This window comes from Triturus cristatus, chromosome 2_2 (genome assembly GCF_964204655.1).
Source record: "Triturus cristatus chromosome 2_2, aTriCri1.1, whole genome shotgun sequence".
Taxonomy (NCBI): domain Eukaryota; kingdom Metazoa; phylum Chordata; class Amphibia; order Caudata; family Salamandridae; genus Triturus; species Triturus cristatus.
Window position 1 is genome coordinate 130,959,605 of NC_140582.1, and position 288,358 is coordinate 131,247,962.

General features: G+C 44.9%; 1 long non-coding RNA gene across 2 annotated transcripts; it reads right to left on the bottom strand.

Moving 5' to 3' along the window:
• Positions 1-23,595: 23,595 nt before the first annotated feature.
• Positions 23,596-229,418, bottom strand: LOC146861977 (uncharacterized). Of its 2 annotated transcripts, none has more exons than XR_014978354.1 (4): positions 229,346-229,418; positions 228,852-228,958; positions 228,628-228,723; positions 23,596-24,105 (listed from the first exon to the last, which is right to left on the bottom strand). It is a non-coding gene; the product is annotated as an uncharacterized LOC146861977 (long non-coding RNA). The 2 variants fall into 2 exon arrangements; XR_014978353.1 differs by lacking the exon at positions 23,596-24,105 and adding an exon at positions 143,266-143,777.
• Between the last annotated feature and the right edge of the window lie 58,940 nt (positions 229,419-288,358).

Genomic DNA, 288,358 nt, shown 5'->3' on the forward strand with positions numbered 1-288,358 from the left:
GATCCTTTAAAGTTATGTAGATATTTTTAGTTCTATACCAAAGGGTTATGCATGTACATTCGACAATAAAGATAAAACAAATGTATTACAGTGGTTTACATAAACACTCCAGTATGTCAAATATAATTTAAAAAAACAACTCACAGGAGTATGTGTTAACTAAACAGCATTAACATGTCTTAATATGTCTAAAGGTTACAATTATTGTGTTGGATTGAGTTGGAATGTGAGTATGACTCTTATTAAACCAACATATATGCATTTATATATCTATAGATCTGTATATATCTGTATATTCACTGAGAAAACCATAGGTTTCAGAGACTTTATTGTTAGAAATTAGCATTTAAAAAACCTTAGAAATTCACAGAAAAAACCATAGGTTTCATGGGTGTTATAGTTAGCTGGCCATTTCACTCGTACGAAAACATAGAAATTCCTCTGTTATAGTTAGTTCTGCTAACTATAACTCGCACGCCCGCAATGCACTGCTGATGATGTCACATATTGCATAATTCATGACATGGTAAGTGACATCACTGATGACATCACTGATAACATCTCAAGTGACATCACTGATTACATCACTGATGACATTGTTATAATCTGCTCCTGTTCCCTTCCCTCCCCTTTTTCCCTCCCCCCTCCTTTCCTCCGCATATTGGTACTGCCCAGCCTTAGAATGTTGGGGCTGAAGCTCCTGTTGGAATGTTGGCATTCTCACTACGAGAGGCTGAAGGATCTGTACAATAAACTTCCATCTCCTGACTAACCTATCTTCGTGGAAGTTATTACTACATTCATTTGGCGACGAGCTGTCTTACCGTGCTGGGGACGGTCTGGATCCTTCCCCCAGTGCCCTACCGCCTCTCGTTGGACTTCTCAGGCAGTGTTGGCTTCCTTCTTGCCATCGTTCTCAGTGTTGGTGTTAAGGGGAGCCTTCCTCGTTTGACTCCGTCGTTGTGAGTCTCCGGCTGCTGGCTCCTTCACGCCTTCTCTGGACTCCGTTGATGAGAGCTCCCGGCTGCTGGGCTCTTTCACGCCTCCCCCGGAGCTCGCTGCCTGCGTGAGTGTCTCTTCACGTTCTTCTGATCATCCCTCCGGTGAGTCCCTGTCGGTTGCTGCCCGGCGCTGCTCCACGGACTTGCTGTCCGTCCTGGCTGACAGGGAGACGCCTGTTTTCCCCCAGTGAGATCGCCTGTTGTCTTCTGATTGCCGTCGCTAAGGAGTGAGCGCTGTGAAGGGAGGTTGTGGTGCGGATGGTCGGGGACGATAGTGCTGCTCTTCGTGTGTGGCTGAGGCGACGTCGTAATCTCCTCACAAACATCCTGTTCCTGGTGTTTCCGCCTCTCCTCAGACTGTTTTCCACAGAGGACGCTCCGCAGCGAGACACTGCTCCCTGTTTGCTCTTACGTCTGCTCCTCCTGCTGGTGGAAAATAATATTGCACGTTTCTTCCCTCATCCAGCCTGCTTCGAAATTTTCGCTGACAGGCTCAGCTCATGGAAATGTAGTGTTTTTATTTAATACTTCCCACGTTAGACTGTTTCCATTATACTGTGGGGGTGTACGGGTGGTTTCTTGTCATTTCTACTTCTACTGCAACTTTCTGTGAATTTTTCACAGTTAGCCTTCCCTCACGCTATAATTCCTTATCCTCACCTCAACCCACCCCTTTTCCTTCTCTTGCCTTTTTCTTCCCTTATTTCTGCATTTTCTTCTTCTACCACTCTCCACCATGTCGGCATTCGCTATGTCGCAACCCCCCCCATTCCTGGATGAGAGTGGAGATCCGGTGATCCCATGGAAAAAATGGGTAAACCTGTTTGAATCTTACCTTATCGCCATTGGTGGGGACAGATTTTCGGCGGTGCGCAAACAACATGTTCTCCTGCATAATCTAGGAAAGCAAGGGAGGGATATTTTTGATGACCTGCCAGATTATAATGTTGAAAATGCTAATGAGGGGGCTGGGGGTGAGGGTGATATCCAGTATGATGTGTATCAGTTAACATTATTGAAACTGGAAGCTCAATTTGGTGACAAAATTAATATTGTGTTAGAACGCCACAAATTTTTTTTGCGCATTCAAGGAAAAAATGAAAAAGTGATAAATTATATTGCTGTTCTGAGAGGTTTAGCCTCTACGTGTGAGTTTGGTATATTAACTGAATCACTAATCAGAGATCAGCTAGTTAGATGTACCTCTAACAAGAAGATACAAGAAAGACTTCTTGCAGAAGCCCCTGATTTAAAACATGCCATTGATATTGCTAAAAGCATAGAGCATACAGCGTACTGTATGAATGAAATGAAGGAAGCGGGGGAAGTAAAACAAGTAGCGGAGAACAGTGTACACAAGATCTCCAGTAAAGTCCACAAACACAAACCTTTACCTTCCAGTCCGGAAGCACCTACAGCATTAGGGAACAAGCCAAAATGTTATAGGTGCGGAAATCCTAATCATCTGGCCAACAGCGTAAACTGTCCTGCAAGGGGCGTTGTTTGCAGCAAGTGTAAGAAAAGAGGCCATTTCTCTAAAGTATGCCACAATGCAACAAACAGTGTCACCCACATGATAGGCAGTGATCTGGATCCTCAACTACCTAGCGAAGATATTGTTTTTCAAGTATCTAATTTTTCAGAAGGCAACAGCACTCCTTACCCCAAGTGTGAAATATTTCTGGACAATGTAAAGTATGAGGTCGACGCAGATTCCTGTTCCCCATATACACTTGTGAATGAAGCTACATTTCAGGCTAATTCGGGGACAAGGGAGTATACCCTCTTACCTCCTGATGTCAAACCAGGGGGTTATAATCAAGATCCTTTTTTTTATTATTATTTATTTATTTATTTTTTTATTATTCATGACAGTTCATTTAAATTCATACATCACATAAATATTTTGGCAGTGAAAAAGTAGCATTAATTGAAAGGATACAAAATTTTTAATTCCTAAATAAATCCCGTATCTCCGACTTCAACCATTCTCTAAAAAATTTGTTAACGCTCCCCAAATTAATAAACCGATGCGTTTTTTCCTAGCTCCCCTCAATGCATATAAATTCCACTCAATTTCATAAATACGATACAGCTTTGATCTCCAAATTTCAAAAGTAGGAGCGTCTGGTGATAACCATTCTGAAGCAATACATAAACGTGCCACAGTCATTGCAAGAAATAAAAAATACTTATGATCTAGTAAATGACTATCCGTTTTATGACCAATTCCCAGTAACATAAGTGTAGGCGAAATTTTAAAAGGACATGCTAGTAGCAACGATACAAATGATTCAATTCTCTTAAAAAAATCAGAGAGTTTTATACAGTAAAAAAAAATATGCGCCATATCAGCGTCCGGATCCCCACAACGAAAACATTTTCCATCATATTTGTTTCCCCAACTTGCCATACGTTTAGGAGTATAATATAACCTAAAAAGCGTCTTATAGACTTGAGCTTTTAGATTAGCGGCAAGACAAATTTCTTTTGACAATTTTAAAGATTCAGATATATCAATTTGAGGGTCTCCCAAATGTTCTATCCAATACAAATTATATTTATGTAAATCATCATGTCTATATTCCATCAAAGCCTGATAAAGTGAAGCAATCCTTTTTTGAAGGCGAATCCCTTCTAATATATTATTAGAAGATGCCGCTATCTGATTTTTAAAACAAAAGTCTCGAAGTTGGAGATATTTAAAAAATGAGGATTGAGAAAGCTGATATTTCTCTATCAGCTTAGCAAATGTTAAAAATATTGCTTTATTGTCATATAAGTCACCAATTTTGGAGATCCCCTTTTTGACCCAAATTTTCGCATTATTGTCCCAAAAAACTGAGGGGAGTATTTTATCCGCATCGAAAGGTGTGTAATATGAGATTCTACCAAAATTAATCAATTTCTTAATATTTCTCCACACTCTAAACGCTGAGACCAATACCTTAAAGCGAGTATGCTTATAGTAGTGACCTTCCAGTTCCTTTAATAAGCACCCTTTAGCATGCTCTCCCAGCATTAAAAAAAAAATAGAAGGAGCTTCCGCATCATTTTTTGGAGGGTCACCAGTCAAAATATAACTCATTTTCTGCAAAAAGCAGATATAATAGTAACTTAAAAAATCAGGCAGGTTTCGTCCACCTCTTTCTTCTGGAAGTATTAGCCATTTCATACCTCTTCGAACCTTACCAGGAGCCCAGAAGAATTTTCCACAAATAGTTTGTAATTGCTGTATCTGTTTGTGAGAAAATTCAAGTGGAATACTACGAAATAGATATAATATCCTGGCAAGAACACTCATCTTGATGATATTTCCTCTACCAATTATTGATAGTTGAAGTCGGCTCCATCTATCTAACGATTGTCTGATTTGAAGTATAATTTCTTTCCAATTACTGTCAGTTATCTCTAACATTTGAGTTCTGATCTTAATGCCTAAATAAGTAACCTCTTCTGTTACACGCGATTCGTTAAACTGTATGCTTTTTGTACATAGTATTTGGGTTTTAGCAGAGTTTAGTTTATACCCTGATATAGCTCCAAAAGTTCTAGCTAAAAGTTCGATCTCCACTATTGCTTCCCTGGGATCAGTTGTCGTTATTGCGATGTCGTCTGCATATGCAAATACAGAATGAGGAATACCTGAAGCTACAAACGGTTTAATATGGAGCGAATTTTGTAAACTAATAATAAAAGGATGGATATACAGTGCAAAAAGTAAAGGTGAACAAGGGCACCCTTGTCGTGTCCCTCTGGTGATATTAATCTTATCGGATTTAAGACCCATAGCAGTAATTCTCGCATTAGGAGTTTTATATAGAACTTGAATTGCAGTTAAAATAGCTTTCCCAAATCCCATTCTTCCCATCACTTCCCATAAGTAATCCCACTCTACCCGGTCAAAAGCTTTTTCCGCGTCGAGCAGTATCAATGCCAAGTCTCTCTTTTCAACTTCTGCAATATCAAATAAGGTTATAACCTTATTGATATGAGAAACCGTTCCTCTTTTAGGTATAAAACCGTGTTGGGTAGTTGTAACTAATGACGAGATAACTTTGGATAAACGGTTCGAAATCATCTTTGAGTAAAGCTTACTGTCGCAATTAAGTAGGGATATTGGTCGATACGAGCCAGGTAGCTCTGGTGGTTTCCCCTTTTTACTAAACACTACTATTGATGCTTCATTCCATGTATTTGGGGCAGTTCCATTTTGTGCCATCCTAAATGTTTCTAACATCACAGGCTTCATTGACTCAAAAAAGCATTTATAAACTTCCCCCGGGATGCAATCTGGACCGGCAGCTTTGCCATTCGGAATGTTCTTAACTGCAATCTCTAGTTCTGCCATTGTAAAAGGGCTATCCAGGGCTTCTGCCTCTATTTCGGTTAATTGATTTATTATACAAACATCCGGAATTTGAACTACATTAGACTTTGATTGCTGAGTATAAAGGTCAGAGTAGAATTGATGAAAAATATCTAATATAGCCGTTGGTGATTCTTGTACTATCCCGAATTGATCTTGTAGTTTGGGGATCAATTGAGAAGTTGTTTTCATTTTTAATCTTAACGCTAATGAGCGACCTATAGATTCACCATATTCATGAATATGTCTTTTATTTATTAAGTATTTCCGAGCAATCTCTTGCGCCCAAACCCCAGTTATCATCGCCTTACATTGTGCAATTTTTGCTTCGGCTATAGTGATCTGTGATGCGTTGTCCGGTATTTTTATTGCTTTAGCAAGCTCTACTTCTGCAGTCTTTAATGATTCATAAAGCTCCCCCATTTGAGACCGTAATTTATTTTGGTTATATAGACCAAACCTTATAGCTTCTCCTCTAAAACAAGCCTTGAAAGTGTCCCAAAGTATTGAAATGTGAGCGGTACCTAAATTAATTTTAAAAAATTCTGTCATCCATCCCATCATATGAATTCTATATTGTTCGTCTAAGCACAGCTTCCTATCAAATGAAAAACTCCTTATATCTCTATAGTCCCCTAAAATAGAGCATTCAAGTAATATGGGGGAGTGATCCGAGGTAACTCTAGGGAAGGTTTGTATCTTAGTTTGATGTTGTATAGTTGAGGACGTAAAAAAGTAATCTAACTGAACAAATTTCTTATGAGGTGCAGAGTAGAAAGTGTATCCCGGAAGAGTAGAGTGCCATTTACTCCATATATCAATCAACCCATGATCAATTACTAAATCATATAGGGCCTTAAATACTCGTCGTTTACGTCCATTATAATGTTCTAGACCAGCCATTAGCTCGCAAGTGTTCAGATTAATATTGAGATCTCCACATAAAATTAACGGAGTTTTCCAATCGGCAAGTTCAATATTTAATTGTTGCAAAACTTCAGCCTCATCTAAATTGGAGCCGTAAATTGTACAAATGGTAAAAGCCATTCCAGATACTATAATTTCTGATAAAGCCCACCTACCCCATTTATCCGCTAATTTACGACTCACCGTGCAATATCCAATTCTAGAAAGAATCATGACCCCTCTGGTATTATTAGTTTGTTGAGAAGCAACAATCAGCGTATAGCCCAAATCTGTTACCAATGTCCTTCTGTCCCAAGATAAATGTGTCTCTTGTAGACATACAATATCGGGACGAATATATCGTATTTCTGCAGCTATTCTGCGTCTTTTATTGCTACAGTTAAGCCCTGAGACATTAAATGAGCAGATCTTAATACTACGATTCATACAGACTTTTTTTTTTTTTTTTCCCCAAAATCAGAGGATAGTCATTGACACTGCTTAGCCAGTAATTGAACAGTTTTACACCTTGACTATCAGCAAGTGAAACAAACATAACCTTTTCATCGCCAACACTCTCCCATGTTACTGTCATGAAATTTTTTTTACCATTGCTCCCCAACCCTTCCCAAACCTTACACCTTACCCAATGACCCTTGCCCCTCCCAAACCCCTGACCACCCCCCAACCTCTGCAAGAGCCAACCCTCCCTTCCCTTCCCTATACCACTAGTAGGAATGTTACTCATGAACATTAATTTTAAGGATAGGTCGACCGTGGGAAAAGTCTACATCACAAGGAATGGTTCCAACCTACTAGGGTGGAAACACCAAAAAGAGTTAGGAATCAGACTAGACCCCAACGCGTCGGAACCTGTGTATCTTATCGACAGGACCAACATTGGGATGGAAATCTGCAATCGTTTCCCAGAGGTGTTCACAGACAAACTCGGACTCCTAAAAGGCTTCCTCCACAAAATCAAACTTAAAGCCGATGCCAGACCTATCATCCACAAACCAAGGTCTATCCCGCTGTTGACCAGAGAACCGCTTAAGAAGGAGTTGGACAGGTTGGAGGAGTGCAAAATCATAGAGAGGATTGAGAGCTCTGAATGGTTGGCGCCCATCGTCGTAGCAGCCAAAGGTGGAAACAAGGGGATCCGTCTATGTGTTGACCTTAGGGATTTGAACTCTAACATTTGGGTGGACCGACACCCCGTCCCCAACATTAATGAAATGCTGTCTGCCATCCATGGAGCTAAAGTCTTTACTGTCCTAGACCTATCCTCGGCTTACCACCAAGTCGCTCTCCACCCGGATTCCAAGCCCCTCACTTCTTTTATAACCCCGCATGGAGCTTATCAGTTTTCCAGATTACCATTTGGCCTGGCTTCTGCTGCGGCAGTATTTCAACGCGTCATGCAGCATATTCTGCAAGGTCTGGAAAAAGTTCTCTGTTTCCAGGACGACATCCTGATTCACGGCTCATCAGATGAAGAACACAATAAGACTCTGGAAGCAGTGTTGACCAGACTCAGTAAGGCAGGTTTCACCACTCAGAAAGACAAATGCAGAATCGGGGTGGAATCTGTAGTATATCTTGGTCACACCATCTCAAGTGAGGGAATTAAACCCAGATCCAGTCTGGTGGACTCCGTTAAATTAGCCCCGGCACCCACCAACAAGGATGAACTCAAATCGTTCCTGGGGCTGGTGGAATACATGTCAAAGTTCGTCAAAAACTTTGCGGATCAGGTGTGTCCCCTCAGAGAGTTGCTGAAGAAGGGGTCTGAATTTGTTTGGAAGCAAGATCACCAATCAGCCTTCTAACTCATCAAGGAGGCCATCGTTGATGCACCTATCTTGAGTGCTTTCGATCCTAATGCTAAAACCACCCTCACCACAGACGCTAGCGCTAAGGGATTGGGTGCTTCACTCACGCAGAGGACGAAAGGTCAAGAGACAGTGATTGCTTTCGCTTCCAGAACTTTGAGAGATGCCGAGCTGAACTACTCGACGATAGAGAAAGAAGCATTGGCGTGCTATTGGGCCATAAACCACTTTAAATATTTCTTGTGGGGCATCCCGTTTGTGCTGAGAACGGACCACAAACCCTTAATTCCGTTATTCTCCACTAAGCGCCTGGAAAATACCACCCCACGAATATCTAAATGGGTGCTGAGTCTGCAAGGGTTCAACTACACCATGATATACGTCCCAGGAAGTGAGAATAGGGTAGCGGACTGTCTCTCCAGACTACCAATCACCAATGGGAACCCGATGCAAAACCCTCCGGAGGAGACTATTCTTTTGGTGGAAATCCCGGCCATCAATCGGGAGGAGTGGGAGAATTCCATGAGTGAGGACAGTGACTTAGCCACATTAAGGAATATGATTCACAGTGGTTGGCCTGTTAACAAGCAGGAGGTGCCGGAGTCTGTTCGGCATTTTTGGCCGGTGCAAGATGAGTTATCCATCGTTGAGAACCATATTTGTAGAGGAAGCAAGATCATTCCTCCGAAAAACATGTACGAAAGAATAATACAGATTGCCCATGAGGGCCACCCGGGGAGGAGCATGACGAAAAGCAAAATCAGGCAACACTATTGGTTCCCCGGGATGGATTCGCGAGTGGAGGAACAAGTAAAGAATTGTGCAGCCTGCGGTTCCTGCGACAAAACCAAAGTTGTCCGTAAGTCTCCACTATTCCCGGTGGAGGTCCCCACCGTACCTTGGGAGAAGCTGGGATTGGACATAATTGGTCCCTTAAACCTACTAAACCAATCTAATAGATTCATGTTTGTTCTTATAGACTACCACTCCCATTGGATTGTAACAAGAATGGTATCTTCCATCACCACCGCGTCGCTATTGGACTTCCTGAGAGACACCTTTTCCAAGGAAGGTATTCCTGGGGTCATAATAACGGACAATGGTGTTCAATTCGCTTCAGAGGACATGAAGCAGTTTATGTCCACGCTGGCCATCACACATCTCAAATCCCCACTGTATTGTCCCAAAGCCAATGGTCTGGTGGAAAGGGCGAACAGGATGATAAAGGACACCATCCAGCTCGCATTGAACTCCCAGGTTCCAGTGGAAGACGCCATAAGGAAAATGCTGTGGTCATATCATACGGGGGTGTCACCTTTTGTCTCTCTCAAAGGCAGGAACCCGAGTTCCAAACTGACTCCTAACTGGCTAAATGGTGGATCCCCGGTGTGGGTGGATAGAGACGTTGGGCGGGAAAAAACTCAGAAACATCAACAAGAGTACAAGCTCAGGTACGACAGTCGTTGGGGAGCATCGAACAAAAGGTGGAGAGAAGGCCAGTGGGTGGTTGTTAAGAGGCCGTCCCTGTCCAAATCCAAGATCTCCTCATTTTCCAAACCACTGAGGATAACGCGGGTTAACAACAATTCAGTTGTGCTGGAAGACGGTGGCATGTGGAGTATGGACAACATAGCAAGTTGTCCAAGCACTACTGGTTTCAAACCCACTTATGAGATGGATCTAAGTCTTGAAACGCCCAGTAGTAGTGAACTCAAGGTGACTAGAGTACGTAAACCCCCAAGTTGGCAATCCGACTACAGAATGGGATCTTAATCTTTCCACCTTGTCTTATTCTCCCTACCCGCTGGTGTCAGAGAGGCTCTTTTTCGTAGGGTATTGGGGGGGATTGCAATTTATGTACTTCTCTATCGCTTTATATTGTGGAAAACGTTTATTCCATACGTTCATGTCCTTTGGAACGTTTGAAATGTTGATTACTCTCCTCTTTGCTTCTAGAGTTAGGCAATGTTATCCGAGGAGTTCAATTGCTGTGTATATTTTTCTCTGCTCCGCAGGGAGATGTGTTATAATCTGCTCCTGTTCCCTTCCCTCCCCTTTTCCCCTCCCCCCTCCTTTCCTCCGCATATTGGTACTGCCCAGCCTTAGAATGTTGGGGCTGAAGCTCCTGTTGGAATGTTGGCATTCTCACTACGAGAGGCTGAAGGATCTGTACAATAAACTTCCATCTCCTGACTAACCTATCTTCGTGGAAGTTATTACTACATTCATCATCCAGTGAATGTGGTTTAGTTCGAAATTTAAATATGTATTATAAATATACCAATCTGTATTGAAGATTGAGTTGATATATAACTGTCTGGATGGAGGATTTAGTAGCTGTCTGACTGTCTGTTTAAGTGAGTAATTAAAAGTATCTCACTTAATACATGGATTAGTAACTAAACTATGTGAATGTGTGCATCAGTGTCTCTGTTGTTGTAACATGCTGCATCAGTTGGTCACTAACTACATGAGTGTGTATATTAGTTATTGATTAGTTGGGTGAGTATTTGTATGGGACACTGAGTTTGTGTGTGGTTGGATGGTGTGTGTGCAACTCTATGCATAGATGTGTGAATGGTTGATTGACTGGGTGTATAGTTTTAAGAGTGCATGTGGAAACAGTTGTTTGGGTGAATGAGTATATTTATTTGTGTGTTGGTGAGCGAATATATGTTTTAGTTGTACATCTTCAACAAAGTAAACAAATAAAAGGCATTGTATGTGAGAGTTGGTGTATATAAATAAGTATGTGTAAGAGTCAGTGATTGTGAGAGTAACTATATGAATGAGTGTATAATTGTAATGGTGATTTTTTAACATATTATCTATGAGTTACTATGTGTTTAAACAAATGAGGTGTTGTTGGATAATTGTGTAAGTGAGTAAATGTAAGTGTGATTAATTTTTTTCAAGAGTGAGTAGGATGACTGCATAACCGACTAAGATGACTGCTGATGTGTCAATGTCTATATATGTGTATAAGTGCATTTGATAGTGTTCTATTAATTAGTGACTGCATGTATAAATGATTCTGTTGTTAAATGGGTAGTTGTGTGTATAGACTTAGGAATCAGTGAGTCGGTATGTAGCAACTGGTATTGGTGTGTCAATGGTTTCAAATATGGTACAATGTATTTTCCAGTGAGTGATGAAAGGTTATACTAGTGTATGATGAGGTGTATCAGATTGTCACGTGGATGATGTCATCAGTGATGTCTTTTGAGATGTCATCAGTGATGTCATCAGCGATGTCACTGACCATGTCATGAATGATGCAATATGTGACATCATCAGCAGTGCATTGCGGGCGCGCAAGTTATAGTTAGCAGAACTAACTATAATGGAAGAATTTCTATGGTTTTGTATGAGGGAAATGGTCAGCTAACTATAACACCCCTGAAACCTATGGTTTTTTCTGTGAATTTCTAAGGTTTTTTAAATGCTAATTTCTAACTATAACGTCTCTGAAACCTATGGTTTTTTCAGTGAATTTCAAAGCTTTTTTAAATGCTAATTTCTAACTATAACGTCTCTGAAACCTCTGTTTTTTTTCAGTGAATTTCAAAGGTTTTTTAAATGCTAATTTTTAAGTGTGAGAGTAGTTATGTCTATTTTTTGTACTGATTTTCTACAGTTTTTTAACTGTTTATTTATAATTTTTTTATTCATTAAATAACATTATATATTTTTCTGAAAATTGCAAAAAAAACTGAAATATTGATTAATTTTCTTGTTTTCATTTTTTATTTTAATATATTTATATTATTTTCTTGTAAAAAAAAATCCAATTTTTTTTTGGAGTCATGCACTCAAAGCGAACACATCACGGTGGGTGGGCGCATTCTAGCCGCCATTTTAGAAAAGTCGTGAAGGATCCGCGTACGGTGTGCGACGTCTGCATGTTTTTCAGTTACATCATATACATTTAATATTACGTGATGTGAGCGATTGGTATGCGACCAGTCCGCGACTCCTGCTCCCGTGCATTTGCGACACATGCGCATTACGATACGAGATGCTTGCGCGGTTGCGGGTCCTGCGTGACGTCCTATACGTGCTGGGGCGTGCTGGGTGCGCGACTCACGCAAAACAAATTTATGTTTCAAAATGATATGTATGTGTCTTTAACATACATATTAGGGCAAGAGGTTATCTAAGATATTCATAAAAATAATATATTTGTACTTATAATAAACGTATATTATTTTTTAATATAGTTACGCGAAGTCGGTGCGTGCATCGTGAGTGCAGAGAACCAGGTCAGCACAGCTGCTGTAGAGCCAAAAAAAACAGGTCAGCAGAGCCGTTGTAGAACCAGAAAACCAGGTCAACAGAGCTGCTCTAGAGCCTAAGAAGTAGGTCAGCAGAGCCGCTCTAGAACCAGAGACCCAGGTCAGCAGAGCTGCTCTAGAGCCAGAGACCCAGGTCAGCAGAACTGCTCTAGAGGCCGAGAACCAGGTCAGCAGAGCTGCTGTAGAGCCAGAGAAACCAGGTCAGCAGAGCTGCTTTAAAGGGAGAGAACCAGGTCAGCAGAACTGCTTTAGAGCCAGAGAACCAGGTCAGCAGAGCTGCTCTAGAGCCAGAGAACCAGGTCGGCAGAGCTGCTTTAGAGCCATAGAACCAGGACAACAGAGCTGCTCTAGAGGAAGAGAACCAGGCCAGCAGAACTGCTTTAGAGCCAGAGAACCAGGTCAGCAGAGCTGATTTAGAGCCAGCGAAACAGGTCAGCAGAGCTGCTTTAGAGCCATAGAACCAGTTCAGCAGAGCTGCTTTAGAGCCAGAGAACCAGGTCAGCAGAGCTGCTCTAGAGGCAGAGAACCAGGTCAGCAGAGCTGCTTTAGAGGGAGAGGACCAGGTCAGCAGAGCTGCTCTAGAGCCAGAGAAACCAGGTCAGCAGAGCTGCTTTAGAGGGAGAGAACCAGGTCAGCAGAACTGCTTTAGAGCCAGAGAACCAGGTCAGCAGAGCTGCTCTAGAGCCAGAGAACCAGGTCAGCAGAGCTGCTTTAGAGCCATAGAACCAGGTCAGCAGAGCTGCTCTAGAGGCAGAGAACCAGGCCAGTAGAGATGATTTAGAGGGAGAGAACCATGTCAGCAGAGTTGCTTTAGAGCCAGAGAACCAGGTTAGCAGAGCTGCTCTAGAGCCAGAGAACCAGGGCAGCAGAGCTGCTGTAGACCCATAGAACCAGGTCAGCAGAGCTGCTCTAGAGCCTAAGAACTGGGTCAGCAGAGCTGCTCTAGAGCCAGAGAACCAGGTCAGCAGAGCTGCTGTAAAGCCAGAGAAACCAGGTCAGTAGAGCTGCTTTAGAGGGAGAGAACCAGGTCAGCAGAGCTTCTTTAGAGCCAAGGGACCAGATCAGCAGAGCTGTTCAAGAGCCAGAGAACCAGGTCAGCAGAACTGCCTTAGAGTCATAGAACCGGGTCAGGAGAGCTGCTTTAGAGCCAGAGAACCAGGTCAGCAGAGCTGTTGAGAGCCAGAGAACCAAGTCTGAAGAGCTGCTCTAGAGCTCAAGAATTAGGTCCGCAGAGCTGCTCTAGAACCAGAGAACCAGGTCAGCAGAGCTGCTGTAGAGCCAGAGAAACCAGGTCAGCAGAGCTGCTTTAGAGGGAGAGAACCAGGTCAGCAGAGCTGCTTTAGAGCCAGAGAACAAGGCCAGTAGAGCTGCTTTATAGCCAGAGAACCAGGTCAGCAGAGCTGCTTTAGAGCCAGAGAACCAGATCAGCAGAGCTGCTCTAGATCCAGAGAACCAAGTAAGCTGAGCTGCTTTAGAGCCATAGAACCAGGTCAACAGAGTTGCTTTAGAGCCAGAGAACCAGGTCAGCAGATCTGCTCTAGAGCCTAAGAACCAGGTCAGCAGAGCTGTTCTAGAGCCAGCGAACCAGGTCAGCAGAGCTGCTGTAGAGCCAGAGAAACCAGGTCAGTAGAGCTGCTTTAGAGAGAGAGAACCAGGTCAGCAGAGCAGCTCTAGAGGGAGAGAACCAGGTCAGCAGAGCTGCTTTATAGCCTAAGAACTAGGTCAGCAGAGCTGCTCTGGAGCCAGAGAACCAGGTCAGCAGACCTGCTGTCTGGCACTGACTGACATTGATTGACTGACACTGACTGACTGACGGACACTGATTGACTGACACTGACTGACACTGATTGACTGACACTGACTGACTGACTGACTGACTGACTGACTGACTGACTGACTGACTGACTGACTGACACTGACCAGACCCCCCAGGATTTCGCGATTTCGCGATTTGCAAAAAAATCGCGAAATCGGCACTTTTGTAAAAATGCCGCGATTTTTACAAAAGTGCCCGCGAAATCCTGGCATCCTGGCGGCATCCCACCCCCATCCAGCAGCAGACAGCAGATCACGCGCCTCTCTTCCTCTTCTATTGTTCTATTGGGCCAGTGGCTCTTGCCACGGGTCCAATAGACCAATAGAAGGGGGTTGGGGGGGGTCCTCACAGCAGGCAGTGCTGACGACTCGATGACGACGTGACTCACCTGGTCTGGAGCGGCGCTGCTGGTCTGGATCGTCATTGTATCGTTGTCTGGCTGGTGGTGGATCGTCGCATCGTCGTCGTCGTCGTCTCGGGAGGCCCAGAGGCCCAGGTAAGCTGCTGTGAGCTGGGAGGCGTCTCTCGCCCTTAACATTTGCTTCCACAGGCAATAGTGGGAATCCATATCGCCTGAGTTCTTTTCAGCAGCGGTAGAAAAGTGAAGGATCGACCCGTGCTGGCCGCCGCAGCAGAAGGGCTATAGATTGTATATACGTTGCACTCTGATTCAGGGCCGGCTTTAGGGTGCTGGCTTCCTGGGGGCGCCGTCAATGAAAGTTTATTAAGCTTTTGAAGCACCTGCCGCAGCGTTTCTTTCCGCGGGCAATGACCAGGCCTCACATAAATGTCAAGATAACTCCTGTGATTAATTATCTTCCTGGATAGAGATCAGCATTTTGTGTAGTTCAGGGTTTGACTTGGGTGAAGTTAGTGCAGAGGGTTAATGTGCCTGCTGCAAAGAACGTGTACCAAGTAGATTACAGAATGCGTAGGATGTAAACAGATCAGCAGGTTACTGCTTTCAAAAGAGACATCCTTTTGTTACTTGCAATTTATAACTTAAAGTCCTAATATAGAACAGCGAGCTATTACCTTTCATCCCAGAACTGCATATTGACCGCAAAGTATACATTATTAGAACATTGATTAATGTTGCAAAAAGAGTTAATTTGGCTATTATTAAAGAAAACTCCCAACTCTGCTGTTTCTTTCTCGACTCTGCGTTTGTGCTTCTCCGCACCAAGCACTCTTAAACTATACTGCCTACGAGTATGGATGACATGTGACTCCTACACTTTTAGTCCTTTGGCTTATGTAACATTTCCTATACACTGATTTACACACGTATGATTGATTGTCTCTGTGTGATGTAAAGTGCTCGGACACCCTACACTGGTATGAGTGGCGCTATATAACTAATTCAATCCATCTGAGAGAGTGTGGTTATGGTGACTTGGTCACTGTTAAAGGGTGCTAGTGAAATAATCTTACACATTTTATGATTTTATAATATATAATTCCACTTATATCTCTCTCTTTTTTTTCATTTTTATCCCTTATGCCCACACAGGGAGGGCAGGTAGGATAATGTTAGCCTCGGTGTCTTAAATAGAGTTCAGATTCTCATGGCACTTTATTTGGAAAATCGCCATTTCATTACAAGACGGAGATTATCATGCATGCTGGTAGCCCCGCATTCTTTTAGAGTATAATTTAAAAATGGAATTGGGCCGTTCAGCAGATGGTTCGTTGTCTCTTTCTACAGGTTTACGCATCCACAGATTGTAGGCTATCGCAAAATAACTATTCACTAACGTCCTAAAACGCTGCACGAAAATGTAACCTTGACTTAAATTTCAACTTTCTCCTATTTAATTTATTTTGAATGGCTCTCTCCTTCCCTTCTACATGCCTCCTGTGTATATAGACTACTCTGTTGAATGCCTGCCTGTCTGCTTTATTCTCTTTTTTCTTTAAAACCATATTCCTGCTACCTAACAATATCTATTAATTTGTATACACCATTTGTTAAGAAACTGGAAGAGATGCATGGAATGGTTTCTTTGAGAGCATAAAACGAATCCCAATATAAGCAATGAATGGACTAACCGCTACATTTTGGATCTGGAGTAGCTTGGTACTTGCCGCAAAGCACTTAAATGCCGGGTATGGGGCAGTAAGCGCTGTATACATGCAATTTCAATTTCAAGGAGAAAAAATATTCAGGAAAGAGAGAAGCTGCCCTAAACGGGCTGCGCCTTTTCAAAACTTAAATTCAGAGTAAACCCTCTTTGGCCATGTTTACAACTAGCAATGTACTTCCGGGTTGATGAGAAATACTGAATCCCACCACATCCCCCACTTTTTATTAGTAAAATCTCTCCAGCATTTCTCTCACATGTTCATGTAACAGATCTGGACTGCTGCTGAAATAATTTTACAGTTCTAAAATAGGTTTGGGAAAGCTCTGTGAGCTTGTTTTGAAAGTCTTTAAAAACTTGCTTAGGTTTTATACATTTCAATGTACGCAATGGTTTTAATTAATACAGTATAATAAGACTAAGGCCCTCTTGCACCCTACGCTGACTTACGACAAGCATACAGGTACCCTGGGCATTTATTCAGTAACAGGTTTATGTCCTATTTGTAGTCTTGAAGACAAACAAAGTCTCTACATTGTAAATAAACCAAATATACATGTCTTCATGGTGTTAAATAACTCAAAAAACAAAGAGATCTGTGTTTGTTGTAGGATAAACTGCCAAATAAAACGCCGCTAAATTGCCGCTAAATTCCCATATTTGTGCCGCTAAATTTCCATATTTGTGACGCTAAATTTGCTAATCCATGCCGCTATATCCTGGGGGGTCTGACTGACTGACACTGACTGACACTGACTGACTACTCTTTACTACTCTACTACTCACTCTCGACTACTCTCTACTACTCTCTCTCTACTACTCTCTACTACGCACTCTCTACTACGCTCTACAACTCACTCTCTACTACTCTCTACTATTCACTCTCTATTATTCAGTCTCTACTACTCTCTACTACTCTCTACCACTCACTCTCTACTACTCTACTACTCACTCTCTACTACTCTCTATTACTCTCTCTCTACTACTCACTCTCTACTACTCTACTACTCTCTACTGCTCACTATATACTACTCACTCGCTACTACTCTCTACTACTCACTCTCTACGACTCACTCTCTACTACTCTCTACTACTCTCTATCTACTACTCTCTACTATTCACTCTCTACTACTCACTTTCTACTACTCTCTACTACTCACTCTACTACTCTCTACTACTCACTCTCTACTACTCTACTACTCACGCTCTACTACTCTCTACTACTCTCTCTCTACTACTCACTCTCTACTACTCACTCTAATACTCTCTACTACTCCCTCTCTACTACTCTCTCTCTACTACTCACTTTCTACTATTCACTCTACTACTCACTCTCAACTACTCACTCTCTACTACTCTCTCTCTCTACTACTCTCTACTACTCACTCTCCACTACTCACTCTCTACTACTCGCTCTCTACTACTCTCTACTACTCATTCTCTACTACTTACTCTCTACTACTCTACTACTCTCTACTACTCTCTCTACTACTCACTCTCTACTTCTCACTCTCTACTATTCTACTACTCTCTCTACTACTCTCTCTCTACTACTCTCTACAACTCACTCTCTACTACTCTCTACTACTCACTCTCTAATACTCACTCTCTACTACTCTCTCTCTACTACTCACTCTCTACTACTCTCTACTATTCACTCTCTACTATTCAGTCTCTACTACTCTCTACTACTCACTCTACTACTCTCTACTACTCTCTACCACTCACTCTCTACTACTCTACTACTTATTGTGCATGTATTGTAATGATTTATGAACCTTTATGGCTGATAGCCGAAATAAAGTTTTCTGACTGACTGACTACTCACTCTCTACTACTCTCTACTACTCTCTCTCTACTACTCACTCTCTACTACTCTCTACTACTCTCTCTACTACTCACTCTCTACTATTCTACTACTCTCTACTACTCTCTCTACTACTCTCTCTCTCTACTATTCTCTACTACTCACACTACTACTCTCTGCTACTCTCTACCACTCACTCTCTACTACTCTAGTACTCACTCTCTACTACTCTCTCTCTACTACTCACTCTCTACTACTCACTCTACTACTCTGTACTACTCACTGTCTACTACTCTCTCTGTACTACTCTCTCTCTACTACTCACTCTTTACTACTCTCTACTATTCACTCTCTACTACTCACTCTACTACTCTACTACTCTCTCTTACTCTCTCAACTTCTCACTCTCTACTACTCTCTCTACTACTCACTCTCTACTACTCTCTACTACTCACTCTCAACTACTCACTCTACTACTCTCTACTACTCACTCTCTACTCTCTATTACTCACTCTCTACTCTCTACCTCTCTCTACTACTATCTACCTCTCTACCTCTACCTCTCTACCTCTCTACCTCTACCTCTACACCTCTGCCTCTCTTCCTCTCTCTACCTCTCTCTACACGCACACATATATACATATATATACATGCATATATATGCATATTCATTTATATATGTATGTGTATATACATATATATACATACATATATAAACATATATATAATCTGCATATCTATATAAATACAAGTATAAATGCATGCATACATATATGCATACATATGCATGTTATGTACATGAAAGTTTGAAAGACACTAATACAAGCAAAGCTAAAAAGCCACCTAATTACAAACAGAATTGCTTTAACTTAAACGAGGGCGAGACCTATTGCATTTTCCGTGCTTGTTTACTTTGGTTCCATCAAGAAGGCATTCAGATGTGTCACACATTTGCCATAAATTCAAACTGTTAGCACTCTAGTTGCTCATTAGATCATTGTAGTAAAGGTACTGCTCACCAGGGAAGTCTGCTGCTGGTATTGAAAGTGCATATTTCAGTCTGCATGTCAGAATCTTTTAATGAAATAGAAGAGGATTTGAGAAGTCACTCAAAATGTGCCTTAATTTTTCTTTCTGCAGCACTAATCATACTTTCTATAGCAAAATGAACCCCCTCATTCTGTTCCTTTTTAAATGAAATGCTTTAAGAGTTACCACTTATTCTAATCAAGATGGCTTCAGGTGTGCCATACGTTTATCATAAGTAGGACTGTTAGCGCTCTTGTTGTTCTTTGGAACACTTTGGGAAGCTGCAGTAGAACACAAAGGAATCAACTGGCAGTCTCTACCCTTTTGGGATGTACATGTTTTACTGAGAATGTCAGACTTTATTCTCACATGACTGAGAAAGATAATGTGAATTTACAGAAAATATGCTCTCAGTTTAGCTTATAAATCAACTTCCAAACCTCTGTGGGAAAAGCATGAGAAAATAGTTTTCTCTCAAACATCATTCATGATATCCCAGCAGAAGGCTTTTTCACATGGTAAAAGCACCTTAGAACATACCACAATTCCTAAAATGAGTATGGTACCTTCAGCAAATGATTTATAATGTAACTAAAGGCTTAAAACCTTCTATTAACTGCAATGCATTTTAATGAGGTGCTATCATGTATATTGGTCCCAAGATGGCTGCCAACACTTCTTGGATGAAGTGCTGACAGCCAATCAGATCTCACGATGAGATGTGTGGTTAGGCTCCGGTCAGATATATGTGATTTTACTTTTGATTTTCTCAGGAACTACTGAATGGATTTACGCCATTTAAGCAACAGGCACGAGTCTGAACTGAGGACTAACTTTCTGCCAAATTTGGTGTAATTCCGTTCAGCAGTTCGGGCTGTAGCTGCGGCTAAAGGTCCTATGGGAAATTGCATGGGGAAAACACGTTTTAGGATCCCCTTTTTTCTCGGCCCCCGCTACACGAATCATCCCGAGACTTTCAGGATAGGAGCGGACCGGAGCTGGCCAAAAGGTTTGAAAATTTCACGAAGATTCGTCAATCGGCGCCAAAGTTCTTGGGAATAGAATGTTGCAGATTTCCTATGGAAAATAGGTCCTAACTATAACTACCTACTGGCGACCGCCAGTAGGTAATATATATAGATCTATAGATGTATATATGTGTATATATATGCATGTGAAAGTAGACTCGCAAAACACACAAGATGATGGACGGAATGTTGCACAATGGCAAAACATTCACCCCCAGTCACAGATCTGGGTTTAATCCATCGTTATTTTGCTCACCACGCCACCCCAGTTCAGACATGGCCATATGCAAATCAGTCTTGACCCTGTGCCTCATGGGAACAGTCCAGCCCGAACTGCCAAGCCATGTCTTCCTTGGACCGGAATCAAGCATCCTAGGACCGGTTTCTGGCTATCAGCCGTCATCAGCCAGGATAGCTTGATTCCAGTGGCGTAGTGAGCACGGGACCCACGTCTGGGCATACCCTTCCCACATAGGGTGAACAGCAAAACACACAAGATGATGGACGGAATGTTGCACAATGGCAAAACATTCACCCCCAGTCACAGATCTGGGTTTAATCCATCGTTATTTTGCTCACCACGCCACCCCAGTTCAGACATGGCCATATGCAAATCAGTCTTGACCCTGTGCCTCATGGGAACAGTCCAGCCCGAACTGCCAAGCCATGTCTTCCTTGGACCGGAATCAAGCATCCTAGGACCGGTTTCTGGCTATCAGCCATCATCAGCCAGGATAGCTTGATTCCAGTGGCGTAGTGAGCACGGGACCCACGTCTGGGCATACCCTTCCCACATAGGGTGAACAGCAAAACACACAAGATGATGGACGGAATGTTGCACAATGGCAAAACATTCACCCCCAGTCACAGATCTGGGTTTAATCCATCGTTATTTTGCTCACCACGCCACCCCAGTTCAGACATGGCCATATGCAAATCAGTCTTGACCCTGTGCCTCATGGGAACAGTCCAGCCCGAACTGCCAAGCCATGTCTTCCTTGGACCGGAATCAAGCATCCTAGGACCGGTTTCTGGCTATCAGCCGTCATCAGCCAGGATAGCTTGATTCCAGTGGCGTAGTGAGCACGGGACCCACGTCTGGGCATACCCTTCCCACATAGGGTGAACAGCAAAACACACAAGATGATGGACGGAATGTTGCACAATGGCAAAACATTCACCCCCAGTCACAGATCTGGGTTTAATCCATCGTTATTTTGCTCACCACGCCACCCCAGTTCAGACATGGCCATATGCAAATCAGTCTTGACCCTGTGCCTCATGGGAACAGTCCAGCCCGAACTGCCAAGCCATGTCTTCCTTGGACCGGAATCAAGCATCCTAGGACCGGTTTCTGGCTATCAGCCGTCATCAGCCAGGATAGCTTGATTCCAGTGGCGTAGTGAGAACGGGACCCACGTCTGGGCATACCCTTCCCACATAGGGTGAACAGCAAAACACACAAGATGATGGACGGAATGTTGCACAATGGCAAAACATTCACCCCCAGTCACAGATCTGGGTTTAATCCATCGTTATTTTGCTCACCACGCCACCCCAGTTCAGACATGGCCATATGCAAATCAGTCTTGACCCTGTGCCTCATGGGAACAGTCCAGCCCGAACTGCCAAGCCATGTCTTCCTTGGACCGGAATCAAGCATCCTAGGACCGGTTTCTGGCTATCAGCCGTCATCAGCCAGGATAGCTTGATTCCAGTGGCGTAGTGAGCACGGGACCCACGTCTGGGCATACTCTTCCCACATAGGGTAATTTTTCTTTCTGCAGCACTAATCATACTTTCTATAGCAAAATGAACCCCCTCATTCTGTTCCTTTTTAAATGAAATGCTTTAAGAGTTACCACTTATTCTAATCAAGATGGCTTCAGGTGTGCCATACGTTTATCATAAGTAGGACTGTTAGCGCTCTTGTTGTTCTTTGGAACACTTTGGGAAGCTGCAGTAGAACACAAAGGAATCAACTGGCAGTCTCTACCCTTTTTGGATGTACATGTTTTACTGAGAATGTCAGACTTTATTCTCACATGACTGAGAAAGATAATGTGAATTTACAGAAAATATGCTCTCAGTTTAGCTTATAAATCAACTTCCAAACCTCTGTGGGAAAAGCATGAGAAAATAGTTTTCTCGCAAACATCATTCATGATATCCCAGCAGAAGGCTTTTTCACATGGTAAAATCACCTTAGAACATACCACAATTCCTAAAATGAGTATGGTACCTTCAGCAAATGATTTATAATGTAACTAAAGGCTTAAAACCTTCTATTAACTGCAATGCATTTTAATGAGGTGCTATCATGTATATTGGTCCCAAGATGGCTGCCAACACTTCTTGGATGAAGTGCTGACAGCCAATCAGATCTCACGATGAGATGTGTGGTTAGGTTCCGGTCAGATATATATGTGATTTTACTTTTGATTTTCTCAGGAACTACTGAATGGATTTACGCCATTTAAGCAACAGGCACGAGTCTGAACTGAGGACTAACTTTCTGCCACATTTGGCGTAATTCCGTTCAGCAGTTCGGGCTGTAGCTGCGGCTAAAGGTCCTATGGGAAATTGCATGGGGAAAACACGTTTTAGGATCCCCTTTTTTCTCGGCCCCCGCTACACGAATCATCCCGAGACTTTCAGGATAGGAGCGGACCGGAGCTGGCCAAAAGGTTTGAAAATTTCACGAAGATTCGTCAATCGGCGCCAAAGTTATTGGGAATAGAATGTTGCAGATTTCCTATGGAAAATAGGTCCTAACTATAACTACCTACTGGCGACCGCCAGTAGGTAATATATATAGATCTATAGATGTATATATGTGTATATATATGCATGTGAAAGTAGACTCGCACTCAGAAGATACAGCCGTTAAAGCTTATTTTGTTTGACGCCTTTCGACCACAATGGTCTTTATCAAAAGCAACAGAAATTATTTATGGTGTGCCACCTTTAAACCCCCTTCATCATGAACACCAAAAACATACTTTGCATCTGTACAGAACCAGAGAAAGCACAGTGTAATTCAGGCAAAAAAACACTGGTTTTATAAACTTGAATAAATGATAAATGAAAATTCACCTTTGCTTCAAAGCAGAAACATATATTTCAAAGTAATTGGCACAAATCATTATAGAAGTGTGCAGTACCGTGTTCATGACAAGTGACACAGCACGTACTGTGTCCCATAGCAACAGTAGCCACAACAGCCAGAACTGCCGAAAACATACCGTGTTGATCAGTAATGTTTGTCCCAACGCCAAGTGACCTGCAAAATACCCATCTCGTTTCTTTATTTGCCACTGCCACTCCAACGTATAAAATGGCTTATATTTACAATATTTACAAATGTATACGCATGTGTGTAAAGCAACATAAATTTACAAATGCACTCATGCCTAGTGGCCCTAGAAAAAAAAATCTTTTACAAAACAAGTCAGTCTGGAAGTAGATCAATTCCATACATATAATCTGTTATTCACATATGAACAGGAAAAATATTTAGCTGGGATATTATAGCTCATTGGCTTAGTCGAAGCCGATTTATAATCAATATCCAGTTAGTATGAGCCTGACAAAAACTTCACTGTGCATTCAGATAACATAATACAAAGCTACCCACCAATTTAAAAAACTGGAAAATTAAACACAAAAAGACACAGAAATCAAATTGAGAATGTATGGCAAACCGTCCAGTTATTAACACAATTTACATCAAAGGATATCACAGAACATGATAAAAGAATGAACACTACTGAGGAGATACAATTTACATATCTACAGAAACTTATCCTAAATGAACATAAAGCTCTTCATCCTGGTTCAGACCCCCCATGTGTTTGCTGTTGAACCTGATAACATACTCAGATTCCAATCTCCTGAGAGTGCGCTCCCTGTCACCTCCTCCTGCATTCATCAGGGCCCTGGCAAGACCAAAGAAAGAGATATTTTCAGTCTTATCAGTATGCATCGAATGCCAATGTCTTTCTACTGGGTAGCTAGATATTTTTTTTTATTGCTCAGAGATGCTCAAATATTCTTTTCTTCACAGGGAAGATGGTACTAGCCAGATACCATAGACCTCATTTGCAGACTAGCACACATATGACAAAGTCACAGACACAAGTGATGAGTTTTTTTATTTTATCTTTGCCACCTGTAGGTTGTGTAGCTCGTATGTTTTCCGTTTTGTTCTATCAGCGCATGCCTTGTATCTACCACATTTTAAAACCCTTGCTGTTTACTGAGCCATAAGCCTGTTGTCCCTGGGTTTCTGTTTGGATAGCTGTGGACTAATAGGTCCCTCAGCGACCTGCGTTTATGATATGTGATGCAAGGCAATTTGCTAACCAGTGCGCCCATTACCTGATCTCTCTTCACCAAGCGCCAATGTGAGGTAGTTGTGGATGAACTCATGCAACTGTGGCACAAAAGTGGTAATAATTTTCTTAAAAATCTAACAGAAGGAAAAAGAAAGACCTTGGGCTCCCTGAGTAAAAATTCCCTCTTTGTCATTAAACCTCACTAGGGGGCTAATGTTTTGTAATGAGACATCAACAAATATAATAGAGAAGCACAAAGACAGCTCGCTCTTTCAGACATTTATGAAAAGGCTTGCCTGTCTGTATAGAAAAAACTATTTTGGAACACCATACTCTGCTTACTAGTTGACTTGAGCTGGGTTTTTAGTTGAGAAGGAATTTTGTTTTTATTGGTGAAGAATCCCATTGCTCCTTGCTTTTATGGTCTTTCAAAGGTTTGTAAGCATAAAACCGATCCCCCAGGCATGCCCATTATATCTGCTAATAGTAGTCTGGTGGAAAATACTACTATCTATCTGGACTTCTTTCTGTGTCCTTATGTTCTGAATTTGCCAGCAAGATGTAGAGATAGCGTGGATGTTATTAATAGGATTCAAGAGCCAGGAGGTGCTGGTGGGGTGGCAGTTTATGGTGAGAAAGAGGAGTGGGGAGGGTGAGCGATGGTTGTTAGGGAAAAAAATAATAAAAAGAAGATTCAAGATATTCTCGTCAACCCAGTTACATCCTAGTTACAATTGATGTTATTTCTCTCTATACCTGTCCTGCTCATGGTTTGGGTGTGGAAATGTGGATTTTCCTGATCAGTTATGTCCCCTATCTTGGACCCCAACGGTTTTATATGCATGTTACAAGTACATGTATGTTCCCTCCAGTTCCAGTTTCTAAGACGCAAACATATGTGTGTCTACCGTCAACATGTTCTCTGTCAGATCCGCCATCAATGGGCTGGATATCCGATTCCTAAGTATGAAAGGCCACCGACTTTATATGGCTAAGTTACTTCATTTTTACAGTTCAGGCGAGTAGGCCCGATTCTGTCCTCAAAGCCTTTCCCTGCTCTCTGTCTCTGACAGCTTCAGCTTGAGCTCGCATCTGTATCCATGAACTTTGTCCTACTCCCTGTGCAGCTAACGGTGCCTGCCTCGGCTAGTTTTCGCCTGTCTGCCAAGAAGTTGTATTTCACCTTCGAATTATCTATTTTGCTCTCCAGCCGATGCATTCCTGTCCAGTGATTTAGGTAAACATTTCCTTTAGCTCACAAGCAAAGGACTCAGCCTTTCCGTCCTCCTGCAAGTGATTCATAGCCCTGTTGCCATGGAAAGTTTTCTGCCCCTCGCATCTCATATAGACACTTAGACGCTTGTACACGCACACAGTCAGTATAGAATAGATTCTGTCCGAGAGTCTCTTCCTTGTGGATAACATAGTTCTTTAAACATAGGATGTTAGATATGATTTGGGATTAGGTTGACTTGACCCCAGACTTCTCGTCTCCACATGTAGAGTTAAATGTCAAGTCCCCTTCACCCCCTAGTTGCACGTCAAATACACGTCATGCTGCCGCGCGCGCATCTATGCCAAGTATTATCTTATAGATCCACCTATGTCTGATAAATCTAACCAATCATGTTTCTTTTATTCCTTATTACGCCTAGTTTCGATTATGTCACTGTCACGTCACTTTTCTTATCAAATGTTACGCCTTCTACATTCGTTTCATTGTAATGTACTTATTATAAAAATACATGTCTGTTAATGAATTATTGTACTTCACTTCCTGAACCTTCGTGGTGACGGAACCTGAGGGCCGCGACTCGAGTCGGCCATTTTGAATGGAATAAAGCCCATTAGAAAACCTCTTATACCACGGATTCTGCCTCTTGTTATTTTGAGCTATTTACTTTAATTTAAGATTCCGCATGAAATTCAGTCCGGTAATATTTATTTTATTTACCACATAATGGCGCCCGAACAGGGACACTTTCTCATCTCACGCGCCGGCGGTGCGTTGCAGGCCCGGTCTCCTGCCACAGCTGGACGGACCATAAACGCGTACCAGCAGGATTTCCTGTAAGCTCCCTCCGGTCAAGCGGGGGCGACTGAGGCTGCGATCAACCCAGACGAGGCGGTGAGAAGTGCGAAGTATCCCGACCAGAGCCTAGCTGAGAGAGCAAGATCCGAGGTATACAGAGGCCCACCAGGTTTTCCGAAATCCCGACGTGCAGAGGGTCCGATGTCCGCAGTTATCGAGTCCTGTCCATTCTCTGAGGCCTTCCGTTTCAAGGAGCTACTCGGTGAGTACCATCGCCGGGGAGGCGTGTTGACGCGCACATAGGTTGTGCCGGTCAAGACGGATTTGGGTACACAAATCCGGTCTGCACTGTTTAGCAGTGTATATGTACTGTTTAGCAGTATATCAAGTATTCCGAAGTATTCAGTTATTGTCAAGAATTCAGCGTGGTGATTAGTTAAGCAGACTGTCATCATTGTCGATCATTGTTATAATGTTTAATGTTTAATGTTTAAAGTATTCAGAAAATGTCTTGCATATTGTGGTATGAATGACTGTTCATTGTTCACTGTTCATTATTGTGTTTCTCGTATTAAGCAAGTTCAAGAGTAAGTATCAGGTCAGTTGTCAATATGCCGCTCTTCTCGAAGTTAAGACAGATTACTACCAGAAAAGGGGTGCTTGAAGAAGCAGTTCCTATTCCTCCTAGAGACACTCCAGGACATTTCATGTACCATAAACATGGCTTAGATGCCATATTGTTTCTTGATCTATGGGTAGATTATACCAAAGGATTACCGGAAAGTCAAAGGTGGCCCATAGCGGGAACCTGGGATGCAGAGTGCATCATGAAAGTGGAGGAAGAGTTATGGAAAAGAAAGGTCAGACAGTCACAGAAAGACGCTGTTGAGTTATGGCGTAAAGAATCTCATAGACGAACAGAAAAAGCACGTAGACAAGAAGAGAGGAGTAAAGAGAGTTCAAATAAAGTTCAAGAAAATCTATTAATTGAGGAAGGTATCCGAGTGAAATCAGAACAAGTAAATAGACAAAGAAATGCTCTTATGAATGGTATGTATCCCCTTCTAGCCGAAGGACTACCTAAGGCTGTTACGGAGGTGCCAAAAGACTTGCCACCCCCATTATTTCCAATTAAGGTACATCCAAAGGGGCATCCCAGAACCGCAGAAGATGTTTTTCTTTCCTCATATCTAGATGACGCAGCTCCCGAGTATGCTAACGCTGCACCACATAGACCGTCTGGCGGAGGGGTTCAACGTCAGGATCAGGTATCTGTCCCCGTGCAACAGCAAGTTCCGACACAAGCATCGGCAAGCACATCTGTTTCCGCATCTGTCTCCGCAGTCGACTCTACAGAGGTATCAACACCCATAGTTGCTGTGTCACGTTCAACGAATCCATTCACACCCGACGCCCCAGATGGGGCCACGGGAGGTGCTAGCAGTACTTTTACACCACCTAGAATAAATAAACTTGTTTTTCAAGAGTCAGCACATTCACGTACACCTAAGTTCGTAAATGAACGTACGCTTAAGGAACTCCTTGTAAATTGTAGATATGACCCCGTGGTCGGTAAAGAGGACGAAATGGTCCTGGCATCATTACGTATCAGACGAGCCGCAGAGTATTTAGCAAGGTTACCAGGAATGACTACGCATCTAGATAACATATACCATTTTGTTCAAACAGGACGAGATCCAGGATGTATTAACAGAGCTATGGAATTCCAGAAAGTAGAGATACAGGGGGAACTGTTACGTTTCCTCATAAACTGTGTGATCAGAAATCAAGATCGTCCGGGGGTAGACCCGAATGCAATGCTTATTCTTACAAGATGGAGTCAGAATATATCAGAAGGGAGACACGATAAGCAAAATTGTATAATAGCCATGTGCCGAAAAATACGTAAAGAAATAGAGCGTATTCATGAAGAGAGATTGGGAACAGACGAGTTTGAGCAAGATGAAGTGTCCGAATCAGGGAACTCTGCAAGACAGTCAGAGACCATAGCCTATGTAGGCAGAGGAAGATCTTGTGAAAATACTAGATGTTTTTCTGATCCAATACACTCTGTATGTCCAAATAATAGCAGAACGTATCCGACGCCTGTAATAAATCTGAAATCTCCTGAACATTCGTTTCAAGCCGCAGATAAAATACTACGAGAACGAAGGGGTTACCACCTCCTCGATTCCATGGATGAGCAAGAATTAGCCAGATCAGCCGTTCACTGGATTGACAGTCCTGAAAAATACGGTGATGAGACCGTAGCACACACGTTTCTCAACCTCAGTACAGATGAACAACGTTTAGCTGGAATCTATATGATTCAGCAACTCCTCATATTATATAAGAGCCAACATGCTGACCCTGGTCCTTTACCTGATATATTAACGGAACTACTCACGTACAGATGGAGAGGTTCTAGTAACAAGCTAATTAAAGAGATATTAGTGTCACGTAAGCAGTACGTCCTTTTTGTAAATCCAGATTCTCTCTCCTTGCCCCCCAGAGAAAGAGCACCGTACTACATGGATAGACAAAATCCTTTACGGGAAGTGCACCCAATAAAAGGCGAAGACAATGAGTTTCACCGTGTATTTGTTTACACACCCATATCAAAAATGGAATTATTAGAAATGAAGAAAGTAGTACCTAGTCATGACAAAGACCCAGCGGGTTTCCACCGAGAAATTAAAGACATGTTACTGATGGGAGAGTACACCTTTCCTGATATTATGACGATATTAAAAGTGCTTTTGCCTGCTGGCATATATGAAAAACTGAAAGAAAAAGAGTGGGAAGTGGGAGACCAAAAGATAGACTGGACAGCATTAGCAGAGGAAGAAAGGGGCCGAGCTGCAGGTTCAGGGCTCGGGGATAAAGTTAAACTATTACCAGGTTTACTAGTACAGGTACTGCCACGTTTATTAACTACAAAGAAGGAAGATTGGGGTGCAATCACAGCCTGTAAACAAAAGCAAGATGAAGACACAAGCGATTATTATGCTCGATTTGAAAAATGTTTTGGTATAAATAGTGGTATAAAAGCAAGTAGTGACTCATATCCACATCTATTTGTGACAAAATTAGTGGAAAATGCATTGCCTCCAGTGAAGAATAGAATATTGAAATTCGAGAGTACCTGGCAAAGTAACACTCCGTCGCAAATGCTACAAATGTTACAGTATCATCACAATAGAATTAGGGATGAACAAGAACACGAGCATAGACGCATGAAGGATACAAAAATGAAAATGCTAGTTTCTCAGACAGTACCAGCAGATGGTCACAAAAAGGGTGTGACACATTCTGGTGATTCTGCAGTTCCTGTAAAAGGAACCTGCAATTACTGTAAACAACTAGGCCATTATGTACATGATTGTCAAGTCCTGAAACGAAATATAGCTACAGGTATTGCAAAAGAGAGACCACGATTAGTTAGACAAGATCAGAATGAAAAAGGAGCTATGCAGCATGGACAGTCCGTGCCAGTTCAGCAACAGTCTATGCCAGCCTCACAGCAACCCATACAGTTTGTGCCAGCTGCACCACCGTTGCCTGCTACTGCCACACAAACCACAACACAACAAATGTATCAGACTGCACAGTATGAATACCCTGAGTATCAGCGTTACGCATGAACCAGCCTAGAGAGGGAAGTTGACTTACCGCTTATCGAGATTCCGGTAGATCAAGAAGGACCTTATGTACATAGTGAATTATTAGGTCAAGATAGAAAATTCTTACTCGATACAGGGGCAAGTCGAACAACCATAAAACGTAGTGAAGTTCCAGGGGCACCCCTCTCAGGCTCTCAAAATGTTTCCCTTGGTTTTTCAGGAAAACCTATTGTTAATGAAGTATCACAGCCTCTACCACTTACGATAGGACCTTTGACACGAACTACAGATTTATTGCTTACTAAATCATGCCCAGAAAATTTGTTAGGAATTAAAACTCTGAAAGCACTAGGAGCCATAATATGTTGTTCTCCGGAAGGAGTAAGGTTGTTTTTGCGTGATTTTAAAGGTCACTATGTGTCTAGAGACATGGATCCCCGACTACAGACTTTACCAGTACATCTATGGGCACAAGGCCCTACGGATGTTGGCTGCATGAACATTACACCCTATCGAGTTACATTGAAAGCAGGAGTGGTACTACCACGAATGCGACAATACAAGTTACCGCATGATGCTGTAGTGGCTTTGTTGAAAATCATTGATGAGCTAATTGCCCAGGGAGTAGTTGTAGAAACAGACTCCAATGTATGTAATTCACCGATAATTCCGATTCTTAAACGAACTGATCCTACTGCTCCACCAGTGTACCGATTGGTTATTGATTTGCGTGAACTAAACAAGTGTATTGTACCACAATTCCCTGTGGTCCCTGATATATCATCATTGTTGACAGCAATTGATTCCGAAGCAACATTTTTTACTGTAATTGATCTCAAGAATGCCTTTTTCAGCGTCCCAATAGATCCGGAAAGCCAATACTTGTTCGGATTCAGTTTAAATGGGCGCAGCTTTAAATTCTCACGCGCTCCCCAAGGATTTACAGAAAGCCCCAGCATCTACAGCCAAGCACTGAAACGAGAACTTGACAGTATACACATGCCAGTCAATACTGCACTGCTTCAATATGTCGATGATCTGCTGATCACCGCGAGAAGCGAGCCAGAATGTGAAAAAGCTTCTCTGACAGTTTTACATTTCCTAGCCGACAAGGGGCACAAGGTGTCCCCTTCTAAGCTGCAATTCTGTGTTCAGCGAGTTATTTATCTTGGTCACTCGCTGTCCAAGGAGGGAAGGCAGCTTACACCAGATCGCATCCAGTTAATTGCTAACATGTCAATACCCCAGACACAAAAGGAGGTGCGGGCTTTCATAGGCCTCACTTCATATTGTAGGCAGTGGATCCCTCAGTACGCATTTCTAGCAAAACCACTCATTCAGTTAACCACACAGGAGGCAGCCACATCGACTGTTCTCCCTTGGACTCAGGAACATACACAAGCTTTTGAAAGTCTAAAGGAAGCTTTATGTCAAGCACCTGTTTTAGCAACACCATGTTATAGCAAACCTTTTACACTCTTTGTTACAGAACGCGAAGGTACTGCCTTGTCAGTACTCACTCAGGATCAAGCAGGATCACGCAAGCCATGTGCTTATTTTTCCAGTACATTAGATCCCGTAGCTCAGGCTTTGCCTGCATGCCTGAAATCAGTGGCAGCGACAGCTTTAGCAATCAGACAAAGCGATGCCATAGTATTAGGACACCCATTGACAGTACAAGTACCACATGCAGTAGAGGTTCTTGTGAACCGAACACAAACACAACACTTGACCATAGCAAGACTTACCGGTTATGAACTAACATTGTTTCAACCACACATAGAGATCCGACGGTGTAATACATTGAATCCTGCTACATTATTACCTGTAATTGGAACAGACCCACTAGCTCATGATTGTGTTGAAATCATTGAAATAAAGACGAAACCTAGACAAGACTTGACAGACGTTCCATTGTTAGATCCAGACCTGACGTTGTATGTAGACGGATCATGCATGAGAGCAAGTACAGGAGATTTAGTGGCCGCGTATGCAGTCACAACAGACACTGAAGTTATTGAGACACATTGTATAGATACTCTGTCAGCCCAAGCAGCAGAACTTATAGCTCTAACGCAAGCCTGTATTCAAGCCACAAATAAGAAAGTTAATATATACACTGACTCACGTTATGCATTCGGAGTTGTACACGACTTCGGTGTGCTGTGGCGAGAGAGAGGTTATCTAACGTCCCATGGTGCCCACATTCAGCACGGACCCCTCATTCATGCCTTGTTAGACGCAATACATCTACCCACTGCTATATCGATTATGAAATGTAAAGCACACACGAAGGTTACTGATACCATTTCTCAAGGCAATGATTTAGCTGACAGAACAGCTAAACAGACTGCTCAGAATCGCACATTAGACATGACAAAGCCAATAGTTCAGACACCAACACAGTGTATGACAATTAAGGATCCCACACTTGACGTAATTGACATACAGACACATGCCACAGCAGAAGAAATAAAGAAATGGACTGAACTAGGAGGGATCCAGACAGATCAAGGATGGATGACGAAGGAGAAATCTGTATGGTTTCTCCCTGATTCCATGGTTCAAGCCATTATAGCTACAGTTCACAGTCCAGCACATTTAGGAGAGAAGGCTATGCTAGACAGCATTCAGCACATTTGGTTCAACAAACATTTACGAGCAGCAGCTAAACAAAAAGTTCGTACCTGTATGATATGTTGTCAGTTTAATCCAGGAAAGAGTGTTCCCGTAGAGCAGGGTGGATTTCAGCCTCCTGACCATCCTTTTGAAGTCCTCCAGATGGATTATATTCAGATGGAACGTTGTCGAGGATTCAAATATGTCCTCGTAGTTGTCTGCGCTCTCTCCCGTTGGACAGAGGCGTATCCCGTATCAGATTACACTGCTCCGACTACTGCCAAGCAGCTAGTTCGAGAATTCTTCCCACGGTACGGTTTACCACGTGTTGTATATTCAGATAACGGTCAGCCTTTCTCATCCGAATTAATGAAACATGTCTCACTCTTGTTGGGATATCAGTGGAAATTCCACTGTGTCCGACACCCCGAGGCAGCAGGTCTCGTAGAAAGACATAACCAGACACTGAAAATCAGACTGTCCAAAATATGTAGAGAGAAAGGTGTCGACTGGATAGTAGCATTACCAGTTGCACTCTTTTACATGAGAATGGTAGCACACTCTAGAACAGGGCTATCCCCGTATGAGGTGATCTTTGGTAGACCACCGAATATGTGGGGGACGCCTATACCACGTAAAATAACTGATGTTGACTGTAATATGCTGACAGATTACTTGGCTTCCTTGATGTCTGCACTACAATCTTCTCGTTCACAGGTAGCTGCAGCCTTTCCCGACAACACTGAGGCGAAACCCCATGACGTTGTTCCGGGTAATCTTGTCTTTGTGAGAAACTTCGACAGGAAAAGTCAATTGGAGCCCAGGTGGAAAGCACCCAAGTTGGTCCTGTTGACCACAAGAACAGCCGTGAAGATCGAGGGACGAAAAGGGTGGATTCATTCGAGTCACGTCAAAAAATTTCATGGACTTCCTCCTGACACAGACAGTACTTCCCGTGTGTCTTCCCCCATTGACTCAAAGCTACCTTTGGCTGAGGCCAGTAGCACCGAACTCTATAAACAGAAACTCAGGTCCAGATCTAAACTGTCGGACGATTTGATTGTTTAAGTCCTCTCCAAGGTGAAGCGGTTGAATCTGTCCCGACATGTACCCCTTAGGTCTGAATCACGTAGAGTCCAGAATCATAATGAAACGACATGCTTATTGTAAATTACTGCGTAACCACTGTATTGTGACTTTATTAATTTTGTCTTCCTTGAGTTTTTTAATAGTTACTGCAAGTATATTGTTGCATATGTATTATCCTGTTTCTAAACGTGTTTTCAATATAACTGATGAACATTCTTTTAGTGACCTACCGCCACATGAATTATCTTATAGACTTGCGCTGCGCAATAACACATTCATTAGTATGTTACATCATTCCCATCAGACTAGTAATGCGACCAATTGTTGGGTGTGTGGCCGACTTCCTCCCTATCAGAATAACAAAGGAGTTCTGCCTTTCTTTCCACATCCGTTCACACACAATGGCTCCTGTGGAGCATGGTTTAGTTTATTAAATTCCCTAGACCCAGACACAGCAGTTTATCAACAACATTGGATATGGGGAAATCTGAATCTAGTTTTATTCAAAGTCTGTCACCCTAATAAGGAGGGTCACCTCAGTAGAACAGGAACTGATTTAGAAAATGAAGTGTATAAATTAGGTAATTTTACGCCTAATCTTATGATTTTGAATGTCAAATCCGAAGTCGAACTAATTCTGCCCACTATGTCAGTATTTCCAGTTAAGGGTGAATTATGTGTAAGAAAAGTTGGTTCCATACATATGGGCCATAGCCAATGCGTTACTACAGTAGAATATAGTGATCAAGGTAAATCTTCATTTAGAGCTTCTCGCCATTCTTACTTCATATGTGGTCAGACGGCATATATGCGTCTGCCTCTAGATTGGGATGGTACCGGTTACATAGCATTCCTTTTGCCACCTGTTTTCCTAGCTCCCCCTGATTATTATCGAGATGTTCATTTAGTACACAATAGAGAGCGGAGAGATCTCCCAGTTGTCGATTATACTGAGACAGCATGGGACAAGTATGTAGATTTCAATAAAGGTATCTTTCCCTATATAGGTACTATATCAAATAGTAAGCTGATACGCAGACTCACCAAGACTCTTGAAGCTGTAGTAAACGAGACTATAGCCGCCCTAGGCAATCTGACAGAGGAACAATCAGTGATGAGAATTGTAGTTCTCCAGAATCGTCTTGTCCTTGACGTCATCCTGGCCGATAGGGGCGGAGCTTGTAGGGTCATCGGATCCAGCTGCTGTATATTCATACCAGAAAATTCGCCATCTGTATATAAAGCTATAACACGCCTTCATAAGATTGTAAGCCAGATACACGAGAATCCAGGCACTTGGACGTGGTCCGGGTGGTTTTGGAGTGTGATATCAGCCTGGGGATGGAGAGTTCTATCCTTCCTAGGTATTGGCCTTCTTATGCTCTTCAGTTGTTGTTTATGCCTGCAATGTGGACCAGCGATTTGTGGTCTGTGTGCCACATCATGCATTCCACATCAAGGTTTTCGTTCAAGATCCCGGAAGAAGAAAGAAGAAGAAATGATGCTCCATGAGCAAATCGAAGGAATGATGAAGATTGATGTCTCGTGAAGGGCAAGAAGGGGACAAGGAGGGAATGTGGAAATGTGGATTTTCCTGATCAGTTATGTCCCCTATCTTGGACCCCAACGGTTTTATATGCATGTTACAAGTACATGTATGTTCCCTCCAGTTCCAGTTTCTAAGACGCAAACATATGTGTGTCTACCGTCAACATGTTCTCTGTCAGATCCGCCATCAATGGGCTGGATATCCGATTCCTAAGTATGAAAGGCCACCGACTTTATATGGCTAAGTTACTTCATTTTTACAGTTCAGGCGAGTAGGCCCGATTCTGTCCTCAAAGCCTTTCCCTGCTCTCTGTCTCTGACAGCTTCAGCTTGAGCTCGCATCTGTATCCATGAACTTTGTCCTACTCCCTGTGCAGCTAACGGTGCCTGCCTCGGCTAGTTTTCGCCTGTCTGCCAAGAAGTTGTATTTCACCTTCGAATTATCTATTTTGCTCTCCAGCCGATGCATTCCTGTCCAGTGATTTAGGTAAACATTTCCTTTAGCTCACAAGCAAAGGACTCAGCCTTTCCGTCCTCCTGCAAGTGATTCATAGCCCTGTTGCCATGGAAAGTTTTCTGCCCCTCGCATCTCATATAGACACTTAGACGCTTGTACACGCACACAGTCAGTATAGAATAGATTCTGTCCGAGAGTCTCTTCCTTGTGGATAACATAGTTCTTTAAACATAGGATGTTAGATATGATTTGGGATTAGGTTGACTTGACCCCAGACTTCTCGTCTCCACATGTAGAGTTAAATGTCAAGTCCCCTTCACCCCCTAGTTGCACGTCAAATACACGTCATGCTGCCACGCGCGCATCTATGCCAAGTATTATCTTATAGATCCACCTATGTCTGATAAATCTAACCAATCATGTTTCTTTTATTCCTTATTACGCCTAGTTTCGATTATGTCACTGTCACGTCACTTTTCTTATCAAATGTTACGCCTTCTACATTCGTTTCATTGTAATGTACTTATTATAAAAATACATGTCTGTTAATGAATTATTGTACTTCACTTCCTGAACCTTCGTGGTGACGGAACCTGAGGGCCGCGACTCGAGTCGGCCATTTTGAATGGAATAAAGCCCATTAGAAAACCTCTTATACCACGGATTCTGCCTCTTGTTATTTTGAGCTATTTACTTTAATTTAAGATTCCGCATGAAATTCAGTCCGGTAATATTTATTTTATTTACCACAGGGCATATAAGCATGTGGGTGCTTTTTTAGAGATAAACCCCTCACATTGTATGATTATTCTATGATGTTATGTGTATGCTGAAATTTTGTCTTGAACACAATTTCTCCCTATTTCATGACCAGTGCTTTAAAAAATGCACTGGGTCTGCAATGCTTAGCTTCCAGCTACGCTGGTATTTTAATGGGGTTGGGGGAGGCACAGCACATCTAGACTGAGGAGAATGTGAGATGGGCACAACATTTGGCACATTTTGACATGTTACATTGATGACAGTTTTTTCATCTGATATGGTCCACAAGAAACATTGGATGCTTTCCGTCAGTGGATTAATGTGAATGAGTTGAATCTCAGTTTTACTCATAAAACCCCTAATATTACTATGGAGTTTTTAGATGTCCATGTTACCATCGAGGACAATACCATTCACACTAGCCATTTTAGAAAACCAACTCCCATATTTGTTATTCAGAAGAGACCTGCATCAACTCAATAGCTCAGTAGAAGTACACACTACAGAGAGCCATTTGTCGTCAACACACCTGCCTACCTCCAGTTCTTCAGGCAGTGGCACCAGTGGCCCACTGAAAAGGTGCACATCCCCAGTTTGGGAGTTCTCTATGGTTCTCTATAGTTAGCAAGCAGGAGGACAAAATTGCAATATGCTCCATTTGCAACACTAGTGTTCACCAAAGTAAGCTTAGTACACACTATGGTACTGGAGGCCAAGCAGAAACCCATTTGAAAAAACTTTACACACTCCATTGGGAGGTGCGCCTTTATCAACTTTCTGCACGTAGTGGTGGTCAACATGATGATGGAGCCTCCGATCAGAGTGGGAGTTGTAGGTGATGAGGAAGAACAGGGGGTGGCCATGTCTGAACTGGGGTGGCAGAGTGGGCTAAAGAACGGTGATGGATCAAACCCGGATCTGTTGACTGGGTGTGAGTGTTTGATTGGTTCTGATGCTCCGTCCATCACCACCCCCTTTTGTACCGCTTTTCGCCCTAAGTGGGATGGGTATTCCCAGACGTGGGACCCGTGCTCACTACGCCACTGGAGTCAAGCTATCCTGGCTGATGACGGCTGATAGCCAGAAACCGCTCCTAGGATGCTTGATTCCGGTCCAGGGAAGACATGGCTTGGCAGTTCGGGCTGGACTGTTCCCATGAGGCACAGGGTCAAGACTGATTTGCATATGGCCATGTCTAAACTGGGGTGGTGTAGTGGGCAAAAGAACGATGGATTTAACCCAGATCTCTTGACTGGGGGAGAATGTATGCATTGTCAGCATTCCGTCCATCATTTGTTTGTTGTAACACAAACGTACATCACACCTACACAAACACAAATCACTCAGCATGGCCCGTCATCCATGGACAAACGGGAGCTAGGGGCCCATCCATGCAAACATTTACATCAGTCCACCCTCAACACCACACACCCTGAACTGCAACAATGTGCATCTGTGAAGCCCAAATGGACAGGTGACATTGCACATGCACCCATGACAAACACAGGAATGTTGGGAGGAACTAAGGTGCACAGACTCATCACACAAGGACAGTTTACAACCCTGGTGAATGACAGACATGCCGAGTGGCAGAGTGGATGCAGGCGAACCTCCTGAAACTGAATGGAGATAAGACAGAGGTGCTTATTCTGGGCAAGCAAAAGCACCTCTGGGGCCCTGCACATTGGCCGGCAGAAATGGGCCCACTACCCCTTCCAGTGACCCAGGTTCGCAATCTTGGCTTTGTCATGGATGAATCGCTCTCCATGCGACATCAAGTGGCTAAGGTAGCAGCCACTTGTTTTTCCATCCTGGGGTGGCTCCGCAAAATTTTGTGGATGCTCCAGGTATGGACAAGACGCCAGGTGGTCCAGGCTTTAGTCACCTCTCGCCTGGACTACGGCAACGTGCTCTACCTAGGTGCTACACAGGAGCTTCAGAGGAGACTTCAGCTTGTACAGAATTCAGCCGCGCGCCTCCTCTGTAAGGTCCCGTGGAGATCTTCAATTTCTCCTTTTCCTAGAGACCTTCATTGGCTCCGTATTACAAACCCTGTTAAATTCAAGGCCCTTTGTTTTCTGCATAAAATCAAGCTAGGGTTGGCTCCAGGTTATCTTAAGGCCCTGGTTCAACCATACTTTCCATCCCGCCCCCTCAGATCATCAGCTCAGGGCAACTTTTTGATTCCCCGCTTCAAACTGACGAGAATGGGCGGTTGCTCTTTTTCTTGCGTTGCCCCTAGACTGTGGAACTCTCTCCCGGCTACGCTGAAACTTGAACCATCTCTACTGAAATTCCGCAAAGACCTAAAAACCTGGCTTTTCTCTCATTAACAACCGCGATGGGTAATCACTAACTCTATCGGCGCCGGGAAACCCCTTGTGGGTAGCTGTGCGCCCTACAAATTCAACTACAAATACAAATACAGTATGCGGTTCATGGCCATGACGTCAAAGCTCACGTAACCTTCCGAATACCTGCCACAGTCGCAGGGCAATGCAGAACCCAAGGAGAACCACAAGGCACACATGCTGACACCTGCAAACATTGCAGCCCTGAACCCGACAAGTGGGAGCAGTCACATACACATACACATGTCTCAATCACTGAAAGGTACCACCTAGGGACAACCACATGATATTGCAAACAAACAAGTGCCTTGAGGACCCCTGACTGCGTCCCATCTGCACCTGACCACATCATCACCACTGACAAATCCCAATGATGAAACACCAATTAACAGTAGTGTGTCATGCATCCACACATCTGGTAGTCCATGGCAACGTTGTTGGATGAACACAGTACCACTCAGCAAGCATCAACAACAGGAACATATCAAGGGAACACTGCCTGTGTATGAAAAGGGATGTGGACACACACACACATGCTCATACAACACATACCATGGGCCCAGGCTATGTCACGGGACAACACATCCGTGACATAGCCTGAGAGGATCCAACTCCTGTGTAAGTCCAGCTGTGCCAAACATAGTCACAGCACGTCCCACTCATGTCAGCAGAACACTTGGTCAGTAATCCATCAGTTACCACACAATGAAGGCTCTGGTCACAACAGCCTGGGTACGTGAGTCTCCCCTAAGTCATCTGCACAAACTCAAAACATATGTACAGCAAGGTTGCACAGAGGACCCAATTGCTCCTATACCAATGATGCCCACACCTGTAGGTCCAGTGGAGATGCGCCCAAAGTCAGGGAAATAGACAAATCGGACAATGGGAAGCACATCATATGGGTGCATGGGTGCAAGACACAGATGTGACCATGCAAATGAAATGTTCACAGAGATGTCCACAAATTGTTGATCATGACACACCGAGTTAGCTGCTGAAAATGACATGGATACCGACCAGAATAGGATACATATCTCATGGCCCACATGGAGTACCTCACATCAACACCTCAGTATTCATCATTGGAAACCAAGCATTACAGGTGCAAGGGCATGCTAAACATCATCAACCTAATGTACAGCTTAATCAAGTTCACATGGGTAAAGAAAAAAGCTTTATTCAGCATATGAAATTTGAAACGTCCGTTCAAACAAAAGGCCAATGGCGAGTCCATCATCAAATTTCAAGGAGTGAACTTGAGTGACAACTGTCACACGTTGCTTGCCTGCACTGGAAGGACAGGGGACATCACCTCGGAGGAGCATACATGGGGGCAGGCCAGGCACCGCAGGGACAGGATCAGGGCGCAGCAGAAGGAGGCAGTGAAGGGGTGGTGGATGCAGGAGAGTCACTTGCAACTGCAGTGGAGCTGACTGAAGTGGTGGGTGCAGTCACGACTGTGCGGCATAAGTCAGATGGGGTGGGTGCCGGCACAACTTCAGTTGGCAGGTCAGATGGAGTGTATTGGGTCCCTACTGCAGTGCCCAAGTCAGACGGGGTGGTCATGGACTCCACTGCAGTGCCTAAATCCATGTGAGCGGAATGGGGTGCAGGTGAGGTCGGCAGGACAGAGGGGGGGACACGGTCCCCACATCAGTGGCACTAACCATCTGACCGGGTGTGGAGGAGCAAGTGGTAGGGGGGAGGGCCTCAGCATTTTGTGGATGGTGTATCTGTGGGTAGGGGAACCTGGGGCAGGGTGTGGCAGGGGAACCTCTGGAGTGATGACCTGGGGATGGAGGACGGAGACTTTGACTTGGAGCTGCGTGGCGGCAGTGGGGTTTTGCTCTTCTGGCTCTGGGGGGACTTGCGGGTGGGGGGCTCAGTCTGACTGTGCCTAGGGGAGGGTGTCCGGGTGTGACGGGCACTCCCCTCTGTGTGTTGGGACTTCCTCTTTTCCTTGTAATCTGGATCTGCTGGGTCGGTGGGGAAGAGGCCAAGGTCACAGAGGAAGAGCTTCTGTGGAGATGGGGTTGCAGGTGAGGCAAGGGAAGGGGGCTGAGAGGGGGAGGTTTTGGAGGACTGCGGAGTGGTTTTGGATGACTGTGTGTGTGTGTGTGCAAACCAGCCCCAGTGAGTGTGGTATCAGTCCCCTGCGCTTTCTTGTGTGCACGTCTAGACCTTGGTTTGGGTGTTTGTGTGCTGCCCGTGTCTGTGGCTTTGTGAGAATGTGCAGGTGTATGTGTGCTTGGGACAGGTAGGCTGCTAGGAATCGTGGGTGGTGCAGGGGAAGGAGGGGTGTGGGACTGTTGGAGGAGGGACACTACTGAGCTCATCTCAGATACTGAATAAAGCTGACCCCACCGCGTTTCGTCTATTTTTCTCCGCATTAATTAGGGCTTAACCTGATCCAAGATGGCCGCCATTTCTTGGCAAAACAGGGTTCTAACCCGACGCTATATTTGGATTATAAAGTGGATTTGGTATCATGATACTGACATTGCCCACACTTTACGTTTTATGTATATTCTAAGGTACTAGCTCCAGCCTGATGTATTATACACACACCCGACCAGACGTCGTTTTTTCTTTTTACCGGCAACAAAACGCATACATGCACGTAATTTCTGTCGTTTAGAATAAGCCACGGGATGGGTATTTTCACAATTTTGATCCCATAACATACATTGTACCTTACGAATCGCAACAGCCTTATATATGGCGCCTGCGGTTACTAACATTCTATCTGTACACATGACAGATTTCCGGTCATGTGACTTCCGACTGCGAGTTAAAAACATGCCGAGTGATTCCAACCGGCAACTCGAATTGGAGCCAGACGCGGATGGGGGCAGTCGCATACCACGGACACACTCTCCATTACTCGGAGGTAAGAGATTGACCAACAGCTCCCGGGACGCACATATTCTGTGTATCACCCCCCTTCCCCCTTTTGGGATTGTTGAACACTTTCGATCGTAATAGTGGTTCCTTATACGGAAACTATTATTTGTCTCGTTGTTCTTAGATGGGAACTTTTCCTTAAATATTGAGTACAGCTACCGAAGAAATTCGTCTACCTTACAAGGATTGGCCCCCCCCCCCGTCGCATGTCTGTATGACCCGGAATTATCGTCATACATAAAGTATGTACCCTTTCCTGGCACATGCCATTTATGATCTTAAACACTTCACTTTTGTGTGTCCAGTTTACGTGGTTACTTATAGCTATATGTACAATTTTTTCTTATTCATTGCAGTGATTGATAACTAGACAGTGTTCAGGTCAGTTTACTCTCCTTTCACCTGAAATAAATAACATATTAGCTATATTTACCTTCACTAGTATCTATATGACTGGCATCTGCCTTTATACCACCTACCGGGTTTTTGACTCTGCATACCGCATGGCTTACTTAGTAGACAGCACATGAAAAGGATCTCCATCACATATGTGAAACCTCACATCATGTCACCCTCACGCTAGAGCTATATGTATCTGGTTGGTCACAAACTGATGTAATAAGGCTAGTATTCACCTGATCTCACGGTGCATGCTAAACACACTATAGCCTTGTGATACCACCTCCCACGAGGCAAAACCATACCTCTGACACCTACCCTGGGAGCACATTTGTTTAAAGTGTCAACAAATGTATGCAACTTCTTGAGTTAACAGTTGGACTAATGTCAATTACCATATCAATTTGTACCTAGCCGTGAACAAGTCGCATGTACAATAATACTAGAGGCGACGAAACACGTGTTGGCTTGGAAACCACTGTGAAGACTGTGAAATTACTATGAGAACAAGAATATTAAATTGAAGAAAGTGACAAGAAAGAAACGGAGATTCACTCATTGTGTTACATGTTTTACTTGACGTAATAATCTATGTAAACTTTATTTCTGCGTGTGCTTGGGTACCTTTGTTCTTGACTTTTGTGGCTCTGGCCACAATCCTTTAGGGAGGCTGGTGGTTCTCCCCTACCCTTGAGCACCGTCACTGATTTGGAACTACACTAATACCAGGTGTACTCACTACAAGCGCCTAGTCTCTATTAAAAATACCACTGCCCAGTTCATAAATTGTATAACAGAATAGAAGGCTGCTGTGGTGCACCATGAATTCCTTTGAGAATATGTTAAGCAGTAGAGCTAAAGAAGCAGATGACCTTTTCAATAATAGGGATGACAACCCATCATCCTCTTCAGCCAACCCAGGGGCTGCATCTCGACCAAATGAAGGCCTCAAAAGTAAATTCCAACGCCTGGAGAGGCTACGGAAAAATGAGGCTTCTAAATGGTGGGACGGAGCCACCCTACGGCAATATATCAAAATAAAACAAATACCCAGGGGGCTCCGTTCTCAAATCCTACCCACATATGATGACCTAGACCCAGATCTGTTAGCAGCGTGGGAACAAGAATTAACGGAAAACTCTAATAAACTAATGGGGATTCTAATCGAAAATTGTGATAGGAAAACTGCGAAACTACAGAAAGAGATAGAGACCCTAGAGGCAGAAATCAAATCTCTTAACCTCACAGAAGCAACCGAGAAAAACTATAATATCTTAAATGACATCTTGAAATATCATATCTCCGAGATTAAAGCACGCAAAACTAAAAAACTCAAGAGAGACGAGGCAGATTATCGTAATGGTAGGATCTTTACCTTTGCCACCAAATATGATCACCTTGTATCCAAGGATGACCCTACTAAACCTAAACTGGCAACTTCCGTGAGTTCTAGTAACACCTCACTTGACACACCAGTAACGAGTGGATCAGAACAGGGTGACACCCGGACCGAACCTTCAGACTCAGAGAATCGTTTTTTACAAGAGGTGTTACGAATCAAGAAAGGGAACAGGGAACAGAACAAACGCCCCTTAACAAACCCAAGACTAGGAGAGGGAAGAGAGGAGGTAGAAAAAGAAGAGAAGGCAGGAATGAAAACAAGGTCCTGGAACAGGAAGAAGTAGATACTGTTAGCATAATTAATCTATCCAACAAAACACTGACAAATGATGATGTAGCACTCCTCAAAAAAGGCCTTAACTTTTGTCCTAGGAGTCACGGGAATGTGGTGGATCTGAAAATAGATTTGTATAAATTTATTAGAAAAATGAAGATAAAAAAGCATTTCATGTTTGATAATGAAGTTAATAAAAGAAATACTGTCGATCGACAATTACATCCGTTGAGTGAGATAACTATTCAGGAAATTATTGACACTAGGCTACTTCTGTCACTAACAGACTGTGAGGATGAAATTACAACTGCAGATATTGTCATGCGAGATCTGAATGTGTTAAGTGATGCACGAGTGGAGAGTGGTCTTAAGGAAAAATCAAAATGGACACCCACTTTACAGAGTGGTAACAGTATAGACATTTTCTACAAACTTGTTATCAATGATCTGGATAAATTCGACCTAAAGAAACATGCACCACACCTTAGGAATGATAACCTGACACATGGAGAAAGACAAGCACTCAGAAAGTTAAGGATTGATGACAGCATTACAATAAAGGAGGCAGATAAAGGAGGCAACATCGTCATTATGTCCAATGTAGACTATGAGAACCAAATTCTCTCACAATTGGGAGATTTGGAATGTTATGAACACATTACTACTAATCCTATTTGGAAGCTTACAGACCACATTAACAGACACCTAAAACATTGGTATGGCATGGGTATCCTGGATAATGACGAGTATAGCTATTTACAGGTAAACAAGCCAAGATTCCCTTGTATTTACACACTCCCAAAAATTCACAAGAATCTACCCTTCCCCCCTGGTAGGCCTATCATTTCTGGGATAGAAGGCCCCACAGAAAGACTGTCTGAATATGTTGACATCTTCTTGAAACCATTGGTGTTTAACCTTCCATCATTTATACGAGATACCAAACACATCTTAGGTCTCTTAACGGACATCACGTGGGGGCCTGACATGACACTTGTAACACTAGATGTTACAGCACTGTACACGAGCATCAAAAGAGAATGTGGATTGAAAGCCATTAGGAAAATTCTCAGCACTAGATCTGCCAGCACATGGGAACACACAGAGATGCTCATTACCATGATAGAACTCATCCTGGATAACAATGTTTTTCTCTTTAAGGATAAATGGTACCGTCAGAAACAGGGAGTTGCCATGGGCTCCAGATTCTCTCCTTCGTACGCCAATCTTTTCATGGGTTGGTTTGAGGAGGAGTGGATCTGGGGCCAACATGGATCAGAATGGACAGAGTTCATTCTCTTCTGGGGCAGATATATTGACGACTGCCTGATGATTTGATCATTACAGAAAACGGGGTAACCCAATCTGGTCAAGGACCTGGGTAATGTACGTTACAAAAAACAGCGGTCCTAGACCTATACTTAAAATGAATTAATCAAAATACTTTGTTTCTTGTATGATTCAATTAACCATTTCATTAAATGAGGTAAACAACATAAAAAAGCAGAAAACGACCTTGAAAAGAAATCACCATATATTTATTCAATAATATTTTGGATAAAAGCCATATATATTATTTTAATCTCATGAATCAATCAAAGGAGGTTGCACCAGAGGAAGGTGTGCAGTGAAAAAGAGGGTGCTCAAGTGTAAAGAGATAAAGAAGAAGAATACTTCAACACATTATCAAGAATTTAATATGTCAAGGCAGGGTAGAGCGGTTACAAGTCACCGTCCTAGCTAGTCTGTCCCAATGGCATTCATATAAACTTGACTTTTGTTTCATAACAGAAATCAATTCCGGAGTAGCACATTAAGAAGGGTATTTTGGGTACAGACTAAATACAAATGGGGCGTCAACGTTTCGATCCGACTTTCGACCATGAGGGAAATTAGACAGCCTCGGTCTTGCGGATCTTCATCAGGACTTGGCCTGGGCAACCTAAAAGGCAAGTGGCGCCGATTAGTAGGTCGTTGCATTAAAAGGGTTAAAATCAATGAAAAAGTGTACAGGGGCTCACCTATCAATTATGGGTGAGTAACGAATTCCACGGTTCATACATGGAGTCCAATAGAATGAGTTCTATAATCCAAACTTGAAAGATAAACCAATGTAATCAATGTAAGATCATCTTAATTAATAAACTTCTGACTATTACAAAGGAATACATTTAATTGAATTTAATTGAATAAATTAAATACCTTGACAGTGAATGTCCAAAGGTTAACCACCAGAGGCTTCAAAGGACGATTACAGCCAACTGTGTAAACAGATAAGGAGCTAAGTTGTAGCCTCTGTGCATGTAAATTGCTGCTATTTACATACGTGACTCAGTGGAAAAACAATAAAGCCCATGGAATCACACTGCCACAGTAAAACAAGCGGACCAACAATTATATTAGGAACGGGGCCAGATGGATAATAAAAGCTTAAGTTAAAAGAACGTGTATCTCATAACGCTCGACACTGGGTGTTTACAGTGCTCAGAGGACGCCTGAATGCCAATAAGAAACGGTATACTTAGGCCAAAGACGAAAGAAGTATATCGGTTACATGTCATGCAGAGAGCCGGCATATTCAAGCTAAGCGCATTTGACACGAGGGTCCTACGCGTCACGGCCGCGTCTAGAACAAAACATCGTAGTGATCCAAGGGTCGGAGAGTCACTTACTGTTCCAATTCAAGAATAAGCGGACAACTGGGGTTCCTTAGATTATTGTGTTAGAGCGCGCCTAGCCAGTACGCGGTCGTCACCATGGAATCAGGCACAAATGAAGCGGGAGGTGGACGGTGTTCACGTAAGTTATAACGTTACCGGCAACGTCAGGCAGTACGTAACCGGTGTGAGGATGGAAAGGGAGGAAAGACTCCCGAAATAATAGCGAGTGACAGAGCAAAGTCAAAATATTTACAATTACTTACAAACTTAATAATAGCGATATTACAACAGGACATACAGTGTTATAATTACATGAAAAACATGAGCATAGAATTATACACGTATCAGATAGACATTATAATAGGAATGATGTGACAAAACACACAGTCTTGCAATTACATGAAAGCCATGAACCTGGAATTTTGTGTTCAACAGACAATGAATAAGCCGGTGGTTAACACTAGAGCCCTAGTGTCTGAACCAACCAGATGTAGTACCAGAATGATACAATACATTTAGTAATTTGTGAGTACTGAGACCTGTCTGCTGATCTCTTCAAATTCGTTAAGGCCTCGGGTTACTGTGTTTAGAGAGTGTATCCATTTGCACTCACGTTTATTGAGGGTTATGCTGAAATCTCCCCCTCTAGGGTTGGGCCTTACCTTTTCTACGACCCACCATTGAAGACTATTGGCCGCATGGTCGAATAGCATGAAATGCTCCACTAAGGGGGCACCCTGTACTCTGCATCGAATACGGCTACAGTGTTGTAGTATACGGCACTTGACTTTCTGTATGGTTTGCCCGACATAGATGAAACCGCAAGGGCATTGGATTGCATAAATCACGCCGCTCGTGTTACAATTACTGTGTTCCTTTAAGCTGTACGTGTACCCATTGTATGTAAAGTCAGTCATTTCTTTAGACATAGAGCAGGCTTTGCAAGTACCACACTTATGGTGACCATTAATAGGTGGGAGACCCCATAGAGTTGTCTGTGCATGGATCCTAGGAGTGTCTAACATAGATTTAACCACATTGTCCCTAATATTTTTGGCTTTTTTGAAAGCATGTAGGGGGAGTGGTATATTTCCTAACTCATCGGAAACCAAGTGTTAATGTTTGTTGATTGCCTTCTTAATAGCGTTACTCTTCGTATTAAAGGTAGTAACACAAACAAGGCGCTCGTCGTTATTCTCCATTCTGACCTTTGGGCTCAACAAAAGGTCCCTAGGGTTGTGCCATGCCCGTTTGCGTGCCTTTTTTAGCAATCTAACGGGGTAACCTCGTTCACTTAGTCTAGCGAGAAGACCCGCTGACTCCTCAAGGAAGTCCTCCTTTTTAGAACAGTTTCTCCTAAGCCTTAGGAACTGGCCAAAAGGCAAATTATCCCTCAAGTTACGTGGGTGGTGACTTGTATATCTCAACAAAGTATTTCGTTCACTGTTTTTCCTATACAGACTGGTGTACAGTTTATCAGATTGAGCATTTATGTTAATATCCAAGAAGTGGATAGTTTCCCTGCTGAAGTCAAGGGTAAACTGAATATCCGGGGAGCAGGTTTTAAGCCAATGATGAAAATCTATCAATTGTGCCTCATCCCCTTTCCAGATCATTAGGACGTCGTCTATATAACGACGCCACAGCGTGATGCAATCTCTGTATGGGGGGACTACTACCTGCAAACTAAAGGCGTGGCTATGGGCGCTAGCTTCGCTCCGAATCTAGCAATTATATACATGCATGAATACGAACAATGCTTTGTTCTTAATGAGTACAACCCATACAGAGATTGCATCACGCTGTGGCGTCGTTATATAGACGACGTCCTAATGATCTGGAAAGGGGATGAAGCACAATTGATAGATTTTCATCATTGGCTTAACACCTGCTCCCCGGATATTCAGTTTACCCTTGACTTCAGCAGGGAAACTATCCACTTCTTGGATATTAACATAAATGCTCAATCTGATAAACTGTACACCAGTCTGTATAGGAAAAACAGTGAACGAAATACTTTGTTGAGATATACAAGTCACCACCCACGTAACTTGAGGGATAATTTGCCTTTTGGCCAGTTCCTAAGGCTTAGGAGAAACTGTTCTAAAAAGGAGGACTTCCTTGAGGAGTCAGCGGGTTTTCTCGCTAGACTAAGTGAACGAGGTTACCCCGTTAGATTGCTAAAAAAGGCACGCAAACGGGCATGGCACAACCCTAGGGACCTTTTGTTGAGCCCAAAGGTCAGAATGGAGAATAACGACGAGCGCCTTGTTTGTGTTACTACCTTTAATACGAAGAGTAACGCTATTAAGAAGGCAATCAACAAACATTGGCACTTGGTTTCCGATGAGTTAGGAAATATACCACTCCCCCTACATGCTTTCAAAAAAGCCAAAAATATTAGGGACAATGTGGTTAAATCTATGTTAGACACTCCTAGGATCCATGCACAGACAACTCTATGGGGTCTCCCACCTATTAATGGTCACCATAAGTGTGGGACTTGCAAAGCCTGCTCTATGTCTAAAGAAATGACTGACTTTACATACAATGGGTGCACGTACAGCTTAAAGGAACACAGTAATTGTAACACGAGCGGCGTGATTTATGCAATCCAATGCCCTTGCGGTTTCATCTATGTCGGGCAAACCATACAGAAAGTCAAGTGCCGTATACTACAACACTGTAGCCGTATTCGATGCAGAGTACAGGGTGCCCCCTTAGTGGAGCATTTCATGCTATTCGACCATGCGGCCAATAGTCTTCAATGGTGGGTCGTAGAAAAGGTAAGGCCCAACCCTAGAGGGGGAGATTTCAGCATAACCCTCAATAAACGCGAGTGCAAATGGATACACTCTCTAAACACAGTAACCCGAGGCCTTAACGAATTTGAAGAGATCAGCAGACAGGTCTCAGTACTCACAAATTACTAAATGTATTGTATCATTCTGGTACTACATCTGGTTGGTTCAGACACTAGGGCTCTAGTGTTAACCACCGGCTTATTCATTGTCTGTTGAACACAAAATTCCAGGTTCATGGCTTTCATGTAATTGCAAGACTGTGTGTTTTGTCACATCATTCCTATTATAATGTCTATCTGATACGTGTATAATTCTATGCTCATGTTTTTCATGTAATTATAACACTGTATGTCCTGTTGTAATATCGCTATTATTAAGTTTGTAAGTAATTGTAAATATTTTGACTTTGCTCTGTCACTCGCTATTATTTCGGGAGTCTTTCCTCCCTTCCCATCCTCACACCGGTTACGTACTGCCTGACGTTGCCGGTAACGTTATAACTTACGTGAACACCGTCCACCTCCCGCTTCATTTGTGCCTGATTCCATGGTGACGACCGCGTACTGGCTAGGCGCGCTCTAACACAATAATCTAAGGAACCCCAGTTGTCCGCTTATTCTTGAATTGGAACAGTAAGTGACTCTCCGACCCTTGGATCACTACGATGTTTTGTTCTAGACGCGGCCGTGACGCGTAGGACCCTCGTGTCAAATGCGCTTAGCTTGAATATGCCGGCTCTCTGCATGACATGTAACCGATATACTTCTTTCGTCTTTGGCCTAAGTATACCGTTTCTTATTGGCATTCAGGCGTCCTCTGAGCACTGTAAACACCCAGTGTCGAGCGTTATGAGATACACGTTCTTTTAACTTAAGCTTTTATTATCCATCTGGCCCCGTTCCTAATATAATTGTTGGTCCGCTTGTTTTACTGTGGCAGTGTGATTCCATGGGCTTTATTGTTTTTCCACTGAGTCACGTATGTAAATAGCAGCAATTTACATGCACAGAGGCTACAACTTAGCTCCTTATCTGTTTACACAGTTGGCTGTAATCGTCCTTTGAAGCCTCTGGTGGTTAACCTTTGGACATTCACTGTCAAGGTATTTAATTTATTCAATTAAATTCAATTAAATGTATTCCTTTGTAATAGTCAGAAGTTTATTAATTAAGATGATCTTACATTGATTACATTGGTTTATCTTTCAAGTTTGGATTATAGAACTCATTCTGTTGGACTCCATGTATGAACCGTGGATTTCGTTACTCACCCATAATTGATAGGTGAGCCCCTGTAAACTTTTTCATTGATTTTAACCCTTTTAATGCAACGACCTACTAATCGGCGCCACTTGCCTTTTAGGTTGCCCAGGCCAAGTCCTGATGAAGATCCGCAAGACCGAGGCTGTCTAATTTCCCTCATGGTCGAAAGTCGGATCGAAACGTCGACGCCCCATTTGTATTTAGTCTGTACCCAAAATACCCTTCTTAATGTGCTACTCCGGAATTGATTTCTGTTATAAAACAAAAGTCAAGTTTATATGAATGCCATTGGGACAGACTAGCTAGGACGGTGACTTGTAACCGCTCTACCCTGCCTTGACATATTAAATTCTTGATAATGTGTTGAAGTATTCTTCTTCTTTATCTCTTTACACTTGAGCACCCTCTTTTTCACTGCACACCTTCCTCTGGTGCAACCTCCTTTGATTGATTCATGAGATTAAAATAATATATATGGCTTTTATCCAAAATATTATTGAATAAATATATGGTGATTTCTTTTCAAGGTCGTTTTCTGCTTTTTTATGTTGTTTACCTCATTTAATGAAATGGTTAATTGAATCATACAAGAAACAAAGTATTTTGATTAATTCATTTTAAGTATAGGTCTAGGACCGCTGTTTTTTGTAACGTGCCTGATGATTTGGACAGGAGACGATACAAAACTTATGAAATTTGTGGAACACCTTAACGACAATACATGGAACATCAGATTTACACACGAGCATAGCAAGGTGAAGGTGACATTTCTCGATACAGAACTGTATATAGAAAATAATCAGATCAACAGCAGATTATATCGCAAAGAGACAGCGTGTAATGCAATACTGCATGCGTCCAGCGCGCACCCCAAGCACCAGATTAATGCCATCCCCTATGGGGAATTTGTCAGAGCTAGACGCAATTGTAGTGTAGACTCTGACTTCACAAAATGTACTGAAGAAATGACAAAACGCTTCAAGTCTAGAGGTTACAATACGAAAACCCTTAAGAAAGCTGAGTCTAGGATCAAGAGGATTAAAAGAGACACGACCTTAAGGGATACTACCAGTAGAAAGAAAGAGGAGAACAAAGTCAGGTTCATTACGAATTTTGATAACCTCTCTGACGTCCTAGTGAAAAGTCTGAATAGACACTGGCACATCCTTAAGAAAGATGAGACCATGACAGGGGTGATTGATAACAAACCAGAGATTACCTACAGAAAAGGGACCTGTCTTAGAAGTCTCCTTAGCCCCAGCTATCCCGCACCCCCTATCAGTAGGAACTGGCTGTCTACATATATGGTGGGCTTCCACAGGTGCGGTCACTGTTCAGCCTGCAAATGGGCATACAGCAAGAAATTAGAACATGTGGGTCCTAATGACAGATGCTACAAGATTCTTACAAATATCAACTGTAATACGAGTTTTGTAGTATACATCATCGAGTGCAGATGTAACAAAAAATATGTGGGGAGCACGATACGTCCCTTACGTGTCAGGATAGGTGAACACATGAGGGCAGTCAAGCAGCGGGACCGCAGATATCCCATCGCGACACATATCCTTGAATGCCAATCACAAGGTGTACATAAGGACTTTCTATTCTACGGTATAGAGCAGACAATGAGAAACCCCAGAGGGGGTAATAGAGAACTCACACTTCGCAGGAACGAAGCATCCTGGATTCTGAAATTACGTACGACTGATATAGGGATGAATGTCGATGATGAAATGCACTATTTTCTTGGCAAATGAAAGTAGGGCCTCACATGTAAACATATTGATACATCATCTCCCGTTATGTATACACAGTAGCCTAGTATCTATGATAACTGTGTAAATCATGTACATATGCAGTTCAATGTTTGTAAATATACGTGTATTATGTTTTAAGATGTCACTCACCCTGCACTATAGCCACTGACAACTTTAATCTATAAGTCATCACTTTATTACACAAGCGGTATGTACAGTCTTTAATATATATAACAATTCTCAGTGTTGTCCTAAACTCGTAGATATATTCTTTATACAGGTTCTTGCCCGATCCCTCGTGGTTTTGTATACCGGATCTGCTACTTTCTAGGCAATACACTTATCCTCCTCAGGGCCTAATAATTTCCTATTAGATAGAAATTTAGGATCTTGTATTTACAATAGACCATACCGACACAATTTTAACAGACATATCGCCTGGCAGCTTCAATACGGGGTTCTGCTGACCATATATGTCGTCTAAAAAAACTTTTTTGCTCATCTCAGATACTGAATAAAGCTGACCCCACCGCGTTTCGTCTATTTTTCTCCGCATTAATTAGGGCTTAACCTGATCCAAGATGGCCGCCATTTCTTGGCAAAACAGGGTTCTAACCCGACGCTATATTTGGATTATAAAGTGGATTTGGTATCATGATACTGACATTGCCCACACTTTACGTTTTATGTATATTCTAAGGTACCAGCTCCAGCCTGATGTATTATACACACACCCGACCAGACGTCGTTTTTTCTTTTTACCGGCAACAAAACGCATACATGCACGTAATTTCTGTCGTTTAGAATAAGCCACGGGATGGGTATTTTCACAATTTTGATCCCATAACATACATTGTACCTTACGAATTGCAACAGCCTTATATATGGCGCCTGCGGTTACTAACATTCTATCTGTACACATGACAGATTTCCGGTCATGTGACTTCCGACTGCGAGTTAAAAACATGCCAAGTGATTCCAACCGGCAACTCGAATTGGAGCCAGACGCGGATGGGGGCAGTCGCATACCACGGACACACTCTCCATTACTCGGAGGTAAGAGATTGACCAACAGCTCCCGGGACGCACATATTCTGTGTATCACCCCCCTTCCCCCTTTTGGGATTGTTGAACACTTTCGATCGTAATAGTGGTTCCTTATACGGAAACTATTATTTGTCTCGTTGTTCTTAGATGGGAACTTTTCCTGAAATATTGAGTACAGCTACCGAAGAAATTCGTCTACCTTACAAGGATTGGCCCCCCCCTCGTCGCATGTCTGTATGACCCGGAATTATCGTCATACATAAAGTATGTACCCTTTCCTGGCACATGCCATTTATGATCTTAAACACTTCACTTTTGTGTGTCCAGTTTACGTGGTTACTTATAGCTATATGTACAATTTTTTCTTATTCATTGCAGTGATTGATAACTAGACAGTGTTCAGGTCAGTTTACTCTCCTTTCACCTGAAATAAATAACATATTAGCTATATTTACCTTCACTAGTATCTATATGACTGGCATCTGCCTTTATACCACCTACCGGGTTTTTGACTCTGCATACCGCATGGCTTACTTAGTAGACAGCACATGAAAAGGATCTCCATCACATATGTGAAACCTCACATCATGTCACCCTCACGCTAGAGCTATATGTATCTGGTTGGTCACAAACTGATGTAATAAGGCTAGTATTCACCTGATCTCACGGTGCATGCTAAACACACTATAGCCCTAGAACTCTCCGGTCGTCAAATAAGCTTCTGCTTTCAGTGCCCAGGATACGTAAAGCTAAGTGGGGTGGTAGAGCTTTCTCAACTCTTGCTCCTAGGCAGTGGAATTCCCTGCCTTTGGAGATAAGATCTCTTCCCTCGGCGCTGGCCTTTAGGAAGGCCCTTAAGACCTGGCTTTTTGCCAAGGCCTACGCTCAGATATGATTTGCCTCTTCTTTGAACCGTTTTGTTTAGGCGCCTTGATGCCTTCGGGCTAAGTAGCGCGATTATAAGTTTCCATTCATTCATTCATTCATTCATACCACCTCCCACGAGGCAAAACCATACCTCTGACACCTACCCTGGGAGCACATTTGTTTAAAGTGTCAACAAATGTATGCAACTTCTTGAGTTAACAGTTGGACTAATGTCAATTACCATATCAATTTGTACCTAGCCGTGAACAAGTCGCATGTACAATAATACTAGAGGCAACGAAACACGTGTTGGCTTGGAAACCACTGTGAAGACTGTGAAATTACTATGAGAACAAGAATATTAAATTGAAGAAAGTGACAAGAAAGAAACGGAGATTCACTCATTGTGTTACATGTTTTACTTGACGTAATAATCTATGTAAACTTTATTTCTGCGTGTGCTTGGGTACCTTTGTTCTTGCCGTCAGGGAGGAGGCCACGGACTGATTGGTCCTCTGTAGGGCAGATGTGCTCAAGGAAATGCCCTCCATGAACGACACCAGTTGCGTCAACAGAGTGGTGTGTGCATGGAGGACACTCAGCATCAATGTCTGCCCTACATGGATCTGTCTAAGTAAGTTTACAGACTCCTCACTCAGGGTAGCAGGGGACACAGGGGCAGGGGGTGCAGTGCCTGGCACAAAGGAGACATGCTCCAGAACACGGGAGCCTCCACGGACCTCTGGGATGGGAGCCGATGGGAGGGTGGTGATGGTGGTGGTGGTGGGGGCGGTGGCGGGGACAGTCTCACTAGCTGGGGTTTGGTGGTTGCTGACACCCGCCTCCACAAGGGAGTCATCCTCAGAGATGCTGTGGCCCTCAGCTGGGGGGGATGGTGCTGACGACTCCTCGGTGTGGCTCCACTCGCCCTCCGTGCCACTGGGTCCCCCCGAATCCTCTCCTTCTGTCCCTGTCAGGCTCTGTGGCTCCTCTGGGTAGGAATAGGAAGAAAGAGAACAACATCAGTCACCTGCACTGACTGCACACACCACAGTGAGTACATCACATCACAGGGCAAGCCCTGGCATCATCAGCTGAAAACTGCTCAGAATAAGCCAATTGTCATTCTCAATATCACCCATCGCACACATATCCCTCCTTGACTTGCACCCATATGTCTGTTGCATGTTGGATGCTAATAATCCAATGTCCCGAAATGCACCACCCACACATCAGTTGGACATGCAAGGGAACATGTAGGAGTATGTCACTATACACACAGCACATCTCTTGCCACTGACTCAGCACAGGTGTCCAGATGAAGGGATGGGCAGAGGCTCAATTCACATGCTTGTGATGCATGCCAGCAACACACACTATGATGTTCTCATGCCCTGATAGTCAATGCCACAATGGGGTACATGGTGCACAAGTGAACACAATGCAGGATCACTCATAGCAAATTAAATGCCATGGCACTGGCATGCCTGGAAAGTCAGTCAACACTGTCTCCTGTCACAGGGGCAGGGCATCCAGACAACAACAGTATGCACTGTCTCACAATCATAGCTCAGGGGTAAAGCTAACTCTGCAGCTGACAAGTGCACTTGCCCATTGTTAGATCTGGCACCATTGGCGTGAGTCTCCCTTCCTTTTTTCGCTGTGTCTCCTCTATTTTTGCTGGTTATAGATGCTCTGGGCGCTGTGCCGCTGCCATTCAGTGCCACAGCGCGAATGCTCCCTTTGTAAAGATGACATATGAATTGGTACATCCATGATTGGCTTATTCAGTTTACCTGTTAGTCCCTAGTAGCGTGGCCGGTGTGTGCCCAGGGCTGGTAAACCGAATGCTGCTGGTGGGCGTGCAGCACTGGTTTGTGCCACCCACAGAAGCAGCTTGTAAAGTGTGTCTCAGACCTGCCACTGCAGTGTCTGCGTGCAGTCCAGAACTGCCATCTTGGCTGTGAAGTGCACCCGATTCCCAGCCCCTAAACCTTCCCTTGGCATCATGTAAGCCCCCCTTATGATAGGGCGCATTGTATGTGTAAGGTAGGACATGCCCTGTTGTATGTAGAATGTCCTAGTAGTGAATTACACCCAATTTCGTTTTTCACTACTGTAAGGCTACCTGTTCTTCATAGGCCAGAATGGGAGGTCTGGGCTATTACATCCTATAGTCCTAACTGACCCACAGAACATGGTAGAAAAACGAATCTAGTATGCCTGAGCTCAGAATATTAAAATACATCTTTTAGTGAAGGTTATTTTTATATTCTGTGTTTGAAACTACCACTTTTAGAGTATAGGTACTTTCTTGCCTAAGCCTTCCAGTTGCTCTGCTATTATGTGTATTGGCTGTCTGGTTTTGGAGGGACAGGGCAGGCTGAGTCAGACCTGGGTTGAATAGAGCGACCTGCCTAGGTGTGAGGGGAGGGGTAGCTCCTGCACTTGAATAGGGCTGTGCCTGGCAAGGTGAAAGCTGGCTCCACCTCCCACTGTGCGTCTGAGGCAGACCCCCTCTTTCTGAAAGGAAGGATGCAGCCTGATCAACAAAGTACTCCAGGGCTGGGCAGAACTGGTTCTGGCTGGGTTCAGAGGCTTGGTACCCCTAAGAACAAAGACTTTGGGGGTATAAATATTTGTGCACAAACTCCTACAATTTGTATTGCTCCTGGATAACAAGAAGAACCTCTGTCCGTGTGGCTACAGGAATCTGCAAGAGAAGGACTGTCCTTGTGCCTTGTGTGCTGTTTCTGGGACTGGCCTGCAGCTGTTACTACTGGACTTCAAGAAGAGGAAAAGAACTTTGATTGGACTTTTATTTTTGTGCTACAGCAATCACCCAAGGGCTAGGAGAGAGCTAGCCTCCTGCTGGAGTCTCAGGCACATCAGACTCCACCATCAGCCTCCTGTTTCCTCCCAGCGAGGATTACTATCTGCAGGTGAGGCTCCTGTGTGTTCCAGGGCCTCTAGTTCTACTGCTGAGAAGAGAGCGCTGGAAATCGTCGCTAACCTCCGTTAGCGAGCCGCTGCAGCTGGTGAGCGTGAGAAAAATCCCTGCTCCGCTGTCGCCGAGTGCTCGCTAACCCCGAAGATCGTCGCAGCACCTGTCTGCGGGCCTGAAAACGCCCGCTATCCGAAGATCGTCGCAGCACCTCTCTGCGGGCCTGAAAACGCCCGCTATCTGGAAATCATCGCAACAGGATCATCGCAGCGCGGACGCCGAGCGTTCGCCATTTTCCCCGCATCGAATCCGGATCGTCGCTTCCTCGCGGAGCGCCATCTTTGTCAACGCAGCAAGATCGCACACGCAACAGGCTCGGTGCATCATCCTCCCTTCGCGGCAAGGATTTCATCGCATCACCGGCTTAGCGTGAGGAAGTTTGTCGCTTTGTCCTGCCCGCAACCCAGCGCATCATCCTCCCTTGCGGTAAGGATTCAACGCATCGCTGGTTAGCGTGAGGAAATTTATCGCTACAACGCCTCAGCGACATTTTTGTTGCTTTGCTCCAGGAACCAGATACTTTGTGAGTAACAGGGTCGCAGAGACCCCTGCCTTGAACTAAACATCATTTTGTGCATCCTGAACTATTTTTCCTTGCAGCATTTCTAAAGTAATTATATTTTTATGGTATTGTGGATTTTTACTGTTTTACTATTGGTCTTGTGATTAAGTCCATATAAAAATACCTATTTTTCATAACTACTTGAGTGGTGTCCATTTGTAGTGTTCCTCGTTATATTACTGTGTATGGTCATAAATGCTTCACACACTGCTTCTGAGATAAGCCTAGCTGCTCGTGCTACGTTACCACAGGGTTGAGCAGGGGTTGTCAAAGGGTGTAGGCTGCTTACTCTGACTTAGGAAGAAGGGTCCCTACTTGGACAGTGGCCAGCCATTGCCAACTAGAGACCCCCATTTCTAACATTGGTGGGCAGCGGTGAGGATCTGGACTTGCATTTATGATTGCATACAGTAATTATAGTGTACACTACTAGTGAGTGCAGACCATAACACAACCACGTATGTTTTTGAGATTTTTGATTCTATTTTTGATCGATATTGCCAATTATTATTACAATGGCCAAGCCCAGATCCAATGCCTCTGAGGATCTCTCCTGGGAAGAAGAGAAATTAGACACCTACAATGCCAAGCAGCTCAAATATTTTTGCAAACGCTTCACAGTCCCTATCACAGGTCTCACTAAAAGGGAAGAGTATTACAAGGCGCTGAAGGCCTGGTTAGAAGCCAGGGATGCCCCAAAGAATGTAGAAGAGCCTGTGGAGGGAGGAGAGGATGCAGGAGAGCGGCAGGACGAAATTGTAGATTTGGTAGGGGATAAAGCAGTTTCCAGCCCGGGCACTAGTGTGTCCTCAAGGGGCCTGACCCCAGAAGAGATGGAGGACAGGGAGAGAGATAGGCGGCATAATATGGAGATGGCTAAGCTTAAATTGGATGGTCAGAGAGACCTAGAGAATAAGAAGTTGGAAGTTGAGATAGTGAAGATGAAATTTGAACATGAGAGAATTTTGAGGGAGTTGGAGATTAAGGCCAAGAGTATTGAGATCTCCCCCTCTGGTGGCAGCATACCGGTAGTGCATAATGAGAGTAGAGTGTATATACCTAAAGAGGTTATTAAGGATTTTCATAAAAGTGAGGATATTGGGCAATGGTTTGCCGCTTATGAATTAGCTATGGTGTCCCACCGGGTCCCTGAGAAGGATTGGGGAGCGGGGTTGTGGGGACGCTTTGTGAGTGAGGGGAGGGATACCTTGTTGGACCTACCCCCAGAAAGTAGAATGATTTATGCCCACATGAAGGAAGCTTTGATTACCCGCTATGGTTTGACCCCTGAAATGTACAGGCAGAGATTTAGAACTTGCAAGAAGATAGAGGGTACCACGTGGGTAGAATATGTGTCTTTTTTTGGCAGAGCAATGGAGCGCTGGGTAAAAGGCAGCAAAGTAGAAACTTTTGAGCAACTGTATGACTTGATTGCATGGGAGCATTTTTCTAGTAACTGTTTTCCTGAGCTACGCCAGCATCTGATAGATTGCAAGCTGACTAACCCTAGGAAGCTTGCTGAGGAGGCGGACCGCTGGGTGAGCACCCGGGTTCGCAAGGGTCCAGTGGGAGACTTCGCCAAAGGTGGGCAGGGTCCCCAGCAGAGAGGTGGGGGGGACAGGGGTAAACCAAGGGAGTTCCACCGAGGGCCCCAAGATAATTCCCAAGGGAACCAGGCAGTGGTATCCCAGCCTCCCCCAGATAAGAAGCCAGTGCCTCCAACAGGTAATCCTGTTCCAAGGAGGCCCCATACTTGTTTTAAGTGTGGCCAGGTGGGCCACAGATACTTTGACCCCCAGTGTCCCCAAAAGGATACTCCTGCACCACCCCATGCACCGCCCCGCCAGCTTGCTAGTGTAGCCCTGGGGGAGGAGGAGATGGGTGCCCCCGGTGGGTGGGACCCCGCAGAATTGACCCTTGTCTCACTAGGAGACTTTGAAATGGTTCCTAAGCCTGCACTGCCTGATAACACAAAAAAATACAGGCAGTGGGTAACCATCAATGGCAATAGAGTGGAGGCTCTGAGGGACACAGGAGCCAGTGTAACTGCTGTCAGCTCCCGGTTGGTGTCCAAAGAGCAGGTTGTGCCCCATGCATTCTACCCAGTAGTGTCTGCAGACAACACAGAGAGCCACTGCGAGGTGGCTCAGGTTCCCTTTGAGTGGGGGGGGGGTCTCAGGAACTCTTCAGGTAGCTGTGAGGCCCGCCATGCCTGTGGACTGTCTGTTGGGCAATGATTTGGAGAACTCCCCGTGGGCTACGGTGGAGAAGAGAGCTCACTTGCAAATGTTGGGACTGCCTGAGTGGGCATGTGCTACCACTCGGTCCACTGCAGCCAAAGAGAGTATTGAGAAAGACCTGGAGCCTGAGAATATGGCCCAGGTCCCTGCCTTAGACGGAGGGGGCAGGGGGCGCGGGAAACCGGCCCCCTTGGTTCCCACGGCCCAGGAGGGAGCAGACCCTGAGGGGGATGCCCTGGAGCCTACCGGGGAGCAGAGTACCGACCTGGGGGACCTGCCTGAGCTGACCCAGTGGCAGCAGGAAGGGGGGCCCACCAGGGAGGAGTTTTGTGAACAGCAGAGAACTTGCCCTTCTCTTGAGGGTATGCGGCAACAGGCTGCAGCCCAGGCAGCAGGTGATGTGTCCGGATCACATCTGATTTATTGGGAGAACAGTCTCCTGTATAGCGAGCCTAAGGTTGCTGAACCGGGGTCAGCCCGTGTGCTGGTGGTACCCGAGTGCTTCAGAACCTTCCTACTGGGGTTGGCTCATGACATCCCATTGGCAGGACATCTGGGGCAGACTAAGACCTTTGAAAGGCTGGTCACCCACTTTTATTGGCCCCAGATGCGCAAGAGTTCAGATACGTATTGTAGGACCTGTGAGACTTGCCAGGCAAGTGGGAAGAGTGGGGGGAAGATCAAAGCCCCACTCCCAACCCTTCCCAGTTGTTAGCACCCCATTCGAGCGAGTGGGCATCGACATTGTGGGGCCTCTGGACCCCAAGACAGCCATGGGCAACAGGTACATCCTGGTCTTGGTGGACCATGCCACCCGGTACCCTGAAGCCATCCCGCTCAGGACAGTGACGGCCCCCGTGGTGGGACGTGCACTGATGGGGATCTTCTCCCGTGTGGGGTTCCCCAGAGAGGTGGTGAGCGACAGGGGGACCAACTTCATCTCCCAGTATATGAAGTCCCTGTGGAAGGAGTGTGGGGTGACTTACAAGTTCACCACTCCTTACCACCCCCAGGGTAACGGTCTGGTTGAGAGATTCAACCGGACCTTGAAGGGCATGATCATGGGCCTAGAAGAGCCCCTGAGGTGTAAGTGGGACGTCCTCTTGCCATGCCTGTTGTTTGCATACCGTGAAGTGCCACAGAAGTCCTTAGGGTTCAGTCCCTTTGAACTGCTCTATGGCCATCCGGTAAGAGGACCTCTGAGTTTGGTCAAGGAAGGCTGGGAGCAATCTCCCAGGAAACCTCCCCAGGATGTATTTAGCTACATCCTGGCCTTCAGGAACCAAACTCGGCGTTTCAGAAAAATTGCTGAGGCAAATCTGGAAGCCAGCCAGGAGGAGATGAAACGTTGGCACGACCAGAATGCCACTCTGGTCAAATTTCAACCTGGTCAGAAGGTTTGGGTACTGGCCCCAGTGGAGCCTTGTGCGCTCCAAGATAAGTGGACCGGTCCCTTTGAGGTGGTGGAGCGCAAAAGTCAAGTTACCTATTTGGTGGACTTTAAATCTCCCAGGAACCCCCTGCGGGTCCTGCATGTGAATCGCCTGAAGCCCCACTTTGAGAGGTCTGAAGTGGGCATGCTCCTTACCACAGATGCAGGGATGGAGGAGGAAAGTGAGCCTCTTCCTGACCTCCTGTGTGCAGGAGAAAAGGATGGGTCAGTGGAGGGTGTGGTCCTCTCCACCACACTGACCCCTGAGCAACAGTTAGATTGCCGCCAGCTGTTGGGGCAATTCCCTGATTTATTTTCCCTGGTGCCTGGTGTCACTGACTGGTGCGTCCATGAGGTGGACACCGGGGACAGTCCTCCTGTCAAGCACAAGGCTTACCGAGTGACTGACCGGGTAAGGGCCTACATCAAGGAGGAGGTCTCCAAAATGTTTGCTCTAGGGGTGATTGAGTCCTCTAGCAGCCCCTGGTCCAGCCCCGTGGTCTTGGTACCAGAAGCTGCAGCGCCTGGTGACACTCCAGAACTTAGGTTCTGTGTGGACTATCGAGGTCTCAATTCGGTCACGAGGACCGACGCGCACCCCATCCCCAGAGCTGATGAGCTCATAGATCGGTTAGGGGCTGCCCGGTACCTCAGCATGTTTGATCTAACGTCTGGGTATTGGCAGATCGCCTTAACTGATGGGGCAAAGGAGAGGTCAGCATTCTCCACCCCAGATGGGCACTACCAGTTCCGTGTTATGCCCTTTGGAGTGAAGAATGCCCCTGCCACCTTCCAGAGGTTGGTCAATCAGGTGTTGGCTGGGCTGGAGGATTTCAGTGCTGCCTACCTGGATGACATTGCAGTATTCAGTTCCTCGTGGGAGGACCACTTACACCACCTCTGGGAAGTGTTGATGGCGCTGCGCCGAGCAGGCCTCACAATCAAGGCCAGTAAGTGCCAGATTGGGCAGGGTTCGGTGGTGTACTTAGGACACCAGGTAGGGAGTGGCCAGGTGGCACCTCTACAGCCCAAGATTGAAACCATCCTGGCGTGGGAGCCCCCAAGGACCCAGACCCAGGTGAGGGCCTTCTTAGGACTCACGGGTTATTACAGGAGGTTTGTCAAGGGGTATGGCAGCATCGTTGCCCCCTTGACTGAGCTGACTTCCAAGAAGCAGCCCAAGATTGTGAACTGGACTGACACCTGTCAGAAAGCTTTTGATGCCCTCAAAACTGCCATGTGTACAGCGCCCGTGCTCCTGACGCCCAACTTTGCTAAGGAATTTATTGTCCAGACAGACGCTTCAGAGCATGGGGTGGGGGCTGTTCTGTCGCAGATGAATGAGGAGGGACTATACCAACCCGTAGCCTTCATCAGTAGGAGGTTACTTCCACGGGAACAGAAGTGGAGTGCAATTGAGCGTGAGGCATTTGCTGTGGTCTGGGCACTGAAGAAGCTGAGACCATACCTTTTTGGGACTCACCTCCGGGTTCAGACAGACCACAGGCCCCTCAGATGGTTGATGCAGATGAGGGGTGAGAATCCCAAGTTGTTAAGGTGGTCCATTTCCCTACAGGGTATGGACTTTACGGTGGAACATCGCCCTGGTACAGAACACGCCAATGCTGATGGTCTGTCCAGATTTTTCCGCCTTAGTGAAGAGAACTTCCAAGGGGATGGGTAGTTCTCCCCACATTTCAGCTGGAGGGGACGCGTGTTAGACCTGGCACCATTGGCGTGAGTCTCCCTTCCTTTTTTCGCTGTGTCTCCTCTGTTTTTGCTGGTTATAGATGCTCTGGGCGCTGTGCCGCTGCCATTCAGTGCCACAGCGCGAATGCTCCCTTTGTAAAGATGACATATGAATTGGTACATCCATGATTGGCTTATTCAGTTTACCTGTTAGTCCCTAGTAGCGTGGCCGGTGTGTGCCCAGGGCTGGTAAACCGAATGCTGCTGGTGGGCCTGCAGCACTGGTTTGTGCCACCCACAGAAGCAGCTTGTAAAGTGTGTCTCAGACCTGCCACTGCAGTGTCTGCGTGCAGTCCAGAACTGCCATCTTGGCTGTGAAGTGCACCCGCTTCCCAGCCCCTAAACCTTCCCTTGGCATCATGTAAGCCCCCCTTATGATAGGGCGCATTGTATGTGTAAGGTAGGACATGCCCTGTTGTATGTAGCATGTCCTAGTAGTGAATTACACCCAATTTCGTTTTTCACTACTGTAAGGCTACCTGTTCTCCATAGGCCAGAATGGGAGGTCTGGGCTATTACATCCTATAGTCCTAACTGACCCACAGAACATGGTAGAAAAACGAATCTAGTATGCCTGAGCTCAGAATATTAAAATACATCTTTTAGTGAAGGTTATTTTTATATTCTGTGTTTGAAACTACCACTTTTAGAGTATAGGTACTTTCTTGCCTAAGCCTTCCAGTTGCTCTGCTATTATGTGTATTGGCTGTCTGGTTTTGGAGGGACAGGGCAGGCTGAGTCAGACCTGGGTTGAATAGAGCGACCTGCCTAGGTGTGAGGGGAGGGGTAGCTCCTGCACTTGAATAGGGCTGTGCCTGGCAAGGTGAAAGCTGGCTCCACCTCCCACTGTGCGTCTGAGGCAGACCCCCTCTTTCTGAAAGGAAGGATGCAGCCTGATCAACAAAGTACTCCAGGGCTGGGCAGAACTGGTTCTGGCTGGGTTCAGAGGCTTGGGACCCCTAAGAACAAAGACTTTGGGGGTATAAATATTTGTGCACAAACTCCTACAATTTGTATTGCTCCTGGATAACAAGAAGAACCTCTGTCCGTGTGGCTACAGCAATCTGCAAGAGAAGGACTGTCCTTGTGCCTTGTGTGCTGTTTCTGGGACTGGCCTGCAGCTGTTACTACTGGACTTCAAGAAGAGGAAAAGAACTTTGATTGGACTTTTATTTTTGTGCTACAGCAATCACCCAAGGGCTAGGAGAGAGCTAGCCTCCTGCTGGAGTCTCAGGCACATCAGACTCCACCATCAGCCTCCTGTTTCCTCCCAGCGAGGATTACTATCTGCAGGTGAGGCTCCTGTGTGTTCCAGGGCCTCTAGTTCTACTGCTGAGAAGAGAGCGCTGGAAATCGTCACTAACCTCCGTTAGCGAGCCGCTGCAGCTGGTGAGCGTGAGAAAAATCCCCGCTCCGCTGTCGCCGAGTGCTCGCTAACCCCGAAGATCGTCGCAGCACCTGTCTGCGGGCCTGAAAACGCCCGCTATCCAAAGATCGTCGCAGCACCTGTCTGCGGGCCTGAAAACGCCCGCTATCTGGAAATCATCGCAACAGGATCATCGCAGCGCGGACGCCGAGCTTTCGCCATTTTCCCTGCATCGAATCCGGATCGTCGCTTCCTCGCGGAGCGCCATCTTTGTCAACGCAGCAAGATCGCACACGCAACAGGCTCGGTGCATCATCCTCCCTTCGCGGCAAGGATTTCATCGCATCACCGGCTTAGCGTGAGGACGTTTGTCGCTTTGTCCTGCCCGCAACCCAGCGCATCATCCTCCCTTGCGGTAAGGATTCAACGCATCGCTGGTTAGCGTGAGGAAATTTATCGCTACAACGCCTTAGCGACATTTTTGTTGCTTTGCTCCAGGAACCAGATACTTTGTGAGTAACAGGGTCGCAGAGACCCCTGCCTTGAACTAAACATCATTTTGTGCATCCTGAACTATTTTTCCTTGCAGCATTTCTAAAGTAATTATATTTTTATAGTATTGTGGATTTTTACTGTTATTGGTCTTGTGATTAAGTCTATATAAAAATACCTATTTTTCATAACTACTTGAGTGGTGTCCATTTGTAGTGTTCCTCGTTATATTACTGTGTATGGTAAGACTAAGGAACACTAGAGATTAGCTTACTTTCCGTATTGTGATAAAGTGTAACAGTTCAGTTGATGGTCATTTTTTAATGAATTGTATGATTATATGTGTTGTTGTGTTTTTAACATGTACTTTTTATGATGATTTTTTAACCATCGAAATAAAGAATTTGAACTGAACTGAACTGTGTATGGTCATAAATGCTTCACACACTGCCTCTGAGATAAGCCTAGCTGCTCGTGCTACGTTACCACAGGGTTGAGCAGGGGTTGTCAAAGGCTGTAGGCTGCTTACTCTGACTTAGGAAGAAGGGTCCCTACTTTGACAGTGGCCAGCCATTGCCAACTAGAGACCCCCATTTCTAACACCCATCCCCTGCAAACAACATATCCAGGAGCCAGAAGACCCCACATCATGCAAATCAGGCATATGAGTCTCTGCAAACACAACTCCATGTACATGAGCACATCACAGTCTGCCGTGCATGTAACCCAGCTGCCTGAAGTACACAGTTGCATACACCATTGTGCTCTGTCAGATGATCATACACCTATATGTGACACAGGTCTTGTCTGTCACAGTCACATCTCAGATGTCCTGCTGACCCTCAAAATCATGGACACCGAGTTGTAAGTAACAGGAAGCCACACCATAATGACACAGAGGCAGACACCTGAAGGCACATGTCACGAAGCACAACCTGTAAGTTGATACACAGGAGTGGGATTACAGAGTGTTTCTAAATGCCCTTGAGGAGGCATGACTGCCCAGGTCTACGTGAAACAGTGTTTGGCCCTGGACAGTAGTCAGGTGGCTAAGCAAGTGTGACATACTTGATATACATACTCCTGAGGCCCCCAAAATTGGAGTCCCCTGCTGCATGGGTTTGTTTGAAATACCCCAGCCACATGTGGCGAGTCAGACCAGCAATTGGAACACATATCAAGGGCACACACAGATCACATGTCAGATAACAGGCATTGGGCAAACAATTGAACCACCCATGAAACACACAAGAGAGTGACAGGAACAGATGCTGTCCGGTAGCTGAAGCATAGCTCACTGCAGCAACACAGTACCCTAGTGACACAAGCAACAGACTGTAGGGGCCACACAATTGAGGGACCTGAGTATTGGACTACAAGACCTACGTAATGTGGAAGTGTGACCAGGCCAAAAGACTGCAATTAGCATGTCAGACATAGTACACAGATTAGGCATGGACTTACCACCTTCTTGCTGCTGTCTGGCCTTCAGCTGCCTATCCAGGTCCGGGAAGACCACCGCCAAGATCCGGAGCATGTCGGGGGTCAGGGTCTGGTGTCTGCCCCTCCTGCGTGGTGGTGACAGCTTCAGCTGGACTCTAGCTATTCTCTGGGTCCAGCATCGAAAGTCCTGCCATCTCTTCTGGCAGTTGCGGATCTGGCACTTGTAGACCCCCACCGAACGAACCGCCCGGGCGTTGGTCAGCCATATCTCCTGCTTCTGGTGGGCATCAACCTGTGAGGATGACAAAATTAAAAGTACATTAACACACATGCCCCATATTTGTGCTGCGCACATTTGGATATACATGTCATCATCACAAAGGGAAATGAGTTACACAGGTAGTGCAATCATGGGGAAGGACAAATCACCTGCATGTCTGACATGTTAACAATGCCTGGGAAGTTTAAGCTTGCACTAATGCACTTTAGCAGCAGAACACCTTTTCTTTACATGTACTTATACACTTTGGGTGATGAAAGTAGTCAGTGAGAATGCTTGCAACTGGTGTACACACTGCTAGTACTGCTAGTCAGACAACATGCACAATTAGGAAGGCAGTGGACTGGACACTCACCTGCTCCCCTGCGTTCCCATACAGCTTGCTGTACTGTGGAAGGAGCCCGTCCAGCAGGGCCTGGTTCTCCTCCTCAGTGAAGACTGGGGCCCTCTCCAGAATACGTGTCATAGCAGGAGCCAGTGGATGGAGAGACAACAGCAGTGGTAGCAGGGATGTGGTCCAGGAGCATGTAGGGCAGGCAAGTGAGCTCCCTGGGGGCCAGCCAGCCTTATATCTGTGCTGCAGAGGCAGAATCTGTGCCATGTGTCCCAAGTGATAGGTCCAACACGGTTGCATTCTATGAATCTGGTCAATCCATGGAAATGTACGAGTCGTACACGCCTTCCGCATCGTTCAAATCTTCACCTTCATGAAACACTAGTAATTGCAACATTGTTGTAGGCATCCAACTGAATTTCCAGCGCACAACTTGTACAAATTTTGAATCCGCATCCGTCTCCATGACAGTCCATAGCCAACGGGTGCGTCCGGCTCAGTCAACTAACTGTACAACGCGTAGTTTGAAAATACATATGCCCCCGTCCCCATACGATTCCATGGCCAAGGCGTACGCCTGTCTCGGACCATGCCTGCCCGACGCGTATGCATAATAGTCACCCGCGTCGGACCTCATTGCAGTCAGTGGCAAAGCGTACGCACGGCTCGGTCATGAACCGTGCAATGCGTATGCATTGCCACCCGTGTCGGACCTCATTGCAGTCAATAGCAAAGCGTACGCATGGCTTGGTCATAAACCGTGCAATGCGTACGCATTGTCACCCGTATCGGACCTCATCGCAGTCAATGGCAAAGCGTACGCACGGCTCGGTCATGAACCGTGCTATGCATACGCATTGTCACCCGCGTCAGACCTCATTGGTGTGACTATTTGACGGATTCAACACATAATTACTTGCCAGGGACACCTGTGTACACCTACCATTCTACAGCATTGGCCTTACAATGTCCCATGGCATGTAAAACTGCATTCCCTGGGTGTTGGGGGGGGCACATTTGGTTTGTTGGGTGGCACTTTTGTTCAGCCACTCCCAGGCTGTGCATGTGTACATGGGGGCAGAATACTTTGTGTGTCGTGCACATAACCACTGTGATGTGCAAATGAACAGTAATGGGCATGAGTCACGGACACAGTTTCATGTTGGATATGTTTAGGACATGTCACATACACCCTGAGTCCTGGGGGTGATGGCATGTACGTCACAGTGAGACCTGTAGCCACAATTCTGATGTGCACCCACAGTCTGTGTGCATGTTGTGTCTCAGATGTGGCTGATCAAATGTGCCCAATGGGAGACAGTCTCTACATCCATGTGGTATATGCATCAACCTTGATAGTGTGTGTGTGTGTGTCTAAGAGACATACATGTAGGGCCTGCAGGGACAACAGTGGCCACTACCTGTGGGACTCACGCTTGCCTTGTGGTGTGTACGTGATACGCCATGTCCATGCCAGTGTCGATGTGGCAATACAGGGACCCTGGGTTTCTGCATGGCAAAGATCTGTGATGCCTGGGAGACATCAGGCCTCACTTGTCACTGTGGTGTGTTTGTAACATCACAGCAGTACATAGGTCGGGTGACACAGCCAGATGATTGGCCATTGCACTACATGGGACTCATGTGCACATGTGGAATTGAGATGTGAGGTGATGGTCAAGTAGGTGACATATGTGTCCATGCCCAACAGCACACACCTCCGTACATTGTGTAATGTCATGATCTATCATGTGATATTGAGCCTGGTCATGGCCACATGGGTGGATGAACCGACAATCTTCCTTTGTTCATCTCTGTTCTGCAGGGCACCAGCTGTCCATCGACCGTTCCCAGACCTTGCAACCATGCAGGAATGCGACTGCATCCTATGGTACCTCTTCACCAGGCCACTGATTGAGGAGTTGGTGGAGCAGTTGGAGCCACATCTGCTACCTGGCCAGACATACCCTACAGCACTGACCCCAGAGGTGACGATGATGGCAGCCCTGCACTTCTTTGCTACTGGTACCTTCCAGTACACTGTGGCTACAGCAGGTGGGATGTCGCAAACTATATTTAGTCGTGTGCTACACGATGTCTTGGAGGGGATGTTGCACTTCCTTGCCTGTACATCAAGTTCCCTAGCCCAGCTTAACTCCCTGAAATAAAGGATACCTTTTATACACTGAGGAGGATGCCGAACGTCATCGGATCTATTGATGGGACACATGTGGCCCTGATACCACCACAGGCACATGAGCAGGCATACCGGAACAGGAAACATTTCCACTCGATCAATGCTCTGGTGGTATGTCTTGCAGACATGTGTATCACACATGTGTGTGCATGGTTCCCTGGTTCTGCGCACAATGCCTCCATAATGAGGAGTAGCCACATTCCAGCGCTGATGTCACAGATGCCAGCTCAGCATGCCTGGCTTGTCGGTGTGTACTGACGGTTTATCATTGTGGGTGTTTGTCAATGTTGTATTCTGCACTCCTACAAAACTCAGCTACTTGTTCATTTTTGTGTGTGTAGGTGAATCCGGATACCCCAACATGCCGTGGTTGCTGACACCCCTCAGGAACCCTGTGACACCAGCCGAGATGCGCTACAATGAGGCACATGGTCGGAGCAGGAGGGTGATTGAGCAGACATTCAGCCTCCTGAAAAGCCGCTTTTGCTGCCTGGACAAGACCGAGGGGCCCTCCCATATGAACCTGGAAAGGTGTGCAAAATAATCCTTGTATGCTGCATGCTACACAACATGGCAGTGCGGAAGAAGGTGCCTCTCATCCAGGATGACGATGACGATGACCAACCTCCGGCACCTGTGGAGGATCCTGGCCTGGGCCAAGATGTCAGTGATGATGAGGATGAGGGTGACGTCTGCTCACAGCTCATCAACAACTTCTTCACCTGAATGTGAGTTTCCAGGGTTGGTATGTCAATGTATGGAGTTAGCCTGAAATCTGCTGTGGCTGCTCTGTTGCTGTCTGAGTGTGACTGTGTGCCACTTGACTGGATGTGTGCATTTATGTGTCCATTCAGGTGGTGTGTACTCCACTATTGGGTAGTACTGCTAACTTGTTTTTGTGTAGGTTTCTTGTGACATGTTTTGTGCATGTGTATTGCGTTTCTCTCCTGTTCTGCTGTGCTTTTGACTGTGTCTTGTGTCTGTCCTTCACAGGGTAATTTGCCTGTTGTTTGTTCAACGCTGACCCCCAATGCCCAGAATCCGACACCAGTGTGGGAGGAGTCAATTGACATCAAGTGATGTGCCACACACCCCTGGACTCCAATTCTCAGACACTCTGTGACCGTGTGTCCACCGTAAAGTACAATTGCCTTGCAACTATTTTTTAATAAACATGTTGCTGATGTGTAATGAACCTGTGCTATGCTTTGTTAGGTGCGTTGTCTGTCTTCCCACATCTGACTGACATTTGCTTACCTCACCTGTGGACTTGTTACCACTGACTGTGGATAGGTGTTGTGGTTGTGCATACCTATGTGTTTCAGGTCAACATCATTGTGTGTGAAGAGCAACATGGCCATGGTGAGTATGTGTTGTGTTGCCATAGTGGTGTGCCTCCCTCACATGTGTCACATCACCATGACTCACCTAGCGTTGGTCACATTGTTGCAGTATTTGGCATGCACTGTGTTGTGTAGCAGATCCACATCTCCATGACACATGACAATTTGGAATCACAACAGAGGCAAGTATGGTGTACTGGTGAGTTTATTTTCGAACATGTGTGAGGAAAGTGCACAGGATGGTGGGTGCTGTAAAATTTTTTTGTAATCCAAAGTTCACATTGGAGTTGGAAGTGCTGGTAGATGAAATGCCCAGAGTAAAGTCCACAGTCATCTGCTTCATTGGCCCAACATGAACCCTCCATGTCATATGGGCAAGTTGTGTGCGATTGAACAAGTTGAACGGGTTGCGCACAAAGAACATTGTCCAGAAAAGGTTTAGAGGCCCTGGGGATGTGCTGGGACATCTGCCTCTCACATGTCCTTCTTCGAACGACCCCTCTTCTTCCTGGGGTGGGGTCCTCAGGTGCAGGCCTCTGCGGTGCAGGGGACTCTCCGCCAGAGTCCTCCTCCCTCCCTGTGGCACTGGCAGATGGTGTTGCAACAGATTTTGTGGCCACACAGGGAGGTGTGGACAGGTTTGTGTTGATCTGGTGGAGGCATTGGAGTATGTCCTGATGCACCACAGTACGGGCATCCCACTTGTCTCCATGCGGGCATGGTGGGCAGCCTGCTCCTGTTGCATGTCCTTGAGGATCACCACTACCTGGCCACATCCTCCGGTGCTATCCTGGTACGCATCTATGATGCGTGCCAGTTGGGGCTCATCATGCAATCCAGACCCCTCTGCAAGGCGCACCCTCTGCCTCCCACCCCTCCCAGCACCCCTATCCACACAGGCAGTGGTGGGACACACAGGTGACACTGGCACCCGTTGGGTGGTGTTGCTGGTGGTGTTTGCTGTAGCTTCCGGGGGTTCCTGTATCCCTGTGCTGTGGGTGTTCAGTGGCCTTGGTCTGTCCGTGTTGGCGGGGGTGCCCTGTTGGTTTCCAGATGCTGGATGCATGGGTACAGGGGGTGCAGATGTTGATACTGCTGGTGCTGCATGATGACTTACACCGGAAGCGCCAGGTTGGTCGTCGTCATCCGAAGAGGACAGAGACAGAGACAAACCAGAGAGCTCAGTGTCCATCAGAGTCTGGACCTGATACTCCTCTTCATTTGGTGCTGGGTCCCCAGCACCACCTGTGTTTGGAAGAGACACACAATGTGAGTTATGTTTCTACATGCATCAATGGTTCACAAACATGACATTTTCTACTGTACAAACAGATGCCTGCCTGTACACTGCTTTTTTCCAGCTTGTCACGGACAGAGTTTGATATAGTTGTTGCCATGTCCCAGCAGGGCCTTGTGCTCCCCACAACATAGCCCAGTGTCAGACATCCTGTCAGTCCCTTCCCACTCCCTGTGAGGTGAGTATGGTTCAGTTTGAATTGCTGGGCCATGTGGGTGGGTGTGGATTGTCTGTGACTGCAACTCCCATCATGCTCTTGGCTACACCCCCCTTCCCATCATGCCCATACTTCCTCCCTCTTGACTCTGCTTCCCTGTGAGGGGGTGTGACAGCAATGGCAAGATGGCTGACTGTGAAGTCCTGGTGTTTGTTGTTGCCCAGTTGCCAGCAGGGCCTTGTGCTCCCCACAACAGAGCCCAGTGTCAGACATCTTGTCAGTCCCTTCCCACTCCCTGTGAGGCGAACATGGTTCAGTGTATGCTTGCTGGGCCATGTGAGTGGGTGTAGATTGTCTGTGACTGCGACTCTCATCAGACTCTTGGCTACACCCCCCTTCCCAGCATGCCCATACTTCCTCCCTCTTGACTCTGCTTCCCTGTGAGGGGGTGTGACAGCAATGGCAAGATGGCTGACTGGGAAATCATGGTGTTTGTTCGGCTACAAGTCCTGTGCTTTACACAGCTGCACCCAGTACGGGGTATCTTTTGCTGATATTTCACAGATGTGTGGGTCAATGCATTTTACCCGGTGAGTTGTGTGGAGTTTGTGTTGAGGGGGGGTGTCTCCACAGGTAATCTACCTTTACTTAGCGGGCACTAGCACGCATTACCATTAGTACACATTTATAACTTTGCAGGATCTTTTTATACACATGTTTTTACTTAGCATGCCTTTACTTAGCATTTACCGTTATTTCGCATAGTACTTTACTTTGCAGACTATCTACATCGTTGTTTGGAAAAGGAAGCGCTTACTTTTCCAAACAATGACGTGCAATTATGATGACGCATCAAGCAGGAGAAGAGAGGAACCACGGATGAAGGGGAAGAGAGGGACCATGAGGAGAGAGAGGTAAGTGGGCTGTGTATTTTTAAGGGTTGTGCAGGGGGTAGTCTTTTAGGTTGTAGTGTTTTGTTTGTGTAGTGTTTATTTTTGTTTTTGGGTTTAAAGTAGTGTCGGGGGTCGTGAAGGGTAGTGTTTGGGAGAAGGGACAGGACAGGGGGTCTGGGGAGGGGTAGTGATTTAGGGTAGTGTAGAGGTGTCTGAGTGTGTCGGGTACAGTTTTATGGTTTAGGCTAGTGTCGGGGGGTCATGCAGTGTAGTGTAAGAGTGTAGGGACAGGACTGTGGGAAGGGGGAAGAACGTTTAGAGGGTAGTGATTTAGGGTTTAGGGTACTGTAGAGGTGTTTGAATAGTGTAGGTAGAGTTTTAGGGTTTAGGGTTGTGTCGGGGTCATGCTGTGTAGTGTAAGAGTGTAGGGACAGGACTGGGGGAAGGCAGAAGGACGTTTAGAGGGTAGTGATCTAGGGTTTAGGGTAGTGTAGAGGTGTTTGAGTAGTATAGGGTAGAGTTTTAGGGTTTAGGCTAGTGTCGGGGGGTCATGCAGTGTAGTGTAAGAGTGTAGGGACAGGAATGGGGAAGGGGGAAGGACGTTTAGGTGTAGTGATTTAGGGTTTAGGGTAGTGTAGAGGTGTTTTGTGTAGTGTAGGGTAGTATAGTGTTTGAGGATTTGTGTAGTGTAGTGTTCCTATTTGTAAATGTGAATGTGTTAAAAAAGTGGAAGGAATCACCCACCCAAAAGACAATTAATTTATTAAAAGCATGTTGAAAATTTTAAAATACATTAATGATTACATGACTTTTTAAAATTTAAAGTGGTTTTTAATTACATTTGCTATACTCCCCCACCCAAAAAACATAATTCCCTGTCATCCCGTTCCAGGGGATAGGTTCGTATTAGAGATTTTTTGTACTTTCTACGTGCAGTAAAGGAGTTCAAATGGTATGCGTATTAATTAAATGCAGTGAAAACGCATTTTAAGTACATTTAAATGCATTCGAATGTAAATGATTTTGCAGTATAAACTTGCGAAGTAATGGTCATTGCGAAGTAAAAACTTTGTAATAAAGCCATGTGTACTAACGGCTTGCGAAGTAACGTCAGACATTCATCTCCACATGCTGATAAGTATGGTCAGAGCTGTCAGTCCTCCTTCCCACCCGGCCAGACATCCCACCATGAAACGTGCTTCCATTGGAGGGCATGCAAGTTGTCTTTCAGGATGTCAGTCAGTGGTGTCCTGCTTCTGATTTGTGCACATGCCCTACCAGGGCCTTGTGCTCCCCACAGCATGACCCAGTGTCAGCCATCTTGTCAGTCATTTTCCACTCCCTGTGATGTGGGCATGTTTCAGAGAGGTCTTGATGGGCCAATTTGGAGGGGGAGCATTATCTGTGACTACAAACCCCATCATGCTTTTGGATACACTCACTTCACCTGCATCCCCACAATTCCTTCCTGTCAGTCAGCTGCACTGTGAGGTAGTGTGTTTGTGGTGGCAAACTGTCTGGCAGTGTCTATTTAGCTTTGTGCCACTGCCTTGCTCTATTTGTTTGTAGGTTGGTGCATGTCATGACACAGTTCCAAGTCACTATGAGATGGCAGGTATTGTGTTTGTGTGACTGGCATACACATCTTGGGATGATTATCTATTGGTTACTGTAGCTTTGCTTGCGGTGCATGGTTTCACTGTCCCCTTGCCACACAATTTTGGGTATGTTGTTTGTGTACTCACCAGGCTCTGGTATGTCTGTTAGCCCATGGACGCTCTCTGGTGGTAGGATGTCATGCACCTTCTCCTCCCAGGTCCTGAAGTAGACTGGTTTGGCAGAAGGACCACCGCCGGTGCACTGACTCAGGGCGTGATCTTTGCCGATGAGATTCTTGACCCTCCTGCGCACGTCATACCACCTGTTCTGGATATCGTCCTTTGTGCGCCTTGCTGGTACTTGAGCATTCACCTTGTCCACAATCCTCGCCCACATCTTTATTTTCTGTGACATGGGGGTCCTTTGGACCAATGTACCTAACAAATGTGGCTCTACTCTGATGATCTCGTCTACCAGCACTTCTAACTCAGTATCTGTGAACTTTGGATTCTTCTTTGGGGGCATGGTGATGGGTGGTGGTGGTGAGGGATGTGTGTGTGAGGGTGCAAGTGAGGGTGGGTTGGTGTTGGTTTTGCTGGCTGTATGTGTGTGTGTTTTTGGATGAGATGCTGATGGTGTGTGAGATGTGTGATGGGTGAGTTGTGAGTGTGTCTGTGGTTGCTGTGTAATGGTGTTTGCTGCTGGCTGTGTCTCCTGTTTGCATTGGATCATGGTAGTGATTGTAGTCCTTTATATATATTTGGAGTTGTGGGTGTGTCTTTGTCCCAGGTTTTTTTTATTTGATAGTTATTGGCTTTGTCATTGCTTGTTTGGTCCTTTTTTTGTCTTTTTTCCTTTGGGTTTGTAGGCATGAAAGAGACGTTCATCTGACGGAAACAGACACTGATGTTGTCTCGTGCGGGCTTCTCCGCCTCGTTCACGCTGCCTAATTTCTGTGTTTCATACGCGTCGTTCGCGGAGATCTCTATTACTTGTGGGTCCAGTTTTCTGTGCGTGTCGGCCAAGCGGCTTGGTCTCCGTGTGATTCGATCTGGGTTTCCACGCATTGCATCGTACTGCATGGATTGGACATCAGCGGTTTGGGTCGGTCAGGTTAATTCCGGATTCGTGTCGGTCGGTAAAAATCGCGTCGGTTTTCCGTCCGGTTCAATATTTTCCCCACGGTTCAGTAGTACGGCTTGTATTCCGTACGTGTCGGTTGTAATTTATACGCATTGCATTGTACTGCATGGGTCGTACGGCGCTGGTCCGTGTCAGTCGGTAACCGGTCCGGGTCCGTGTCGGTTGGTACGATTTGCGGCCGGAATCAGAATCGGCCCCTATGTGTGCTTCAGAATGCAGCAACCTAGAAATAGAAAAAAAACGAGGAGAAACAAAATAATTCTCCTCATTGCACCACCCTTATGCATCCCCTGGGGAGGAGTTAGTTTTTGGCGCTGCCTCAGATTTACTATTATTTGTCAAAAGGGAACACCCAGAGCAACATCCATTGCATGCCCCTTTAAAGCAGAAAACTGCGTCAAAGGCAACAATATTTACAAGACAGCGTTGAGCAACATAAAGTGGCTTAGCACTGCCTTGTAAATGGGAAACAACCTTTACAACACAGTCATTATATCGCACGACATTTACAACGCAGTCATTACATCGCAACATCCTTTACAACGCATGTCACTACAACATAGCCATTACATTGCATGTCACTACAATGCATGACACTACAACGCATGTCACTACAATGCAGGCATTACATCGCATGTCATTACAACGCATACCATTACAATGCATAGTACCCGTACACTATCCAACACTTACCCTACTGCTGCACCCCCTGGAGTTAGAATAGTAATGTTGACCCCTACACTATCCAACACTTACCCTACTGTTGCACCGCCTGGAGTTAGAATAGTAATTTTTACCCCTACACTATCTAACACTTACCTTAAATGCAATGTAATGGTATGCGTGTAATGGTATGCGTTGTAAATATATAATGCGATGTAATGGAATGCGTTGTAAATGTAGTTTAAAAAAATTCATTGTAGTGGTATGCGATGTAAATGTATGCGTTGTAAAGGATGTTGCGATGTCTTCATTGCAGCCTAAAGGTTCCTGCCCATTTTTTCTTTTGTCCTATGTTTGTGTTCATGACTCCTTTCTTGTGCATACTTGATCTTGTCCACTATTGCCTGCTATAAAGCATCCTCATGACTAATGATAAATTAAAGTTGCTAATTTTTTAGCACCTTCGTTTTTATTATAAATCTTTCTGCTTTCTTCTGCCCTGCATTTCTGAAGCCATCTTCAGCGTTGGTGCCCTCCTGCCTTCCTGAAGCTCTTCAATGACTCCAAAATGGTGCTGGTATGTTGGAACAAACAATTGCTTGGCCCTGCATGGCTTTATTTATTACTTTCTTGCCACACAACACAACAGCCTCCTGCATGTAGATATGAGAGTGTGGCTGGCATTGTCCAGGGGGTTGACTCACCTCCATCAGCGGACACTGAGGTGGAAATGCATCAAGGCCTTTCAAGGTTTGTGTTAACCAACACAGTGAAGTTGACTAGGTCAAAATAGTTAAGACTTGTCACAGAAGTCAGAATGTTCCTCCTATGATACAAAATCCATCTGCTTTAACAGTACTCACGTCTGGCCAAAGGTGACCTTGAGGAATATTGTGAGTGGTGTTATCACAGAGGCTACTTTATAGATTAACTAACTGCAAAAGATTTGTCTGGGCTCAATCAATATTATTTTGTTGCCTACTTTCTTTGTGTTATCCTTGATTCTTTTTACTGGAATCCATGCCCAGACGATTCAAATTTCGTTCTCAAATATTCACACTTTGATCTATTTGTTCTTCCTGTGATCTCTTTTCTTCCTCGAATGTCAGCTTTCAGCAGCACACTATGGTGCAGATTTACAAAGGTTTTGCACCAGGTTTCGTAACTTTTTTAACGCAGACCCAATGGAAAATTGTTTTGGGGATTTACAAACCAAAACAATTAATATACCTTTTCGTGCACAGGTGTGTGCGTGGAGCTCAGGTGCCTGATTCTGCGCTGGTGCTAGGGAGAGAGGAGAGTGCCATATCTCTGTAGATATGGCAATTTTCCTGCTCTCTCCCTGTCATGCAAAGCAGCAACTTCAGGTGCTGCTCTGCATTCCATGACAGTTTTGTATATCTGGGCATATGTTTCTCTATGATTGTTATATTTTTATATGATGCATACCAAGACCTTGACACTCAAAATAATATGCCACGCTCCACATTTTGTTGCAGTTATATATAGCACAAGCTCATCTTTGAGAGCTTTACATTAACAACAGTTACATTACACAAGGTCACATTCATTTTTTAGGCACTAGGAGATTAAGTGATTTGCCATGAATGAAAGTATTTCGAGCTGACGCCGTGACGTGAACCTGGTTTCCCAGTTCCAAGTCGACCGTTCTGGCCATAACGCGACACCCTCTCCCTGGTCCACTGTAGTGAGGGCTGTGATTTAGATACATACATTGCTATGTTGGCATAAGCGCGTTAGATGTTAGAAAGCCATCTTGCCACTTTTGCTGCCTTTTACACACGACACTGCAGATACATGTTATTATTTGAAAACTGCTTGCTCGCCCTTTTCTTCACAGGAGAACTGTCTGTTGTTCACATCCCTAGACGTGCGCTGCGACTTTGGTCTGAACATTGTGTAAAGAAACAGTCTGGGTCGCCAGACAATGCATGTTTTTAAGTTCAGGTTAATCGGCCCACTATTTAGCCATAACACGCACGCAGCTGCAAATACCTGAAAGTCGAGTGCTTTTAATATTGCAGACTGCATGCCCTACACACATTTGGAAGAAGAGCTTTCCCAGGAGCAGAGTACACCTAATCCTGTGATGTGATTCCACTAAGCTGATCTTTACGGATTGGGTTCCCCATTCAAGCCTAGAGACCTTCTACTAGTCTAATAATATTAGTTTACTAGCGAAAGGAAGGTGGCTGTATTCCACTGTCTTTATAGTATGATTTCTCCTTTCATTTTCTATGGTATTGTAACAATGCTGATGGTTTTGATTTTAATCATTTGTCTGCTTATGTTGGCCAAAGTACTGCATCTTAGGACACGTAGTTTATAAAATAAACCTTTAAACTTTACTGTGTCTCTGATTACTCTTGTTGTGGACTGATATGAGAATAATTACGAACAGGTATTTCTGATCCCCACCATTCCTGAGAGTACTGTAAGTCGCTTGTTCTGGGTTGTCTATACATTGAGACCTCCGAGATAATATGGATAACGAATGGGACACTGATGCTGGTCGGATAGGGGTTCTGGGTTCTGAGGTGAGTTTTTGGTACACCACAATTCACTGAGGTCCTGGTTTCCTGCGCATAGTTCTGTGCATGAGCAGAATCCCTGCAACACCACTTCATGGAAAGGGACTGGAACACCCACACCACAACTCAGATACCAAAACATATGCAGTTTTTAGGAGGATCCCAGTGTATGGGAAATAAATGTATATAAATATGAACTTGGGGCCCAATTTTATCTTATGGTATTTACATTTTATGTCTTTTTGGACAAAAACAGGCTCACAATTAATCTCCTTGTTTACCTTTGGCATGTCTACATAGATTTGTACCTCATCTGGATTGCAAAGGTTTGTTTGTCATGAGAAGAGCAGATATATATGGAGTCTGGCCCTTAATCGTTTCAGTTGCTTTGGGCCTTCAATTTGTATAACTCTTCTCCTTCATCTTTACGTTGAAATTATACTTTTGTGCTTCAAAGCTATGAGCTGAGTGATCTAGCCCATGTGAACCTCTGCTTTTTTTCACCCAGCTTCCCTGATGAACCAAACCGCCGATAATATTGAACAGTGGCATTAGCAAAACAAGGATGCCATGGACCCTGTTGCAAGTAAGGAAAATGCCCCCTTTGACTGTCGTTGACGTAGTAAAATACAGTAATTTACAGGGTTTTGTGCGCACCTGAGGGCTTTGGGCCATGGTACCACTGCAGCTGCTACTCCAGTGGTACATCTGCCCCTGAACAGTGGTAGACAGTCATAATCCCTAAACGCACATATCTCTTCAGTTACTGTTTGTGGTTTGGCTCTCGTATTTAGAATTGCAAACTATGCTATGCATCATGTTAATGAAGGTGCACAAAATGTGTGTACCCATGGTTCTATTAACGAAGGTGCAGCTTGGATGCCCTTTACCAGGCTTTGTAATGGATCGGAGTCATAAAAATGTATAAGGCCATTAAAATGAGAACTTAAAAGGATAAATAATTATGAATTGGAAAGCAATGCTCAAAGATCCACTTACCACACAAGTAGTGCGAGTATGGAAGAGTGATATTAGCGGTTCTCAGTACCTGAATTGGTGCCCTTTTTCAGGTATTCACTCTAACCATGTGTTGGGAATTGGGTTTCTGGTTGGCAGAGGTATGCATCCTGTACAAGCAGGGACCACAATTCTAATCAGGCTAAGTCAGAAACACACTTCAAATTGACCTGTGCTCACCCTATGGTAGCTTGGCACAGAGCAGTCAGGCTTAACCTCAGAGGAAATGTGTAAAGTATTTGTGCAACACTTCAAATAGTATCACAGTGAAAACACCACAAAAAGACTCCATACCAGTTTAGAAAAACAGTTTATATTTTATGAGTAAAACAATCCCAGAACGACAAACATCCAATAGGTAGATCCCAAGATATGAATTTTTAAAGAATATGCTGTTTTGTAGTGCTTAGAAACAAAAGGCGACAATTGGGGCTATTTGGTCGTGCTTGACCAGGTCAAGTCCAAATCTTCAAGCCAACCGTGATAGATCATGGGACAGATACAGGGACCAGCCTTACCCTTATGAACAGTACCTTGGATGCATCAACATAGAAGGCGATTTGTGGAGCAAAGGAATCGATTTGTCTTCGTCGATCTCGCAGATGCAAGCTATGAGTTGGTTTCGAGCTGCACACCATCAGGGATGCATCAAGAATCAAGATGCGAAGAACTCAGGCACGATGCAGCATCATCGAACCACTAGACAACATGAAGCGATGCATCGGTGCAGAGCCATGCAAAGTCGAAGATGCTTTGAGAACTTGAGACGATGAGTTGCGCAGTTAGCGATGCGGTGTCCGCGGTTCATGCAGCAGCAGTAATTCATCGGCATCGAAGGAGATGCACCGGTCCTGATCAGTGCAACATCGTCGATGCGTGGATTTTCACAGTTGTAGCACTTCCAAGGGCTCAGGACTGGATTGGCACCATGCACCATTTGGCAGAGCAGGACTCATAGCAGACCGAGTCCAGGTTCTGTTTGAAGATTGAAGAGAGAAGTCTTTGATATCCCTGAGACTTCAGAAAACAGGAGGCAAGCCAACAAGCCCTTGGAGATCTGGAATGTGGAGATGCAGGTCCAGTCCTTTTCATTCTCAGGTAAGAGGGCAGCAGGCCAACACAAAAAAGCAGTTCAGCAAAGTCGCAGTCCCTCCAGCAGCACAACAGTCGTTCTTCGTAGTATAATGTCCTCAATTCAAGAAGTGTTCTGAGTTGGTGGTGTCAGAGATCCAGTACGTATACTCAGTTGGGCTTTTGAAGTGGGGGAAATTACAAAGAGGTGTCTTTGAAGTGCTCAAGTCCCTTTCTTTCCTGCCCTAACTCCAGACTCACTACAGGGGTATGCAACACTTTGGGCCTTATGTAGGTAGCCTAACATTTACCACTTCATAAATACCGAATTTTACCGATTCGGTATTTATGAAGTGGTAAATGCTATGTAGGTAATCAGTCGGTAAATATTACCGAATCGGAATTGGTCGGTAATTTAGAATCGGTATTTACCGATTCGGTAATGGTAACTGGCTTCCTATTAATTCCTATGGGCCAGGAGGCCCATAGGAATCAATGGGAAGCAAGTTACCATTACCGAATCGGTAAATACCGATTCGGTAATGGGGGGAGCACAATCAAGGGTGGCAGGGTGTCACAGTGACACCCTGTTGCACCCCTGATTCCTGCATGTGTGCACATGCGGCGCACATACATGCCCTAAGGGCATGTATGTCTGCCACATTGCACACTTCACAGTGCACAAAAATGCTTTTTCACAGCTAATCGTCATTTACAACCAACTTTTAGTTGGTGGTAAATAACGAATCCCCACACCCACACCACACTCCCCCTACATCTCATTTCAGGATTCGGTATTTACCGAATCGGTAAAATTACCGATTCGGTAATTTTACCGATTCGGTAAATTACCGATTCCTGAAATGTGCCCCCTACATACCAAAAGCCTAAATACCGGTCGGTAACGGTATATTCACCGAAAATCGGCCGTTACCGACCGGTATTAGGCTTCCTACATATGGCCCTTTGTGTGGGGACAGGACACGGCCCTTTCAGATGTGTCAGCCCCTCCCTTACATCCTGCCCAGGATGGCCCATCAGGATGTGGATGGCCTATTAGTCACACCTAATCAATCGATCAAAGACATTTGTACAGCACACGGCTGCCTCAAACGAGGTGTCCCGGCACTCAAAAGCAAGACTTGGAAACTCATATCTATACTCGATCAAAGAGCCACGTTTTAAAATCCCTTCTGAAGCAGTGCTCGGACTCAGCTATACAAAGATGGATAGGCAAGGTGTTCCGAAGCTTAGCCGTCAGTACTGAGAAGGACCTACCACCAGGGCAAACCATGGCAAACCTTGGGATACGAAGAACTCAAAGGTGATTAGATCTCAAGGCTCTCACCTCGTGGTACTGTCTGATCTTGTTTCTCAGGTATTTTGGCCCCTTGCTTCTATTGGCTCCAAATGCCAATGTCAGGGCTTTAAATTCAACCCTCTTAGCCACCAGAAGCCAATGAAGCTGCTTCAGGTGGGTGGAAATATGAAAATGAAAGGGTACCCGTCGAATCAGCCTGGCCGCTGCATTCTGTATAACCTGGAGTCTATGAGTCAGGAAGGCCAGAAGTTCCAAATATAAGCTGTTAGCGTAATCAAAGCGTTATGTCACAAGCGCATGGACTACGATCTTTCGTGTGTATTTCGCAACATGTGCAGTAGTTTCCTGACTGATCTTAACTTCTGAAAGCAAGACGAAGAGATCTGCTGGATTTGGGTGGGAAAAAGAGAAGTCAGAATCAAGCATTATTCCTAAGTTTCTAGCTGAAGTGACCGGCATAGGTGGCGGATTAAATTCAGGAGGCCACCAGAGACTAGAAGGAGGGGGTGTCATCTGACTGACAAAAAGCACCTCTGTTTTCTCCGCATTCAATTTCAGAGAATTGGTGACCATCCATTTGGCAATGCCCTTTAAGCACTCTCTTAAATTGAAAAAGGCAGCTTCAGAATATTCTTTAAATGAAAATACAAGTTGTGTATCATCTGCATATGAAACCTCCTTCACTCCAAAAGTCTAAATAAGGGTGGCTAGAGGAGCCAAGTAAAGGTTGAATAGCACCGGACTGAGAGCGGAGCCCTGTGGCACCCCACAAACCAAAGGTTTAGGCGGAGATGAGAAAGGGAGAAGTTGAGTGTGATCTTCTAAAAAAAATTTAATCAACAACAGCACAGATCCCTGAAAGCCAAAATGGCATAATCTAGCTAACAAGTTAGAATATGCAACGATTTTGAATGCTGCCGATAGGTCCAGCAACACCACCATCGCAGAAGCACCACCATCCAAAGCCTCTTTGACTGTCTCCGTGCTATAACCTGCATGGAAACCAGACTGAGAATCATGAAGCAGATCAATAGAAACAACAAAGGCAAACAATTGGCGATAAACAAGTTTTTCCAAAATCTTCATGGGTGCAGGTAGCAGTGAGATGGGCCTAAAATTGCTAAGCACCCTGGGGTCTGCGTTAGGCTTCTTTGGCAGCAGTAGTAAGAATGCCTGTTTCCACAAAGCAGGAAAACAGCAGAATTTCAATGAAGCATTCCAAATACTATTAAAGAATAGCATTTACAGCAAGGGTAGCCAGTTTAAGAAATTGAGGAGGCCAGGGAACCTCAGATGGACCAGACTTGCACTTTAGTAACTCTTGTAGAAAGTCTATTTTGGAAATTGGTCCGAATTACAATAACACCGGGGTTGGACTGTCAGACGGTATCAAAGGACTAACTGAACAGTCTTCTGATGAGGATGTTCAGAGTGTTTCGGAAGGGACCTGCATTTAATAAGGCAAGCACTAAAGCTTGCCACTCTGTATGCTGTCTTATTGGGCAGGACAACTGCTTCCTCCAACATGGTCATGTCCCCTAAACTAAAACCACAGGCTTTACACCTAAAATCAGTGCTCCTCGTGGTAGACGCATAAAACAGGATAGCATGACAAGGATATCATTCTAGGCAATGAGAGCTTCTCTAGAGAAGGAGCCAGCCTGGTTAGTAAAAAGGCCAGCATGGCTGGCGCTGGACGTGAGCCGGAACCAACATGCGCAGACGGGCTTGCTGAAGACTCACAATCGGTACAAAAGGGGGTGGTGATGGACGGAGCATCAGAATCATTCAAACACTCACACCCAGTCAACAGATCTGGGCTTGATCCATCACCGTTCTTTAGCCCACTCTGCCACCCCAGTTCAGACATGGCCATATGCAAATCAGTCTGACCCTGTGCCTCATGGGAACAGTCCAGCCCAAACTGCCAAGCGATGCCTTCCCTGGACCGGAAACAAGCTTCCTAGGACCGGTTTCTGGCATTTCAGCCGTCTTCAGCCAGGCTTGCTTGAATCCAGTGGCAAAGTGAGCAAGGGACTCACATCCCTTGCTCACTTTGCCACTGGATTCCAGCAAGCCTGGCTGAAGACGGCTGAAATGCCAGAATCCGGTCCTAGGAAGCTTGTTTTCGGTCCAGGGAAGGCATCGCTTGGCAGTTCGGGCTGGACTGTTCCCATGAGCCACAGAGTCAGACTGATTTGCATATGGCCATGTCTGAACTGGGGTGGCAGAGTGGGCTAAAGAACGGTGCTGGATCAAGCCCAGATCTGTTGACTGGGTGTGAGTGTTTTATTGGTTCTGATGCTCCGTCCATCACCACCCCCTTTTGTACCGAAGGCTCACCATCGGCGCACCAACGGAGAATCCGCTGTGCGTTCACTGCATGGAACTCCTTAAATAAGGCTTGGGAACTGGCCTCAACAACTAGATTGCTAGCACAAGCATAATGGCATCCAATAATGGACCTGTCAAGCGGGGGAAAAAGGCACTCGGCTTGATAAATGCAGAGGGCAAAGTAGAAACCCTCCTGACAAAATTAAAGCAAAGCATACCTGAGGGCGCTCCCACCAACATTTTAAGAACCCGCCTAAATTAGTGCAAAGTCCGTAAATCACCTAAAGGCAGCTTTCAAAACAGCTGCACCCAAGCTCCCTTTGTGGCCGTCTGGAGGGAATGCCCAAAGCCATCTGTCACCCAACCCAGACTTGCATTCAGAGACAGGCAGATGGTACCAAATGATTATGGTAAGAAAATGCAAACTTTCTAAAAGTGGCATTTTCAGAATTGCAATTTAAATCCAACTTCACCATAAGTTGTGTTTTTAAATTGTGATTCCATAGACACCAAATCTGAGGTCCCATCTCTTCCAAGGTGGAAATTCCACTTATATTCTGTAATAAGGCATTCCCAATGTTATCCTGTGGGAGAGGTAGGCCTTACAGTAGTGAAAAAGGAATGTAAGTGTTTTTAACTACCAGGACATGTAAAACATAAAAGTATATGTCCTTCTTTTTAAATACACTGCATCCTGCCCATGGACTGTCTAGGGCCTACATTAGGGGTTGCCTATACATAATAAAAAGGAAGGTTTGGGCCTGGCAGGTCAAAATGGCAGTTTAAAACTGCACACATAGGCTCTGCAATGGCAGGTCTGAGACATGTTTAAAGGGCTACTTCAATAGGTGACACAATCAGTTTTGTAGGGCCAGTAGTAGCATTTAATTTACAGGCCTGGGCACAGGTAGTGCATTTTACTAGGGGCTTATAAGTAAATCAAATATGCCAATTGTGAATAAACCAATGTTACCATGTTTTAAGTAAAGAGCACATACACGTTACCACTGATTAGCAGTGGCAAAGTGCCCAGATTCCTATAGCCAGTAAAAATGAAGGCAGCAAAATAGTCAACAGGGGGTCAGAAGGCACAAATTCAGAGGAAACCACGCCAAGGATGCCAAGTCTAAAACGTGTCCCCCCAACAGAAAGTGAGAGAGCTACTAGACCCCTCGGGGGTTCTCTTTACTAAGACCAAAGAACCTGGCGAGACCATCACTATTGGCATGGTCTGTCTGTCCCAGGACAGTATTCCACCGTAAAGTCTATTCTCTGTAGGAAGATTGACCACCTCAACAGTTTAGGATTCTCATGCCTCATTTGCATTAACCATCTGAGGGGCTTGTGATCTGTCTGAACCGAGATGTGAGTATCAAACAGTTATGGCCTTAGCTTCTTCAGTGTCCAGACCACAGCAAATGTTTCCTTTTCTATTGTGCTCTACTCCTGTTTCCTGGGAAGTAACCTTCTACTGATGAAGGCTGTAGACTGAAGCAGGTCCTCTTCATTGAGCTGTAAGTGCATGGCCCCTATTCCATGCTATAAGGGGTTCACAAAATCCTCAGCACAAGTCTGCAGTGTAATATTAAATACCAATGCAAGTATACACAAATTATATACACAGTTTCAGAAATCTCTTTCTTTGATTCTTTTCTTTCTGATCGGCCAACACGTGTTTCATCGCACAGACTGGGAAATCGTCCCATGACTTTCTCAAGGCTTCAATGTCATTGGTAGCACCTTTCTATGTGGTGATAAGTCCATCCCACACGCTTTAGACTGTGAGTGAGTCTAGTAACCTTGCTTCGAAGTGAGCAAATTTGTAATTTTCAGTAAAAGCACCCCGCGCCGCACCGTAGTACAGCCACAACTAGATCAGGCTGTCCTGTCCGCATCCCGAGCGTGTGCGATGGAATTATCACCACATGGAGAGTTGCGGTGCAATTTCCCAGTTTGTGCGACAAAACACGTGTTGGCTGATCAGAAACAAAAGAATAATAGAAAGAGAAGATTTCTGAAACTGTGTTTATAATTTGTGTATACTTGCATTGGTATTTAATATTACACTATAGACATGTGTTGAGGATTTTGTGAATTTCTATGTTGGCTTTGGCCACAACTTAGGGGGAGGTTGGTGGTTCTCCTCACCTTACAGCACCATAACTCAATACTGTCCTGAAGTGATATATGTGCGATTATTCCTAAGGCGCCGTATAACCTGTAACTATAACACTGTCTATTACATTTAAAACATGCTATAAGGTGCCTGTCTGAACCAGCAATTTTTGGGAAAAGTCTGGGCCGTGAGCACATTTGCTGTGCACATGGCCTCCTTCAGGGTGTCAAAAACCTTCTGGCATACCTCTGTCCAGATCACCTGATGTGGCTGCTTATTGGAAGTCAGTTCTGTCAAGGGGGCTACAATGGTGCCATACCCCTTGATGAATCTCCTGTAATGGCCAGTGAGGCCTAAGAAGGCTCTCACTTCAGTCTGGGTCTTGGTGGTTACCAAGCCAAATGGTTTCAATCTTTGGCTGAAGGAGCTGTACCTTGTCGCACCCTCCTTAGTGTCCCAAGTAGACCACAGAATCCTCCCATCTCTGGCACTTACGTGCCTTGATAGTCAGGCTTGCACTCTGCAGATATATGTATTAGGAGGGTAACTGTTCCTAAAGAAGGTCATGTGTGCTCTCGAAGTGTAGACAGATCGGGTAGGGTGTGGGGAATTTCTCCTTTTGAATATAGTGCCCTCACACACCCTTTCGAGTGTCTTGCTTCATCATGGGGCGTTGCTCCTCGTGGGGGTGGCGCTGCAGTCCCCCACGGGCCCCGCAAGAGGGCTCTTTGTCGGAGATCTTTTGTTTGGAGACGCCGCAGTTGTGCATGGGGGTGTGTGGGCCTATGTAAAGGGTGGTGAGTGGTGCATTTAAAAATTACTGGATAAAGTATAAGACCTTTATTCGCAACTCTACCTAGTAACAGTTTAAAATAGTGATCCTGGAGCTCCTCTTGGAAAAGAAATAAAAGAGGGCAGATGTGAAGATTACTGCTGCTCTCAGGACGGTGCGTGTGAGTCCTAATAATAAATGGTCAACATGTTTCGTGCTTCAAGGTGGGTCCTTAAGGGATCCCTATGCGCTTCGTCAGGACCAAACTATAAGGGTGAAGTACCCTACCCCTCCTCATTCCAGCGCTGTCCGGAGGAGGGGTAGGTTACTTCACCCTTGGCGAAAGAGCACCCTTTCTCTTTATGCCTACTCCGCGTTGCTGATGGAGCCCATTCCCTATACTTTCAGGGTTGGGTAAAGGTTATCCAAACAAGAAGGAGTACCTACCAGCGCGTGGACGCTGCATTTATCTATTATTAAGGTATCACAGGTTTACAACACAGCACCTTTTTTTTTAAACCTGTTCCCCTTCATTTACAATTGTTTCACCCACTTATAGTTTGGTCCTGACGAAGCGCATAGGGATCCCTTAAGGACCCACCTTGAAGCGCGAAACATGTTGACCATTTATTATTAGGACTCACACGCACCGTCCTGAGAGCAGCAGTAATCTTCACATCTGCCCTCTTTTATTTCTTTTCCAAGAGGAGCTCCAGGATCACTATTTTAAACTTTTACTAGGTAGAGTTGCGAATAAAGGTCTTATACTTTATCCAGTAATTTTTAAATGCACCACTCACCACCCTTTAGATAGGCCCACACACCCCCATGCACAACTGCGGCGACTCCAAACAAAAGATCTCCGACAAAGAGCCCTCTTGCGGGGCCCGTGGGGGACTGCAGCGCCACCCCCACGAGGAGCAACGCCCCATGATGAAGCAAGACACTCGAAAGGGTGTGTGAGGGCACTATATTCAAAAGGAGAAATTCCCCACACCCTACCCGATCTGTCTACACTTCGAGAGCACACATGACCTTCTTTAGGAACAGTTACCCTCCTAATACATATACGTGATTCTGAGGGAGCACGGGTACTGGACCTATCTCCAATTACGCTCCCGGTCCCCCCCTCTTCTTGTAGCATAATTGCACTCTGCAGAGCCTGAAGTACTTCCTGGACATGGTGCAAGTGGTCCTCCCAACTAGAACTGAAGGCAGCAATGTTGTCTAGGTAGGCAGCACTGAAGTTCCCTAACACAGCCAGGACCTGGTTGACCTACCTCCGGAAGGTGGCTGGGCAATTCTTCAACACAAAAGTAATGACTCTGAATGTGAAATGTCCTTCTGTCATTGAGAATGTTGACCCCCTCTTTGGCTCCCTTGGTCAAGGTAATCTGCCAGTACCTATACGTTAAGTCAAATATACTGTGGAACTTGGCAGTTCCAAGCCAATCTATGAGCTCATCATCTCTGGGAAAGAGGTGTGTATCAGTCTTGGTGACTGCATTGAGCTCACTGTAGTACACACAGAACCAGAGGTCAGGTGTAACACCTTTCAGGGCAGCCTTTGGGACCAACACTACTGGACTGGACCACGGGATGTTTGAGGGCTCAATAACCCCTAACACCAGCATTTTAGAGATCTCATCTTTGATGCTGGCTCTCACTTTGCCACACAACCTATAAATATTATTCTTCACAGGCATGCTATCCCCGGTGTCAATATTGTGGATAGTCCATAGTCCCAGGGATAAACTCCCTCTTGGAACCACTCTCCAGGTTTTGTGACTATTTTCTACAACCCTGTGTAAACAAGACCCCATCTTACATGCAAGATACAAGGGATAGACTGAATGTAATTGAATCCACAAACGACACACACCAGTTAGACCTAGTTGTCATCCTGAATGTGGAACTACTTTACAAGAATATCCGACAGGGATCTACTGTGAAGGTAATAGAAAAAATCCTAATTGCAGAGGAGTGGACATCACCCACACCAATTAGTTTCATCATGGAGTTTACCACCGTGGGCCTCAAGTAAACTTTATTTCAATATGGGACACAACTATACCAGCAAACACAAGGTACTTCTATGGGGAGTACCTTCGCCCCAAGATTAGCCTGTCTCTACATGTCATACTTTGAGGAACAACACATCTTCTGCACCGACAACCGATATAAATCCAATATCTTTCTATGATGCCACTATATAGATGATATACTCATCATTTGGAAGGAAGACGTGGCCACTTGTGAGACATTTTGCTCCTGGGTTAACACTCTGAACACCTATTTGAGATTCTCCAGAACAATCACTGAACAATCACTGATAAGAAACTGCCGTTACTGGACCTGATGATCAAGAAAAAAGACAACAAGCTGGTAGTCTTCTCATATAAAAAACCAACAGACAGCGTTAGACTACTACTCTACAACAGCCATCACCCAAAAGCCCTGCGTGATAGCTTACCATATGGGCAGTTCCTACACTTACAATGCAACTGTAATACTATAATGGATTTTGACACACAAGCACAAGAGCTGGCTGAAAATTTGGACGCAGGACAATACCCTGTATATACTGTGTGAGAACTGCACATAAACGTAAAAGGAATTGCAATAAAGAGATATTGCTAGAACCATGTATGAGACAACAAGACAACTCTCTTACATGTGTCACAATTTTCACACCGCAGTCAAATAAGATACGCAAAATCAATAAAAAACACTGATCTATCTAACAAACTAGACAACTGTCCTTCCCACCACCCAGGTTCGCATTCAAATGGACAGGCAAACTAAAGTACATTCTAATACACACACGTCCACAAGACTCAAAGGGGACAAATCAAAGACCACTATGGAATCTCCCCCCAGTAAAAAGACACATCCCCTGTGGATCATGTGTTGCCTGTACCTACACAGAAATCACTAGAGAGGTACGACTAAAATCTAACTGGGTGTGGACACAAAAACATACACACTAACTGCAACTCAAAGAATTGTGTCCATGTAATCACCTGTCCCTGTGGTAAACAATACATAGGGATGACTACCCGTCCTGTAGAACTGAGAATTAATGAACATCGCAGCACCAAATGCTGCAAAAAATCAAACACAAAAATGAGCCGGCACTTCCTGACTGAGGGCCATACCGCAGATGACATACAATAGACTCTGCCAATCTACATTTTGACCCAAACACCCACACTTCACAAATGTCTTATTAAAAGATCTCCGGTAAAGAGCCCCCATTGATGGTGTCCTTCGGGCATTGCAGCGCCAGCCCGATGTGGAGCAAATCACCAATGATGAAGCATGACACCTATCTAGGTGTGTGAGGGCATTTGTTCCTACAGACTCATGCTCCATGCGGATTCTGAGGAACTAGACTGACCTGATTAGACAAACACATCTCATTAGGAACTGCATACCCTTCTGACCTTCAATATCATGGGTGCACCATGTAGTGACTCCTAGGGTAAGTAAGAACATAGATGCAAGTTGTCCCAGCAACTGGTTGCAGTCTCTCTCTTGGTCTAGGATCAAGGTAGGGGAGATGCTTACACCCTTCACAAACCCATCCTGCTTCTTGGAAGAAAGGAGGTCTGTGAGGGATTCACTCTCCTCTTTCATCTCATTACCAGTGACCATGAGCATGGTAAGCTCAGACTTCTCAATGTGGGTCCTGAGGCTTTTGACATGAAGGACCCTTAATTAGTTCCTGGGAGTTGTTATGTCCACCAAGTAGGTGACATCATTCTTGCCCACCTTCTGCTCATAAGTCCCAGACAAATGGTCTTGCAGGGCCCGTGGCTCCATGGGCTCCATTACCCACACCTTTTGACCAGGCAGAAACTCAACCTGAGTGGTATTCTGGTCATACCAGCTTTTCATGTCCTCCTGACTAGCTTCCAGATTCTCCTGTGTGAGTTTCTCGAAGCGGGCTATCTGGTTGCATAACACCAAAATGTAACTAACTACATCCTGGGGTAGCTTCTTGGGAGCTTGCTCCCAACCTTCCTTAACCAACTGAGAGGTCCTCTCACAGGGTGTCAGTATAGAAATTCAAAAGGGCTGAAGCCAACCCTCTCTGGTGGAGCCTCCCTGTAGGCCAACAAAAGGCATGACAGGAGGACGTCTCACTTATGCCTCATGGGTTCAGGTAGACCTATGATCATGCCTTTGAGGCTCCAGTTTAATCTAGGGGTGGGCAAAACATGCAGAGTTTTAATCCACAGAATTCTGCTGAGTTCCATAAAAACTCAGTGAGATTTCTCGGAGTTCCACCCACCCCGGAGTTTGAGTTTCTATATAATGCAGAAGGGTAATTCCAGGCATGGGGAGCATGTACATAGAATGCACTGCCAGCCAAGTGACTTCTATGAAAGCGAGGCCTGCTTAACAAGACAGCGCTAGTAGAGCAAAGATATCTTGCCGGGATATATTTATGCTACTTTTCAGCTGCAGATTATGGGACATTCCCATACAGTGAGCGATGAACAATGCATAATGTCTTGAACAATCCCACTTTTGTGAATAGGTGGGAGGTGTAACTAATGTAAAAATAAATAAATATATACATTTTATTCATGTGGAAGATTATACTGGTCTGGATCTCCCAACAGGGAAACTTCAAATTCCTATGCCCTCAAAGCAGCATATTTTTTACAAATGCCTGAATGTGGAAAAGATTGCACTTTGTGTACTTTAAAGTTCACTCTTATATACATGCCCCTCTTCGTGAATTAGAGAATGATTCATAGTTGCACTTCATTGTGAAGGTACGGCAGTTCAAAGCGTGTGGGAAAGCACAATTCAATTCCTCAGCTATGGATACTTGGGTGTTTTAGGAATGTTTTCAGAATGAGGTTATCTGGTGTTCCTCAAGATATCCCTGCAGCGATTTGCATGCAAGGAAATTACTCAGGGAGCATATTTCCGGCAGCTATTTTCCATGATTTGAGAAAACAAATTTAGCACTTATGCAGTACAAAGGGGGGATTGCTTTTCGCAGCAGAGAGATGTTCACATGGCACCCCCTGTCACCTTGATCTCTTCTAGAAAGCACGGCTCACAGGACATTGGCACACTGTGCCATGCTTTAAAGTACAGGGATGTTGCTGCACTTTATTCAAGACTTCTCTACAGGTTGTTTAAAAAAACCACAAAGGCTCATTTTACAATAGTGTTGTGACCAGACTATACATGGTGTTCGGAATTTACGTTCTCAATTGCGCCTAATGTGTTAACGCCTTCCGTTTAGGTAGCACAGAGGAAAAGGAGGCATATGGAGATTAAATAAACCTGTTCAGGATCACACAATTTTTGTTAGATGGGAACACAGGGACTCCCTGGTCTGCAGTCAACATTGTAGGTGGTAGGTAACATCTTCTCCCATCACTATAGCTTCTACTCTCCCTTGACACATATTCACAGTAACTTTTCCCACTACCAGGAAGCGAAGGAAGGCATGTTTAAGGACAGCCCATTGAAGGAGCGGTGAAAAAGTAACATGAGGCTAACAGTCACTTGGCTACGTTGCCCTTTTCTGAGCAGTGATGAAGCCTGTGTAATTCATGGAACATCCAGATGTCAGTGGGTTCATAGCTCACAGCTGGCTGTTGTTGTTCCTGGCTGGTGTGGCTCTGCTCTGTCACATTCCTGCTTCTAGGATCCCAAGCTGCCTAGTTTCCTCCTCTGCTGGCTGGGAGGCAGGTGGACACTCTCTCCCCACCGGCAGGCAGTAGTCCCTTTCTTCCTGTGTGTAATCCAGTCTGCCCCGTCTCATGTGTCCTGAGTCATAAACCTCATCTGTGTGCAATCCAGCCTGGTCTGTGGAGCACAGGGCCCTTCTCTGTGTGTACTCCAGCCTTCTGAATCTCTCATGGACCCCTAACCTCTGAGCATTGACCTTTGTCTCACGTCACATGCAGATTCCCTCTGTGTATAATAAGGTGTGAGCGGCGCGCACATGTAAATGTTGCTTCTCTGGCAGCTGGCAGAGAGTGGAGTTGCAAAACTCTGCTGGTGAAGCAGAGTTTACCACTCACTCCTAGTTGAATCTTTCAACCAAACTCATCGGTTTGGGGGTGATAAGGAGTAGAGAACTTGCAGGGTACTCCATATTCATTTCATATGGCCTTCATGTACCCAGACATGAAGTTGGTACCCCGGTCAGATACCACATCCTTGGGGAAGCCCATGCGGGCAAAGATTCTCCTCAGTGCCCTGGCCATGGTGGTCGCAATCACAGTCCTCAGAGGAATAGATTCCGGGTACGAGGTGGCATGGTCCACCAAGACTAGAACAAAAATGTGTTGCTTTCTCCTACCTTCTGTCACATTTTTACTGCTTTCTCCTTCCTTTCCTCTGTTTTACTGAATGCTTTCACCTGCTTTCTGCAACATTTTTACTGCTTTCTCCTGCCTTTTCCCCATTTTTCTGAGTGCTTTCTCCTGCTTTTCCCAACTTTTTTCTTACTGTTTATCCTTCCCACTGTCGATCCTGTCTGCTGCCCATTTTCCCGCCTCCTATATAGCTCTGCCCACTGCCTCCCAGCATCACTCCTTCCTGCCAAGATCTCCTTAATGGAGGCGGCAGCATGACCCCATTGGGCAGGTCCCAGGCCCAGCTCTGCTGTGCTGCTGTATCACTCTCTCCTTTTTTCTGCCTTGTATTTACTGCTTTCCCCTTCCTGTCCCCCATTTTTTGAGTGCTTTCTTCTGTTTTCTGCCTCATTTTTCCTGCTTTCTGTCTTGCTTTTATTGCTTTCTCCTTCCTTTCTCTCTGTTTTTCTGAGCACTTTTTCCTGCTTTTCCCTCGTTTTTGCTCACTGTTTATCCTTGTTTTTCTCATAGCTGCTCCTGCCTGCTGCCCGTTTTCCTGCCTCCTGCCACGCCCGGCCCAACGCATCCCAGCACCCTTTCCTCCTCCCAGGACCTAATTAATGGAGGATGCAGCACTTCTGTGCTGTCGGCATGCTGAAGGCATTCCAAAGGCAAGCCTGTCTGTGCTCAGCCCCAGGATCCCTGACTCTTCCACAGCATGAAGATACACTGCCGTTGACGTCCGAGCCCTTGACCATGCACGCACCGACAACCACTGCTGCTGCACATCCCTGCGTGCCACCAGAGGACCATTTCCATGCCAACACTGCTACCTCAGCTTCAGCACCAAAGCAACCAACAACACCATCGGCACAGCAATGTGGCTGCATTCACTACATCGACCGAGGCCAGCACAACACAATTCTAGTGCATCTAACTCAATGCACATTCACTTGGTAAACACGCTACGGAGGTCTGGGCCACAATTTCCTCTCTCTTCCCGGACAGAAACCTGGCTTAACCCTGCTTCCGCACCAGACATCGGTACCGCCATTTCTGATGGTTAAAAGATAACACACCGGGACCAAACCAACAAGCACGGAGGTGGAATCAACATCCTCTACAGAGACACCATCCGCTGCACGGCATGTCCTGATGACCCGACACTGGTAATGGAATACCTCAACTTCCAACTCAAACACAGACAGAAGAAAACTTCCACCTCCACAGAGACAGAAGAAGCACCATCAGAGGCACCCTACCTACAGGCCACCAAGACCACTCCTCAGCTGTTGCACCTCATAGCCCCGCTCGCAATCGACTCTGAGCACTGCATCTTCCTAGGGGACCTCAAATTCCAACTAGACGACCCCAGCGATGCCAACGTCATTGACCTCCTGGAAAGCATGAGCAACATTGGCCTCAAGCAGCCCATCATTGACCCTACCTACATCGCATGACACATGCTCGACCCCCTCTTCATCTCCAGCGAAAGAGTCAGGTACATCCACACCACACCACTTACCTGGGCCGACTACCACAGTGTACACTTCACCATCTCAGGACCACCTACCCCAGCACCGTGCTCTCAGGTCCACTTGTAGAGAGTGAAAAAAGGTATCAGAAGACCAGTGAAACAACACTCCCTGCTACCACCTCCCAGACTCAACACACCACCCTGAACAAGCAGCAAAGAGCTTCTCCCATTAGATCACAGAATGCACTGACGCCATCACTCCCACCATAACAGCTAAGGTCAAAGAACAAAGCAAAAGAGCAAGCTGTTCACCGAGGTACTGCACTCCACCAAATGCAACTGCTGACAACTTGAAAGGAAGTGGCGCATCAGCAAAAACACAGAAGACTGCACCACCTTCAGGACCTCTCTCAACCAACACCATTGCCTCCTGAAAGAAACCAAGAATAAAGCCCTAGCAGACCTCAACAAAGCCAACACAAACCACAGCAAAGAACTCTTCCCCCTCGTGAAGGACTTCACCTATCACACAGCCACCGAAAACGACATCACTAACTCCCAGGAACTGTGCAACATCCTCGCAGACTTCTTCCTCAAACCGATCTCGGCCACCTATGAAAACTTCAAACACCAACCCTCCGCCACAGACAGCATCAACTAGCTTGCACCCATGAGCTCAAACCCCGAACACCTTCTCCCCCACTGGGAAGTCCTCACCACGCAAGATAACATCTCCATCATGTACGCCACCACCCACAGACTCATGCCCCCACCAAGTCTTTAACCTCTTAATCAAGACTATCAGTGATGAGCTCAGGATGGTCCTGGACACCCCTATCACAATGGCCGCCTTCTCTGGGAACTGGAAACATGCTGAAATTAGAGCTCTCCTGAAAAAAACATCTGCTGACCTAGCCAAATTGAAGAACTCTCTGGTCCCCTATTCAGCACAAGTCCTTGACAAACTGATCAACCAGCAACTCATCCAACACCTAGAAGACCAAAACCAGGTCCTTTCCAAATCCGGCTTTCAAACTAACCACAGCACGAAAACAGTCTTGATCGCAGTCACAGATAACATCAAAACCCTCTTGGACAGAGGGGAAACAGCAGCCCTCATCCTCCTGGACCTGTCCGCCTCATTTTACAACATCTCCCACTACATCCTGATCAACAAACTCTTCCTCATCAGGATTCAAGGACACACCCTCAAATGGATTGCCTCGTACCTCACCAGCAGAACCCAAAGAATCTGCCTTCTGCCTTCCACCGTTCACCTCAGAGCCCAACAAGATACTTTTTGGAGCCCCCCAAGGATCATGCCTAAGCCCATCCCTCTTCAACACCTACATGACCCCCTTGGCCATCACAGTCAGAGCACATGGATTCAACATCAGCTCCTAAGCTGACAACACACAGCTCATCCTCTCTGTGTCCAAAAATCCCTCCACCAGAAAAGCTAACTTCCACAGATGCATGATGAAAGTCATGGACTGGACGAAGGACAACTGTCTCAAACTCAACACTAAAAAAACAGAAGCCCCCATCCTTGGGAAAACACCTCACCATGAACCTACACTTGGTGGACTGCTGAACTCAGCACCTCCTCCCTGCCCCAACAGGCAAAGCCTGCAACCTCTGCATCATCCTGGATAGCAAGCTATCCATGAAGAAACAACTGACTGCAATCTCATCTGCCTGCTTCCACACCCTGAGCATGCTTTGCAAGGAACGTTAGGAAAGCCCTCATCACCAGCAGACTGGGCTACGGAAACACTCTGGGCTCGATTCATAAATGTAAACTTAGACTTTTGATCGAAACTTAGACCAAACGTCTATGTTTACGACTTTGGGATTTCAAAAAGGGCATTTACAAGTACTAGCTTTATGTCCACACTTGGGGTGAAGTTTTAGCCCGAGTGTGTACATTAAGATAGTACTATTGAATGTCTTTCGTAAACTTAGATTTTTAGACCAAACGTTTATGTTTACCTTAGGGAATAGGCCCCGCTCTATGTAGCAATCACTGCATGCCTCCTGAAGAGATTCCAGAGGGAACTCAGCTGCAATACTCAAACTTGATCTCCCCAGAAGGACCCACATCACACCACATTTTAAGAAACTACGCTGGCTCCCAAAGCAGAATAGATTCCAGCTCAAGATGCTAACCCACACCTACAAGGCCTTGCACAATGAAGGAGCAGCAGACATAAAAAACGCTTGACCTTCCACCAACTGACCAGACACCTTTGATCAGCTTCCCTCTTCCTCACATACACCCCACAGATTTGTTGATCCAACAGCAGGGAACGCTCCTTCTCGCACCTGGCAGTCAAGGCTTAGAAAAACCTCCCGCTGCACCTCAGTACGGGATCAAACCTCCATGCGACAGCAAACAGCTCCAGCACCTCAAGACTGTCACAGGTGATTCCCTGCACTCTATAAATGTTTGATTGACTGATTGATTGATTGAAAGATGTGTTGCTGTATTTCCATTGTGTAGAAGTTGCTCTTTATGACCATCCTTGTTATCAAAGAAAGATCTGAATCCATTGTTAGCCCTTGTTTTCTTATCTCTCTTGATGTAGATAAAGGGATGTTGAGCACCTTGAGTCACATGGCAGTAGAGTGTTTTGTGCCAATGTCCACATGTCATGATCACTGTTTTTGGGGTGTTGAGTTTTAGATGGTTACTCATCATCCATGTATTTAAGTCACTGAGGCAGCCACTACGTGCTGGCTTGTACAGACCATTTTGGTCATCAATGTTTAGAACGATTAGCTGTATAGCTAATTAGCTTTAAAGCCACCTCATCTGTTACAGCTGTAGCTGTAACAGATGAGGTGGGACGATCTAAGCAGGTCTCATTAGAGAGTTAGGCAGATGAATAAGAAAAGATATATAATGGATCCATGAGGAGCACCACAATGTTAGTTGTGATGGGATGATGTGAAACATGGTCATAACAGTACGTTTTGTCTGTCTTGAGATATGGGACAATCAGTTTTCAGATTATTTTCACATAATTTAAAATGATGGTTCTGTTGTAGCAGTGTGTGGTGGTGGATAGTGTCTGTTAGACCTGCCAGCCCTTTGGCAGTTCCCTCCTCATTGTTAATATTTTTGTCCCTTTCCCCCTTCTCATTTTTTTCTGTCTACCAAGCTTTTTGGGTGCTGATGTAGAGGTTCTGGGCGCTTCACCCAAACTACCTGAGGGGGAGGCTCAAGGTGCTCCGCTGAGGAAAACTAGAGAAGGGAGGTGAGCTTCACAAAATGGTGGCACCAACTGTCACCTCAGCACCTGGACCATGACTCCCATGGGAGGTTCCGGAACCTTCTGGGCCCCTCTGGCAAGTCAGGCCCAAGGTGATAAATAGAGGTGACAGGAGGGCGGCCATTGCAGAGCAGAGCAGAGCAGCCAGTTAGCCAGGAGTAAGGCACCTGAGTAGGGAGGTGGTTGCACTAGTCAAGGAGGGACAGGTCTCTGGGCCTGCGGTGTTTCCCTGGCCAGTGATAACACCCCCAACCTGTTGACCGGTCCCTGGGTGCTGCCAGTGATTTCAGTTACCCCAGCATCTGTGGAGGACTCGAGGAGGAGCGAATCCCTGATCCCTTCGTTCTGGTAGAGGGCTATTGCCAGGGCCACCCACTTCTAACTCTAGTTGCCAGGATTACCACCTCCCTGGACCTAAGGGAAAGATGCGAGTGCCCAGGCCTTGAGAGTTCCGTCAGCCTCAGCCACGGTGTAGAGAGAAGACAGAACCCCCCCCTCTTATGTCAACCTCCCCTCCCTCCGAGAGCTCTGCCTTCGAAATCGGGCCGCTACCCCCGTACCAGATTGTGAGGCTGCCTGGTGATCCCCGGTGGTGATCTGCGGTGAGGAGTGGCCTGAGGAGCAGGGACGGCGCCGGAGATGGTTGGGGCATGAGAGAGCGACGCGACTGACAGCCGAGAAATCCCCAGTCAGGAAAAACCAGCCGAGCGGCAGGGAAGCCGCTGGCCGAGTCACCTGATAGGGGACCAGAGCGCCGCCCTCCTGGCTGTGGTGCGAGAGCAGAGGCTGCACACACGCAGGACGCGCTGCTTCAGAGTGGTGCAGCGAGTGCAGTGGGACGGCCGACGAAGCAGACTTCCCGTCAGGTGACTGGTGAGCAAGAGGCTCGGCCTCCGGGGGCGGAGTAAGTGCCCCTTCGTCAGCGAAGGGAAGTGCCGGTGGGAGGCGGCCCCGAAGGAGTGACTTCTCGGTTCCGTGACTGGTGAGAGAAGTTCCCAGTGAAATCCCCCCCCCCCTTTCCTGCTCCATGTGAGGATCTTCCCGTGACACTTCCCCCTCTTCCCGGCTCCGTGTCCAAGGTGTAGAAGCCTGTCACGCAATGTTGTGGGCGACTGGAGGAAGACCACAGGTGAACAGTAAGCCGGGTGTCGCTACGCAGGAGAAGGGGTGGAAAGGTCTTGGACAGCTGGTAATAGGAGAGGCCTTTGGAGCGTGTGGAATTGACTGGCAGCATAGTGCCACCTTGCATGTGACCCTAGAGTAGTAGGGGAGACGCATGTTGCTGGGGGAGAGGGTCCTTGGGGAGCCGGCCCGAGGAAGCGCTGTGAAGAATAGTATAACGGGGTGGAGGGGATTCAGTGGACAACCTCTCTGACCATTTCCTAGGTGGGAGTAGTCCATTGATTGCCAACAGCTTTTCCAAGGTACCGTTACTGAGTATAGTCAGGATCTAAGGGGGGGAAATGATAAACTGAGGGCCCAGTCTACCAGGGGTTAGTCATCCCTCCAGTAACCAGGAGCCCTGGGGAACCCACGTAGAGTGGGAGAGGTGCCAGACTAGAAGTAGTATCCCCGGCCCGAGGTGTCCCGGTAATACCCAGAAATGCTATCTTGAAATGTAACAGTGTGTTAATTGTAAGATGTTTGATGAAAAGTTTAACTTGAACTGTACTGACCAGTTATGCCTCAAGATATAGGGGAATGTTAATTTGGAAATGTACTGAAATGTTACCAGTGTAATGGGAAATTGAATACCTGAGCATAACAAGGAAGAGAAGTGATAAAGTCTTTTAATAAAGCTTCACATTTAATCAGTGTAGTGTCCTTTTTGAGTGAGGCTGCGCAAGATTGCGAGCTGGGTAGGATGCAAGCATGAGAAGCCAAAGGGAGGTGTAAGCCTGTTGACCTGAGCCAAGCTACCCCTAGGACGATAGGTCCAACAAATTGGTGCGCAGCGGTGGGATCCTTATTCAGTGCTTGCATCCGCTTGGTAGCAGTTTTGCGTGCGTCACCACCTACACTTGATTGTTTTAACTGGAGTTTTCTCCAGATTGTTTTCCTGATTGGAGGTTTTCAAAATTGTCCTGTGTTATACTTCCTTTTTTGGGAAGGTCTTCCAGTGGGAAGTTCTTTTTGACTGTGTTGGGGTCCCATCTGGTAGGATGGAGTTCGAGTTGGGTAGGCTGGAGGAATATACGGTGACCCAATTGAAGGAATTCTGCCAGGAAAGGGAGGTATTCTTTAAGCAGGGGGCGGGGAAAATAGAGCTCCAAGCCAGCTTAAGAGCCTGGGTTATGGCCCACCCTAGCAGGAAACGGGAGGAGGAACCAGGACTAGACCTCCCGGAAGAAACTGAAGTCCTTTTTCCCCCTGGGAGCGGCAACATGGACGTCGGATCTAGGGCCCCATCAAGAGTGGGTAGTAGTGCCTCAGGGGGGAGCCTGTCCTCTGCTGATCTAGCTGACCGAAGGGAGGAGAGGCAGTTCAGAATGGATCTGGCCCGTTTGGAAAAAGAGAGGGAGGAGAGGAGGTTCCTCCATGAGCTCCATTTAAAGGAGTTAGAGCTCAAAGCCCTACAGCTTGGAACCCCCAGCAGTCCTGTTGGTGTCAGCATACCGAGAGAAATCCCAAGAGAGTCCAGGCCTTACCTGCCCAAAGATGTAGTCGCCAGCTATGGTGTCGGGGATGACATTGTAAAATGGCTGGCTGCCTATGAGGTCTCCCTAAGAGCCCATGGGGTCCCCGAAGCTCAGTGGGGGGGTGGCCTATATATGTATATGCCTCCGGTGGGGAGGGATGCCTTGTTAGCATTAGAACAGCAAGATCAGACCACTTACCCCATCATGAAGGTCGCCCTGGTGATGAAATTTGGGTTGACCCCTGAAAAATTCAGGCAGAGGTTTCGGGGCAGTCAAAAGTTGGCCACCCAGAATTGGGTAGACTTCTTGGACTATGCCAAGAAGGCCTTAGAGGGCTGGGTGCAGGGCAGTGAGGTCAAGGACTATGAGGGACTGTATAATTTAATTTCAAAGGAGCACCTCCTCGAGAAAAGTTTTCCGGAGCTGCGTCAGCACCTGGTGGACAGCAAGCTAACTAATCCTAGGAAGCTTGTAGAGGAGGCGGATATCTGGGCGAGTACCCGGGTATCTTCAAAAGGGACTGGAGGGAATTTCCAAGGGGCTGGACAGGGCGCCCCCCAGAAGAAAGAGGGGGGAGACAAAAAGAGGGAGTTCTCTAAAGGCCCCCAAAAGAGTTCACAAGGGAGGGGAGTAGGATTCCCTCCTAAGGTTGACCCCCACAAACCCCCTTATCCTGACCGTGGTCAGCAGCCTAGGGTTGTCCGATGTTATGAGTGTGGTGAGGTTGGGCACTATAAGGAGGATGCTAAGTGTCCAAGAGACCACACCCTCCCATTGGAGGAAAGACCCCTGGGGTGGCGAGTATAGTGCTCGGGGAGGAGTTGCCCCTAGATAAGGGAGGTGAGTGGGCAGGGCTAACCTTAGTGTCCTTAGGGGATTGTGAGATGGTTCCTAAGACCCAGGTGCCCTCGAATACTACTAAGTATAGGCAATGGGTCACCATCAATGCCCAGAGGGTGGAGGCTCTGAGGCACACAGGAGCCAGCATGACTATGGTAAGGAGTCAGCTGGTGTCCCCAGAGCAGGTGGTTCCCAATGTAGTCCACCCGGTTGTGATGGCTGACAACCGAGAGGGTCACTATCCGGTGGCCCTGATTCCCTTTGAGTGGGGAGGGGTTGCGGGTCCTCTACGAGTTGCGATAAGCCCTGCCATGCCGGTCGACTGCCTGTTGGGAAACGACCTTGAACACTCGGCGTGGAAGGAGGTTGAGTTCAGGGCCCACATGGAAATGTTGGGGACCCCTGAGTGGACGTGTGCCAACACTCGGTCCGTGACTGCCCGAAGAGGGGATTCACAGAGGTTGGAGCCTGGGACAAAGGCCCAACGAGCTGCCGGAAAGGGTAAACGGGGACGGGGGAAGCCTGCCCCGGCATCGGAACCTCTGAAGGCGGATGGGGCGACTGGAATGGTCCCGGAGTCTACAGAAGGGGATGTAACTTCCCTGAGGGGCTTACCTACCCCTGCAGACTGGCAGGTGGAGGGAGGACCTACCAGGGAGGAGTTTTGTCGGGCCCAAAAGGAGTGCCCTACCCTTGAGGGTTTACGGAGGCAGGCCGAAGCCCAGGCAGCGGGTAACGATTTGGGGAACTTCCACATATACTGGGAAGATGGTCTCCTTTATAGCGAACCCAAGGCTCCGGTGCATGGTTCATCCCGGGCCTTGGTGGTTCCCCAGCGTTACCGAGCCTTCCTATTGGGATTGGCTCACGATATACCCTTGGCAGGACACTTGGGACAAGACAAGACCTTTGCTCGACTTGTCCCTCATTTTTCCTGGCCTCAGATGAGGATTATGTCCGATACTTTTTGTAGGACGTGTGGAACCTGCCAAGCTAGTGGGAAGACAGGGGTGAAGCTGAAGGCTCCCCTGGAACCACTGCCTGTCGTTGGCACCCCCTTTGAAAGGGTGGGCATCGACATTGTCGGGCCATTGGATCCACCAACGTCTGCCGTTCACAGGTTTATCCTGGTTCTGGTGGATCATGCCACACGGTACCCAGAGGCTATCCCTCTGAGGACCATTACTGCACCTGCAGTGGCACGGGCCCTTATGGGAATTTTTACCCGGATGGGATTCCTCAAGGAAGTGGTGTCGGACAGAGGTACCAACTTCATGTCGGCCTATATGCGGGCTATGTGGAAAGAGTGTGGAGTCACTTACCGGTTCTCCACTCCTTATCACCCCCAGACCAATGGTCTGGTGGAGAGGTTTAACAAAACCTTAAAGGGCATGATCCGGAGTCTGCCCGAGAGCCTGCGGAGGAGATGGGATGTCCTCCTACCTTGTTTGCTGTTTTCTTATAGGGAGGTACCACAGAAGGGAGTGGACTTCAGCCCCTTCGAGCTGTTGTACGGGCACCCTGTGCGTGGACCCCTCAGCCTGGTGAAGGATGGATGGGAAAAGACTCCCAGAAAACTTCCCCCGAATGTGGTGAGCTACATGCTGGCATTTCGTAGCCAAATGGCTAGTTTGTGGAAGCAAGCTTCTGAAAACCTAGAAGCCAGCCAAACGGTCATGAAGGAATGGTATGACCGAAACGCTCACCCAGTGGAGCTGGAGCCTGGCCAGAAGGTGTGGGTGATGGAACCTGGAGAGCTTAGCGCCCTCCAGGATCGCTGGTCAGGCCCCTTTGAGGTGGTTGAGAAGAAGGGCAAAGTCACCTACGTGGTAGATCTTAAGACCCCCAGACAGCCCCATCGGGTGCTCCATGTCAACCGCCTCAAGCCTCACCAAGAGAGACCCGAGGTCACTTTACTGATGGTAACTGATGGGTCAGAGGAAGAGGAGAGTGAACCCCTTCCTGATCTTTTTGCATCCCAAGAGAAGGATGGGTCGGTGGAGGGAGTGATCCTATCACCATCCCTAACTCCTGAACAGCGGAGAGACTGCCACTGCATGTTGGAACAGTTTGCTTCTTTATTCTCCCTTATCCCGGGAAGGACTCATCTGTGTACCCATGACGTGGACACAGGGGACAGCCCACCTGTGAAGTCCAAGTCCTACCGACTGTCGGATAAGGTGAAGGCTAGCATCCATGGAGAAGTTACCAAGATGCTAGAGCTAGGAGTGATTGAGCCTTCAAGTAGTCCCTGGTCCAGTCCGGTGGTACTGGTACCCAAAGCTGCCCCACCGGGCACTACCCCAGAACTCCGGTTCTGTGTGGATTACAGGGGACTGAATTCGGTGACAAAGACAGATGCTCATCCTATCCCGAGGGCGGATGAGCTCATTGACCGGTTGGGAGCTGCCCAATATCTCAGTACCTTTGACCTTACATCCGGGTACTGGCAGATTTCCCTGACGGATGGAGCCAAGGAAAGGTCAGCCTTCTCCACCTCTGAGGGTCACTACCAGTTCTGTGTAATGCCCTTTGGGCTCAAGAACGCCCCTGCTACGTTCCAGCGATTGGTGAACCAGGTCATCTCTGGAATGGAAGCCTTTTCAGTTGCGTACCTGGATGACATCGCTGTCTTCAGCCGCAGCTGGGAGGACCATTTGTGTCACCTTCAGGCTGTTCTTCAGGCTTTGCAGCAGGCAGGTCTGACGATCAAAGCCAGTAAGTACCAAATCGGGCAGGGGTCGGTAGTGTACCTCGGTCACTTGGTGGGGCGGGGCAAGGTGCAACCCCTCCAGGCCAAGATCGAAACCATCATGGCCTGGGAACCCCCCAAGACTCAGACAGAGGTCCGAGCCTTCTTGGGCCTCACTGGTTACTACCGACGCTTTGTCAAGTACTATCGTGGCCCCCTTGACTGAGCTCACTTCCAAAAAGCACATTCGACGGGTAATCTGGACCGAGGGATGTCAACAAGCCTTTGACACCTTGAAAAAGGCCATGTGTGCGGCACCTGTACTCAGGGCCCCTGACTTCGCCAAGGAGTTCATCGTCCAGACAGATGCGTCGGAGCACGGTATCGGGGCAGTGCTGTCGCAACTCAATGACGAGGGTCTAGACCAACCGGTGGTTTTCCTGTCTAGGAGACTACTCCCCCGGGAACAGAGGTGGAGTGCAATTGAGAGGGAGGCTTTTGCGGTGGTGTGGGCTCTGAAGAAGCTGCGGCCATACCTGTTTGGCTCGCACTTCCTGGTTCAGACCGGACATCGGCCCCTCAGGTGGCTGATGCAAATGAGGGGCGAGAATCCCAAGCTATTGAGGTGGTCCATTTCCCTACAGGGAATGGACTTTAGGGTGGAACATCGCCCAGGAGTGGACCACGCCAATGCTGACGGTCTATCCAGGTATTTCCGTCTTAGTGAAGAGGACTCCCAAGGGGTTGGGTAGCTCTCCCCACTTTCAGCTGGGGGGGACGCGTGTTAGACCTGTCAGCCCTTTGGCAGTTCCCTCCTCATTTTTAATATTTTTGTCCCTTTCCCCCTTCTCATTTTTTTCTGTCTACCAAACTTTTTGGGTGCTGATGTAGAGGTTCTGGGCGCTTCACCCTCACTACCTGAGGGGGAGGCGCAAGGTGCTCCGCTGAGGAAAACTAGAGAAGGGAGGTGAGCTTCACAAAATGGTGGCACCAACTGTCACCTCAGCACCTGGACCATGACTGCCATGGGAGGTTCCGGAACCTTCTGGGCCCCTCTGGCAAGTCAGGCCCAAGGTGATAAATAGAGGTGACAGGAGGGCGGCCATTTTAGAGCAGAGCAGCCAGTTAGCCAGGAGTAAGGCACCTGAGTAGGGAGGTGGTTGCACTAGTCAAGGAGGGACAGGTCTCTGGGCCTGCGGTGTTTCCCTGGCCAGTGATAACACCCCCAACCTGTTGACCGGTCCCTGGGTGCTGCCAGTGATTTCAGTTACCCCAGCATCTGTGGAGGACTCAAGGAGGAGCGAATCCCTGATCCCTTTGTTCTGGTAGAGGGCTATTGCCAGGGCCACCCACTTCTAACTCTGTAGTTGCCAGGATTACCACCTCCCTGGACCTAAGGGAAAGATGCGAGTGCCCAGGCCTTGAGAGTTCCGTCAGCCTCAGCCACGGTGTATTGAGAAGACAGAACCCCCCCTCTTACGTCAACCTCCCCTCCCTCCGAGAGCTCTGTCTTCGAAATCGGGCCGCTACCCCCGTACCAGATTGTGAGGCTGCCTGGTGATCCTCGGCGGTGATCTGCGGTGAGGAGTGGCCTGAGGAGCAGGGACGGTGCCGGAGATGGTTGGGGCATGAGAGAGCGACGCGACTGACAGCCGAGAAATCCCCAGTCAGGAAGTACCAGCCGAGTGGCAGGGAAGCCTCTGGCCGAGTCACCTGATAGGGGACCAGAGCGCCGCCCCCTGGCTGTGGTGCGGGAGCGGAGGCTGCGCACACGGAGGACGCGCTGCTTCAGAGTGGTTCAGCGCGACCAGTGGGACGGCCGACGAAGCAGACTTGCCGTCAGGTGACTGGTGAGTAAGAGGCTCGGCCTCCGGGGGCGGAGTAAGTGCCCCTTCGTCAGCGAAGGGAAGTGCCGGTGGGAGGCGGCCCCGAAGGAGTGACTTCTCGGTTCCGTGACTGGTGAGAGAAGTTCCCAGTGAATTTCCCCCCCCCTTTCCTGCTCCATGTGAGGATCTTCCCGTGACACTTCCCCCTCTTCCCGGCTCCGTGTCCAAGGTGTAGAAGCCTGTCACGCAACGGTGTGGGCGACTGGAGGAAGACCACAGGTGAACAGTAAGCCAGGTGTCGCTACGCAGGAGAAGGGGGGGAAAGGTCTTGGACAGCTGGTAATAGGAGAGGCCTTTGGAGCGTGTGGAATTGACTGGCAGCATAGCGCCACCTTGCACGTGACCCCAGAGGAATAGTAGGGGAGACGCATGTTGCTGGGGGAGAGGGTCCTTGGGGAGCCGGCCCGAGGAAGCGCTGTGAAGAATAGTATAACGGGGGTGGAGGGAATTCAGTGGACAACCTCTCTGACCATTTCCTAGGTGGGATTAGCCCATTGATTGCCAACAGCTTTTCCAAGGTACCGTTACTGAGTATAGTCAGGATCTAAGGGGGGGAAATGATAAACTGAGGGCCCAGTCTACCAGGGGTTAGTCATCCCTCCAGTAACCAGGAGCCCTGGGGAACCCACGTAGAGAGTGGGAGAGGTGCCAGACTAGAAGTAGTATCCCCGGCCCGAGGTTGTCCCGGTAATACCCGGAAATGCTATCTTGAAATGTAACAGTGTGTGAATTGTAAGATGTTTGATGAAAAGTTTAACTTGAACTGTACTGACCAGTTATGCCTCAAGATAGAGGGGAATGTTAATTTGGAAATGTACTGAAATGTTACCAGTGTAATGGGAAATTGAATACCTGAGCATAACAAGGAAGAGAAGTGATAAAGTCTTTTAATAAAGCTTCACATTTAATCAGTGTAGTGTCCTTTTTGAGTGAGGCTGCGCAAGATTGCGAGCTGGGTAGGATGCAAGCATGAGAAGCCAAAGGGAGGTGTAAGCCTGTTGACCTGAGCCAAGCTACCCCTAGGACGATAGGTCCAACAGTGTCAAATACCACTGATAGGCCCAGAAGCACTAGAGCGGCCATACCATTATTGTCCAGTGTGAGGTTTAGGTCAACACAAATTGGAATGAGGGCTGACTCTGTGTTTCTGCCTGATCTGAATCCAAATTCTTGCTCTGGCATTATGGTATTGTCCTCAGTAAACTTGGACAGCTTAGTGAAAAACTGCTCTTTCAAATATTTTACCTAGCTGTATGGCATTACATATTGGTCTGTAGTTTGCTGGGTTGGTTGGAGTGAGTTTCTTGTTCTTAAGGAGTGGTAACATTGAACCTGTGTGCTTAGCATTATGGGGGCACTGCATTGTCCTACTATTGCAATGCAAATACATTATTCTACTGAACATCTGTGTCTCAATTATCACATGTAGCACTCAAATTAGAAGTCAGCTATAAAGCCAGCTGACTTATCATGCATGTGTTTGCTAACTTCCTTCATGAATGTATGACAGCGGCTTCTTCTGGTAAGTAATTGTGGTACTGCACTATTCTGAATAGGTGACCAGTGACTCTTTGGTGATCATCACAACAAAAAGTATTTTATGAATATATAATCTATGTGTGAACTCTTTAACATCACTTCTTTTTAAACTAGTAATGGGTCAAACACAAGAATTCATGTATAATTCGACAGACACATATGCATTCTAACAACTTCACACACCAGTGTATGTCCTTTTCATTCAGATTAATCTGCCTAGATTCTCTGTCAATATATCCTGACTCCTTTGCACCTGTCTACGACGACATCTCATAGAAGCACAGCAGTACATATGCAAACACATGGTTTCATTAAGAGAACATTTAGAGACTAGAATTCATGTTTCTGAAGTTAATCTCACAATTCAGGTATTTGTCTTGTTGCATAACACACACTATCACATTGCTGTACAGATAGGTGTCAACCTTGAGTTTTCTCTAAACCTGAGACCATCTGTTGTGCCATGAGAAAGGTTTCAGGTGGTGTATATTACAGAGGTTTGCTAATATATATCATTGAAAATTGTATGTAAGTTTTAATAAATTGCAATTGCTGATTGAGCAACATTGATATCCTGAGATGACCACATCAGCATAGACTATTCAAAGGCAAGATGGCTATGCATTTCTGTGGTGCTGTTTTGACCCAGGTATAGTGCCTGAAATAGCTGAATAGAGAACTGCGAGGTCTGCGCCATCATTTGTGAAGAGACGGGTCTGGTAACTGACTTGAGTTTCCTCAGTTGTTTAGATGGTGTTATAGAAACAGCTGTGTTATATTTCATATAGATGCCCTAATATAGGCATAATCTTTAACCTACATTAGTTCCCTATTCTCCACAATAACGGGCGCTGAGGGCTGAACCTTATCTAGACTGTGGTTTGGGTACAGAAGGAGGGTTTTTCCCAAACAATGGCCTCATATACCACATTCGATGTGCTCATCCAGTAAGATTAAATATTCATAAGAGTTCTAGGAAATCAGGCAGGGGCTAAAATCCTCCTGCATAAACATCTACATAAACGGTTCATCCCATACGTCATCTTCATACCCAACAATGACTAACACAAGACACAAGGGACAAAGGGACTGTATACTTTTCTGTATAAATACAGCACCTCTTGCTATCAGTATTTAGAGGGAACTGAGACTTCCTGGCCAACACACTGACCAGAGACGCTGAGGCTCCTGCATGCAGCCGCTCCAGCTGACAGTGGTCTAACCATCCCTTGTCCAACTCGAGACCAGGACGAGGTCCCACACTCTCGTTATTCAGGTAATGTGGTTTGACTAAATCCTAGCAGGATTCTTGGCTGTTTCGCACCTACTCACATGTGAGGTACACTTAGGTACATCTAGACAGACATCGTAGGAGTATGCGCTTTATTTTATTAATGTATTTATTTTCATATATATGTTCATGGCTATTGCAAAATGGTAGAACTGTACTATCCGTTTTTATTCACTGTACTACTGATCATATATCTCTTCTACTGTTTAACAGTTGTCGCAGTACATATATTTTACACTAGAAGAACAACTGTGCAATAAATTCTTATTTTAAACATGCTCGATTGTTTCTTCTGTGTAACTCTCTGAGACCAAATGAGCAAGCACGAGTGACTAAGCAAAAAGTAGTACGATGTTTCCACCAGTCTGAGGAATCAGTGTTGTCGTGTTCTGAGGTTGCCAAAAACGAATCTCTCTGATAAAAAGGAGATTCTAGTGGCACTGTGAGCTAGCTAATGCAAACAGGCTAACATACGCGGCGGGGGTGCTCAGAATCAGTCTGCCACCAGCCTCACAGTATATGTTATACAAAAGCGCAGGTCCTGCAGGGGTACTATAGGAACTACACTACATGGCAGCACCAACGTTGGTATGGTACTTATTTAACGGTAGAATCTGAGTAGTTATGTCTTGCTTATTCTCAGAGACCCCTACTCACAAAAAAAAGAGATGTCTGGAGTGGGTGAGCACAAAATCCGCCACAGCTGATTAGTTGAAAAATCCTACTTATTGGCTGCTGGTTAGTCAAGCTTGAAGGACATTTTGTTCCCAAAATTGTGCAAAACACCTTATCTTAATTTCCTTGGGCAGTTATTCCGTGTCTTAAACACAATGACTACCAAAGAAGGAGAGTTAGACCCGCTGGCACAAGTACATCAGTCAGATGAGGAGGAAGATGTCAATGCAATACATATTGCACCCAATGGGAGACAGTCACTTACACTTACACTTCTCAAACATGGCCTAACAGCCAGGGGGAGTATAGTGATTTTCGTGATAGAGGCACACACAGATTTCCAAACAGAGGTATTCCATTCTTGAGTTACATTCCCAGCAGCAAATGCTAGAACAAAAATGTTCCATTATTACGTACATGAAGAAGTCCCAGCGGTCTACACTCGGTTTGAAGAGACTGAAATTCTGCGTGCCTACCAGGAACATATTTTCTGGTTTAATGGCGCCCTACCCCAAGAAGAGCAAGACTCGGTCCATTAGGAAGACCAGGAGAACATGGTCAATATTAGCGACCTATCTACCACATCCTGACTTTGACACAATGGCAAATAATTAATTGCTCTTTCAACACAATGAGTTGCTAAAACTTTACAGAAACATGACGCAATTTGTCATGAGGACAATTACAGTCCAACCAACAGAAATTACACCAAATGCAGCTCCTACACAGAGCACAGCTACTAAAACTACTCTACATACATTACACGCGGTAATGGGTAAATTGCCCACAAAACGTGAATAAATTCCTTTCTGGGTCGCTCATAAAATAACACAGTTAGAAGCAATATTCCCAAATACCACACCATTTGAAAAACACCGAATGTTAACAATTTGCTTGCCTATCGGGATTACACAACAGTTAGAGGTCTGTACCTCTTGGGGTACAGTCTTTGCTGCTATATATACCAGAACTCATGGTATTTCTTCATTAGCAGTGATACCAGATGTATTAAGACAAATACAAAATGAGAGCTGAGCCTGCTCTGAACCTAGGGATGAAGTTATTTAATAACTACGACCAAGTATCAGCCATAATACTAGCATCAGTGGCAATCCGCGAACGCCTACGAGAGCTCTCTCCATTAATTTGGGAGTATGAACTACCCAAAATAATTGAAACTGCGTATGCAGAGTTAGGCAGGGATAGTTTGGTGGGGAACGGCTGTAAAATCTCAACTAATGGGCAATCCCAAAAAGGACACTTCTAAGCAGACAGCGACTTCTTCTAAAAAGAAGTGGGATAATAAAAAACAACAAAAGTTTAAAGACAACAGACCTCAGTCCCGAGGTATATCTCCTCCACAAGAGCCATCTGAAACGAGGTACAACCTTTGGAATAGGGATAATATTGGGAAACCTGACAGGTATCAGGATACTGATAATCATTGCTCTCGTTCCTTTCAGGGCTCGAAGAAAAACTCTGAGAGAGGAGGACAGTCAGAACACAGAGACGAGTGCACACAGTCCAGAGACAAGCAGCGCGCTCAAACCGTTACTTCCAAAAAAGAAGATAAGCCAAAATCGAAACCTCAGTTTAAGAAAAAGAAAGTTGCTGGTCTGAAAATCAGACATGCCCAGAATTCTGAGGACACAACTTCTGAACAGGGAATGGGCTCTGATGATGCTAGACAGTGCAGCAGAAGTAACAATAGCTCGCCAGACCCTGAAGGAATTTCTGGTGACAGCGGACTTAAATGATTTCCATCACTATGGAAACACCAGATAAAAGGGTGAGCGTCCCATATAAGTTACATGAAATAACACGCCGGATGGAGGGGGACAAGCCCAGGAAAATAAAAGGTGTCTTGTGGAAGAACTTATTATCTGGTTTTGACATCCTGTTAGCCAAACAAGATTGTCCGACAGCATTCGTATCGGAGTGTCCCAGGGGAGAAAGTATAATTTTTCCTACATTTTCCGACCATGTTCCTGTTCACCTCCAACATACATATGCACTGGAGTGGGCAGTAGCCCAAGCTCCAGCATTGTTAAAAAATCACGCTGGGTGGGTTGAGGACTCAACATACCATGTGATCCCGTTAAAAGTTTCACCTAATGCTCAGAGGCAATACCCAAAAAAGCAAGAAGCTAAAAAACAGGTCAGGGAGATCTTAGATCAACTTGAACACCAGGGGGGGTCATTGAAAGATTTACCTCTCCAATGAACAATACTTTATTTTCCCTCTCTACACCCGACAATACATATTGTCTAGTTTTAAATTACAGACATTTAAACTCATGCACAAAGACATTTGCTGTCCAAAATGCACATAGTGCCGCATTAATGAATAACATTGTGCGGAAAAAAAACCATTGGGCCCGATTCACAGAACTAACTTAAGACAAAATCCTAAACTTACTACCATTTTCGTATTCACGGAAGGCACTTACTCATTTTGGTATTACAGAAGTTAGGAGTCCGGACTCCTAAATGCCTTCTGTGAATACCGAAAGTCTAAAAATTAGGATTTTTCTCAGTTAAGGTGTCCTAAAGTTGGGACTCCTAACTTTACTACTACTAAACTGAGAAACATCCTAATTTTAAGGCTTTCGGTATTCACAGAAGGCATTTAGGAGTCCTAAAGTTAGGAGTCCTAACTTTACTACTACTAAATTGATAAAAATCCTAATTTTAAGACTTTCGGTATTCCCAGAAGGCATTTAGGAGTCCTAAAGTTAGGAGTCCTAACTATACTACTAATAAACTGAGAAAAATCCTAATTTTAAGGCTTTCGGTATTCACAGCAGGCATTTAGGAGTCCTAAAGTTAGGACTCCTAACTTCTGTGAATACCGAAATGAGTAAGTGCCTTCTGTGAATACCAAAATGAGTAAGTGCCTTCTGTGAATACCAAAACGGTAGTAAGTTTAGGATTTTGTCTTAAGTTAGTTCTGTGAATCGGGCCCTTGATATCTCAAGTTGATGTTTCTGCCAAAATATAGCGCCTGGAAGCAGGTTTCTGACCGCATTCTCAGAGTTAGGGTCACAGCGACAATTTTGTCAACTCCCCCAAGGGTATAAGAATAGCCCCGGGGTATTTTCAGGAAGGGTCACAGAGTTACTTCAAAAAAATGTGATGAAGAACCATTGTCCTATGTGGATGATAGTTATCTAACGGACGACGACTTAGAGAGGCAATTGACCAGGGTAAGCACCATTATTATGGGATTTGCCACAGAGGGCTACAAATGTAACTTTAAAAATCAAAATAGCCCACCTCAATGTCCTATTCTTGGGATATGAGCTGTCAAGTGATGAAAAAGTCTAGCAGCAAACTTTATAGAAAACTGTGCGCTACTCCTACCTCCAATATCATTAAAGGATTACAATCAATTCTGAGATTCCTAAATTTCACCAGAACATACATTTAGATTATGCACAAAGGGTAAAACCTTTCTACGATTTAATAAAACCTGACTTTTCAGCCAAAAATTGGACACAAGAACATGCTAATATTCTTCGTTCACTCCAGGAAGACATGACAGGAAGACATGACAGCGTCCAAACACTTGCAAACAAGTGTAAACAAATGCCTCTTGGTGATCCGTATAATTGCGGGTCAATGAGGGTACACTTACTTAACCTTCAATGAAGGACGAACAGTACCAATCGCAAACAAATCACACATGTACACAAATGCAGAAATGAGTTTCACTTCAACAGAAAAAATCCTGACAGCTGTTCAGAGCGCTGTAGCGAGAGAAAGATCACTGGCTCAGGGGAAACGCATTATTGTCGTAACCCCAGTACCGGCTTTAGAAGTTGTTACAAAGGCTAGCATTCCAAATGCGAAAGCCTTATATCCTAGATGGATACAATTGGCTAATTCTCTTACTGCAATGGACGTTGAATACAGATTTGATCTGAAATTTTCTGAGACAAGATGGAGGCCAAACACTTGGCCGAATGAGTTCTCGTAAGCCTATCCCCCCTGCACCCTCCGAAAGAAGAGCGCGGCTGAGCAAGGACAACAGGGAAAAATAGAAAAGCACAGAATGGGAATGCTGTGGGATCTACTTACGTTACAGTGCTCTGCGACGAGCGGCTCCTGACTCATACGTCTGCATTCACATATGGTCTGGCGCCCGGCTCGAGGAATCCTGGCGAAGGGTCAGGATCACATTACAGCCCAGGGAAGGACGCGGCCGAAGAACACCAGGAGCGGAAAGATGCACGGTACAGAAAGCAATGTGTGTAAATGTAAATGTGTATGTGTAATTTCCTATAACAGATAGTAATGTTGGCTTAAACCCGCCAGAGATGGATATCGGGAATATCGGTGATCCCTTCTTCTCACTCTCGGATCATTCTAATTTGTCAGGGGATGAATCACTACAGGTATCTGATGACCCTCCCGGCTCTACAAGCAGGTGATGGAGTGAAACCAGCAGTATATGCCAGTAAGAGGAGACCCCGGGAAGGCATAATAGGGTATCCGGTTCCGGGACAGTACGTAAAAAAGTATTACCTTCAACATCATCCATACCACAAGTACCTGGAAGGTCTGCTGACTCGCTATCCGGGGGAAGAGCAGGTTTATACTGTTAATCATGGGAGCGTATCAGATGGGGGGGCTTGAGACAAGTTCGGAGTACTTCATTAGAATGCCCAGGTGATATTTCGCTGGCAGTTATATATGAGACGATGATGACGCATAGAGAAGAAAGCCGGGCAAAAAGTCAAAAAATCCAAGACGCTTGTCGAAAACTGCAAAATTGAATCCGGTGGGTGGCCAAATCCTGTTCAGAGATCACAGAAAAGATCTCTGAAGCCAAAAATAGAATTTCTACTCTTGAAGACGAGATGACTGGGCAGAAAGCAGTTATGGATGCACTGATGATGCAGAAGAGTGATATCTCCTGGAAGCTTGTGGATATGGAAAATCGCCTCCGCCAAAATAATTTAAGAATTCTTGGCATGCCAGAAGGGGTTGAAGGCTCAGACCCCCGGAAGTTCGTTGTGAAACTCTTTTCAGAAGCCTTTCCGGAGCTGACACAATGGATATGGGATACGGAGATACAACGCACCCACCGGTTTCCCTTTCGGCTAAAGTATCAGGCGGGATCAAATCAATCCAATATAAGAACTAGAGCTATATTGATATGTTTATCAAATTGCCTATCTAGACAGGCTCTATATGACTTGACTAGGCCAAATAGACAGAGAAGAGGGGCAGGATGTGAGCTTTTCGTTCGCCCCGATTACTGCCATGCTACTGTGGAAAAAAGTGGCAGCTCAGGCAGCTGATCCTTTTCAGGCCAAAGGCGCACAAGCGTTTATTTTAAATCCAGCTAAACTAAAAATAATATATAAAGATAAGACTAGATTTTTTACATCTGAGTTAAAGGCAAGAGAGTATCTACAAGAAATTAAACCTTCGGGGAAGGATACTATAAAGGGCTGGTAATTTTGCTAATGCTTGTAGAAAATCAATGTTTTTTTCTAGATAGGGTATTAGCTTTATAGATCTAAGCTAAGACGCGCTCTAGATTTATGCTTCTAGTCTATTATCCCCCAAGGTTCATTGTTTTCTTTCTACTTTCTTTTCTAAAAACAACATGTTTGCGGGCTTTGGGAATTGGGAGGAAAGGGGGGATGAGTGCCATTATGAGGCTCTCCATCAGTGTAGACCATTGGGTCTATCAGCCTCCATGCTTGGGAGGCCAGGGGGGGCTTCCGCTTGTAGAGGAGGAAATCGAGGAGAGGAGGGGAGGGTTCTGGCGTTGGGGAGGGAGGCGGCTACCACGGGGGTGGGGTAGGAAGGGTGAAAATTGTAAATAAGCCAATAGCTTTTGTAGGACTAATAAAAGGAAAGGATGTGATGTTATGTGAGAGAGGGAGCACTTTCTTCAGTGTTGAACCAGGCTAAAAAAATGACAGCTTTATCTGTATGTACGTTTAATGTGCGGGGACTTAATGAAAGAGTTAAACGGCAAAGAGAGGCACGAGAAATTAGAAATATGTCCCCTGATGTGGTCTGTCACCAAGAGACACATGTTCCATGGAGTAAACACAATAAACTAAAGGAGTTGGGGTATGAGCTTCTGGTCTGCACGTCACAAGGTACTACCACCAGTGGTGTCGCTATTCTCGCAAAAAATACTATATTAACAGTAATTAAAAGTCTAGCAGATAAGTATGGCCATTGGGCTATGATCGAGTGTGTAGCTGCTAACGAGAAATTTACAATATGTTCTGTATATGGATCTAATAATGATGAAACTCAGATTATCGAATATGTGAATACAGAACTGGCTACTTGGGCGCCACCCTTGATACTGACGGGGGATTTTAATATCTAATTAGGAGAAGTGACCCAGGGGCTGGGGGGAGATAAATATTATGGCAGGAAACCTAAGGTCTATAAGGCTTTACACCAGCTTATCTATGAACATGGCTTAGTTGATGTATGGCCTAGGTTGCAATATCCAGATCCAGGATATACACACTACTCTTGTCCACATCAAAAGTTAGCCAGATTAGATTACTTCTTTGTCACTAAAACTCATTTAGTGGATGCACATATACAGATTTTCCCCCAAATTACCTCGGATCACAACCCTGTTCTTTTGAAACTTGCAATGCATGGTCTGGTACGTTCCCGAAGGGCATTTTCCTTCGATAGTAAGCTCATATTAAATGAAGAATTTATTTGTAATATACGACAATGGCTAATTCAATTCATGGCCATTAGTCTGAATTCCACTAAATGTGACATAGTCTGGGATGCTATGAAAGCAGGGCTTAGAGGAGAGATACTGAGCTTCGAGTTACATGTCCAAAAACAACTTAGGCAGCGTTTACTGGGATTATATGATGATCTGCAATATGCTGAATATGCTCTGATAGAGGCGATCCAGGGGAAACTAGATACTTCATAGGCACAGACGGAGGTTGCTCGCTGTAAAGCCAGGATAAATGAGGAGTGGGCTAAAGACATAGAAAAGAAATACCATCTTTTCAGGAGTGAGTGCTATGAATTTGGGGAGGCAACTGGTAGATGTTTGGCCGAGAGAATTAGATGTAAGGAGGTTAAAAATACTATTACGGCAATTGAAGACCCGGTAGGTAAAATAGTAGAAACACCAGAGGAGATCATGGAGGTTTTTCAGGCTTTCAATGAGGGGCTATATTTAGAGAATATTAATACCCAGGAGAGAATGGAAGACCTCTATAAGGATCCCTATAGGAAAATGTTAAACAAAGAGGATCAGAGAGCTTTAGAGGAACTGATTGCAATGGAAGAACTTGTTGAACCTGTGGGCTCATTAGCAACAGGGAAGGCTGCTGGTCCTGATAAGCTCCCGTTGGAATTATACAAAATCTTTTTAGCAGAGATACAATCAGATATGCTGTCTGTATTCCAGGAAGCACAGAAGGGGAACACTCCGGCATCCTGGGATGCAGCCAGTATGATTATTTTTCTTAAAAAAGATAAGCCACCCACACTACCAGGGTCATTTAGACCAATTTCACTCATAAATTGCGATGGGAAAATCTATACAAGAATGCTGGCCACGCGACTCTCTCGAGTGATTACGCCCTTAGTCTCGGTCCACCAGCATGGATTTATACCAGGGAGAGGCACGGTCAATCACATAGGTAGAGTTACTGCATTGTTAGACTCTGCCAATGTACGGAAAGCGCCATGTGGAGTGATTCTATTTGATGCAGAGAAAGCGTTTGACCGTGTTTCCTGGGAATTTTTATGGGCAACAATGTGGTGACAAGGCTTTAGACCTGTTTTTTTCCAAGCAGTTAAAACCATGTATAGATCCCCAACTGCTCGAGTTTGTGCACTGGGAATTGAATCGAACCCCGTACCTATGTCAAGGGGTACCCGACAGGGCTGTCCCTGTTCTCCTCTACTATTTGCTTTATATATTAACCCGTTCCTGAACCTGCTGGAATACAGCTTAAATACACAGTCGCCGAGTCCCGGGCAGGAACAGGTTGATATATTAGCATATGCAGCTGATATAGCGATAGTCTCACCTGATCCAGCCATGACACTGGTAGAGACAGAACAACTATCATCAATGTATTGGAGGAGTGCAGGCTATAGGCTAAATCTGCCCAAGACACAGGTTATATGCACAGATCAAGCACATTTTTATGATCCTAGAGTTATGAAAGAAGCAAAGTACCTGGGGGTGTGTTTAAATGCATGCCTAGATACAATGGTTCTGTCCAATTGGGACCCTATGCTACGTATGATTAAAAAGGAATTAGACAGATTGGAAGGGCTACACCTATCAATGCTGGGAAGATGCAACGTCCTAAAATGAATATTTTGCCAAGGGTTCTATATTTTTTTAGGGCGGTTCCATTAGAAATTGCAGGGAAACAGATTCAGAAATGACAATCTATATGTAGCAGTTTTCTGTGGGCCCAGGGCAAACTAAGCTATGAAATATATGATTCTTCCACGATCACGAGGGGGCTGGGAGGTTCCCAATTTTCAGTTCTATTATTGGGCATGTTTGCTACAATGTATGGGAATTTTACTAGTCGGGGAAGGCGAGGATAGTGCAGATGAATACTGCATAACTATCAGATACTATTGGGCTCTAAAATAGAGAGAAGTTTTTTCAAGATTCTTGAGCCCAGCTGCTTCAAGGTGGTCCAGGCTGCCCATAAGGCTTGGCTTCAGATTCAGAGATATCTGAAGATTTGTATGGTCAATTTCTATACCCCCGCTGATGTTCCAGCATTACTTCCCTCTATCTTCTCTGATGCTATTATGGACAGATGGAGACGTAAGGGCATTCAGACTCTAGGAGACTTAGTAGACAGTAATGGTGTCAGGGCCTACTCTTTGTTAATGTCTAAGTACGATCTCCCTAAAGCTGATTTTTTAAAATATACCTGCAGATTCATGATTATCTGCTAATAAAAGGAGATATTCCACGCCTGGCACAGAATAATAACTTGCTAGAAGTAGTGAGGGGTCGGGGAAGGATCGGTAACCTATATCAAACACGTACCAAAATACAAAATGATGATCTAGAGGTACAGAATTCTAAATGGAACACCAGGCTATCCCTTAGAGGAAATGTTCTACAAGAGTCGATCGCATTAGCCTATACACTTTTAATCTCCTCCAGCATTAAAACACAACAATATAAGACCATGTTCAATTTATATTATACTCCCACAAACATTGCACGCTGGGGTGGTTTGAATGAAGATAAATATACTCGGTGTGGGATGGATCTGGCAGTTATAGTCCATATGTTTTCAACATGTCCAGAATTGAAACAATTAATTAATATGATGCAGACCTTTCTGACGGAAGTTAAAAGGGCACAGATTGTGATAACCCCAACAGTTTTGTTGTTGGGGGTTTTAGAAGATGGCATGCTAGCACAGGAAATGTATGCATTTAGGTATTTAATCTATATCGCTGTTTCAGTGGCTAGATTATGTATAGCATCATTGTGGCGGCAGAAAGAACCCCCTACCTTTGAAATGTGGAGCGGAAGGTTGTATGCTATATGTAAACTGGAAACTAGTTTATATGTTATTAAAGGGCTACAGAAACGCAGACTGGGCATCAAGATTTGGGGGGCTCTTATAGAACATTTAACACCAATAATACATTAGAGATGATTCCCGGGATGCTGATATGTGATACTACTAACATATCTATTCACCCTGCAAAACATGCTATATGTATTTATTTTCTGTAGAGAATGGAGGAAGCATCTGACATTTATGTTTTAATTCCTTTGATATAGTTATTTATATGTTTGGATTGATCAAACTGGCTTATGTTTCTACTGGCTAAAAAAGAATTTAAAAAAAAGAATACAGATTTGATCCAAGTTTAAAAACACAGGCATTCCTGCAATATGAACATGAATATCCTCTACCAAATGAAATCTTGCCTCTCAATCAGTATGAATATATTATTTATACTGACGGATCTGCTCAACTGGCCATAGGAAGTTAGCAGCAATACAGCACAGCATGTGCTATTGTTAAAGGCCGCATGCAGGATGGAAAGTTCTATCCAAGTTGCACAAAAACGCAATCGCTTGGAGACTGCACGGCATAGTTGGCAGAGTTTAAAGCGCTGATACTGACACTTGTAAATACGGATCACGAATTCCCCACACTAATCGCGTGTGATTCGTTCTACTGTGTTCAGTCACATAATGAATACCTATACCATTGGGAGCAAAACAGGCTTAAAGATGCGAAAGCTGGCACAATCAAGCATAAAATGCTATGGGAACAGGTAGCGGAGTTGAAAAACAAGCTACCATGAACTCACGTGATCCATACACTGAGCCATCAGCGTGATGTTGTTCACGTTGAAGGGAATTCATTGGCTGATGAAGCCGCAAAGGGGACAGCTCCCGCGGCTTCCGTAGCTGCACTCACTCGTTCCAAAACGAGAATAGACAGTGAGATTATGGTAGCTGTCATTGCTTCACGCAAAGGCAGCACATCAGTACCTTAAAAAGTTCCACTCATACTCCTACAAGTTACATGAAAGTAACATTCCATATGCTCAGATTCCTGGAGTGGGGAATAGGGTAATACCAAATATGGATTAGGCAAGGTTTAATGCTAGCTGCACACGAGGGTTTGGGCTCTGCGCACACAGGGGTTACAGCCACTATTTCTTTACTGAAACTGCGCTATTGGTGGCTTAGGTTAACTTAGCAAACTAAAGACTGTGTCTTGAATTGCAACATCTGCCAGAAGATGAAAGGCTCCACGGTAGCAAAACCCACGCAGATGCCATTGTTAAAATCAGACAAACCTCTTGCATGTGTGTACTTGGACCACTGCGACCCCTTACAAATGGACGGGGCTTACAAATATATCATGGTTGCAGTGGATTCTTGCTCAAGATTCCTATGGGTATGGCCTCAGTGCTCAGCTGATGCTCGAACTGTTATCAAAGATGTGCGAGTCTTTATTGACACATATGCAGTTAGCATGTTACATTATGACCGTTGCCCTGCGTTTAGCTCTCGGGCTTACAAAGAGGCCATGGAAGGAATGGGCGTAGCATTGCGGTACTCCTCTCCATACCATACCGTGGGAAATTTGGTTGTGGAGAGGAAAAAATGGGACTTAAAGCAATCTTTAATAGCTAGGGTACTATGAAAGGGCGGTAGTTGGGTCATACACCTTCATGGGATACAGCAGGGGTTAAACAACCAGCCAATAAACTCTCTGGGGGTGTCCCTCCATATGAAGTGCTCTTTGGGACACAAATGTGGGTACCTGATCTTGATTATGAAGGTGCAGTAGCAGATGAAAAAACATTTGATATCTCTGATTGTTTGGCTGTTTTACAGGATCTAAATGATTCTAGGACAAAACAAAGCAATGTCCGACTAAAGGAGACCGCCATAAGGGAATTCAAGGCAGACACATCAAGACCTGTCTGAATACCAAAAGTCGGGGATCTGGTCAGAGAGAAAATCAGGGACAAAAAGGAATTTGGACCTTCAAACAGAATACCTGTACCAGTCCTTGCAGTGCAAGGAACAAGAATTGTACTTTTGCTGCCTCTTGCCAGGAAAAAGGAGAAAAGATTTGTCTCAATCTATGTGGCCAATAATAAGCAGTAGGCCTCGTGGTCTCCACAGTAGCAGATGCCCTCCTCTCACTACAATCCAAGAAGTTCAAACAGAAAGACTCATCAAGTTTGTAGAGCCACTTGTAAGGAATGAAGGACCAAGCGACAATGCTATGGAAATTGTTCCACTTGAACCAGACATTCAAATTCAAAATGGACATTAGAATTATTCACAAGTTGCAATTAGACCTAATACAGAAGTCTAAGTCAACATGCCTCATCACGAGCAAAATAACATTTCAACTAATCCCGGTGCAATTCCAACAATTTATCAAACTGCTCTGGCTATTTCATGAACTTTGATACGTTTTATGTGGATCCAAGCGAGCCGGAAATGACACGAGCCAAAACATCATTCAAGCAACAAATAAAGAACTTTCTTCACTTTCTAAATAAAGGCATACCTGGCATCGCCTTGGATTGAACTCTGGGTAATTTCTGGGATATTGTTTTTTCTTTTCTGGCTAGGCTTAGTACTCACATTTAGTATGCTTATTAATGGACGCTATCTTCAAAAAAGCTCCACAGCCCAAAAGGTCAACATACTACTGAAGCCACATCCATCATCACATTGTGAGCAAAGAGACTTGTCATCAGGAAACATTACAGCAGTTCCTATACCAAATGGTATAGTATGGGACAAGGTTGATTGTAACCTGACCGACCTAAATTAATCATATATTTAAAATTTAATTAAGTGATATCATTACCTCAAGTACATTTTCTGATGATTGGGACTCTGAAACAGTTATTAACATGTTGTCTGATTTAGAGAAAACTGCTGCATTTTCTAATAATGAGATGTTAGAGGGTTCTTCAGATTACAACACTTTCTATTGTTACCGACATTATGGTCATCATTTCCTGCACAAATCCATTTCACCTATGAATGTTTTTGAGTACCATCAGTGGGAACATTGCCCAACACCACCAAAAAGTAGTTCACAAACGTTTGCACAGAAATTTTCATACTTTTCAGGGTTTAACACCACAGATCCAGCCATCAGCACCGAAAATTATGCTGACAAACACTAAACAGATTTACTCTGCTTCCTTTTAGGCCCAATTGTCTGAACAGGGTTGCGACCTATGAAAAGACGAAATTGACTTTAAATCAGTCTGGGTTTCGAGGGACTGGCAAGTCCAGGGTACAGAGGCACTATTTAGAGCATGCCTCATTCCACAGCAGATTATATTTTTAAATGATACTGTGCAACAGACATCCTGTCTTGGGCTAGCCAAGAGCAAGGACCTGAACACCTCTAGATTTCCAGCACCGACATATGGGGGGGGCAGAATTGAACTACAAAAGAAGGGGCAACAGTAGATGACATCTTAAAGTACAATAAAACAGACCCAAATTGGAAACAGTGTGTGGTTTGGTCCTCAGACACGAATAGCTGCCATAAGCGATTCCTGAACATCACTGAGGGACTCAGTATCCATAGGCCAGACCCACGTTATGTTCAGAGAGAACATCCAGGGGTAGTGACATCCTATAGTTTTGGGAAGTTATGCCTTGATTGGCTAGAAACCTCAACACTTGCAGAACTGAAACAACACTTATCTTTACTCTCACATGACATGGATCTTAGGGACTTTTTACTAGGACCCAGGAAACAACGTCAAAGCTTTTCATATATGCAGGCATTTATATTGCCTATAATGAAATCTGGAAGATTTCCCAACAAGATGCCGCAGAGAGAATATGGGAAATAGGCCGTATAAACTTAGAAAAAGCTTTATCTGTGGTAGATAATGGGTTAACAACTTTTATCTCCAGGATATATTCATTGGGCAACATTGTATCTTCTGCTATCGACATACTGGAACAGGATTTAGCCATATTACAACATGGCCAATCTCAGCTACGTTCTATTATGTAATTAAGCTGAACGCTGCAATCTTTGCATGCAGGCTCTGAGCCTTGGCATTTTATAAACATACAATGCTGCGTATTGGGAAACTGGACAGGCTACCATTCACAGTGGAGGAATCACCATCAACAGAATGGCTAATCTACGGCCATATCTCGACCTTTCAGTTTCAGTATTGCCTTGAGCACAGGCAGGCAAATATGAAAAATATTGGGTAAAGAATCCATGAAGGAATCCTGGGAATTACCATATAGATTTCAATGCTGGAGTGGGGATCGTGAAGTGTTTTTGAGTGGTACAAACTGCAAGAACGGCTCTCTCATATGTCAGGACATTATTTTACATGCAGCTTGTAATGGTTCAGTGGTGACTCTGTCTTGCCACATGAAAGGGACTTCAGCTGCCGTGATCATACCAGTTTTCGAGTTACTCTTGAATGGGAGTTACTTGATGCCTAATGAGCAAGGTTGCTGTGGCATGCTTCCAAGCATCGCCTATCTGGTCACCGTGAATGCCATGGTTGCTTGCTGTATGCAAGTATTGTTTCCCCCAACAAGTATAGTCAGGGACGCACCTTTGTGTCCTTCGTAAAAAATATCTTTTATAAAATGTGATACTTTGAGCAGATTGAAAGCCATGCTTTTACAGCAAACCGTACCCTTAACCTCTGCTCGAGAGACCTTTGATCTTCAAGTTGCAAGAACCTCAACCGCGATACAGGCACTTATTCTTACAAACTTTCCCTTTTATTTCGAAGAAATGGTGGGTCGTATCTTTAACATGTCTGATACGAATGTTATTGTACTCCTATTTAAGACCATTGGGTCAGGTTTTCTAGGCACCTTCCAAACAGCCCTCGGAGTTATCCCAAATTTTATACACTCCGTATTTGTAAGCATCTTTGGAGGTTTACCTCTTATACTGCTTTTAATAGCTGGAATCCTGATCGTCATTTACCAGGTACACTATGGACGGTCCAATCACCAACGAAATGGCAAAAGCTCTTCTGGAACTTAGATACCGTGAGCGCATGGTACAACATGTGGGTGTGCCTCGCCTACGAGAACTGAGCGCAGCTTACCTGTTCTTCGATGCCTGTTTTGCGGTGAGGAATGCGTGTTGGACATCTGTCTGACACGAGGCTGGAACCGCTGAGATTCCATTCTCGGCTGTGTCCCCAGTGTATTCCTATCCGGATGAATACATTCCTTGAAAACCTGCAGGTACCTTTTGCTGCAACTGGGGTCAGCTTCAGCTCAGCCACCACTAGTGCTGACACCAGCACAAGCGCTACAACTAGCACTACATGCACGGAGGTATCGACTACAGCACCGGCTGCCGATATGCCAACTATGGGCAGTACTGAATATCATTTGTGCTCCATCGGCGTACTGTGTGAAATATTACAATTCCCGTCCCCTACAGCGAGTGACTGTGATGTTGCGTCTCCCAGCCAGGACACGTAATCTACAATTGGCTCATAGTGTGCTGGGAAAGAATTCGGAGTTTCCTTTTTCATTTCAACTCCGATTAAATTCAGAAAATTTCCTACTAAATTGACACTATCGCTAGAGAAAGCATGGGTTTCTAAACGCTTGTAAGAGTTTTAAATTCTATAAATGAACTCAGTTAGACCTTTAGCTTGAATACAAATTCAAATACTGACTCTACACATTTTTCCCCTCTTAGAAATGTTTTTTATATGTTATTAATATTTAAAAATCATGTTTTTATGTGGCTCACTGACAATTATATGTGCTACCACCTTGTATGAATTAGTAGTTTGCTGTCATTGTTTATCATTGTTGACTATTCAGAAGAGGAGTGGGTGTTATATTTCATATAGATGCCCTAATATAGTCATGCTTTTAGATGCCATAATATAGGCATAATCTTTCACCTACATTAGTTCCCTATTCTCCACAATAACGAGCGTTGAGGGCTGAACCTTATCTAGACTGTGGTTTGGGTACAGAAGGAGGGCTTTTCATGAACAATGGTCTCCTATACCATCATCCAGTATGATTAAATATTCATAAGAGTTCTAGGAAACCAGGCAGGGAATACAATCCAACTGCATAAACATCTACGTAAACGGTTCATCCCATATGTCGTCTTCATACCCAACAATGGGTAACACAAGACACAAGGGCTAAAATACAGCACCTCTAGCTATCAGTAGTTAGAGGGAACAGAGACGTCCAGGCTGACACACTGACCAGAGACGCAGAGGCTCCTGCATGCAGTCGCTCCAGATGGTAGTGGTCCTCCACAGTTCCATGGACCACCACACTATCAAGCAGGAGACTTCTTCCAACCCAACTACAATCAAAATCGTTTTTTAGGACAGGGTGAGAGAAGAGGAAGACGTGGCAGACAGAACAACACAAACAAACAAGTACAATGGGGAGACAATAGTACACCAGTGAGTACCCGGAGCATGACCAAGGCCCCACAAGCAAGCACCAATGCAACACAGGACTAGTGGTGAACCTGACAGACTGCATCCTGAGTAAAAAAGAAGTTTCCGTCCTTGATAAGGGATTGGGATTTGTGCCCACTGCATATCTGGATAAATTCCAGATACGCTGTGAACTAAGCACATTTTTTAGCAAAATTCGCATAAAAACATTCTCTATGGACAAAGAGAAGCCAGCTGAGGGCCCCACCCTGTACCTGAAATCTAATTTCTTCCCACCCACATCTTTGATGTCCCCAGAGATAATCGCTTTTGAAGAGGGCGTATCGAAGGAAATTGAAAAACTACAGCCCAGAAGAAGCACCTATGATAATCTCAGCAAAAAAGAGAGAGAGGCCCTGAAATCTTTGAGCACGAGAACAGATATTATTATCAAGCCAGCGGACAAGGGTGGTGCTACAGGCATCCAGAGCACCACGGCATACAGAACAGCCTATATGAACCTTCTGGCAGACATGAAATACTATAAAAGAATCATGAGAGACCCGACAACCCGACTCAAGAAAACCATAAGTACACTGACCACTGAAGCATTAGATCGAAACTGGATCACTAAAAAGGAACATAATTTCCTCAATCCTGATGACGCTAGAATACCGTTGTTTTATACGATACCTAAAATACACAAAGGCAAAGTACCACCACCAGGTAGACCTATTGTGTCCGGTATAGGGCCTCTTTTAGAACCCCTTTCCAAATATACAGATTGGTTCCTTCGCCCTCTCGACGCACAAATTAGGTCATATGTACAGGACACCAAACACCTGCTCAATCTTCTCACAGATGGCACATATAATCCGGCACACAACATAATGGTGTGTTTGGATGTTGAAGCGCTATATACTAGCATTCCGCAGAACGAGAGTATCTGTGCTATAGAAGACCTTCCAAAATAGGAGAATTGGGTCTGGGACGCCCCTGTGAGCTGGGTGATCACATTGATGCGCCTAGCACTCACTGAAAATTGCTTCAGTTTTGAAGACCAGCTATATCTATAGGTCCGTGGAACATCGAAGGGCACCTTTGCGCCTAGCATAACGTGTCTGTATGTGGGCCAATTAGAAGAACAACACATTTGGCCCACCAACCCTTTCTCTAACAATATCAGTAAGTGGTTGCGATACATCGACGATATCCTGGTCATCTGGGAGTGTGACGCAACCTCCCAGGGTAACTTCCATGGTTGCTTGAACCAGCTAAACCCACACTTAAAGTTCACCATGAGTTTTAACGGTGAACAAGTCTCATTCCTGGATGTCAAAATCAGTGCTAAGGACGGGAGGTTGGTGAGCTCCCTCTACACCAAACCTACTGACAGAAACAGCCTGATACACTTTGACAGCACGCATCCACGTGCTCTAAGAGAAATCTTACTGATCTTAAAGACTACAAGGCAGAAGCAGAGACGCTGTCCAGAAAATTGGAACAAAGGGCATATCCTAAAAATATTACTGAAAAAGCAAGGAAAAGGTCACGGAATACACCAAGAGAGGCTCTTCTTGAATCCCATTCTGAAGAAGAAAAGGACACACTTATATCTGTGACAACATATAACGCTTCATCTAACGAAATCAAGAAACTCATTAACAAGAAGTGGTCAATTCTAACATCAAATAAACTTATGTTCGAAAAACCAATGTTTTCATTTCAGAGAAACAGGAGTCTCAGAGACACGTTGATACACACTAACTCTCTAAAGTCCAAAATAACTCACCAGCAGACACTTTGGAACAACCCACCAGCAACGTGCCATTACCCGTGTGGATCCTGTGTGGCATGCCCCTTCACGACACATACGAAAGAGATTGAGCTTGGTTTGCACCATGCTTGGGAACAATGGTCACATACCAATTGTAGCAGCGATAAAGTAATATACCTAATCAAGTGCCCATGCCAAATTATGTACATTGGCATGACGGGGAGGAAAATAAAGGTGCGTATAAGTGAACATAGGAGCACCATTAGAAGGACAGCGTCAGCCACAAAGTTGACATCCCCTTATGTCGAGATGAAACACACCGACAAGGACATGTGGTGGACCATTATTGAAAAGGTCAAGGGAGACGGTGACCTTTCTAAAGTATTCCTGGAACGAGAACAATGATGGGTTTATCGGTTAAAAATCCATACCTCTGGATTAAATGACTCCATACTGTGGAATCAGCTAAATAGAAGAAGATGATCAGAAAACACTGTCTGTCCTTGACTGTTGAAGTAGTGACCCCCATGACTTCTTACGAATCTGGACTTGTGGTCCAGATGATAATGACATAGGGTTTAAAATCTCAACCCTACACTCCAATACCTGACTAGCATATACTTGTACAGAATGCCACAGGTATGTTCTCAGCTTCCACCAATACCAACCCCCCGCGGTAAATACCAATTTCTATACCCCGTTGCACCAAGTTATGTGACCTCATAATATCCCTTACGGATATTTAGCAATTCAGACACGCCATCATTGTATGTCAAAAATGCGCTCACAAACTGTTATGTTGATTCCTTGTTCAATTGCATCCTTTAGCTTCCTTTCCCCGCGCGCCCCTCCCTCCTGCGCGCGGAAGCTCCCAGCTGGAATGTTGACAGCTGGACGTTCCAGGTGACAGTTGGGACGGTTGTATTTACGTCATTCTGTGTTGGTGCACTTAGCCTCCGGTTGAGTGTGTCGTCCTGTAAGTAATAAACTTACTTAATACACAACCTCCTTACGTGTCATCTTTACAATTTGGCGACGAGCAGTGGGAGGACGACGCACGTTTGAACCCACAAGAAGAGGAACATAAATTGAGGTATTGAAGAAAAAAAAAAAAGAATTATTAAGAAGAGTGAAAGACTTTATCACTTGAGACCACCACTGAAGTGTGTGTATTCGGAGGATAATGAAATTGATGGCACCAACGAAAATATGAAGTCTAGGAAGGACTAACTTATGTGCAACCCGTTCAAGGATAAAAAGGAGTAAGATTAAGACTTCAAAAATAAGTAAGAACTTGACGCTGAACAAATTTCAGAAGTGGAACCGGGGACAACGTGTACATTTAAAGAAGAATGGAATTTTTCACATTAAGATAAGGTATGCGCATCGAAGAAAAATATGAGTAACCTGTATGAAGAAAGACATCTTCGCGCAAAGTGATGCAGAAATCTGTTGAACCTGATGAATAACGAGTGAGGTAAGACTGAGAAAATTTAACTGCTGTACTCACTCAAAGCTGTGCTGCATTCCGACTCTCTGAGGAACCAGTTTTGGGAACCAAGGCGGACGGTGAAAATCGCCTCAGAATCGGGCGTTCAACATAGAACGTTGTGACGTAGCTGCATGGAGTCTACACAGGAAGTGAGTTAGCAGTCTAGCTCCAGCGCACATTCACGCACAGGAAGTCAGCGTGCCGCCATTTTAACGAGGAAGTAGGTGGATTATACAACGCAAATCTCGAAAGTTTAATTGGTTTGCGAACTACAAGGAACTACAAGGAATTCTACCAGCGCGATTCAAGCGTATAAAGCAGAAATCGGAAGGTGATTCCCACGAGACGGCAGGTGAGAATAATTTAAAAAAAAAAATAACAGATAAAATAACAGAGAAGTGTACAGGTATATCTGTTATAAGAGACATTACAAGATTTAAGCATGGCATCAGGTAACGTGTACAACCTACAGCCTCCAGAAGCATTTTTGAAGGGTACTGGTGTACCAAGCGTCAAATGGGAAAATTGGAAAGAATACTTTTGCAATTACATTTCGACATTTGATAAGGAAGATGAGCCTCTCAAACAGGAAGAAAAGAAAAAAAATTTGTTACATTGTTTAGGGGCAGGAGGTTTGACAGTGTATAATAATATAACCAAAAAAGTAAGAGCAGGAGGTGACAGAAATGTGTATGATGAAGCAATGGAGGACCTTGATGGATACTATAAACCTACAGTATGTGTTGCAGTACATAGATACAAGTTTTACAGAAGAAAACAGGGGAGAGATGAGAGCATTGATGATTATGTGTCGGCGCTTAAGAACTTGGCACTATCTTGCAAATTTGAAAATATGCACGACGATTTTATAAGAGATCAGATCGTGATGTGTGCAGCTAATTCCAACATACAAGATGCATTATGGGCAAAGGGAGAGAAACCACTCCTACAAGTTATAGAAATAGTCAAGAAAGCAGAGTTGACTGGTAGATGCGCAAAGGAAGTAATTAATGAAGGAAAAAATAAAACGGAAGAAACAAACATTGTGGCAAAGATAAGTGGTGGAAAAACACATACAAAGAATAAAATGAAGGAAACTCCTAAATTCAAAAGCAATCCAGGACAGTATGAACAATTAAGATGTTACCGCTGTGGTAGTGGAAAACATTTAGCAAACGATTGGAAATGTCCAGCGAGAAACAATAAGTGTACCCAATGTGGCATCATTGGCCATTTCCAGAGAGCATGCAAGAGGAAATGTAAGGAAAAAGTAAAATTTGTGGAAGCCGAAGATGAAGGAGAGTATGAGCAAGAATCCTCAGATGAGTCAGTGTACAACTTATGTATGCTGGAGATAAATGAGGAGACCTCAATGGAAGAGGAGGAGAAATGCAAGAAAAAAAAACCTACGTGCATGGTGGAAATAGGTGGAGTAAGTATTAATATTGTAGCTGATTCTGGTTCACCATGCACAATAGTAAACCGTGAAGTGTGGAAAGAGAAATTCAGAGGGAAGGTAGGAAGACAATTGGAGAAACCTGATATCTCCCTCAAGACATTTACAGGTGAACCTATTGAACTTATGGGGTACAAAGAACTAAAATTCACATTCAAAGAAAGAGAAACGAGCAGCAAATTATATGTAGCTATAAATGGACCATCAGTACTTGGATGGAGGGACCAAGGGAAACTAGGAATAACTCTGAACCCTAACAGTGCTGAACCTGTCCTGGTGACACAACAGGAGGACTGTGAATTAGTAAAAAAATTCCCAAAAGTTTTCAATGGCAAAATCGGAAAACTTAAGGGGTTCCAAAACATTATCAAGCTCAAGGAAGGTGCAGTACCGTGTGTACATAAGGTGAGACAAATTCCGTTGTCTCTAAGGGAAGAAGTGGAAAAGGAAATATACAAGCTACTAGAAGCAGAGATAATTGAAGCAACAGAATCGTCAGAGTGGGTCGCGCCTTTGGTCGTCGCTAGAAGGGCCAATGGAAAGTTGAGATTATGCATAGATTTACGCGACCTGAACAAAAACATTCTAATTGACCAATACCCTTTACCAAGGATAAACGAAATGTTATTTCTAACAAAGGACATGACTGTATTTTCAACTATTGACTTAGCTGCGGCTTACCATCAGGTATCTCTACATCCTGAGAGCAGACACCTTACCACTTTTGTAACACCTTTTGGGTGCTTCAGGTTTAAAAGAGTACCTTTTGGACTAGCATCTGCAGCAGCTTTGTTTCAAAGACTGATGCATGAAATATTCAAGGGAGTAAAGAACATTCTCATCTTCCAAGATGACATTCTCATAATGGGAAAAGACCAGACGGAGCACGACAAAAGACTTATACAGGTACTAAAAATTTTGGAGAAAAGTGGATTGACAGCTGAATACAAAAAGTGCAAGTTTAGCAATGATACCGTCACCTACCTAGGACATGAAATCACTAAGGATGGAGTGAAACCCAAGAAGGAATTGATTAAGGCTATCAAAGATGCTCCAGTGCCACAAAATAAGGAGGAACTCAGAGCGTTTTTGGGTCTAGTGGAATATTATTCCAAATTCGTAAGAAACTTTTCAATGAAAACATACCATATTAGAACCCTACTAAAGAATAAAAGCAAATTTGAATGGACACAAGACTGTGAAGACAGTTTCAAAAACCTAAAAAAAGAGATCTGTGACGCACCACCTCTTAAAGGCTTCGACAATGATTTAACGTGTGTAGTCACCACTGATGCCAGTGGCAAGGGCATAGGGGCAGTACTTACACAGATTGAGAGAGAAGGAAAGGAAGTCACCATCGCTTTTGCCTCCCGTTCTTTGACACCAACAGAGGAAAGGTATTCCGTTATCGAGCGTGAGGCGCTGGCTTGTACATGGGGACTAGATCATTACAGACAATACATATGGGGTAAGAGAATCATTTTACGCAGTGACCACAAACCTTTGACAAAAGTGCTCACAGTAAAAGGATTATTCAATGCGTCACCCAGGTTGGCTAGATTGTCAATCAAACTTTTGGATTACAACTATGACGTACAGTACTTACCAGGAACTAAGAACGTCGTAGCTGATTTCCTTAGTAGGTTACCTTTGCAACATGTGGGAAAAGAAGAGAAAGAGGAAGAACTATGTGTCGCGAACGTAAATGAAGAGTTTCCAAGTATAACTAATGAGACATGGAAGGAAGAATATGGAAAAGATGGAAATTTAGACGAGGTCAAAAGACACATTGTAAAGGGATGGCCTAAGAAAGAAGTCATGAGGAAAGATTTGAGAGCCTACTGGGAGTTGAGGAATGAGCTATCTATAGAAAATGATCTTATATTACGACAGGGTAAGGTAATACCCCCAACAACCTTAAGAGAGAGACTTATTGATATATGCCATGAAGGACATCTCGGCATTAATAAAACAAAACAAAGAATAAAGAGCTGGTATTGGTGGCCTGGGTGCGACATCCAAATCGAGAGAGCTGTGAGAAACTGCATACCCTGCGAGAATTCGGATAAAACCCAAATTGTCCTAAGACCACCTCTCTAACCGTTAGAGTGCCCTAACATGGCGTGGGAGAGAGTAGGAGTGGATGTAATGGGTCCAGTAAGGTGGCAGGAAGAAAAGATGTTCGTAATGGTTTTGGTTGATCATTTCTCGAAATGGCCAGAGATTAAGGTTTGCAGTAAAGTGGATGCTCAGGACATTGTCAAATTTTTGGAAAAAGTATTTAATAGGGAAGGCATACCTAAAACCATAGTTAGTGATAACGGAAGTCAGTTCACATCTGAGATCTTCAAAAATTTTGTGGACAGGAATGGTATAAAACACAAAACTACAAGCATCTACCACCCAGCGGGAAACGGCGCTGTTGAGAGGTTTAATAGGGTGGTGAAAGGCATTATCCAGCTCGCTAACAACAATAATAAATGCTGGAGAAAGGAATTGGGGAAAATGGTGTGGAGTTATAGGATAACACCAGGAGAGAAAACCATGGTAAGCCCTTTTGAGATTCTTAGAGGGAGGACTCCCGTATCTAAAGACAACATAGGGTGGATGAAAAACGCAAGGAAATCTGAATGGACCGTGGAAAATGTGAGAAAAAGAATACAAGAGGCAAAAGACCAGAGTAAAGGGAAGTTTGACATCAAACATAAGTGCAAGGAAACCAACCTGAAGGAAGGGGATTTTGTGAGAGTAAGGAGAAGTGGTAACATTGTGAAAGGGCAAAACAGATTCTCTGATCCATTATTAGTGGAAAAAGTATTTTGCAATTCTGCACGCCTTAGCGATGGGAAAGTATGGCATGCCTCCGCACTGTCTGTTTGTAAAAGGGTGATGAGTGACGCTAAGGACAAAACTAGTCATCTACAAAGGAGGAAGGAAGAGGTCGATGGAAGAAGGAACAAACTGGGTCGTATGGAGCTTGATTCTACAGATTCGGAGGAAGATGGTGTTCATGTGTCACAACATCACAAGGGGATAATCAGAGAAGAAGCTCTGAGAGATGAAGAAATTGAAACCATAGGAGCCAACAGAGAACTGAGCATTAGCGAATCTGAGACCTCTTTGGGACATAGTAATGACGATGAGTCAGAGGTGGATCGGGAAGCCATTAGGGATGGCATAGAAGGATGTGTTCCAAGTACTGAAACTACGGGTGATCCATTGGATTCCAGTGACTGTCAAGACCCTAAAGGAGAACCAGGAACGGAAAAGGACAATTTGGAAGAGGAGACAACCACAAGTAGATGTGGGCGCTGCGTGGTCAAACCAAGCAAATACAAGGATTTTGTGTGCGAGTGATTCTTCTGGTTCACTAATGTATCTGAGGTTTTCTACCCTCTTAGTTCTCCTCTCTTCTAGAAAGGGAGATGTGTTATGTTGATTCCTTGTTCAATTGCATCCTTTAGCTTCCTTTCCCCGCGCGCCCCTCCCTCCTGCGCGCGGAAGCTCCCAGCTGGAATGTTGACAGCTGGACGTTCCAGGTGACAGTTGGTACGGTTGTATTTACGTCATTCTGTGTTGGTGCACTTAGCCTCCGGTTGAGTGTGTCGTCCTGTAAGTAATAAACTTACTTAATACACAACCTCCTTACGTGTCATCTTTACACAAACATAACTGCGCAGAACCTCCTGGGTCTCCATAACACAGACCTTACCTGTTTTTGAAAATGCACAGGTTATAGCCAGTTGGAATAGAATACACCGCGAGTAAACATATGATATGGCTGTGTCCCGTAACAATGTGTAGGGGCATCTTCACTCCGCGGTCCGATTCAGTACGTATATAGAATAAGGATGACTACATTTCCCATCAGTCTTCGGGCCGGGTCACTCCATCAACATGCGACCCCGGAAGTAGGTGTGTCACACCGTGACTCTCCGACTCTTGCGTGGCCCGTTTTAACTAGCTCTCTCCGGTCTCTCGTTGCGAAGAGCCGGCGGGACCCACACCAAATATGATCCACTATGGGGCAGGACCCTTGGAGTCATGAGTAACTGGGGGCATGATGGCTGAGCTAAGGCACTATTACAATGCTATCCTAAATAGAGGAGAAATACTGCTAACAGTAACTTGGAGGTTTGCTTCTTTCTCTCCCAGTTTTTCCTTTCATTTCATACACAAATGTTACAATATGCTGAACTACATTACGCGATTGCAATACTGTGTGACTACAGGGCTACCCCAATTTTACGTGAGGTTCCACGTGGAGCTCAACCTCTCTCACACTGGGGTAAGGAGTGAAGGCTGAATGTTGTGAATGTATGAGTTTCACGGCGAGTGATTACAGAGGCTGCTGTTTTGAGTAGATGAGACAGATGGCATGCAGTGATTCACACGCACACGTATGCAGGTACTGACAGTATGCGATGAATTACCGCCACAACACGAATATTTTGCCACATAGTTGAGAGTGGTGAAGGTAAAAAATTAGTCTTACACACACCAAATAGGTATGTTGGACGTGTGTTTTGTGTGCTCTTCACCTTCTTGCCATTGTGACACACGGGGAAACGGCAAAAATCACAACGTGAATTAACAAGTGTTTAAAAGAATGATACACTATGTTTGGTTCCGTTGTTCTTTTATCTTTCCACAGATGGAGTGATCAAAATAAACATGGTTACTGATTAAAGAAGGAGCAGCTACATGCCCTTATTATAAATAGCATAGGGAAATTCCCTTACTACTGTTAATTCCAGGGGGTATAGCGACATCGCCCTGAAGAAAGTCCAGCACCCTTTAGGGGCTTCAGTGGACTTAAACATGTTGTCATTAGGGTCTCAGGACCATAATATCCCAAACAACCCTATATATTTGTCTTAATTTTAATATCCCAGACAGGTCCAAGAATAAAGGGATACTGGGATCTGTCTGTGGGTTTTTAATCTTTATTCCCCCTGGCCAAACACTTTTCCAAAAGCTCCCTGAAATATGGTTGAGCCCACCCACCCTGACTTTTAGGCGTCAGGGTGACCCGATGATGAAGCATGACACCACTAGGGTGTGTGAGGGTATATAAAACAAAAGGATTTGCCTCCTTTCCCACTATTTAGTGGCGCACCACTTGTAGCTTCACATAGGGATTTCCCAACACTGTTTGATCAGGATCAATATAGAACAATCAAGATATCAGGGGAGTACTTTGTGTGATTAAGTGTTCTAACACAGGAGGGTGTACTACCTCTTGAGAGTTCCTCTCGGCCCTTGTGGTATCGGGGGGGTCTTTTTTCTCTCTCTCATTTAACTTTGTGTATCTCAGTGGTCTAACCATCCCTTGCGGGGTGTCCAACTCGAGACCAGGACGAGGTCCCACACTCTCTTTATTCAGGTAATCTGGTTTGACTAAATCCTAGTGGGATTCTTGGCTCTTTCGCACCTACACATATGCTAGGTACACTTAGGTACATCTAGACAGGCATCGTAGGAGTATGCACTTTATTTTATAAATGCATTTTATATTAATGTATATGTTCATGGCTATTGCAAAATGGTAGAACTGTACTATCCCTTTTAATTAATTGTACTGCTGATCATATATCTCTGCTACTTTTTAACAGTTGTCGCAGCACATACATTTTACACTAGAAGAACAACTGTGCAGTAAATTCTTATTGTACACACGCTCGACTGTTTCTTCTGTGTAACTCTCTGAGACCAAATGAGCAAGCATGAGTGACTGAGCGAAAAGTAGTACATTGTTTCCCCGAGTCTGAGGAATCAGGGTTGTTGTGTTCTGAGGTTGCCAAAAACTAATCTCTCTGATAAAAAGGAGATTCTAGTGGCACTGTGAGCTAGCTAATGCAAACAGCCTAACATACGCGGTCGGGGTGCTCAGAGTCAATCTGCCACAGGCACACAGTATATGTTATCCAAAAGCGAGGTGTACTATAGGAAGTACACTACAGCTGGGTGCAAGGGCAAAGTAATTGTGTGCAGATTCGGCTGCAAAGCTTCCATTTAGAGAGGGTTGTAACGCCACAAATGTTCTGACGACATGACTAAAAACCACGTAAGAGATTCGGTAGGACTCTGTGCTTGGAAATGTTCTATTACTAAGATATTTATGCAGAAATATTGTCAAACACATGGCAAACAGATTTTGCATGCAAAAATCCAGAGCTGCCCAATAGATTATTTATTGGTATAACTGTAAATGAAAAATGAAAAAAGGATGTGTAAAGCGCTCTACTACCAAAGGGTGTCTAGGCGCTGGACAAAGATGAGGAAAAGCACCAATCTACTTAATGAAGGATTGCAGATATTTTTATTGATTAAAAAACTAAGTTTTTAATGTTTCCCTAAATTCCAATAGGTCAGTATTCCTTTAAAGGTTGGGGGGAAAGGAGTTCCACAGTCAGGCCGTATAGTCAACAAAACTTCAGCCACCCCAGGTAGATCTTTTAAACCTGGGAATCACTAGATTGTGCGAGTATCGTCAATCACCGAGGCCTAGCTGGAGTGTATTGAAATGCAATGTATATTACCTTGAAATCAATGCATTTCCTAAAAGGAGGCCAGTGCAACTGTTTTAGGGATTGCAATACTGATTTGCATTTAGGGATGCTCATCAGTAGTCTGGCAGCCGCAATCTGAAAATTCTGTAACTTCTTCAGAAATCTTTTTGGGATGTTCATGAAGAGGGCATTGCAGTAGTATAGCTTTGATACAATGAGAGTTGATACCACAGTTTTCTGCAGATCTGCCAGAATAAATGGAGGACCTTTCCAAAGCAGTTTCTGCATGAAAAAAGAGGCAGAGATAATAATATCATATGACCCTCAAAAGACAGATTGCTGTCAAAAAGAATACCAATGATTTTCACCTGAGTGACTGGGGTCAGGAGGGTGCCAAGTTCCTGGGGCAATCATCTCACAGACCAAAAGTAAGAATTCCTACCAAATATCATGACTTCCATTTTGGAGGAGTTTAGCTTTAAGCTCTTTTTGCCCACCTATCTCCCTATTTGCAGGATGCAGTTATAAAATCAGGTGGCAGTAACCTCTGGGCTACTAGCCACCGACACCACAATGTAGGTGTCATCTGTGTAGGACCCAAGTGTGGATCCATAGGACCTAATCAAAGTCGCACGTGGAGTCACATAAAGATTAAACAAGGTAGGGCTCATAGCGGAGCCCTGTAGGACTCCACAAGTGAAAGAGAAAGGGGGTGTGCTGAAAATGGCCAAAGTCACTATCTGCTCTAATCCTGACAGGAAGGATTTTAGGAGGGAGAGTGTGCAAATCCTTTGTGAATCTTGAAAAATTGACCATTCTCTGCATTTTGGCGGAGGAAATTTAAATGAATAGGTTTTATCTTTTAATTAAGCCCACAGAATTCAGCAGCCGTCCCCCACTTGATGTTGTTGGACCATCACCGGGCTATTGGAGTAACAGGACAGGCACAGGACTTACTAACATCATTCTTAGCTGAGGTGAGCCAGCAAGTTGTGATTCTTCCTTGTGCTGCCACTCCATGTGATGTACTGGTGGGAGTCCTCCGGGCTCTGCCCTGAATCCCACCCTTTTAATCTACATCTCACCCCTGTGGCTCAACTTGCCGAAGTTCTGGGAGCTAAAGTGATCTCCTATGCGGATGATTCACAACTGTTTTTTTCTTAGGATAAGGGAGTTGAGTTGGAGGGGGGTCAGTTTGGAACCTACCTGGCTGCTGTTTTTCAGTGTTTAGCAACTGCCCAACTCAAATGCAATGAAGAGAAAACTGAAATGTTCTTCTTCTTTAGACAGATTTCATCAGGTCTTTGGCAAACGTTTTGGCCAGATAATGCATCTCCCCTGAACCCCAGAGGCTATTGCATTTGACAACAGGCAGTCCTTTAATCCTTAAAAAAAGGGTTTGGCAGGGACTTGATTTGGGATTATGAGGTCCTTAATGAAAGATCTGCCTCTTCTATCCTTTTCAGCTAAGAAAATGGTCAGGCAGGCATTGATAACATCCAGAATTGATTACGGAAGTGCACTATATTATGGCCTACCAGAGTACCTGATGAACAGACTGGATGTGATTCAGAATATTGCAGCTCGACTCCTGCTAAATGTTTCCACGAGAACAAGAATTGCGCCACATCTGCGTGCACATCATTGATTGCTCATCAGGGAAAAGTTAAATGTAAGGCTATTGTATTAGTGCATGCTGCCTTATATCAATCCGGCCCTGGCTATGTTAGAGCCAGATTTGGTTTTCACAACCCCACAAGAAGGCTAACATCAGCCAACTCATTTTGGAAGAGATCCTCAGGATTCAGCATGTAAGAACAGGTGGAAGGTCTCTGGTGTATCTGGGTTTGGCAGCTTGGAATCTGCTCCCGCTGGAACTACAGACTACGAGTGATGCATTATTGTTTAGGAAGAAACTTAAAATATAACTCTTTGCACAAGTTTAAACCTCTTTTCATATTCGGATACAGCGGCTTTCGTGCCGGACACTCCTTGAAGTAGCTATACACGCTATAAAATGAGATCATCATCACAGTTCATAAAACAATAGAAATGTCTATCAGCCAATTAAATGCAAATGTAAAATACTGTTCTGAGTAATTGGCGACGTGGAAAGCCCTATTAATCATCGTGCATAGAGCAGAGCCCCCATATGCATCTAATGCCAATTAGGACAAAAAATTCAAATCAGAATCATGTTTCAATGATGAATTGTGAAAATGGCATACGAGAGGGACTTTATCTGTACTGTGAAATGTCAATAGTACATATCAGCTAAACACATGTGTGTGTGTGTGTGTGTGTGTGTGTGTGTTTGTGTGTTCATGCATGTGCATATCCATTCTTCTTGTAATGCTTTATAGCTACTCAATGAAATATTCACACATCTGAAGATCCCATCTCACTCATCAAAATGTGGCCGAATGTAAATAAAATCCTTCTTTGATAATAATTGTTCAGTGTACATGCTGGGGTCAAGAGGTTGATGGTGCCTTGATTGGACCCCCTGTAGCCTACCAGTGATATTAACAATGACCTAGCAGTGAAAGTCTTTCTAGGTCTCAGTGGATTTTTGCACGTAGTTTAATTACCAAACTCCATCATTTTGTTGATGTAGAAGGACTTCATTAGTACTAAGATAAAGCAAAACATTACTCTCTACTTCATGACCGTCCTTTCAAAATTGTAACTCTCATACACTGTATCAGAATTGAAGAGCAGCTGCCATCTCCTACTCAGATTTATTTTAGTACAGCTACTCAGAAAAAGTTCTAACGGAAATGTATAGTACTGTTCAACTTCCCAGCTATCTACTGAACATTTGATGCAGGCATCATACTATTTCTTTCCAGTGATATTTTTGTGTGTTCTAAGTTCTGTAAAAGTTGTGGACTAGTCTGAAAGACAGTGAGTCACCTCCAGTTGTTAGGGGTGTGACTGTCAGCAAAAACTTGTGGTGCTCATATGTTCTTCCCTTGAGAATACGGCTAGCAAAATTTACACCACCAGTGTATAAAACTGGGTTAATGGTTAAGAGGGGTGAAACCCTTCTCAAGCAGCATCCATCATTTTTGTCAAGGTGAAATGCAAGCAATCCACAAATTAACCTGTGTTTAACCCTCCAGTCGTTTGGCACAAAAGCAGTCAGGCTTAGAGACAATAGTAGATTATTTATGAAGCATATCAATAGTGATAATGTGAAAACATAACAATACCAATTTAGAAAAATAGAGTACCACGTAATAAATATTTTGAGATCAAAACAACAAAAATGCAATCAGTGGAACTGGAGATATGCATATTTAATGATTTGAAAGAAAACAGTGCTTAGATGCACACATAGCCAACTGTGGTCATCTGGTTGTGCTGGATCAGCACAAATTCACAAGTTCAGGCCAATCATGATGGAGTGCAAGCTGGATGCAGAGACCAAGTTAGGCCCTTAATGTGGCGTGGTGTGGACTTATTGTGCAACAGCAGTTCTGATGAGCTGTGGGTGGCGTTGCAAGCTCCTGCGTCGAGGAAGTGTCATGCAGCAGCGGTTCTAACGAAGCTCTTGACAAGGCTTGTGATGCAAGGTCCTGCATCATCATCAAGAATGCAATCTATGGAGGCTTGCAATATGGAGTCCCGCTTTGGGGATACATTTTCCAACTGTGGTTCTGAAGAGCTGCATGCTGCGATGCGAGGTCGTGTGTCGGGGGATGCTTTACACATTAGTGATTCGAATGCATTGCTGTGAGGAGACGCATCATGTTGGTTCTTCCAAAAGATCATAGCTGGGCTGGCAGAGCACCTCCTGGCCATTTTACAAGAGTCCAGGCTTGGAGTGACACCAATGGGGGGCAAGACTCACAGCAGGCAGAGTCCAGGTACAGGGTTCAAGTTTGTTGGAGCCTTTCCTGTCCTCGAGACTCTCATTAGGAGGCCAGCCTACTCGCATTTGGAGTCCCTCAGTAGCAGGGCAGCTGAGTGGCATCCCTTCTTTCAGAAGAGGAGGACAGAGGTTTTCTGAGTCTTCCACATGCCCAGAGGTGTAGACAAGACTTGGGCCTGAGGATCCAACATTTATACTTGGTGCCAGCTTAGACAAAAGAGAACGTTTCGGAGGTTTACACCCCCAGAGGTGTTTGGAATTTCCTTTCCCTGCCCTGGCCCCAGCTTGTCTCGGTACATAAAAGTTGGGGGTACAAACGTCTAGCGTGAAACCCTTTGTGATTGTGCTGAGGCAGAGCCTTTGTCTTGTGCAAGTGTGGCAGGTGCCACTTTCTCCCCTTTATCAAGTCAGAGATGGTGCACACCTATTTCCCCTTTGTCTCAATATGTAGGGGCAATGCGCAAAGTCCAACTGTCAGCTACACCTAGTCATGTGACCTGGGATAAAGGCTGTAGGCACCAAATGGTTGGTACAATAAAATGACACCTTTCTAAAAGTTGCATTTTCAGAATTGTAACTTAAAATACAACTTTAACATTAAAGAGGGTTTTAAAATACAATTCTTTAGACACCAAACTCAACATTCCCACCTACTACCAATTAGCATTTATCAATTATTAAATGTAATAAGGTGACCCAATGTTATCCAATGGTAGAGGTAGGCCTTTCAGTATTAAGAAGCACATTTAAGAGTTCTTACAACAAGGACATGTAAAACTTAAAAGTACATATCCAACATTTTAAATATATTGCATGCTATCCCATGAGCTGTTTAGGGCCTACCATAGGACTGACATATATGTATTAAAAAAGGAAGATATTGGCTTGGCAAAGGTTTATGTTACCAGGTTTAAATGGCAGTTTAAAACTGCAAACATAGGCTGCAAGTAGGTGGCACAAACAGTCGTGTGGGTCCACATGCAGCATTTAATTTATAGGTCCTGGGTACAGATAGTACCACTTTATTAGGGACTTATAAGTAAATTAAATGTACCAATTGGGTGTAAGCCAATGTTACTATGTTTTACAGATTGAGCACATGCATTTTAGCATTGGTTAGCAGTGGTAAAGTGCACAGAGTCCTGAGACCAATAGAAACAGGATCAGCAAAAATGGAAGAGTAATGCAAGACATTTGGGTGAAGCCTACCCAATTGATCACAGGTCTAAAAACCAGCAAACAGAAAAACAATATGGCCCGAGAAATCCCCTGTGGATGAGATGTATTTAAGGATTCCAGACATCACATTATCAATGTTGCATTTGACTCCCAAGGTGTGATGGGTGTGCCCAGACATGGGCCCATGCTCACTGTGCCATAGGACTCAACCTGCACCCTACTGATAATCCCCAAATTGGGCAAAACTAGTCTGGGGCTGCTTGTGGGTCCTTATAGAGGGAGTCTCATCTTGCAGTTTGGGATGGATTGTTCACATGAGGAGCAGGGTCAGCACTGGTTTACATAAGGTAGGCACTTGTCTAGAGTGTTATGGTGGCTAAAAAATTATGGCTTTAATGCACGCCCCGGGCATTCGCCTGTCTGCTATGTTTTTATATCAGCAAACAGAATGGCACAGAACAATTGTTGCATAAGCAAGGCATTCTCATCTTTGTGCTTGAACCTGACTCTTGAGGTAGGATACCTAATTGTTCATGAAATAAAATCATTTACCGACTGGAATACATAGCTCTTCTTTTACATTTTTGTCTTAGGCACTACCTGTTCCATTGCACAAAAATGCTCTGTATCCCTATTTCCCACCAGTTTTCAGATGAAGATCAGCCAAGAAAGAGGGAAGGACTGCAGGCTATGGCGAGGAAGACCTGTAGTTGTAAGGCTGAGATAGATGCACAAATTATTTCACTCAATAGAAATCTACCTGCCTCTTCCCATGAAGCAGTAGATTTCTAGTGAACCCCAGGAGTAACCACAGTTGTAGCCAACACGTGTTTAAACAATTCAGCGAAACCTGTAGGCTCGATGATTTTGCAGAGGGATTTCTAGCCATGTCAAAGGACACAGATTTAATGCATATACCTTCTAAAATGTAAATACAATGTTCTTGTACCAGTAAAGGAAAAACATGCAATGTACAGGGCAGATGTCAAGGCTGGAGATTCACTTTTTTTTAAAGAAACGAAAGAAACCGGGAAAGAGTGATGTCTTGCTCCAGGTAGACAAAATTCTTTTTACCAGACCCATGGAATAGAGCAATCCATATGGAAGGATCCTGAAGGGTTTTGAGATTTCCAGGGCACATAAATCACCAATCCATCTGCCATCAAGAAAAGATATGCCATGTATCAAGTATTTTTTATTAAAAAACATTTTTTATTGCCACAGATATGATAAAATATCTTCAAATAGAGCAGCACATGTACAAACAAATGGTCCAGGTAGCCCATCAAATAATATTTACGAATGCACATACAGAATGTAACAATATCAGCTGACTTTTCATTTAAAAACACAACACACCCTCAGCTTCCACTATCCCACCCTGCATCCAGCAGTCAACAAGAGCTACATCAATATCCAAGCAGGCTCTGAAGACGTTGTGACAGAGTCCAAGCTTTGGGTGAAGCCCATAACGATTATGTGAAATACAGGGGGGCTTATTTACAAGCCCTTTGCTCCGCCGGTATGTCACTTTTTCCCATGTTTAAAGTGACACATCTGTAGCACAAGAGGTTTGTAAATAAGTCACAGGGTTGGCACTAAAGGCACATGCCTCATCAGGGCTATGGAGTGATGACAGAAGAGTAATAATACATCAGTATAGAATTAGGCAAGTGTAAGGAACTGGCTTTTGTGAAGGTTTCCCTCTAATTTTAGTGACATTTGGACTATTAGTTGCTGGTTTTTCGACTCTGCGAGTGCACTGATGCCTACTAACCAGACCTCAATGCCTGTGTTCTAGCCCTATACAATGTTATGCTGAGTTGAATACCCCCAATTGGCAAGTACAGACTTACTTCTAAGACCCTAGTATGCGGTATCTAGGTACCCAGGGCATGTAAGATAGAGTATTCACCTAGGGCTGCACCACTGGTTGTGCCACCCTGCATATGATAGAGACCTAATGGACCCCAGGCTGCCACTGCAGACTGACAGGACAGTGTGTGACACTGCCACTATGAAATTGCACTTAATGGCAAAACCACTACTTCCCTTGAGTAATATATGTAAGTCTTCCCTAAGGAAGTCCTATAGAGTCCTATGGCAAAGAGTTATATATTACTGAGTAAAACATTTGGGGTCACATGTATGAAGCATTTTTGATGTCGCAAATGGCCCGTTTGTGAACGCAACGAAGGCTTTTCACATGTATCAAATCCAAATTGAGAATTACTAAATAGCAATTTGGGTTTGCGATTCGGTATTAGGAATGGACATTGTTAGACCTGACACCTTGGCGTGAGTCTCCCTTCCTCTTTTTGTCGCTGTGCCTCATGTGGTTTATGGTGTTGGCCGCTCAGAGCACTGTGCCACTGCCAACCAGTGCCACACTGCAAGTGCTCCCTATGTAAAAAGTATATGTTGGTTGGATCCCATGATTGGCTTATTTGGTTTACTATCAGACCCCAGTAAAGTGCACCAGGAGTGCCAGGGCGTGTAAATACAAATGCCACTGGTGGGCTCGCAGCACTGGTTGTGCCACCCACAGAAGCGGCCTGGTAAAATGTATCTTAGGTCTGCCATTGCAGAACCTGCGTGCAGTCTGGTACTGACATGCTGACTGGGCAAGTGCACACACTTGCCAGGGTGCATTGTAAGCACAAGGTAGGACAAGCCCTGATGTGTGTGGCATGTCCTAATAGTGAATTACAGCCATTTTCGTTTTTCACTATTGTAAGGCTACCCTGTTCTCATAGGCCAGAATGGGCTGTTGAGATTGTTAAATCCTATGATCCTAACAGGCCCAGGGAACATGGTAGAAGATCAAGTTTAGTATGCCTGAACTCAGAATAATAAGGTACACCTTTTAGTACGGTTTATTTTAATATTCCGCATTTGCAAATGCCGCTTTTAGAAAGCTGGCCTTTGCTTGCCTAACCATTTCAGCCCGCCTCTGCGTGATGTGTATCTGCTGTCTGGCTTGCGTGAGTGACAGGGCTGGGGAAACCCAGATGGGCAGGGCTAGGTAGCCTGTTAGAGAATAGGACGATTGGCAGGTAGATGGGTGGGAGGGGTGCACCTGGGCTCTGAATAGGACTGTGCTCTGCCACCACAATGCCGGCTCCGCCCCCTGTGGAGCGTCTGATGTCTCTGTCCTGCACCTTGAATGAAGCAGCCTGCATCGCGTAAACAAAGTGCTCCAGAACTGGACTGAAGTAGGCAAGGGCCCCCCTGGCCTGGGAGAACAAAAGAAATGTAGTATAAATGTAGGAGCCCTGCGCCTAAGAAATTAGATCCTGCTACAAGACGAACCTCTGCCTGAGGAGAAGGAACCGGGAAAGCTGTGGGAGGAATACTGTCCCTGACCTGGGGGATCGGCCTGCAGTGGTTGCCCTGCTACTGAAGGAGAGGAGAAAGATTGCTGATAAACTTTGCTTCAACTTGTGCTGTTTAAGATCTCCAAGGGCTAGTGCTGAGCTTGCCCCCTGAACGAAGTCCCAGGACCAGTGGACTTCACCGCTGTGTGAGAGAGCAGGAAAACGGACCGTTTTCCCTGGGATCAGGAAGAGAACTGCTGCATGCGCCTCCCGAACGAAGCATACTTTCCCTGAAGCTTGCACCCGCTGTCCGGCCCGAACAACGTGATTGTGGCCCCTCTACGAGCCGTAGCTCGCACCGCAAAGGAGGGTCTCACCCCGTCTAAGCATCGTGACTATTGGCCCCTACGAGTCTCAACTCGCACCGTAACCGAAGGACTGTGACCGTACTGCTTCACCCCCCTATGAACCACATTGCCGGCGTACGCGCCTTCCCTCTGCTTTGGGGATCCCGTGCATCTCCCCTGTGAGGAGCGTACAAGTGTTTGTGCCTCGCAGCGTGATCTTCAAGTTACCCATCACCGGCACGGCGCGAACGCCGCAACCCGCTGGAAAGTGCCCCTGGATGTCCGTCCCCTGAGCCTGCAATGCCCAAGGTCGCCGAGTACCGTAGTACGCATCGCCAGGACGACCCTGCATCCGAGATCGCACTGACTGCTGCGCAGCCTTCGCGCCAACTCCCCCAAGATAAAGGTACTGTGCCCGATCGCACCTCGAGGTGCACGCTCCCACTTGGAGCGCCCGCAGAGCGAGTGAGACCCGCTCCCCCACCCGAACCGGGAACGAAGTGCACGGACCTTGTAACCATACGCTGAACTGAGAACTCTTTTTGCCAAGTAATATTGTGGACCCGCTTACACGTTATTGGGTCTTGTGATAATCCTGAATTCTATAAACAAAGTATATTTTTGATACATCCAGTGTGGAGTCCATTTGTGGGGGTAACATTGGATTGTTGTATGTGATCGCAAATGCTTAACCATTACGCCTAAGATAACGCCTTGTCTGCTCGCGCCAAGCTACCTAGAGGGTGAGCGGGGGTTATTATTAACCCCTTACCCTGACTGGAAGAAGGACCCCCTGCTTGTCCCAGGTACTCACCTGTGCCACCCAGGGAATCCGGATTCTAACAGACATGTTTAGGGCGTCCCTTCCTAATACTGAATCGCATCGGTATGTACGAATGTTTTGCAACCAAAATGCAGTAGCAAAACATTTGCATTTTACCACCTACTTAAAGTAGTTGGCAACCCATTCACACATGGGAGGGGTTCCCCAATGGACCCTTTCCCCTTTGTTAATGTTTATATAAGCATATTTTAAGAGCAGGCAGTGGTCCCATGGATGAGTGGCTGCTCTTAAAAAATTAAAGGAAAACTTTTCATTTTTCTTTTTGTAAAGCTGCTTTGTAAAAAAAAAAGATTGCTTTATTTAAAAGCAATTGCAGACATGGTGGTCTGCTGACCTCAGCAGGCCGTCATTCCTGGGATTTTTGCGATTTCAAATGGGTTGCAAATTGCTACCTACCTCATTAATATTCATGAGGGGGTCATTTGCGACCCACTGGGAATTGCAGAAAGTGTTCAAAACACTTTTATACATATCGTTTTGCAATTTTGTAATTGCGAATTGCAAGGATTCACAATTAGGGAATGGAAAAACGGTACATTCACACAGCTGGCCCATGAATTTCTATATATCTTTGTAGCAGCACCTCCAAAATGTCATTTTACTGTGAACAGCTTAGGAGCCCCATTGGATATCAAAGGGTTAAATAGTTGGCACTCCAACCCGTGTAACTACTGAGTGGGACCACCCAACAGGGTCAAGTAAGGTATCAAATTAATTGGGATATTTAATTTGACAAGATGCCAAGGTCAGATTTTAAGTCACCATTAACATTAAGCAGCTTTAAGAAAGTTCCAATCCGCACTCCAGCTAATACAATGACCTCACAATGGCATTGACACATAGATGACTTCTGACCTCCTGATGAAACTTGTGAACAACTCCCAGGTCTGGGAACAAAGGCAGTTGCTGCAGAGCAAGGTGTCACCCCCTCACACAGGATGGCCACTTAGGGTGTTAGCCAAAAAGGCAGGCTTCAAAAGTGAAGCCGCCTTAGAGGGCCACTTGTGACAACATCCCAGAGCAGGATGCCTTTTGTTCCGGCAGACAATTAGGAGACAGAGCTAAGGTAGGAAATCCTGTGTCCAAAACAGTCCACTGGTAGCCACACCTCTAGGGTGGGCTACCCTGCTCCTAAAGACCGAAGAAAGGTCATGCCATCTTGAAGGGGGCTAGAATGGGACACTCTGGAATAGCCTGGTGCCACACATCACAGGAACTTAATCACTAGAGAGGAGGGGACCCAGTAGCCCATTGGCTAGTGAGCATGTAATCCCCTCAGGGCACTTACCTGTTATAAGTAGGGTCCTCCTAGCACTATGTTCCTCAGTTGAAATTGGAGAAAAAGAGAGGACTGAAGAGGGACTGCCCTCTTGTCCTTGAACCATACAAAGAAAGGCTGCACCATTGAGAGGACTGCACCTGCTGCACTTTAGGGCTAGCAGGAAAGGGACTGTGCCTGCGGCTCCTGACTCTGGGAAAAGTTTTTTTCCCAGCTTCACCAAGATCAGTGACTACAAGGATCAGTCTACTGATCTCCTGGAACCAGCTCCATTAAAACAAGAACTGAAAGAGCCCAGATATAGTGGTAGCTACTGCAGACGTTTTTTCCGCTGACAGTCGTGGCGCACAACAGAGGACAAATCCCAATTAGCCAAAGCCCACACCCAAGTCTGGCAGACCCAGAAGTGCTGCCCAGAGTCAGATTAGTCATTCCCAAGGGACACTAGCCGCTCAAAAAGAGTCTGCATTCAACCGCGGTGCAATGTGACCAGTAGTGCAGCATTGTCTGTGCAGCTACTGCAACATAAAGGACTTCTCCGTGGACAAAGTCACCCCCCATCCCCTGTGGATTGAGGAACCACCACAAGATACCCCCATCAACCACACTCCAAACGGAGCACCCTTTTATGCATCTTTGCCTGCAACCCTCAGCATCAGGACCACTCCATTGACTTCTATGGCGGTTGTCCTGCAAAGTTTGGAACTTGTTTAAAAAATGCTCTGATGGCCAGGTAACTGTTCAAAGTATCCTTTCCGGTTCCCTAGACCTTATGCCTGCTGAATTTGGTCACCCAAGTCAGTCCGGAGTACTCACACTAACTTCTCCATTCTTTTCAAAAGTTTTCAAACTTTACGTTTGCCAGTGCTTGTTTGCATTTGCATTTAAAAGTGATGAAAAGTTCTAATATCTGTATCTCCGCAATCCTCTGGTGGATTTTGAATATAAAAGTATCTAAAAATCCATAAAAAAGTGCTGTATTTTTATAAATTGTTGTGCATTTTTATTGGTGTGTGATTTTCTTATTTTGTTGTGTGGTGCTGTTAAATGCTTTACACTGAGGGCTTCATTTATGAAGAATTGGTGTAGGGCATCACCACAAGTCTTCTTGCTGTTCAGCCTTAAGCCAATGTGAAAGGACAGAAATGCACCAAATGTATGAAATATGGTGCATTCCTGTCCTTTTCCCCTGGCTGGTGCACAATTTGGCACTTATCACCAACGTAGGCACTCTTGCACCATGGTACAGGGGTGCCTCCATTGCAGGCTGGATTTTTTTGTGCAGGATGAGGCACCTTTCTTCCCAAAAACAATCCCGAGAGGTGTTTCCCACTTTCTATGAGTGCTGCAGAATACAGTACATATGGAAAGAGAAAAAACGAGGAGGAATACAACTATTTCTCCTCATGACACCTGTTTTGGGGAGGCATACGTTTTTGGAGCTGTCCCGGGTTTACATGATTAAAGAAATTTAGGGCAGTGTCAAAATCCATGGGTGCTGCATGGGAAAACTCACTGCAAGACCCATGGAACACCTCCTCATTGATGCAAAGTAAGGCAAGGCAGCCACTTGCACTGCTTAGTTTTACTCTATATCTATGATGCCATGTAAAACCATGCAGAGTGGCTGTGCGTTGCCTCATAGACATGACTGAGAGGCGTACACTACCAGAGCATTAAAAAAAAAAGTGATGCTCCGGTGGCGCAAGCCTCTCATAAATAAGTATCTAAGTTCTTGCCAAGTCCTATTGCTCGCAGCCCCAGCTGCCCAGGGTTGAGCTTATGGTTGAATAAACAATACTGACTGGACATAAAATGGTGTCTGTGAGTGCATTCCATGATAAGGGACCACAGCGATAATATATAGTACACCCAGATCCTCACATTAAGGGACACTTATGGAGGGCGGTCATCACTTTTAATGTGAGTATTACACTTTTTCACCATATATATCAAGCTAATACATCTCTTTTATGGATTCCAAGGGAGGTCCCTGTAGATTGATTGGTACCAAGGGGAGAGCCCGTGCAGGCAATGAATGGGCATATTATCAAGGACGGCGTTACAAGTATCGCCGGCTTAGCTGGGCTTGATAATATGCCCTTGAGAATTCCAATAGAAGCCCATGTTGACACCAGAACATGGGCTTCTATGGGAATTCTCAAGGGCATATTATCAAGCTCATTATCGCCGCTTTAGCAGCAGTTTTCTGCCCTTGAAATGGCGATACTTTTAACGCCGTCCTTGATAATATGCCCCGAAGTGCTTACTATTTGAGGAGATGATCTATCATGGATTCTATAATTCTGACAGCATCACAGGGTTCGCTGAAATTCTACCCATTGACCCTTACAAGTGAAAAAGGACAAGGTGTTGCTAGGTTTGATTTTCAGTAAATCTAGAATCAGACAAATGTCACAAGAATGGAGGATGCAGACCCTTACCCATTTCTGTGAGGACGTCTCGTGGGGCTCCCAACGCATTCTGCAGGAGGGGCCCATCCTTTTACCTTACGCCACTGCCTTAAAACATTTCAAACATGTTCCCATTTCATTAATTTAGCACTTCATTGACACGTGAAATATGTTCTCCTTGCTGTCCTTCTTTTTCTTTAAATATTCTCTGAGATTTCACCACAGTTAGATGCTTTGATCTGGGGTCCCACTATCCACCAGGGAAGTGATCCAGAGATTAGAGGCGCACTTTGCTTAGAGCTGCTGATGCAAAGGGGGGCTGTCTCCCCTGCGCCCATCTTCCTACGATGAATACTTCATAGCAGCAAAGACTCCGAGGTCATTGACCTGAAAACTGCTGTGCTTCTGCAGATGCTGGGGCTGCACTTTCTGGAGTGTTATAGCATATTTATCTGCCAATAAGACACCTTTTTTTCTGCCACTGAGAATTATTTTCCCCCTAAAGTAATATTTGTCTGGAGAAAATTTGAGATGAAAAATATTATGGTGTGTTTACTTAATATTTTTTATGAAAATCCCTTGAAACGCTTTGGAGTTAAAGGTGAAGGTATCCTAAAAACAGCAACGAAAGCTTTCAACAAATACAATGTAGGCTACACTGGGACTTCATCTATAATAGAACTGCAGTGCTCCATCACGTGGACATGTTCGTGTAATCTAGAAAAAATATGTGCATATAGAAGTGGAAAATTAGAATACATGTTTTATCTTGTCACCTCCTTGACAAGAGAAGGCGTGGCAATGTTACTATGGCTGGCTAGAATAGTCTAATGTGCAATGTTTAAAACAGGCCATGCCTTTTAAAATGTAGGACACGTTAGTGTAAAGATTCATGCTATATTACAGTAAAGAAATCTTGTAATTATTTAAGGTAGTTACTCGTTGCACAATTTTAAAGATGCATGTAGATGTTGTGAACATTTTGCCTGATCATTATTTTCCTATTATTTATGATGACTATTATTATTATTATTATTATTATTATTATTGTTATTTTTATCATTACTTTTCTTATTATTTTAATAATGATTCTTAATATTAGTAGCAGTAGTGGTAGTACCAGTAGTCATAGTAGGAGTAATTATTGTTTTGTTGCTGTTTGATTATTATACTACCACTACTACTACGATTAATGATAATAATTATCAATCTCATTTTAATATCAATAATAAAACTACAATAATAATAATTATTATTATTATTATCATTTTTATTGCTATCTGTGCTATTAGTGCTGTCTGTGGTAGTAGTGGTGTTGTTTTTTTAAAAATTCATTTAGTTATAAACATATATGCAAACAGTCATTTTAAATCTCAGATTTTATAGGTATGGCCTCGACTTGTTGCATCTCTCCATGGCTTTTAGCACACCTCACAATTGCTATTGGTTGTTAAGTGTGCCATTTTAAAATGCTGGTTTATTATTGGTGCATTGGTGAAAATGTCCCTCCTTTGTGTGCTGAGTTCTCCTCCCTGGCGATTTCACTCACATAATGTTTTTGTTGCCCATCACACTGTAAAGCACGTGTGATGGCTTCTCCTCTCTCCCCCTTTATGGTAGCTGGTTCCTGCCTGCACTCAGCGCAGATTCCTGCATTCCTGAAAAAGCAGCAACTGGGATGACTGGCGCACTTGAGTGCCCTGCTTGTGTCTTTGGTGTCTGTCTTTTAAAAAAAAAATGTTTCCAGCTTGTTTAATTTTCTTTCCAATGCTGAACTAACGACTGCATATTTTACAGTGCGATAATAAGGGCATGAATTTCTACATAGCATTTGATACCACATATTTGCTCCTTTGTAGCGCTATAAATAACAGAAGTTGAAATTTTCCGACTTAGTGTACGTGCACATTTTAGCGATCTAGAAAAGATGATGTCTAAACGAGTCCGCCATGATTTATTTGGCCTCATCCTACAAAGGTTACACACCCATGTCTGCAGCACGCGCTCAACTCTCTGAGCTGTCTCCTGCTACTAGCGGCCGTTTCTCTATGCTTTGATGCCTCTCAACATTGCAAAGTACTTAGGGGCATATCTACAAGGCGGCGATTTAAAATGATCGCCGCTTTTGCAGCCGTTTTCGGCCGAAAAGCGGCGATAATTTTATCGCTATATTAGCAAGGTCACGCTATCGCGTGAAACCTTGCCTTAGCGCCTGAATTTCTAACGCCCATCTTTGCATCTCTAATGAGATGCAAAGTGGGCGTTCCTCCCCAGGATAACGGGAGAAATGTCACTAAGCGTCATTTCTCCTATTATCAAGCCTCACCCAAAGCAGCATAGCGACAAGAAAAGTAGCGATAACCTCTGTTATCGCTACTTACCTTACTCCTGCTTCACGACTGACTTAGTCCTATGGAAGGTGGATATCATGGCTAAGTATGTGAGGCCCTATCAGCAAGCTATCACCAAACTTTGTGGGATTATCACTGGGTTTCCAGCGATAATCTCACGTTTGGCAGTTAGCGCTAGGATTTTTATCGCTTTTGAGACAAGCGCTGTAATAGCACGCTATCTCAGTGATAAAAACCCACGCTAGCCGGCGATAATTATGCTAGCGCTAAGTGCGCTTAGCGATAATTATCGCCGGTTGTTGCTGATATGCCCCTTATTGAGAAAGGCCAAAGTTCTTCTGCACTTTATCCTTGTTTTGGGTGAACTTGTACACAGTTAATATATTCTCATGATATACTTTATTTCACTTAAAATTTAAAGGAGTACAACTCAGTGGAACATCAAAAGGCAAATGCATTTAATTCTACCTCCTGTTCACAGATAAATTGCACTCCTTTTAATTGTGCTAATGCCACTGACCCTTACTTTCAATTCATGCATTTTGATGTAAATTCTTTATGGAACTTCTATCAAGACATTTAGGGAAGTTTTGCATTTGAATTTTACACAAGAATTCCTATTGGCGTACCAATGCTTTTTTTGCTGTTATTCCTTGTAGCGGCAAAAGAGCCACTGTCACAGCATCAGAGACCAGTTGGCCAGCCGCTGCAATTCCAGAAGCCAAACATTTTAGTCATGTTTGTGTCTGGTGTAAATATACACGGGAACGTGCATTTCATGCGACAGCTGACTCCAAAGTTATATAAGCACATTTGGTGTAACTAGTTTTACAATACATGTTCAGGGACAGGACACATGCACTTCAGCATTGTAGCACAGTGTCAGTGCATAGAGATCGTATGCTAGCAAAGGCAACTGAAGTAAATTTGGGGACAGCTACAAAATTATATAGGGCCATATTATCAAGGAACTGCAATAACATAATCGCCGCTTTAGCGGCAGGAAACTGCCACTAAAGCGACGATAATGGGCTTGATAATATGTCCTTGTGAATTCCCATAGAAGCCCAGGTTCACACCAGAGCCTGGGCTTCTATGGGAATTCACAAGGGCATATTATCAAGCCCATTATCGCCGGTTTAGCGGCAGTTTCCTGCCGCTAAAGCGGCGAAAATGTTATCGCTGTTCCTTCATAATATGGCCCATAATTCCTTACACACCTGACTTAGGAGATTCCAAATTCCACTTCCCAACTGACTAGCCCCTCCTATGTCTCCTTAGGTTGTGCGCATTATTAATTAAAAGCCCTCCTTTTTTATCTAAACTCGGCTCCTGGTATATCCTCTAAGCTGCTGAAGAGGGCCCGCTTAGAATGGGATGGGATTTTAAGCAATGACTCTTTAGACGGGTCCCTTCCCCCATGGGTTTGTATGCACCTGATAGTGAGAGCCCTTGTTTCTTTCAGTGTCTGGTTTACCATTAACAAAGTATATCAGATTTGATCTGATCTCTGAGAACCCTGATCACCAGGCCTCTATCACAGATCATTAGGAAAAACCTTCCATCCTTTAGGATGTATCAAGGCCCTTTAGGAAACTACTGCTTATTTTCTAAGTCAACTGGTCACAAAAGTATGGCCAATTCGGGTCTTTTACTGCCTCTGGTTTCCTGTGTACTGGTGACCATCTAGCCAGAACACGGACACAGCTTTGTCTTGCCAGATAATAAAATCAATGGAGACATTCACAATACATCATCATCATCATCAAAATCTTTATTTCGGTCACTATGGACCATAAAAGAATGCGACGTGAATACAATAGTAATTTAAACATAGAAGAATAAAATAAGTAATGGTAAAAGCCATAAAACATTCAATAAAAAACATTTCTCATTTAACATATGGTATTGTTGGACATAGTAAATCGATTACGGATAAACCACATTGCTGTTAAAAATTTGGCGACTGCAAAAACAATTGGGGCGGATAAGTCTGACTTTAAAATTCTATATGCAGGGTAAAATTTCCTAAAGCCTAAGTTTCTAAGGAGTGGGACAAGCCAATATCTCCGGGGTATGTTATAGGCTGGGCAAAAAAAGATAATATGTAGTTCATTTTCTCGCAGGAGTGGGCATACTTGACAATTCACTGTAGAGTATGTGTTAGACCAGTGTTCAGTATGTGCCCTCAAGGGAAGAGTCCCATAACGCCACTGCATATACAACTTCCTTGTTATTGGTGGGCCTACATCATCAAAGACTAGTTCCAAGTAATAATGATCTTTAATATCAAGGATGTGTTTAGATAGGGATTCTTGGCGTAGAGTCTCGGTTGTGGCCCGCAGCTTGTACTCGTAATATACCTTTGCTAAGGATCTACGAGAGATCCTGGTACAAGCATTTTCCGGGTCAGACCACATTTCCCGTCTCCCCATCATTTCGAAAGAGTGCTTGATGTATTTAAGCCAAGGTATTTGTAACGCTTTAGGAAGGCGAAAAATGTCTGCAAGTTCTGCTCTATAACTAGATAACTCCAGCGAGCTCCATATTCTGCGCCAAAAGGTTAGAGGCTTGAGTCCCAGCTCCTCGACAATTGGTCTTAGGCCAAGGTCAAGTCTCAACGGAAGGAGTGGGCTGCTAGATGGTAATACAGTCAGTTGTCTGATGAAATTATTCTCAGTTATCTGCAGTTTCTGGCTCGCTATGTGCCCCCATATCTCACCCCCGTATATTACTGCCCCTCTAGCCTGGGTTTTGTAAATATGGAGGGGAGGGCCAAAAGGTTTATAAGACGACCTGGATGTCATCCTGCATATACCGCCCGTTAGCTGGACAAGTTTCAAGTTCGCCTTGATCATGTGCGAGTTCCAGGTCATGGATTGATTAAGGGTCACCCCCAGGTATTCGAAAGTGGAAACCCGGTCTAGTCTAACAGACCCTATCATGGGGTTAGGGCGGGATGAGAGGGGTGGGTTGAAAACCATGAACTTAGTTTTACTCGCATTGATTTCCAGTCCACGCCCCTCACAAAAGTTCGTAAACCCGTCCAACACCCGTTGCAGGCCCATGGGGGATTTAGAATAATAACAATACACTTTTCCTCATCTCTGATTGAATTTAACGGGACCTTGTATGCTGGTCCATTTTCGGGTGTCATATCTTGAGCGTTCTCTGCTGACTGATTATTTGGATCGACAGACAAACAGCGTTTGATACCCAAGATTAGGAGGTCCTATGTCAACATTACAGAGCTAACTGAGACATTCCTCACCTTGAAGGCAGTTATGACCATCATTTGAGGAAAGAGGGCCCTAAAATTCACGAGCGGCACTACCATGGTTTATGGAAATGAACCGCTCAGCACTCTCGCTTTCTATCCTACTTTGGGGCATATCAGCAAGGGCCGGCGATAATTATCGCTCAGCGCTCTTAGCGTCAGGATAATTATCGCCGGCCAACTCTGAATTTCATCGCGGAGATAGCGTGCTATTAGCAACGCTTATCTCCAAAGCGATAAAATTCAGAGCGGAAGCTGCCAAATTTGCGATTATCACTGGAAATCCAGCGATAATCACACAACTTTTGGTGATAGCTTGATGATAGGGCCTCACATACTTAGCCATGATATCCACCTTCCATTAGATATCATGGCTAAGTCAGGTTCAAAGCAGGCGCAAGGAAAGTAGCGATAACAGAGGTTATCGCTACTTTACTTGTCGCTATGCTGCTTTGCGTGAGGCTTGATAATAGGAGAAATGTCGCTTAGCGACATTTCTCCCGTTATCCTGGGGAGGAACGCCCACTTTGCATCTCATTAGAGATGCAAAGATGGGCGTTAAGGGAAATGGCGATAAGGCAAGGTTTCACGCAATAGCGTGACCTCGCTGATAAGGCAATAAAATTATCGCCGCTTTACGTCCAAAAACAGACGCAAAAGCGGCGATAATTTTTTATTGCCTGCTTGTTGATATGCCCCTATGTACTCTTGCTGTGTTTTTGGTCTATGGACAATTTGTTGGGCCTATCAAGTTTTATCTCTGCCACACCTCAACCTGGTGACATGGAAGACTGTTATTCTAGTAACAGCTACTTTTACTAACTAGATGATGGAGTGAGAAAATGTATCCCCTAAACAACCATATACTGTGAGGTATAAAGATTAAGTGCTCTTTCACTCGGCTGTCTTACATTTAAGTCCTATGGGAAAGTCCTATCAGTTGTATATAAGCTCCAGAGATCTTCCTCCCTGGGGGGCATATTATCAAGCACTGCGTTAAAATTATCGCCACTTTAGCGGCAGAAAACTGCCGCTAAAGCGGCGATAATTTGCTTGATAATATGCCATAGAGAATTCCCATAGAAGCCCATGTTCACACCAGAACATGGGCTTCTATGGGAATTCTCAAGGGCATATTATCAAGCCCATTATCACTGCTTTAGCGGCAGTTTTCTGCCGCTAAAGTGGCGATAATTTTAACGGCGTTTCTTGATAATATGCCCCTCTTCTGCATCACTTTTCTCATGTTAAAAGTGACGCAAAAGTGTCGCAAGGGGCTTGTAAATCTGCCCCTCAGTTTTTAGGTTAAGCCTGGGCAGCTCATGCGCTGCTCTGCGAGGTATGCTGTATTCAGGAAGGGACTTGAAGCTCCACCCACTCTCCACACATATTTTTCATTGGCTTGTGTCATTGTACACTGTAAACTGTAGCTGTTCATTGATCAATACGCTTAGTAGTCCCCCCTTCGTACCACCTTGTCTCATTTTGTAACCTCCCATGGCGACACCCCCTATTACATGTGTTGTTACTCGATAGGCTTTAATTACAGCCTCCGAGGACTTTTTAGCTTTGACCTGCCTGAATTTCATTTGCAATGTAATAGGTTTAGCATTTGTAAGAGTTTAAGCTATTGGCATTCTAATGACTGCATTTTACTTATCTGTTTTAAAAACAACACATAAATGCAAGGCATTGTCATTTACAATGCCAACAGCTCAAACTCTAGTAAAATGCGAGACCTATTGCATTGCAAATGCCTGTTTTAAATATATTGCCTAATTGATGAGCAATGGACGTTACAGAAATTAGAAAGTCGTTTTTGAAAGTGAAAAATAAAAGTGTTATCAGTTCAGTATTAAACTTGAAAATATCGAAAGACATTCAGAATGAGGTCTGTCTCATCACATGCATGCTGCTGATGGCTTATAGGTGCCCTGCCAATATATCAACTTACTATTACTTCCCTACTCTACCTCTTATCTGTACCATCCAGTGCCACTGGAATTATGCGGCAGAGCAGGACTAAATTAAGCAGGAAGGTTACTTTAATTATGCATCCAGAAAAGGCAAATTATGTAGCGTAATGCTGCACAATTTTTGATAGTATCATGCAATACTAGGTCCCTGAGTAAGCATAGTAGTGAAATCTACAACTTGCTGGATGCCTCATTTCTGGAGGTATTACCCACTCAGTGCATCAATTTTTAACACCAATGCAATTACGGCCCGCTGCATCCTTAACACATCTGCTGCGATCTCTAACACTCTTCCTCAAGTTGACATTGTGATTGTAAAAACTTTATTTTCCTCTTGCTGTCTAGTGTGCATGGTCATATATAGGCCACCTCACGGCATGCCCAACCTTACTGAATCCTTATTTGAATAAATATGTTGCATGGGTAACTCATACAACCACCCGTTGGTTGTTGGGGATCTTAACTTTTGGTGCAACAACCCTCGGGCAAATTCCAGGGACAAGGAGTTCTTTGATCTCATGACCTCCTTATCTTTTACTAAACAGGTCCAATTACATACACTCTTGTATGAAAATACAACAGATGCCTTTCCCACAGATGCCTTTTCCACCCAGCCTTTATCACACAGATGCATTTACGACATATGCCTTTCCCCTTCATTGTAAGTACTATTAGGGAAGTGAAAACCTTAGATATGTATTTTCATTGAAAAAACAAATGCTAAATTAACGCTACAGTTAAGTGACATTTTGAACATACAAAAGTACAAAACCACTGCCCCACCATGCACAGTTTCCTCGTCAATAATTTAATTTCAAATTTTGCAGTGATATTCAGTGGTGTCATAGAAGATGTCATGAATGATGTAATATGTGAAGTAAGTATCAGTGTTACGGCGAGGGCACAGGTTAAATTTACCTTAGGGCACAAGATATAGGGCCCGATTCACAGAACTAACTTAAGACAAAATCCTAAACTTACTACTTTTGGTATTCACAGAAGTTAGGATTTTGTCTTAAGTTTGTCTTAAGTCTGTCTTAAGTCTGTCTTAAGTCTGTCTTAAGTCTGTCTTAAGTTTGTCTTAAGTCTGTCTTAAGACTGTCTTAAGACTGTCTTAAGTCTGTCTTAAGTTTGTCTTAAGACAATCTTAAAACAAAATCCTAACTTCTGTGAATACCAAAAGTAGTACGTTTAGGATTTTGTCTTAAGTTAGTTCTGTGAATCGGCCCCATAGTTACCACAGATTACTTAAACCTTTGGTTTTTCCAGTGAATTTCTAGTTTGTTTTTAACCTGAAGTAATATGTGTTACTATATGTAAAACCAACCTCGACTCACTTTGGACCCAGGGAGCCAAACGCACGCTCTACACAGCTTTCAGCCGTGAGCAGCAGGGTGTTGTACGCAGGTGACCACCACCGTATAGTCAGCCAACACGAGACTGTGCATGGCATTCAGCCGTGCACAGCGTGGGGTTGTCCACAGTGCCTGGCGGTTCAACCCATTAGTGCATTTGCAAAGGGGAGCAGGTGCGTGCCTCCCCTCAGTGAGCCACAAGGGGCCTCAGGGACCCAACACTTGGGGCCTTTCAGGGAAGGGGGACGCACCCCCCCTCGAAAGTCAATAGTGGCCCTTGAGACCACATCTACTGGGGCCATTACTTAAATGTAAGGGAGGGGGTGTATGGCCCCCCTCCTCAAGCCTTAATAGTCCCCAGGGATCCTATCCCCGGACTGAAGTCCATTAAAACTAGGAGGTGACCACGTGGCCACCCTCCCAGAGCCTTAGTAGGCCCTAGAGAAACTATCCCCCAGGCACAGATGATATTCAAAATGGGAGCTGGGCTGCATTGACCCCTTCCCGGAGCATATTGTGGAACCAGGGACCTTATCCTCTGGGGCCTGTTTATTGAATAGTGGGTGCCGAAGTGTCCACTAGGGGCACCCACCAAGCAAGAAATTAGGGGCCGCAGGATCCCCGTGGCCATTGTCTGAGGGGGCCAGCATGGCTTTCACACAGCAAGAGCAGCTGGTTATGCTTTCACCCGCCAGGCAGGTGAAGTATCTGTTTCCGTGCTCGCAGGAGAATGGGCAGAGAAACATAAACTACCGTTGACAGGGAGCAGACATGACTTTCCTCTCTGTGTTCCTGCAGACAGGGAAGGTATGTTTGCTCCCACCTATAAAAAAGTTCCCTGGGCCAATCAGAATGCTCTAGTTTTTTTAATTGGGTTAGAGGGACTCCACAAACGTATTTCGAATGCAACCATGAAGAAATTCAATTATTTTCAAGCCTTAATATCTCAAAAACTATTGAACATATTTATACCGAATCCCAAAAAGCACACATCCTTGACCGAATTCCAGCCAAAATTGGTATAATTCTGTTCAGCAGTTTTTAAAGTAGTGCCGCTTAAAAATGTTCATGAAAAATGCATTGGGATTTTGCGTTCTTGAACACACCTCTTTTCTCAGCCTACACCTGTCGGAGAACCCCAAAACATTCCATTAAAAAACTAAGAACAAAAGATCACTGTTTTAGAAAAGGTTTCTGAAGAGTCGTCAAGCAACACCAACATTATCAGCATAACAAAAAAAGGCATTTTCTATGGAAACACTGACCTAAGTATAACTACACCATGATAAGGACCTTATTTTGAATTTGGCAGTGGTGGTCCAACTGCCACATAACAAGCTGGGTTGTCGGACAGCCATGGGACCGCTGCTGCCGCCAGAGTTCAGCTATCCCTGGCAGTCTTACAGAGGTCTGATGCCCCTTATATGCTGGTGGTGCCGCTGTGGCCCCACCAAGCATATTAGGAGCCTCCTCAACACCACAGTTTTCATGGTGGTGAGCCTGCCACGAAAAGTGTGGTGGTGAGAACAAAAAGAGTGCCCTACAGGGCCTCCTGGTGTCTATGGGCCAGGGGATGCATGCAGGGGGGCACATAATGTCCCCTCTGTCTGCATGCACCTCCAGTTCCCGCAGGGCATGGACTTGACAGTCCATCCCCAACAGGAACCTGCAATGGCATTTCGATTGCAGTGCCTTGCTAAGGCTCATGAATGAACCTTAGCACTGCACCACTTTGGGCCAGCCGCCACAAGACCTCCCAACCTGGATTTCTGATGGAATCCGGCTGGTGGTCTCATTATGGTTTTGGAGGAGTGGCAGAGGGGCCCTGGCATGATGGTCCACTGCCACACCACCAAAGTCATAAGCAGACACTCTGATTCTCAGCAAAATCTGCCCAGTTCCCAACCCATATGATGAATATACATCTCTAGGTTTTTTTAACTGGCTGCATGACTCCTGTGGTGTACATGTCCCAGAACATACTCAAATGATATGACCCCATTGTTGTGTGATTCAATGTTCAATTGAAAGTGGCAAAGAGCAGGCCACGCCCACTTGAAAGCAGTGGCATATGAGCATATGGTACAGTAGAGTGAGTGTGTTTTATGGAGGACTTGAGAAAGTATCAAATCTTGTGCCTCAGTACCAGATCTTCTTTTGATTCTAACCACATTCATGTAGTGACAAATAAACAAAACAAAACTTTTAAGATATTAAACAAACTCACTTATCCCAAGCGAGTAACCCGGGAGATAGAACCCTCCCAAACGCTGCGTGACTCACTCAGAACTTTCGTCTAGGGGAAAATGAAGTCAATTAAGAATAGCATTCTGACCACTTCACTGCCTCAAGAACCTGAGGAAAATGTGGACTGTGATACTTCCAATTCTCACTCCTTGGTTAAGTTTCCCCAGTTCTGGCATGAGACTCTTATTTGTCTCAAGCAGAAGGTGAAATCAGGCTCCCTTCTGGATCCCTGCCACCCTACCACTATGCAAGCTCTGGCTGTCATAAGGGGCAACCCTCTGGTAAACCTTCTGAATAAGCCCCTCACTCAGGGCATTGTCCCTGACAGGTTTAAATCTGCCATGATAATTCCCTTGCAGTAGAAGCCAGGTGATGATCCTAAGTTACCGAAAAGATTTCACACCATTTCATTTCTCCCCATATGCAGTCAAAGTTTTAGAAAGCTTTGTTACTCAGGAGCTAAGTAGGTTACTTTATTCGTCTAGTTATTTTTATCCATTACAAGATGCTTTCCACTCAGCAAGCAGTACAGAAACAGTGAAGATTTCTGTCCTTGATGATCTACAAAGGGAGATGGATTCAGGACACATGTCAGCGCTAGCTCTCCTAGATCTATCAGGCGCCTTTGACACTGTTGACCATGCGATTCTGCTGAATCATCTGAAGGCATCCAGTCTATCGGGTCAGGCTTTGAGTTGGATATTATGGATGTATGACGTTACAACGCACACTTTTACAACGCATGCACTTACAACGCATTTTTTTCAACGCATAATCCATTACAACGCATGACATTACAACGCATGACACTACAACGCATTTTTAAAAAATACCTTTACAACGCATTTCCATTACAACGCATACTACCTTTACAACGCATAATATTAAATTACATTTAAGGTAAGTATTAGATAGTATAGGGGTAAAAGTTACTTTTCTAACTCCAGGGGGTGCAACAGTAGGGTAAGTGTTGGATAGTATAGGGGTAAAAATTACTATTCTAACTCCAGGGGGTGCAACAGTGGGGTAAGTGTTGGATAGTATAGGGGTAAAAATTACTATTCTAACTCCAGGGGGTGCAACAGTAGGGTAAGTGTTGGATAGTATAGGGGTAAAAATTACTATTCTAACTCCAGGGGGTGCAACAGTGGGGTAAGTGTTGGATAGTATAGGGGTAAAAATTACTATTCTAACTCCAGGGGGTGCAACAGTAGGGTAAGTGTTGGATAGTATAGGGGTAAAAATTACTATTCTAACTCCAGGGGGTGCAACAGTAGGGTAAGTGTTGGATAGTATAGGGGTAAAAATTACTATTCTAACTCCAGGGGGTGCAACAGTAGGGTAAGTGTTGGATAGTATAGGGGTAAAAATTACTATTCTAACTCCAGGGGGTGCATCAGTAGGGTAAGTGTTGGATAGTATAGGGGTAAAAATTACTATTCTAACTCCAGGGGGTCCATCAGTAGGGTAAGTGTTGGATAGTGTAGTGTAATATTATGCGTTGTAATGGTATGCGTTGTAATGGTAGTATGCGTTGTAATGGAATGCGTTGTAAAGGTAGTTTTTAAAAATGCGTTGTAGTGTCATGCGTTGTAATGTCATGCGTTGTAATGGATTATGCGTTGTAAAAAATGCGTTGTAAAGGTAGTGCGTTGTAAAAGTTGCGTTGTAAAGGTTGTTCCCCGGATATTATCTTTCATGGGTGGCTGCACACAGGAAATGCAGCTAGGCCCATTTTCCTCTTCTAAGAGCCTTGTCATCTGTGGGGTCCCCCCAGGGCTCAGCTTTATCTCTTTTGCTGTTTAATATTAATTACATAGGCCAATTGGTTTCCAGCCCTGCTAGTGATTGTTGTAGATTCTACAACTACGCACATGACTCTAAGCTGATCCTCTGCCTTAAGTGTACCGCCCAATCCCACCAGGAAGTTAATATGGAACTGGATGGATACTAACATCCTCATGTAAAAGGCCGATAAGAATGAGCTGATCATTCTCAAACACAGGACAGATCCCTAGACAAACACCTATTGGCCCTCTGAACTTGGTGCCCTTCCTATGCCTGTGTTCTCTGCCAAGAGCCTTGGTATCATTGTGGACAATCAACTGTCCGAAATCCCCTATATAAAGCCAGTCTCAGTGTACTTTGGCCTCTCCTGTCACCCGAGGCCTTAAAAGCAACTATTGCAGCAGTAGTTGTGTCCTGCTTTGACTATGCAAACTCCCTTTATTTGGGTTTCCCTGCAACTTCTCACAAACTACAAATCTTTCAAAATGCAGCAGCAAGGATCATCTGTAGACTGCATTGACATGCATAAATCTCTCCTGCTTTAATAAAGCTAAACTGCCTCATTGTCAAACAGAGAGCTCTTTAAAATGGCTTATAATTATTCACAAATCCATTCATGACCGGGCTCCAGCGTTTGTAGTAAGCAGAAATAAGAGATATGGGGCCAGATGTACAACCCTTTTTTGCAGCTGCAAATGGGAGATCCTCCCGTTTGCAGCTGCAAAAAAGGGTAATGGCATGTACAAATACTATTTTGAGAGTCACTGACTCAGAAAAATAGCATTTGCGACTCTCGCTATTAGGTAGGGGCATCCCTTCCTAATAGCGAGTCAACATGCTATGGACTAATGTTTTGCGACCGCATTTGCACCCGCAAAACACTCGCAGTTTGCCACCTACTTTTATTATGTGGTAAACTACTCACAAAGGGGAAGGGGTCACAAAGGGGTCACCCCTTTGTGTGTATGTGGGAAAATATATTTTAAGAGCAGGCAGCGGTTCCAGAGACCATTGCCTGCCCTTAAAAAAATGAAACTGAAAAGATTTAGTTTTCTTTTTTACATGCATCCCTTTTTCCTTTAAGGAAAATGGGCTGCATTAAAAAAAATAATAATAAACTGCTTTATTTAAAAGCAGTCCTGGACATGATGGTCTGCTGAACCCAGCAGGCCACCATCCCTGGGAGGGCCTCTCATTCTCAATTGGGTCGAAAATTGCGAGAGGCTCATTAATATTAATAAGCCTTGCAATTTGCGACCCCATTGGGAATGGCAAACAGTGTTGTGCATTTGATTTTGCACAAATTGCGAGGCGCCAAATCAAATGGTTGTACATCTATCCCCTGATCCTACTCGACCTCTCAGATCCCCTGGCGCCAGGGAAACTGCCTTTACAACAAGGTTTTTGCCTCGTTGTGCCTTTACCACACATTTTTTAGCACACATATTTGTACTGCGAATATGCATTTACAACCAATGCCAATACCACGCATTTAAGGTAATTTGGGGCGTCCCCCCCCTTGTTGGAAGCCGGAGTCCCAGTCCCTACCACTGTCACCAAATGCGAGACCCGAGACTCCTCACTCAACGTTAGGCCAAGTAAGGACACCATTTGAGATACCCCTGCTCACCCCCTTAGTAGCTTGGCACGAGCAGCCAGGCCTATCTCCAAGGCACAAGTGTACAGTATGTGCAACCACACTCACAGCAACCCACTGGTGACACCACAAATGGTCTCCACACGACTTTGATAACACAAGTATAAACTTTATATAAAAAGATATACGATCAGACCACACGATACAAAAGCCAACATATAATAAAGGGTAATATTCGTTCCGGCTGGCTGGTAGGTTCAAATCCCAACCACCGCTTTCCACATGCTATGCTGGTCGTAATGCTAGAATCACACACGTTGCAATGGACAAAAAATAGTGCACTGCGTAACAATACAATCCTGTGCTTGGCAAAGGAAAAACAATACAATGCTTAACGATACACCCCGGTACCTTGCAATGGGAGAAATAACGCAATGCGTACCGCTACAATCATGTACTTTGCAATGAAGAAATAATGCAATGCACACTGCTACAATCATCTACTTTGCAATTAAGGAATAATGCAATGCATAGCTACAATCATGTACTTTGCAATGAAGGAATAATGCAATGCGGGTCGCTACAATCCTGTACTTTGCAATGGAGAAATAATACAATGCGTAGTGCTACAATTGTGTACTTCGTTATGCAGAAATAATGTCAGTCATCATAAGACAGTCTGGCAGATTATTAGCAGCAATATTGGCAATGTGTATTACGACAATTAGCCTCTTCGATAACAATTGTCCCCCACACGTATCAACGATGACATAAAGTACAGCTTCTCACTCTGGCCCCAGTACTGCCACTCTTTTGGTCAGCACGGGCCCCAATCTGAGCCGAAGAAAGGCTCACCGCGCATGAAGGAATGAGAGGCCGAGAGAGTGTCCCTCCGAGCCCACACTCCGCCCCGGTAGTGATCCACGTTACCTGGGGGCGCGACCCCACTCTCCTCTCCTCCTTCAGCGAACTGGGCCTTCCATGCAGAACTTTCTCAATGGGCCTCAGTGGCTCGGCCTGGCAGCTCAGCTCCTCCGGGGCTGCTGGTCTGGGCCGCGACTGTTAGGAAGGTCTCAGGGGGCCGCAGGGCACACATACGCCATGCCTCTGAGATTACGTTACTCTGGGTGCACGTTCCCCACAGCACATTCCAGGTCTCCTCTGGCACAAAGCCACACAGACAACGGTGATGGAACTTCACATCTACTCAAAGTGCACGTTCACCAGGCACTCCTCCATGTGGCCTCAGTTGGCACCAAGGCACACACACACCGCTGCAGAGACTCACTTTCTTCCAGTGCACATGATGATCAGCCGATCACCTCCACAGTCCCAGGTTACACCAAAGCATGCACACTGCTTCACTGAGACTTACTCCAACTACGGTGCCCTGTTAACCAGGAGCTCCTCACTAACGCCTCCTGTGCACCACAACACGCACCCTGTGCATCCAAGACTCCCTTCCCCTCCGATGTACACGCTGATCAGGCGCTCTTCACCAGCACCTGCGGTGCACCACGAAATGCACCCTGCACGTCTGAGTCTCGCTTCACCTTCAATGCACACGTTGACCAGGTGCTCTTCACCAACGCCTCCGGTGCACCACAACTCGCACCCAGCGCGTCTGAGTCTCACTTCTCCTCCGTACGTCCAATATCACAGGGCACACCTTCCGAGGGTCTCAAGCTGCCACAACATGCACCCACCGCATCATTTGAAACTTCTCCGGCAACTCTTATGTTCCTGTATTTCCAAACAGGGAGCCAGCTCACCTCGGGCCCTTGGGGTAACAAGACACAGCACAAACCACAGTCTTATTCAAGCAGGGGGACCCAGCGCACAACGCACAGTCCCAACAGCCTCTTCCTTGGTTAAAAGAGCAAACTGCAGACCAGCCCTAGATCACGAAGCAAGGGTCGGTCCTTCCCAGCAGTCTCTTCAGTTGTTCCTTCTTTAGCAGAGGTTTCACTTGACCATGAAATTGGTCCAAGCCTTTTCAGTCTCAATCCATTTCTATTCCAATGTTCAGATGTCTCAGCTCTCATAGTTATACCCCTAAATGTCTTTGAAGTTCGTTGTGCTCAGGGGTCCCTGACCCCTGCCTAAATCAGTTCTGGGTGTCTCTCTCCCAGTGTCACATTTCTCCCTTTGATAGTGGGGGTCTGGATCCTTCATCACTCAGCAGGATTCGGGTCAATTGTTTTATAGCAGCAACCCAGGTCTCTTCACCTCCCGGGGCTTCTCCTCAGCCTACTCTCCAGATGCAGGTAAGCCTGGTGCCATCTCAACCCCTCCCTGAGTCAAGACCTCCCCCAGCTCCTCTCTCCTCTCAGATCCAGTTAATCCACATTCAGCAGAGACACACAGGAATTCTTAAAGCACAAAACTCAGCCACTTTATAAAAGAGTGGTTTCTGACCTCACAGTGACAAAACCACTTTCATAGAAAGATGTGTTATGACACTGTGCGTCCATACATACTAAACTTCACCTCTCCATTTTAAACCTAAGGTAAACTAGGTTAACAAACACAATACCCAGCCTCCCCAATGTTGTCCTATGGGCAGGATGGCCTTTCACCGGTGAAAAACAAAATGGAGTGTTTTTGACTGAAAGTACATAGCACACACCTCAGTATATGTCCTGCCTTTTACTTACACTGTACCCTGCCCAGGGGTTACCCGGGACCTACCACAGGGGTGCCCACTGTATACGCAAAAGGGAAAGTAAGTCCTGACAAGTGGTTGCACGTGTCAGAACAGCCTGCTAACTTTGCAAACTGCGCGCAGGCCCTGCACTGCAGGTCTGACTTCCCTTCTACGCGCACGTTTGCATTACTAGCCCTGGCACACACAGTGCACATCCCTAGGGACTTTACTAGTAAGGCAAACATACCAATAATGAGGAACAAATTACCATTACACTTTACACAGGGAACACTTGTACTTTGACACTGATCAGCAGTGGCAAAGTAGCCAAAACATCTAAAAGCAAAGGAGGTAGAGGCTAAAAGTCTGGGATAATCATGCCAAGATATGCCAGGTCTAACACGCGTCCCCTCCAGCCGAAATGTGGCCGGAACCACCCACCCTCATGGGAGTTCTCAGCACTATGGTGGAAATATCTTGATAGACCTTCTGCATTGTCATGTTCTTTTCCCGGACAGTGTTCCACCGTGAAGTCCATCCCCTGTAGGGAGATGAATCACCTCAACAGCTTTGGGTTCTCACCCCTCATCTGCATCAACCATCTGAGGGGCCGGTGGTCGGTCTGAACCAAGAAGTGGGTCCCAAACAAGTAGGGCCTAGCTTCTTCAGTGCCCAGACCACACCCTTTCAATTGCACTCCACATCTGTTCCCTGGGAAGTAGCCTTCTGCTAATGAAAGCTACGGGTTGGTCCAAGCCCTCGTTGTTCGATTGTGAGAGTGCTGCTCCCACCCCATGCTCTGTATCTGTCTGCACTATAAACTCTCTGGAGAAATCCGTCGCCCGTAACACGGGTGCGGTGCACATGCAGTTTCCAGGGCATCAAAGGCGGTCTGGCAGACATTAGTCCAGACCACCTTCTTGGGCTGTTTGTTGGACGTTGTCAGAGCGTGCGTCTTTTCCAATGCACAGGAGCAGAATGTCGCAAGTTCCCAACGCCCCGTTAGATTCCTCAGCGCCACACAATTATTAACATGAACGCCTATGAAACCCCAGGGGGGGAAGGGGATGGGACAGAGAAGAGACAGTCGCACCGCGTCTGATTCTTGCTTCAGACGTCGAGTCCTTCTTGCCTTCTTCTGGCTAGTGCGGGTGTAAGATTTTACTGTAAAGAAAGAAAATTTATTAACACTTCTGCTCTTCCTAGCCGTCTAAATGTAACCACTCCCTTGTTCACCTACCCCGTCTTGGTGTGACCATTGCCTCTCTTCTTTTGTGTTTTTTGATGTCTTCTCGTGCTGTAACTAAAATCAATTGATTATTATTATTTCCTCAAACTCCTCCCAACTACGCTCTTACTTTTCTTTTCTTTTTTCACAGGCTCCTCACCTATTCCTATCACAGCTGAAGAGCTCAAAAGTCTTAAAATTGGTAAGTATGGTTTATTATTATTCTTGCTCTCTCTCTTTTCTTTTATTGTTGAATATAATTGTCTGAATAACTTATATGCTTAGAAAATTGATTCCTACTGATAACTTCTCACAGGAACCTTAAATAACGTGGTGTCATATCTTTTAATAGAAAAACGCACTGAGCGCATCTTTTCTCTCACAGAATTAGGCTGCAAAACTTGTGCTGACTCTACTTCTCTTCAGTATGAAGTAGCGTGAATTTCTTGCATCTGCTCAGTTCAGTAAATCTCAGTGCGCATGCATATTTCCAACTTTTCCTCGATGTAGCGCATGCTCAGAACTAAAATATGGAAAATTCTTACTGCTGCTCTGTAGCTTCTACAACTTGTACTCCACCTCCGAAACGAACTCTGAAGCGCGACGAAGTTTTCTCCCTGTTCTAAACTTCGCGACGCTTCTCAGAACAACGCCTCACTCTCCGGTGATTTCAGGTGAAGTGCGCCACAGAACGGGCGCAACACCTGAATCTAGACGATATTTCTTGGGAGCTAGAGCGCTAACCTGTTGCCCCCGCAGTCGACAATTGGCGGCCATTTTAGGTAATACGCTCGACAATGATTTGTGCCACCCTTGCATTCTTTGAGTCTTAATCCTAGATTTCTTCACCAGGGTGCTGATAATTTGCCTTTTGCCATAGTTAGGTTTTGCAATCCTGACAGTACCCTCCCTCAAAGTACTTCCCTTCTGCTTGGGTTTGTTTGGAAATCTTTTATGAAACTCCCTGATCAATCGAGGGGCATGAACTTCTGTAGACAACTCCCAAGATCTTTCCTCCGGTCCATAACCCTTCCAATCCAATAGATAGTACAATTGTCCTTTTCTTAATTTTGAATCCAAAACCTGTTGTACTTCAAACTCTTCTCCCTCCTCAGTTTGGACAGATTCAGGAGGCTTACTAACTCGTAAATCTTTAGACACTTTCTTTAGTAAGGATACATGAAATACTGGATGAACACGTAACCCCTTAGGTAACCTCAACTGATAGTTTAATGCACTTAACTTTTTCTCTATCAAATAGGGGCCTATAAATCTTGGCTGAAATTTCCTAACACCTTTTAGTCTAAGATTCTTTGTGTTTAACCAAACCTTATCTCCTTCAGGTAATTCTGGTTCTCTTCTTCGCTTCCTGTCTGCGTAGTGCTTGTAACTTTTTTTAGCTTTGTTCAAATTTTCTGTGGCTAAACTATGTACTCCTGTAATGTGTTCCACTAGATTAGTGACTGCAGGAATGTCCACTTCCTGAAGGCTTAGGGAATGATGCGGATGCCTTCCTGTGTTTAAGTAAAAGGGGGAAAAACCAGTGGAAACGTTTTTTGCATTGTTATGTGCGAACTCTGCTGCCCACAGGTAGTCTGGCCAATCACCCTCTTGATCTAACAAGCACAATCTAAGATACTGTTCTAATTCTTGATTGGTTCGCTCTGTTTGGCCATCTGTCTCGGGATGATAACTTGTTGTATATCTAGTCTCTATGTTCAGTCTCTTAGTGAATGCCTTCCAAAAATGGGACAAAAATTGGGTTCCCCTGTCTGATATTAGGATCTTAGGACTTCCATGTGCTCGAACTATACTTTGACTAAATGTACTTGCCAGAGTTTTAGCGGTAGGCACACCTTTTAAAGGTACAAAATGAGCCATCTTTGTAAAAGCATCTACACATACCAGGATAGTGTCATAACCTTGACTTGATGGTAAATCTACTATTAAATCTAAAGTGACTGTATGCCATGGATAGGGTGGGGTAGGTAAGGTTTTCAAATACCCCATAGGAGCTTGCCTCTCTGGTTTTCCCCTTGAGCAGATCTCACAGGTGGCTACATATCAACGCACGTCCTTAATCATACCCGGCCACCAAAAACGTCGTCTCACCAACTCTTCTGTCTTTGAGATGCCCTTATAGCCCGCCAAAATACTATCATGACTTTCTTTTAAAGCCTTTTGTTGCATTTCTGTGGTAGGCAAATAAAGAGCTCCATTGTGATACGGTAAGCCTCCTCGAATTTCTCGTTTTGAATCTTCTTTCACCCAATCTCTCATTTCCTCCAAGGTCAAGGAATTCTGATTTCCTTCTTCCAGTGACTCTTGTAACACAGCTCCAATCACCTTTTCAGCTGGTATGATCGTCTGACTCTTGACCTCCTCTGATGTTCCGTCTGAACCCAACCTGGACAAGGCATCTGCTTTTCCATTTTGTGACCCTGGCCGGTAGGTAATGACAAAGTCATAGTCAGCGAAATACAAGGACCAACGTAATTGTCTGGGCGTTAAAGTTCTGGCTGACTTAAAGAATTTTAAATTCCTATAATCAGTATACACGGTGACCACATGTCTGGCACCCATCAAATAGTGCCTCCATTCTTTAAATGCATCTTTGATGTCTAATAACACCTTTTCAGTTATTGTATAGTTAGTTGACTTCTGCTGCTGTCAGTTTTTTGGAACGGAATGCCACTGGATGCAATTGCCCTGTAGTTTTATGTCTTTGGGGCAGCACACCTCCCAACGCCAAGTTGGATGCGTCAGTTTCCACAAAGAAGGGCTCCGATGGATCTGGATGAAGTAACACTGGTGCTGTGGTGAAATCTTCTTTCAATTGAACGAATGCTTCTTCTGCATCTTTCGTCCATTCGAATCGAATGCCTTTCTTCAGTAATCTAGTTAACGGGATCAACTTGTTGAAAAAGTCTTGAATGAATCTCCTATAGAAGTTAGTGAATCCTATGAAACTTTGAATTTACTTCACTGACTTAGGAGATTCCCATTCAACTACTGCCTTGATCTTGTTTTCATCCATTGTTATTCCACTGGGGGAAAGCACAAACCCCAAAAATTCTACGGTAGTGACATTAAACGCACATTACTCCAATTTGACGAACAGATTATTTTCTCGCAATTTCTGCAACACCCTCTTAACATGTTCTTCATGTTGTTGTACTGTTTCGGAAAAAATCAAAATGTCGTCAATGTACACAATTGCATTACGATCAATAAAATCCTTCAAAACATCGTTGATGAAATGTTGAAAGGCGGCCGGGGCATTACATAAACCATATGGCATTACTTGATATTCGAAAAGCCCATGCTTGGTTCTAAACGCTGTCTTCCATTCGTCCCCTTCACGAATCCGGACTAGATGGTACGCTCCTCTTAAATACAGTTTGGTGTAGACTCTTGCTTCTTTCACCTGATCCAAAAGCACCGATATCAGGGGCAATGGGTACCGATTCTTGATTGTTATCCGATTAATTGCCCTGTAGTCAATGCAGGCTCTCAACTCTCCATTCTTCTTCGGGATAAAAAAAAGTGGTGATGAGACAGGGGATTGGGACTGTCTGATGAATCCATTTTCTAGATATTTTTGTAGATACCCCTTCAGATGTTCATCTTCTTTCTCAGTCAAAGCATAGATTCTGCTGCATGGGAGATTGGATCCTGGTTCCAATTCTATCTTACAATCATATTCCCTATGCGGAGGAAGCCTTTCTCCCTCCACCTCATTAAAGACGTCTTGAAATTCTGTGTACTGTTCAGGTAGCTCTGTAGTATCTATGACGCAAATCATAGTTTCCTTTTCGCTTGAATGAAACGCTGGTGTATTCACATGATTCTTATTGCATTCTCTATAACAGTTCTCCTTACAGTACTTAGAATCCAAAGTGATTGATCGAGCTTCCCAATTGATCGTAGGATTGTGTTCTGTGAGCCATGGCAGCCCCAATATTAATTGGAATTGCAGAGCATCTATTAAGTTGAACTGCAATGTTTCCAGGTGCCCATCGTCGGATTCCAATTCTACTGGTTCAGTGTGACTCACAATGGGTCCCGATGAGAGATTGGTTCCATCGACGGCTTGAACTGCTTCCCTTTTTTCTTTCTTGATTGCCTCCAGACCAACCTTGTCAGCAAACTTTAAATCACAAAAATTGCCCTTAGCTCCAGAATCGATCATAACGGTTACATGTTTTAATTTTTTCTCTCTGAATTTTAAGGTCATCATCAGCACCAGATGTGGAGAAGCAGATTGCAAAGTATTCGCCAAGGTTTGAACTTCTGGAGTTGTCTTTGAATCAGCAACCACCAGTCCAACTCCGCTTACTGGTGGTGCGAGGCGTTTTCCGACGAAGTTTGCTTAGGTTTCTTCGGACAATTTCGAACAAAATGCCCACTGCATCCACAATAAAGACATTGCTTGTTTGCTCTTCGTCTATCTTTTTCTTCTTTAGTGAGAGGTCCACGAATCGTTCCTATTTGCATGGGTTCTCCTCCACGAGCCGAGTCTGATTCTTTGCTGCCTTCTATCCTGACTCGATCAAACCTGGGCACACTAGGACGATAATCTCTCTTTCTCTCTCCTCTCCTTTCATTTTGCCGAAAGTCAATTTCTAATACTAAATCAATCAATGCTGAAATCTCCGTGGATCTATTAGGCACTTGTGCCAAAGCATCTTTCAATTCATCCTTTAAGCCGCGATAGAACACTGCCGCTCGTTTGTTTTCCGGCTAGGTCGTTTCCACCACCAACTTATTAAACTGGGCCAAATAAGCAATTAAGTCTCGACTGCCCTGTTTTATTTCCAGTAACTCATTGTCTGTTGCTTGTGAGACTCTTCGCCTGTCAAATATTTGAAGGAATTTTTTTTTGAATTCATCTAAATCGTACAAGATTGGATCGTTTCTGGTGACCGTCGGCATTGACCAGGACGCTGCGTCTCCACTTAAATAGGACAGAATGAAAGCCACTCGAGATTGCGCATCAGGGAACACAGCTGGTCGACACATAAAATGCAAAGTACATTGTGTCAGGAACACCTGAGCCTTCTGTGGGTCTCCATTAAAACGCTCAGGTGGGGCCAAAGGAATTACCGGGGAGAGTGAATGAATAACCTGTGTTGTAATCTTAGGTTGAGAAATAGATGCATCACTCTGATTCTCTTCAGCTGAGGCTGTGTATTTTAAACTGGGACTGGATACTAAACTACTCACTTTTAAGGTCAACTCAGTAGTTTCTTTTTTAAGCTCCCTATTCTCTTCTCTGACTGTGATTAATTCCCTTTGAATTCCTTCTAAAATTTCTCCTAGTTTCTTCAAACCTAAGCCTTCCGCCATTCTGCTCAGGTGCTATTTTAACGTGGGCACTTCACTCTGTCAGAGCGTGCGTCTTTTCCAATGCACAGGAGCAGAATGTCGCAAGTTCCCAACGCCCCCCTTAGATTCCTCAGCGCCACACAAATATTAGCATGAACGCCTATGAAACCCCAGGGGGGAAATGGGATGGGACAGAGAAGAGACAGTCACACCGCGTCTGATTCTTTCTTCAGCTTCAGACGGTGAATTCTTCTTGCCTTCTTCTGGCTAGTGCAGGTGTAAGATTTTACTGTAAAGAAAGAACATTTATTAACACTTCTACTCTTCCTAACCGTCTAAATGTAACCACTCCCTTGCTCACCTACCCCGTCTTGGTGTGACACTTGCCTCTCTTCTTTTGTGTTTTTTGATGTCTTCTCGTGCTGTAACTAAAATCAATTGATTATTATTATTTCCTCAAACTCCTCCCAACTACGCTCTTACTTTTCTTTTCTTTTTTCACAGGCTCATCACCTATTCCTGTCACAGCTGAAGAGCTCAAAAGTCTTAAAACTGGTAAGTATGGTTTATTATTATTCTTGCTCTCTCTCTTTTCTTTTATTGTTGACTATAATTGTCTGAATAACTTGTATGCTTAGAAAATTGATTCCTACTCATAACTTCTCACAGGAACCCTAAATAACGTGGTGTCATATCTTTTAAGAGAAAAACGCACTGAGCGCGTCTTTTCTCTCACAGAATTAGGCTGCGAAACTTGTGCTGACTCTACTTCTCTTCAGTATGAAGTAGCATGAATTTCTTGCATCTGCTCAATTCAGTAAATCTCAGTGCGCATGCATATTTCCAACTTATCCTCGATGTAGCGCATGCTCAGAACTAAAATATGGAAAATTCTTACTGCTGCTCTGTAGCTTCTACAACTCGTACTCCACCTCCGAAACAAACTCTGAAGCGCGACAAAGTTTTCTCCCTGTTCTAAACTTCGTGACGCTTCTCAGAACGACGCCTCACCTGAATCTAGACGATATTTCTTGGGAGCTAGAGCGCTAACCTGTTGCCCCCGCAGTCGACACTTGGCGGCCATTTTAGGTAATACGCTCGACAATGATTTGTGCCACCCTTGCATTCTTTGAGTCTTAATCCTAGATTTCTTCACCAGGGCGCTGATAATTTGCCTTTTGCCATAGTTAGGTTTTGCAATCCTGACAGACGTCAGTTCTGTCAAGGGGGCAACGAGGGTGCCATACCCATTCACGAACCGTCTGTAATACCCAGTGAGTCCTAGAAAATCCCTCACTCCTGTCTGGGTCTTGGGGGGTTCCCAAGTCAGGATGGTATCAATCTTTGCCTGTAGGGGCGCTACCTGGCCACTCCCCACCAAGTGTCCCAAGTACACCACGGAACCCTGCCCTATCTGGCACTTACTTGCCTTGATAGTTAGGCCCGCCCTCTGCAAAGCCTTCAATACTTCACAGAGGTGTTGCAAATGTTCCTCCCAACTGGAGCTGAACACTGCTGAGTCATCCAGGTAAGCAGCGCTGAACTCCTTCAGCCCACTCAGCACCTGGTTAATCAGTCTCTGGAAGGTGGCAGGGGCGTTCTTCAACCCAAAGGGCATAACCCTGAACTGGTAGAGCCCCTCTGGTGTTGGGAACGCTGACCTCTCCTTAGCCCCCTCGATCAAGGCAATCTGCCAGTAGCCAGATGTCAAATCAAATGTACTGCGGTACCGGGCAGCTCCCAGCCGATCCACAAACTCATTAGCTCGGGGGAAGGGGTGCGCGTCAGTCTTAGTGACCGCATTGAGTCTATGGTAATCTACACAGAAGCAAAAATCGGGAGTGGCACCCAGTGCAGCAGCTTTTGGCAAAAGGACCACTGGGCTGGCCCAGGGTCTGCTGGATGGCTTAATCACCCCTAGCACCAGCATCTTGGAAACCTCCTCCTTGATGCTGGCCCTGACCTTATCAGCTGCCCTGTACAGTTTTTGTTTTACCGGCAGACTGTCTCCAGTGTCCACATCATGGACACACCAATGGGTGACTCCTGGGGTCAGGGAAAACAGGGATGCAAACTGACCCAATACCTGGCGACAGTCCCTCAGCTGTTCTGGGGTCACGGTAGGCGAGAAGCACACCCCATCCAGTGACCCATCCTTCTTCTTGGTTGACAGGAGGTCAGAAAGAGGTTCACTCTCCTCTTCTGCCCCATCATCTGTAGCCAAGAACATGGTCACCCCAGACTTCTCAAAGTGTGGTTTGAGGATGTTCACATGGAGAACCCTCAAAGGATTCCTAAGAGACCGTAAATCCACCAGGTAGGTCACTTAGCTCCTGCGCTCCACCACTTCATAAGGCCCAGTCCACTTGTCCTGGAGCGCACAAGGCTCCACTGGCGCCATCACTCACACTTTCTGCCCAGGTTGAAACTCGGCCAGAGTGGCATTCTGGTCGTACTACTTTTTGATATCCTCCTGGCTGGCTTCCAGGGTCGCCTGAGCGAGTTGCCTGAAACACCTAGTTTGGTTCCTGAAGGCCAGGATGTAGCTGTATACATCCTGGGTTGGTTTACTAGGAGATTTCTCCCAGCCCTCCTTCACAAAACTCAGGGGTCTTCTGACCGGTCGTCCATACAGGAGCTCAACGGGACTGAACCTCAATGACTTCCGTGGCACCTCTCTATATACAGCAGGCATGGCAAGAGGACGTCCCACTTACGCCTCATGGGTTCCTCCAGACCCATAATTATGCCCTTCAAGGTCTGGTTAAAGCTCTCAACCAGACCATTACCCTGGGGGTGGTAAGGTGTGGTGAACTTGTAAGTTACATCGCACTCCTTCCACAGAGATCTCATATACCTCGATATGAAATTAGCACCCCAGTCGGACACCACCTCTCTAGGGACCCCCACACGGGAGAAAATCCCCATCAGTGCACGGCCCACCATGGGGGCTGTCACCGTCCTGAGATGGAGGGCTTCTGGGTACCAGGTGGCATGGTCCACCAAGACCAGGATGAACCTGTGGCCTATGGCCGTCTTGGGATCCAGAGGCCCCACAATGTCAATGCCCACCCTCTCAAAGGGGGTGCTGACTACAGGTAAAGGTTGGAGGGGAGCCATTCGCTTCCTTCCACTCTTACCACTCGCCTGACAAGACTGACAGGTCCTGCAATGAGTACCAGAACTGTTGCGCATCTGGGGCCAGTAGAAGTAGGTGACAAGCCGCTCAAAGGTCTTATCCTGCCCCAAATGCCCCACCAAAGGTACATCATGAGCCAACCCCAACAGGAAGGCTCTGAAGCGCTGGGGTACCACCAGCGCCCGGGCTGAGCCAGGCTCAGCCACCCTTGGCTCACCATACAGGAGGTCATTCTCCCAGTAAATCAAGTGTGATCCCAATTGACCACCTGCTGCCTGGTTTGCTGCCTGCTGCCTCAAACCTACAAGAGAAGGGCACTTCTTCTGTTACTCACAGAATTCCTCCCTGGAGGGCCCCCCTTCCTGCTGCCATTTGGTCTGCCCGGGTAGGTCCCCCAGTTCAACCACTTGTTCCCCCATAGGCTCCAGGGCATCCCCCTCAAAGTGTGTCTCCTCCTGGACCGTGGAAACTGTGGGGGTCGGTTTCTCGTGCCCCCTGCCTCTTCTCTTACTGGCAGGCACCTGGGCCACTGTTTCAGGCTCCAGGTTCTCTTGAATACCTTTACTGGCTACCATAGACCGAGTGGTCACACAAGCCCACTCAGGTAGACCCAACATCTCCAAATGCGCCTGGCTCTCCACTTTCTTCCAGGGGGAACTCTCCAGGTCATTCCGTAGCAGACAGTCTACAGGCATGGACGGACTTACAACAAACTTCAGGGAACCAGAGACCCCTCCCCATTCAAAGGGAACCAGCGCTACCTTGCAGAGGCACACTGAATTGTCTGCTGACATTACAGGGTGGAGCACATCGGGAATTACTTGCTCTTCAGACACCCACTGACAGATGGCAAACTGGCTCCTGTGTCCCTTGGAGCATCCACCCTCCATCCATTGATGCTCACCCACTGCCTGTACTTTTTTGTGTTCTCAGGAAGAGAGATTTCCTGGACCATCTCTTGATCTCCTAAGGAGACCAGGGTCATAACTGCTTGCTCCTCCCCATTCCAAGGACTCAATTCCTCACCAAACGCTGCACTCACTAAACCAGGTGTTGGAGCACCAGTGGGTGCAGATGACTTTATGGGTTATTTAGGGGAGATATGACCTACTTCTTTACAGAAGTAACACGTAGGAGGACCTTGGGGCTCTTTCTTGCCCTTGAAGGACCAGGCCCTCTTGGCCCTGGGGGAATGGGACCCTTTCTTGGGGAAAATACCTTGGGGCCTTTTAGAGGACTCCTTGTGGTTACCCTTGTCCTCCCCCACCTTCGGCGGGGGAAACTGCATACTCTAGGCAGTGGTACTCCCAATCCCCTTGTGGACCCGGGTACTAGTCCAGCGGTTCGCCTCCTCAGCAAGCTTACTGGGAGTAGTCGCTTACTCTCCAATAGATACTGGTGCAGCTCTGGAACATACAGACTACTCAAGTGCTCCCAACTGATTAAATTGCATAGGCCCTTAAAATCACTACCCTTGCAGCCCAGCATCCAACCATCCATGCACACATTCGACCCAAGTACGGTATTCTAGTTTCTTGGAGGTCCTGAACTTCTGCCGGTATTGATCAGGAGTGAGCCCATACCGGAGGCATAAAGCCTCCCTCATGTTGGCGTAGGTCATGGTTCCCGTCCTCTCTAAAGGTGATAGAACGTTCCTCCCCGAAGCCTCAAAGTGTTTCCATAAACCCGCCCTCAATGCTTTTAAGGCACCTCATTCATCCTTAGTGCGAACTCATATGCCGTCAACCACGCATAAATGTCATCACCCCTCTGGTAATTTCACACTAAATCCTTACAAATGTACACCTTCCATACTGGCACTGGTGGTGTGCTGCCACCATTCGAACTGGGCTCGGCTTGTCTTTCCTTAATGTCCAGTTTCCTCATGCTTAACTCATGAGCGAAGAGAATCCTTTTCTCTTCCAACGCGAGAGCATTCCTGCTCTCCTCTGCTTGAGTTTTAAGTTTTAACACCTCCAACTCATGGAGTCTGACCCTTTGGTTTTCTCCAACTCCTCTGTTGAAAAGCTCCTCCCTGAATAGCTACTACCAGCCCCTGTGACAGGTCCCGTCACTGGCAAATCCTGTCGACCGAATCCATTCCCTGGGTCATCCTCATCCACCTCAACATGACCCATTTCCTGAGCCTCTTTGGCTTCCCACCAGGGCCACAAGGCCACTTGCAGCTCCTCCTTCTTGGCGCTACCCTCATTGGCACATCCCAAAGCACTGCAGAATTTCTTCAACTGATCAACCTTGTAGGTAAACAATGCCTCAATGTTAAAACTCTCTCTAATTCTGCAGCCACAGCCTCACCGGTTATCTGGCTCTCCTCCTGAGGCATGATGTGTGGTTTGAAGGTTACTCAACATTAGAACCAACAATTCAAAACAATATGTTGTTGCGTCGGGGTCTGCGATCAATTTATGATGTACACCGTTTACTGTGAGTGATTTTGCACACACGCATTTAAATTACGTTAGGATCGGATATCACTGCTCTGCTGCCAAATGTTGGAAGCCAGAGTCCCAGTCCAGCCCCACTGTCACCAAATGCGAGACCCGGGACTTCGCACTCAAAGTTAGGCCAAGTAAGGACACCGTTTGAGATAGCCCTGCTCACGCCCTTTGTAGCTTGGCATGAGCAGCCAGGTCTAACTCCAAGGCACGAGTGTACAGTATGTGCAACCACACTCACAGCACCCCACTGGTGACACCACAAATGGACTCCACACAAGTTTGATAAAACGAGTATAAACTTTATATAAAAAGATTTACGATCAGACCACACGATACAAAAGCCAACATATAATAAATGGTAATATTCGTTCCGGCTGTCTGGTAGGTTCAAATCCCAACCACTGTTTTCCACATGCTATGCTGGTCATAATGCTAAAATCACACACATTGCAATGGACAAACAATAGTGCACTGCGTAACGATACAATCCTGTGCTTGACAAAGGAGAAATAATACAATGCTTAACGATACATCCCGGTACCTTGCGATGGGAAAAATTATGCAATGCGTACCGCTACAATCATGTACTGCGCAATGATGGAATAAGGCAATGCGCCCCACTCCCACCCCAATCACGTACTGTGGAAATTTAGCTTGTAACTGAACATTATCTGCGCCATCTTGCCTCTCCCCAGCGCCACACACAGCGAATGCACGGCCGCCATTTTAGGCACCCCACTCTCTCCCCGCTCATTCTCGATCGCCAGCGCTTTTCCCCTGGCGCTGCGAGCATCCCCCGCGCGCCGGCCACACCCGCTCTCTCATACACGGGCCATGAACCCTCGCATTCTGCGCGACCCTGCCATGGAACCACATCCCACACCTGACCGACATCCCATACATGGTCATGCCTCTCTTTGATAAACGCCCTTCCGCTGCGCCCCATTGTCCGAACCGATCCCAGGCCGTCACCTAGCCCTGTGGATGCAGTTTATTGCCCCTACTGTAAGGGAAAACACCCCACATCAAAGGGATTGCAGTGGATCAAAGCCCCTACCCCCTGAGACCCGGCCGGTTGCACACACCCCCGGGAATTGGAGGAATGTCCAGCTGCGTGATAGCCATCTCCTACTGTAGATGGGGTGGGGACTTCTACTGTAGATATGTGTGGGAACGAGCTTGAAGTGGGGGTTCCAAGAATGTCTTTCCGTACATCAAAGTCTCAATAAGAATGTACCATGTGTAATAAAGCAATAAACCTGTGTATAAGAGGCCAGGCCTCAGAGATGCAGTTAGAGCACCTCGTGACGATACCTTGCTGTCTGATCTGATGTGTTCTGCTCCGACGGAATAAAACTTTGTTTCCTGCCTTCCAGTCTCCGGCGCCTGCCTCTTTCATTGGTAAATTATCGAGTGGTATGAGAGGCAATTACCGCCGGGCAATACTTGAAAGGTTATCGACTGAAACTGCCGCTACCATTTAACAATTGGCGTCCCAAGCGTGGGGCCCATCAGCGACACGTGGATCCAGTGGGAGAGGTCCCGACGACAGAGTGAACGACTGCAACGATCGGGAGAGCTCCTGCCCAATAGACCCTCGTCTGGCAGCCGATCATCCGAACTTCACTGGTTCCGAGCAGACCTCTCTCGAGTGATCTACGGTCCTGACTGGGAACCATCAGGAGTGCCGCGGCAAATACGGAGAGTAGAGGACGATCGGGCGCTGGAGGCGGAAGACGAGAAACTGTCCACGCGGTCCGGGTAAGGTCGTGATACACGACAAATTGCAAAATAATTGATTGATTGTTTGAAGTTTTGGAATACTAGTATTGCTCATTGATTGTGCTCATTGATTGTTCTCTTTGAGATATTCGCTGTCTACAAACGGGGAGGAGTAGAAATACTCTCTCTCTCTCCCTTTGCAGATAGTGAAGGGTAGGTAACGCAGACTTTTGTCCCCGTTGAAACCCGTCGTGCCTATCTTTATCTCCCCACTGATTGATTGTCCGAACATTGATTGTTTTGAAGAATAGTGCTCTTTGAGATATTCTCTGTTTGCAAATAACGTAGAATAGAAATATTCTGTCTAGTCTTTGCAAATAGTGAAGGGTAGGTAACGCAGACTTTTGTCCCCGTTGTAACCCGTCGTGCCTATCTTTATCTCCCCATTGATTGATTGATTGATTGTCCGAACACTAGTTGTTCGATATTGGTTCTTTGGAGGTATTCTCTGCTTACAAATAACGAGGAATAGAGATATTCTATATAGTCTTTGCAAGCAGTGAAAAGATAGGTAGTGCTGACTTTTGTCCCCATTGAAACCCGTCATGCCTATCTTCTCCCCACTGATTGGTAGTTGGTTCTGCCCGGACCGCTTATTAGAGGTGGACCATCCGGCTCCACTGGAAGGCACCCCTAATAAGGACATGTTCACTAAATATGGACTAGTCGCCGTAGCTTATAGCAAGCTATGGCATAAATATACAAGGAAGGACCCCGAGAGTCAGTGGCCACTGATGGGATCCTTCGACGACCATAAGATAGAAGTGCTAGAAATGGCTCTGCGTAACAATAAAACGACGCCTACTATGCTTGACAGTATCAGCATGTGGCGCAAAGAAGCAACGCAACGGAAAAAGAGGGAAGAAGTAAAAGCAGAAAAGGAATTACGAAAGGCAGCTCACCTTGCCGCTAGAAAGTTAGAAGAAGAAATAAAGGAGAGAAGGGAAACTAAACTAAGACAGGAGCCCGAAACCTCAGGCCAGTACGCTGTTAGGACCCCCTCTATGCTCTACCCTGAGTTGTCCTCTAAGCAACGAACGAATGACGAATTACTATTAGGTCCCCCAATCATTTACATGCCCCCTCCATACGCACCCTCCCAATCGGTAGTGCAACACCCACAACCCCCAAACCCGAGTGAAAGCAGTACAGGGGCCTCGGCCCTCACGGCCTCCGCGCCGGCCGAGCCTCTTGTACTGAACACAACGTCGGCAATAACGTTGGATGACCCCGAGGTGAGAAAGAAAGAGTCCACCAGAATGAATCGACTAACGAAGGATGAACGAACAGGAATCGACAAAATAGTAAAGGCACTGGTGGGGTCCTTTTTGACCTTACAAAAACTAAAGTAACGCTAGGAGATAGCCCTTTGTGGGATATATGAAACCAAGGGAAGGAGCCAAACTCACGGTCGAGACGGCCACGAGGTAGCCCGACTCCATTACTCTCGCTACCTAAACATGTCTGCCCTACTGCCCACCCCGCCCAATGAGCATGACAAAATCCTGCACAGACGGAAGCCTGCTGACACCCACCATCGACGTCACCAAACTAGGGCTAGATCGCGCACAATTGGACTATGTTATTTTTCCGATTACGCAGTAACATCCTTGTGCTCACCGCCAGATTGCAAATATGTACAAACACCCCAACGAAGTAGTATAGTTATAACTTATAGATATAACAAACACACCAACAGGGTAAACAGGTTAAAACGCGTTTTTAAACAACTATTTACATGGCAGTCTACTGCGACCTACATCCCAAAGCATTTGCGTCCACGTGACACCATCCTCGCCTCTCCTTCCTCAAAGTTGCAACATTGGCCTGTTTTGGGCGGTTCTTTTAGTCGGCTTTGGGCTATAAAAGCCATGCAAAAATCCATTGACATCAGTGGCGGACGACTGTGCGAATAAGCCGGAGGCTACACGAAGTGCCAAAACTCTGACAGCGCCAAGGCGGAGTCTGCCACGCTAGGCGGATCTTCCTATTCTCTTCTTCTTTCTTCAATAACGGCTAGGGTGCCCTGGCAGGGGGGAGGCGACGCGGACGGGCCTCCCCCGCCTCCCCAGGTGGAGGCTCGCCAGCAGATGAGGGCACCCCAACCGTCTTTGACTCGCCGGCCAGCTAAGCTGCACCCCAACCGTCTTTGACTCACCGGCCAGCTGAGCTGCACCCTGCCGCTGCACGCGACCACCGGACGACCGTCCAAGCACGGGTTCACCAGGATCGCCACTAGCGCCCGACGCGAGGAGTGGGCCCCCGCAGCCAAGTAATCGGGGACCCACCCCGGTGGCGATACCATCCAAACTGCTGTCGCTGCTACTGGGCCCACCCGGTGGCTGTGCCGAAGAGCTGCTACTGCTGCTGCCTTTGGACTCCGGCGGTCGGTTCTCCGGATCCAGGCCTAACCCACCATGAGGTGATTCTGGACTCGAAAGCTTGTCTGCTCGGGCGTGGGCCCCACCCTTGACAAAATGCTCCCCTCAGCTTTGCAGAATCGGCTGGAGTCATTTGACACTCGACTCCCACGGACTTCCGGTAAGGACAAACCGCCGCCATTGCTCTTTTGCCCCGGACGACAGCCACCTTGCCTCCGCTTGGTGCAGTGAGAAAAACTGGTTCGAAGCGTCGGCGGAAGAACCCGCCTGCTGCCCCGCCCCAAGAACGAACCATGGCATTTCTACGGGGTCGCAGTGACGCCATGCTGACGCAAAATTGACGCTAACGAAAATTCTCGAATTACCGAAAGGAGTTCTGGTCCAACAGCTAATTCATGGAAAGACTTAGACTGTACTCTGGCCCGACCTCGCCCCAAGATGGCGCCGATGTAGGAGAGGCCTACAAACCCTTGTGGCGTTCCAGTCACGTGACATTTGTGTTAAAAAGAGATATATATATGTATATATATGTATATATATATACGATGCTTCCACACATGATGGTCGGGGAGGGGCGGGGAGGGAACCGATTTTATGCCGTAGTAGTGTTGCTCATGACACTCGACGCCTCTCACGCCGTGACCGGCCTGAACGGTTGTAGGCCCGTATCTTGTATACTGACATTGTTTTAAATAAAGGGCCTCTTGAAAGAATTACGGAATCAGTGTCATGACTAATCACATAGGTTGATAAAGATTTCTTCTTTTGAATAAATGATTGTTACTCCCAAGCAATAGAAAACAGATAATGCAGTCCCCATTTGCCTGAATCTTTTAGATTAACGGAACTTGTACCCATCACACCTATCTTTTTCCAAGAGTTGTTAAACAATGGTCAACCATAGCTTAGGGTATATGCCGAACGCAAGGTATGGTATCTTGCACCTTAATACACGACCGATTGAGAAATGCATGTATGACAAGGGAACCCGAATTTAGGAAATGAATAAATTAGGGCATCTTTGTCTCGGACAAAAAGAATAATAGGTCTGTGGTATTACCCATTCCTGCGACTAGCCTGGTACGTGGTAAGTAGAACTTTTTCGTGTCTGCGCGCGCTAGGGTACTTTTGAATACTGCACATCCCCTCCCCTCTTTTTCCCCTCTATAGGTCACGACGAAGTTCCGACTGAAGAGTGGAGTGGACAATGACCGCACCAAGTTCAATATCAGGGAAAACATAGACAAACGATTGTGAGATAGTGCGTAAAGTACAGACCACCATTGGGAACATGAAAAACTGTATGATATGATTGTGCGTGCGTGCTACGATTATACGGCATGAATGTGTATGCATTTCATGCTTGGGTCACTTGAAGAGAGCGTCACTGTATGATTGAAGTGCTCGCCCACCGATCACAGGGAGGAGAGTAAAGGGTCCGACACCCCCTAGGATAAACTACAAAATACTGAAAGTACGCAGCATGCATAGGAAAAGAGGACAGGAAAGGAGAGGTCCCCATACTCAACGTAGCCCTGAGTCTCCGTCTTAAGTTTCTGCGCTTGATGCATGTACTGTCACACCCTATCCGGCATTTGTGTGTACGTGATCACCGAATTTATGTCTTTTCCCCGCTTGTGTTTTCTTGCATGGAACAGACCCATGCTACTCCATGTTGTGTGTGCACCAAGTGGCCTATTATCTTACCCATGTCTCTCTCGTTTTGTGTCGTTTGTATGCCAAATAGCCTACTTGATGCACACATCTCTCTCTCTCTCTCTCTCTCTCTCTCTCTCTCTCTCTCTCTCTCTCTCTCTCTCTCTCTCTCTCTCTCTCTCTCTCTCTCTCTCTCTCTCTCCCCCCCCCCCCTCACAAAAGGCTCTTTCTTACCCTCTTTCTTTTTGAATAAATTAACGACACATACCTCTCCGATAAGTATATAATTGGCCTGAAACACGGTGGTGTTCGAACAAATTGACAGAAACAAAACGACCATACTTTACCACGTTACTACCTCTCCTTTTTGCAAATGTTGAGCTTAATCGGCTGAGAAAGAAAGGACAGGTAAGACGACTGATGTCTCCCAATCTGGCCCTCAACAAGGGGACTATATGTCAGTGGTTTTTGTTTTTAAAGACACCATCTCCACCACCCAGAATTACCCCCGCCCAATTACCCCGAAATAGAATGTCTAAAGCACCCCGTTCCCCCAAAATAACCCCAGCCCTATACTAGCCGCCTCAGAGTATTTCGAACGAAACAGCTGATGACCTTATTCTCTAATAATACATCGCCTAAACTGATAAAGGGTTACCTATTGTCGCCAGCAAAAATAATGCTTAGCCTATGTTCCTCCCCGAAATGGATACTCGTGAACCCGTGACAGTAGCACCTCGCACTTTCTTTTCATAAACTTAGCAGTCCTCGGAAGGAAATATGTATTAACAAAACTTGTGTTGAGACGAACGAGTCTCTGCCAGAGAAGCCGGTTCGAATTTTTAATAGACTAGAAGGTTGACAGATGTCAGGCTTCCTGCAACCAGTATCGGGCACAGGAATCGGCACCTAGGGGGCCAGACGATGGACAGGGACACCCACAGAAACTTGCACCACAGCAATGATTAATAGATTAGTAACGCACACACTAACATCAGAGTTAAAAGACACCAATCATGCAGCAACCGATAAAAACATGTCCGCAACTACTCGGTGGTTGGGAGAGAGGATGAAGTATGTAAATGTCTTCCCTGCCAACTCTCTAAGATTTTTGTTTCTTGTACTCATTTAAAGATAACGTGCTGCCTTCGGAAGGGAGGGGTCGGACGTGACGCACAGCCTGGCTGCAGACCATGGAACATCTATGACATCGACCAAGGGGGAAGCTACGAAGCAAAAAGGGCGTGGGACGAGACACCATTATCAGGATGATAAGCGCGAAGGGCTACATCGAGGCCCCCTGCTCACTGACCAGCGTTCCTGATGTCTCAACCCGTCGGGCCCGATTGATGGGCCCAGTGCTGGAAGATTCTGCTCCCCTTGGTCCACATTTTTGATCCGATCCCACTCCACCCCCTCTTCCCTCGGCATCCCGAAGCACGTCACGCCCTTCTCTCTCTCTCTCCCTCTTTTATATGGATTATGAATCTGACTTACCTACGGAAGAACAGAAAGCAGGTACCCTGTCTCAAAGTACCTATGGCGAACTGTGTTAAGGAACAGGACTGTGATCAGAGAACAGTGAATGGTCACACCCTGCCACGTGAGAAATTGGATTTGAGCTGGACCTTAGCTCCACCGCCGGTGCTCAATAGTGCCAACAAAAGAAGAACAACAATAAGAGCTTACCAGTGATGGCTCTTTATAAAAAAGGACACTGGAAAGAAGAACCCATGACAAGTTGAAAATCCTCTCCCAACCACCTTTTTATATTAACCTATCAAGTTTTCATGATGTTGCATCAATCACTTCCGACTGTACACTGAGAAGTTAAGAAAATGTAACCTTGTATAGTGACATTCATACAACCCCAGCCATGTACACGACTATACTGACTATTTTCAATCCACACGAAGTCTGGGCCTTAAGTAATGTACGAGATATCCCTTGTTTTGCCAGAAACATCCTGTTTGCTTTACAGTATCCTATTTGTGCTCAAACGAACTCCCCTCCTATCCCTGGGCCTGACATGCGGCGCAGCTAATGTAATTTTGAATGTACTTCCTTCTCGCCTACTTTATCACCTGTATGTAACTATGTGCAAATGTGTCAGATTACTCCTGCCTGCCCTAAAAACTCTGTATCTTTAAGGAATGTACGAAAGACATTAACGATATTATAGCTGAAGGTTAACGAAGGTAAATGTCGGCCAGGCAAGCTGGCGAGATATGTTAAAAGGGAGGACTGTGGAAATTTAGCTTGTAACTGAACATTATCTGCACCATCTTGCCTCTCCCCAGCGCCACACACAGCGAATGCACGGCCGCCATTTTAGGCACCCCACTCTCTCCCCGCTCATTCTCGATCGCCAGCGCTTTTCCCCTGGTGCTGCGAGCATCCCCCGTGCGCCGGCCACCCCCGCTCTCTCATACACGGGCCATGAACCCTCGCATTCTGCGCGACCCTGCCATGGAACCACATCCCACACCTGATCGACATCCCATACATGGTCATGCCTCTCTTTGATAAACCCCCTTCCTCTGCGCCCCATTGTCCGAACCGATCCCAGGCCGTCACCTAGCCCTGCGGATGCAGTTTATTGCCCCTACTGTAAGGGAAAACACCCCACATCAAAGGGATTGCAGTGGATCAAAGCCCCTACCCCCTGAGACCCGGCCGGTTGCACACACCCCCGGGAATTGGAGGAATGTCCAGCTGCGTGATAGCCATCTCCTACTGTAGATGGGGTGGGGACTTCTACTGTAGATATGTGTGGGAACGAGCTTGAAGTGGGGGTTCCAAGAATGTCTTTCCGTACATCAAAGTCTCAATAAGAATGTACCATGTGTAATAAAGCAATAAACCTGTGTATAAGAGGCCAGGCCTCAGAGATGCAGTTAGAGCACCTCGTGACGATACCTTGCTGTCTGATCTGATGTGTTCTGCTCCGACGGAATAAAACTTTGTTTCCTGCCTTCCAGTCTCCGGCGCCTGCCTCTTTCATTGGTAAATTATCGAGTGGTATGAGAGGCGATTACCGCCGGGCAATACTTGAAAGGTTATCGACTGAAACTGCCGCTACCATTTAACAGTACTTTGCAATGAAGAAATAATGCAATGCGCACCGCTACAATCATGTACTTTGCAAATAAGGAATAATGCAATGCGTTGCTACAATCATGTACTTTGCAGTGAAGGAATAATGCAATGCAGGCCGCTACAATCACGTACTTTGCAATGAAAAAATAATGCAATGTGCACTGCTACAATCATGTACTTTGCAATTAAGGAATAATACAATGCGTTGCTACAATCATGTACTTTGCATTGTAGGAATAATGCAATGCGGGCCGCTACAATCCTGTACTTTGCAATGGAGAAATAATGCAAAGCGTAGCGCTACAATCGTGTACTTCATTATGCAGAAATAATTTCAGGCGTCATAAGACAGTCCGGCAGTTCGTTAGCAGCAATATTAGCAATGTGTATTACAACAATCAGCCTCTTCGATAACAGTTGCCCCCCACACGTATTAACGATGACATAAAGTACAGCTTCTCACTCTGGCCCCAGTACTGCCACTCCTTTGGTCAGTACGGGCCCCAATCTGAGCCAATGCAAAGGCTCACTTCACCAGAAGGAATGAGAGACCTAGAGAGTGTCCCTCCGAGCCCGCACCCCACCCAGGTAGTGGTCCATGTTGTCTGGGGGAGTGACCCAACTCTCCTCTATTCCTTCAGTGAACTGGGCCTTCTGTGCAGAACTTTCTTAATGGGCCTCAGCGGCTCGGCATGGCAGCTCAGCTCCTCCGGCACTGACGGTCTGCGCCACGACTATGAGGAAGGTCTCAGGTGGCCGCAGGGCACACGTACCCCACGCCTCTGAAATTATGTTACTCCGGGTGCACGTTCACCACAGCACCCTCAGGGTCTCCTCTGGCACGAAGCCACACACACAACTAGGGGTGGGCAGAATTTGCGAAATCCACTTTCGCAAATTATCGCGAAAATGTTAAAAATGATCGCAAACACGCGGAAATATCGCGAAGATGCGGAGGTTATTTTCCCGCATGTTCGTGAGATTTTCTGCATGGTTGCGGCTCGCGAACTTACCCATGTGGTTGCTCGCGGGCGCGGCCATCTTGTTTTCAGCGCAAATGGCTCAAAACAATACAACATCTCATGGAGAACGCGACCAGATCAAGAAAACTTGTCGGCGAACGCAGGGATTCAGGTAAGGCGATCGCGCGAGAATGTATTATTTTACAGCGCGAGCAAGAACCAAATTATCGCTAAGCTGCGGAATGCAGAAATTTTGACATTTTCGCGCTTTCCGCGGAACGCGAAAATTTCAAATTATCGCAATTTCCGCGAACGGAACAACATTTTTGCCCAGGCCTACACACAACGCTGATGGGACTTCACGTCGACTCCAAGTGCACGTTCACCAGGCCCTCCTCCCTGTGGTCTCAGTTGGCACCAAGACACGCACACCGCACTGCAGAGACTCACTTTCTTCCAGTGCACACGATGATCAGCCGATCACCTCCACAGTCCCAGGTTGCACCAAAGCAAGCACACTGCTTCACTGAGACTTACTCCAACTCCGGTGCCCCGATATCCAGGCTCTCTTCATCCATGCCTTCTGCGGCACCCCCAACATGCTCACCGTGTCCAAACCTTACTTCTCCTCCGGTGCACTCGATGACCAGGCGCTCTTCACCAGCGCCTCTGGTGCACCCCGACATGCACCCTGCACAACCGAGACTCACTCCACTTCCGATGCACATATTGACCAGGCGCTCCTCACCAACGCCTCCTGTGCACCATGGCACGCACCCTGCGCATCTGAAACTCTCTTCACCTCCGATGCACACGCTGACCAGGCACTCTTCACCAGCACCTGCGGTGCACCAGGACACACACTCTGGTGTCCTAGTCTCACTTCACCTCCGATGCACAGGCTGACCAGGTGCTCTTCAACAACGCCTGGGGTGCACCATGACACGCACCCAGCACGTCCAAGACTCGCTTCACCTTCGATGCACACGTTGACCAGGTGCTCTTCACTAACGCCTCCTGTGCACCATGCCATGCACCCAGTGCGTCCGAGTCTCACTTCTCCTCCATGTGTCCAAGATCACAGGGCACACCTTCCGAGGGTCTCAAGCTGCCACAACACTCGCCCACCGTGTCGCTTGAAACTTCTCTGGAAACTTTCATGCTCCTGTGTTTCCAAACAGGGAGCCAGCTCCCCTCGGGCCCTTGAGGTAACAAGACACAGCACAAAGCACAGTCTTCTTCAAGCAGGGGGACCCAGCGCACAACGCACAGTCCCAACAGCCTCTTCTTTGGTTAAAACAGCAAACTGCAGACCAGCCCCAGATCACTAAGCAAGTGTCGGTCCTTCACAGCAGTCTCTTCAGTTGTTCCGTCCTTAGCAGAGGTTCCTCTTGACCACAAAATGGTTCCAAGACTTTTCAGTCTCAATCCATTTCTATTCCACAATTCAGGGGTCTCAGCTTTCAAAGTTATACCCCTAAATGTCTTTGAAGTTTGTTGTGCTCAGGGGTCCCTGACCCCTGCCTAAATCAGTTCTGGGTGTCTCCCTCCCAGTGTCACCTTTTTCCCTTTGATACTGGATCCTTAATCACTCAGCAGGAGACGGGTCAATTGTTATAGTAGCAACCCAGGCCTCCGCCTACTCTCCAGATGCAGGTCAGCCTGGTGCCATCTCAACCCTTCCCTGGGTCAAGACCTCCCCCAGCTCCTCTCACCTCTCAGATCCCAAACGTCAATTCACTTTCAGCAGAGACACTCAGGAATGCTTAAAGCACAAAACTCAGCCACTTTCTAAAAGAGTGGTTTCTGAACACACAGTGACAAAACCACTTTCATAGAAAGATGTGTTATGACACTGTGAGTTCATACATACTAAACTTCACCTCTCCATTTTAAACCTATGGGAAACTAGGCTAACAAACACAATACCCAGCCTCCCCTATTCTGTGCTGTGGGCAGGATGGCCTTTCACCAGCGAAAAACGAAATGGAGTGTTTTTTACTGTCAGGACATAGCGCACACCTCAGTATATGTCCTGCTTTTTACTTACACTGTACCCTGCCCAGGGGTTACCTGGCACCTACCACAGGGGTGCCCACTCTGTACGCAAAAGGGAAAGTAAGGCCTGACAAGTGGATGCACTTGTCAGGATAACATGCTACCTTAGCAAACTGCGTGCAGGCCCTACACTGCAGGCCTGAGTTCCCTTCTCCGCGCACCTTTGCATTACTAGCCCTGGCACACACAGTGCACATCACTAGGGACTTTACTGGTAAGGCAAACATACCAATCATGGCCAACCAATTATCATTACAATTTACACAGGGAACACTTGTACTTTGACACTGATCAGCAGTGGCAAAGTACCCAAAGCATCTAAAAGCAAAGGAGGTAGAGGCAAAAAGTCAGGGGTAATCACGCCAAGATATGCCAGGTCTAACACCCCACAAATACATTGTTTTTAAATCTAAAAATAATGCGTGGTATTGGCATGCGTTGTCAATGCATATTCAAGGAAAAAAAACATGCGTGCTAAAAAATGCGTGGTAAAGGCACATGATGTATTTACCTGCATTATACCGTCGTACAACCCTTGTGCCAATCAATAGAGGATACCTTGGTGAAGAAATAGAGAGCACAGGGCAGGAGCTTATCTGTCCTGACACCCATCTTATGGAGCTTTCTACCTTTCTTGGTCAGGCTCCAACCCAACTTCCGGAGGTGCAGGAAGCTTCTGAAGGTCTTGCAGTTTGATTTGATTAGCTTGAGCCGTCTCTCTTTTCCCTCCTAGCTGCTGAAGTTCCAAGAGCCCTTGGGTGTACATGCGTGCTATACTTTTTCTGAAGAAAACATAACATAACACTGTCTGGGAAAAGATTTAACCTTATCAGTACTAATTTAAAACCGAATACAGCAATAGGCATCTAAAAGATGGCCAGTGTATCTTTGCGAAGGCCCTTTCAGTGTGCAGGACACACGTTGACATATTTTTTGCACTTTTTATCCATTAGAACTAGGAACAACATTTATTGTTCAAATCTGCAGATTAAGCAGCTGTGGATCTATTTTGTGCCAAATGTGGCAATTTCATAATCTTTCAAATGCCACACCCACAAAATCACATAATTCCAGTCGCTCTGGCAATTAGTTTGCCTAATTTAAAGGAAACTTAATACCCATTTGGTTCAACATTTTTCTAAGTTTAGGCTATGGTAAGAGGATTAGGGTTACCTGTTTTTTCTTGCAATTGAGCATTTTGCTTCAATGAAACAAACAATTTTAATACTTAATCACTTTGTGTTATGGCAAGGGTTAAGCTAGGCGTTCCAAAAAGTATGCAAAGTATATGTAATTGAATTTAATATTATAGTAAATAAGAATTTTAGAATTATTAGGGTTAGGATGGAGTATTCAATTAGATTTCCATTTAAATAAATCAATATATATATCCTTTATATTTAACAGCCTGAAATTTGCGTTACTGTAGTCAGACAAGCTGTCAGATTTTTCTTCAAATTCACGGAGGATTTAATGTGTACTTGCCAGAAGCTGCAACAGTCAAAGTTTCCCAGGAGCATGTTATTTATTTAGGGCCTCATTTATAGGGATTTGAAGCGGGGCAGCGCAGCAAATCATCTTGCTGCGCTGCCCTACTTCAAAGTGAAAGAGCAGGAATGCACTGTATTTATCTCATACGGGGCATTCCTGTCCTTTCCCGCAGCACGGGCGCCGAGTCTGAAGCCCAGTGCCAACGCAGGCATGGTGCCTTTGTTGTCAACAGAATTATTTTTGTCCAGGAAGGGACACCTTCCTGCACCCAAAACATCCTGATAGGCATTTCCCTTTTTCTATGTGTGCTGCATAATACAGTGGGGCACGGGACTCGTAAATGTGCACCTTAGGGCCTCATTTATGGGGATTTGGTGTAGCACAGGAATGCACCTTATTCATCTAATAATGTGCATTCCTCTCCCTTCCCCCAGAGCTGGCACCACTTTGGCAGCCTAGCACCAACACAAGCAACCTTGCACCATGGTGCAAGGGTGCCTCTGTTGTATGAAGGATTGTTTTTGGACAGGAGGGGGCACTTTTCTGCACAAAAACAATCCTGGGATAATTTTTACTCTTTCTATGTGTACTGCAGAATGCAGCACACAGTGAGAGATGAAAAAGAAGGAGAAATAAAGTCATTTCTCCTGGTTGCGACTCCCTTGGGGAGGCATAAGGTTTCAGTCAATCACCAGGTTAACATTGTTTTGTAAGTCTGGGAAAATATCAAAATCCATGGGTGTTACATGAGAACACCCACCACAATGCCTATGGAACACCTCCCTAAAGCAGAGTGATGCAATTCTTTAATTGTTGCTGCCTTGCATTACTCCTTATCTATGAGCCCATTCAAAGACACTCAAAGTGGTTTTGCGTGAGCTCATAAATACGATTTTGTGATTTGCACCACCAGAACGGCACAAAACGTGACAAGACAATATGCGCAAGGGCTGCATATTTATGAGGATGTGGAGCAGGGCAGCAAAGCAAACTTTGTTTTGTGGACCTGCGTCAAAGTGAAAGGGCAGGGAAGCACCATGTTTGGCACACAGCACATTCCTATCCTTTCCTCCTGCATTGGGACCGTTTCAGCAGCCTAGCGCCAATGCAGTAACCCTTGCACCATGGTGCTAGGGTGTCTGTGTGGTGCATGCAGGAATATATTTGTGCAGGAATGGGCACCTTCTTGTACAAAAACCATCCTGGGAGATTTTTTCTTCTTTCTATGTGGGCTGGAGAATGCAGTACACATAGCAAGAGGAAAGAATGAGCAGAAATAAAGTTATTTTTCCTTTTTGCACCTCCACTGGGGAGGCATAAGGTTTAAATAAAGTTTACATAGTGTTGTCAATCTGGGGATGCATCAAAATCAATGGGTGTTACATGGGAACACTGACCACAATGCCAATAGAATGCCTTCTTATAGCAGAGTAAGACAATGCAGCCATGTGTGCTGCCTTGCCTAACTATATCTAAGAGGTCATTCAGAACCACGCGAAGTGGCTTTCCTTGGCCTCATAAATATGATAGGGTGGTTTGCGCTGCCATTGCATCATGAAAAGCTACTCAACAACGGTGCAAGGGGCTCGTAAATTTGCCCCTTAGGGCCTAATTTATGGGGCTTTGCCATAGGGAAGCGCAAAAAGTCACATTGAAGTGCTGCCCTACGCTAAGGTGAAAAGACAGGAATGCACCATATTTATCTAATGTGGTGTATTCCTCTCCTTTCCCTCAGTGCTGGCCCCATTTTGGCAGCCTAGCACAAATGCATGCATGCAGGATTGTTTTTGTGCAGGAAGGGACATCTTCCCACACAAAAACAGTCCTGGGAGGCTTTTTCCTCTTTACATATATGCTGCAAAATGCATCACACATTGAAAGAGGGGGAAAAAAATTCTCTTTATAGCGCCTCCCCAGGGACGTGTAGCGTTTTGGGTCATCCCCAGGTTTACATGATTTTGTAAATCAGGGAAAGCGTCAAAATCCATGGGTGTTGCATGGGAGCACCCACCTCAATGTCCCTAGAATGCTTCCCTAGCTCAGTGTAAGGCATTGCGCTATTTGCGCTGCCTTGCCATACTCCATATCTATGAGGCCATTCAAAACCACGCAAAGTGGCTTTGCGTAACCTCATAAATATGATTGTGTGACTTGCGCCGCCAAAGCATCATAAAAAGTGATGCTATGGTGGTGCAAGAAACTCTTAAATATGCCCCTAAATGTCTTTCTGAATTTGGACAAAGGTGCCAATGTTGTGAGGAAAGTCAAATTTTACAGGTGGCTAACTCTGGGGAAGTTCCAGAATGAGCCACACCTCTCCTAATGTAAAATATACTCAGAGCAAGTAAATGATCTTGTGCACTTGGGTAGATGCAAATCCAAATTACCAAATTTAAGCTTTTCCCTTTTGTAGCTTAGCTAAGTTTTAGGTTTCATCATACAACCGGTGATGGGGGAATTTATTTCTAGTTCATCAGGCCACCAGCAGTAGACCAATCTGAGGGGTTGTATCATGATGGCTCTGCAAAGAGGTGCACTCCTCTTTTTTGCACTTGAAGGACCAATTTTACCAATTTCTCACGCAGCGTAATGAACCAGCCGCAAATGCTGCAGTGCATGAGAAGGAAAGAGGAGGGGAGTGCCATATTTACAGAAATATGACACTCTCCTCTCCTTAACACCAGAGCAGAAATGTGCGACCGTGCGTCAAGGACACACCTTTTCACCATAGTGCAAGGGTGTCTCTGTGAGTCTATCATAGGTTTTGTACTAGAAGGATATCCTTCCAGCACAAAATACTATGCTTAGACTAACTTCACACATTTTTCCACTTTGTATGTGCAGTGTACAGTATAACACACATGCAAAGTCAGAAAATATAGGAGAAAAATAGCATTTGTCCTCCATAGCGCCTATCTGAAATTAGCTCTATTTTCTGAGGGTACACCTTGTCTATTTTTTTTAAAATAAATAGGGTTTTGTATCAGAAACCTTGGGTGGTTGCTGCGCTTCTTTGCATTACTTTCAAGTGATTTTCCTTCATAAAACAGATTTTACACTGGAAAGTAAATAGGTGACAAAAGATTTAGCGTTGTTTTGTATCACTTTTGTGATGCAAAAATTACATTACATTTTAGTAAATTGCCAGAGAGTTTAAAGTTCAAACATATTATTTGGAGTTATTAAGCCCAAACTATAAACAGAACGAGGTGGAAACAGTAAGCAGGAAGTGCTTCTCTATATTTCTGACTTACTCGGTCTAAAGTTTATGCTTTAACTCAGGGAAAATCCGAGTTATATGTTTGAACTTTAGACCGGGAGCCTTATTTACAACAATTTGATGCAGGGTGATGCTGCATGTCACTTTGCTACACTGCTCTGCATCAAAAGAAAAGGGAAGGAATGCTTCGTAACTATGAGATACTGCACATCCCTGTCTTCTAACACTGAGCTGCTGCACAACTGGCTGCCTAGCACCAATGTAGTCACCCTTGCACCATGGCGCAAGGGTGCCTGTGTTGAAATCAGGTTGTCTTGTGCACGGAGGGACACCTTCCTTCACAAAAAAAACATTGCGTCACCCATGGGGATGCTCAGGGTTTTGATGCATTCCCATATTTACGCTATGCTGTAAATCTGGGAATATGTAAAAAACCATGGGCGTTGAGTGGAATCACCCACCACAACGCCCATGACACCCCTCCCCGAGGCAGTGTGAGGCAACGCAGAGACTTTCACTACGCCATATCTACAAGGCAATGAAAAGCCACACAGGGTGGCTTTCCGGGGGCCTGTATATATGGGTCTGCACGGTGCACCACCGGAACATCAAAAAATGTGGCATTTTGGTGGTGCACTGGCTTGTAAATAAGCTCCCTCAAATGCAAAAAACAGGCACTGTGGTCTGTGGCAAGCCATCGAGATATCATGCATTCCAACATAGGGACAGCAGAAAAAGGGAGATTTAAAAAAAAGACAATCGGGGAGATGTATTTCCAACTGGCCTGCATTGAAGTGGGGCTGATTTAATGCGGGGTTCAGCTAAATTAAAGATATTTTGTGCTTTAAAAATCATATCTATCGCCTAAATCTTGGTTTGTTGGTATATATATAATATGGCCTGACGTGTCCCTAGAGAATATTACCTCCGTTTTGACTGCATTGATACAGAGAGAATTTTTAGTCAGCCAAATCATGACAGACATTAAGCAGTATAGGAACACTAAGGGGAGATCTATATGAGCTTCTTAAACTACTGTATACCAAGTTCACTGTGATTTTCCTTATGCAGTCTTAACATCTTAGGAAAAAGGATAAAGACATGTAAATCCTGTTACAATTAATGTATCTTGCCACAGGTTTGCTTATATATAGAGCAAAAGAAAAATAAAGTATTCATTCTAGTGAAAATAAGTGCTGTCTTTGCCCATTCTTTTTACACCCACACCCTTCTTCCCATGTTTTAGTCCAAAAAGGTAAATACGATGTGAAAAGGCATTTCTTCGCAACTAGAGCCACCCAGACCAGGACTTTAGCACCATAGACCCTGAGACCCTCTTTTCACAGGAAGCTACTTTTCCTGTGGCCACTGTTTCATTGTGTTTGTATGAGAATCCTATGGTGTGAGACCCTCCTTGGTGACCCTCAAGTCACTGCACTCTTCCTTTGTAGCACTAGTGGGGTTACCCTTGATCCCTATGTCTTCCAGTTCAGATGCTTCTTTCCCTCCTCTATCTCTCTGAGAGTCCACCACCTTACCACAGCCTGCTCTTCCTCAGAAAATCTTCGTCTCCTCACGTTGTCCTCCCACGTATCAACTGATGGTCTTAGTCTCCCTATCCCCTCTCTCCTCCAGCAATTTTTTGTCTTCCTACTCTGTATTTACTGATTTTTCCTCTAAATTACCCTACTTTCCACCTTCCTAACAAGCATCCTTGAGAGGTGCGATTCAGTGTAGGGTGATGTCATTCGATGGACAGTCAAAGTCCCACCCCTTCAATGAGGTCATTGATGTGTCAGTGGCATTCCAATGTCCAGACTCTTGAAGAGTAACAGCCAGGACTTTGCCTGCTCTGAGGAAAACAGTATTACTTCAGATGTAAAATACATCCTTGCCCAGCCTAGTTTGATGTAGGTGAAGGTACATTCTTTAGTGTAGATGCCACAGCCACATTATAGTAATAACGACCACCATTGTGCCAGGACCAGTGCAGTACCATATTTGAGAGCCGTTATTCCATGGTGCTTAGAATATTCAAAGAATGTACACAATTGTGCAATGGCCAGCATAATACCAGGCGTGGGAACCATCTGTAGGTTCTGAAAATGCTCCAAGGATTACTACCATTATGACATGGCAGTGGTAGACTGAGTGTAGGCACCTTCATACCATGAATGCTCACAATATGTCCAGAGTTACAACCATTATTCCAGAATTTTCACAATGCTAGCGGCAGATATCATCATGCAATGTACGTTCACAATATATTGCAAGATTTACCACTATTATGTCATAGTCAGAATTATCCTTGAGTTGGCACTATCATGCCAAAGCTGCCACAATATGCCAGAATTAACCACCATTAAGGCAGGGCAGCATTATCCCAGGAGTAGGCGCCGCATGCCATTCCTACCTAAATAAACTAATAATTACCAGTGGTATGCCAGAGTGAAATAATAGGTATGCCATTCTGAGACCCACACACATACTCATGTAAACAATGATAGGCAAAGGCAAACCAACATATACCCACACACACAAAGAGCATCAGTTGTGCATTTTTCTTCTTAACAGTGTCCTGCTCTGGCTGATCACCTTCATTAGCAATGAGCCTCCCAGTTTCTTTTTGGCTTGTTCAGCCCTATCACGCCGAGTCCTAGGTCCTATTTTTGCTCCATGTTAGTATTTGTGAAGAACTTCATGTGTAATTGACAAGGTTTAATTGGAGGCCCTGCAATTTCAATCAATTAGTCTGATTCAAAGCTCTCTACTTGAGAGTTGAGTGCTGTGATCTCAGACTCCCACATACCTGTACAACTGTGCTCTAAAAATACAAACTCGGGGCGTATTTACAATTTTTTCCTTCCAATGCAATGCAGCAACTAAAGTTGTGCTCTGCTGCCTGAAAGATAGAGAGGAGAACAGTACCATATCTACTAAGAGATGGCCCTGTGTTTTTGTCCCGATGCCTTGGCGCGCTGTAAACTGTCATACGCCGATACAAACACCCCTGCTTTATAGTTGTTAGAAAATAAGTTATTAGTTGTGTGGCCTGAAAAGTAGTGGGTCTACATTTGTACTTTATTGAGAACCAAGCACTCCATTGTAGCGCTTGACTCTCACAGGGTAGCGAAGCAGAGCAGTCCAAGGTCTACTCAAGGGAGGTGGTGTGGGATAAACATCACCATTCACAGATACACAATAATAACACAAATACATGATTGTCCAGTCTGCGCTTCTCCGTTTAAAAAAGGAAAAAGCGCTTTTATTACACACACACTATGCAACACAATGCAGCAATTTACAAATAAAAACAAGCTGATCGAAATACTTCTTTATGACATTGCATAATGATTATTACCCTTCCGAAAGGGAGATCTAAAGCCAACAAACCACATGTCAAAACATTAATTTGCATTAAAATGCAATAATGGAGCATAACCTAGTGTGAGGGCACTTAATACTGGCACTGCAGCATGCAAACATTGATCATGAGTGGCTGTCACCATCATTATCTCAACAAGCATTTCATCATAGGAATATCTGCCTTAATTAAATAGAGACATGACATTTTTACAAGTGGCTGTCAATATTATTATTTAAATAAAGCGTTTGCAAGAATAATGTATATGCATGTTGGATTGGTTTGTGTGTTCATATAGTCAGCATAACATTTTTAGTATGAATAACGCAATTCAAATATACTCAAATATAGCCCGTAATGGGGTTAAATTTATAATCACAACTTGTGCAATTATATTCCTCACCCCTAGAGGGTACTTGAAGCCTACATTCCTAATATCATTTAGCATTAAACACTGCACATCACCCCTAAAGAACGTCACATTTAGAATTACTCAAGTTTGCAATTACCATCTTTCACTCCTAGAGGGTGACTGCCAACATGAAAACTCTCATTAAACCATTTCAGGCCAAAAGCACTACAGACATAATCTCTTCCCCCAGATGATGCAGCAATTCTGGCTGAAGAGCAGAATCTGCAGCCTGAGGAGTGCTTAGAAATCCAAGAAAATCCTAGGGGGTTTATTGTTTTAGAGTCCTAGCCAATTTAGCGTGCGGACATTCTTAATGGGGAGGCTACACTGCTCCTGCAGCTCCCCTGCAACATTTTGATGGTTACCCCATTCTCCTGGAGCCACCACACACTAAAACACTAGTGTTTTCCTCATCAAAATGCGGGCAAACCCCCCAGGGCATTATCCGGCATTCCTATGCGAGCTCCATGAATTTTGCATTAGCGGATCTCCTACTGCGTTGTCAGAGCATAGTAAGATTCCTTTGTTTTGTTGTTGTTTTTTCTCCTGAGGGATAAAAAAGTAGATATAGGAGTATCGGACCTATATTATGTTAGCATGATGCATCTATATGTACACTCCCTGTTTGATATATATACTCTTGCTTGCAGGAAACCCCTTTATTTCCTCCCTGTATTTCTATTGCTAAAAGAGTAGGCCGAGGACCATACAGACGCCATCTTTTCATCACATGCTCGAGCACGGGCCGTGATCACGCGTTGATCACGTGCAAGTGTCAGGCCCCAGTTCGTCTGAGTTACTGGTAGCAGCTGAAGGTAGGCTGTTTACTCGACTGTTCTAAGACTCAAGGTCGCATCTGGTCTTGGGGGTGATAAGCGCATTCCTGGAGGCGCCGTGTCTACACTTCCAAGCACCAAGACGAAAGGGAGTCACCACTCCTGACCTCATCAGTAATAGATAGTCAAGCCTTTGTACTGGTCTGACGTGCGCCATATATGGTCCTTTCGTAGAGCTCGAGGGCCAACTGGTGTTTTTCCTTTTACAGTGATTGTATGTGTTGAACCGAAAAGTATATAACCTCATGTTTGAATAGGAGCCAACAGTCTTCTCGGCGCACCTGATGGGTGAGGTTCCGAGAGGCTCCTCTATAGAGTATTTTGTTTAATAAATGATTGAATCTTCTTCACTGCTAACTGACTGATTATTTGGTAATGGTATTGGGACTATTGGTAGGTATAGTCCTTTAGTTTATTTATATGGTACTTAACTCCACATGAGGCCTTGAACTACATTTCTTCTCCTGGAATACCCTGCGTGCATATTTTCCATTGGGGGGCAGCTCGGGAAGCCCCCGGCTGCGCCTGGTTGGCTATCCGCACGGCTAGCACTCTTGAGTGCTGCCGCAGGAGTCGGAAACCACATTCTGGTCTGCCCTCTGCTGTGGGCAGACATGCAAGGGGTGGGTGACCTTCCTGCTTCCCACAGACACAGGCCCGGGGAAGGCTGGTCATGGTGGAGAGTGCACTGGCACTCTCCCCCTTTTCCTTACTGGAATCAGGGCCCAGGCACGGGATTCTTGGCCCCATCCCACCTTTGCAGGGGAGCACGACAATGCTTCCTTTGATGGGAAAAGCGTGTTGGCACTTCTCCTTTGTTTCTGAATCCTCGGGGGCACCCTGGGGGCAACTGAAATAGTGGCCGAAACCTTTGTGCTTCGCCGCCAATGCCGCAAAAGGTCAAAGGTTGTGGCACTTCAAATGGCCATAACTCAAGCCATGTTGGACCGATTTTGACCATCTCGATCTCATTTCCTCCTGGTGGTGAGTCCTAGCCACCTGGAGGGAGCACATTCTTCAGTCCTTCTGGCCCCAAAGGTGATTAACTTTGCAGGGAGCTGGTCTCACTGGTTCCTGGGCCAGCTTTTCACTTTGTTTGCTCTCTGGGTTTTATTCCTGCTTGCGCTGAAGCCCAGTCTTTCCCCCAAGTAGTCCTCATAGGGTGTTAGAGAACCAGTTTCCCTGGTCCTGGGTACCGCCCCCACTGGTCCTGCGGTCAATTGAAGTCAGAGTCCTTAGTCCAGATGGTAGTCAGGGGGTTCTTCATTACTATTGTCCATGTCGTCCACCTCCGGCCCCAGGGCCCGATTCACAGAACAAACTTAAGACAAAATCCTAAACTTAGTACCATTTTGGTATTCACAGAATGCACTTACTACTTCTGGTATTCACAGAATGAACTTACTACTTTTGCGATTCACAGAATAAACTTACTACTTTTGCTATTCACAGAATGGATTTACGACTACTAACTTTACATCCGCACTCGGGCCGGACATTCCGGCCCGGAGGCGGAGCTTCCGGCCCGGAGGCGGGGCTTCCGGGCCGGAGGCGGAGCCTCCGGCTCAGAGGTGGAGATTTTGCCCATGGCTAAATCTCCGCCACTGGCCGGAATCCCCACCTCCGGGCCGGAAGCCCCGCCTCCGGGCCGGAATTTCCGGCCCGAGTGCGGACGTAAAGTTAGTAGTCGTAAATCCATTCTGTGAATAGCAAAAGTAGTACGTTTATTCTGTGAATCGCAAAAGTAGTAAGTTCATTCTGTGAATACCAGAAGTAGTAACTGCATTCTGTGAATACCAAAATGGTACTAAGTTTAGGATTTTGTCTTAAGTTTGTTCTGTGAATCGGGCCCCCAGTGTCTAGCAGAAAAGCACATCCAAGAGAGAGCTCTCTCACTTGCACAGGACCTGTTAACTGTTGGTGTGAGGTTCCAGCAGGGATGTACCTTTGGCCTATCCTGATGGGTGACATACCCCTCTACCAACCTCAATGCACAGCATTCTGTGATACATCAATATGGTGTCACCCAAGAGTCGCTTGCCAAGTGTGCCATGGGGGTCTCAGCTTCACCCCTCACTACCTTCACTGCCCGGGCCTGCCACACCAAAACTTCAAAGGAGCCCCCCTCCTGGTTTGGCTCCAGGGTCTGGATTCCCTCCCTTTGTTTAGTGGGTTTGGACCTGCCCTCTTCCTGACATAAGATGGCAGCTGGATGATTAATGCAGAGCTATCCACCACACTCCTTCCTTTTGTGGAGCTGACCTAATCAAGGTTAATTGCTCCCTTTGTGGGAGAAGGTCTTTTTTCCTGCTGCTGGAGAGAAAAGTAATAACACCAGCCCAGCAGGGTGACAAAAATCCTGGTTCTGATCCTGAGCTGAGGCAGGTAAACATGAAATTATTGGATGATCCAAAATCTGTACAGATATGACTTTAGACTTTATAGCATTGTTATTTTCAAACAGGCTACACTGTACATTGCTATGACTCTGGTGTCTTTAGACCAAGGGTAGGCGGAGCTGCACTGTAAGGCAGTCTTCCTCATAGTGTATAATGGAGTGTCACTGCAGACCAGACAGTAAAGCACACTGATTTTCCCTATCTGTGTACACCAATATCCTGAGGCCTACCCCAGGTCAATACCCAACCCTGCAGAGTTTCTTCTGCACCAGGCTACCTGAGCACAGTTCCTGGGCTGCGCACAACAGTAATCTCCCACACGCAGCACTCACATGTGCGCATACTCATGTGCTAACAAGTTCACGTGCAACCAGCAAAGTGCCTCTTACCCTTTCTGCGTCCCAGATACATTATCTTAAAAGGCAGACACTGCTGGTAACCAACCGCACTCCATTTTACCATAAGTTTACTGTGGGTGAGTCACAGGTCGTGAGGCTCTCCTACAGTAAAAAGGGATCAGCAAGTGAAAAATCTGGACATGTTAGGTGGACAGAACCATCTTTTCAAAATAGTGCTTGGATATGTGAGCTCTATCATACGTTGATTTAGTACTGAAAAAAGGCTCTTTGGTGCAAATCCATGTGTCCCAATGAAAGTGGTTGCATGGGAATGCCAAGTACCAGTCTTGGGCTGTCCCCTTGATGCAAAGTAACTCCTAGTGCTACTCTGGCCAACTTTACCTCACAAATCCTGATTTGCATTGGAAATTCTGTACTACCACATCACTTTACACTGGGTTTGCATTACAAAAGTAACGCAAGCCCAGCACAACGTTTTATTAAATCTAGGCCCATGTAATTGTAATTGTTTGAGATGGGTTCACCAGTCTATAAAGCCTTTTCAGTTTGTATGTTTTTTCCTCTCCCTCAGTAGGACTGCATCCTTCCTGTAGAGGATGTGCTCCAGCTTCAAAACCCTTACAGTGAGAGTGTGCTAGACAAAGTGGTGGTGTAGTGGCTGAATACCGTAATAGGAGACCCACCCTTGGTGACTGGGACAATCTTCAGAATTCACCATGAGATAAAAGCTTGAAATTTGTTGTCAATTAAGAGCCAGAAATACAAAGGATAATCATTATTCCCCTAAGGTGTTTCTGTGCAATGAAGTTATATTTAAATAATAGATAATTTGGACTTTAGCACAGACCAAATATGCACAACAAACTGCCATAAAAATCCGTTGGGTATATTATATATAAATGTGAAATATATACTTGTTGATATCTCAAAAAGTGCGGAAGGGGCCTGGGTCAGATAAAATCCAGTACAAGTGCGGAAATGATGTTTATTTTAAAGAAGTGGAGAGAAAACATGTCATCAAGTTACCAATCAATATCACTGTAGGCAGCATGAGAAAGACGTTTGGTGAACTGTTATTAGACTGCTGCAACCTCATTGTAAATTCTAAAGTGGATTTATAGACAAAGTAGGCACGAAAGAGACATGCGGACAGATTTATCAATATTTCATGAAATGCAACAAGACACCTTGCTGCTCTGCGTGAAAGGGAGAGGGCAGGAATGTGCTATATTTAACATTATATCGTGCCTTCCTGTCCCCTCCTTGTGCAAGGGCACATTTGGCTGCCTAGCGCCAACGCAGGCACCCTTGCGTCATGGTACAAGGGTGCCTACGTTGCAGGAAGGATTGTTTTTGTGCCAGAAGGTACACACCTTCCTGCACATAATCAATCCTCTGAAGCTTTTTCCTCTGTTTACGTGCGCTGTAGAATTCAGCATATGTAAAAGAGGAGATACATTGAGAAATAAAGATATTTTGCATTTTAACGCCTACCCTAGAAGGCGTAACATTTTCACTCATTCCCAGGTCTACCACTCATGGTTAATCTGGGTATGTGTCAAAATCCTTGGGTTGATGCGTGGGAACACCCAAACTCCACCCATGAAATGCCTCACAGGGGCAGAGGAGCGCAAGTAAGAGACTTCCAGATTTACCCAGAGATGCAGGGCCTTGCAAGGAGGCCTTGTGTAGCTTGGTAAATCGGACCTTAGTGTTGAGTTGTCCTTGCGTTACCTTGCATGAGGCAAGGGCAATGCAACAATTTATTTAATCTGACATATGGTCTAGATTACCCCCGGTGATAATATAAAAAAAAAACATAATGAAAGTTTTTCTGTGTTAAATTGCGGTGGGTATTTAGTAACAGAAGTTGAAAGAAGGAGCTCATCAGCAATGGATTAGGCATCTTTACTTTATACTCAAATAATTTGTCATGATGGCGCGATGGCCTGCAGGGTCAATTACGGCCTTACTTCAATTCACCGTGACAGTGAGAATGGGGTGATTTTTGACCCTAGCACTGTTTTTTTTTTTTTTTTTTTTTGAAACCGTTTATTACAGGTCTTAAAAGTATACAAGTATGGGCCCACAACCTTCCGGCCGGCCGCTAGCAATGGTAGGAACATACGACATACATTTATGGAACACGTGGTATTACAGGAGGAGCATTTCTCCGTAGGTAACAATGTCAAAGCCACATCATCCAGGCCCCAGTATGCGGTTTCATTTTAAATTAAGAACAACAAAAATTAAAACCACACCCACAAGGCAACCCACAATCAAAAATAGCAGCACGTGCTCCCCTAGAGGGGGGATCCCAACTATACCCAGAAGTGTGAGGAGGGGGAAGAGAACAGAGCGAGGACTGGGGGAACCCAATGCCCGGCAGCGGAGGAATGAGTCGGCTAAGGGGATGGGGCTGGCGAGGCATCAGGCAGCAGCGGTGGTGCGCAGATACCCCCTCGGTAGGCGTTCCAGGGGCCCCATACTTTCACCCATGTCCCAGGCTTACCCCTCGCCACATACACCACCTTTTCGCGAAACATGCACCAGTCCATGTGTTCTTTCCAGGCCGAGACCGTCGGGGGCCTCTGGGATCCCCACAGTTGAGCAATATCACGCTTGGCTATCATATATCCCAGAGTCACCCACCACGTCTGCGGCGCCGAGTAATCAGTCGGTTCCCACACATTCAACAGGCATCTCCTCGCTTCAGGCAACAACGCCACATGCGTAACCAGTCGCAGCACCTCATGTACACCACGCCAGAACCCCTCTACCTCCGGGCACTCCCACAAAATATGCATAAAGGTCCCCAAAGCACCACACCCACGCTTACACAACCCATCTCCAACATAGCCCATACGCAGAAGCTTTGGCCCCGTCATGTAGACCCGGTGGAGTATCTTGAGCTGGACGAAGCGAAGGCGAGCCGGTATGGCCACCTCCTTCGGGGAGGCCACCGCGGAGGTCCAGTCCTCGTCGTCCAACTCCAGCCCGTCGGCAACCCAAGCCGCACGAAGGGCAGTCAACAGGCCCGAGCGGTCGTTTATGAGCTTTTTGTATATAAGTGAGATCGTGCTGTCCGGGTCGTGCCCATCCAGCATTCTATCCTCCAGGGGGGAATATTCCGGGATGGAGGCAACGTCCGAGAAGACGGAGCCCAGCGCATGACGGACCTGCAAATACCGAAAGTATTCACTGCCCTGCAACTGAAACTCCGTCTGTAGCATATCGAACGTTTTAAATCCTCCCCTCGTCCAAAGATCCCCAACTTTACTGATACCTATTATGTCCCACTTCTCGAAGCCCCTAGAGGTCCACAGGGAACCTAACCGCTCAGACGCGTATAGTGGTGATGCCCGGGTCAAACGGTCCTTCCACCCCATAGCTGCATTGGCCGCGTGCCAGACTTGCACCATGACACGCGTGGGGCCCGTCGGACGAGCGTCGGGCGCGCTAGAGTAGAGCGCTCGATTGTAGTCGCCACCTGGCAGGAGCATCTTGTCCATTTCAAATGCCGGGTTTAAGGCGGGCCCGAAGAGGCCATGGTTAATGGCGGCGAGCTGGGAGGCCCAATAGTACCGTTTAATATCCGGGAGAGCAATCCCCCCGTCAAACCATGGGAGCGTCAGCTTAGCCAGAGCAATGCGCGGCCTCCCGTCCCAGAACAGGCGGCGTTGCAGACTCTCCACCTCACGGAAGTAGCGCGCCGGGACCAAGTCCATAGTGTTCTGCAAAGCGTACAGAAAACGCGGCAGAGACATCATCTTGAACAATGCCGCCCGGCCGAGCGGCGAAAGCGGCAGGCGCCGCCAGCGTGTGACATCTACCCGCAGACGCTGGAGGGGGGGAAGCAGATTCCGTTCATACCGGGCCTCCGGGTCCAGAGTAATGAAGACACCCAAGTACCGAAATCCCTGCGGGGCGATCTGGATCGGACAGCCCCGCGGGAGAATAGGAGCCTCCCCAGAGAGAACATACACACACGATTTAGCCCAGTTGATGACGAGACCGGAGTTACGACCAAACGAGTGTAAAACATCAACTAGCACTATAAGTGATTTACGTGGGGAGGCTAGGTACAGAAGGATGTCATCAGCGTATAGGGATACGCGGTCCTCATACTCGGGGGTCCAACGGAGACCACGGATGGAAGGCTCCCACCGCAGCCACTCCGCCAGGGGCTCCAAGGCAAGCGCAAAAAGAAGCGGCGACAAGGGACAGCCCTGTCGCGTGCCCCGGCCCAGCTCAAACGGGGCCGATACTCTTCCGTTCACGACCACCTGCGCCATTGGGCCCGCATACAACAATTTGACCCAACTGATGAATCCTGGGCCAAATCCGAACTTCGCGAGCATCGCCCAGATGTATGGCCACTCAAGCGTGTCAAACGCCATGGTGGCGTCTAAGGACGCCAAAATGGCCGGTTCCCGTATAAATGGGACGCGCGCAAGCACCCCATGCAAACGCCGCAGATTAAGGGCTGTATTGCGATGGGGAATAAAGCCAGACTGGTCCTGATGAACCAGATCTCCCACCACACCGACCAGCCGATTGGCGAGTACCTTAGCGAGAATTTTGGGCTCCGCATTCAGTAGTGAGATAGGCCGATAAGAAGTAACCCGATCCCGAGGTCTCCCCTCCTTATGGATCACCACGATTGTAGCCAGACGCTGGTCAGGCGGGAGGGAGCCCAACGAGTGGGCCGCTAGGAACATTGCGCGGAGGTGAGGCGCCAATGTATCCGGTCGCAGCTTATACAGCTCGATAGGGATACTGTTCGGGCCCATGGCCTTGCCGGAAGCGACCGAGCGTATGGCGAGGGCGATTTCGTCGGAGGTGGGAGCGGCGTCCAGCGACACCCTGTCCTCCCCGGACAGGGAAGGCAGCGCGATATCCCTGAGCAGGGCACGGGAATCCTCTTCCGAGCAAGAAGAGACCGGGGAATACACCTCGCGGAAATACTCCGCGAAACAGGAGACAATTTCTTCTGGCTCAGTTACACACACACCATTCGTTTTCTCAATCAGCGGGACCACACGATTCGCTCTTTCCTTTTTATCCAACCACGCTATCAGTTTACCAGCCTTATCACCCACATCATACAGTCGCCCCTGTTGCTCTCTACTAAGGCCCCTGGCCGCCTCCGTAACGAGGGCCCTATAAGCCGCCTGCTTGAGTTGGAGGACATGTAGTGCAGCGTCCGTCACCCCATCTTCTAGATTACCCTCCAGCTCCGCTATTTCAGCCTCCACCCGGGTCACCTCCTCCCGCTCGCGCCTCCGGCGTGGGAAATAAGGGATAGGGCCTCCCCTCTAAGTACTGTTTTGAAGGCCTCCCACAGGGAGATAGCTGAAGGCACTGACCCCACATTCTCCTCTAAATAGCGCTGGAGGGATTTAATCAAGTCAGCGCGAATGGTGGGGTCGCGCAGGTACCAGGAATTGATTGGGACCACCCTGCTCTCAGCCCTCGGAAAGACATCAAAATGCAACAATAGCGGGGAGTGGTCCGAGATACCCCGTGCCAAATGGCGCACCTCCCCCACCCTCCCGACATGGGCCGCCGGGACAAGGACATAATCAAGCCGTGAGAGACTACCATGGGCCCCCGAGTGGAAAGTGTATTGCAACTGCGTGGGATGTTTTAAGCGCCAGCAGTCCACCAATCCCAGTGTATCCAAGAGGCCGGACAGCCACGCCTGTGCCCGGGGGAGGTCCCTAGGGGGGTGACGATCCACAGTCCCAGAAACCACCGCGTTGAAATCCCCCCCCACCACCAGAAGCCCCCCCGGAAGGCCAAGGAGGAGGCGCCCCAGATCCGCAAAGGTGGTCGACTGCAACCCCGGTGGGACGTACACTGACACAAAGACAACCACTTTGCCCTCCATTCTCCCCACCAAGACAGTGTAACGTCCCCTGTCATCGTGGAGCACCTCATTAATTTCTAACGGGAGCGAGTTCTTTACCATGATACCCACACCCCTCGAGCCTGACGTGAAGCCCGAATGGGCCACGAGGCGGTAGCCACGCCGATTCATGGCGCAGAAGGAATTGCCAATAAGGTGTGTCTCCTGCAGGAAGACCACATCAGGCGAAAAGTCGCTTCAGATACTGTAGGACCACACCTCGTTTGATCCTGTCCCCCAGTCCATTGACGTTCCAAGACAACAAAGTCAATTCCCTACCCCCCATCATACACAGAAACCATCATTCGTCCCCCCGAGAGCACAGTAGAACCAACACAAAAAAAGGGTTTCCTTGTGAGAATAACGAACAACACCCCATCCCTGCCCACCCACCCCAACAAAACTCCCCCCTCCCTGCACCCCTGCATGAGCCCAGACAGCCCCCCCAACGTGCAGTGTGCCTGTCGCCCCATAGATAGTTAAACTAACTAGACCCCCAGAGGAGGAGGGAGAACCCCCAAGAGACCCCACACAACCTCCATAGGAGGGGAACTTAAGCAATCCGACGTATAGCCAAAAGTGGCATCATTTTTGTCCCGAGCGAGGCATAATATTAGTCCCTCAGTCTTGATCCGGCGAGCCCTCTCCCCCGGCCGCTCCACCCCCGCAACCCCGATCCCGTTCTCCAGACAGAGTATCCAGCCAGTCCCCGGCCGCTTCGGGACGATCAAAAAAGTGTGTGCGACCTTCCACCTCCACTCGCAGCTTAGCTGGGAAAAGCATGGCGTATTTGAGATTTAGGTCCCGAAGACGGCGCTTGACACCAAGGAAGCTCAGTCTCTGCTTCTGGACCGCAGGGGTGAAATCAGGATAGAAATTAATGTCCATATTGTCAAGTCTAATCGGTCCCTGTAGTCTGGAGGATTGGAGGATAGCGTCTCTGTCCCGAAAATTAAAAATCCGGGCGATGAGAGGTCTCGGAGCGGCTCCGACCTTAGGCCTTCCCCCAGGAACCCTGTGGGCCCTCTCCACTGCAAAGAATTTACTCAGCCCCCGTGGCTGGAGGTGGGTAACAATCAGGTCTTCCACAAAACGGTCCGCCGCCGCTTCCTCACGTCCCTCAGGCACCCCGATGATACGGATATTGTTCCTCCGGGCCCGACTCTCAGAGTCCTCCAGGCGACGATCCATCAGCGCACTCGCCCGAGCAAGCCGGCGCACCTCCGTTTGCAGGGCCGCCACATCTGTCGTAAGGCCCGATGCGGTGTGGGCCAAAGAATCGACTCGGTCGTTGGTCTTGGAGAGATCGGCCCTTATCAGGCCAACATCTACGAGGACCGAGTCGATCTTCTGCGCCAGTGTGTCAAAACGCTGGCCCACAGAGGCCTTCATCTCGGCGATGGCGCCCATGACATCCCGCAGAGTCAGATCCGTGGGCAGATCGGGGGCATCAGTAGGGCCCTCAGGGGACCTGCGCGGCACCTCAGGAGATCCCTTCTGGAGGGTATAGCGATCCATGCTGTTGGACTGGTGGGCTGCGCCACGTCGGGTCGATTTTACCTTTGCCCGATCGCCATCTTGTTTCGTGGCCATGGTCCCAGTCTCCCAATCGCACCAGCCACGTCGTGAAGGGCGGGCAAGTCGGTCCACGGGCTCCGGGGGGGTTGCTACCCCAGATCTGCGGGGCGGATCACAGCCGGCGGGCAGGCAGGGTCCCCCAGCGAGGCCACACCAACACACAAAGCCCCGCGACCCAACCTCGCATATACAGCAAGGAGGGTGCGAAAGTGAAAGTGCGGGTTACGCGAGCCACCAAGCCCTGTCCGTCGCTGTTATTCACTTCGTCACTGGATCGCCCCACAACGCAAATCCGGGGTTCGGCTAGGAGAAGGCCGCAAACCTCAATCGGTGCTAAAGTCGGTGTCCGAGGTCCAATTTGGAAGCGGAAAACGGGCGCCACCTCAGCTCGGGCTCACCAACACAGTCCCCTCATCTAGGACAGGATATGTTCAGGATAGTCATAGGAGGTCGCGGAGGTCCTCGGGAGCCTCGCACCTACGCGGCCATCTTGGTTGCGCGCTAGGCTCCTCCGTTCCTAGCACTGTTTATAGTCTTCTAAACAGTCTTTTTTCCTAAGTCAGTCTCCCGAGGAGAATAGTCTCCACTGTGTTGCCAACAGGAACAGACACAACTGATTCAAGTTTACAAACTATGGGGCAGATTTACAATAGCTGGTCATCCCTGCATATCAGCAGGGATGCGCAAGTTATTGTGCGTCACGGCTCCGCCACCATGGATGCGCCGCATTTACAATGCGGCGCACCATGGGGCAAAAATGGACAGGTGCGTGACGCATCTGCTGCCGTAAAGGTGACGCATTGCTGGAGTTTCGTCGCAAGCGCGACGCAGCTCCAGCAAGGCTCGGGAGTGCCCTATCTTTAAAATGCTGTGTCAATCCTTATGCCTGCTTCAAGCAGGCTCAGGGTTTTGACGCAGCATGGCCTTAAAAGTGTTGAGTGAAATCTTGTAGATTTCACTCTGCCACTTTTAGGAGGCGTTCCTGCGCCGGAACGCCCCCCCCTGCCGGAACGCCTACATGTGGCACAGGGCTTTACAATGTGGCGCATCTCCCAGATGTGTCACGTTGTAAGTACCCCGTACCATGGCGTTGGCTTTGCGCCGCCGCTGCGTCACAAAAGTGACGGAACGGCGGCGTAAAAGAGGCGCAAGGGGCTTGTAAATCTGTCCCAATAATCATAATCAATTGAATGGTAAGAGCCTTGGAGATCTTCCAGTCGTTTTCTTCTTGCCTCTCTTGATAATGTATTTTTTCACTGAGTGTCCTTTTAAAGTTCAGCTTCTCCGTCACACATTTAAAGTGCAGGTAAATATAAACACGCATGGGTCACAAAGCTATTTGTGCACCTAACTGACGCTTGAGTCAGTAAATCTCATCGTAGAATGTCGCTCTGTGATTCATAAAACATTAATCTGGACTCACATTTAAATGTCTAGCGTTATGGAGGACATTCTGTGCTATTGATCCTGCTTAGTCATGGGCATTCTGAGGCATCATCAACTGCAAGAGCAAAGTGTCAGCCTCATGTATACTGCGTACAAAATATTAATTCCATGAAAGTTATACTCCCTGAGTATCAGATCCTGACTTTATGATGTCCTCTCTCATAGTAGAGGAAGATGTTGCATTTTCAGCCCGATCTGCCTCTTCCTGTAACTCCATCTTGTCCTCGATTTCCCTACAGACCAACCCCACGGCAATTAGTTTTTTTTTAAAGTGTTTGCTTTGCATTGGAACTCACACTTGTTTCTGGTCCGACTTTCACTCTACCTCAAAAAAAGCATTCAGCTTTTTTTTTTTCTTTTTTAAAGATGTTTACTTCATCTTGCTCTCTTCCACGCTCTCAGCTTGCGGATCTTATTCGCTCATTTCTCTGGCCCATAAAATAAAAGGGGGAGGCAATGGGGCAATGAAACATGAAGGGTCCCCGCTGCAAAGTGCATGGAGGGGGAGACCCCCCAACCCCCACGCGTCCTGACCCGTCCGTGCACAGTGCTGGAGGTCACCCCCCCTCCCCCCCTTCCCCCGGAGTTTGGGGCCCTCCCTGCACTGCGGGACCTCCAGTGCCTAATGTTAGCCACTGGGGGCAGGATGTTCAAGTGAAGCACTGCTGCTTGTGCAGACTGTAAAGTTAGAAAGCATAGCTATTATTTGACCTTTTAATCCAAGTTTCCAGTGGGAAAGTGATTTCCTTTAGGTGTAGTTAATCAGCTTCTGGCCTGCTTTAGGTGTGCAGGACACACTTTCAAATCCAAAAAGGTGAATCACAAACTAGAGTCGATTGTGAAACAAAAAAGTTCACGTTAGCATCTCATGCCCTATATTTCAATATTAGATCGGGGATTATGCCACATATCAATTTTGTGCATTAATAGTAGAAGCCTTTGCATCTATATTGGATGCAGTGTAGAGGGCGAGCTTGAATAAACGCTATATATTATGTTACGTTGTGTTACAGTGATTTATACAGACAAGGGCTTCACAGCACACCTAAGGGGGTTGAGTTACTAAACCAGGTTCCGTGACCTAAAACAGCCCGGTTTTCAGTTGTTTTCTAAAACTGAAACGATGTGAAACATTCCTCGAGTGTGTAGGCAGTTGGTTCTTTAGCCTAGAAGCCAAGAGATAAATAACCTGCCTCCCTGTCTTGAATAATTGGTTTATTTATATGCATTATATATCAGGGACCCAATCAGTACTGAGTGTTACCAAAATCAAATTGCTATGGAAATAGTTGATGGACAAATGACATTTTCCCAAGTAAAAATACTCAGAATAAATATGTGTCAAAATAATAGATTATGTCTGGCTAACAAAAAAGAGGTTCTTGGAATAAAATGAACTGGACAGCTGAATTTGTTTTTTCAAATCCATGTAGTACTAGGCCCAGAGCTGAACACACAGATGATGTGTTCCTCTCTGTGAGCTATTGTTGGGCAGGGGTTCCCTTCTGGCTGGCATTCCAGGTTTCACTCTCAGGAGTGGAAACATCCCATTTCATTTCATTTCAACAACAACAGCTGGGTGGGGTCTCTTAGGTGTGTCCTTCACCTGAGCATTCTTTCCATGATGGGTAAAGCCGGCACTTAGGAGGGTGAGGAGACCACCAGTTGGAAGGTGGAATGTTAGTAGGGGTAATTCTGCACCTACCACTAGCAATATGCCACCAATGCAAAAGAAGGTCCAGACAAGGTCTCAATATATTATTGCCTTGCTCAACTCTTGGAAGCTGGCAACAAGCAGGCAGGCTTAACTTAGGAGAAATGTATGTAAAGCATGTAAAAACACTAATGCATTATATAAGCAAGATACAACACACAATGAACTTCCCACGCCAATTTATTGCAATAGGAAATATGTTTATCTTGAAAATTACACCCACACAACAAACATCCAATATAGGGAACCAGAGATAGGAATTTTTAAAGATTAAAAACTTTCAGGTGCTTAAAAACATACGGCGCCAACTTGGGACATGTGGTCGCGCTTGACTGTGACAAAGTCAAAGTTTGAGGCTGACCGAGATGGAGCCCTGGTCAGAATCTCTAAGCGGGAGGCCCTGGTCAAAGGTTTACCTTCACACTTAAAAAACCTTTTCTGGAGGGTTTCTCTCTCGACATCGTGTGGTCCCCTCCAGCAGGCTGATTTTGATGTGACATCACTTGATTGGTTTTCGGCAAGGTCCCAGTCAAATCCTAGAAGTCTAGAGCCCCGGGGGTTTCAGCAGGACAAACCAGAAATCAAGGCCGAGTCACAGTTGAAGGTAATCAACTAGACTCTCAATGTCGGGTCGGTCCACTTATGGAGCTTTTCCCCAAAATTTACCAAACTTCTTAATACTTATGGAAATTCTTCCTGATGTTCCCTTTGAGGGTTCAATGGTTCCAAAACACAAATCCAAGGGTCCTGAAGGTTTGAGACGGTCCTTGGAATTTTGGAACTATAGTTCCCACAATGCACTTGACTGATTCCTTAACAGTTCACTGTACGCACTTCAGGCTGGGTACTTCTTGTGGGAGATGGTGCAGGGAAGCTCTGTTAACCTGTTGCTTTCAGGGAGTTGACGCCTTCATTTTATTTGAAGCAAGACAAAATCCTCAGGGTTGTAGTTCCAAGTGTGCAAGAGGAGCAGTCCCTCAGGGAGAAATTCTTTGCGGTGCAGACCAGGGTTCCAGCATGGCAGTCCTTCTTCTTGTAATTTCAGGCAGCAAATCTGAGTTGCTATGCAGCTCTCACATATTTATTCAATTATCTGGGGCAACAAGCGCTGTGTGCCCCCCTGTCCAACGAGGTGCAGGGTGCCACTCAAAAGCATGACAGCTTTCTCCAAAGTGTAGCGTATTCCTGTCCCACAAAGCACTGCACTTTAAAATGCAAGATGGAGATTTCTCTTCTTTGGAGTAAGAGCTGGCTAAACCAACCCACTGCGGTGGCTCATTTCACTTAACACTCATCTTCCTGACCTTTTGGAATTTCCATTCCCGGGCCTGCCATCCGGCTGGGATACAGGAAAAGGTGGTAGGCCTGGCTGGAATTCCTTACTGCCCTGCTCTCTCTGAAGCCCAATTTGATTTACCCAATACTAACCTGGCCTGTTCTCTGCAGCTACAGAGCTCTCCCATCAGATAACCTCTCGTCTATGTTGCCACTTATTATCTCATCAAAGCAGCTTGGCTAAGCCTTTTAAGGCTGACCAATCAGGAGAGGCTGCTATAATGCTGGATTTTGGCTCACAGAAAAGAAAGTCCTATACAATATTTTGTGTAGTAGTTATGATAAATTCAACACTGGCAAGTTGTTGGATTTATCATTGTCCATCTTTGAAGTCCTTCAATTACCATTAACAATTTTCAAGCTTTATTTCGGTCATTATAGACCATAAAAGCAGAAAGTATAATACATACATCACTGGATTTGAGCGATAAAAACATCATTAAACATTAAAAAATATAACCAGAATGAAAAGAAGCAAAAACTGCGATTTTATGAATTAATAGTGTTAAAACAGTAGAAAATACAAAAAGGGTGTTTAACATATGTGGGGGGAGTTTAAAAACTTACGGCACCTAAGCCACATAGAATTGAGGAAACGGCACCCAAAAAAACAATTGGAGGATGGGTGTCAGTTCTCAAACCTCTAAAGGCCTCCAGACACTGCCTAAACCCCAAGTTCCTGCAAAGTGGTAAGAGCCAGTACCTTCTGGCTGCATTATAGCCAGGACAGAAAAAGAAAACATGAATGATTGACTCTTCTTGGCTGACACAAGTTCGACATCCAATGGGAGAAGCTTTTGACCATTGTTTGTAAATGCATGAACCAGCAGGGAGCCCAATCTGAAGTGTATATATAGCTTCCTTGCCATGGATAGTTGAACAACATCAAGGAAAGACTCAAATAGATACTGGTCTTTAAAATTAAAGATGTCAGAAGTTAGGCAGCCTCGTTTTGTGCTCCCCTGAGTTTCAGCCAGTCTGAGCAGTCTGTAGGCTTTAACTAGTTCTATCCGCAAATTTTGTCGGGGACACTTCCTCAGGGTGGGTCCATAGGTTTGGCCGGCCTGATCTGAAGCACATATCTCTTATGTGTGCAAACAAGGATAGTTTTCCCACCCCTGGGAGTCCCAGAATCGCCTTAAGTTCAGACTGGTAGACTGTTAGTTTCGGGGTCGCCCATATTCTACGCCAGAAAGTCAAGGGTCGCAATCCAATCTCCTCCTCTATGGGTCTAATCCCAAGATCCATACATAGGGGGATGAGAGGTGACCCCAAAGCTCTGCCCCATACATTATAGCACTCCTGATTTGGACTTTGTAAATCTAGGCCAGCGTGCTCCCGGTAGTCTATATGATCAGTTCCTTAATGATTTTACTATACCCCCAGCCATCTGTACTAGCCTTAAGCCTGCCCTTGCTTGCTGTGGACCCCATCCAAACGTTTCTGTCAGCGTAACACCAAGGTAATCAAAGACAGCTACCCTCTCTAGCTGGGTGCCATTTAGAGAGGGATTTGGGCGAGATGTTTTGCTTGGGTTAAAAACCATATACTTGGCTTTTGATGTGTTGATCTCCAACCCCCTGTCTTTACAAAATAAAGAGAAGCTGTCAAGGATCCTTTGGATGCCCGTGGGAGACTTGTATAGTAACAAGGTGTCATCCGCAAACATCATTGCTCGCACCTTGTCACGGACCAGCTTTGGGGCATCATTGTCAGCTACCTCATTTAATTGGTCCACCAGAGCATTAATAAAAAGACAGACCAGTGTAGGGGCCAGAACACACCCCCTGCCTTACACCTCTATTTACTAGGAAACAGGGGGTTAGTTCCCTATATTTCCCGTATCTCACCTGGGAAAAATTTCCAGTATGCAGGTGCTTAATCAAAGACAGCAAGTAGGGCGGAATGTCCATTTGCTCAAGAACCACCCACAGTTTATCTCGAGGTACCAAATCAAAGGCTGATTTAAGATCAACGAAAATCATATAGAGGCTCCCACCCTCTATTGACACCGTCTTCCAATATAATAATCGGAGCCTGAAGATTTGGTCAATAGTGGAAATATTTTTATGAAAACCAGCCTGGTACACACTCAGGATTTCATGCTCGTCAACCCAGGACTGGAGACGCTCCTGGACAATCCTGGCAAACAACTTTTGAGTGACGTCAATCAGGCGGATCGGCCTGTAATTAGTGGGTAGGAGGGGTGAGCCCTTCTTATATACTGGAAACATTTCAGCCCCTAACCAGGTGTCAGGGATTTTCATGCCATTTAAAATGGCGTTAAATAGGGGCCCCAGATATTGGGTTGTTCCTGAAATAGGTCCCCAGGGATCTTATCTAAACCAGGAGCCTTTCCAAGGGGAAGCTTCCCGATAGCACTCAACACTTCAGTCAGAGTGAACCCTTCCACATCTTCAGGGGTATTCCCTTCTGAGGTTGATAAAGTTCCCATAGTAAGCTCCAAGGTTTCCTGTGTGGAACACAGCGATTGGAAATTAGATTTCTAGACGTCTGCAGCGATGTTCGGCTCAATAGGTGAGTTTTCTGTGGAGCTATCTGTTCGAACTAGGATCCAAAAAGTCTTTATATCCCTGCTAGTGACTGACTGTTTGATTGCATCCCATCTTTCAAGCTCCCAGTTCTTTTTGGCTAGCTTCATACTATCACTATATAGAGCCCTATTTGTTTTTATCAGGGATCTGACTTTGGTTTTTATTGCGTCGATAAGGGTGCCCTTTGCCACTCGGCAAGAATTATTAAACTATGTAGTTTTAGGGCGCCTCTTACCCTCTGAATGCCTCAGGTGATTGAAGATGTCGGCCAGGCTAGTTGTCAGATCCACATGTAAAGCCATGAGTTGAGCGATGGTATCAGGAGAATTGAGTGTCAGGGCAGCCTCCTCCATCACCACTAAAGGTGAAATAATTAAAGAGTAAAAGGCAGCAGCCTTGCCTGGTGACTGCTTCAGGGTTTCCCATCTAATTTTCCTTCTATTATTGGTTATTGTTAGATTGCTGCCAGATGAGGGGCTAGTAGTTGAGGGACTGTAAAGATCTGGGAGCTTGAGGTCGAGTACCAGAGCATTGTGGTCACTGTTGTGTCCCGACACGACAGCAAAGTCGAGAACCCAGTGCCATATGCTTGATTCCACTAGGATATAATCCAATAAGGATGATTGTCCTGGTCTATTGAAAGTAGGCTTCCCTGGTTGGTCTGACTTAGTACGACCATTACATGCCCTCAGTGCATGAGTTAGTGTTACTGCACTGATCTGGAGAACCAAGGGAGTCCAAGCCTTTACCGGAGGAATTTGCGGTTCGGGAATTAACCAAAAGGAATCCTCATCAGTAAGGGAAGAGTCAGTAGGAATGACTAGAGGCTCAAATTGACAGTTGAAATATCCCTCTATAACCATCCCAGTATTTGGGGGAATTAGTTCGATAAATGTTGTTAGCATATCTATGTTCAGGGATTCCTGTGCAAAAGTTACAGGGCGTGAATAGATATTATTAAAGGCAATTTTAGTCCTGGTAGAAAAAGTTAGGAGGGTACACTGGATGTCATCAGATGCGGTATTCAACTGTTCAACAGTACAGTTCAGATGTGTAGCAACCCACGTACCTAAGCCCCCCCGATGGTCTGCCTCTACCCCCCCCCCCATAGTGGCTAGCGCATTAAAAGTTACATAGCCCCTCATGGCAATGTCCTCTCTTGCCCAAGTCTCCTGGAACATACACACGTCATAATCTTGTACGAATTGCCTCCAGTCAGGATTTTGGAGTTTACTTTTAGTACCAGTGATGTTCCAAAACAAGACCCTCAGTTTATGGCCTAAGTTCAAAATGGCATCATCTACTTTATGGCCAGAGGGGTTGGGGGTTTGTGTAATCTCTGGCTCAGACCCGGTGTCTAATACACCCTCTTCCGTTAGGGAGCTATTTCTAACCATACTTGGGGGTATGATATCAGGGGTGAGAAGGGCTGGATTGTTAGACACATCTAAACTAACACCGACATAATCTGACAAAGTTCATGTTGAAACTCCCCTGGGGCATCTTCAAACAAACCAAGAATACTCAGTGACTGGGTCCCAATGTTTTTTGGTTTAAATTTTCTATTGGTCCCCCGAGACCCACGACTAGGAGAAAGATTAGGTGGTAACATGAGTCAATCCACTTCTTCAAGGGCCCCAAATCTATTTGCTACTGCAACATTGTACAGGATTCTAGAGGTTTGGCCTTTTGTTGGATGGGGTTGAAACCAGTGTGTTGGAACTCTAGTGCAAGGGGTGCAGGGTGGTGGATAATTACAAGTATAGAAGAAGTCCAGGGTGTGTGATTGAATCCCTGTAAGCGGTGCATAAGAACAGGAGAACTGGTCTGCCAAGATTTGGACTGTTTGGAGATTATTAAAATTAATAACTAAACAGTCTCCTTTAATTGGTTTGGGATTCTTACCAACACAACCCACTATTCACATTAGTAATATCTCACCTGCCCTATCATAGGGAAACTGCCCATGCCTGGTGAGCCAAAAAAGGCACTTGTTCCTCAATTTCAACTGGGTTTCTCTCTGGCCTGGTTTAATTTCATGTGCACCAGTTAGGACTGTAACATAGGGACGTGAGGCTGGGGGTAGATGTATTGTTGGAGTAGCCAATAAAACTGGACCTGAGTTCTCACTCTCTGCAGGATTAGGCCTCACCCTACCTAACATCTGCTCAGAATGTGCAAGTCTGCTTCTACGTGGGTCTTCATGATGAGGACTCACATTCTCAGTGGTGAGTCTCCTGGGGCCAGGAGTAGACCTCCGTACTTGGGCCTGATGGATGCCAGGTTCCTCACAATGAGAGTGAGTGTTTCCCTCTTGCACAGTGCTGCATGCCGCTGCCTTAACAGCACTCGTTGGAACTGAACAAGATGGAGCACTAGAGGGGCCACATCTATCTAAAGGGGATTGTCCTGCTCTATCCGTCTGTGAACTGCAGTCTTTCTTCTCCACTACAGCAGGTAAAATATTAGCCGTGGGATTGGCCTGTGACCTCAGGTCAGACGACTGGCCTCTAGCTATGTTCCCAAGGTGGAGCGCTAGTTCTTCCTTGACAATGGCTCTCATCTGTGCCTCTAGTTCCACTATCAAGTTCCTCATCCATGAGGGGCAGTCAGGATCTTTATAAGAGTTAGAGGGTGGTTCTGCCACTCCCCCAAGGCTGACTGGTTCATCCTCCCTGGAAATTATTTCTGGACTAATCCTTTTCTTAGTTCCTAGCCCATTACCCGTTTTGCGCCTATCAGGCTTAGGTAGAGCAGTAGTCGTTCTACTTTTACGGGTTGTTGGCTTTACTGGGGAATGTTTAAGAGGTGGTGGGAAGGTCTCACTTGGACCAAGCAAAGATTCTAGTGGACCAAAAATAGATCCGTGACTAGTGAGTTCAGAGATTGGTGGCTCAGAAGACTGAAGAAATATGTCTGGGGTTATGGATAATTGCCTCTCTGTAAACTCTATTTCAGTTGAGACTACCCCTATAGCTCTCTGGAGCATCCTTTCAATTGAAGTGTGGGGAAGTGGGGCCGGTATCATCACTGGAAGATGTTTTTTAGCTACACAACCACGCTTCCCCGTGTCCACAGCAAAGGAAAAAAGTACCAATACCAAATTACCCGAAGGGTAGATCCAGGGAGATCAGGCAGCCCCAAGAGACACGATTGTAAAAAACAGTAGAAGAAAGTACAAAAAAAAAGTCCCAAGGGTCGAGTTAACAAATAACCAGTCTGTTGGTGGAGAGCTGGGTCAAAGAGTTAAACAATATCCGCAAATTGTTTTAGGTGTATCGCCTGTTTGCAATATCCCCAGCTCCACCAGCTGCTCCCAATGAAGTTAAACGGTTCCCAGAAAGTCCTACCAGTTTTGTTGGCCCCAAAGCCTAAACTCAAGGGGGGGTGGCCCTGCCCTGCCTCTTCCTGGCAATGACGGGCAAAGACGGGCCCGCCCTTGGCCCGGGCGCATCCCGGGCGTGTCGCGCGCTGCAGGGGGAGAGGCAGTGCTATAAGCGCGATGACAGCGTCTCCCCCTCGTTAGCAGCAGAGGATGCTGGGACTTGTAGTCTCCTGTGGGCACAGCAGGCATCTGGTGGAATGGCGGTGCTGACGTGAGGATGGAACCTGGGATTCCAATCCCACCAGGGTGCACTAAGAGGCAAGAGCAGCCCACAGCAGGGGCAGAGAAACGGGCAACAAAATGCGTCTGATTCTCCCTCTCATATTTGAAAAAGGAACCCCGGCATTAACTTCAATAGCCCTTTCTCTCATCAGTCTGAGACCCAAACATGGAAACCAAAACCACCTCTACTTTCGGGATGAATTAACTCCAGGAATACCAGCAGATTATCCAGACGTAAGGGTAAGAATAACAAAAATAAACCACCTACGGAAAAATACCTTGTCAGGCTAAAACCGTTACCATGAGTACGATCCAAAAGGATTTACATGGATTATGCTACAAATGCAACCAAACATGCCACAAAACCAGGTTAATAGGTCCAAAAGGGAGCAGGAACAAAGAACGAGAGGGGGGAAATCCATACAAACTGTCCGATACTCCGTGTTTCCAAAGTTCGCATCAAGGCGTCAACAGAATGCAAAAAATGCCAGCAAGGACTCAGCAAGGTAAGAAACCAGTATTCCACAGGGAACAAGGCTCCTGAAATCAATATCCTAATTCGGAGCAAGAACCCACGTACCTCGGAGCATGAACCCACAGACATTTTAAGACCCTTCCTAGCTATATTTATACTTAACTAAATAGTTCAATGATAGCCTATGAAGCTAATGATCTACAATGGGGGAAACAACATTGGCAGTTTTTCCCTCACCAGGGCATATAAAACATATTTTATATTGTCCCTGCTTATTATAGTTACATGGCACCCCACCCCTAGGGCACCTAGGGGAGACCTTAGGGGTGACTTATATGTACAAAATAAGGTAGATTACAACTTTAGAAGTACCTTTAATTTGAAATTCGAATTTGCACATAATTTACTTTTAACAACAGTCTGCAAAGCATGGATGCCTTTAAAACTGACAGTAGGAAACACAGTAGTGCACACTCCAGGACAGGAAATTTACTGGGCCTTTAAATCCTTCTGCCCTATTATATTCTAAGGACTTATAGGTAGTTTGAATCCTCCTTGCCTTAATATATGCTACCGACTTTCAGGGGTCTGTCGTCGCCAAATATAATGGGGTGAACAGGGCAAAATGATGACTTTCTCACACCACCCTTGCCAAATTGACTTAATTATAAATTCCCATATAGTTATATTTGGATTCAGAGTCCACTAAATGCCCATGTAACTACCAAGACGTCTCTCTCTGGCTATCATTTATGTGCTCTCTGTGCTTTCTTTTTTTGTGATCTCTTCTCTCTCTGCTTTGCTATCTCTTCTCTCCTCTAATGTGCTCTACCTGCCCCCTCTGCTGTGCTCTATCAGACCCATTCTGGCCTCTCACTGCTCCCTCTCCTTTGCTCCTCTTTGCCTCACTGCTGTGCTATGAAAATCCCTCTAAACTCCCAGGCGCTGGGACCTCAACCCTCACCCCAGCTGAACACTTCTTGACACTCCTCAAATACTCTTCATTCCATCAGTTGTGTTTGCTGTCTCCTGCCCACCTGATGGCCTAGTTCAGAAGAGTGGGTTAGGCAAGGTGAAACCAGTTGCATTTATCTATGCATGTTGTACATGGTGCCCTCTGTAGCCCTTTAGTTTTACCTGCAGGTTTCATTTTTCTGGCAGTTCTGTTCTGAGGGACAGAAGGCTGCATAGTATGAGGGGTTTAAGCATGAGCATTGGCACAATGCCATCCCTTACAGAATGGGTGAACGGGTTCTTTTGATTTTAATTGACATTTTGAAACCCACAGTTTTTAAGTAAATTCTGGGGTTTCTTCTCTGAATTTAGAGAGGATTGAAGATTACTCAATATTATGACAACAGCACATTAAACATCTTATTACCATGTTCTGTTATTTTGAAAATAGTCCAGCTTATCAGGAAGGGATGTCAAGAGTATAATTTCCTGTTGGTGACATACAGTGTTGACCATTGTTTGGTAAATAGTATCATTGCCATAGAAGATGTTGTGCAATTTACACAGGGCTTTACATTTTATTCTGTGTTCCACTGGGAGCCGGTGGCTTATTTTCAAGGCTTTGGTAATAAGATCCCTTCTCTTGATGTGAAGATAAGTTTTTGAAGCCATGTTCTTTAGTTCTTGCATTTTGTGGATGCAAATTCTCAAGATGCATGTGTACAAAATATCCAAGTAGTCTAGCCTTGTCTGGACCAGTGATGAGAAATTCATGCGGTTGGGTAGAGCTCAGCAGAGAGAATGCCGTCTTGTTCATTGCATTGGCCTGGACTGAGAAGTAAAGTTCAGAGTTCAGTTCAAGTCCATTGTCAAGTAATTGTGGACAAGAGAAGTTAAGAGTGTTGCTGTTGCTATTCATCATTGTCAAAAGTTCTTGTTGGATCCAGGTACACAGTGTATATTTGGCTCATGATCTAACACTGTCCTGTTAAGATAAATCTGCCTAATGTCTATATTCATTTGAATCTATAAGAAGTGTGTCTCAATGAGTCCTGCTAGCAGGTATAAGCATAGCTGGTAATGCAGTCAGAGAACAGTGGGCCGATTTATGATTGCACAGGAGATCATGATTACACAGCACACCTTCAAAACTCTGGGGCATATTATCAAGAAAGGCGTTAAAATTATCGCCGCTTTAGCGGCAGGAAACTGCCGCTAAAAGCGGCGATAATGGGCTTGATAATATGCCCTTGAGAACTCCATAGAAGCCCATGTTCTGGTGTGAACCTGGGCTTCTATTGGAATTCTCAAGGGCATATTATCAAGCCCATTATTGGTGCTTTAGCGGCAGTTTTCTGCCGCTAAAGCGGCGATAATTTTAACGCCGTTCTTAATAATATGCCCCTCTGATTTATAAACTCTGATTTATAAGTGAGGCTTCACCTAATTTCTGTTCGTTTCAGTTATTTCTGTATATTTAATGAATCACTTGATGGAAATCTGATGCTTCACCATGGTGCTGGTAGTTTATTGTTTGAGATTTATTAAAACTATTGTGTGAATAAGAACATTCTTACGGATTTCCATCAGTATAGACCCCATCCCTACCTACAGGTGAGAAGCCTGATTGAAAGCCCTGGAGTTTCTTTGTTGTCTAAATATCAAGGTTCTCGTAGTGAAGGAAATGTTTGGAATTGGGAGTCGTTTGGAGCGGGTGTTTTATGTCAGCTGAGCTTTAGGTGAACAATTTTTGTATTTTAGTTTGTGGCCATGACCTGTTATAGATGTGTCGAAGTATTTAGGGCAAGATGGGCTGATGAGAAGTGCACACTGCAGACGGGAGATATTATTTTTCTCACTGTTGGTTCAAATTGGCTTGAGTAGGCACGTTTGAAGGCAGTGGATATGTCTTGTAATGCGTGGAAGGCCATAGGTAGGAATAGTGAGTATTGAAAGTTGTGATAAATTTAAGTGAGCCATTTTATATTTTTTTATTTAAATTGATCTTATGCAACAATTCAAAAGGATGAACTATTTCCCGTTATTTCACCCATAATCAATGCACTTTTCAGGCTTCTGAAATGACATTTTTTCTGAAGCCCTACTCAGAGCTTCTGAGATATATGAACCGAGGGGGCATACTTACTTGTTGGGGGCATATTATCAAGCACGGCGTTACAATTATTGCCGCTTTAGCGGCAGAAAACTGCCGCTAAAGCGGCGATAATAGGCTTGATAATATGCCGCAGAGAATTCCAATAGAAGCCCATGTTGACATGCCGTGCTTGATAATATGCCCCTGCATTCTTAAAACTCCCCAACTTCTGGTGAAAAATCTGAAAAAGCAGTACATTCCTCTGTATGAATTTTCTCCACAATAATATCCCTGTGGCGGAGGATCGTCAGCCACTTGACTGTATTACGTAGGTATTGTTTCCTGAGAATCCGAATGATTTGCACTTCCTCGATTCTGTACATGAAGCTCTTATTGGGTTAGAAATCGACTGTCTGCTTTTAGCATTTAGGAATTATCTTCATACATGCCCTGTGATATGAAGATATCTCAATGTAAAGGCTGACAATTTACTAAGAAGTGTATTGTTCCTTTTGTCAGTTTTTATTCTTTCTGAAAAGAATTTGAAAGACGTTTGCTGAAAGGGAAAGTTGTGATTAAGCATTCAGAATACGCTGATGACATTCATAGGAACAAACTGAAGTTCCCTCTTCCAGTAGCTGTCAAACAATTTCACAGGACTCTTTTAAGTAACGTTATGAAGAATAACAGGATACCCAAATAGTATTCATGCCTTTTTTCACCTGTCTGTTTCATTCATTTATTCATGTATTTGAAAAACTCCTCAACTTGTGCCCAAAGACATTAATGAGACTATTCACAAAGGCATTTTGAAGCATGTAAAATTTCACTCCTGTAGTTCTCTTTTAGTTATTCTTAGATATGTTTGCGTATTGGCAATATTCATACATAATTAGTACAAATAGAAAGGATTGTGCCTCCTTTCCATTTTGACTAATATGATTTTGTTTGTTTTGGGGATGATTCACAAATGTAAGTAAGAGTACCTAGCAAGTACCCATGTAGTACTATTTCTCATACTCATAAATTATTGTGTGAATCGCCCCCTACATTTCTAATAATTCCTTTTTACAAACACAATTTAGAGTGCTCACAATAATAAACATCAACAACTCTATAAAATGAATACCTTGTTAAACCCGCTGCTCTTCATTTAAGGTTCATTTTCCGGCACATGTCATTGAAACCACTAATAAACTAGGTTTATATCTGGATACAATATCACATGAATATCAACAAACATCAATCGGATATTCATTTCATTATCAGACAGTCGTTGGATTGAGAGCATCAACACTCATCCATCCCAGCACTACCTTGGAGGGAGTTTGAGATCATTTTTGTTTTGCTTTTTGGTGGATTTTCTTCATGCAACATGCTAAATTATATGACTCTTTGTTTAGCCCTGCTGTGAATGTGGCAGACACTTCCTGATCCGTACCCCAAATGCCTCCTTTTAGACTGTTTATGTTCTCATCTATGTACATCCTTTGCCACAATTATCTTTGGAACACCTAAGAAGAAGTGTTTTTCCACTTATGGAAACGTCTTGCTGGCCTTGTGCCAGTAATGGGCGGGCTAGAATACACAGGGGGATATTTACAAGGAAATGACACAGTGCGGTGCTGCCCACAATTTAGCAGCTGCCCGCTGTCTCATTTAAAAAACACATTGACGCATCGGAAGCTCAAAAAAGCTGCCTAGCGCCAACACAAACCCCCTTGTGCCATAGTGCAAGGATGCCTGCATTGCAGGAATGATTGGTTAAGAAATAGTGGATATGCTTATATCAATCTGCACATCAATAGTGTCTCCTTATAATTGTGTTATGTTAACTTAGATTACATTGGATCAAACGATTATTCGGTGCAACATTGGTGTCTGATGCTCCTCCACCCAGAGCATCTAATCCTAAATACACAACAGTGATATAGGTTACAAGCAAAACAATGACACCAGAGCACAGCATATACATATTACTATCATCCTCTATTGTATTGGGACAAGACACAGATGAATCCACATCACTGAAGAGCAAAATTAGTTGTCGATCTTTTCCAATTTATTGTTTTTATTCTCAAAAGCAACAGCCGATGCGCGTTTCGCCCCAAAAGGGGCTTCAACAAGGCTGTAAATAACATATAGAATGCATATAATGAGACATATACCACATATATATACATATACAACAAACACAAACTAAAACAGTTCCTAAAAACAGACATAACAGTATTTTTTTTTCTTTTATTTTTTTCTCTTTCTAATTCTCTTTTAGATGTGACGATCTCTAACTTCAAAATTTTGCATAGCCACCATGAATGTATAAGGACAAAGACAACTTCATATAAAGCCAAACTCGCCATGTTAGTTATATATATCTATAGTCTATCAGATAAAGCCAATAGTCTTTAATTTCAGCATAAATCGTGACTAAAATATAGTGCCGGACCAGTGTCAAATACCGCTGGGACAACCCCCATATTCTTTTCATTTATATTTAAACGAAAAGGGAGAAACGGACATCAAACAACCGTGATGGTGATGCACCCAGTGGGAAGATATCAATGCTATTAACTGATTGTGCAATATCATTAGACACATGTGTTGGAGATGCACAATACTTCTTATTTGATGTATAGAAACAGGAAAGAAAAGGAACCCGCTCATATGCCAAAAGATTCACACGCCCAACCGGAAGAGAGCGAGACCCCTTCGGAATCTCACCTCTATTCACGTCCTGTATTACTCATATAAGATCAGTCAATAAAGTCGATATATCCTGTTTTAGATCAGTATAAACGTGTCAAAATCCAAGCAATGCTGTGAAATAAATGTTACAATAAAAATGTATTGTAATCTGTGTGTCTAACAATCAACCAACACTTTTTTTATGCTATTCGTCATTCAGTATATTCTGTACTACAAAAAACATGTTGGCCACCTCTTACCTAAAATTTATGTCCATGCACTATGTTTCTCACACACATAGTGGTACAACAAATTCTTATTATTTTCAAACGTAAACACTTCCAAAGAGAGCCATGATAAGTCCCATCTGTCATAAACGTAAAAAGAAAATGAAATATATTTTGTAAGCAAGTCCGTCCAAACTCACAACCTAGTCATTTAGCACATCAAAGGTATTGTCATTTCCCTATGGAATATTAAAACAAATACTAAGCATTCTCATCGTTTGATATTGTCAATCCAAAGATAATTTCAAGCAAGTCTAAGCACGAACCTCTCTGTTTGATAACATGCTCAATTACCACAAGGAATAAACTATATTCTAAAAGGCACACCCCAAATGATTTCTTGCAATAATTAATCCTCATTCAAGCATTACGAAGCAAAACTTATTATGTTACAAATCAATAATAGTAACACCCAATTGCGTGTGTAGTGCTATGGCAACTTAACCAGCAAGATCGTTTACACTTACCCAAGTGTTATTTGAATACAGAGTCTCTCGTCAATCCAACAGCGAGTCCAAGTTTGCACTCGCGTCCCGCGTCTCCCATGAATTAAAAGCATTACGTCCGGCGTCAAAAGAGTAAAAATAAAAAACGGACATTGCGCGTGCTTACATCCTTAATATAACCAATTTAGGCAGCCATCTTAAAACATTCATGGCATGGAACAATAACCACAGCATTTGTGTTTCATATCCCAAAAACGTGCCGTTATGGCGATATAATTTCTATAGATGTGCCTTGTATCTACGCCTATTTATTCAAACAATGGTATCTCATAAATCAACCCGCGCGTACCATTTGCCTCGCTTTTCAAAAATGAACGCTATTTCGTCCGACATTAGAACAATTTAAAAGGATAAGGTGCAAAAAAGACACTGTATGTACCTGCACCCTTATTGTATCCAATTTAGCAGCCATCTTAAAATAACCATCGCAATGCGAAAATAACCGCAAAATATGTTTGATATCCCAAACACATATCGTTAAAATGATGTAACATATGTATACGTGCCTTGTATCAACACCTGAGTGCATCAACACCAGCCAAAGAAGTAATGCACTTGGTATTAAAGAAAAAAGTTGGTCACTTGTGGTTAGTCCATTCCATATGATGTATATGACTTAGTAATCTTTGCCCTATATTCATGCCATATTACAAATTCAACTTCACAGATTATTCATATCTATTTCGCTCTCAGACAGTATTAAACTGTAGTCAATAAATTGGAGTGGCAAAAATAACTTTTGGTTTCTATGGTACAATACATATAATAGTTGTATCTGTACAGTTCATCATATCCCAGATACTGTCGCTCATTTCAGTATGTCCCTCATAGAAACTCAAACAATTCCTTATCAATGTTAATCCCCATTTCCACCGCTCGCAAAGTCACAATCCATCTGCTTTCAATTTGGCATAATTTGGATATTCTATTACCTCCTCTCTGGCCTATTTGTGCCACATCTATACCATGAATCCGATATTCATGATTTCTTTATTGCCATGTATGGTGTTGAAATGTACCGCAAATGGATATTGTGTGTTATTGTTGCGTCTGGCCCTTATGTGCTCCTGAATTCTCTCTTTGAGAGGCCTTATAGTGCTTCCAATGTATATTTTATTACATATACATTAAATGCAATACACTGTGCGTTGTGTTGTTGCAATTAATGAAATGATTTATCGAATAAGTTTTTTGGGTGTTATATTGAAACTTAATTATTTTATTAATTGCAAAACAACAAATACAACACATGCCACATTTATAGAAGCCTTTTGGGGCAGTAGGTAACCATGTATTTGTTATTTTAGGTGGAATATAACTTGGGCACAGTCATATGCTGAGCGCTCCCCTTGCTTGGTGTACCACTGAGCAATTTGAGAACGTTACTGGCAGAGGTGGAGCTCCATAGCCTCTGAGATATATATCAGAACAGATCTCTCTTCTCAATAGAGAAACTGGTCATGGACGCCGAACTCTATCCAGGTAATTTCTGCTATACAGTTCCCTTATTCTTGTAATGGGAACACACTGGGGCAATATGCAGCAGTAGCACGTAATGCACCCAATGATCCTATATTTACATGTCAATGGGGCCGGGTCGCCCTCTAATAAGTTGGCTTGCCAGCTCACTATGTAAACATGCTGTAGTGCCTCTAACTTCACTACGACCACTGAAATCATGAGCTGGATCATCCTTGCACAGACAGAGAGTGGCAGAGCATTGTGGAATATCCTGCCCTGTTTGAGCTAATACAGTACTTCATTCTACACCAGGCCTACCTCACACCAGACAAAATCAACTGCTAATTCCGCCACACAGTTGCAGCCTTCGACCACTGTCTTCTACTCGATGCTGATATCTGACACCGGTTCTGGGTGTGCCCCTTGCTTTCCCAGTACTATCTAGGTGTCACAAATTATTTAGCAAGATGCACAGGAAATTCCTCGCTTCACCCATGGGAGGTGTGCCTGCTAGGAATGCTGTACTAGACCAAAAAGAACAGGTTAACTGCATGGTTCAAAGACCTGGCTCTTTTACTTGCTAGGGGCTTGTCCACTCACAGATGGAAATCACCAACTCCCCCTGCGCTCTATGCCTGGGCACAATGCATAGATGCCTGGGCGCAGGCTGAAGGCTCCACCTAGCATCAGGAAAATATTAGGAGCCTGCGTAAATACCCATCTTTGCTAGATGGGACACTCTGCTGGCTGAGATGTAGTCTAGCTTGCGAGACGATGACCTTACCCCTTGATGCAATTCTGCCCAATGTCCAATTGTGATTTCTAATTCTACCCGATGGGTGCATTATTTTTTTGTGCTAATTTTCCGTCCACCACCCCCACAGCTATACATTCCTGTGCTCTATTGTTGAATTGTTTTTCCTCACATACTGTGTGGGTGTGGGCTAGTTCTATCGTTTGTAATTCTAAAATGTATCATTTATTTTATTGCTTATGTAATTGTATGCTCTTTTTGATCTGTTGCATTAGAATATAGATTACTTGTACCTTCTGATCTACATGTCTCTGTACTATTGGACCTGATATTAATGGCAATGTACAGTGCAGCAGTATGGACAATTGTTTAATTTTGGAGCTGCAGGTACAACAATATTCAGATAGCTTTGATAGGTAGAGGAGAGGAGGAACAGGATGAAAACTGTGCAGCTCTATGAAACCCAGTAATGTTTTCTTTTCTTCAAGAGAAGACAAATTGCCACAGAGTTCCAGGAAAAATAAACTGTTGCTGAAGCATTAAGCAAGTCAGGGATAGCAGGAGCCACAGAGATTTTAAATGTTTAGCAATTTTCCCATGGCAGATATGTAGGAGAAATTCTGCTTCCTTGCTATGACTGGTAATCTCACTCCAGACAGATATAGGGGCATATTATCAAGACCGGCGATAAAATTATCGCCGCTTTAGCGGCAGAATTCTGCCGCTAAAGCGGCGATAATGGGCTTGATAATATGCTCTATGGAATTCCAATTGAAGCCCATGTTAGATGTCCTTGACATCTAACCTGAGCTTCAATTGGAATTCCATAGAGCACATTATCAAGCCCATTATCGCCGTTTAAGCGGCAGTTTTCTGCCGCTAAAGCGGCGATAATTATATCGCCGGTCTTGATAATATGCCCCATAGTGTTTTGGGCGAAGCTTGATAATTCGACCAGAAGTAGAAGGCCCGATAACAGTTTTAGAGGAGAAGGGCTCCTAAAGGAATTGACTCCACAATGAAATTAATTTTGTCATGAAAGTTGTAATAAGGAAATAGAACATGTAATATGCTATGACTGTTAACAAAAATAGTGAAAACATAATAAATTAAGTTTTTGAATGAAACCATCACTAACATTAAATATTTTGGTGCAGACGATTGCGATCATGGTAGTATATCTGTGGGACTACTTATGAGAGTTAGCATGGATATCAACAATGTTTTAATGATATTTACAGCAGTGGCTGTTTCCTTAGATTGTAAACTTTTCTTTGCAGATCTAATAAGCATTTTTTTTTCTTTTAACCAGCAGAGGTTTATCATTTACTAGACGGAGGAAACACTGTGTATAAATCTGAGCTGAAGATGCTGGATTGCTAATACAACCCTCAATTCCAACTCCACTACCAATCAAACATAAGACACTACATTTATGATAGTCTTGGTCCTGGGGTGAGGTTCAATGTGATCAGTGGTCCTTACTATTCTTGGTCAAGCCCACCAGCTGATCATTAAACAAAGCGGGCTTCCTCTCAAAATATGCAGCCATTGCCATGGAGATTAGGAGAACACTGGATTTGTTTTATGGCTAACTTTGAAATCTACTGAGCATGAAAAAGTGGTGGGATCCTCCAAATCCACACAGCCATGGACTCCCTTGCGTCTCTAGTTTTCAGAAATACATTGGGTTGATAGTGTTCTCTTGGTGCTGGCTGACCCCAGCCCTAAATACAGCAGCTGTGACATCCCAAGTTACAGCATTTTGCAAAGCCACATTCATGCAATTTCAATTTTTCTAATATTGGTGCTTCACTGATCCGAATGATAGGCCCACCCACACATATGTCATGCTATTGTTTTCAGGAGAAGTGTGGGAATGGCGGGGTGGTAGAATGTTAACCATTCTTCTATAATTCCACAGCTTCACAAGACAAACGTGAGAAAATTCAGTTTTTATCTCATGGTTTGAAGTTTCAAGGGATGATGAATGAACAAAATACTGGGGCCCGAGAAGGCAACATGACTCTGGTATGGGGATGAGTCGACTCGAGGCTCCGATGGGCTGAGCAGCGGAGTCCACACCTCCGCGCGGTCACCTGGCGTTGGCTCCTCCCCTTCTTTCTTCCTCGGCTCTCGGCTACCGTCGGTTATGGCAGCTCGCGGCTGCCGGCGTTTTCCAGCAGACACGGTGTGCTGGAGATTCTGAAATCTGCCGATGCTGCTGATGTGATCTTCAAGCCGACCCCTTTTGAATCGGCTCCTCTGTCGGCATAGGAGCTGCTACTCGAGGGGGAAATAGGAAATCACCTGGGACAGACTAAATTCAAGCCTTTTTATGCCAGAAGAGCGCAGAGCAGGTGAGCAAGCAGCTCTGGCTGAAAAGACATAGTCGGTGATCTGGTTCCTGCTGGGGGGGGGGGAAAGGGGAAGGAAGTGAAGTGAAGGAGACGAGGTGGGAAAAAAAAAAAGGGACTTAATAGACGGCAGAAATATTTGGTGAACCTTGTCTAAGTCATGGGTAAATTATTAAACACCCGTATTAATTCAAAAGCAAAAACTCGCCGCCAGCTGCCTATGGAGATTAAGAAAACGAGCAAGGTAATGGATAAGCAGTCCCTCGAGAGATCAGACGAGTTAGAAGGACCCTCGATGACACTAGTAGAGCAATTCAGTACAGTTGAGAGCTCGGCACAGGGTGGAACAAAGAAGCTCAGTACCAGGTTGGCGGCTGTTCAACCAGCTCACTCACCTGTATCACTGTCTCCCCCCCAGTACGACTTTAGTAATGAGGTTAAAACCGAGACCAAATGGGCTGATGGCTCGAAGGGTGGTAAGCAGTTCCCCTTGTTTGAGAAGAAATCCAACATGCTCCTGTCAAATAGTTTATCTTGCGTAGAGGGACCTCAAAAAGTGACTCCTTCAGCAGATGCCCAGTCCTCAGATATAGTATCCAAGCCCGTGCTTGAGTCAGAGCCTGAGCATGAGCCTGAGTTGGAGTCTGCACCTAGCTCTATTTTAGTACCTCCTCAATTTCTTTTTCAAGATGAGCTTTCATCCTGTCTGATTGCACAAAACCAAGATGAACTAACACTGATATCTGAAATAGCCTCACAAAACTCCAATCGAATTGGTGCTTCGTCCGTTAAGGATCATAACACTGCTCAATCAATACCAACTAAGCCGTCTTCATTATCATCAAATATGGACACTCCCTCCATAAGGTCAGTCGATCCCTTCAGCCCTATCTTAGACATGAATACGAAATCAACAAGTGAAATTCAGATATCAGTTAAAGATATGCTGAATTTAATTTTCGATGAAGTTCGGGAAATAAAAAGATTTCAAAAAGTTGAATTAGCCTCAATACATCAAAGACTGGAGAAGATAGAGGACTTAGTTTCAAGCTTTCCACTTCGTCTTCAAGAAGCCGAAATGCAAATCTCCACCTTGGAAGATCAAATGGTGGTAGTTAAAAAAGATGTCAAAATATTCGATAGAAGCAGACGAGCTTTGGAAATAAAACTCAATGATTTGGAAAATTACACTAGAAGATAGAACCTCCGTATTGTAGGAGTTCCGGAGGGGGTAGAGGGGTCCGATACAGTACACTGGGCGACCTCCTTTTTAAAACAGAAAGTAATACCAGAATATGAGGGGGATCTAACAATAATCAGAGCACATCGTGTCCCAGCCCAGCCTTTCCCCCACTCTATTCTACCTCGCACAATTCTGCTAAATTTTTCAGACAGTCGGATAAAGGAAGCTATTTTGTCTAAGGCATATCAATTAAGACCTTACCCCTTGATGCAATTCTGCCCAATGTCCAATTGTGATTTCTAATTCTACCCGATGGGTGCATTATTTTTTTGTGCTAATTTTCCGTCCACCACCCCCACAGCTATAATTTCCTGTGCTCTATTGTTGAATTGTTTTTCCTCACATACTGTGTGGGTGTGGGCTAGTTCTATCGTTTGTAATTCTAAAATGTATCATTTATTTTATTGCTTATGTAATTGTATGCTCTTTTTGATCTGTTGCATTAGAATATAGATTACTTGTACCTTCTGATCTACATGTCTCTGTACTATTGGACCTGATATTAATGGCAATGTACAGTGCAGCAGTATGGACAATTGTTTAATTTGTTTAATGACTGCATAATAAGGGCCTCATAACTATGTCGGTCGGAAAGCATTCTGACCGACTCCTTGTTGAAATTGTTTCTGACCGACTCGGGTTCAGGGAATCCGACCTACCGGTTACGATGGTTCCGAACACTGTTCGGTCGGACTCCTATTGACTTAAATTTAAGCCTGTGTTCTGACTGACAACACAGGCTTCCATTGAAGAAAGGGGTGGTTGCGGAAAACCCTACACCCTTCTTTTCCAACCGACTTGGAGTTTCTGATTGCCAGTCGGAACAGAGTCAGACTGACCGAAAAGTTACCTTCCATCATGACTGGTTGGTCAGAAACAAGGCATCCGAAGCGGGTTAGGAAAATCTGAATGCCGTTCAGAGCCTTTCCAACTGACATCGTAATGAGGCCCTAAGTTGTATGTGGTAGAAGAAAGATGCAAAAATGCAAAACAAAAAGATTATTTTTAAATCCGTGCTTTCACTAACTTTTTTCCTCTTTTTCAAAATGCTAAATGTTGAAAGTTTTATTTCATGACAGTGTATACGTTCATTTATATCTCTAGTTTGTCACAATGATAACAGTATCAATTGAACCTGCATCTTATCTCTATAGTTGCTGGATCTGGACATACTTTGGAAACGACTTCAAGGATCCAGGTTCTGCAGCAGACCATAACGGGAATGTCCAAAACCATCATCTCTGCGGCTGAATCTGGTGAGTTCACATTGTTAGGGTATATTAATCTCATCCATGGATCAACCACTAATAGCATTTGTTGGTTTAGACTCACATGTTACTAACTTTATTCTTTATTGCAGGTTAATATTTCTTAAAGTCCCTTGTTGACAATTTTACACAAAACTGAAGTTAAGTAGGTAAAAGACGATGATGCTGAACCAAATACAAGTGTAGGACAACAGGCAATTCGAGGAGAGAATCTGCTCCTCTACCAAGCGACATTACCTGCACGCAGCACTGCTCATCAAGAAGAGGATCGGAAGGTGCAGTGGCTGGTTCAGGAGGATGAGGACCTTGATAAACAGGAGGTAAATATTGTCCACATACATCATCAGCAGCAGTGTTCCTCCTAAATCCCTTCTGAGGGTTGCAGTTCCCAACCATTAGCTAAGAAACAATGAATGCTACTTCCACTTGCGCAGCAGTCACCACTGTGCAAGCCTCAAATTAGAGGTCATATTGTACAATGTCTTACACACTCCTCTGCTTAAGGTGCATCTCTGGTTTGCTCTTAATTATCTGAGGAAGAGCACACCACTAATGAGGAGCAAGTATCCCCCATTCATGAATGGAGTCACAGAAGTCTCCCTAAAAAGTTTTAGGCAAAGTCTGCACCTATAACAACTATATCACAGATTGAGCGAATGAGCTTAGCGATGAAGAGGGGTGAGTGAATCGACTTACTCTCCTAGAACGACTTGACAAAGAAGTCACTCCCACACCGGTGCTGAAGAAGGCCCCTCGACCCGTAACAGCAACAAAGGGCAGAAACATGTCGACCAAAAATGATCTTACATTAGGTTCTGTGGACCACTAACACATCCACATAAGCACTATTCTAACTATTAATGTTACCCCTTTCCTGCATAATAAAGTACCATACACAGGAACAGAGATAATTTTAAATCCACTTTTTTTACTGCACTACTCACATTTCACTCACAACTGTCATAAACCAGACGGTCTTCCTCCAGGTGGAGGATATTGGATGACCAGAAGAACTGGGAAATCAGGCGAATGAGACAAAATGATGATGCAATTCACCTAACTAATAGAGCAGAGAACCAACATATACCACATGTGGAAGCTAATGTGAATGAGGGTCTTCAGAAAGGAAACCTTAAAGACACTGTAATATTAAGATTCATTCCCTATGAATATGACCGTCACCCCCACAGCCACCAAGGTTCCCCTCTTTGTGTTCTAGTCAACCTGCTGGCCATGTGAGAAAGTCATGCATATGGGGGTGGTATGGACCAATTCCGGCCACTAAGATGATCAGTTTTACCAGCAACAGAGCAATGTAAGGCAGGATATTTGTGACATGAGAACTACTGTACATGAGATTACAGACTCACACAGTCTCTATCAGATGATTTACAGGAAGACCTATGTCTTGGGTAATGTTGGATAATGTTGCCAAGACATGGCAAAGATGCACCAACAATATCAAAGAAACATTAGGAAAAAGAGTGGAAGACAACATGCCTTGGCATCAAGATGATAGAGGCAACAGGGACATAATTGCATGCAGGATATTATAGGGGGTTACATATAGATATGGGCCAAATCATACAATCACCGTTAGGCTTCTGTTTTGGAATAAGCTAAATCTCTGTCTTAGATGGGTTCAACTAAAGAAAAAGTTTCACATCAATGAGCAGGGATCATATAACATTTAATTATCCTTGTTATCAGACATTTGTGAATAAAAAAATATCTGGGTATTGTCAGCATGAATGTACACATCTGGATTGTAACCATCCAGTAGAAGGTCAGGCGGAAGGACGTAATGGTTAAATAGCAACAATGTGATCGCGGTGCACAGTTGCACACCCTCAAACACGTTTTTGCACGGTTACTTAAATGGGTCAATTTGTATATTTTGAGTTTGTTCAGAAAGAAATGACTTTCTTAGAGCAAGAGCATGGCCTTTTAATCCATATTTGATTAATTTGCTGCAAAGAATGTTATGGCCGACAGTGTCAAATACATCTGAGAGATCCAGTAAGATAGCTGCACCACCATTAATTACAATCATGTATACATTATCCTCAAACAAGATCACCAAATACTCAATACCTATATGAGGTATAAACCCAGTCTGTTTATTATGGAGAATGTTGTTCAACTCCAACAAGTTATGGAGCTGCAGGTACAACAATATTCAGATAGCTTTGATAGGTAGAGGAGAGGAGGAACAGGATGAAAACTGTGCAGCTCTATGAAACCCAGTAAAGTTTTCTTTTCTTCAAGAGAAGACAAATTGCCACAGAGTTCCAGGAAAAATAAACTGTTGCTGAAGCATTAAGCAAGTCAGGGATAGCAGGAGCCACAGAGATTTTAAATGTTTAGCAATTTTCCCATGGCAGATATATAGGAGAAATTCTGCTTCCTTGCTATGACTGGTAATCTCACTCCAGACAGATATAGTGTTTTGGGCGAAGCTTGATAATTCGACCAGAAGTAGAAGGCCCGATAACAGTTTTAGAGGAGAAGGGCTCCTAAAGGAATTGAGTCCACAATGAAATTAATTTTGTCATGAAAGTTGTAATAAGGAAATAGAACATGTAATATGCTATGACTGTTAACAAAAATAGTGAAAACATAATAAATTAAGTTTTTGAATGAAACCATCACTAACATTAAATATTTTGGTGCAGACGATTGCGATCATGGTAGTATATCTGTGGGACTACTTATGAGAGTTAGCATGGATATCAACAATGTTTTAATGATATTTACAGCAGTGGCTGTTTCCTTAGATTGTAAACTTTTCTTTGCAGATCTAATAAGCATTTTTTTTTCTTTTAACCAGCAGAGGTTTATCATTTACTAGACGGAGGAAACACTGTGTATAAATCTGAGCTGAAGATGCTGGATTGCTAATACAACCCTCAATTCCAACTCCACTACCAATCAAACATAAGACACTACATTTATGATAGTCTTGGTCCTGGGGTGAGGTTCAATGTGATCAGTGGTCCTTACTATTCTTGGTCAAGCCCACCAGCTGATCATTAAACAAAGCGGGCTTCCTCTCAAAATATGCAGCCATTGCCATGGAGATTAGGAGAACACTGGATTTGTTTTATGGCTAACTTTGAAATCTACTGAGCATGAAAAAGTGGTGGGATCCTCCAAATCCACACAGCCATGGACTCCCTTGCGTCTCTAGTTTTCAGAAATACATTGGGTTGATAGTGTTCTCTTGGTGCTGGCTGACCCCAGCCCTAAATACAGCAGCTGTGACATCCCAAGTTACAGCATTTTGCAAAGCCACATTCATGCAATTTCAATTTTTCTAATATTGGTGCTTCACTGATCCGAATGATAGGCCCACCCACACATATGTCATGCTATTGTTTTCAGGAGAAGTGTGGGAATGGCGGGGTGGTAGAATGTTAACCATTCTTCTATAATTCCACAGCTTCACAAGACAAACGTGAGAAAATTCAGTTTTTATCTCATGGTTTAAAGTTTCAAGGGATGATGAATGAACAAAATACTGGGGCCCGAGAAGGCAACATGACTCTGGTATGGGGATGAGTCGACTCGAGGCTCCGATGGGCTGAGCAGCGGAGTCCACACCTCCGCGCGGTCACCTGGCGTTGGCTCCTCCCCTTCTTTCTTCCTCGGCTCTCGGCTACCGTCGGTTATGGCAGCTCGCGGCTGCCGGCGTTTTCCAGCAGACACGGTGTGCTGGAGATTCTGAAATCTGCCGATGCTGCTGATGTGATCTTCAAGCTGGCCCCTTTTGAATCGGCTCTGCTGTCGGCATAGGAGCTGCTACTCGAGGGGGAAATAGGAAATCACCTGGGACCGACTAAATTCAAGCCTTTTTATGCCAGAAGAGCGCAGAGCAGGTGAGCAAGCAGCTCTGGCTGAAAAGACATAGTCGGTGATCTGGTTTCTGCTGGGGGGGGGGGAAAGGGGAAGGAAGTGAAGTGAAGGAGACGAGGTGGGAAAAAAAAAGGGACTTAATAGACGGCAGAAATATTTGGTGAACCTTGTCTAAGTCATGGGTAAATTATTAAACACCCGTATTAATTCAAAAGCAAAAACTCGCCGCCAGCTGCCTATGGAGATTAAGAAAACGAGCAAGGTAATGGATAAGCAGTCCCTCGAGAGATCAGACGAGTTAGAAGGACCCTCGATGACACCAGTAGAGCAATTCAGTACAGTTGAGAGCTCGGCACAGGGTGGAACAAAGAAGCTCAGTACCAGGTTGGCGGCTGTTCAACCAGCTCACTCACCTGTATCACTGTCTCCCCCCCAGTACGACTTTAGTAATGAGGTTAAAACCGAGACCAAATGGGCTGATGGCTCGAAGGGTGGTAAGCAGTTCCCCTTGTTTGAGAAGAAATCCAACATGCTCCTGTCAAATAGTTTATCTTGCGTAGAGGGACCTCAAAAAGTGACTCCTTCAGCAGATGCCCAGTCCTCAGATATAGTATCCAAGCCCGTGCTTGATTCAGAGCCTGAGCATGAGCCTGAGTTGGAGTCTGCACCTAGCTCTATTTTAGTACCTCCTCAATTTCTTTTTCAAGATGAGCTTTCATCCTGTCTGATTGCACAAAACCAAGATGAACTAACACTGATATCTGAAATAGCCTCACAAAACTCCAATCGAATTGGTGCTTCGTCCGTTAAGGATCATAACACTGCTCAATCAATACCAACTAAGCCGTCTTCATTATCATCAAATATGGACACTCCCTCCATAAGGTCAGTCGATCCCTTCAGCCCTATCTTAGACATGAATACGAAATCAACAAGTGAAATTCAGATATCAGTTAAAGATATGCTGAATTTAATTTTCGATGAAGTTCGGGAAATAAAAAGATTTCAAAAAGTTGAATTAGCCTCAATACATCAAAGACTGGAGAAGATAGAGGACTTAGTTTCAAGCTTTCCACTTCGTCTTCAAGAAGCCGAAATGCAAATCTCCACCTTGGAAGATCAAATGGTGGTAGTTAAAAAAGATGTCAAAATATTCGATAGAAGCAGACGAGCTTTGGAAATAAAACTCAATGATTTGGAAAATTACACTAGAAGATAGAACCTCCGTATTGTAGGAGTTCCGGAGGGGGTAGAGGGGTCCGATACAGTACACTGGGCGACCTCCTTTTTAAAACAGAAAGTAATACCAGAATATGAGGGGGATCTAACAATAATCAGAGCACATCGTGTCCCAGCCCAGCCTTTCCCCCACTCTACTCTACCTCGCACAATTCTGCTAAATTTTTCAGACAGTCGGATAAAGGAAGCTATTTTGTCTAAGGCATATCAATTAAGACAATTTGACGTCAATGAGACAACTAAATGCCGGATTTTCTCCGACATGTCGGCAGCTGCTGCACGTAGGAGGAAAGAGTTCGTGAAAATGCTTCACTTATTTAAAGCTAACGGTGCCCAGGCCATGATCGCTCAACAATCTAAACTTGAAGTTTTGGCACAGGGCAAGCAATATATGCTGTCAGACCTGGATGAAGCACATGATTTATTGCAGGAAATCACTAAGGGACATAAGGGTGAAAAGTGATGGCAGGGGACAAAATAGTAGCAAATATTTATTAAGGGGGAGGAGAAGTCCAGGACCCAAGGGGTGTAATACCAGGACACCCAAGGTTTAGGGGGTTAGATCTGTGGCCAGTGTGGGGGAAGGAGGCAGGGCCACAGGTGGAGGGGTGGGGGTTATGTGGTTGGGGTTGGGTGGTAGGGGTGAGGGAGATGCACAGGGCGGGGGGATGGGGGTGCACAGGGTGGGGGAGCAGGGTGGAAAAAGTAAAGAAAAGAAGTCTTTAGCGATATGCCTAGTAAATATTTTGCTTCAGATATACGGCTCTTTGCCTATAAAAGATAAAAAAGAGATATTTGCGGATATTTATGGAAAAATATGTAATTCTGTTCTAAATGTTGAGTGGTGAGTGTTTGAAAGTTATCTCTTTCAATGTTAATGGTTTAAATAACAAAAAGAAATTACGGGCCATAGATTCATGGATTAAGTCTGAAAATCCTTCGGCAATATTGCTGCAGGAGACCCATGTTTCATCTTTAAAATTAGATCAATTTTTGATGTTCAAAACATGGGCCTCATATCGTGGTTGTTCTTCGTTTTCTGAAGCCCAGCGAGGGGTTGCGATATTTCTAAATAAGAATATTCATGCTGAGATTGTACACACAGATGGGGATGGGTCAGGGCGTTGGTGCCGAGTTACTTGTAAAATTAAAAACAGATTAAGACCCATCACGTTTGTTAGCTTTTACGCTCCTGTTGATGATAGTTCTTCAGCCTATGAAGATTTGTTTCCATCTTTATTATTGGTAGTAGGAGATATTATCATCGGAGGAGACTTTAATCTGCTTATGAACTTAAAATTAGATTCAACCACGCAATCAAGGAGGCAATTCAAACCTAAATCACTGAAAGTTATTCTTAATTATAATTTTTTTTATACCTGTGTGACCCATGGCGTACACAACACCCGTTAAGAAAAGAATACACATGTTGGTCAGGGAGATTTAAGTCTTCATCTCGGATTGATTTCTTTCTTGTATCTAGACAGCTTAATATGTTGGATCAGAGGCCCATTCATAATGGGTTTTCTGACCATGCAATGTTAGTCATTAGGTTCGCTTTAATACAAAACCCAAAGACTCCTAAGCGTTGGGTATTCAATAAAATATACTTGAACGACGAAACATGGGTAACGTCTTTGAAATCAGAGATTAGTGATTTTGTTACCCGTAATGTTAAAACGGCTCCGATCAATATTATCTGGGACACCATGAAGGCTTTTGTTCGTGGAATAATTATAGGTAAAGATGCAGCAGCATTAAAAGGAGCCAAATGTAAAAAAGATGCTTTGGAACAAAGAATACAAGTTTTAAATGAATTAAGACAGCTGAACCCCTCCAGCACGATTTCACATCAATTAGATGAAGCTAAAGGGGCACTTAGCTCGTATTACTATGCCCAAAGTGAGGAGATTTTCCATAGACAATCTCAAAACATTTACGAAGAGAGTAATTTTACTGGGAAATTTCTGTCTTGGCAGGTGAAAGAACAAGCTGCTGCCAATCTGATTAGAGGATTAAAATGCCCAGTAACCCAAATGGACATAACAGATTTGGTCGGGATAGGAAAGATAATGCTTTCCCATTACAATAATATCTACAGTCAGCAACATGATATTGATCAGGTAAAGTTATCAGATTTCTTAGAAAACTGTGTATTGCCTCGCCTCTCCCAAACTGACCAATTAACATTGATGTGCCCATTTTCCCTGGAAGAAATAGAACTGGTAGTTAAAAATCTCCCAAATGGGTAAGGCTTGTGGCCCAGGCGGATTGTCAGTTGAATTTTTAAAAACTTTTTTTTGTACTTTCTCTAACCTTTTTTTGCAATTATTGAACTCGATGCTGGACGGAGGCCCGATCCCGGACTCTTTTCGGGAAGGAACTGTGGTGAGTTTTTTGAAGAAGGGGAAAGAAGCTAAAGATCCGAACTCGTACCGACCTATTACCTTACTAAATATAGATTATAAAATCGTTACAAAATTAATATCAATGCGTTTGAATCAAATATCAACAGAGTTGATCCATTCGGATCAGAACGGCTTTATTCCAGGGAGACATTTGTTTACGAACACGCATTAGTTAATTGAAGCTTTAGATTATTTTGAGACACGAGGGATCCCAGCATAGATTTTGTTATTGGATGCAGAAAAAACTTTGATTTGGTGGTATGGGAGACACTTTTTATTATTTTAGAGCACTTTGGGATTTCTGATAAAATAGTAAATTTAATTCGAAATCTTTATTCTACGGCCAAAGCAAATATTATCATAAATACGGTAATGGTCGGTACAGTTTTAGTCAAGCGCGGCACACGACAGGGCTGCCCTTTATCCCCAGTTTTGTTTGCGTTTTTTATTGAGCCCCTTGCTGCCGCAATAAGAAATTGTACTAGTATTCTTTCCCCAGTTCCTTCAATGGCAAAGATCAAACTCTATGCGGATGATATTATGTTATTAATTAAACCCCAACTTTATTCGCAAATGAGGATTTTTCAGATTTTCGAGGAATTCGAAGCCTTAGGGGGCTATCGGATTAACAAAAAGAAAACTGAGATTCTAAAGTGTGGGAATAGAGAGCTAGAAATACATCCAGATTTAAGGTGCTGTTTAAAAACTAAACCGAAAAGATATCTCTGGGTCTTTTTCTCACACACAGTTAAGGATTTATACATGCTCAACTTCGATCCCCTTCTTCTAAAGATCCGGTCAATGTTTACACGCTGGAATTCTTTGCTACTTTCGATCCTGGGTCGGGTCGCCCTGATAAAAATGACCGTTCATCCTTTATTTAATTTTTTGTTTTCCACTATTCCTTGTTTCCTGCCAGGAACCTATTTTTCTAGGGTAGCATCTCTGTTTTCTGCCTTCATCTGGGCAAAAAAGCCACCTCGTATAGCAATCAATACTCTCTATGCGGATCTAGATCAAGGAGGACTCTCTTTACCAAATATTAGAGATTATTATAACGCATATTTTATACAATGTTTGTCGAGGTTTAGGAATCAAACTCAAAGGCAAACCTTATTTATAAATTTTTTTTGGGACCTAATTTGTTTAGAAATTGAGATACCAACCCCCCGCAGATTTTTAAATCTCCCAAATTAGTCCGCTACAAGATCCTGATATGGTTTCTTAAAAAACGTACTGCTATGTTTAAAAGATATTCTCTCCCATTAATCAATGTAACAACCCTGCTGTCTAGTATCTTTCCACTGATAGGCATTAAAATTGGATCTGAGACAATAGATAATTGGGCCAGAGTAGGATTTATTAAAATAGTCGATTTTTAAAAAAATGGAGTACGGATAACTCCAACAGAGATGGCATGTCTTATTCGGAGGAATTTTGTATTGGTGTGGTCTTACAATACTATCTTCAAATTCTTGGAACAACTTGATATTGATCAGCTTAATCAACCAACCCAACTGGTTAAAGACCTCTTTTTGAATGAATGTGTAAGGAGACCTGGGGAGTGGAAGCGTTGCTTAGCGGTTAGTAAGGAAATGGATTCATGTCAAAAAGCAATTAACAAATGGCAGGAACAGGAAAATCATGTATTATCTACGAATACTTGGAGGACCATTAATCAGTTTAATTTTAGCACACTTCGAGGAGCTAATTGGCGCAGAATGTTATTCTTTGGGAAATGGTTATTATATCGTACTCCTGCGGCTATTTCCAAAATGTATTCAAATTATTCATCGAACTGCTTCAGATGTATACAGCATACTTCAGCCAACTGGTCTCATGTAATGGTCCATTGTACGAAAATTAGGATATTTTGGGAAGAGATTTTTGGTTTTTTTCAGGCCTATTATAAAATTACGGTTCCTTTTAATGAAAAATTGATGCTTTATGGTTTTGACCCGGATCTTAAAATTCCTACCCATTTTGGTAAATTACTGTTTATAGCAATGGCAGTGGCAAGATCTTTGTTATTGCAGAACTGGCGGTCAGAACAGATCCCATCTAAAGTAGAGTGGATACAGAAAATGAGGAGAGTTAAGAAAAGTGAACAAATTTATGCTATGCGGGTGGGAGGTACAAGAAAATTTGATAAAATCTGGGGACCTTATTTTCATTCCGATTGATTTCCTCAGTAGACGATGTTAAACTTCACTGCTTGGCTGTATTCTAGGCTGAACCTGTTTTTGTTGTATCTGATCTTATGTATTGTTGATTAATTTTCTTATGTCGCTAAAGTACTTCAAATAAAAAAAATTAAAAAAATTACTCTGATCTTTCATAGATGTATCGTTTGAAAAAATGTCTGTGGTTGATTGGTGTCCCTGTGTTCTATCACACCCTAGACACAAATATGGCAGCTTTCCATATCATCAGGGTCACATTTGTAGACCACTCCTATTACAGGCAACAGACATAATAGTATATTACAATAAATATTTTATTTGAAGAGGTGTGGGCAAGCTTGCTGATAGGCTTTCCCTTCAGTTCACAAATGTCATAGCTTTCTGGTACAGAAATAAATATATTAATTGAAGTTTGAGATTTGCAGGTGATGTTGGCTAGAAATAGTGGTAAGCATGGAAAGCCACAACCCTTTAGATGTCTCAAAATCTCAAATTTTCTGGATTTGGTAGGTTTAATCTGGTACTAACCAGAAGCCCAAATATAGCAGGTTACCACCATCCCAAAAGTCTTTTTATACAAGGATTAGTTCCATCCTTCATATGGTTGCCTTTTTCATCTTGCAGGTGAAAGGCTCAGCCACACATGTTGGCTACTGTTTTATTGAGAAAAGTGCGTGAATACTGGGTTATCCTTACCTGCACATTCTAGAACTTTCATCACTGAAATATGAAATTAAATTTTTCACTTAAAGTTGGATAATGATATGTGCAGGAGATAATGGGTAAAAAAGTGGAGCGATCCATTCAAATCACATGATTGTAACATCCACAGGATTTCTAATTTTCACAGGTGTTAAAGGTTTGTTGATTTCACTGATCCCAGGCCCAAATACAGCAGCTAGACATATCCCAAAAATCAACCTTTTTCAAACCAATTTTCTTACCCGTTTCTATGATTGTACTGTTGTGCATCTTCCTGTCTGGGGTGATAGCCCACCCACAACCTTGGGATACTGTTTTAATCAGGAGAAAAGTGAGAGCAATAGATGGAAAAACAAAGGGCCATATTATCAAGGAACGGCGATAACATTATCGCCACTTTAGCGGCAGGAAGCTGCCGCTAAAGCGGCGATAATGGGCTTGATAATATGCCCTTGTGAATTCCCATAGAAGCCCAGGTTTACGCTATAACCTGGGCTTCTATGGGAATTCTCCAGGGCATATTATCAAGCCCATTATCGCCACTTTAGCGGCGGTTTTCTGCCGCTAAAGCGGCGATAATGTTATCGCCGTTCCTTGATAATATGGCCCTCAGTTTCCATGAAAGAAAAATGTGGAAATTCTGTTGTTTTGTGCACTTATTGCTATTTGCAGGTAATTATACTTGGGGCACATTGGTGCAATCCACCCAGGCCACAGCACACTGGACTTGCTAGGACATCTAGTTTTCATAAATCTATAGAGTTTGTAGATTTGCCTCGGTTCTGGCAGATAACCAACATCTAAAAACTCGATCTCACCAAAGCATACTTTCTTCTCTTTGCATGGTTGTATGCCTTCCCAGTACCAGGCAATACACACATGATATTTCTTTTCATTGGGGAAGTGTGTAAATGCTGGTTGGCAGGACATTTGCTTTTCTGCACAAATTCCAAAGCTTTCCATCACAGAATCACGTGAAAATCCAGTTTTTTATTTACTCAAAGTTTACGGTTTGCAGAAAAGTTTGGTTAAGAAAATGTGGCAGGAAACATACACACTACACCTCCAAGAACTTACCTTCATCTTTGGTTTTCCGAAATACCTGTGATGGGTATGTTTGCTTGGGGTAAGACTGGCCCTAAATATGGCAGCTACTAACATCCACAAATCAGCATATTTCACATCAACTTGTCTGCCAATTCAGAAGTGACGTTTTTGACCTTTGCTTTCCATACATACAGGGTACTCTACTTTTTTTATCATGAGAAATGTGGGAATGCTAAGTGAGAAAACTCCGGTTCTTTACTCAGTGCTTCCTGCATTCAGACAGTGACGGGTAAGAAAAAGTGATGAGATCCAAACAATTAACGCCAACATGCTTCCACCAGGCCTCTTAATTTAACAAATATCCACCACCCCAAGGGGCATATTATCAAGTGATCTATCGCCGCTTTTTCGGCACATAGCGCCGAAAAAGCGGCGATTTTATTATCGCATTGTTAACAAGGACTCGCTAACAAGCGTTAGCTCCTAGTTTCCTTGTGATAACAGCATTTTTTCTTTTCACTTTGAATGTCAGCAAAATATATCGCTAATGACTTGCAAAGTGAGTGTTCCTCACCACACCTACATGCAAACATTCAGAATGTGGCCACGGACCTGCGAAACAATAAGAAAAGCGGCGCTAACCACGGTTATTGCAGGATTCTAGCACCTGATTGAAACCTGAATTAGCTATCTACACAATGGGAGGTGGATTGTCAGGTTAAATCCACACTCCCCTATCAGCATGCTTTTCTGTAGCTCAGGTACATTATCTCCGGATTTCCCTCACTAATGCAGATTATCGCCATCTATTGCTGTATTTTACATCGCCCCAGTGCAAGGCATTGATGATATGCCGCTAACATGGCCAAATAAACCAGCGATAGACGGTGATAATGTAAAACGCGCTAGGCAGGTTTAGCGAGAATTATCGCTTGTGCTTTTTAATATGCCCCCAAAGGTCTATCCTGTCCCATCATCATTTTCTCCCTTTACATGATTGTGTTTCGGGCCTTTCCAGTCCTGTACTGAAGGCTTGCCCGCAGGTGGTGTGTGATTGATTTGGAGAAATGTTGGAGCGTCTGAATGACTCCAATCCTTAGTGGGTACATTTCATAAAATGAATAGCTATCCTTTAATTAAGGATTTTATGAATTCGATGTTTCAATGTCAATTGATGCGTGGTCAGTAAACTATGAAAAACTGTTCCAAATACCAGCTTGGTTGTTGATTCTTGGTTTTGCAGGTTTGTAGATAAACTACAAACGCTGTATATCTCTGAGCCTGATGTAAAAGCATATTATATTCATAGATCATCCTTCAGTGTGAAACATTACATGAAAAAATGTTTCACCTATTTCCGTTTTCACACTTACAGACACAATTTATTAAATTGAACTATTAAATCATGTGGGAAAAGTCTTAGTAATCTTCATAAATGACCACTTGCTTAATTTGGAATTGTATCTAATGATCAAGTAATGGGTGGCTTCGTAGCTTCTTCCATGGATTTCTCACTTGTTTCCTCTTCAAACCCAAACTAGCTAAAAACAGCAAAATTAGGGAATGTTGACCATCACTTAAAAAACAGAAAAAACAATGGGGCATATTAACAACAAACTGCAAAACTAAATATCGCAGAGCGCACTTAGCACGATTTTGTTTAACGCCGGCTATCGCTGGATTTAATCGAGATAACGCGTTATTATCAACGCTTATCTCCATGGCGATATAAAATCCGGCGATAGTGGCGAAATGAGGGAACATCGCTGGAAATCCAGCGATACAACTGCAGCGATAAGGGAATCCTTGGTAATAGGGTGTGGACTTAGCCTTAGAATCCACCTCCCATCTATAAATATAGCTAAGTCAGAAATTTTGCAGACGTTAGCTTACGGCGATAACTGCGGTTAGCACGGCTTTTAATATCGCTATGGGTGTCCTGGGCCGGCTTGTTAATATAGAGTAGTGCAGTTAGCGATATATTCCCTGTTTTGGAAAGAAACGCCTACTTTGCATCTCATTAGCGATGCGAGGTGAGGCATTTGGAGAACGGCTGCTAACATGCGCTAATGTTAGCACCGCCTTGTAAATAGGGCGAAAATATTATCTCCGCTTTTCTGGCTTTTAAAGCCAGAAAAGCGGAGATAGGGCCCTTGATAATATGCCCCATACACTTTTTGAATTAGATCTAGAGAGTCGATGTCCACACATGGACGCTATCATTAGCTTGGTTCAGAAAGAACAAAAAAGTTCAGAGTGGTTTTGTTGAGATTCACTATGTAGAGAAAAGCCCCTGTGCTTAGCATCCATTCGTGACCACATCATATAGCCGAAAGTCTCCAACGCTTATGGATGATCACATCACTTATGCATATTCCTGATTTTTGTGGACAATAAACTGGGGGGCATATCAGCAAGCAGGCGTTAAAAAATTATTGCCGCTTTTGCGTCCGTTTTCGGTCGAAAAGCGGCGATAATTTCATCACCTTATATGCAAGGTCACGCTATCACGTAAAACCTTGCCTTATCTCCATTTACCTTAACGCCCATCTTTGCATCTCTAATGAGATGCAGAGTGGGCGTTCCTCCCCAGGATAACGGGAGAAATGTCGCTAAGCGACATTTCTCCTATTATCAAGCCTCACGCAAAGCAGCATAGCGACAAGAAAAGTAACGATAACCTCTGTTATCGCTACTTTCCTTACGCCTGCTTTGAAACTGACTTAGCCATGATATCCTATGGAAGGTGGATATCATGGCTAAGTATGTGTGGCCCTATCAGCAAGCTTTCGCCAAACTTTGTGGGATACCCACCGATAATCACACGTTTGGAAGTTAGCGTTAGGATTTGTATCGCTTTTGAGATAAGTGTTGCTAATAGCACGCTATTTCAGCGATAAAAATCCACGCTAGCCGGCGATAATTATCCTAGCGCTAAGTGTGCTTAGCGATAATTATCGCCGATTGTTGCTGATATGCCCCTGGGTTATCAGTTTTATTTAACCCCTTGTACGCTCATGACGGAACCACGCCGTCATGAGCCACGGGCGGCTTGTGCTCATGACGGCGTGGTTCCGTCATTCTGCGGCCGTTGGCGGCCGCTCCTCCCACGCGGCTCTAATTCCCCACCTGTGCGGGAGAAATAGAGAGTGGGCGGAGTCGTGACGGAACCACGCCGTCATGAGCACAGCTTGCCCGTGACTCATGACGCCGTGGTTCCGTCAAGAGCATGGCGGCGCCGCGCTCACCTCTCACCCCCCCCAGCGCTGCGGCGGAATTCGCGCCGCAACGAAGGGGTTAATTAATGCTAGTACAAGTCCTTAAAAGCGATCTAGAAAACGGTTAGTAAAATAAAATGGCATGGTGGATTGTGTCCAGCAGCTTCTTCAACTGCAGAAAAAGGGGAGGGAATTCATATTTGCCAAAAGGATTTCTCCTTAGCTGTTGTAATTATAGATGTGTGGATGCGTGTCTGTAGCAGTGTGGACTTGAGCATGTAATCTGCAGTGGAGACGTGGGGACGTCTTCAGGCCTTTTTGTACACCACTTATATTTTCTGCACCACTCTATTAATATTAGAAAACTAAAAAAACAAATGAGAATTGGGAGCCAGCTGCCAAACGGTAGACATTTTTTAAGGTATCAACAACGTTGTGCCCAAATAAATTGGCATATTAGGAAATAATATTGTTTCTGTTCCATGTGCACCATTTCAAGCAGTTCTCCCGACTATGAAACTACTGAGGGGCAGATTTACAAGCCCCTTGCGCCACGTTTGCGTCACTTTTCCTATGTTAAAAATGTCGCAAAAGTGGCGCAAGGGGTTTGTAAATCTGCCCCTGATGAGTCTTTTTCAGAGGGACCTTGTATGGGCCCTTCTCATTGATATAGGTGAAGTAACATGTTCTGTTATCATTTACTGAAAATACACGATGCCAATGCGCAAATCACATGAAACTTGCATATCAGCTTTGCACATTCGCATCGTCAGAGGTGCAAGCATGAATGTATTTCAGAAAGGGGCGGAGGGTTGGATGTTTGTCCACTATTATGCTGCATTGTTGATTTACACCTAGGATGACCACATTAACCTGTAACATGTCCCCACCTATGTGTGTGCGAGAGTTTATGATTTAAGTTTATTTTGCACTGCATCTGATTTTCCCCCCTGTCCCTGGTTTTGTTAATGTCCGAATTGTCTCAGTATTCTTTTGTTGCTGTTTGCACAAGAACGAGGACTTTGTGCTACAATTCCAGCGCATTCCTCGGCCTGATCCGTTCCTACAACTTCGCAATGGCTTTGGAGAAGTGCAGCCGTGTTCTGCACGCTGTTCGATTCTCTCCGGAGAGGAGTACAGCAATGATCTTGAATACCAATTTTGTAGGAACAGAATTCATTGAAGTGCAGCCTTGGTAGTTTCACCTGCATCTTCTTCGGAATAAATGATGTATTTCATGCTGAGATTGCGGAATACCTTGTCTGTATCTCACTGGAAGCCATATGTCTATGTGCGTGAGTGGCGTGCTGGGGTTTGGATGTGTAGGGAAGATTGCCAAAGGATTTGTTGAATCTCACTCTTTGTTGTAAGCTGAAAGAATCGCATTTCTTTTTATTATCTTGTGTGTGGTATGACTTTGCTACAAATGTTCTGAATCTGCGGCGTGGCGGTACGCAGGGTTATGTTGGGTCCAGTAAGAAAGAATAGGAAGTCAAACATGACTATACATTAACATAGAAAGAAAGAGAAATGAAGAGAGAAAAAGAAAGAAAGAAAGAAAGAAAGAAAGAAAGAAAGAAAGAAAGAAAGAAAGAAAGAAAGAAAGAAAGAAAGAAAGAAAGAAGTAGGGAGCACTAGAAAATAATAAGGAAAATACACACAAAAAAAAACAAGGGAAAGACAAATTTAAACATATACAGATTACCCACCTAGGCGTGTGGTTGCGGTAGTGTGTCAAAAGGATAATCGCTTGTCGGTAGTAAGGCCCTGTCCCCGCGATATAATTTTTCTCTTTCTCCGATGGACCTTTGAATTGTGCATTAGGAGTCAAGGAGCAATTCAGACATCTCAGATAAATCAATGTTTAAGTTCAGTCAATGATTATATATACCTCACTCAGAATGGACATGACCCCCTCTTTGTTCCCACTCTGTGAATGCTGGTCAGCAGCGCTCTCCACTGACATCACAGACAAGCAGTGGCAACAATTCATCGAAATCCCCAAGACAATATCAAAGAATGTCCATTTGAAATTCACGCAATTCAATTATTTGCACCACATATACCAATCTCCTCACAGACTGGCGCGAATGTATCCGACATCTATAGATATTTGTCCCAGGTGCCATGCCACAAACGCTGATTTCCTGCATATGGTCTGGATGTGCTCCTATATTGTGGCATACTGGGGGAGGATCCTCGACAGACTAGCGACGGCAACGGGAACCATAGTTCCAATCCCGGGGGCACACTATCTGCTAAGCATCACCAAGACAAACACGAGACGGAAGAACCTCAACAAATATATTGATTTGGCACTGGTACTGGCCAAGCGCTCTCTAGCTATGGCCTGGAAGTCCCCGACTGGCCCTTCCATTAGACACTGGCTGATGGCTCTTCAGTGCGCATTAGTGGCTGAACATGACACATCGTCAACGCAACCCCCACGCCCATCGGCCAGGATCCAACCTGTGGACTGGCAACACTATGTGACTGTTATTGAAACAAGAATTAGGGACACGAACGACCATGGGTGATAAGCTATAAACACTGTTGTGCCCCTGCCTAAAGCAACTACGACACCCCGAGCACCCACATTTGGGGATGCTCGTAACAGGGAAACGGGGACATATGCACATATACGCGGACACGACAATTGCTTCACACCTCCGCCATGACTGGATCGCGCCCACATATAATGCAGCACTTGGGCAACGTACTCTACTTATTATACTCATTCTTTTGCTCACATAACTTCATCCAATATAACAGGGCCCCGCCAGCCAGCATTCTATACGAGCAAAATATTAGGCGGATATATACATATGACATATATAGAATAGGCACACTAGCAAAATTTTCTATATTTTTTCTTAATCCTTTTTCTCTTTTGCATTGAGTTTCAATATAGCTAAGTACAGTACTATTTGTTGCTTATCTTTTGAGTGACAATGCTTCCAATGTTTGGGAGAAAAAATGAATGCAGCAATTTTCCCCCCTTATCTAGAGGGCACAACCATGCAAATGAAGATGTATTATGCTTTTTAGTTCAATATGACGTATATACAGCTGCATGATGTGCTGAATAGAAAACAAATAAAGATTATTCAAAAAGCAACAAAAAAAGTTCAGTCAATGATGAGAGTTGTATTGTTGTTTTAAAAGGTTTATTTCTCATTAAGAGATTAGTAAAGATCAGTTTATTTTTGATCTTTATTTAGTTAATCCTTCAATCAATTAAGTTTACAGAGATATCATCATAAAGAAAAGTTGGTTAGAACAGGTCACTCATCAGTATCAATACATTTAAGTGCATTTCATAAAGGAAATACATCCCCTATTCTATAAACCAGGATCAGAGTTTAGTTCATTAAAAACCCATGAAGAGATCTAAATCAATTGGAAAGTAATAAAATCAAGCAGCATTTAGCTTCAAAATAAATGTAAATTCCAGAATTACCCATAAAAAGCATTTTACAACACACAGCAAAGGCTCATATCAGTACACAGTTTCAGTAGCAAAGTGTTGAATCCAAATAAAGTCAGGTAAAAGAGGAAAACAATGGCAGCGGTAGCTATTACTGTCAAGGGTCTGGGTCAATCCTTCAGGAAAAAAGGAGAATGTGCTGCGTCCACATAGGCACATGCACTAATATGAAAGCCAAAAACACATATCGAAAACATTGTTGCCAGCTTTCTCCTCCACAAGCCAATAAGAAGACAGGGGGCTCATTTATGAGCCCCTGCGTCACTTTTGCGCCGCCGGTGCGTCACTTTTTGTGACGCACCAGTGGCAGAAAACATGCGCCATGTTGCGCCATATTTACAAAGTGACGCATCTAGGTAGATGCGTCACTTTGTAAACCCCTGCGCCACATTATACCTGCGCCAGGTATAATGTATGCAAGGGGGGCGTTTTGACGCAACAAAGGGTCGTAGAAGTGACGCAGTGAAATCTACGAGATTTCACTGCGCCACTTCTAGTGTGCAAATGCGTCACTTTCTTGCGCCTGCCTCACAGCAGGCGTAAGACTGACGCAGGCCCTTTCACATGGGGCTTGCCCCATGTGAAAGGACACATTGCTGGAGTTGCGTCACTTTTGTGACACACTCCAGCGATGCGTCACTTTTGCGCCTACAGATACGTCAGAAATACTGACGTATCTGTGACTCCTTGCGACATGATGCGTCATACTGTAAATATGACGCATCACTGGAGTCGCAGGGAGGGCGCAGTGAAAAGTGGCGCATCACTGTTTTCACGCAGTGATGCGTCACTTTTCATAAATGAGGCCCAGAGTTCTTTGTTGAGAAGGTTTAGCTCCTCTGTTCCCACAGAAATACATGTGGATTAATCTTTTATCATGTTGTTAGCTATAGACAGTCTTGAGAGGTTAGATTCTGGAAACATCAGGCATAGTTCCCATAGGCTTCACATATCCATTGACCTTCTATATCTCTACTTTTTTCACTGCAAAAACAATGATCTACTATCTGAAAGACAAATCATGGTTAGGAAATGCAGTCTTTTAATCTAAACACCCATTATTTATTGTTTAAATGCACAAGCTAGTTTATTCAATTTTCATATGAAATCTTAAGAAATAAGTTCATGAAATTAAAGAATAAATGTTGCATAGTAAAATAATACTTTTGTTAAAGGAGAATGTTCTGCAGTTATGACAGCATCCCTAAGCATGTCACTCTAAAGCATAGGTCTTCGAACATTTTGATGCCGAGAACCCCTGTCAAAAAAATGTAAGCGTAAGGACCCCCTCCTAACAAAAAGTTCTAGAACTTGGTCCTCCTCATCATTGCCAACTATTGACAACCATAAACGCCCCCAATTCCCACAGCAAATCATTTTTACATTGGGGAAATAAATTAAACAGTGTTTAGCAAACAAAAGGTCAGTGAGCGTGGGGGTGTGGTCAAAGGTGTGGCTAAAACAAAGAGCCTCAATTTTGAGGCATTGGTGTAGGGCAGCGCCACAAGTCTTCGTGCTGCGCCGACCTATGCCAATGTGAAAGGACAAGAATGCACCTTATTTATGAAATGTGGTGCCTTCCTGTCCTTTCCCCCTGCGTTGGCACGCAAATTGCTGCCTAAAGCCAACATAGACAGGATTGGTTTTGTGCAGGAAGGGGCCCCTTTCTGCCAAAAAGGAATCCTGAGAGGAGTTTTGCTCTTTCTTTGTGTGCTGCAGAATGCAGAGGAACACACATAGAAACCGAAAAAACGAGGAGAAATGAAAACATATATCATCGTTACGCCTGCTGTGGGGCGGTATAAGGTTTTGGAGCTGCCCCAGATTTACCTGGTTTTACAAATCTGGGGCAGCGTCAAAATCCATGGGCGTTGCGTGGAAACACCCACTGCAATGCCTATGGAACGCCTACTTGACATAGTGTAAGGCAATGCAGCGACTTGCGCTGTTTGTCGTACTCCATATCTATGATGCAGAGCCAAGCAGGGTGACTTTGTGTCTCCTCATATAAATGATTGAGAAGCTTGTGCTGCCAAAGCTTCAAAAAAAGTGACGCTCCGGCAGCGCAAGCCTCTCATAAATCAGCCCCAAAATATTTTGTTAGTTTTTTAGGTCTTTCACCATCAGGTAGCTACATATAAAATAATGGGTAGCTTAAATGAATTTTTTTTAATTCAATGTGAAATGCACTGTGGTACATTTTGAAACCTTTATTATTTAATTCACTGCAGAGGTCCGTGTGTAACCAGATAGACACAGAATAAAATTTGGTTGGAGCAGTGGAGAATAGTGACTTGTGTATTTTTAGTGCTATGTTGTCACAGCCTGTGACAGAAAGCACAGTGAATGTGTAAAGTCGTTATTTTATTCTTGCGTTACACATATTATAATATAACTGTGCAAAACGTTTTAGGATAAAATGGAGCTTCCAAAATGTAGATTTTGGAAATATTAGACCGTAAGTAATGCTTTTTTTTTTGCATACCTGTCCCTTCAACACCTCCCAGGGGTACTAAGCACTGTAAATACAGTTATGGTTAAAAGCATGCACTTCACAGTGCAGTTGTTGTCTTTGCACCACCATGTAAAAAAGCCCACATCTTTGCCATCACAATGCTTGGAGTAATTCAAGCAATTAAAGCCTGAACCACTCCCAGGTACCCTTTACATTTGCAGATTAACTCCTAGGCACATTTGCATGTCATTCAGGCAAGCAGGCACCCTGGCATGAAGATTTGTAGGATTGTTTTACCAGGCCTCTTTGTTTTACAGCACAAGACTCAATTAACTTCAGCTAAAGCATTTTAATGATCGGAATGAAGGGTCTGGGCCGCCATCTTTGTCCAAAAGGAAAAGCACATTTTGTATTCCAGGCAGAAGTTAGGCCTGGAAATACGCTACCCCCTTCCCAGGACTCCACGACCCCCTGGGGGTCATGCCCCACAGATTAAAGACCACTGCTCTAAGGTCAAGCTGTTAAATCATGTTATGCACATTTCAGCATTATCACCTTCTAAAACTTGTTAGGGTTGTGTCTACTGTCTACATAAATAACAAGGATTGCTTACTGCAAATTAGCTCCTTCAAATGCAGTCAATTTAACATTAAGTTTACAATTTTCACAGCCCTTTTATCATACTGAATTAATGTATTTTTCATACTAATTTTTGGACTCTATTAGGTGGTTCACGATTACTATACTGATGAGACACAGCTGATGTTCAGCTGGACATCCAAGCTCCTGAGGCAAAGGCCATTATAACTGAATGGGGGCAAAACATGCATGTAAAAAATTGTTCTCAAGAGAAATTCCAGCAAAGCAGAGCACAAAGCTAAAGCACAAGTTATGGTGCGAGGAAATTATATAGACTAATAACTGTATAGTATACGGCCACCCTTTGTTGTGAGACGCTTCTCCATCTGTAGAAAAATGAAAATCTCTTGGTGTTACTCCTGAGAAAAAGTTCACTTTCACAGCCTAGGACAATGCTGTTTCATCTTCTTGCTTTTACACCTTACAATTACTGTATGAAATCCTCCCCTTCTTGCATGAGGGCTTTCAAGCTCAAGCTGTATCAGCATGTCTCATGTCGTTACACAACTTTTGCAACATGTAAGTGTCCAGAATTTTGTTATCTGGAAGTTAATCAGCCAAATAGAAATCTGATCATGTCTAGCTACCAAGAGCTCACCTCACTGCATTACACAAAGAATGAATTTTTCACAGTGTTCTACTCCATAACAAAACGTCTCCAGAATGATCAGGCGAAACAAGCATCAGGAAAAACAAGGGTAGGGAGAACATGGCCACCAGCTAGCAGTGCAGTCGCGAGCTTCGCTTACCTTAGTAGGCCTAATCAATATTCCCCCACAAAAGTGCGCAATGTAGTGCATAGTGTAGCCTACCTGACCTAGGGAACTATGCATGAAAGGGTGTCACAGGATCTTTTGAGGCTTGCAAACTAAGAACTTTGTGAGGTCACCAAATGGACAGGTGTGGAACAGGCCCGTGGATTCATAGTAGTCGAATTACCAAGTGGCAGCCCATATTCTAACGATATATATAAGGGGATCCTCACTTTTTCAGTTTGGTTTTCAATACTTTTAAGTTTCTATAATAGTTTTCGTTGGTGGCACACTTATGGTGAATTCTCAAAAAATGTTGTTAGGGTAGGTTGTCTGATAGTTTCTGGGTGTGAACTATCATATTGTGACAGGCTTCTTGTTAGTAAGGCTCGTGTATAGAGAGGGGAGAAGGACATGATTCTGTCTCATAACCCATACATTGAGAAAGTTGATTTGTTTGTGTCATTGGTCGTGTTGAACATGATGTCTTCCAATCTGTTAATAGGCCACATGAAGAAGCCATTTAATTTCTCATCGGAGTCCGCCATGTGCAGAAGATATCATATATGTATCTGTCCCGAGCTGAGATATGGTTCTCAAGTGGGTTGTTTCTGTAGATTCATCTCTCCTCCTAATCATCTTTACACAGAATGGCCACCTCTGGAGTGAGGGAGTATCCCATCACAGCTCCTTGTACTAAAAATACTCTCCATTTTATAACAAATTGTTCATTTTAAGTGTGATTTTGGAGCAATACTATAAAAATAGCAAGCACTCTGCAAGGCTGTTTCTCTTCTCCAGAAAAGATTCAGTAGCTACAAGTGCCTAATCTTGTTTTTTATTAGTACAAAAAGAGGCTGCAGTAAATCTAATCAAAGTTTACCTTATATGGCTGAATGTTGTTCCTTCAGTTCTGTTAATGAAGTCTGTAGTGTCTTTCAGCAGCACTTATTCTGCATGAACCATCTCTCACCGGGAAAAAATGTACAATTGTGCAATCTGAAAATTCGTGAAATTTAACGAATTTAGTATAACACTTAATTAATGGATTTCACACAATTAGCTGGTTGAATTTATAATTCACCCTGGACTATTTTACACATCACTCATTCTGAACTGCTTCTAGAACAGGAGATCTTATTTTCCCATCTGATTTATAATTTAATTTGGGATAAAGTCAAGGCCATATGCGATTATCGCTTGGTTTAACCCCTTCGCTGCGGCGCGAATTCCGCCGCAGCGCTGGGGGCGTTTGGGGTGAGCGTGGCGCCGCCATGCTCATTACGGAACCACGCCGTCATGAGTCATGGGCGAGCTGTGCTCATGACGGCGTGGTTCCGTCATGACTCCACCCACTTGCGCTGATCGCCCGCACAGGCGGGGAAACAGCGCCGCGTGGGCGGAGCGGCCGCCAACGGCCGCAGCATGACGGAACCACTCCGTCATGAGCACACGGCGCCCGTGGCTCATGACGGAGTGGTTCCGTCAGAAGCATGCAAGGGGTTAAATGAGAAGTCACCACATTAGCAAGGTGACTGGGTGGATTTATCAGCACTGGCTTTTAACTTTTCATAGACCCCCGGTGACACATTTAAAATCCAGACTTTCTGCAGGTGAGGTACTGGAAATTGACATCATACACTGGATTACCTTGTGTGCTCACTGCTAAACTCAACATGATTGTCATGTGGAAAACAAGCCATGGAAAAAACCTAAGTAAATGGTGTTGTTACAGGCCACTTATGCTAAAGTTTAGCGACATATGGCCCATAATAACTATGCAACATTACACAATTAATTAATTTCAGGAATTTCGAATAGCAATCTTAATGTGAAATTAGCAAAATTATGTGAGAATACACCACGTGATGGAAACTTCACTCGGGTCTATTTCGCCTGTTGGCCTGCAGAGGGGGCACACCTTAATAAGCATTATATTTAGTGAATTTATGTTGGGCAACAGATCTGTGTGGCCTCAATAGATTTGTCATAACTGCATCTTGGCCCCCACTGCCACAATATTTCAGTAAGTAATGGCATTTGGCTGATCTTTAGAAATCTGGCCGTATAACTAAGCCAGACTTTGTATTCTTAAATAGCCTTCTGGGTTTCTGGATACGGGCTGGTTGGTACCAAGTTCCTGATGAAGGGACTGGTAGACCATTGGCTTATCATTTTCTGTTATTTGCCATTGGCCATTGTCTTGTAACCGAATCACTAGACACACTGTTGTCTTGCATATGGCACGTTCCTGAAACCAGGAGACACACAGGCTGGCTCACTGATTAGTGATTCTAATACGTTCTGAAGATTGTTCACCATATTCTGTAATTCTTGTGCCTCTGTTCTCAGCAATTCGATTGACTTAATAGCATGTCCTGCACTGAGTGGAGGTATTTTGACTTAATTCTCCTAATTGCCCTCGCCAACATTATGGTTATGTGTGCACTAATAGAATGGTTCTGCATAATCAGCCATGGTGGCATTATCAGAAAGGCTGGTACATTTCTTGCTACAAGCTACATTTACATTTATCTGAATATTTTGATGAACGTCATCTAAACTTGTGACTGCCATAAGGTATTTTTAAAGACTGTTTTTTGGGTTTATATTCCTTTATTGCCCCGGTGAAATTTTTTGAAATAATAATTTTATATTGTGACAATGGCACAATGCATGAGATCCTAAACTTCATTTTTTAGCATTGAACGTTTAGATCACTTAACAAGGCTGATGCTGGTGCTAGGTACTTTTTAAGTCTGGGCGTTGAACTCTGCTTCGTTCGCGGAGTTTGCAGAGTTTTCCACACTCCTTGTTACGTGGAGCTTGCGGTGTTCCGAAAAACTCTTCTCCAAGTTTTTTCCCTTGCTCCAGTTCATCAACGTAAGTTGGAGAGTGCGAGTGGGGAAAATCCACCTCCCGGTGAGATTTCTCAACGCGGGCGGTCAGATTTCTCATTGCAAGTGGTCGCGTTGAGAAAGCAGCCGCTCAAGTAAAAATCTGCTCGAGCGGCTGAGAAGAAGCAGCGTCCGCTTGCGCTGTGCATGCTGCCGTACATGATGATTGCACAGTGTGGAAAAGCACCTGGCACTGAAAACTACAGCGAACAGCATTTATCTAATGCACTCCGCCGCTTGAGGAGCTCCAAGTAGCACGGTGGATTTTGTTTTGCACTTCGCAGAGTTAGTTGTGTAGGGTGTCTGAATGCTTTGCATGGTGAAGAGGTCTTTACATTCTTCATGTATGTGGGTGCATGTTGATACATTCTATATCCATTACGGGTGTACTTGTTTTTGGGGAGTATGTAGGCATAACCAGCTTTCTTTTGAACGGGGGTGGATCAGTGTGCATGTGTGGATGTGGTGTTTTGTTAGGGAGGAATTTGTTGGCGCTTTCTGCTTTCATGTGGACTTGCCTGCTAGAGGGACACATAACTATGGTGTACGACTTTTCTATGTTTTATTTGCAAGTCCTGTATTCATTGGTGTACTTTCGAGCTAAGCACATTTTGCACAAATTCCAGGGATAGATACTGTGTGTTGTTTTTATGTATAGACATTTTGAACTCAAGAATTTTTCAGACAGGAAATCCTTGAAGGTGACTACGTTCTGCTCTGTGATGTTTCTCACTAATTTCTGCTCTATAAATTTAATTTTACTTTTTTGACAAAGATGGGGGGGGGGTTTCATATAGTTCTTTATGGATAACAGAACCAGCAAGTAAGAAAGGGATGTTTGCGCTACCAATGCTGATCATGTACCTCTTCCATGAATCTGGGAAGCTTGCACTACTGATGCTCATGTGTTACATGTTAGGATATAAAGTGAAACTAGTGGTGCTGTCGCCAACACTGTATACGTTCTCTAAATAAGAGAAACGTGCAATGTGCGTGCCCATGCTGTTCCTGTTGTGTTAGTGATGGAAGCTATAACTGCTGAGGTTCATGTTACACCACTTCTGTGTGTGCTCAGGAAGCTTGTCCTGCTGATCATATGCTGCACCTGCTCTGTGATAAACAGAACTTGCACTGATAAAGACTGGATTCTGCTGGTTCTGTGTCTGAGTGAAGCTTGCGCTTCTGATACCCATTATGTTACGTTCTGTAAGGGATGGACTTTCAGATGCTGTAGCCATGCTACTATTGTTTTGGATCGAGGGATACTTGCACTGCAAATGTTGTACTGTACCTCTTTTGCAGGTAGGAAAATGTTCACTACTGGTGGTCTGTTATTTGAGGATGGAAACCTTGCAATGGTGGGCCACAAGTTGTATCTGTTCTGAGGGGGAGGGAACCTTGCTGCCGCGGCCCATGCCGATAAGAGCGGTGGGGTGGTTGGACCTGGTGGGGGTGGAGGCATTTTGACAGACGATGAAGGGGGGAAATTATCCCTTGTGGTCGTCTGTCAAAACCCCCATCAACCCAGCTCCACCACCCCACCCCTTTTACCTGCATGGACCGCGGCTGGAACCTTGCACACCAAGTCTGTGTGGTACATATTCTGTTAGGGAGGGAAGCTTGAACTGCTCATTCCCTTGTGATACGTGTTCTTCGTTTCACTGTAGCTTGAGAACCTCTGTGTCTCCGTACAAAAGGCAAAAGGATAGGCATTGAGAATAAATATCTAAATGATTGGTGGATGTGGTGAGCACGTGGTGATGGATAGCTGTGGAATTGTATTCATACTCCCCTTCTTTTTGTAGCATTTGGCAAACACAAAGATATTAAGCTAGTGCTATAAATGGAAATGTTGATGTGCGGGTACTCACTATCCAGAGTACCTGTTTGCTCCTGAGAAGTGCAGGTCCTCTCCAATTTACATGTATTGTAGCAGTGCTAGATGTGCAGGTAATCTGCCTCTCAAATTAAAACAGTGCAGGCGCTCAGTACCCTACAGCACCTCCCCATTTAAAGCACTGGCATTTCTAAAGTGATGTGGGCAATATATCAATGTTTACATGATTGAGTGGTGTCTGCACGACACTAAGGCATAATATACGTGCAACAATGGAATAAGGCACCTTGTTCTTTTAAAAATACACCTGTGTCCCATACGTCCTTCAGTTAAACCAAATAAACCTATAAAAACCGATTATAAATGCTCCCTGTTTACAATTTATTTCTACTGCGATGAGAATCAGCCATCATGGCTTCTCAGCACCTCCACATTTCACAACTCTACCACGGATGTTTGCATTGGTTAACATATTGTGAATTTACACATGATGCATTAGAGTGATTTTGTCGTTCGACACAAGGCGGTGGAGTGAGTGTATTATTCTGGTATATTTTGAAAGATATCCTTTTGAGTAGTTACAAGGTATTGTCTAAGCCACCAGACCAAATGCATATTCGTCTGAAATAAGCATTCACCCCGGCTGCCTTTTTCTTTGCCTCTGTAACATGCCTTTGCATTTCTTGCTCTTTCAAGCATTTGAAAACTAAACACAAAGATACTGTGGCTTCCCGTAGCTCCTCGGCTGCCACATCACTCTGCATACCAAGTACAACATTGGTGCACTTTCTGCATAGTTTATGAGAAACACAATAGAGTTCCGCATGACACCTGGTGTCCCAGTGGAGACAAGCAGAAGGATGGTGTTTAATTCAATTTTGGATAGAAGTGGCTCAGAGAAGCTTTGTCAGGCTAAAAAAATCACAGTCGTTTTCTGCGTTTGGTTTAAAGTTCAATTGTGCTTTATTCTGGGATATGCTTTCAAAATTGAATGGAAAACCCAATAATGCTGTATTGAGTTTCTTTCATAATGTCAATACATTCCGCACTCTAACAGTATGGGCGGAATAAAACAGTGTGAATAGTTGGCCTGGACGAAATATTAATTTATGATATCATAATCACATGTAATCCCTGGCATTTCACTTTACTCTTATTATGTAAAGTCCCTAAAATTACACCATTATACACCTTTCCGATAACTTAAATTCATCACAGGTAAAAACTCTAGTGCGGGGGAATGAAAAGGACATCTACAAACAGAAGAAGTGTGGGTACTGTTTGAGACATTTGTGTTTTTTGCACTATCTTTAGCTCTGAATGGGTCCTCATGCCCAAAATGGACACGGAGATGAATTTTGTCCTAAAATATAGAGCGAACTGCCAGATTTGCATTTGATGTCATTTTTCTGACATTTCGTGCAATTGCACCGAAATAAATCATGGACAGAATTTTCACCCCTAGGGGTTTATTTATGGGATTTTGGCATTAGGGCAGCGCATCAAGGCATTTACTGCATTGCCCTATGCCAAAGTGAAAGGGAATACTGTGCATTCCTGTCCTTTCTCCCTGGGCTGGTGCCGTTTTAGCATCCTAGCTCCGAATTAGGCACCCTTGCACCATGGTGCAAGATGCCTCCGTTGCATGCAGAATTGTTTTTGTTCAGGAAGGGGCACCTTTCTGCAGAAAAACAATCATGTGAGGCATTTTCCTCTTTCTATGTGTGCTGCAGAATGCAGAAAAGAGGAAAAAAAACAACGTTTATTTCTCCTCGTTACGCCTTAACCTGGGAGGCGTATGGATTTGCCGCTTCCCCAGATTTACATCCCTTTGTAAATCTGGGGAAGCATTAAATTCCATTGGTTTTGTGTGGTAAAATCCACTGCAGAGCCTATGGAATGACTCGCGGGTGCAGAGTAAGGCGATGCAGTGATTGAACAAAATGCATTCACTGAAGATGTGCGACCCAAGTATATGGTTGCCACTGTCCAATTGTCAAAGCATGATTGTGAATCAGAGGTATTAAAATGTGTCATTTTTACTTTCTTTTTTGCAGATTTTATATAGCGCGAACTCGACCCGAAGATATTGGAGTGCTTTTCATGAGCACCGGTTATGTTACAATTTCAGGCACGGGAAGATTAAGTGATTTGCCCAGAATCACAGGATGTGGACAAAAACCCTGTTTTCCAGCACCAAAGTCGGCAGTCTAGCTGACAGACCACATCCTCTCCTTGCTCCAGCCAGTATGATATCTACCCAGGAGATTCATAACCAGAGGCTGAGATAAGCCTTTTCGAGTCACAGTCTGCATATTATTATAAGGTCTTGAAATAACCATAGCCTGTGTAGATCAAAAGTTCGAATATATAGAATTATGGATGGACGGTTGTCAATTACATGATTGCATCCCACTGAGGGGGTTCTAAGTGACATGAAACATGTATGTGTGAAGCTTGAATTGTCTATCTTTTATCTTGAAACAATGAGATGGTAACTCCATGTTATTGATTTCTATTCATCTACAATGTTATGCTATGTGTGGTCTCCAATCCTCTTTTCCTCCTTGCTGATCCGTGGGACTTAACAGAAGCCATGCACAACATAACATCACCTCCTTCAGACATCTAAACTAGCTGTACTTCAAAAGTAAGGTCTACCCACCCACGACAGGCCCTGTCTCTCCAAAATACACAAAAAGTAAAACATTTTTGTGACCCTCCCAAAACCTCCTTAAAAATGTCTCCCCTTCACATCATAATATGTAAAGCAACCTAATTCCTGGGCTCCTGCTACCCTCTCTCACCACCCTTCCCAATTATCTTCTGCAGCTACCCTTAAAATACCCACATAGGATGCTTCCTCTGCTCTCCATCAAAGCAGAGAGGTGATGCCATACTCAGAGGCTCTTTAAGAGAAGCTGTCAGTGCAGCTTGGAATCCCTTATTAGCCCATTGGCGTGCAGGCTTGTATAGAGGAAGGTGGCCAGTGGCAGCTCCTCTTCTAAGGCAGATGAGCGTTGACCCACTGCGCAAAAAGGCTGGCTGCAGAGGAGTGGCTTGCACTCCCAAAGTGCGCATGAACTGTTTAGCCGTCCCTCTTGGGCCGACCAAACAGTTAATGCGCACTGTGCATGTTCCTATCGGGCTGAATTACACAGCCTGGTCAGGAACATGCGCAGGCTCCCTGTTCCAGTCCGAGCGCCGAACCACAGCACTCAGACCAATCACATCGCTGCATTGCAGCGTTGTGATTGGCTCAGGGTAGCATGTGTGCCGGCTGCTTCTTGCTGCCGTGTGGACTGCAGAGGAAGAAGGAAGACGATGCAGGGGAGGCAGAGGCCGGCCAGCCATTTCAAGGTAAGTGTTTTTTTTAATTTATTAGTTAACCCGCCTCACCATCCCATCTGGTATCAGCCGCTACTGGAGGTGGAGATTGTCATTTTCCTGCACAGCATGTCAATCAGAGGCTCAAGAAAGGCAGGAGAAGATGACTGAGATGGAGGGCTGTTATTTTCCATCCTACCGCTTTGTTTGAGTCTGTTTTTTGCCCAGCCTAAGAGGCACTTCCCTTGGTGATGTAACAGCAGTGGCAGAACAGCATGTGCTTTCCCACTGCTGTTCCGTCACAGCAGTGAACAACCAAATTCAGAATCTGGTATTCATGCTAATTGCTTTCTGCATGAGAGCCATATATAAAATTGAAACTGGGTGCCTATTCTAGCGTGCAACGTGTCAATACTGGGCAACATTCTACTGAAAAACAGACTTAGAATCATTCATTTCCTTGTGGTGTTATCTTTCCCCAGATTTGGCTTCTATATATATAGAGTGCTCAGTCATGGAACAGGTTTTAAACTCTGATACATGACCTATATTTTTATGTTTTAGAATAGTAGCCAAAGCGCAGATGTGGAAAGTATTTTATTAAAAAAATAATTATTTGTTGTTTGTTTTAATAAAGGGTCTTTATTTCCTTTCTACCCATGCTACAGAGTGGGAAAGCAGCAGTATGTAGTTGCATAACCAGGTGCTTGCAAAGTTTTTAAAACAGAAAAAAAAGCTTTAATCTTAAACTTTAACAATCAGAAAAGGCACACAAAGTACTGTTTCTATGCAGGCAGCAGGATATCTGGTCAGCACTATTACAATGAAGTACAAAACAATATTGTAGTCTCTGAGACAATGCAATTTCCAGGGTTACAAAAAACACTTCAATAGGTACAAGAACTACATGAAAGCAAGAGAAAGATGGCCTGTTCTTTAATGTTTACAGACTAGTCGAATTATTTTTTATGCAGACTAGTGCTGGATTTAAACCATCTAATAACATGGAGGTAATAGAGCTTGCAGTTAAGTGCTTTGCTTCCTGAAGAAATAACCTTGCTTGACCTATTTTACTTAGATTTAAAAAGGTGAGAATTACTTAACTTCCGATGTAATTGTCTATAAGGTATTCACAAAACACTTTTTATAGAGAGTCCACATATATTGTAAAATATGTTTTATTATTTCCATCCATCCATAAACTATGTTTTATCATTTCCTTGCATTTTAATCACAACAAAAATGATTTTTAAAGCGAGTGCATTTTCAAACAGGGTGTTGCAATGAAAGGTAATGAAAGAGCAAACAAGTAACTCAAACTGTCCACACAACTATGTTTGAGTATGGCTAACAATATGAGACAAGCTATTATTTTTTAAAGTGAGATTTACCTTGCCCTCAAATTATGTGCTTTTGTATTTTAAAATGGCAATCCGAAAAATCTTTGTCTACTAAAATGTTATTCTTTAAAAAGTAGGGAGGTATTAAATTACAAAGAGAAATCATAGCATGACAAAACAGATTTTGAAAGGCAATGGTTTAGGTGGCGATCTCTGTCGTTAAGTTTTGGCACTTAATGATATAATATGCCATCAGTGACTAAAACCCATACTTCCCCTCACACTTTTCTGAAACAGATGGTTTCATACCAGCATTAACAATAAAAAGTACATTTACAGTACTCATTTTTCTCAATTACTGCAGCAGGCTCCATTGGAAATGTTTCAGTTCAACAGCTCCTATTTCTGCCACATGGCTTTCAGGTGCGCCACACTTCGTCATGAATATAGATTTTATGTCAAGGTAAGGAGGCAAAATTATGCAATCCTCATTTATTTCTCTCCAACAGTAGCAACAAAACAAGGACTGTGAAACTCTGTTACATTTTAATCTCTACAAACACGTAGAAAATGCAGCCATCTTGCTTCTTTTTTTGTCACTGTTCCCAAATTGATAAGTGCTGTGTTAATTTAGGACTGAGAGTTAAGGGAGGTGAATGTGGCTAAAGTAAGAGAATTGTTTGACAGATAGAATTTATGATATAATAGTTTTACATATATTAAGGGTGGGTTTTATTTAAAATTGACATGTGTTGTTGATATATGTGTATGCAATGTATGGGGACGTGGCTTAGCCGAGGACTATGGTGGAGGCGTGAGCCGAGCGCTCCGCACCAGCCCGCTTTTCATCCTCCTGAAACGGACAGCCGGTGCCAATTTGAACACTCTCGAGGCCCTCGTGGGGGCCTGTGTACCGATGGGTGCTCCCAGGCGAGGACCGAGGGTGGTCGCTGATGCTGGTTGGGAGCTGTAACCGGGGGTGTGAAGAGTGCAGCGATGGCCGCAGCAATGGTGGCATCGAAATCTACTGTGAGGCCCAGATGCCGCCCCGGGTGTGGGGCTGAATCCTAGAAGGGAGACCACTGTTGCCCCCGTGGACTCTGGAGCGCTTCGTAGAAAGGGAAAGATAGCAGTGGTCGAAGGCCCCAGCTGACAGAGTCCGTGGAGCGGAAGAGGCGGCCGCGAAGTGAGCACTGACCGCTGCTGGGTCGCGCCGGGTGGGGTCCCCCCTTGAAGACAGGTGACATCGAGAGAGCGGGCCGCAAAAGTGGGAGCGCTGCTTGGATGGGCTGCCACCCTGGTGCGCTTCCCTGAGTCTGGATGGCTTCCCCGAACGGGCTGTTGGCTGGGGAGAGAGGTGGCCTTGCCCGAGGCCCTGACTGGAGGTGGCGCGCTGACACCCGTGTGTGCAGTTTGGCCTAGAACCGTTGAGTCGGGCAGAGCCCTAGTGGAATGGGCCTGCATGTGCCGGCAGGTGTGGCAGCGGCCCCCCTGGCTCTAATCTGCGGTGGCAATTTGACTGGGTGGAGGACCTTGTGAAGGGCCTGGTCGCGGCTGCTCTGGACTGTGTTTCGGCAATTGCAGGTGAGGTCGAAGTGGTGGGCAGCGCTGGTAGGGTTCAGGGTTCTGCCCTATGGACCTTGACCTCCAACAGATCGGCCCCAGGGAAGAATCTGGGACTGGGGTCCAATGGTGAGCTCTTACTGCTGGCGGGATGCTGGGGAGTGCCCAGCCCGGAGTGAGTGGTGGCTGCCGTTGTTACCCCTTGTGGCATGCATAGTGGGCCTCCCAGGAGAGAGGATGGGATGGCCTCTATGCCCTGAGCAGTGTGTTTGGACTTGAAACACACCCAAATCCTTCTGGGGCACCGCGAGGAGGCCTCCCCTCGGCGGGGCTGAATAAACTGTGGAGGGCTTGTTGCATGTCCGGTGAGGCACCTGTGAGCATTGCGACAGAACCTGGGCAGAGTTAGGTTACAACTCAGTATTTTGACCGGTGTGCCACCGGAGCTGCACCTGGACAGTCTGTGGGACCTTACTGGGGCTATGGCAGGGTAGCCGACACTGCCCTGAGTGGTGTTACACCGGATTGCCTGGTGATGCCCCCCGGGTGTTGCCGTGACCGGGCTCCATTACACCAGCGTTGCCTGTGGATTGGTGGTTCACACCTACCAGAGTTAACTTAGGTACAGATTCACTAGCGAGACCTGGGAGGGGTTACTGGCCCCAGGAAGGAGCAGCACATGGGACCCGCAGTGCACAGCAAGACCCCTGGCAAGGGGAGGCCCGGGTGGACCAGACTGGAGGACCGCAGTGGGTACAGCATTGAAGTGGACAACTCCTTGCTGGCCTTCATCTACAGGGTGCCCTGAACTCCACACACATTGCTAGTAGCGGGGCCTGCTTTGGCCAAGTGAGGACTCAGCATCAGGGGCAAACCTAGAGGCCGACAGACCGGGGCCCTCCAAGATCCAGAACACAGTGCCCAGGAACAGTCGCAATCTACTCCGGAAGACCCGGTCCAACAACAACTCAGTAAAATATTTGAGGCTATTGGGGACACGTAGGCTACCCTCCATCAGGATATTAGCACTGTGGCAGTGGGACTTGGCCTGCTGCGGGAAGAGCATAAGAAGCTGTCGGAGCGAGTGTCAAAGAGACTGCGTCTAATGTAGCGGAACTGGCGCCAGCACAAAAGGCATTGGAGCAACAGATGGGAGCCCTCATAGACAGGGTGTGTTTGCTAGAGCGCAGAGCAGAAGATGCCGAAGGGTGTAATAGAAGGAACACCATCAGAATCCTAGGCCTGTTGGAAGGGACGGAGGGCAGCGACATGGTGTCTTTCTTAGAGTGCTGGCTCAGGAGTGTAGTAGTGCCGGAGGGTCTATCCTCCTTTTACACACTGGAGAGGGCCCATAGAGTGCCAGCCAAGCCTTTGGCCCCTGGGAGGCCTCTGCATCCAGTGGTGGCCTGTCTGCTCCACTTCCGGGACAGGGACCTCCTCCTGCAAACGGCGAGAGCAGATGGCCCCTTCACTGTAGACAACGTCAGGGTCTCTCTCTTCCCGGACTACATGTTGGAGGTACAGAGGAAGCAAGCCTCCTACCTAGAGGTCAGGAAGGCATTGAGGGACGAGGGCCTCCAATACTCTGATGTTCCCGGCCCAACTGCGTATTATTTTGAAGGGGAACACCCACTATTTCGATTGTCCTAAAGATGCATGGGACTGGCTGAAGACCTATAAGGGCGAGACACCCAGGGATAAGGGTCCTGGAGCCATAGGGCGGAGGGCCGTGGAACTTGGGAGGCACCCAAAGTGACGGCCTCACAGGGGAACCTGAAAGAAACCATCCTCATCGCAGACGGAGAAGGAGAGAGCTGAAGCGCTGGAAGCTGTGGCGGAGCTAATGCGGAGTCGGAGTCCTGCTCCGAAAGTGGTGGATGGCTCCTCGAGAGAGAGACAGATGGCAATGAAACAGACACTTCCCACAGCGACAGTGTGAAGATGCCAGTGGTGATGCCCAATACTGCAGACGATATTATTTGACATAGTCGGTAAGCTAGTGTGGCTGCTTTACTTAGAGGGGCATCGACTGATAGTTAGCTATTCAAGTCCCAGTGCTTCCTCTTTACCCAGGGTGCTGGTGCATTCTTACTGGTGGGAGCATCCCTTGGCTAATCCCCGTTGAGTGCCATATTAGGTTAGGGCCTCACTTAGTACTAACTGTTTCACAGGCTGTTTGGGCGGCAGACCGCTGTTGTACTGCCCTGGGGTCAGGGAGTTGACCACCATAAGTGTCCTTTTGTTGATTTTTGTATGCTCGCAGAGGGGTGGGACGCTATGAGATAAGGGAGAGCATTGAGGGGGGCCCTGTCAAGGCTCACCTTCAGCTTCCCGCTGGTTGCCGTTGTCTTGCACAGGAACAGAAGCTGCTAGTTTCCCGACTCCCACTACTAATCACTCAGCCCCAAGAAAAGTCTTTGGCTCTAACTGATCAGCAAGGGGGAAGGGGGAAATTGGATAAAATAACAAACAAGAGAAGAGACTGGTTCTGGACCTTCTGGTTTTCCTATCTGGAATTCTTCTTCAGCTATCTCTCCGCTACTGAAGATTCCTGAGGTAACTAAGCACACAACATTATATTATTATTATTCCTCCTCTACTCTATTCTGTCTCTTTTCTTCCTTTCTCTAATGGTGTTTCCTACCTACCCAAGTATCCTGAACTCTGTGCCTCTCTTCTTGTTCAACTCTGCCTTTTTCTTCTTTCTTGTTATTGATGTCACTTATTATCTGTAAAACATATATTCGTTTATTATACCTATTTATCTTGACGTCTTAATATCTTTTAACTCTCTCTTTTGACCTACCATCAATCTTTCTTCTCGTGGTTTCTCTTCTTTCTTTTCTTGCTTCTAGCTATACTATTAACTGTTGACTTCTAGATGATTCTTAGTCCTTTAACTTCTCCAGTTGCTTCCTCTCCTATGGTTACTGCGAATTGTTATGGCTCTGGTAAGTCTTACTCCTTACTTTCTTAGTTGGCTGTTCTTATAGTCTTTTATACTTTTTTCCCTTAGTAACCACTTCAGTAACACTGCAATATACTTCTTTTCTTTTCAGGACTCGGTATACTGATCTCTGCTGTCCCAGGTAAGTCTTTACTTATTGCGTCACCCAACACTATTTATCATTTATGTGACCTTAGATAATCTATCAATAATTCACTTAGCTTTCTTCTGTCTTCTCTTCAGGTTCTGTAGAAGTCGTATCTCGTTTCCTGGAGCGACGAGGAAAACTCCGTACTCTACTCTCAGTAAGTTGCCTCTACGGACTCTGCGGCTTTTTCTGTTCTCTTCGGTAAGTATCGACACAACTCTGTTGCGTCACTCTGGAAAACTTCTTCGGCAAGGTATTCTCTTCAGAACTGGGAACTCTCTCTAACACGTCTTCTCTGAGGAAAAATCTTGGTGAAGTGCGCACTACCTCAGGCGCACGCGCGTCACATCGTCTCCCTCTAGATCTGTTAGCAACTAGACCGCCGACCCCAGCGTCTGCGCGGCCATCTTGGAAATGCGGGCATGCCACAAACTCGACCATTGAAACCCACTCAAGACGGAAGTGCCCATAGAACTTAATTCCTTGCGCTTCGTTTTGGAACTCACATTAGGGATCCTGACAGTACCCCCCACCAAGGATGGTCCTTCCACTCTGGGCTTGGTTGGATTGCGCTGATAAAAAAGTCTTATTAGCCTAGGAGCATGAACATCTGAATCTGATTCCCAAGACCGCTCCTCTGGACCGTAGCCTTTCCAATCTACCAAATAGTAAAGTTTACCTCTGACTAATTTTGAGTCCAGAATTTCTTTCACCTCAAACTCTAGTCCTGTATCTAGCTGGATTGGTTTTGGAATTGGTTCTTTTCTCAAATCAGAAACTGCCTTCTTCAAAAGGGAAACATGAAATACTGGGTGAATTTTGAATTGGGAGGGTAAGGTCAATTTATAGGTCACTGGACTGATCTGCTCTGCAATTGGGTAAGGGCCGATAAATCGTGGCTGAAATTTTCGGTTCCCTTTTAACCTTAAATTTTTTGTATTCAACCAGACTTTATCTCCAATTCCTAGTAAAGGGGGTTTCTTTCTTTTCTTATCTGCGTATTTCTTATACTTTTCCTTAGCCTGTACTAGATTCTTTGACGCTTCTTCATGCACTGACCTTAAATGAGCTACCAAATCCTTGGCTGCTGGGACTGTGAGCTCCACATCTTGTACTGCGGAATTTGGATGTCTACCATAGTTTAAGTAGAACGGGGAATATCCAGTGGACACATTCTTCGCGTTATTATGAGCGAATTCTGCTGTCCACAAGTAGTCCGGCCATTCTCCCTCCTGTTTCAGCAAGAACAATCGTAAATATTGCTCCAATTCCTGGTTCACCCTTTCCGTTTGTCCATCCGTCTCCGGATGGAAACTGGTGGAAAAACGAGTTTCTACTCCTAACCCTTTCATAAAAGCCTTCCAGAAATGTGAAACAAATTGGGTTCCCCGGTCTGATATCACGATCTTGGGTATTCCATGTAATCTGACAATCTGTGTACTAAAGTGTCTTGCTAACTGTTTTGCTGTAGGGATTCCCTTTAAGGCCAAGAAGTGTGTCATTTTCGTGTATGCATCTACTATTACTAGTATTGTATTTGTCCCTTGACAAGATGGTAAGTCTGTAATTAAGTCTAGGGTGATAGTATGCCAAGGATGAGGAGGAATGGGAAGGGGTTGCAACAGCCCATGTGGTGTGTGCCGTTCTGATTTTCCCTGAGCGCATATCTCACAAGTCTTTACATATTGTTCTATGTCTTTACTCATCTGTGGCCACCAATACTTTCTTTTTATTAGGTCGGCTGTCTTGGACTCTCCCTTGTGGCCAGCCAACAGATGATCATGGCATTCCTGCAAGACTTGCTTCTGCAATGCTATAGTCGGCAAATACAATGCACCTTCTTTAAATGGTAATTCATCGCGAACTTCTCTTCCAGGTTCTAGTTGCGCCCATCTCTGCATTTCTTCTGGGGTTAGAGCTTGGATTACCTTTTTCTTAAAGTTCAATATATCAGTGGCGCCTATAATCTTGGTATCAGGTATGATCACTTGAGCGCTTAGTGGACTTCTTTCTTCTCCGGTTCCCAACCTAGACAAGGCATCCGCCTTTCCATTCTGTGCCCCCGGCCGATAGGTTATCACAAAATCGTAATCGGCAAAGTACAGAGACCAACGGAGTTGGCGAGGTGTCAATGTTCTGGCTGACTTCAGGAATTTTAAGTTCCGATGGTCCGTGTAGACTGTTACCACGTGGTGGGCCCCCATTAGATAATGTCTCCACTCCTTGAAGGCGTCTTTTATCGCCAGCAACTCTTTTTCCGTAATCGTATAATTGATTTCTGCTGGTGTCAGCTTCCTGGACCGATAAGCCACCGGGTGTAACTGGCCCGTTTCCTTATTCCTTTGAGATAGAACCCCACCAATCGCAAGGTCCGAAGCATCTGTCTCGACATAAAAGGGCTCCATCGGATCGGCATGAAGGAGGATTGTCGCAGTGGTGAACTCAATCTTCAAATCTTTAAAGGCTTGCTCTGCTTCCTCCGACCATTCGAATCGTGTTCCCTTCTTCAGTAGTCGCGTCAAAGGTAGTATTCATCGGGAAAATTCTCCAATAAACCTCCGATAGAAATTGGCAAACCCAAAAAACGCTTGGACTTCTTTCACACAAGTGGGCGACTTCCATTCTTGTACGGCCTGAATCTTTCGTTTGTCCATATGAATGCCTGCTGGCGAGATTACAAAGCCCAAGAACTCTACCTGTGGAACTCCAAAAGCACATTTCTCCAACGTGACAAATAGTTTGTTCTCTCGCAATTTCTGCAAAACTCCTCGAACTTGTGTTTGATGCTCCTGCGTATTCGTTGAGTAGATTAGTATATCGTCTATATACACAATTACACATTGATCAATGAATTCACTGAGCACATCATTTATGAAGTGTTGGAACGCTGCCGGCGCATTACACAACCCATAGGGCATCACCTGATATTCAAATAGCCCCAAGCGTGTTCTGAAGGCCGTCTTCCACTCGTCTCCCTCTCTAACTCGAATAAGGTGATAAGCTCCCCTTAAATCCAACTTCGTGAACATCTGTGCTCCTTTGATCTGGTCCAACAAGACGGAGATAAGGGGAAGAGGATACCTGTTCTTCTTTGTTATTCGATTTAAGGCTCTATAATCAATGCACGTTCTCAACTCGCCCTGCTCCTTCTTAGGGACAAAAAATAGTGGCGAGGACACCGGCGATTGGGAAGGACGTATAAATCCGTTGGCCAGATACTTGTCTATATACTCCTTTAGGTGATGATTCTCTTGTTCCGTCAAGGCGTACACTCGGCTGCAAGGCAAATTTGCCCCTGGCTCCAAGTCTATTTTGCAGTCGTAAACACGATGAGGCAGCAGTTGCTCTGCTTCCTGTTCGTTGAAAACGTCCTCGAAATCCTGATATTCTTGTGGAATTGTTTGAGTATTTATTACGCACACAGAGACTTCCGCTGAACATAAGGCATGAGCCGGGTTCTGTTTACTCGTTGCCTCGTAGGCCCCAAAACAGTTCTCTCTACAATATGCCGAGTTCATTTCAATTGTTCTGTTGCTCCAATTGATTGAAGGATTGTGCTGTGTGAGCCAAGGAAGCCCCAATATAAGTTGAAATTGGGGGGCATCAATTAAATTAAAGTGCATAGCTTCTCTATGCCCATCTTCTTGAATCAGCTCTATCAACTCTGTGTGACTCGTGATTGGCCCTGAGGATAGATTGGTACCATCGATTGCTCGAACTGGTTCACTTTTAGCCTTGGCAATTGCTTGCAGCCCAATCTTAGTCGCGAATTTCTGATCGCAGAAATTACCCGTGGCTCCTGAGTCCACCATCATGGTCACTCCTTTCATTATTTTTTCACGAAAACGGATTGTCAAAGATCAAATCAAATGAGGCGAAGACGACTGTAAAGTATTCGCCAGCCGATGTTCCTGAGGAGTTGATTTCTGATTTGCAGCCACCTGCACAACTCCTTCTACAGGTGGTGCTGCGAGTTTTCCTTCGGCTTAAATGAACCCTTTGGCTTTTTTGGACAATTTCGCACAAAATGCCCACTAGATCCACAATACATGCATAAGTTGTTGGCTCGCCTCTTCTCCTTCTCCTCCTTTGTGAGCGGTCCTCGAATCGTTCCTATTTGCATAGGTTCAGATCCTGTGGTTCCTTCCGTACTCCTTCCTATTTCAGCCTTAGCTCGATCGAATCGCGGAACCGTACTTCTGTACTCTCGTCTTCTCTCTCCTCTTCTCTCTCCCTGCCGGAAATCCAGTTCTAGCACTAGGTCTATCAGGGCGGAAATTTCAGTTGGACGATTCGGTATTTGAGCCAAGCCATCTTTTAATTCATCTCGCAAACCTTGATAAAATATTGCTGTCCTCTTGTTCTCCGGCCAATCAGTCTCCATTACAAGTTTGTTGAATTGAGCTAGATAAGCCACTAAGTCTCTATTTCCCTGCTTCAATTCCAAGAGCTCGTTATCTACTGCTTGAGAGATCCGTCTTCGGTCAAAGATTCTCAAAAATTCTTTCTTGAACTCATCAAAATTCTGCAATAATGGATCATCTCGAGAGACTATCGGCATCGACCATGCTGCTGCATCTCCACTTAAATATGACAAAATGAAGGCTACTTTCGACTGCGCATCAGGAAAGATAAAAGGGCGACACAAGAAATGTAGTGAACATTGTATAATAAACACCTGCGCTTTTTGTGGGTCCCCACTAAACCTCTCTGGCGCTGCCAACGGTATTACTGGCGACAAGGAATGTATTACTTGCGTTGTTAGCTTATTTGTCTCTCCCATTGAAGTGGTGGGACCCTCCCTTCCAGTTGAATACGGTTGTCTTATCCTCTGTGCTAATTCTGCCGTCTCTTTCCTAGAATTCATGACCTCCTGCCTTAGACTTTGATTGTCTTCCTTAACTCCTACCAATTCCTTTTGTATAGCCTCTAGGACTGACCCTAAAGTCTGTAAATTTATTCCCTCAACTATTTCTTTTCTGTTCGGGTGCAAGATTAATACGTGGGCACTTCACTCTGTCAAGGCTCACCTTCAGCTTCCCGCTGGTTGCCGTTGTCTTGCACAGGAACAGAAGCTGCTAGTTTTCCGACTCCCACTACTAATCACTCAGCCCCAAGAAAAGTCTTTGGCTCTAACTGATCAGCAAGGGGGAAGGGGGAAATTGGATAAAATAACAAACGAGAGAAGAGACTGGTTCTGGACCTTCTGGTTTTCCTATCTGGAATTCTTCTTCAGCTATCTCTCCGCTACTGAAGATTCCTGAGGTAACTAAGCACACAACATTATATTATTATTATTCCTCCTCTACTCTATTCTGTCTCTTTTCTTCCTTTCTCTAATGGTGTTTCCTACCTACCCAAGTATCCTGAACTCTGTGCCTCTCTTCTTGTTCAACTCTGCCTTTTTCTTCTTTCTTGTTATTGATGTCACTAATTATCTGTAAAACATATATTCGTTTATTATACCTATTTATCTTGAAGTCTTAATATCTTTTAACTCTCTCTTTGACCTACCATCAATCTTTCTTCTCGTGGTTTCTCTTCTTTCTTTTCTTGCTTCTAGCTATACTATTAACTGTTGACTTCTAGATGATTCTTAGTGCTTTAACTTCTCCAGTTGCTTCCTCTCCTATGGTTACTGCGAATTGTTATGGCTCTGGTAAGTCTTACTCCTTACTTTCTTAGTTGGCTGTTCTTATAGTCTTTTATACTTTTTTCCCTTAGTAACCACTTCAGTAACACTGCAATATACTTCTTTTCTTTTCAGGACTCGGTATACTGATCTCTGCTGTCCCAGGTAAGTCTTTACTTATTGCGTCACCCAACACTATTTATCATTTATGTGACCTTAGATAATCTATCAATAATTCACTTAGCTTTCTTCTGTCTTCTCTTCAGGTTCTGTAGAAGTCGTATCTCGTTTCCTGGAGCAACGAGGAAAACTCCGTACTCTACTCTCAGTAAGTTGCCTCTATGGACTCTGCGGCTTTTTCTGTTCTCTTTGTTAAGTATCGACACAACTCTGTTGCGTCACTCTGGAAAACTTCTTCGACAAGGTATTCTCTTCAGAACTGGGAACTCTCTCTAACACGTCTTCTCTGAGGAAAAATCTTGGTGAAGTGCGCACTACCTCAGGCACGCGCGCGTCACATCGTCTCCCTCTAGATCTGTTAGCAACTAGACCGCCGACCCCAGCGTCTGCGCGGCCATCTTGGAAATGCGGGCATGCCACAAACTCGACCATTGAAACCCACTCAAGACGGAAGTGCCCATAGAACTTAATTCCTTGCGCTTCGTTTTGGAACTCACATTAGGGATCCTGACAGGCCCCCTCCGTAAAGTTGTCTGGTGATGTCCAACAGGAATGGCAGGGGCTCATAGTGTTATATGGTTCCTAACATGAAAAATCAGGGGGATGGGGTCCACTGGAAAGTGCCATAATATCTACTCGTATCTGAGGTGTAGGGACATCTATATAGTGTTCCTGCAGGAAACCCACCTGAATAGTGAAAAAGCTGGGAAGCTGAAGCAAAGATAGAGGGGCCAGGTCTTCGCGGCTATCTGCTCGGCTTTTGCCAGTGGGGTGCTGATCTGGGTCAGGCGGGGGGTCCTTTTTGCCGTTGAGCGGTCCTGGTTAGATGCGGGAGGCCGATATGCTCTGGTTGTAGGGAGACTGGCAGGGCAGGAGGTCACCCTAGGTAACGTTTATGCTCCTAACCAGGACCAGGTTGGCTTCCTGGATTCCTTTTTTGCTGTATTGCCTGATAGCATAAGGGGCAACCTGGTCATCGGGGGGACTTTAACTGTGTTGCGGACGTCATCACATCCCCCCTTCATGGGTTCTCTGCCACACCGCACAGCCTTGGGGTTCCGAGCATGGATGACACACTGGGGTCTAGAAGACACTTGGAGGCTGCAGCATGCCCATCATAGGGAGTTCTCCTTTTTGTCGCAGGTACACCAAGTGCATACTCGACTAGATATGTCCTTGTGTTGCCCTGCCTTTAACAGCTCTATTACACATACTGAATACTTAGGAGGCACCGTGTTGGATCACAGTCCGTTGGTAATGACAATGTTCAGGGTTCTGAAGATGCTATCCGAGTGACATTGCAGGAAGCTCGGGCGAAATATAATGACACAATTGGCAGCTACGATGTTATAACCACAAGGATTACCTGGGCAGGGTGCAGAGGGAGGAAGGAAAGGCGGGCCTCCTCCTAGCATGGTTAATTAAGCCGGAACTGGAGGGAACCCTCAAAACACAAATTAGCTTGGACACCGGTGAGGTGGTGTAGTGCCCAGATGTGATAAATGACTCCTTTTTAACTTTCTACGAACACTTATACACAGCCCCGAATATGGCACTCCGATCGGTTGTGAGGGAGTTCCTGGAGCCTCTGCCCCTCCAAGAGTTGGAGGAAGAGGATCGGGAAGAACGGGGGAAACCTATAACTCTGCAGGAAATTAAAGCGCCTGGCAAGAGACCGGGGCTGGAAGGCCTTCCGGTAGAATTTTACCAATGTTTTGATGACCTGCTTGCACCGTACCTGGTCCGGCTGTATGCAGACGCTTATGAAGCCGGGGAGCTGCCTAGCTCCACCCAGACAGCCCTGGTGATCCCCGTTCCGTAAACCAAGAAGCCGGGGGCAGGGGTTAAGGATTATAGGCCCCTCTCCATGCTCAACATGGATTTTAAGATCCTAAGCAAGGTGCTGATCGGGAGGTTGGTTTCCGCCCATGAAGACATTGATACACTCTGATCAGAATGGGTTTATACCTGCCTGTAACACCTCTTACAATCTTTGCAGGCTCTACTCCATCCTATAGCATGCCGAGACCCCATTCAGACTCCAGGCCACGGTGCTCTCTGTCGACCTGGAAAAAACATTTGATGCAATGAGGTGGGACTACTTATTCGAGGTGATGATGCACATGGGGCTGGGAGAGGATTGGGTATGGTGGGTGTGGCTTTTATACGCAGCACATACTGCTAGGGTCAGAACGCGCAGAACAATCTCCGGAGTGTATAAGGTGTCCAGGGGGACTAGACAGGGGTGTTCTCTTTCTTCCCTCTTATTTGCCTTGACAATGAACCCCTTGCCAAGAGTCTTTACCAGGGAGGAGATGGGATTGGGCTAGAGTGGACACACCATGTCTCTCTGTACACGGATGATCTATTGTTATATGTGTCAGATGCAGTCGAGGGTGCCTCAAAGGCTATACAAATTTTAGATGACTTCGCCGGCCTCTCGGGCTTACGTGTCAACAGAGCAAAGACGTATCTGTTTCCGGTAGCGGGCCCTACCCCTAGACCAGACGCTTTGATGGGTGATATACTATGGGCTCAGAATGCGTTTAAGTATTTGGGCATAAATATATTCCATTCGCTCGATGACTTTAAGGAAGGCAACTTGGGTAGAGCACTGTGCTTGTTCAAGCGTGTGTACATTTTTGGTGTAGACTGTAGTTGCATGTCATGTCCCAGGTCTCCCTATCTGAAATGGTCATGCTACCGTGTTTATTGTATTTTTTTGTCAATCTCCGGGTCCTCATGCCTAGTGGCTGGTTTCGTCCCTTGAATGTTCTTTTGCGTGATCTGGTGTGGGGAGACGGGTGCCCCAGGGTGTCCCCAACAACATAACAGCGCCCCGTTCATGAGGGTGGACTGAGAGTGCCGAACTTTGAATATTATTTGTTGGCTGGTCAGTTCAGTGGCTGGCGCAATGGGTAGAGGGTGTGAACGAAGATGAAACATTCTTATCGCGCCCGGACTCCCACCCCAGCTGAGTAACGGCAAAATTACTGGTACCTACGACGACTACCCCATACTGCTCCTTGCTGCAGCACACTGCTTTTCAAGCCTGGAGCCGTTGCCAGGGCAGAGAAGGAAAGCTAGCCAAGTACACCCCTATGTTGCCACTCGTGGGTTTGCCACATGGCGATCCACAGTCTGTATTTACGGATGTGCAATTGGCCCGCTGGACAGAGGCAGGCCTGGATAATGTTGGGGATTGTTTCCTGGACAAGTCCCTGCTCCCATTCGACGGGCTTATGGAAGACTGTGGTCTACCTCCGGGCCATTTCCTGTGCTATGAGGCCCTGACATGTACATTTGCGTAGCTATGTCATAAAGAGAGGGATGAGCCAGAGACGCATCCGGTTCTGCAAGCCCTGTTCACGCTTGGGACGGCCGGGCACTTAGTGAAATGGCTTTATGTGGCCCTGCAAGCAGCATCAGTAGATAGGCTATGAGCCAAATGGGATAGAACCGGGGATCAAATCCTTATGGATGCAGAATGGAGGAGGGTCCTGCACTACCCTAAGAAGATTTCTCACAATACACACCTCAAATATATACAGTTTAACTACACTCATATGGCTTACATGACACCGCACCGCCTCAATGTAACCTATGGGGGGGAGGTCCGTCTCTGCCCTCGATGCTCACACCCGGATGTGGACTTTGGCCACATGACCTGGGAATGCCCTGTCTGGGAGGCTGTGCTCGGTAAGCTTGCAGCAGTATTGAGCAGAGTGCTGCCCTCCATAGTACAGACGTGCCTCCTGGGTCTCTCTTTCCCAGACCACCAAAGCATGAAGTTGGGAATAGGCTTATAGACATAGTGCTGGGCCTGGCGAAACGTCGCATTGCGATGGAATGGAAATCCCAGAGGGGACCTCAATTTGAGACCTGGAACAGGGATTTTATCATGTGGGCTGGAGCAGAAGGTAGGGTACTCAGCTGGGAGGAATCTAAGGGCATGAGAAAGCAACCAATAGCCGGTCAATGGAGGGAAGGGATGGCAACTTGAGAGAACCATGATGGGCAATCGACTAGTGGGGCGGGGTCAGATTCAGGTTGGGGGCCCCATTTCAGAGGGACTTAAACTACGATGTCTTTTGAGCCTTTGGATAGTGCTGGGAGCTGGTTTGAACGATGTTGAATAAGGTGTATAAGGGAATGTACAACGAACACTTACAGCCCTGATGGGGTAGCTTTGACAGCAGTCGGGGCCCCTTCCCCACTATGCCTTTGACCCCCTCCAGGAAAACCCCACTACACTGTGCCTCCCCCTCTCGGCAGTTGTATTAGCTACGATATACCTCACCCCTCTGCATCAGGCCCTTTTTGCTTTTTCTTTGTTTATGTTGGGTTATTTGTCCCTTTTCTCCTTTTTTCTTTTATTAGAATTGTTCTTAAACAGATGAAGTAGCATTTTGACAATTAAGAATGTTATATTTGTACCTGGATCCATTGGTGGGAACTCACACATGTGACCAATTGGGAATAAACTTTGGTGAAACACATACTAGGAACTAGGGTCAGCACCTAAAGGTGACAGTTATGTGTTAGTTATTTGTCAGAAAGTAACCCTCTAGGTCCATGGACTGCATATTGTAAACTGGACTCATTCTTGGACCATGCACTGCACGGTGTATCTTAGCATACTAGTGCTTCTGAGTAATTTGGTTTTCATATTACTGTGGTTTCATATATGATGTGTATGTCGAACATTTAAAAAAGCCAATAAAAATACTTTTTTTAAAAAGAGTGTGCAATGTATTTAGCTCTGAGTTTTCCAATTCATGAAGGTTAAGAAGGCTGAGGGTTTGAAATCTTTTGCCCATGAATTTCATAGGGTTTTGGATATTTATTTTCAATTACTCTGACTTGTCAGCTGGGTTTGTTTGTTGATTGTTTGTGACCAGTGCGAGTCACTTTCATTGTAATAGTCAGATTTGTGGAGCGATATCTGAGCTACAAAAGTAATGCTGGCAATTTTTCTACACAAAAGAAACAATTGATGGACGGAATGCTGGACAATGCAAACATTCACCACCAGTCACAAGGATCTGGGTTTAAGCCATCATTCTTTTGCTCACCACTCCAGTTTGGACCCAGGCATATGCAAATCAGTCTTCACCCTGTTCCTTGTGGGAACAGTCCAGTCCAAACTGACAAGCCAGGCCCTCCCTGGACGGGAAACAAGCATCCTAGCACTGGTTTCAGGGCATCACTCTTCATCAGCCAGGCTAGCTTGAACCCAGTGGTGTAATGAGCACGGGACCCAGGTCTGGACATAACTAGGGGTGAATGTTTTGGGTTGCTCTGCATTCCGTCCATCAATTGAGTGTCATTTGCTTTCTCACCCTAAGTGCGCCGGGTATGCCCACACGTGGGTCCCGGGCTCACTGTGCCACTGGATTCAAGCTATCCTGGGTGATGAGGGGTGAAACCCTGAAACCGGTCCTAGGATGTTTGTTTCCGGTCCACGGAGGACCTGGCTTGACAGTTCGGGCTGGCCTGTCCCATGAGGCACAGGGTCAAGACTGATTTGCATATGGCCAGGTCTAAACTGGGGTGCCATAGTGAGCAAAAGAATGATTGATTTGTACCCAGATTTTTTGACTGGGGGTGAATATTTTGATTTGTTCTGAATTCCGTCCATCAATTGTGTGTCTTTGGCAACGATTCTACTACAAACCGGAAAAGTGTCCCACTGCATTCACCAGCCTTGTAGTTGTTTCAAATTTTATCTCTGTGCACAATAGACTCAAGGAGCATTTCATAGTTGCGCCCCTGAGACTTTTGTATTTTGAGTAGGTAGGGCCACTGTTAGATCTGGGGGTCTCTAGTTGGCAGAGGTAGGTACCTTTGACCAAATAGGGACCCTTGCTTCTAGTCAGGGTAGGGGAGATACACACTTTAGATAACCCCTGCTCACCCCCTTGGTAGCTTGGTATGAGCAGACAAGCTTATCCCAAAGGCAATGTGTAAAGTATTTGTACCAGCACTCACAGTAACACAGTGAAAACACCACAAATGGACACCACACCAGTTTAGAAAAATAAAATATATTTATCTAAACTCAAAAGATTAAAACAACAAAAATCCAACATACAATAACTCAGTAGAATGTCTTAAGAAAGGCTGTTGCAAAAATAAACTTGTAGATGATGAACTGCAACACTTTACTCACAAAGTACCTGAGATGCATAACGCAAAACAAACAAAGGGGTCGCAGACAAGGCGATGCGATGATTCTTCCTGTGCTCCGGTTCCGATGCGACAAGATGGCGCCTCGATGTGTTGCGATGATCCAGTGCAATGCGAGAAAATGGCGTCTTCACTGAGATGCAAACAATGTTGAGGCGATGCGTGGATGCCCGACGGCCGTCCGGCAAACTCGGTGATTTTCTGAGCCACAACAGGCCCTGCGACATGCTTCTCCAGTGATGCGACAACACCCTCGGTGACGGTGACACGCTGCTCCGATGTTGCTGTGGCGATCAGCAGCGGCGTGCTTACTCATCGATGCGACGGCCCTGCAACACGCTTCTCTGGTGATGTGACGGCACCCTCTGTGCGGCAGCACGCTTCCACGGTGATGCGATGGCAAACAGCGGTAGCGGCGACACGCTTCCTCAATGATGCGACAGTGGCTGCTGAGGCGGCGTCACACTGCTCTCTCGTTGCGTCACGCTTCCAGCTTCCAACAGCACAAAGGCCTTACACACAATTATAGGCCCACCTGGCAGATTGGAACTCCCAGCAAGGAAGTTCAGGGAAGCTGGGGTGAAGTCCTTTTCTGCCTGGGACTTCAGAAACAGGAGGCCAGCTCCTCTCAGGCCCTTGGAGACTTTTCTTCAGATGGACACAGCACACAGCAAAGTCCTTCTTCAAGCAAGGGACACAACACACAGCAAAGTCCTTTAGATCTCTCCTTAGTAGAAACAACAAACTGCAGGCACACACACATCAAGGGCAGTACTTCTCCCCAGTCTCTTCAGCTGATCTTCTTTGATCACAAAGTAGTCTAACTTTCAGGGGTTTCAGTCCTCATATTTGTACACCAAAAGTCTTTTCTCTCTATGTGTGAAGGGTCCTGGACCCAGTCCAACCAGTTCTGGGGGCACACTGCCAGTGCACATCTTCTTCCTTTGTGAGTGTGGGCCAGGGTCATCAGACACACCGCAGGAGGTGGAGCCAGCATTGTAGAAGGCAGGCACAGCCCTATTCAGGCCCAGGTGCTACTCCTCCCACCACTCCAAATGCAGATAGGTCTATTCAGCCTAGTGCTGACTCACCCAGACTCCTGGAGCCACCACAGCCTCTGTCACTCTCAAACCAGACAGTCAATCCACAAACAGGAAAGGTTGAACAAGAAAATAGCCACTTTCTAAAAGTGCTATTTTCAAACACTACATTTAAAAACCATCCTTCCTAAAAGATGCGTTGTTAAATTCTGAGTACAGGGATACCAGATTCCAAATTTCTATCTTGCTCCTATTGGAAGATATGCAGGTAAACATGTTACACAGCATTTCCGTCCTATGGGCAAGATAGCCTTTCAATAGTGATAAACGAATTTGGCAGTATTTCACTATCAGAACATGTTAAACACACTAGTACATGTCCTACCTTTCACATACACTGCACCCTGCCCAGGGGAGTACCTTGGGCCTACCATAGGGGTGTCCAATGTGTAAGAAAAGGGAAGGGTCAGACCTGGTCGGTGGGTACACTGGCTAGGTCAACAGGGCAGATAACAAACTGCACACAGGCACTGCAGTGGCAGGCCTGAGACACCATCTTAGGGCTACTCTTGTGGGTGGCACAATTAGTCCTGCATGCCCAGTAGTAGCATTTGCATCACTAGCCCTGGCACACTCAGTGCACTTTACTAGGGACCTACTGGTAAAACAAATATGCCAATCATGGATAACCAATCACAATAACAATTTAACCAGGGAACACTTGCACTTGGGCACTGATCAGCAGTTGCAAAGTGCTCAAAGCATCTAAACCAGCAAAAACGAATTCCAGCACAGTGTCAAAAATACAGGTGGTAGAGGCAAAAAAGTCAGGGGAAACCACGCCAAGGATGCCAGGTCTAACAGCCACTATATGGTACAGCTTGCTTTGTGTGCAATGGCCATCTTGTTTGTTTGGAGAATCAGTATATTATTGAATAGAAACACCAAATTGAGAGTTTGGGCTGGACCACTATTAAGAACGGATGTTGCAGTGCTGGTATTTCTTTTTTCATAGTTATTGGGGCACAGTTTGACACAAAGTGATGTTTTGTTGTGGAGATTTTAGATAACTTGAAATATGGCTGAAGAGAACATTATGGATAAAATTGGCAGTAACATCGAATAGTCTGTGAGTAAAGAATCTTTTAAATGGGTAATAGTCATAAAAGTAGAATGGGCAGGTTAATATCTTCTTTTGGTGAACAGACAGCGAGTCAGATTTTCCAGACTGAAAGTCATTGCTCAGCTTGGGAGAAAGAAGTAGCAAAGGAAAGACAAAGAGGAAAGACTTGTTCGAAGAGGAAGCATTGACAGCAGGATGTGAGGGAAAACAAATGCAGGAGAACTGGATTTGCAGGTGAATACCCCGTGAGGAGACAATGAAGATAAGGGCCAGGGGGACATGTAGTGGGTGAAATAAGGGTCCAAAGTGAGAGGCCGTTTGGAGGCTGTTCCCAAAAAGGCTTGGTCACCAAAAAACACACGTATGTTTCTTGTGATGATTCTTGCAGAAGTAATGAAGTGGTCATTAATAGTTTCCCGAGTTTAACTCGGGTCTTTTGCTAACTTGATGGTTTCCAAGGAGGGTTAAACAACAGTGAAACTGTTTCTTAAAGATATTTTGATTGTTCCACTGTGATATAATATATTTGACTCATTGATGATTAGGCACCCGGCATCACAGGAACATAGTGCATGCCAGCCTGTAGCCAAACAGCTAGGGGTTCATTTGAGATCCTAATCATCTAGACCTTTGCTACCAAATAAAATACAGGTAACTACAGAATTTGATGCTAGGTTTCTGCCCTTCTTAGGTAAGGGAGTCTGGTATAGAAAGGGTCTTAAAAGGGCATTGTGCAGATGTCAAAATAGCCTACTTGACATGATTAGTTTGCTGAAAAATTTCCAAGGAGGCATATGTTAACAAAGAAGAGGTGGACCCCGCAACGTTTCAACAGTTGATGCAACATGAATCTGGTCATTAGATAATAATCACTCAGACTCAGACTTTACTATTGAAGGAAGAAGTGTATTGTTCTTAAGATTGATACAAAGCTATCAAAATTGTGTGAGTAATGAAGATGGATCATCAGACCAGGGTATATTGCTTGAGGGAGTCTATATATGTAAGTGCTTTTCTCATGCTCTAGGAAGCATTAGAGGATATTAGGAATGTTTGTTTGGACCGTGAGAACAAGGGACAGCTACCTGGACTTGGACAATAGATTGCCAGGACTTCCTTTGCCCAGGAGAGTGGATCATTTTACAATTCTCAGCAGTTTGAGTCTGGTTTTCATATGACAGGATTATTTCCTCCAAAGAAAAAGGGTCTAGAAATTCCTGTGGTGAACGTCGCACAAGAGGTCCAACAGGTATTTTCAAGATCAGTCCATTTGTGTATCCCTGCAAAGCTGCCTATAACACTTTCACCCTTTTATGAGAAGCGGAAAGAGGTAACCCACAATCCTTGAGTGTTAGAAATAGTTCTGATTTTCAAAGCAGAATTTGTAGCAGATCCAGAACAAGAAACGGTAACATAATGAATGCAATTCAATGTGAAAGAGAAACAGTGTTTGTATCAGGATGTGTTGTTTCTTTCCAGAAATGAGCTACTGTAGAAGTCAAGGGAAATATAGGAGTGTTCATTAGCAACACATTGATGTTAGAAAAGAAGGACAAAGGAGTGCATCCAATTATAAATGTAAGAGAAAATATTGACTGGGTGGCGTATCACCATTTCAAAATAGAGAGGATACATCTCTTCAGCCATCTGTTGCAGAGGAACAGTTGGTTGACACATCTGGAT